This window comes from Aethalodelphis obliquidens, unplaced genomic scaffold, assembly GCF_003676395.1.
Source record: "Aethalodelphis obliquidens isolate GAN/ISIS:26980383/991018 unplaced genomic scaffold, ASM367639v1 scaffold4, whole genome shotgun sequence".
Classification (NCBI taxonomy): Eukaryota; Metazoa; Chordata; class Mammalia; order Artiodactyla; family Delphinidae; genus Aethalodelphis; species Aethalodelphis obliquidens.
The window spans coordinates 22,216,023-22,440,965 of NW_020837948.1; the positions used below are offsets into that span (position 1 = coordinate 22,216,023).

The 224,943-nt window shown below is 36.8% G+C and overlaps 2 protein-coding genes and 1 long non-coding RNA gene across 13 annotated transcripts in view; all 3 read right to left on the reverse strand.

The window, feature by feature from the left end:
- Positions 1–25,798: 25,798 nt before the first annotated feature.
- Positions 25,799–197,998, reverse strand: COMMD10 (COMM domain containing 10). Of its 10 annotated transcripts, none has more exons than XM_027099637.1 (8): positions 197,838–197,998; positions 196,315–196,405; positions 187,452–187,562; positions 185,071–185,226; positions 168,557–168,667; positions 42,384–42,470; positions 39,207–39,266; positions 25,799–26,095 (listed from the first exon to the last, which is right to left on the reverse strand). In XM_027099637.1, the coding sequence occupies exons 1-8, from the start codon at positions 197,876–197,878 to the stop codon at positions 25,961–25,963; spliced, it is 792 nt and encodes a 263-aa protein (XP_026955438.1). In that variant the 5' UTR covers positions 197,879–197,998; the 3' UTR covers positions 25,799–25,960. The 10 variants fall into 10 exon arrangements, with proteins under 10 accessions (XP_026955438.1, XP_026955445.1, XP_026955458.1 ...); XM_027099644.1 differs by lacking the exon at positions 42,384–42,470 and adding an exon at positions 68,112–68,159 and having other exon boundaries at positions 25,800–26,095; positions 197,838–197,996; XM_027099657.1 differs by having other exon boundaries at positions 25,800–26,095; positions 197,796–197,986.
- LOC113616416 (uncharacterized) lies at positions 160,317–161,378 on the reverse strand. The gene is made up of 2 exons (XR_003431293.1): positions 160,696–161,378; positions 160,317–160,617 (listed from the first exon to the last, which is right to left on the reverse strand). It is a non-coding gene; the product is annotated as an uncharacterized LOC113616416 (long non-coding RNA).
- Positions 197,999–218,267: 20,269 nt separating the features above from the next.
- Positions 218,268–224,943, reverse strand: part of ARL14EPL (ARF like GTPase 14 effector protein like) — a 25,182-nt gene continuing 18,506 nt past the window's right edge. For both annotated transcript variants that reach the window (XM_027099732.1, XM_027099729.1), the window contains one exon: positions 218,268–222,109. In XM_027099732.1, the coding sequence (XP_026955533.1) occupies positions 221,887–222,109 (223 nt within the window). In that variant the 3' untranslated portion in view covers positions 218,268–221,886. The remainder of the gene's footprint in view (positions 222,110–224,943) is intronic.

Here is a 224,943-nt window from a genome sequence, read left to right on the forward strand (position 1 = left end):
AAAAAAAAAAAAAAAAAAAAAAGAGATGAATGGTCCTAACAAGGACCTCCTGTATAGCAGAGGGAACCCTGCTCAATATTCTGTAATAACCTAAATGGGAAAAGAATTTGAAAAAGAATAGATACATGTATATGTATAACTGAATCACTTTGCTGTACACCTGAAACTAACACAACACTGTTAATCAACTATACTCCAATATAATATAATTTTTTAAAAATAAATAATTTAAAAAAGAGATGAATGTATAAAGAAGATATCGTATGTATATACAATGGAATACTACTCAGCTATAAAAAGGAATGAAATTTTGCCATTTGCAACAACATGGATGGACTTGGAGGGCATTATGCTAAGTGAAATAAATCAGACAGAAAGACAAATACTGTAGGATATCACTTACATGTGAAATCTAAAAAATACAACAAACTAGTGAATATAGCAAAAAGGAAGCAGACTCACAGATATAGAGAACAAATTAGTGGTTACCAGTGGTGAAAGGGAAGGGGGTAGGGGCAATAGAGGGATAGGGGATTAAGAGATACAAACTATTATGTATAAAATAAGCTACAAAGCTATATTGTACAACACAGGGAATACAGCCAATATTTTACAATAACTATAAATGGAGTATATAACCTTTAAAAACTGTGAATCACTACAATGTACACCTTTAACTTTTATAATTACATACTATAATTCAATAAAACTATACTTCAATGAAAAAAGGATGTTTTCAAGCCCTCAGTTGTTCATTATGTATGTGTGCACACATACATACACACACACACAGAGTTGTATTTTAATGCTGTATTATAAAACCCCCACAAGATATTATTATTGTTTATACAAAGTTCATTTAGGTTTACATATTTTCCCCTTTATTTCCTCTTTATTCCTTCTTAGACTTTCCACCTGGGATCACTATCTTCCTGCCTAAAGTATGTCCTTTAGAATTTTCCTTGGTGTGAGTATACCAGTGTCAAAATCTCTCCATCTTTTTGTTTCAGTTCTAGATTTTATGTTTGCCCTTATTTCTTCTTTATTCTTGAAGAATATTTTAGGTGGGTATAGAATTCTATGTTGGTAGATTTTTGTTCTTTCAACATATTGACTTAATCATTTTACTGCTTGTTAGCTTCCAGGTGGCCACCAAAAGTCAGATGTCAGTCTGTTGTTCCTTTGATATTAATCCGTCTTTTTTCTCTGCCTGTTTTTTAAGATTTTCTCTTTGGTTTGATTTTCTGTAGTTTCATTATGATGGGGTGGATTTCCTTTTATTTATACTGTTTGGCATGTGATGAGTTCCTTGAATATGTGGGTTTGGTTCTGGAAAATTATCAGCAATTATCTCTTTAAATTTGCCTCTATCCCATTCTTTCCCTCCTCTCCTTCTGAGATTCATTTTTACCTTATTTTAGGTCTTCTTACTCTATCACTCATGTCTCTCATCCTTTCTTGTATTTTCTTTAATTAATTTATTTTTTGGTCTTTCTGTGCTGTAGTTTAGATAATTTCTTTCAATCTATTTTCTAATTTACCAATTCTCTCTTCAGTTTGGTCTAGTTTCCTAATAAACCCATTTATTAAATTGTTAATTTAAGTTATACCATTCTTAGTTCTAGACATTCTATCTGGTTCTTTTAAATATCTACTGTATTGCTTTTTATAGTTTCCTGTTTCCTGTAGATCAAACTGACTTTACTACTAAGCTTAAGAGTTTTATATTCTGTGTTTGATAATTCTAATCTTTTAAATCTGTTTATGTCTTTGAGCTGGTTCTTGCTCAAGGTATCTTGTGTCCTTGTATGTTTGTTTATCTTTGAAGAATGCTGGCCATTGTGTTTGAAAATAAAGTTGTTAGAAATAATTTGAAGCCAACTTAGATGAAGTCACCTTCCTTCCAGAGAGGATTTTTGTTTGCTCTTGCTCATCACCAGTCTGGAACCACTGTAATCTGAATTCAGGGCTTTAAGGTGTCTTGGATTATACAGGTGATGTTAAGCCAGGCTGCCAATCTGAGAAGAAAAGAAAGCGGGTGGGGGGGGGGAAGGAATGAAGGAACGAAGGAAGGAAGGAAGGGAGGAAAAAGAAAACAAAAGAGAAAAGAAGAGAAGGAAGGAAGGAAAGAAACTGAATAAAGACAGAATTACTGTTATGCATTCTTACTCTGAGGATAAAGCCAATCAGGACACCATCCTAATAGGTATATGGAAGAATGAGTGTTAGACTCCCATCTTGAGCTGCAAACCCTTGTCTTTAACTTCCCTTCCCCTTGTCACATGCGGTCATCAAAACTACAGCTCAGTTAGCAGTTGTTTCTTAACATATCAGCAAATGCCCTCAGAATCAAAGTTGCTTTGAGTGACTCACTTAACTTCTTCCAAGATTTTGGATTGGTAATTCCTCCCTATCTAGTTGGCTCCTTATGGCTTTAAAATTGTGATTTTTATATTTTATCCAGAGCTTTTGTTTTCCCAGTAGAAAAGCTGATTTACATTTCCTAGCTTGCCATTTCAGGAGTTATTATCTTATATGTTAATAAAAAATATCAAATCAGAAAATAGGGAAAAAGAAAATAAATAATCTGAAATACGACTCTCAGAGATAGCCAGCATTAAAATTGGAGTAAACATCTTTTCAGAATTCTATGCATACAAACATAAATTATTCTACATAAACATAAACCTATATTACTAGCTAGTCTGTAACTTTTGCTTGACATGATCATTTTCCATTGTGATATTATCATCTATAATGTTTACATAATAATATCTAACACTTATTGAGTACTTATTATGTGCACGGGCTTTCAATGTATTAATTCATTCAATCTTTGTCACACTTTCTGAAATAGCTTTTATAGATTATGTAGCTATTTTAGAGGTTTTTAAAACATTTTATATATTAGGAAACTTAGGCAAAGAGATGTTAAATGATGTGATCAAAATCATACTAGTAGAGCCAGATTTAAACTCAGACAATCTGACTCCAGAGCCTATGCTTGCTTATAAGAGATACACAGTGCATAGTATTCCACTGTATGGATGTACTTAATTTATTAAACCAAGCACCTCCTCATGGATATTAAATTATTCACAGGGCTTTTCTTTTTTTTACTATTATATAAAAATAGCTTTTAAAAAATCCTTGCCGGGCTTCCCTGGTGGCGCAGTGGTTGAGAGTCCGCCTGCCGATGCTGGGGACACAGGTTCGTGCCCCGGTCTGGGAAGATCCCACATGCCGCGGAGCAGCTAGGCCCGTGAGCCATGGCCGCTGAGCTTGCGCGTCCGGAGCCTGTGCTCTGCAACGGGAGAGGCCACAACAGTGAGAGGCCCGTGTACTGCAAAAAAAAAAAAAAAAAAAAAAAATCCTTGCCATACATCTTAATGTACTCGTTTATTTATGTCCTCAGAGAAAATTCCTACAAAGAGATTGCCCTATCAAGGCTATATACATTTAAACTTTTAAATTTTGGTACATATTGCCAGACTGCATTCCAGAAAGGTTTACCAATTCACAGTCCCTCCACAGTTTATAAAACTGCCTTATGCATTGTCATCCTTTTTAGCACCGAGTTTTGTCAATATTTTCCTTCTTTGATGTGCTGAGCATTATTATTTGCATTTCTTTTCAAACTGTGCTATTGAACTCTTACTGTCTAGTGAGCTATCTGGATTCCCTTTTGTTGATCTCCTCTATACAGCCTTGGCTTTGTCCTGCTTTCTTCTCTTCATCAGTTTGTTCCATGAAAAATTCAAAAATTCTTTTTGGTTATGTTTCCTTTCAGAACAGAAAGCAATCTTTCAGGATGCAGGATTATTCAGAATCTCTCCTAAACCATATTTTCTGATTAGGATGCAGCTATCTGAGTGACTAAGATGCTAATTTCAGAGCTGTAATTCTTTTCCCTCTTTATGCTCCAGAATCTGCTCACTTCACTTCCTTTCTCTTCTTTCTAGTCAAAGAAGCTGAGTGATTGGCAGTATCTCGACAGTTTTTTCCCAAGCCCATACAATCTTCTATTTACAGTGTGCAGGCTTTAGAGAATGCAGATTTAAACCTGTTACACTATTAGAGGTGACTAGCATAGTCCATCTGTAGGGCTGCACCCTGCAGGCCTGCAAGCCCTGTGCTTGCCCAGCCTCAAGACCAAAGAAAGAGCCTGGAGTCAGCTACAGAGACATCAGTGGTTTAACAGATAAGGGGAGCTTACATGTCTGAAGCAACATCCTGGAGCAACACCCCACCGTGTGTGGCAGACAGTGGGCAGGGTACGGCAGTAGTCTTCACAACCGAGGGAGAGGGAGGTTACCAACTATAGGGGGAACTGACATCAGGTTGGCTCATCGGTTACCAGGGAAACCAGCAGAGGAGCATGCCCCTCACCACCCCTTTAATAAACTATCAGATAGAGGGGAGATGGTTCTGATCTAAAGATTAGAACAATCACTAGCTGGGGCAAGTATGTAGGCATTTACTGATTAGGTTCAATGATTTAGGGGGAAGGTCAGCTATGTGAGTGGGGCGTAGGTGAAGCAGGGACTGGTCCGGCAGGCGATGTTCAGAGAGCAAGAAAACAGCCATCTTGGGTGGCCTGATCATACGCCATCTAGGAGCTATGTTACAATCAAAGAATTTCAGCTTAGCAACCAAAACAGAATTTTCAAGGTAGCCTACTGGACTTCCTTCCTTCCTCCCCTCCTTCCATCCACACACATTTATCATTTCTTGAACACTATGAAGATAATACCTATTTCAAAAGATTAATTCTTAAAATCCCACTTTGTCTTCCTTCTACTTCTCTTATATATTCCATATCCCTCCCCGTTGTATCTCTCTTCCAAAATTCCTCCCAACATCTTGCCTGTCACCTCTTCTTTCCCCCAAATCTGCATCTCTAAAGCCCAAAGAATACCTCTAAAAATGGAAGAGACTGCATTGGAGAGCAAGGAAGAGCAAAGAACTGAGCAGAGGAAACTGAAAAACCAGATTCCTCTTCTAAAGGAGATGGAAATGCTGGGAAATGGGAAAAAATTATGTGCTAATAATTTTTGTCCTATCAGAAAGACAAGTGCACAGTGTTTTAGTATGTGTCCAAGTACTTTCTGGTCCTTTCTTTCTGACATGCTGATGGGCAGGAATGATGATGTACAGGTAAACTCTGCTGCGGGGGTGGGAGTGCTCAGGACAATGAAGTGATCAGGTGCGATTTCTTGCCTTGGGGAAGAGAGGAGAGTCAGCACAGCTCTCACACTAGTTGTCACTGCTGTTACAGGGAGCAAATGCCATGGAAACAAACAAACAAACAAAAATTAGAGATCAGAGAAAGGGGTCTCCAAAATTCCTGAGCTCATCATGTTCTAAACTATGTCCTTTGGAACACTAGGTCCACATTTAGGTATTTAGAGAGGGGGGAGGGAGGAGGAGGAGAAAGAAACTATAAAGAGTTAATTTTCCTTACTGCAGGATCACTCAGAAACGTTAATATTAATTACATAACTCTAAGAGGAAGAGACCATGAAATACAGCTTAATGTTTCTTTAATTTATTTGACCACAGAACTCTTCTCTTTCTGGAACCCCTAGTTTTTACAAGATACTTTCATAAGAGGGGATATATTTGTATTTTTGCCTTCATTTTTGTAGATGAGATGTGTTGTAGTGCCACATGTTTTATTTAGTAACAATGTACAGAATGACTGTACAATAGGATGCAAGGTATGTCTTTATGTTTAAGATACTGTAAAACATTAAAAATTTAAATTTTTCTAACAGATTATTTCTGACAATTATTCTTACAGATAATTATCAAGAAGATACTGAAAATCATATCAAGATGAGAGTGAAATTCCATAATATTATCATCCAGAGATAATCCTCTTAACATGCCACATATCTTTTCCCTGTATGTGTATGTGTACGTAAGCCATGTGAATGTGTACACACTGCTTTTCAGAAAAATTAGGGTAATACCTTGTGTGAAACTCTGCATCTTACTTTTCTATTTATAATGTTTTGACTATGCTATTAAAATTTTTCAAAGCTTTATTTTAAATGGCTATTCCTTCAGTTGTATGACTGGACCAAATTTATTTAACTATTTCCATTTCACTGAACATCTAAGTTATTTCTAACTTTTCACTATTATAAATAACACCATGATGAGCATCATGTGTATAAATCTTTGTTTTCATCTCTGCTTATTTTCTCAGGATAGATACCGAAAAGTATAATTGCTCTATTAAAGGTAAGAACTACGTAAAGGTTTTGATTACATATTACCAAATTGCTTTTGATAAGGACTATTCCAGCTCAGTATTATCAATAGTGTATAAAATAGCCTGTCTCACAACACCTCAGTAAGTGTTTTTATGGCATTGAAATTTAAATTTATTTACTTATTTAATAAGAAATACTGTGCATAAACAAAATTTTTAAAAAATTTTAAACACAGTGAAATTTCCCTCCCAACCCTATTTTCCAGGCTTCCTCCTCCCCAGAGGCAACTGATACTCCTTGTGAATAGGACTTTGTTAGCAAATATATGTAAATACATTCTCTTCTCTCTCTCAAAATCTTATTTCAGTTAACAATATTGCACGGATCTCACTCCATGTTAGGATATAAAGGATGTTCTCATCTATTTTAACAGCTGCTTTACATTCCACTGTATGAGATGTACTACATTTTAAAAAACCAATCCTCTATTGACAGACATGTGCTAATACAAAAAAAAAAAAAGAGCGTACAATTTCACATGTGTGCAAAAATAACTAGGCCATGTACCTAGAAGTAGGATTGTTGCTTTAAAAGGTGCAATTAATAACTTTGCTGGACTTTAATAAAGTGCTGTGTGGAGATTGTGCTATTTATATTCAAAACAACAGCAGTATGAGAGAGCCTGTTTCCCTACTCTTACCTGGTGGTGTGTTGGTAAATGATTACCAACTGACTTTCAGGGAAGAAAAAACTTGATTTGTAGCATATGCCAATTTCCATGATATAAATAATACTTTCGTCATCGCTGATTTTTTTTTTTTTTTTTTTGCCGTACGCGGGCCTCTCACTGTTGTGGCCTCTTCCGTTGCGGAGCACAGGCTCCAGATGTTCAAGCTCAGCGGCCATGGCTCAGGGGCCCAGCCATTCCGCGGCACGTGGGATCTTCCCAGACTGGGGCACGAACCCGCGTCCCCTGCATTGGCAGGCGGACTCTCAACCACTGCGCCACCAGGGAAGCCCATCATCGCTGATTTTAAGCTATCAACATGAAGTCACTATATGAGGAGTTGGGAAGAGATGTCCATTATCAGCTCTTACACTGTCCTCACCCACACAGCATGTTAGCAAACATTTCAATCTTCATCATCTGACAGTGAAAATTAATATTGTGCATGAGATTGAGTATACTTTCATATATTTAAGAACATTTCTTTTTCTAGAAGCTATTTATGTCTTTTGTTTATTTTTCTATTGGGTTAGGGTCCTTTTCTTGCTTATTTGTAGAAGCACTTTAAATATAATGGTTATCAGTTTCTGTATGGTTGGAGTAGCAAATATCTTCCTTGGTTTATTTACAGTTTGAATTTACTTATGATGTTTTTGCATTAGAAATTTTTACTTTCCTATAGTTATATTTATCTCTTTTTTTAAATCTCCACGAGTTTCATGTTGTACTTAGGTTTTCTCTATCCTAAGATTAAAAACACAGTAAAACACATATGATTTCTTCTCACATTTTTATAATTTTATTTTTTATACATAAAATCATAGAAACTTTTTCTTTCCTCTGTTTCATTTTGGGTGGCACATCATCTACGTGTCCATTAGGTCAAGCTGGCTGATAGTACTGTTCAAGTCTCCTATATATTTACTGAATTTCTTTTGTGTGCTAGTTCTATTAATTGAAATCTTCAACTTCATCTGTGGATTTGTCTTTTTCTCTTTTTGGTTCTATCAATTTTTGCTTCATTTTTTTTTAAAGGTCTGTGATTAGGTACATATACATATAAGACTGTTCCTTCTTGTTGATATTTTGAATCCTTGATCATAATGTAATAGCCTTCTTCATTCCTGGAATAGTACTTGTCCTGAAGCCCACTTTATCCTATATTAACATAGCCACTCTAGCTTTCTTTTCATTTGTGTTTATATGGGACATCTTGTCTCTCCTTTTACTTTTAATCTATCTCTGTCTTTATACTGAAAGTGCGTTTCTTGTAAACTGTTACCAAGTTGATTTTTATTTATTTTATAATCTGGTTTTTAATTTCAATGCTTAGACCACTGATATTTAATGCAATTATCAATACAGCTGGGTTTATATCTACAATATTCCTGTTTGTTTTCTATTTGTCACATTTGTTCTTTGTTTCTTTGTCCTTTTTCCTGCATTCTTTTGGATTAATTGAATATTTTTTAGTATTTGCTCTAAGGTGTACCATCTATATCTCTAATTTATCACAGTCTACCTTCACATAACATTGTACAAATTGGCATATGATTAAAGAATCTTACACCAGTATGCCTTCATCTCCCTCTTCCTATCCTTTGTTCCCATACATTTTACTAGTACATATATTATAAGCCCTACAGCTCACTGTTGCTATTTTTGTTTTAAACAGTTATATTTACAAGACAGTAAAAATTAGAAAAAAAAATTTCTTTTATATTTACTCACATACCCATATTTACCATTTCCAGTGCTCTTCATTTGTGTGTGTGTGTATGGCAGGGGGGTTTCAAATTTCCATCAGAAACCACTTCACTTCTGAAAAGCTTCCTTCAACAGTATTTTCTAGAGCAGATCTGGTAGCAATGAATTTTCTTAGCGTTCATTTGTCTGAAATTCTTTATTCTACTTTCATCTTTTAATGATGTTTTCATTAGGTTTAGAATTCTAGGTTGACAGCTCTCTCCCTCACTTTAAAGGTATCATTTGAATGTATTTTCGACAAGTCTGCTGTCATATTTTATTTCTCTATATGTAATGTGTATTTTTACTCTGGATGCTTTTTACCTTCATTTATTTATTCCTTTTCTAATGGAATTCCTTCTCTAATTCCTTCAATTATTTACCCTTCTCTAACGTTCTTCCTTTCTTTATGTAAATTCAAGCTTCTGACCTATACCATATTCCTTCTCTCCGAAGAACTTATTTTAACATCTCGTGCAAGGCAGGTCCACTGGCAGCAAATTCCGTCAATTTTTGTTTGTCTGAGAAAGGCTTTATTTCTTTGTTTTGAATATTTTCACAGGACACGATTCTAGGTTGGTGTTTTATTTCTCTCAACACTTTAAATATTTCACTTCATTTTCTTCTTGCTCACATAGTTTCTGAGGAAAAGTTGGATATAATTTTTACCTTTGCACATCTATAAGGTGTTTTTGTTCCTCTGCTTTCTTTCAAGATTACTTTCTTTATATTTTAAATTCTGCAGTTTGAAGATGATTTGCCTAGGTGTAGTCTTTTTGTTTGTTTTTTTGAATGTGTGGATTTGGGGGGGGGTTGTTTTGTTTTGCATTTATCCTGCTTGGTGTTCTGTGAACTTTGGATATGTGGCTTGGTGTCTGACATTAATTTGGCAGAAATTCTCAATCATTATTACTTCAAATATTGCTTCTGCTCCTTTCTCTCTTTCTTTTCCTTTTGTAGTCATCCCACAGTTTCTGGATATTGTTTCATTTTTTCAGTCATTTTTATCTTTGCTTTTTAGTTTCGTGAGGTTCTATTCATACACCCTTAAGCTCAGGGAGTTTTTTCTTCAGCTGTCCCAGTCTACTAATGAGCCCAGGAAAGGCATTGTTCATTCTGTTACAGTGTCTTTGAATTCTATCATTTATTTTGATTCTTACTGAGAATTTCTATATCTCTGCTTATATTACTCACCTGTTCTTGCATGTTGTCTCCTTTTTCCATGAGAGTCCCTAGCATATTAATCATAGTCATTTTAAATTTCCAGTCCGCTTATTCCAACATTCCTTCCATAACTGAATCTGGTTCTAACATTGCTTTGTCTCTTCAAACTGTGTTTTTTGTCTTTTATATGCCCTGCAATCTTTTGTTGAAAGCCAGACGTACTGTACTGGGCAAAAAAACCTCTGGTAAACAGGCCTTTAATTATGATGCAGTAAGACATGAGGAAAGGGGAAGAATCCTATAGTTCTGTGATTAGGTCTCAGTCTTTTCATGAGCCTGTGACTGTGAACTTCACAAGGGCTTCTCAGTTGTTTTCCCCTCCTAGGCGGGACAGGATGGCTAGAGGGGGCTGGAGTTGGGTGTTTTTCTCCCCCCAGGTTGGTTAAGCTCTAATAAAGCCCCAATAATTTAGGCACTGGTAAAATATTTTATCTTAAGGGCAGATTTTGTTGAGAAGAGAATGTTCTGGCATATCTGAAAATGGTTACTTTTCTACTCCCCTTACCAGAAGCATGAGGGATTTTTCTCCAATATTCACCATGAGAACCTGGTGGGGCTCCTGGAGGTAAAACCCAACCAGTATGCTTCTTCTGGTCGAGGTTTATTGAGCTTCTTGGATCTGTGGGTTCAACATTTTTTCCAAATTTGAAAAAAATTTGACAATTTCTTGAATTTTTTTTTTCTGGCAGGTAATTCAGTTACTCTCACATTAATTTGACTCGTTTGAAGTACCTTTTAGAAGTTCTTTTTAAGAGGGCTTAGAAGAGCCCTTGTTTTGAGCTCTTTTGCCCCCCTTCTAAGGCTTGGCCCTTTTGAGGTCTCTACTCTTTTTTTTTTTTTTTTTACACTTTTCTTTTTTGTGGTATTAAATGTCTTTTAATTCAACAATGTCTCTTTACTCTTGCTGGATATATAAAATGTCTTTTAATTCAACAATGTCTCTTTACTCTTGCTGGATATTAGTCAACACTCTTCAGTCCTGTGTGAGCTCTGGGAATTGCTTATTTTATTGTGAGCTCTGGGAATTGCTTATTGTAATTACTTTACTTTGTCCAACTTTGTGGGATGTTTTCCATTTCTCTCCTCTTACATTCATGTTTCTCCTTAATTCTTTGAACAGAGCATGCACAGACTGCTAATCAACCAAAGACTCACAAAATCCCCATGTGCACTTCTATAGCAACTAATCCTTCAGTAACAGAAGCAGAAGCAGCTTTATCTATGTTTAATGGGAATAGAAGGAGATGCAGAACTGTCCTTGCCCTCAACTTCAAATTTCTCTAAGATTCAAGGGACCAAGGGTTATTTTTAATAAATGTTCTCCAAAATATTTATGTCTTGAAGATTTAGACCTAATTCCTAAAAACAAGCCATTCAGGACCATATCTAAGTTGCTTTATATCCAATATTAGTTCTCTGGCCCTTGCTCGATATAAAGCAATGATTACATGGTGAAGGGGGTTAGTATTTAAGCGCAATAAATGGCCCAGCTTTTTAAAGTTATGTAAAATCTATTGTGCACTCTATGCCTTTGTGAATAGGGCTTAGACGTTATCCTCTATAATGTAGTTGGGTCAATTCCCACCACTTCGTGACAATGAAAATATTTAGCGGTAACAAAACAACACTGCACATCCCCTCCCCTTGCCTCCTATCACTCAGAACAGAAATGCTCACAAGGACTATATTATTACAAAGACTTCTTTCCACAACTCCAAATGTCTCTTGGGTTATCCAAATCTTCTTATGTCAACAACCCAACAGCCTACTCTCCTCTGACCTGTGAACAGCTCTGGCCAGGGCATATCAGGATTTTGGAAAGAGAATCCACTGCCAGAGATACCTCAGCAGCAATTCTTAAAGCTATTTTGTCTAATAAATGGCACAGAGCCAAATCCTGATAGCATACTCAGTCCTGATCTCCTTTCTGCTGAAGATAGAGAAATTGGGAAAATAGTATTTTATGAAATGAGATAGTGGAAAGGAAATAGATTATACATAATCACTTTAAATGTTGGTATCAGCAGAGCTGGAAAAATCCCCTAGCTAAATCCCATGGTGAAAATCCACTAATTTTGAGGGGATTAAATCAACTGAATAATTTTGGATGGGCAGATAATGGAAGCATCCATTCTTACAGTTAAACTACTCCAGGGAAGGAAACTTAATTTTTAAGTCTCTGGCAAAGAGTGCAAGTAGAATTTAGTATTTTTTAAGCTACACAATTGGGACTGATACAGTTTACATTTCTATAACCTCTGCATGCCAGTCGTGTTAACATTTTATTCAGATACAAATTTATAACTTAACTATTATTATCTGGAAACCATTAGATGGTAATCTCCCATTTGCCTTATCAAAAAAGAATCCAGGCATGACTGTATCTGGTTGATATAATAATCCCTATAAAAGATTTCCTTTCCCATTTTCAACACAGTGGCAAAACTCTGAGAATAGTATTAATGTTTAGCAGAGGATAGTGGCCTGTGGGGTCAGTTTCAAGCTATGAGAAGTGCAAAACTTTCTCATTTCTCTTGCTTACAAGTTTATGCCTGCTTAGCTGGAGAGATAGAAAATTGGCAGAAGATACCGGTAAGGAGGAGAAACAAAGGATATCTCACTGAGCATATTACTAAAACTCTTCCCTTAGCAACTGCTAGCAAGGGCCTCAAAAATGCAGAAAAAGCTGTGATGAGGAGTTCGGAGCTCCTTTTGGGGCAGAGAGTTGTGTTTCATTTTTACTCTGTATCCTCAGTGCCTAGGGCACTGCTGGGTAGAGCAGAAGCACAACACGTGATACATGATCAGTGGTAGAGCCCTGGGCAGCCCCCTCTCTGAGAAAAAATGTGCTGCTCCCTCTTTCCTTGCTGAAGTGATGGACAAGAGACAAAAATGGACTCCGATGGGTCACTCACTCTTCCTCTTCTGAAAGACACGTTTTCCCTCATAGACTCATCCTTTACCTTTATGGTCAAAGTGTGAAGTCTTAATTGTTTTTACCTGTTTTCATGTCTTGTGTGAGAACTGGGATATTTCCCAGAAGAAGGAACAGCATGAGGTAGGGAGACATGAGATTATGTAGAATGTTTGTGACAGTATTGTATCTCTTTCTCTTTCCCTTTTCTTTCCTGTTTCGGCTGTCAAGTGTGAGTGCAGAGGTTAGAGTGAATCATAGTCCTATGTTCATGGCATACTATCATAATTGGTCTGTTCAGGTTTCTCTCGTTTCATTTATACATCTATTACTTTTTCCCATAGACTGGCTTTTAGCTTGTGACATACTAAGCCTCCCACTGATAACAGATAACCCCTGTAACAAAAGGCCATATACTTTTTTTTTTTTGGAAATCATTTGTATAAAGACATCTGAGGGGATTACAAGGGTTAAGATTCTGGAGAAAGACTGAAGAGAAATGAACTAACCTTCCATAACTTCTTTTCCTCTGGAGGCATTTGTTGATTTTGGCCAAAGGGCAAGCACCTGATTCAGGCTTTACCTGAGCAGAGTGAGAGAAACCAGAAGAATTTTTTGGCAGTTGCACAGGGCTGAAAATCTGAGTGGCCTCAAAACACCTCCAGTTTTTCCCAAGGACTTCTGCCAAGTTCTGAAGTTTGTGAGCCAAAAAGCCTAAGCAGAAAGGTTTTGAAAAGCAGAATGGACTTTGGGGTGCTCTCACAGTGATGAAGAAACAAAGAATAGAGCCCAAGACTTACCACGATGGGGGAGGGGGATCAATGACCATACCAGAAAAGATTTAGAGAACAATACTCTAGGAGTAGGGATGAACCAGAGGTAGACTGAGACTGACAAAAATCTCAAGTAAGCATTTTCTTAGCTCAGTCCCTGATTGGATTAAGCCATCAATCCCCATTCTGTAAGTCTCACAAAGGAAAATGTAAATTAATTCTAGTGAAAGATAATATCATTTGAAGCCTCAAAAATGTTTAAAATCTACAATGTCTAGTGTACAATAAAATAAAACTAGAGTTGAGAAACAGGGAAGTGACTGACAATCAAGAGATAAAACAGTCATTAGAAGCAGACTGAAAAATGAACCAGACACTGAAGTTTGTAGACAAGGGTTTAAAAATAAATAAGATTAATATAAAGATAAAATGGGAAGAAGGATGGAACTACTGAATGGAAACAATGAAGCATTATAACAAAGAATTTGAATCTCTATTTAAAAAGACTCAAATTGGTATTCTAGAACTGCAAAAAAATATCTCAGAGGCTCTGTTTTTAGTTTAGAAGGACTGAGCTACTAATAAACCCCATCCTCCATCAAATAACAGCTATACTCCCTGAAAAAAAAAAATAAAACAAAGGGGAAAAAAAACTATCTGAAGGCTCTGAAGATTGAAAAACACAGGCCTGTTATAAAGGAGTTGAAACTTAGAAAAGTGGTCAGCACAGAACGAATTCCATTTGTGTCACTTTACCCTGAGGGCAGACCACAGACATGGTGGCAACATTGCCGGGTCACTAAAACTCCAATAGGAAAAGCCATCAACATACTGTTGAGAGAAAGCAGGGCTAGATGCATGGGAAAACCACAGCCACTGAAGAACAAAGAGGGAACCTTAGAAAGGAGAGAGTTGGAGAGAATTACACCTAAATTCTGTGTGTAAACTTAGCCCAAGTCTATGACTGATCAATGTATCATGCATGCTGGGGAGAACTTGTAGGAGTTTGTAGATAAAACTTAGAGAACTAAATTGAGAACCAAGTCACCACCCACCCCAGGCAAGACTGTATGCAATTTGAGTCTAATTATTAATGAGTATGATCCCCTTTGTTCCAGCTCTTGAGGTCAGAATGAGCTCAAAATCATGCTTCAACTGGGGCTGTCAGAATTATCACAGGATCTGAATCATTAACAGGAGTCTGTTGAGACTCGCATGAATTTAACTACCACCAGTTGTGGAAAGAGGGTTCAGAAATACAGCTTTAGTCATTAACTGATCTGTCATTTCCCAAACCCCTACTACTTTTCACACTGATCTGGCTCTCTGTACTCACCCACATGCCCATTTCTTTCCTTAGCAGGATATAAATATGCAGTAGAGACTTGTCCTGGGCTCGTAGAAAACACTATTTCAGTTCCTGGACTGTGGGAGGGAGATACCCCACAGAGTCTTGAGACAGGCACCATGCTTTGTGTGCTGCCAGATCCCCAGTAGCTAGCACAATGCCTGACCCAGGGTAAGCGTTTGCTTAATAAATAACCACTGAATTGAATTGATCTGAGGCCTTTGGAGTAAGGTTCAGTGACTTCACCCCAGTTCCCTCCAAGGACATATTTTTCCTGCTATCTGTCACCCATAATTCCTGACTGGGAATCCCTCAGGCTTATGTATGTAGATGAATAGTGGCTATATGGATACCAGGGCCTTCAAATACTTTATACATATAAAGGAGGAGCTCCAATTATTTTCAATCCTTGTGCAAGATTCAAAATTCTTGCTGGAATCCACATAAATTGTGTTCCTGGGTTCAGGCCACATCTACTTTCCAACAAGTGGACAACAGTATGTGTTAATCAAAGTTATGCCTACTGGATTTTCCTGCAATTTGTCTTTCAAGGTACCTTGAGTGGGACCATTACACTGTAGCTGATCTATCCAGCATTTGCAGCTGCCAACATATCAAGCAAAACCATCTGCAACTGGGTCTGAATTTTAATTTTCCCTCTCAGGTACCTGGTCACAGGGAACTTTCCATGAGGCTTCATGGATGTGGTGGGCTCTGGCCTCATAAACATCCCTTCCATCCAATAATGGAATGCTTCTTGGCCTGCTCACCATTACAGATAGAGCAGATAGTATTCATGGAGGGGGGTGACTTGGATCATATGGTCACTTAGTGCCCTATGTCCAAAATCCACCAAAGCCCAGCAAAGAGCCAGGAGCAATGTTTCAAAGGAGAAGAGTTACCTGTTAAAGGCTTTGCTCCAAAATCTTAATGGCCTCACCACAGAATCGAAACAATACTCCAAGTTGCTGCAGATACCACAAGCCCTTCTGGAATCTGCTGGGTCATAAGCACTAGTGCCTGGATCCACTGGAGAGCCCCTTTTTCCTTAAGATCTACTCAAACCTCACAGCTTTTCTGCCACATGGGAAATGCAGGCTAGATTATCCACTAAGTAGAATAAGAATGTGCTTAGGGGGAGAAAGAGAGAGACAGAGGAAGAGAGGGCTATTGATTTATTCACCGTCCAAGAACTTACCTTGATACTTTGAAATCTGAAAATTTACAAAGAAATTCTTAATTTTAACAAACATCCTAATTGTGCCTTTTCATTAGCTGGGATTTTGTTTTGGATTACTTAGTAGGGAAGCAAAATCTTCTCAGTATTTAGGTCATCTAAAGGTCTTAATCAGGTAGCTATTGAATGGGCTAGAGCAGCCACCCTAATGAGAAAAAATTTACTTGCAGAATCCAAAGAAGCCCAGCAAGCATTAAGCTCCCTCTCTGATGGATTGGAACACAAGATTCAGCAACTTATTTGGCAGGTACCTGACAACTAACCAGATGCCCACGTATTTAATTGCGGTGAAAACTCCCTGTACTTTCATGGATGTAGCTCTTTCCCACTGACATGTGCATCTTTTCAACTTTTCAAGCAGTAAGCAACCTAGTTGAGGGTTCACAAATCCTCTACAGTTTACTCCAATAGACAAGTATTTTCTGTGTGCAGCAGGATGTGAAAAAAAGTTTGGGAGGCACTGAGGTAAGTGATGTATTTTAACAAACAGCAACGTTTGGTAAAAAGAGTTAACATTTTGTTAGGGGATATGTTGAATTTTGCTCTAGCATGCTCTGATCAGGGAAAATTATGTATTTCCAAAAACACATTCTGAGTAAATAGTAAACAATTTTGTAGAAAATACTTTAATAATAGTTAATCTAGGGACTTCCCTGGTGGTCCAGTGGGTAAGACTCCGCGCTCCCAATGCAGGGGGCCCGGGTTCAATCCCTGGTCACAGAACTAGATTCCGCATGCAGCAACTAAAGATCCCATGCAGCCTAAATAAATTAAATATATTTTTTAAAATAGCTGATCTAATTCTTAAGGAAAGCCTAAGCCCTGTGCCAATTCGGCCACCATAGCCATCACCATTCAGTGGGGAGAGTCACCAATCCTAAAGCACAGGAACAGTTAATCAGGCTCTAGAAAGTTTGTCCCTATAACTTAAAGCTTTTAATGATAGAGAATGTCACTTAAGGAGAAAAGAAATCTAAACTATACTCCTTAAGTCCTCTAGTCATGCAGCCTTGTATTTTGGACCCAAAGTGTCTTGCCACTTGACTGAGAGGCCAGAGGGTGGGGAGAGTCATTTTACCTCTGAACTCCCAGAACAGTGTCTAGAACCACGATGTTTACAGAATCCTTGATCAAACCATAAACAGACGTTTGGCCTTTTCGTCCTGGGATTCACTTCCTGGATCTTTAAGATTCAGTTTTCAGTTTCATCTTTTCAGTTATCTCACCAGCACCGACACATAAAAGGTGTGTTTTTTTTCCTCTTTGAGCATAAGAATTATAGGGGAGAAAGATCACAGTGAGATTTACAGTGCTAAAGCAAAACAGCCAAATAATAAGTGACTGCACACACCCCTGTTAAAAATGTGACCTCTGGGGCTTGGGGGAACATAGTCACACAGGCCCTTCCCATCCCTCTGTGTGATTCCCACAATGCAGGGAGAGCCTGGCAACCTCATGGAGGTCAGAGAAAGGAGACACCAAAGTGCCTTCAGTCTCATTTCTTCCTCCCGGTTCCCCTCACCGGAAGGAGCTGAGAAGATATTATGGTGAGCATTTTCTTCCAAAGTGGTACCTTTTCAAGCCTTCAAGTGGTCATAGAGTAGTGGCTTCTTTATGCTCTTATACTCTCAACTGTAGGACCTGGTCAGCCCTGGGTACCTTTTCCTATGGGGAACAGGCCCCAGAATCCTTTTAGCTGTATTCAAATGAAAGTTAATAGATAATCTTTAAAAACAGTACACTATACCTAGCTTAGCCTTCACTCACAGACTCTGGGAGACAGTGGAATAAAACTTTATGAGGCCCTTCTGTGAGAAGTCAGCGAGGCACACATTTCCTTGATCTAAAAGCTCTGGTGGAGTGTGTGCTTTACTGCTTTTTTGTCTAAAATAGAAATTTTCAGAATGTTTTTCATCCTAAAATCCCTCTGCATTGATATTAGGGTTACTTATTTCAATGTAAATTATTAAAATTTCAATTTTTTCAGCTTCAAGATATAGAGAGCAAAAGTCCTTGGACTGAGGTAGCTGAGTGAAGCATTTTCCTCAGGCACAAAATTTACGGGGACTCTGCAATCAAGGTAAATCATATTATAATGCATTATGTAAAAAAATCAAAATTAATGCAAAAATTTCATGATGAATAAAATATCAAAATTTTAAATAAAGACAGATCAGTAATAGTGCTGTTCTGAGCTATATTGGAATGTGAAGCAAATGAAAACTCAGCAATATTTTGTTCATCATGAACACATGACGTCTCTTCACAATGTACCAAGAGAAAGTAATGGTTGGAACCAGACTCAAGTATGACACATGCTGGAACTATCAGACAGGAAATTTAAAACATCTATGGTTAATACTGTTAAATGCTGTAATAAAAAATGTAGACACTATAAAAGATCAGATAGATAATTTCAACAGACAAATGGAAACTATAAGAAAGAATAAATGGAACTTTAAGAAATAAAAAACACAGTAAAAGAGATGAAGAATGCTTCCAATAAACTTATCAGTAGACTTGACACAACTGAGGGGAAAAAAAAAATCAGCGAACTTGAAGATAAGTAAATAGAATTTATCCAAATTGAAACACAAAGACAAAAGAGAATGGAAAACAAAAACAAAAATCTAGAACAGACATCAAAGAGCTGTGGGACACTATTAAATGGTGCAAGATTAGAATCCCTTGAGAAGAAGAGAATGGGTCAAAGTAAATATCTGAAGAAATAATGGCAGGATTTTCCAAAATTAATGACAGACAACAAACCCAGTTCCAAGAAGCTCAGAGAAGACTAAGGAGGATTAAAATAAAAACGAAAAGTCCCAGACCCAGGCACGTTATAGTCAAACTGCTGAAAACCAAACACCAAAGAGAAAATCTTGAAGGCAGCCAGAGGAAAAAAGACACATTATCAATAAGGAAACGAGGAAAAGAATTAGTCAATGTCTTATCAGGAACCAGGCAAACAAGAAGACAATGGAGTAAGATCTTAAGTGGGCTGAAAGAGAAAACTGTCAACCCAAAATGTTCTATGAATTGAGCACTATATACTAATCCTATACACTACACAGTGACAAAGTTGGGTTTGTCCCAGAAATGTACAGTAGGCTGAACATTCAAAAATCAATCAATGTAATCCATAATATCAACAGAATACGGGAGAAATAAAAACATATTTTCCTCTTAATAAATGCAGAAAAAGCACCTGTCAAAATTGAACATTCATTCATGATAAAAATTCTCAGCAAAGAACTTTCTCAGTCTCATGAACAGCATGTACCAAAATTTAAAGTTAACATCATAGTTAATGGTTGAAAGATAAGAAAAAAGGCAATGTTGTTTGTTCTCATCATTTCTAGCTAATACTGTCCTGGAGGTCATAGCTAGTACAATTAGAAAAAAATTGTGGAGATCAGAAAGGAGGAAGTAAAACTGTCATTTTCCCCAGACTACATGATCACATGTGCAGAAAACACAAAGGAATACTCAAAAAGCTACTAGAACTAAGAAGTGAGTTTATCTAGGTTACAGGATGCAAGATTAAAATACAAATATCAGTTGTATTCTTATATATTAGCAGTGAACAATTAGAAAATGGAATACAAAAAACACCATTTAATATAGAAGTAAAGGGCTTCCCAGGTGGTGCAGTGGTTGTGAGTCCGCCTGCAGATGCAGGGGACACGGGTTCGTGCCCCGGTCCGGGAATATCCCACATGCCGCGGAGCAGCTGGGCCCGTGAGCCATGGCCGCTGAGCCTGCGCGTCCGGAGCCTGTGCTCCGCAACGGGAGAGACCACAACAGTGAGAGGCCCGCGTACCGCAAAAAAAACAAAACAAACAAACAAACAAAAAATATAGAAGTAAAAATGAAATCCTAAGGAATAAATTTAATAAAACAAATATAAAACTTGTACTTTTAAAATGACAAAACATTGCTGAGAGAAATTTAAGAACTGAATAAATGGTAATTCACTATTGTTAAGATGTGACTCCTTCCCAAATTGATCTATAGATTAAATGAAGTCTCAATCGAGATCCCACTGGCTTTTTTTTTCCTTTGTAGCAACTGACAAGTTCATTCCAAAATTTAGAGAAAATACAGAGGACCTAGAATATTTTAAGCAGTCTTGAAAAATTATAATGAAGTTTATTTCATGACTTATTATAGAGCTACAGTTATCAAGCAGTGTGGGTTTGGTGTAAGGATAAACACGTACACGTTTCAAACAGAGTCTAGAATAGACCCTCATAATCAATGGTCAAGTGATTTTGACAAAGGTGCCAAGATAATTCAATGAGGAAAAGATATGTATTCTTTTCAACAAATGATGTTGGCAAAACTGGATATCTGTTTAGAGAAGAAATGAATTTTGGCCCTTACCTCACATCATTTATCAAAATTACCTTAAAATGAATTATAGATTTAAACATAAAAGTTAAAACTAAAATACTTTAAAAAGAAAGTACAGGAGAAAATGTTTGTGAATTTGAAGACGGCAAAGATTTCTTAGGACGCAGAAGGCACAAACCGTAATGGAAAAAAATTGGTAAGGGTAGACTTTTTAAAAATTAAGCCCTCTGCTTTTGGAAGGCAAGACACTGACACGGAGAAAATATTTGCAATAAATATGTCTGACAATGGAATTGTTTCCAGAAAATACAAAGAACTCTTATTAAAAAGACAACCTAATTAAAAAAATGAGCAAAATATTTGAAAGGACAGTTCTCAAAAGAAGATATTAAACAAGCACATGAAAGATTGCTCAATATCTTTAGTCATCATGGGAATGAAAATTAAAACCACTACATACCTAGAAAAGCTGAAATTAGAAAGACTGACAATACCAACTGTTGGTGAGGACGTGAATCAATGACAAGCCTCATAGATGGATGGTGGGACTGTAACATGGGACAATTATTTTGGAAAACAACTTGGCAATTTCTTATAAACACTTCCCATGTAATTCATTAGTTCCTAGGCATTTCCACAAGAAAAATGAAAACATGTGCTCTCCCAAAGACAGACACAAATGTTCACAGCAGCTTTATTCATAATAGCCCCAAACTAGAATTAGTCCAAAACCCATCAACAGATAAACAAACATTTTGTGGCATATCCATGCAATGAAATACTCTTCAGCAATAAAAAGGAACGAACTTCAGATATATACAGCAACATGGATAAATCTAAAAAATATGCTGAGCAAAAGAAGCGAGACACAAAAGAGTACACACTGTATGCTTTCCATTTACATGAAATTCTAGGATAGGCAAAACTAATCTATAATGACATAAAAGGAATCAGTGGTTGCCTGGATTCAGAGGTGGAAAAGACTGATTGCAAAGGAGCACAGGGGATCTTTTGGGATGATGGAAATGTTCTGTATCTTGACTGTAATGGTGGTTACATTTGTGTATACATTTGTCAAAACGTATTGAATTGTACAATTAAAATAAATATATTTTATTGTATATAAACCGAATTTCAACAAATTTGACTAAAAGTATAAATCCTAGTTATTTTTATATTTAGTTTTCAGACAGCTGGATCTCAACCACCAGAATGACACATTGCAATGGAATAAGCTATGCCATTCTAAGGCCTGAACTCTAGCCAGCTGCTGGACCAGAGGCCTGGGACCACCTTCCTTTCAAAAACAGTAACATCCCAGGTCTAAAGTCCACTATTCTGAATGTCTCTGTTTATAGAATCCTATCCTAGCTGTTAGAAGAGGGTGATGAAGACTTGGCTAATAAAGAAGTCCCATGAAGAGCTATTGTATTCCTAGAGCTTAGCACATGCCTCTTGATTGAATAAATAAGACAAAAGAAGAGTACAGGCATACCTCATTTTATTGCGCTTTGCTTTATCGAGCTTCACAGTTTTGTTTTGTTTGTTTGTTTGTTTGGTTTCTTACAAATAGGAGGTTTGTGGCAACCCTGTGCTGAGCAAGTCTATTGGCGCCTTTTTTCCAACAGTGTTATTTTAAAATTAAGGTATGTATATTGTTTTTTTAGACACAATGCTATTGCACACAATATACGACAGAAGAGTGTAAATGTAACTTTTATATGCACTGGGAAACCAAAACATGTGTGTGCTTCGCTTTACTGTGATATTCACCTTACTGTGGTGATCTGGAAGTGAACCCGCAATACCTCTGAGGGATGCTTGTATTCCCGGAGGAAACCGTAGATCTCTAGAGCAGTACGTATGCAAGGACTGAGAGAGTCAGGGGTGGAGAGAGGGAGGCAAAGCAGTGGCCCTGAAGGAAATCATGAAGCCAGGAAGCGCCTCAGTACTGGCTCTTGGAGCAAGCCCAGGTTATGAAGCGTACAGCTAGCTGCACAACCCAAGCATCTGTAAATCCTGGCAGCATCCTTCCTCATTGATTTCACTGGGCCAGGCAAGTAGCGCCATCCTCACTGTAACAGAGTCCCTAGTGAGGAACATTTTATTTCCTGGGTACCTGCAATTCCCAGCAAGATGCCTCTCCAGCCAGGGCCAGCCTGCAAAGTGCAACTCGCATTTCACTGTTACTCTTTCCAGAGAACCTGGCCTCTCCCAGGACGCTCACAGGCAGGCCTGTTTTCTCTTGCTTCCCACCACAGAGGTGTATGCACACCCAAAATCAATTAATCAGCATAGGCTCCTTCCCAGTGACAGCCAACAAAGACAGTCTAAACATGGCTTGACTTAACTCACACAGCTCTTGCTATATCCACATTCCCCCTTGGCTCATACGTGACCCATCTGTTGGTGAAAAATTAATGACACAGTATGTCACATATGCCCATACATTCATTGTAGGATTCAAGCTAGAAGTCATGCTTTGGAGAAGCTCCAGAGGAGCACGTGGAACAGGCTCTGTTGGCGCTCCCTCACTTAATAAAAGATTCCATACCTTGGTCCCCTGGACAAACATCTGATCAGAAATAGCAAAATGTCCTGCTAAGTAAACCAACATGATAAGGAAGATCTTTAGGACAATTAAGCAGCAGATGTTGGAGAGGCTTTACGTGCGGGTGTAAGACCACCTCAGAGAAACCTCAGTAATGCTTTGAGGAGGGTAGGACGAAGAACATTTTGCTTTGCCCCAAAAGCCTGGGATGCTGCGGATTAACAGGTGGCCGATTACCTTCAGGAGAGTCAAAGCCCAAACTCAACGTATTTGACAGACTGCTAGTTGCTTTTCCAAGGGTAACAGCATGAGCAGAATTTTTTGGATCCCCCAGACTCTTCTGAGCTACTAGGGAAGGGACAACCATTGTCGGGGCATTTCCCCCCATCTCCCGAGATGGCAGTTTGTATCGCCACCCCTTCCCGCCCCACTTGAAGAAGCAATGCAATGCAATGGTTAAGGGTTTGTACTGAGGACCATGGGACCTGCTCTCTGCTCCTGGCTCTACCAAGAAGGGGCCCTGTGGCCTTAGGTAAGTCACTTACCTTCTCTGAGCTTCACAAGTGGTTAGACCACTTGGTATTCCCCTAGTTCCTTCTGGGTCTTTTCATGTTTTCATTCAGTCTTCCAGAATGTTCTTTAGCTTGTCCTCTTGAGGCAACCATTTACTTGGTCTCCCAGTTAAGGGTCAATGTTGCTGTTTGACCTGCCCTTGGAGCCAACGCCGGTGTTCCCAAATGAAATTTGATCAATTTCATTGAACAAATGAGTGGATAACCACATGCACAAATAAATTCAGGCTCCTTCCTGCATCTCTGTGGGCTGCTATTACTTCCATCAAACAGGGGTGTTCAAATTAACTTCAACTGTGCTCAGTTACTCAGTCCTTATTCAGGACCTTCTATGTGTCAGGCATCAAAGTAGGCAGGTGCTTGCAGTGATCAAAGACAGATGACAAGATCCAGCCCATAAGACACTTTAGAAACTTTAACTATTTCCTGTACCTTGTCTGTGACCGCACACCAACAGGTGGTGAGTATGTCAGTCAGGGTCCAATCAGGAGACAGAATCCAAACAGTGATTTAAATAGGGGAAGTTTAACATAAAGAATTATGAAGTTGTGATAAAACAGTAACTCTAAGAGATGAGAACGTTATAGGGTACCACAGGTTTGAGGGAGAGCCCAAGGAAGACTGAACTTGGAAGGGGATCCCCCCACCATCTCAAGGCTGGGGTTCATACCTGGTTAGAGAAGGTAGTTGAAGTCTACTGGATGGAGGAGAACTTTGTTGGTTTTCCCAAGACAGAGCTGGTCTACAGTCACTGGGAGAGCAGGAAGCAACTCTCTGGCAGGTAAGTAAGCTCCAGCCAGTGACCAGATGTGTCCAGCCGCAGAGGGAATGCCACTGTTTGTAGGAGGCTTGGGACACCCACAGTGTCAGAAGGGCAAACTGGAGAGGCAGGGGGCATGGGTGAGTCATTGTCGGGGGGCCGCTGTGTGGGCACACGGAGGAGCTGGAGAGGACACGCAGTGTCTGTGTTGGGAGAGCCACGGGAGAGCGCTCACCAGGCCACGCCAGGCTGCAAGGCTGCGGAGGACTGGGTGCTCTGGACCCCTGGCTGGGGCAGAGCACCACCTGATGCCCTCACACCTACACCGGTGACCAATGGGGCAGCTGGTGGGACCTGCAGAAGCCTCTTCCTCCTGTACTGTCCGCCCAGTGCCCTCCACTGAGAAAGCCTGACATGGTGCTCTCTGTAGAGGAGAAGAACTGGAAGGAATTCCAACCATTATTGCCAAGAGGCAAAAATGGACATCAACAGAGCCTTAAACCGGGTGTCAGCATTCTGAGCACAACTTGTGTACTCTCAGGCTAGTGACTCAGATGTCTCCGTTTCAGCTTATTCATCTACAAAATGGAAATAATGCTTGTCCAATTTACCAAACAACAATACTGTGAGGATCAAGTAAGATGAGGAGTATGAAGGGCTTTGTAAACTGTAAACTGCTTCACGTTTCCAATGGGCATGGCTGTTAGCTGTATTCAGTATTCCATGTGCTCCAAGCTGCGTGATGTTCCCCTGGTATTAAGGCCGAAGACATGAGACCTTGTCTTATTTCTTTTGAATCCCTGACACCTAGCACACGAACTGGCACAAAGCAGGCAGTTAATCCGTCTTTATTACCAGACCTGTACTCTTTTACTTACTTACTGATGGTCACATTAAGTGAGGAGCTGAAGCTTAAGGTAAAGATGTGTCTGACCAAGCAGGGACAGACCGTAGCTCCTCAGAAGGGGCCCCACTGGTATTTCCCCATCTTTCAGCCAGAAAGCTGCAGAGGAGTCAGTAGGGAGAGCCCCTTGGCCCCCTGATCAGCCTCTTCCTGAGGCCCTGGGGCAATGCCTTTATGGTGTTATCAACCCAAGGAGCTTCCAGAGGACCTCACTTGCCGGCCTATTAAACCGTTGGTGGATAAACAGATGTATAGATGAATGAATGAAAAAGCAGAGTTGCCCAGCTAGGGTCTTGCCCGTGTGAATATGATAACCATAGGGTTACTAAAGTCCATTTTTTTGTTAAATTTAACACCTTAACATACACACATTCTCACAATCCTCTGTCCGTTCATTTCTCCATTACTCCCTTTAAAAAAAATAATAAATGAAGAAATTGGGTACGCATGCAAAGCAACTGCTTACTTACTCATTGATTTATTGTATTTTTGGAGCAGAAACCTCACAGAATAGAGCAGAGCTCTGTCTGGACACTGTGGGCACTGCTATCCGAGGTCTGAATCTGTCTGAGGTGTCTCTCTCTGCATGAGGGGTAAGCTCCTGGTCATCTGCGGCTCCCACTCTGCCTACCCTGGGGCTGCTACAGATTCATATGGGGAGGAAGCTGGGAACAACTGGAGGGGATGAAAATTGAGGACATGCTGATTCGTCTGGGAGAGGAACTTCCTGCCATCGGCCACTCCTCTCCCACAACGGCAGTCCTGAAGAAGCAGAAAAAGGCAAGCAAGTTTAATTACTCTGAACATATCCTGGGACATTTCAGAGCCCCCTGCACGGAACTGAAAGGTTGCATGTTTTTTGTGTTTTTTTTTTTTTTTCACATACACACACTGTATTTTATTTTTACAAGAGATTAATAAACTGACACCAAGCACTGTGTTGCATGTTTTTTAACACTAAACGTCACTAACATAATTAGAAATTTTTTTTCTCCTGCTTATAACACATTTTAAATGTGGATGAGGTTCAGCCAATAAGCACTTTCATCGATTTGCACAAGGTAGTGGTTAACTGAGGCAGAATCAACTGGCATTGCAAAATCAGTTTGCTCTGCTTTTGATTCACACTGGTATGGGTTAAATACTTCAGGGTGAAACTAACATATGGGAAGAAGTCTTTAATTCAATCATTCCCCTGCCTGAAGCAAATCCTGTGGGTTTCATATGATGTGAATCAGCCCCACTTGCAGATAACTAAACACATTTAGAAAAGGAGGCGCAAAGGTAGCCCTGAAGTGGCTTGGACATCTGTTACTGGAGCATGTAAGGGTAACTTGATCAGTCAATTAATATCTCGTCCTCTCTTCTTCTCAGTTTCCTCCTTAGCTGTGTTGCTTTGTCAACGCTTAGCCTGGAAAGAGAGAAGGCCAGTTTTCGACCCTTCTTTTCCTTCCACAAATTCAGCAAATGATCAAAAGACAGAATCATGTCAGTCTACCAAAGGTACATTCCATACCTCTTTAGCTTCCTAAGGAGCTTGAGGGAGAGGCTGAAGTTCAAGTTCTCAGAAATACAGAGGAAGTGGTGAATGTGAGGTCAACTTCCATCCTCCCTTGAACTGGTCTCATTGGTCTGTTGTGGCCTTTGAAACTGACTTAGCAACATCTCCCCTCTGTTTTCACAGAAGTGTATATTCTGTTATTAAGAATGTCAAGCTGGTCTTCTTCAGAGAGAGTCAGTCACTGATTTTAAAGCCTTGTTACTCAGTGCCCATTTGAGAGTTGAGGTATGAATGACGCCTTTGATATTTTTGTCCATAGCTCTCTACACATGTTTACCACTGAAAAATAAGACAGATTTGCTAAGAAAAGGGACAGAGGAGAAATTGTGATTGCATTTAATGGCACTTGACTAGAGAACCTCCGAACACCCAAATCTTGTCCTGCCAATCACTCCTCAACCCTTGACATTCCCAAGGGAGCTGCATACAGAAAGACTGATAGCAAATGAGAAACAAAGTAACACTTTATTATTACCTTTCAGAGCTTGATCAGGCTGGGTTAGAGTGCGAGGTTCACTCTTAAGGCCTGAGGAGGACCCTCCTACCCCACACACATCAGCGTCGGCTCAAATTCTGGACCATCACTAGTCGCTGCCAGCCACATGGCACAAAACTAAAGCAGTGATGCTTTTCTGAGGTAGAGAAAGATGGCTAGGCTCTCTTCCCCTGGTGCTTCTGGCAAGTCCAACCCACAGAGCAAAAGCAGGGAGTGCGAGAGAGGGTCACCCCTGCACAAACGTGGGCTTTTTATAGCACTCTGCTCATCGGTAAACATCAACCAATACTTTATAATTAACCAAACAGAATGGCAGATCAGTCTCCCTTAAAAGATGTAAGGGAGCTAGAAACGGAGACAGTAGGAAAGTAGGTAAAGAAATAGAAACATTCTGTCCCCTATGAAACATTCACCCTCTCCCCACAAACACGCTCTGTTTGAAATCCTACACAGAGAAGCTTATGAAATAGACGTGGCTTCTTTAGGAAAGCCTGAAACACATGTAATTTAGTCTTAGAAAGCTGATGAAATAAGGAGTAATTATTTAATTACAGGAGGATTTTTTACTTCTCAAAAAACGTTATAGGGTACCACAGGTTTGAGGGAGAGCCCAAGGAAGACTGAACTTGGAAGGGGATCCCCCCACCATCTCAAGGCTGGGGTTCATACCTGGTTAGAGAAGGTAGTTGAAGTCTACTGGATGGAGGAGAACTTTGTTGGTTTTCCCAAGACAGAGCTGGTCTACAGTCACTGGGAGAGCAGGAATCAACTTTCTGGCAGGTAAGTAAGCTCCAGCCAGTGACCAGATGTGTCCAGCCGCAGAGGGAATGCCACTGTTCGTAGGAGGCTTGGGACACCCACAGTGTCAGAAGGGCAAACTGGAGGGGCAGGGGGGATGGGTGAGTCATTGTCAGGGGGCCGCTGTGTGGGCACACGGAGGAGCTGGATAGGACACGTGTTTTTTTTAACGCATTTTGCATTATCTATGTGAACTTTTTCAGATTTTTGTCCAGTCTATATATGCATGCTAACTTGGAACAATCTGTGTCATGTAAGGGGAGACTTCTTTCTAAAACTTTGTCATTGAATTACCCACACCAGTAAGGAAAGCCTCTTTGTAGGCAGTGTGTGTATGTGTATCTTAATCAAGACAAATTTTTCAATAGGAAATTAAAACCTGGGTAATGAGCTCACAAAATCTGTCCATACTTAACATACATCTCAATATCAGAATGTTGCCGATGCCTTTCTGGAGCATTCCATTTGACCCTGTCACATACATCTCCTCCGAATTTGGTAGGAGCGTGATTGTTTTTCAGACTTTGCAGCATCAGTACCAGAAGCATATCTAGGTCAACGTCATGACCACCATAAATCTCCTCACAGCAGTGGGAGAACCTGCTCTAGCATTCTGGATAGGAGAAATCTGGCAGGTTATCAGGCTTTTATTCTACTCATATATCTCTCCTTTCATTGGTGAATGAAAGGTTCAGTGACTTTAGGTGATCCTCCGCAGTGGATCACCTAAAGCCATTTGAAATCTAGGTTTATGATGGTTTTGTTTGTTTTTAAGAATTCAGATGGTACCGTGCAAATAAAAGCAGCAGAGGGAGAAAAACGATTAATGTACTCCATTAATTCGTTCAGCCAGTATTTCTTAAATACCCCGACGTTCACAGGACTACTTACATCAGCACGTAACAGAGAGGCTGGACTGCAAAGTGGAGCACGTGGTCTGGGATGTTATGAGTCACTACTATCTCTGATCATTTGGAAAATTCCTGTGCTCTGCTGCCAAAGCAAAACTGCATTCCTGGATGGGGAGAAACACTGAAACTTTCAATGCTAAAGTGTGAGAGCAGCCTGTTTCTGGGGACAGCTTTCTGCTTTGTTCATACGTAGCCTGGTTGAACCTGCAGGAAGAATCTGAACTGTGGACTAGAAAGAGAGCACAAAGAAAATCTGTTTATCTCAGAAGCAAGGAGACATGGGGAAAGACCCTGAGACATCACTGAGCCCCACGCCTCACAGCAAATCTACATTTATTAAAGATGAGAAAAACCTTATTATTGACTTTTCCTTAAACAATGCAGGAAGGATGTATTGTGTTCTTTAATACTCAGTTTCAGAAATAAATGTAACTATTAAAAATATTATTAATTGCTTTCCCCTTCTTTCCTTTACCTAGATTCCTTTGAAGAAAAAAAAAAATTAAAAACCCAAGTCATTTATAGAATTGAGATTCTCATACTCCCATTAAAAGACAGCCTCTTCAATAAGTGGTGCTGGGAAAACTGGACAGCTACATGTAAAAGAATGAAATTAGAACACTCCCTAACACCATACACAAAAATATGCTCAAAATGGATTAAAGACCTAAATATAAGATGGGACACTATAAAACTCTTAGAGGAAAACATAGGAAGAACATTCTTTGACATAAATCACAGCAAGACCTTTTTTGACCCACCTTCTAGGGTAATTAAAATAAAAACAAAAATAAACAAATGGGACCTAATGAAACGTAAAAGCTTTTGCACAGCAAAGGAAACCATAAACAAGATGAAAAGACAACCCTCAGAATGGGAGAAAATATTTGCAAATGAAGCAACGGACAAAGGATTAACCTCCAAAATATATAAACAGCTCATGCAGCTCAGTATTAAAAAAAAACAAATAATCCAATTCAAAAATGGGCAGAAGACCTAAATAGACATTTCTCCAAAGAAGACATACAGATGGCCAAGAAGCACATGAAAAGATGCTCAACATCACTAATTATTAGAGAACTGCAAATTAAAACTACAATGAAGTATCACCTCACACAGGTCAGAATGGCCGTCATCAAAAAGTCTACAAATAATAAATACTGAAGAGGGTGTGGAGAAAAGGGGACCCTTTTGCACTGTTGGTGGGAATGTAAATTGGTACAGCCACTATGGAGAACAGTAAGGAGGTTCCTTAAAAAACTGCAAATAGAACTACCATATGACCCAGCAATCCCATTACTGGGCATATACCCTGAGAAAACCATAATTCAAAAGGACACATGCACCCCAATGTTTATTGCAGCACTATTTACAATAGCCAGGACATGGAAACAACCTAAATGTCCTACAATAGATGAATGGATAAAGAAGATGTGGTACATATATACAATGGAATATTACTCGGCTATAAAAAGGAACAAAATTGGGTCATTTGTAGAGATGTGGATGGACCTCGAGTCTGGCATACAGAGTGAAGTAAGTCAGAAAGGGAAAAACAAATATCGTATATTCACACATATATGTGGAATCTAGAAAAATGGTACAGATGAACCTATTTTCAGGGCAGGAATAGAGATGCAGACGTAGAGAACAGACATGTGGACACTGGTGGAGAACAGGAGGGTGGGACGAATTGGAAGATTAGGCTTGACATAAATACACTACCATGTATAAAATAGATAGCTAGAGGGAACCTGCTGTATAGCACAGGGAGCCCAGCTCGGTGCTCTGTGATGACCTAGATGGGTGGGATGGGGGGTGGGGTGGGAGGGATGTCCAAGAGGGAGGGGATATAGGTATACATATAGCTGATTCACTTCATTGTACAGCAGAAACTAATACAACATTGTACAGCGATTTTACTTCAGTAAAAAAAATAATAAAACATCCGTTTTGAAAAAAAAAAAAAACCAAGTCATTTATAGAATGAGATTCTCGTACTCATTAAAAGCAGCTAAAAATGACTGAACTCTAGTTTTACTAAGGGAACATTATTATATATTCATTATTTTTCCTGCTTTGGAGATTAGAACAGTTTCTCTAATCCTGTAGCATCCTCTTCCTTACCGTTATATAGCCTGGACCTGCTTCAACTTTCTTGTCTTTGCAGACTACTTCTTTTCAAATAAAAACTAATAACTTTCTATTTCAAATAAAACAAAGCAAGCTATGAGAACAGCCATCACTTGGATTTGGATCATAGGTCTTCGGTCAGCTAGTACAACCTCACACTTCAGACAAAAGCGAAAGACCTTTAATAAGATTCAAGAGTATGTATGACAGGGGAAGGGGGGCGGGAGGGGGAAGGAAGCAATGATAAAATCCTTGAAATTCTCCCAGATTATAAATGCCATTAAGCTTTACTATAAAATCCCTCAAATTAATGTGTTTCTAATTTTAGCATTAAATGAGGCTGGTGTATTGAGTAGAACTATTTGCATAATGATGACAAAAATCAAAGTTTTAGAGAAGCAAAATTGACTCATTTGAAACTTAAATTCTAATTTCTGAGCAGCTTCTGACTAATGAGTCTGAACAAGTCAGAAATGTCCTGGCCCTCATCCTCAACAGTGGAAAAGACAGTATGTAAAGATGTTGGGGGAAATTTACAACATACACCTATGGTTTCTTAAACTTTCCCTTCCAAGTAGCAACACTGGGGGTGGGGATTCATATATCCTCTCAGTAGCTCTGAGAGTTTAGCCTGAAGTCGCAGGCTGCAAGCACAGTGTTTTTTTTTTTTTTTTTGAAGTTTCCCATTTTCTCTTTGACTTTTTATGTATTTCCAACTATATGCTGTAAAATATTCATCTCTCTTTAAAAATATACATGCTCTAAATTACTGGCTAATTAAAATATTACCCTCATATTAGTTAGGCTATAGGCTACGCTGCTATATTAAAAAGATACCAAATATAGTCGTTAAACAAGATGTTTTATTCCTCATGTAAGGGTCTGGAGGCAGCAGCTTGCCAAGGGCGTATCAGCAGTACTGCTCCACGAGGATAATCAAGGACCCAGCTTCCTTCCATCTTGTTGCTCTCTATCCCTTAAGGCATTATCCTTATCTGCTCAGTCAAACCTAACTTAGCTTCAAATCTATGTTTCAGTCATAGAAAGGGCAAAGAAAAGTGAAGATGAATATAATTTTCACTCACATTTCACTGGTGAGACCTAGTCATATGGCTGCAGTAGCTACAGAGCATGGAAAAATATAATTTCCAGTTGGATGGCCATGTGGCTGGCAAAAATTAAAATAAAGGTGATGCTACAGAAATATATACCACACCTGTCTTACGGATTTATGTATCTACCAACTGCTATATTCCTCTGGAGGTGCCCTAGAGCAGCACGGTAATAAGGAATGGGTCTGCAAACGTTTCATGTAAAGAGCCAGGTAGTAAATATTTTAGGCTTCCTGGGTATATGCTCTCTTTTGCAACTACTATTGTGGTGCAATAGCAGCCGTAGACTGTATGACTGTAAGTAAGCGAAAGAACATGGCTGTTGTTTTAGTTATCTATCACAACATAACAAATGACTGTAACATCAGAAGTTCAAATCAACACACATTTATTATCTCACAATTACCATGGGTCAGGAGTCTGGGTCTTCACATAGGATCTCACAAGGCTGCAGTCACAGTCAGTTGGAGTGTGTTCTCTTCTGGAGGCTTGACTGGGAAAGAATCCACTTCCAAACTCACACAAGTTGTTTGCAGATCTATTTCCTTGTGGCTGTAGGGCAGAGTGCTTAGGGCCTCAGCTTCCTGGTGGCTACTGGTTGCCCTCAGCACCTACAGGCCACCCGTAGTTCCTTGTCTTGTGGTTCTGTCCACAGGCCCTCTTACAACATGGCAGCTGGCTTCTTCAAAGCCAAGAGGGGAGAAAGTCTCTAGAGTGACTTTGGTAGCATGACAGAATTTCACATAATGTAAGTCACGGGAGTGACATTCCATTACCTTTGACAGATGATTGGGAGTCTGTCCAGCAGAGCTGTGTTCCAATAAAACTTTATGAAAACAACTGGTGGGCTGGATTAGGCCCACAGGACATAGTTTACAGACCCCTGGCATAATAAATAAGGTGCAGAAGCCATCGTTTAAGGTAAGAAAAGATAAAAATTAATTGAATAGAGTTAGAGAAAAAGAATCCTCAGAGCCAGAGGAGCTTTGTAGAAACACAGTCATAGAAAAAATGCATTTCTGATTCTGGTCCTATCCCATAATACACCTATTACCTTGTTAATGAAAAATTAAGAATGGGATAGATGAGCATTATCCTCAAATTTATTTATCATAAAATAGAGCTGTTATTGGAACTCTAACTAAATTCAAAGTGAAGGGGCTTCATAGCAAGCTTTCTCCGATTTTAGTTCAATTCAAACCTTACCTCGAATAATTTCAACAGAAAGCCTGGTCATTTTCTTAGTGATTATGAAAATGACAGCTGACACTTACAAGATTATTGCAAATCAGGAATTATGCTAAATGTTTAACATGAATGACCTCATTTAATCTTCACAACACTCCCATGTAATTTAGATTATTATTATTCCCACCACAAAGATGAGGAAACTGAACTTTAGCGAATTAAGCAACACAAAAAGCAGCAGAACTAGTTTATGACTCTTAGTCTTTCCTGAGGGTCCAGACACTTAAATTTTATTTGAAGTGTAATGGGAAGTCTTTGAAGGGTTTAAAGCAGGGAGGTAGTGTAATTAATATGATTAATGTTTTAAAAATATTAGCTGTGTGTGGAGACTGGACTGAAGGGGGGCTAGAGGAAGCAAGGTAGTCCAGGGCAAAGATGATGGTAGCTTGGAAAAGATAGTACCCTAGAGATATATTTGCAAGATATTTAGGTGGTAGAAGTGACAGGCTACCTCTCTAATTGAAAAGCACTCCACTATTCCCTTGTTCACGACACTCTAGCCACACTGATCTTTGATTCCTGAAACGCGCTAAGCCTTTTCCAGTCTGAGATTCTGCATTGGCCATTCTCTCTATCTAGAATGCTTTTCACTGTATTCTGCTATTGCCTCATTCTAACTCATCTTACAGGACTCAGCCCAAATCTCACTTCCTCAGAGAGTCTTTCCTTGATGCACCATCTAAGTTTCATCCTATCTTTTATTTTCTCTTAAGAGAATCCAATTATTTTTCATCCCATACTTATTCACAATTTATTATATTTTGCTTGTTTTTTTTAACTTTTCATTTTTTTAAAACTTTATTTTATTTACTTTTGGCTGTGTTAGGTCCTTGTTGCTGCGCACGGGCTTTCTCTAGTTGCGGCGAGCGGGGGCTACTCTTCGTTGTGGTGCGCGGGCCTCTCATTGCGGTGGCTTCTCTTGTTGCAGAGCACGGGCTCTAGGCACGCAGGCTTCAGTAGTTGTGGCATGCGGGCTCAGCAGTTGTGGCTCGCAGGCTCTTAGAGCGCAGGCTCAATAGTTGTGGCGCACGGGCTTAGTTGCTCTGTGGCATGTGGGATCTTCCCGGACCAGGGCTTGAACCCGTGTCCCCTGCATTGGCAGGCAGATTCTTAACCACTCCGCCACCAGGGAAGCCCCTAACTTTTCATTTTACATTGGAGTACAGTTGATTAACAATGTTGTATTAGTTTCGGGTGTACAACAAAGTGATTCAGTTATACATGTACATGTATCTATTCTTTTTTCAAATTCTTTTCCCAATTAGGTTGTTACATTTTGCTTGTTTTTTAACTGACTAACACATTACACTTCAAGACGCCAAGAACTATATTAATTTTGCTCATCACTGTTAACATAATGTCTAGCATACACACAGTTCCTGGCACTATAGGCAGTTACTGAATATTTGTTGAGGAAGTAAATGTCTGACTTCAGTGCTTTTATGCTTAAACACTGTGCAACTGTTTTTCACATTTGCTGATTTTAGAAGAAATTTTTCTCTTCTATCCCTCTGGAATTATCAACATAACATATCCCAAGTAATTAGTGATGCTTCAATCTCCAACCCACTCTCACTCCACACTCTTCCCAAACCCATTCCTAGATTTTAAAAAAATGTTGAGAATAAAATGTACAGTAGGAGGAAGAGGGTGATGAAGCTGGCTTGAGGCAGGTGAGTTCTCATTTATTGTTGGTAAGAGTATAAACTGTTATGAACCTTTGAGAAAACAATTTATCAATATGCAAAAATGGCCTTAAAAATAAATGTAAATAGGGACTGCCCTGGTGGCACAGTGGTTAAGACTCTGCACCCCCAATGCAGGGGGCCTGGGTTCAATCCCTGGTCAGGGATCTAGATCCCACGTGCATGCCGCAACTAAGAGCTCGCATGCTACAACTAAGGAGCTCACATGCCACAACTAAGGAGCCCACCAGCCACAACTAAGGAGGCCATGTGCTGCAACTAAGGAGCAGCCTGCCTGCCCCAACTAAGACCCAGCGCAACCAAAATAAAAAATAAATGTAAATAAATAAAAACATATACAAAGAGGGGTGTGTGTGTGTTTGAATTTACATGAGATATCTGAAAAGATATAAACCAAATGTTTCTAACTAGTTAGGTAGGTATTTCTAGGGAGTAAGAGAGCAAAATAGACTTTTTAAAAAACACTTTTTAAAAAATATAGGCAATTTTATATTTATAATAAAATCCCATTAAAAGTAAAAACAGAGGGCTTCCCTGGTGGCGCAGTGGTTGAGCGTCTGCCTGCCGATGCAAGGGACACGGGTTCGTGCCCCAGTCTGGGAAGATCCCACATGCCGCGGAGCGGCCAGGCCCGTGAGCCATGGCCGCTGAGCCTGCGCGCCCGGAGCCTGTGCTCCGCAACGGGAGAGGTCACAGCAGTGAGAGGCCCGAGTACAAAAAAAAAAAAAAAAAAGTAAAAACAGAAAATAAATCTTCATACTTTTGGCATAATAATCCTACTTCTGGGAACCTATATTAATAAAGTAATGAGAAATGTGGTTTAGGGTTTATTTATAATGATCTTTACCAGTTGAGTTCTTTAGTATTTTAAAAAACTGGAAATAGTCTAAATGTCCAACAACAGATTGAATAAATAAAGTGTATCTCATTCAAATGAAGGACTACTTAAAGATAGGAGAGAAAGATATATGAATAGGAAAAAAAACAAAAAAGCCTTCAATAAAATCTACCAAAATGTCATTAACGGCTGTTTCTGGATGTTGAGAGTCTATGATTTTAGGTTACTCCTTTATGACTTTTTTGGTGTTTCTTACTTAAAAATAATCATATTTAATAATTGGAGAATTGCAAATATTATTTGTAGTCCTCCTTTCTAACAAGTAATTTATATTTTTATTCAATCCTCATGACAAGCACTCATACAAAACATGTTTATTTGCTAAGACAGCAGGTTTCAGTTCCCACTTATGGCTCCACCCACCTTATTTCTATGAAAATGTAACACACACCTTAATAATCTTTGGGAATGATATCTTCTTTTACTTGTGTATCATAACAATGGTGGTAGCTTAAGAAATAAAATTATCTGGAATTAAATATATTTCAGGAATAATTATGTTCTTAGTTAGAATTAGACCTACTACTTACTTGTCCTTCCTTCAATGCCTTTGGTCAGACTTTCCTGAACTAGACTGATGGAGAGAAAACTATTTACCACTATTTTAAGCTACAAATAGGAAATTTCATTATGAAGTGTCACATTTAACTTAGATAGGTACACTGGGAGTTAAGTTGGCATCAAACCAATGAAAACTTCTACCTATTCATATGGTCACTGTTGGGAAGGCCCAACAAATTCAACTTGAAATGATGTATGTTTATTTGTAGATAAGAAGTCTGAAAGAATATTTACCAAAATATTTACAGTAGTCAGGTACTTTCCTCTGGGGACCAGCAGAACAGAGCATAAAAATATGATAGATCCCACAAGCTACATATGGAAACAAATCCCATTATACTATAAACACGTCTTCTAGATATCCTATCAATGGAAGTTTGAGTTTAAAAACTTTTCAAATCAACCAAGTATGGACAGCCACTATAATACTTACATTCTGAAATAATCCAAACACCTAATCCTTCTAAGCAACAACATAAAAGCACACATATAAATAAGTAAGGGCATAAATTCCATATACTAAACATTTATTTGGGAGACATTTAACATTCATATTACTCAGATACCTCATATAAAGAATGTGATTTAAATCCAGTGGTTCTGTTTAACTATAGGATATTTCTGAAATCAAATTCTTTCACGTGAAGTCATATTTGAATCTCTCTTTGTCTCTCTGTTCTCTCTCTCTCATTTTCTCCCCCCCTCCCCTCTCCCTTTCTCTCCTTTCCTCCCTCACTCTGTCTTTCTCGCTGGAAATAATATAGTGCAGACATTTCATTCATAAAAATTCAACTGATATTATTTTCTGTAGGCAACCATACTCCCATTTATATAGATCCATAGCATAAAATATTGTGCACTTCAGTTCAACTAATTCTAAGACATAAAAATCTTCTTGGCTGAAATTAACATATTTACAAAAAGAGAACATAAAATTTGTTTTACATTCTGTTTTAAAATTTTAAGGATAATCCTTTAGCACTCATTACAACTATTTTTATTCATGATCTGAATCTGTCTCCCACACCTTGAAATGAATCATTATTAATTTTCAGTACAAAAAAAAGCACACAAAAACCTGAACTGTTATTAAATCATTAAACTCAGAGAAAAAATGAAAGTGCACAGAGATGCTCATACTGGAGTTGGCTGATGTACTAGTACTAGCTCTATTTAAAATTTCTTTCCTATATTATTTCCCAAGCAAAATACACTCATTATATTAAAGGAAACAAATGCCATAATGTATTTAATTGACTGTGGCTACTTTCTTATTTTTATTAATGTAATTAAAGAAGTTCTGTGTTCTAAGGTACATATTACACTTTGTATCCATGGACCCTTCTTGATACATAGAAGTATCATCAAGTATGTAAAAAATAAACAGGTCAGGCAATAAAGCAAAAATAGGACAGTAAAAACAATATGATATTCACTTTTGTTCCCCTTAAAACAAAAATGTTCTTAACAATTGCTTGCTGTTGGCTCACAGAACTGGAGAATGTATATTAGAACTCCAGTACTCAAAACAATGATCTTCCTTGGCTGTTATTGTATAAGAAGCAATAAACCGTATAATTTACATGAAGAAAGCTAATGAATCCTTCAGAAAACACAACCTGGCAGTTTATCTTCAATGCAAAACAATGAGGTGGCAGGAGTGTGATAGGGAAACCAGTCTTTGAGAACATCATGTAAGGGAATCCAGCTGTGCTTGTATGGTCTCTAGCTATTTACAAAGACAAAAAAAAAAAAGAGAAAGTTGGTGAAGGGAGAGAAATTCATATGAAGTGTTGTTTAGAAACATGCAAATGAAAGAAAAGAATGTAACTGGTAACTATGTATTTTAAATGTACTCACATAAGCAATAAATATACCACTTAGAAAATTTTTCTTTTTATGTGGATATTAGAATTCAAGCTTGCTATCTGTTTTCAAATTTGTAAAAGAGGATTTCTAAATAGTACTGTTTAAAATGCACCCAGCTCTTTCATTTTAGATTTCTAAAGGGGGGAGGGTGGTAGAGGGGGCAGTGCATTTTCCTTGATTACAAAATCAGTATTTACAAAGAAACACGAAATATCCTCAAAGATAAATCTTTAAAGGCCTGGTATCTGCCTTTTCCCTTGGGCCCAGAAATTAAAATATTTAACATTACCTATCTCTAAAGTGCCAGTGTGGCTAGGTACCACACAGTTTATTATTTAATGCTTTACATTAAAACAACAATCCTACTGCTTTAATTAAAACCATATCCATTCTTTTCCTGATTTAGTTTGTCAGATTCTCTTCATCTTGGCAATGCTTCCTACTGTGAAACATAAGATGTTTATAAGGGAAGTTTAAAGAACTCAACTCTGTAATGGGCATTTAAAAATAAGAATTCATAAAGTGGAGGAAACAATGTGAAAAACCCTACATTACCAGAAATTATTTAAAAAATACAGACCTTGTTATAGAAATCAAACAATTCCTTGTGACTGAATTCCACAAGAACTTTCTTCAGGCTCTGTAAAGAAAAAAGAAAGAAAGGAAAAAGTTTAGTTGTGTACAATTTACATTGCATTTTTTTTTCCTCTCCAGCTAGCCTCAGAATATGCCATATTATTCTGAGTGGTTTAAAAAAACCAAACAAACCAAACTTACCTCCTCTACTCAACCCCACTGTTCCAAGAACTCAAAAATACATTTACTAACACTCCACTTTAGCAAAAGGTTTCAACTCTATAGGGGCATCTGTTCTTTAAGTTGACTCCACAGAGGTTAATAAAATATATTCCAACAAGAGAACAATTTCATTACATATTTTTTCAAGACAGAGATAATACATGAGATTATATTTCATCTTTCTCAGCAGTCCATTTGAAATCTAGTAAATACCATTACACAAAGACACTGGAGGCAGCATATCTGATTGAACTCATCCAGCCATTAATGCCTCACATCAGCACAGCTGCTGCCTCCAAGCATTAATCTAACAGTTATGATCTTAACATGCTGAGATTGTTACCTTTTGTAATGTACAGACTCAGCACAAGTTAACAACACAACAGCTTCAAAGCTGGGACTTAAACCTGCTCATTCCTTTCACCTCAAATGCAATAGAGAAATCGTTATGGATGCTACAGATGCTAAGTAATACTGTGTACGTATGCATGATAGTGCAGTAAAGTGCAACATTAACCCAACCCACCCCAGTCCGCTTTTGGTTGACTTTGTAAACTGAGGAAACACTGTTTCTGAAAATTGTTCAAACATGTTTATTTTACTCAACGTACCTTTGGGAAGTGAAAGTTAATGGGGAGAGAATACCAAGAATGTATCACCCGCTCTGACCATACTGTCATGCTCACGTGACATACAACAGGCACCATGAATTGAAGAAGTGGAAAACTGTTGCAAACAGACATTGATTCATGCACTTAATTGCCTATGGTCATTTCCAACACTGTATTAATTCTATTTCTCAGTTTCTATGCTCACTTTTTTTTGTTTTATTTGTTTTAATGATTTCCACTTCCATTCACAAAGCCAACGTTTTGAAAACAAGTTTTCTCCTAATTTTAGAAGAGTCAGTGGGGCTCTGCTCAGAAACGGCACCTCCCTTTCCATGAAGCCTAAGCACATAGGCTCCAATTCCTTTCTTTGTTTTCTCTTATACACCCATGTAAGTTTCAAAATGAATGAAGAAGCATACCGGCTTTAAAGCCTTATCGTTTACGAATGATAAAAAAAAGAACTATAAATTTTTCAAATCATATTAGAAGAATCAGTTGGTTAACTGGCACATATCCTGAAACCTCCAAAGGCTGAATCGGCATTATCTAGCAGTGCTATATTTCCTTCCAGCAGTTAAAGGGGAATGATAAACCTAGGTTTACCCTAGGGAAAAGCAAAGCAAGTTCATTTCTTTACCACCCCCTCCCCAGCCGAAAGTTAGGAGAGACTGAAGACTGAATCAGTATGTGAACAGCTCATTTGATGTACCCCTAGAGGTAGCAGCCAAGCTAGGCTCTTGTTTCCTGTACTTTGCTTTGCTTTCTTTCAGGGTAGTGTTTTCTAAAATGTTACCCTGAGGAAAGGGAAGGAAGGTAACTTTAAAAAAATACTTCTTAAAATAACAATAGCTAAAATAATGTGTGTGTGTGCATGAGTGTGTGCATATATATGGATATGTTTATTTTACACACACAGGCACACACACACATACACCTATCCATCCATCCATAATAGTAATCCCTCAGTATCTGCGGGAGACTGGTTCCAGGACCTGCTGTGGATACTAAATTTTCCGGATGAAGTCCCATAAATGCCCCTCCAGATCTGTGGTTGCGAATCCGTAGATTCAGACAACCGTGGATGAAGTAGGGCCACAGTATTTATTGACAAAAATCCAAGTATAAATTGACCTGTGCAGTTCAAACCTGTGTTGTTCAAAGGTCAACTAAATTTAGTCTTACTTTACTGAAATACTTAGCCCCACGAAGGAAAAAAACTGATACCTGATATAAAATTTCTTATGCTTGACATAATAATGGGTAGCTATTATCATTATCATTTCCCATTCAACTCACAATGACTTAGAGAAGACCATGAGAATATGGAAGAGTATGGGAGTGGTTTTAAGTGTTTCATGTCTATGTGTAGAGAGATTATCCCAAATTTTGAGAATCTATGTTTACCTAAGGGGTGGCCAGTGGCAGTTGTTTTTTACGTTTAGGGAAGTAAGGATGGAGCTTAGATGTGTAGGATAAAAAGGAAAGGGGGGGGCTTCCCTGGTGGCGCAGTGGTTGAGAGTCCGTCTGCCGATGCAGGGGACGCGGGTTTGTGCCCCGGTCCGGGAGGATCCCACATGCCGCGGAGCGGCTGGGCCCGTGAGCCATGGCTGCTGAGACTGCGCGTCCGGAGCCTGTGCTCCGCAGCGGGAAAGGCCACAACAGTGAACGGCCCGCATACCGCAAAAAAAAAAAAAGGAAAGGGGGGTGCTGGCCAGGGGACAACTTCCCACATTGTCATGTTCTGACATGCAACCCCACAGAGTCTAAGAATCTTAAACTCAAATCTGGCCTTCCAGGACATTGTACAAAAGTACCTTATCAAGAAAAAAGTACAGTTCACGTTTCATTTAACAGTTTGGTAACTTTATTTATGACTTTAAATTTAGAATGGATGATGGCCTCCATTTTTACTCTTTCTTCAGGTCCCATAAACATTAGGAGTAGACCTGATCAAAATCACCCCTGGGACTCCAGCATTTTTGGGAGGAAAGCACACTCCTAGATTTCCTTGAGAATATAACCAGAAAGTGACAAATCTGCTTATCAAATGAGAATCAACTCTTTAAACTTCATTGTTTACTCTTCAGAAAATGTATGTACAATCATTACGTTGTACACCTAAAACTAATACCATTTTATGTCAATTATATCTCAATAATAATAAAAAAAAGCCACCTGGGTGGTAGCATTTGGCTGGGGAGAAGGAGGACACCATCAGGAGACCCTCAGATGCCAGATTCGATTGTTAAAAGGGACTCTAGCCAATGTGAATGATCTGGAAGCCTGGCTGGTGGTGGAACACAAGGGTTGGGGGTGGGGGAGAATAATTAGGAACGGCCCTTTTCTACCTTTCTTGGTAGGGTTCCTGGCAGTTCCCCCAGCTGAAAGGGGTGCATCCAGATTGCCCATGAGTACCCTGGACTGACAGTCTTGATCTGATTTGAAAAAAAAAAAAAACAAGAGACTTGAACAGGCACTTCCCAAAAAAGGATGTCCAAACAAAAACATATGAAAATATATGCTGGAAGGGGTGAAAATTTTCTAACTACCCTGGAAACTTGTCTGGCATTATTTACTAAAGCTGAATATATACACACCCTATGACCCAGAAATTCACTGCTAGGTATTAATATTGAGCTCAGTAGAAATGTACACATTTGGGCACCATGACATAGGTACAAGAATATTGATAGTATTATGATTCAAAAGAGCTAAAAATGGAAGTAACCAAAATTTCTTTCAACAGAAGAATATGTAAGTAAGTTGTAGTATAGTAATACAATGGAATGTTATACAGACATGAAAATAAACTACAGCCAAATACAGTATCATGCATGACTAACAAAATAAAGTTGAACATCGGGGCGGGGGGCACAGAAGAACATGTATGATTAACTGCATGCATATGAATATTTAAAAAAATAACAGAAAAGGTTTTAGAGACAAATGCTTAGGTGGTAAAAGTATAAAGTAAAGCAACAAAAATATTACCAGAAATACCAAAATACTGATCACCTCCGGGTGACTGCAGAAAGGAGGCAGTAATTGGGAGGAGGCATAAGAGAGGCTTCTGATTTCTTCTTATTATTGACTGTTATTATAAATTAGGCAATAACTTATTTCTTGATCTTGGTGGTAGGTAAAAGGGTGTTCTTTTTTTTTTGACAAATTACTGTGCTCTTTTTCTGTATGTGTGCTATATTTCCCCATTTAAAAAAAAACCCGGCACTGTTATGTGTTAAATTCATTCCTTTTTATTCAATAAACTTTTTTTTTTTTTTTTTGTGGTACGCGGGCCTCTCACTGTTGTGGCCTCTCCCGTTGCGGAGCACAGGCTCCGGACGCGCAGGCTCAGCAGCCATGGCTCACGGGCCCAGCCGCTCCGCGGCACGCGGGATCTTCCCGGACCGGGGTACGAACCCGTGTCCCCTGCATCGGCAGGTGGACTCTCAACCACTGAGCCACCAGGGAAGCCCTCAATAAACTTTTATTAAAGGCCTACAGGCCTGTTCTAGGTGCTACGTAAAGAGCAATGAGCAATAGAAATCAAAATCCCCCATATTCTAGTTGAAGAAAACAGACAATAAACAAGAAATGTAATAAAGACAATAATAACAATAATAATAAAATCATCATCATAATTCACAACATACATATAGAAATGTTTGTTGGTGATAAATGCTAGGAAGAAAAATAAAGCAGGGAGAGGGAATGTGTGTTTGGGGGTAGGTAGGTGGAGATTCAAGGTTAGATGGTCAAAAAGGGTCTCACTGAGCTGATAACATTGGAGTTAAGATTTACAAGAAGTAAAGGAGTAAAAAAACCCCACAGAATAGGAGAAAATATTTGTGAATCATTATCTAATAAGAGTATAGCACCCAGAATATATAAAGAACTCCTATAATTCAACAATAAAAAGACAAACCCATGTGGGTGGACCCTAATCCAATATGACTACTGTCCTTATAAGAAGAGATTAGGACACAGACACACACAAAGGAACGATTGTATGAAGACACTGGAGGAAGACGGCCATCTACAAGCCAAGGAGCGAGGCCTTAGAAGAAACCAATCCTGATGACACCTTGATCTCAAACTTCTAGCCTCCAGAACTGTGAGGAAATAAATTTCTGTCATTTAAGCCATCCAGTCTGTGGTACAGTTATGGCAGTCCCAGCAAACTAACAATAGGCCCCATCATCTCTTCTGGGACAGAGAGAAGATCTTTAAGAGCAACGGAAAGCCACTGGAGAATTTTAAGAATGATGTAATTGTATTTACATATTAACGAGTCACTTTCGGTTTTATTTGTAAATGGATTAGAGCTGGACAAACTAGATGTGGAGAAACCAGTTAGGAGGCTATATTGCATTCGTCTAGGCAAAAGATAGTGACCTGATCTAATGTGATGGCAACAGTGATAGAGAAAAGTGAAAAAAACTTGAAAAATGGTTTAAGAGGTAGAAGAGATAGCATTTAGTGAAAGACTTGAGCTGGGGGAGGAGGTGAAGGAATAGGTGGGGTCAAGAATGACTCTCGAGTTTCCGGCAAGAGAAACTGATGGATGCAACTGAGATAGGAAACTAGAGGAGTAGATGCGAAAAAGAGAATCAAAAGTGCAGTTTCAGACACAATTAGCTTGATACGTCTGTGATATTTCCCTGAAAATATCTGAAATAAGTCTGGAAAGACAGAAAAGGAAATTAGATAAGAGATATACATTTGGGAGTTACTGATATATTGCTATTTAAAACTGAATGAGACTGCCCAGGAGAAGAATGCAGTATGAGAAGAGAGGGCAGCCTGAGACAGAACCCTTCGGAACTCCAATATTTAAGGTAGGTAGGTGTTTCATAAATGATGAGTATCACCAAGTCCACAAATGTTTTCTGCATGGTATGTGGAAATATATGGCATTTATGACATGAATCAAAATAATTTAGTAAGTTGGCACACAGGCAATAAAACTATGTGGCTTGCCTTCAACGTTCCATTTTCCAGTAAGACCCATTAAACTCACTAATATTGTTAACTAAATATACACAGACTAGAAGATTTACTCTCTTTCTTCTGCTTTATACATATAAGATTGCAACCAAGAACCCATTTAGGAAATTCATTACTTATGTTGTCTAAGCTGGTCTCATGCATTAATACCACGCAGACTTCCTGCACCCTATCTGAAAACACTGCCAAGTGAAAATGAAAGTGCAAAGAGTATCATTCTGCCAATTTCTTAAAAGAGAAGAAAGATGTATTTGTTCACCCATTTCTTTTATTTTTAATTTGTAATCCTGTCTGCAAGCACCTGGATAATGTTGCACATACCCATTAGCAAAATTCCCATGGAAATAGAATTTAGTAAGGTCTTCAGAGAGGTCTAACTTGATGAAAGCTGACAGTAAAAAGATCGTCTGCTTTCCCATTAGTTAGAAATTAGGAACACATACATTTTCCAAGAGAGAAATGTATTAACCTCATCACAAATTATCTAAGCAGAAATAACCTCTAAATAACAGATATAAATAGATAAGAATTAAACCAACTTTACATTGCTTAGCTTTTAAAATTAAGTAGGATATTAGAATTAGAAATCATACAATTATCTTTTCATCTAGAAAATCAGGAGTAGAGGATTCCAGTAAAAGAAAAACTACTAATCTCTTGTCCTGGTTAAATCTAAAAATAATTTGCTAGGGACTTAGAGAGGAAGTTTTCTCCTTTTCACTTACAGAAATGATGGATAGCTATAATATTTAATTAATATTTCAAGTTCTACTGAATGGGTTTATAAAACAAATCATTAGGTACCATTTATTAAATAAATACATCTAAAAATTGTATTATCTACAACTGTACCTATATACAGTTACAGATCACTGTAAAAATATTCCAGTATTTCTATTATTATTTGTTGACTATCTTCACTATTATTGAATAGTTAGTGAAACTCTACTCATGTACATGAACATGAACCATTTCTGCCACCCAATAATATACAGTTATTCAATAAACATCTAAACGGTACTGATACAGAGATGAATAAGCCATATACTCTTGACCAAAGAAAGATCCTTTTCTAGGTAGGCAGGTTGCCCTTTACAGCTAAGCTTCCAACTATAAGAAGAATGTACATGGAACAGTGAGAAAGAAGGGATTCTCTGCTCATTGTCAGATCAATGGAATTAATCCTAGCAACAAAAGGGGTTACAACCAGCTCCGATTCAGAGGATGCTAGCTTGAGAAGGTGGAAGCAAAACATTCTAGGTAGAGGGAAAGAGCAAATTTCCATTTTTCTGCACGGCGGTTGGACTACACAATCTCCCAAGGTCCTTTTCAATTCTATGACTCAAGGATGTTGAAAGGCACACCTCTATAAGCAAAGTGAATTGGGGAACTGAGGGAGTTAGAGGACCAAAAAATGCCAGTAAGAAAGAGCTTTAGGAATAACATAGTTCAACCGTCTTACTTAACCGATGAGAAAACTAGTCTTAAAAAGATGAACTAACTCATATAAAGTATACAGCAGTGGAACTAGTCATTGTTCTTTCTACTGCATTATTATGGTAACTCAAGATAAAACAACACTTTCACCTGCATATCAAGCTAATTTATAGAAAAAAAATTCTTCCCATGAATTTGCACAATTGCTTCCCTTCTCTAACTCATTATACACAGAAATACATAAAAGCTTTGCTGAGGGTAAATAGTTTGATAAATATGGCTGATGAGATGCCAAGTAAGAGATGTAAAATGTCAGGTGAAGGTCTTAAATTTCTCAAAAATTTTCAGAAAAAAATATAAGCAACTCTCTTTGTCTCAGTTACATTATTTTTTTTTTAAAAAAAGCTACTGTGAAAATTTCACAAAAGTTAACACAATACAATTGCCATGTTTAAAATTCTAATTCCAATTATATAAACAAAACTGTTAGCCCAATGAATATACTACATCATACAGAGAAACGGAGCAAGAAAATCACTACTTTCACCTGAATATGGAGCTGATTTCTGTTGCTCCCTCAAGTCCTATGATTCCAGAAGCTCTTCATTAAAACATTGTCTAGCCTAGCAGGCTCCAAAACCTCACAGGCATTGGCCCTGCTTTTTTGAGGAGGGCAGTGGGCAAACTGAAAACCCTGAGCTTATGTCAAAGTTTGATAGACGTTATAAAAAGACGACTGCAACAAATACAAGCCACAAAAGGCATTTCCCCAGGGTCAAATCAACCAATTGTAACTTGTCTTTTTTCAACCTTTGAAAAGTATAGTTTGACAAAATGCTTATCTGTTTAAGAATACAGGCAGTACATAAACAGCAAAAGCAAATTTCTAGCTCATTAACATGGCACTCAAGACTTCCAAAACCTGGCCCATGACTCCACCTATGGCCCCATCTCCTAATACCCTCCTAATGTGCTGCATGCACCAGCAGTACCAGTAGCATTCTGCATACTTCAGGTCTTTGTTCACGCCGTTCCCTGTCTTCTCCCAGTAATGCTCCCAACTGCTCCTGTGTGTGCATGGACATACACACATGCGCATATACCAGCTATTTCATTTGGCTAGATCCTTTAATACTCAGCTCAGTTGACACTGCGGCACCCTATGCATACCTCTATCTTTGCCTTTCCCTATTATACTGTATGGAATTACTTACATTTGTTCCACTGATGGTAGGCTCTTTAAGGGAGGGGCTAGCCTTTATTTTCTTTATTGTAGTCTAATAGCCTAGTATGGTACTTGATCATAGTACTTAATAACAATATATGGTTATTGAGCTTAATTTTAAGAATTAAATTTAAATATGTTCCCTCTCACCCCACTGGGGGAAAAATATTAAAAAATATTATATATGGAAAGTATCAGAATAAATGGATTTTGCCTGATGACAATGTTTTCGAAGTATTCTATTGCATTTTCCCCAATGCTGACAGCAGACAGGTCTTATAACTCTTGCTTACTCAGTAAATATGTAGGCTAAATAGGACAAAAATTAAACTCTAAGTATTGATTCTCTAGTTAGCTTGAAAAATGGCTTCTCATACTTGAAGGTGCCTGTCTCAAACTGGTGAAAGCTGAAGACTCGAGGTTTTGTACATACTTAGCTAAAAATACAGCAGTTGTGGCTGTCAACGTAACAATAAACCACTTTTGGCCAGAAATCTTTATTCAATATAAAAATTGTGTAAAAGTGTGTATGAAATATTGCCACTAAATGTTTAATCTGGGATATATACTTCAGCTGTTAGAACATTTACTCCGTTATCTGTGTACGCTCTTTTCATTCTGGCTAAAATATTACTTTATTCTTGCGTAGACAAAACAATATGCTTGGCAGTCATATCATCACCATATTTTCTGTCCTTTTAAAAATTAACAGTGTGCTATGCATGAGCAGATCGCAAACTTGGAGCCAATCAAAATGCACCTTCTATAGTATTCATTAACTCTAATTTATTATGTGTATGCTGATATGTCATTACGATTTTCAGCTTTGGTATTGAAATGTTTAGCTATGGTTGCTGAATATAATCAGCAAGATAAGAGGTTTTGAATATGATTACATGAAGCTCCTTAAATATAGTAAGAAATTATGTTAAGAAGAGCACTGACAGCAAAAAAATGGAGTTTTTTCCTGTATAAATATTATAAGTGATGCTATCTTTTTCTGAAAATTATACTTTATTCTAATTATAAATACTTATCTGATTACTGAAGCATTATCATTACAGATTTAGGAATAGCTGCATTACTTAACTTCTCAAAACATGTATTAGTATCCTAGCTGAAGGATTCCGGGTAAACTACAGATATCAAATTGAAATCATACTATGTTTTCAATACGTAGTTTTAAAGACTATGAGCTCAGTGTCCAAGTTTGGGTTTCTCCTTTGTTCATAAAATCACATTACTGTACTCATAGTAAATTCATAGAAATTTGGATGGTGTGTGTGTACTTTCAAGAGCTACTATGTACTTTGCATCCTAAACTAAACAACCTAATGTAATTCGCAGTGTTGAGAAAAAAACAATTAAAAACATAAGTCGGTTTAATTTTTTTCCATATTGTGCTGTCAGGTCAGTCTGCAAGGAAAAGAGAATGAATATGTGCACCTAAATGAGTATTAATTTCACAATTTCGTTACAATTTACACTTCTTAACAGCTAACTGGAAGCTCTGTTTCTGAAAAATAAAAATGGTAAGTTCAATATTTGCTCCATGTTCTGGAGGGCACTGAATTTATCATGTAAGTGCCATCTGAAAATCCACTGTTAACCTGCAATATAATAATAGGAAACTCTCTATTTCACCCTCAACACATGTGGACCCCAAATCCTAAAGACAGGCAGCTATAATACTAATTTGATTATGGGTTAATTTAAGGCAGTAACCATCTAGAAGAAATTGTTAACTTGTAATCACGTTGTTCCATTACAAATTTTTAACTTGTAATGGTGACAGATGAAGATTGAGCTCATTTTTTTCCATCCACGTTAGTTCCCTGCTAACCTCATTACCTGATTATAATTTGCAAATTCCTCTTGGAATCATCAAATGAACTAATAATGCATATTTTAACAAAGAAATGGTTCTAACAAGTTAATATTTTTCTATAATTCTGAATATATCTGGAGCTCAAATAAGATTTTCATTTTACATTTAAAACGTAGTGTCTGGGGCATGCTACTATGAATTCAGAACAGCACTGGGAGATAGTTCAGTCTGTACTATGGTACTTGAGTAAAGGGTGGAACGTAGGTTTAATTTTTAATTTAGGAAAAATAATGACATTGGAGAATTTAACTTACTTACACTTTTTTAACAGCCTTATGAGGATGATCATACACCATACAATTTACCCATTTAAAGTGTATAATCAATGGTTTTGAGTATATTCACAGAATTGTGCAACCATCACCACAATTAATTTTAGAGCATTTTCATCACCCCAAAAAGAAACTGTATGCCCTTTAGCTATCATCCACCAACCCTCCTAACTCCTTGTCCCAACCAGCAATCTACTCTCTGTGCCTATAGATTTGCCTATTCTGGAAACAATATAAAATTTAAATGGATCCCTAATGCACACTAATATTTAAGGAATAGGCTATAATAAAAAGTGGAGCTTTGCAAAAACAAAACCTGAGGAATGCCTTGAGCAAAGTTGGATAAAAACTATACAAGTGCTATCACACACCCTAAAGAAAGAGTTTTAAGAAGGAAGGTATGATTCAAGTGTCAAGGCTCCCCAAAACCAACTGAGAAAAGGACTGGTAAGTTTTTATTTTAGATGACAAAGAGAATGCTACTGACATTGGCAGAAGTATTTTTGGTGGGTTGGTAGGGAGAAGCCAATACCAGTAGATTAAAAAGGTGAGTAGAAAGTGAGGAATTCAAATGAATGTAGACCAGGGGTTGGTGAACTACAGTCCACAGGCTAAACCTGGCTTGCTGTCCGTGTTCATAAATAAAGGTTTACTGGAACACAGACACACTCATTTGTTTATGTATTGTCTGTGGTTGCTTTTGTGTTACAATAGTGGAGTTGCACAGCCTGGAAGCTTTTAAAAAATATTTACTATTTGGCCCTTTGCAGAAAAAAAGTTTGCCAACCCCTATTGTACACAAACATCTCAAATTATTAGTTCTACTTAACAAAAGTGACCTAATAAGCATTCATATTCCACATTATGTTCACTACTACCAGTTTAAAAGAACCTGCTGTTTATATGTAAGTGGAAGTAAGTAAAATCATCTCTCTTGAATACAGCATAAATACTCATGTCAAGGTTGAAATTTCAGGCCCTCTTCACTATCATTTGATGCACTGCTGTTTTATAGGAAAGGCCTAGAGACAGCTGCAGAGGCTGTTAGATCTTTGGAATAAATAGAATACATCACTTAGGAGCTCACATTTATATACATTTTCAAACGGTAGTAAGACCTTATATCATGCAAACTTCTTTAAGAGAAAAAAAATGTGATTTTAAAATTGGTATTTTTAAAAATCAAGCTTTATCTTTTTTTTTTTTTGCGGTACGCGGGCCTCTCACTGTTGTGGCCTCTCCCGTCGCGGAGCACAGGCTCCAGACGCGCAGGCTCAGCGGCCATGGCTCACGGGACCAGCCGCTCCGCGGCATGTGGGATCTTCCCGGACCGGGGCACGAACCCGTGTCCCCTGCATCGGCAGGAGGACTCTCAACCACTGCACCACCAGGGAAGCCCTCCCCAAGCTTTATCTTTTTTCTAAAGTTTATTAATAAAAAATGCTTTTTTGAATGATTAGCTCCAAGTGTTTTATTTTAATGAATTATATATTCATACGAAGTCCATAAAAAAATTGTTTGCGTGTCAATTTTAAAACTCTAGTTCCTCTACGAAGAGAAATAAAAAGCCAAAGGTTTGAATCAGAAACATTAAAACTGGACTGTTTAGCTCTTGCTTGTTGTATGTGGTCTTTGCCTAAAATGATTCATAACATAATAAAGCGACACAATTTGGTTTAACGTTTTGTTTCTGTTGATGATTAGAGAGGCTACAAGCCTCTCTAGCCTAGTCATTAATATTAATGAGCTTTGTGACCTAGGCCAAGTTAATGAAACAAACCTTTAAATAACATATTAAAAAGTCAATAATAATTTTGAACTTGCTTTATAGAATTTCTAGCATTTTACAGTGCTAGAAAATAAACAAGGATTTCAAATACATTTCCTAACCTGGATGGGAAAAAAATGACAGTATGGTAAAAGTATCCACCAAACATCACTTTTTGATTATAGGTCACATAGGGCTGCTTTAAAATCAGACAAAGGTAACAGGGAATTAAGACATAGATTATTCCACAGATGACTGGAATACAACCTAATTTAAGAACAAGTTAAATCTGTGTAACCCCAAAGTGATTACAAGTAATTTTTACTTTCAAGTCACATCTGAGTTATTAACAAATGAAAAATTGATAAGGTTGGTGGGATTTACCCAAAATAGTTGTGAAAAAACTACTCAGTTGTGTCACGGAGTTGGAAAAAGTTAATGATTTTGTAAAAATACAGGGTATTCGTGTGGAGCAATATTATTTTAAGTGGGGTGAAATAATGGTTTAAAGGTTTCTCTTTTAGCCATTTATGAAGATACTGGCTTAAAATAAAAGTCTGTGGAAACCTGTAGAAGCAGCCAATGACTATGTTGCAAATCAGACCTCTTTCAAATAGACAAAGGCTACTTCTAGATGGGCCAGACTAATTGGAAAACAGTATTATTGGTAACAGAGCTAACTGATGCCCTTCTTAAAAAATGATCTTCCATGTGGGTGGCTTGGGAGTAAGAACCATATTACTGGTCATGCTCTCAGTTTGGTCTTGGTTTGAAATGTTAGCCTAGTTCATGAAGAGCACTTGTATTTATGCAGCAGGAACTAGATCTGAGATAGGCTCTCAAGCACACGAAATGCATTATGCAGCATTAGTAATATACCTACACTTTCATTTGGAAATGCTTACCAAAACTATTAAACAAAGCAGCATCCCTTGCCCTTTCCTTCCTATTCCCCCTGGTCTAAGCACAAAGTCCTCAAAAATCAGAATGCTGAATTCGCTTAAATTTCTTTTCTTCAGTCTCATTATTCTCTAGATTCTTCTAAATACAGATGCCAAATTCAGTTTTTTAAAGTGCCACTTTCATCAAGTTGCTTTTCTACTAAAAATAGTATCTCCCCCATTACCAACAATTGAAGTTCTACCTCTTTTGGCTAGAAGTCAAAGCTTTCCATAAACCTCTCCCAGTCTACCTTTTCCTTTTTAATTATGAAATATTTAAAATATTAAAAATTTACAGAGACTAACAGAGCTGACAGGCATGTAACCCAATACCCAGATATAATTCAGGTTAACATTTTGTCCTTAAAAAAGAGTAAATAGGGGCTTCCCTGGTGGCGCAGTGGTTGAGAGTCCGCCTGCCGATGCAGGGGACACGGGTTTGTGCCCCGGTCCGGGAAGATCCCACATGCCGCAGAGCGGCTGGGCCCGTGAGCCATGGTTGCTGAGCCTGCGCGTCCGGAGCCTGTGCTCCACAACGGGAGAGGCCACAACAGTGAGAGGCCCGTGTACCGCAAAAAAAAAAAAAAAAAAAAAAAGAGTAAATAAAGAATACAGTTAAGTCTGCCACCACTCATCTTGTCTCCTTCCCTTTAGTAGAAGGACAAAGATTTACTAGAAATAAAAATACAAAGAAGGAAATGAGAAACAACAAACAAAAGACTTAAAAATGTACAAATATAGTTCTTAACTACATCAAGATTAATGATTTTTTAAATGCCCTCCAATTATTAACCTTAGATTAGAAAGTTGAAAAGAAAGAGAAAAAATGGCAACTAATATCTCTTTTACTTTCATTGCAAATTTGTAATAGAGGCAAAATTAGACCTAGTGTTTGAAGATGGGATTTGAATATGCAGAAATGGGATAAAGAGTATTCACTACTTCTCCCATGTCTATCCCTTATTCCTCTAATAAAAAATAAAGAACTAAGACTGGCAAGGCACAGATCAGAAGACGTGAGAGCCCATTATCTTCTTTAATAACCTATATGTATGTAAGCTAAGATGGCTTACAATCTAAGGAACCAAAATAATGGTTAGAAATCATTCTCAGTACATAGCACATGCATGGAAAGTTGGGAGGGAGGTGATCATTAGGAAGAGGCTAAAATAACCAAAAAGAATCAGTATATTTAGAGTTGTTTTTAGAAAAGGATAAGGGACAAATCTAAAAATATATCACTTTATTATACAAAAATCATAAAAAGTAACATGAAAATGCTTGAAAAAAGATACTGGACAAAAATATGGTACAGAATAACTCAATTTTTTCTAACTTAAACTAAGATTTTTAAATTTTATTTACTGCCTGAAATCCAAAGGTCAACATAACCTATGAAGTAAAATATGAAAATCATTAAGGAGAAATCACAGCCTGCATAATGACCTCAGTATAACTTGGTTGACAAACTGGGTTAGGAAATCACAGGTTTGGTGAGTGGCCCAAAATTTCTCCAAGTGTTTCAGCTTTCCCCTGGCAGCCATGATAGGAAATCTTTCCTCTAGAAATACTATGTTCAGAGAATACTGTTTCAGTGCTATGAAGTAAGGTATTCACATGTAACCATTCACACGACTAAAGATGAAATTGTGTTTTGAGTGCAACTCTCTTTAATGTTGTACTTTACATATTGTCAGGTTATGGAAAGAGATTTAAATGAAAGCATAATAGGAGGAATTCTTTAGAAGGTATCAACAGATTTATTTCTGTTGCATCAACTCAGACCTATTACTTCAGCTTAAGAGGATATCTTCTAAGATTAGATGTAAAACATTAAAATCTATAAAATATTTTATAACATCTTTATAAGAAAGAGGTGTTAAACTTTGTCCAGATTCCATCTTGGATAATCCTTTCCATTGAAACAGTCTCCTATAGTTAAAAAAGAAAATATAACAATTCCATTTAAAAATAATCTATAATTTGAATCTATAATAATACCAGAAAATTGAGTTCTCAAGTTTAAATGAAAACCTATGCATATTTAAGGGTCTGTGTAAGCACGAAGATCTTTCTTTTCCATGTATTCAAATTAACTTCAGCCATCCTAGTTTTCATTTAGTTACAGAGTAAAATATATTTCAAATATCTGACGCAATTACTAAATATGCTCTCTGCCCAAGTTTTAAAAAGTCTCATGGCCGTTCTTCTCTTCCCCCTTCAGTCCATCCAATTCTGATCATGAACTTCTTTTTCTAGAGTTTAGATCCTCCAAAGAGTCTTCATTACTGGCAGAAGTTTAAATTCCCCAGGTTGCCACTTTAATCCTTCTACAGTGCAAGTTGAATTATCTTCTCCCTGCTACCTCTACAAGGATGCTATACAAATTTGCTTATTACTACCCTTGAACACTTCTGTATTTTCTCAAAACAATGCCTTTATTCCCACTTCCCCTTTCAATGGGAATGTACTCTTCTAACTTACACATGGCAAAACCCAGCTGAGGCACCTCTTCCATGAGGCCTTCCCCCATCTCCCCAAAGAAATGCATGTCTCCTTCTGAGCTCCAATATCTTCCACACTTCAGCTAGTAGTGCAGCATCTAACATATTCTACCTTGTACTGCATTTTCCTTGTGAATATACCATCACATTTCCAGTAGGACGCAAGCTCCTTTATGGTAGGATCTTGAGTGTCAAACTGCTTGTGTTTTAAACCCATCTTCACAAGTCACTGTCTTGAACAAATTATGAAATGTTCTATGCCTCAGTTTCCTCATTTGTAACATGGGGATAATAATAGCACCTACCTGACAGGGACAGAAGGATTAAATAGGTATTATGTGTAGAAGCATTTAGGCCAGCTGCCTGACCTGGTATTCAGTAAGTAATCAATGATTGCAAGTGTTTACAATCCTTGTCATCATCATCATAGTCATCATTGCTTACGCTCCACATGCACCTAGCCCAGGGCCTTGAACATAACAAATATTTAATAAATGCTTACTAAATTGAATAGAATCTTTTTTGGCTTTTCAAATCAAGTGGAAAATAAAGCCACATGGAAAATACTGAGCAGGGAAAACCAAAACCAAAATCTCTCTTAAATGTAACATTTTAAATGAGCAACTAGTAGATTAATAATTAAATACAAAGAGTTATATAAATGTTGTCTAAATAAATTACTTTCCAGAAAAGATGTAACATCCTTTAGACCTAAGCTAAATGTGGGTTACGATTCTGAAAGCTAAGTATTTTCATACCTATGGGTTGTCAGAGAGGGCCTTTCCATATACATTTACATACATTAATACAGTAGTTGACCCTTCAATGACTAGGGTTTGAATTAAGCGGGTCCACTTATACATGGAGTTTTTCAATAAATATACAGTCAGCCCTCTCGGTCAGAAGGTTTTGTATCTGCAGGTTCCTCATCCGCGGGTTCAGCCAACCACAGATGTGGAATCTACTGAGGGCAGACTGTTGGATTTGAGCATCCGCAGATTTTGGTAGCCACAAGGAATCCTGGAACCAATCCCCTGCTGATAGCAAGAGACAACTGTACTATAATGAAGGTCCATTTCAATAGTACTATTAGAACTGCATGAAAACTCCTGACTTTCCAAGGCAGTGGAAAAAAGCCAGTAAGTAGAGAATTATGTTTTAGGCAGAGAGCATGCAGAGGGTTGGTTTCCTTTCCCACATGACACTGCTTCACACTAAAACTGCATCTTCCAGCTATTTTTGGATGTAATGTCTTTTGTGCTCAGACTACCAAATAATGCAAAAGTATGTTACTGTTTTGTGAAGTAGATAAAATGTCTTTAATAGAATGAGTCTATTAGGTCCATTTTCACTGGTGACCTAATCCAGAGATTAAAACATAATATTAGTATCAGAAATATTTTCACTATTCTTTTTCATGAATATGTGACACAAAATGAATGCCAGCTACTCTGAACATAGTATCTTAGATTTTCAGGACATGAACTCATGTATGGTAAGCACTATGTGTCATTTACACAGTTTTAAAGAACTAAATATTCTTTTCAATGGCAAGGCAAATAATTCAACCAAGTCTTAGACTAAAAGGACTGACCATGTTTTGCATTTAGATGACACACCTTTCAAGGAACTGAAGACATTGTGCAAAATCTAACAGAAATCTTCTCTCTCTCCACCAAGCTCCTAACTAGGAAAAAAAAAAAAAACATGCTAAGAAAGGCCAGTGAGAAATTAGCAATATGATGCACGGCCCAGATCCAAAAGTCATAAAGGAGATCACAATGCTGTCTCTGTTATGTCAACAGGTGGGCCTCAAAACTGCAGGCTTCTGTTTTCAAATTAAACCTTGATTTGTCTTTTACATGGCACTGTAGCTAATGCCCTCTTATCTCCTGTTAAGAGAGGAAACTGAGAGTTGTAGAAAATCAAATCTCTGCATGCTAAGTGCTATGGTGGAGGTAACAGTGATGTGAGGTGCTGTGGAATGAATTATAAAATGACAGAGCTAGATTTTAGTGAAGGAATATTCTGACTAGCTGAACTTTAAGCGGTAATTTTTTACATACTAAAGGGAACTAGAATATTAAACAATATTATGGTTTCAAATATACACTGAAAATTTGACCTGAATTATTGTTGAATAAATCTGCAAAATAAAACCCTTCTTTTCCCCCAGCACCATGTCCTGCATTTTAATCACTAGGATTCATCTAAGGAAAATGTACACCTGAGAAAGCAGGGCCAGATGGATCCTGAACGGCAGGAGGTGGTTTGGACCTGAAACAGTTTCATTTGATGTAGGGGCCGCACTGTGAGTTAAAGGCTCTCAAGCTGGCATTTTAAACAACAGGGTACAGGTTCACACTATGGATAACGTCCAGCTCTCTCTAACTCTTAATCGTCTCAGGAACTATGGTTTGCTGCAAGTCAAATACATCTGTTTAACACGTTTTTAAGAAAAGTCCTCAAAGAGCAAAATAGCAACTATTCACTATCTAAAACGTGTGCGTATAAATAAAAACTTGCTTATATTACTAAACTTCTATAAAAGCAGAGAAATTTTTAGTCATGACAACCAAATAGGAAAACTTATTTCAAGTTTTTTCCTTTGCTAGATGAACTATTCCTATTACAGTCACTAAAGAAATAATTTCCAAAGCACTGTTTATTAATTTTATACTCATTTTTAAAAAGGAAACAATGGCTCCTGATAATACATGGGGCATATTAAATGCAAGGTTGTAAAATATTTGACATAGAAATACTGCCAAATATTGTACAAACGGGCCTAACTTGTACCTCAAATTATTTTGGAAATGAGTACTGAAGTTATAAAAAATCATTTTCATTCTGCTGGTACAAAATGTAAAGAACAAAATTCATAGGTATTTTATCTTTAGCTTAGTTATTAGAGTAAAAAGACATGGGAATGCATAGACTAGGACCTGACAACCAATACTTAGACAATAATCCGTTTTATAATGAGTAGAGCTACACATTTTCAAATAATTAACATGGAAAAAACTGGCCTTAAATTCAGTCTTAAACTCTAAGAAAATCATATCTTAATTGTTAATGATGAAATCCAAGCATAATAATGTCTTGTTATAGTATTGGCAATTAGGAAACTGAAGAATTATGGATAAGATAAAAACACCTATGTAGGTCACTTCTACATCCTTTTAGGTCTAACTTTGAACCTTATAATGATTTGCTCTCCTTAAATTTAATTTCAAAGGACAACAAAAAGAAATTTGTCCATAACATGTATTAAACTCCTAGTGGGTTGAAAAGTACTGACTGATACTTGGACAGTTTTGAGGAATACAGAAATGTTTAACATAATATTTAGGTAAGAGTAGGCCAAATGAAAACATAAAAACCTAGACTCAAACTGAAAAAGATGAGAGAAAACACTGATTAGAAAAGCGATGTAGCATCTAGAAGTTGAAAGTACCAGTTCTTGAGTCAGACTGCCTGTGTTTCAATCCTGGTTCCATCACTTAATAGTTGTGTGGCTTCACACAAAGTAATTCATCTCTCAGTTCCTCACTTTCCTTTTCTGTGAATGGGAATAATAATAGTAACTAATCTCAGGATTGTAGTAAAGATCATATGACATGAAAAGTGCTTGGCATAGTGAATGACACAAATTAAGTGCTCAATAAATGTTACCTAAAATTATTATAAGACTAAGGAAAAAAGAATATTTCTGAAGTCAAAACACTAAGAATGGCTAGCCAGTAATACCAAAGGTTGATGAGAGATCAAGAAGATGCAGAACAGGAAAATTGAGCCTGTTGGTAAACCATAAACAGGGACAATTTTAGTTGATAAGTGAAGATAAAAGTCAGGCACTAAAAAATTAGTGCTGGTTGATAGGAATGAAGAAGCCAGAGATATGGACATATACAAAAGGCTGCAAAATAAAAATGAGAAAAGGATACACAGAAAGAAGAGAAGAAGAGGCAAGAGTCAGGTGTTTTGGTCAATAATAACCAGAAAGATGTCAAATAAATGCAATGAAATGAAAACTTTTAGTCATGATAACATATTTTTAGAAATACCCAGCTACAGGTTATACTGATCAATTTGACAAAAGAGTTTTACTAAAATATAAGAATACACTGTAGGGCTTCCCTGGTGGCGCAGTGGTTGAGAGTCCGCCTGCCGATGCAGGGGACACGGGTTTGTGCCCCGGTCTGGGAAGATCCCACATGCCGCGGAGTGGCTGGGCCCGTGAGCCATGGCTGCTGAGCCTGCGCATCCGGAGCCTGTGCTCCGCAACGGGAGAGGCCACGACAGTGAGAGGCCCGCGTACCGCAAAAAAAAAAAAAAAAAGAAGAATACACTGTAACATCACTCTAACCTTACTAAAAAAATAAATATAAAATAAAAGCATCACCATCTCCCCACCCCAACAAGAAAATCCTCCCAATGCCTGTAGAAGAGCTACTTAGTATTACCCTAGCAAGATCAGTAAAACCTTAAAAGGAAACAGCAATTGTCACATCAAGATTTTCAGAATCAGTAACTCCATAGGTACACCTCTGATTTCTGATTGCATCCAGGTTTTCTATTCAATAAACAGTTTTGAACATTATAATCAACTTCTTTTTAATCAAAACTAGTCATATTGGCAAATTAGGTAGTACTGAGAAATATAATTCATTATGGCAGCTTTCTTTTTCAGTAGGTTTTTAATCAGTTTTGGATGCAGGTGCACTTTTAAAAGAAAAGCAACAAGTTTCTATGGGCTACTGATGTCTCTAAAGTAGGAATTGGTTTTTCTAGAAAAAAGTAAAAGACAAAAACGAAATCAAATTTTGTAAGTCTCCATGAAGCAGTCCATGTAACAAAAGCAATCTTACTGACTTGTTAATAATTTCTAACTTTCACAAAGAGAACGTGTTGTCCCGCGTCTTCCTATTTTTGAAGAGTTTAATGAAAAATCATATAGTACTTACACCATAAGTAAACCAGAACTACGTAAATGACAATATTTCCTTATTCTCTTCTAAACACTTATTAGCAAACTTTGTTTCAAAATACAATTATGAAAAATATGACATTCAAGCCTGGGGTCTAATTTAAAATTGCATTCATTTTCCAAAAATGTAATTAATTAAAATGAGGTTACAAAAAAATCAACCTGTCCATTTTAGCAGGCAGGTAATTTACTTGCACAGATTGGTTATTGCTTTGCATGACTATTAATATAATATCTGATTTTTGCTTTTTACTGAATCTTGCCTGGAACAAGACAGTGAAGTTATTTTATAATCCCCATTAAAGTACCTAAGGTTTACTTCTTTTAATATTGCTAAGTTAAAATTTACCAACCAAAATGCTGACTTGCCATGCTACTTTTGAAAATAACATGTCTACTTTAATAAAATGGATCAATACTGAGTACTGAATATATCAAAATAATCCATTTGTTACCATGAAATAAAAATACCACTTAAGCAAGTTCTTCTTAAATAGGATGACTAACAATAAATACTGCCCAAGAAATTGCTCCAAAGTCAGTAGCTTCAATGTGTTTTCTTGGGGGAGAAAAATGAACTCATGAAGAAGGTTAATGATAAATAAATAGCTTTTATAAACTCATTACATACTATAAACATTCAGCACATTTTCCTTCTTTTAAAATGTTGATAAACCTCCATTAAATAGTTTCATCATCTTTTCAGTTTCTCTTAATTTTGAAATCTATACTTTTTTTTGTTTGTTTTGTTTTTTTGCAGTACGCGGGCCTCTCACTGTTGTGGCCTCTCCCGTTGCGGAGCACAGGCTCCGGACGCGCAGGTTCAGCGGCCATGGCTTATGGGCGCAGCCGCTCCGCGGCATGTGGGATCCTCCCGGACCGGGGCACGAACCCGCGTCCCCTGCATCGGCAGGCAGACTCTCAACCACTGCACCACCAGGGAAGCCCCTGAAATCTATACTTTTAAGAGAAAATGAATCATGATGGCAAATAAGGACACATTTACCTCTTCCCCTTCCCTTCAAATTCCACAAAAAATACATTTTTAAAAAAGAAGAAACATTGGGCTTCCCTAGTGGCGCAGCGGTTGAGAGTCCGCCTGCCGATGCAGGGGACACGGGTTTGTGCCCCGGTCCGGGAAGATCCCACATGCTGCGGAGCAGCTGGGCCCATGAGCCATGGTCGCTGAGCCTGCGCGTCCGGAGCCTGTGCTCCGCAACGGAGAGGCCACAACAGTGCGAGGCCCGCGTACCGCAAAAAAAAAAAAAAGAAAGAAGAAGAAACATTAACAGTGCAGGAAAATAAGAAAGAATAACACTGCAGGCCAGAAAATCTGAGGAAGTTCTATAAACTAAAAATCAGAGATTTGATTAAAAAAATAATAATAAAATGAGAAAACTGAATCTAAAACAAGCAAAGAAGCAGCTACTGTAGAGGCCCAGAGAAACATAAAGCTCATGGTCAACAAAAGCAGGTGTTTATTTTCTCAAATGTGATTTATATCTATGGAGAGTCCTGGAGTGGACAGGGGGATGAGAGAAACAGAGCAAGATGGCAGGCAATTTATGGGAAAGGACTCCCAAACCCAGAGGACAAAATCCTGCAACAAGGAACACCCTGCCCAGCGGTATTCCCTCCTTTTGTCATGCAGTCATTGGATGAAGGCTTCTATAATAAGAATCTTATTACCCCAAGAGGGATGGAGTCTCACCTGGGCTGAGGAATAAATACTTTCCAGCCATGAAAACTCCTCCATCTATGTTTTCAACCATACATACTAATAACCAAGAATCACCAATCATTTGAAGAAAAATTAGCAACAAAGCCACTGAATTTAAACGGAAGAAATACCATTCAGGCAGAGTAGAAGAAAAAGAAAACTTTAAATATAATTGACATTCTCAGTGAAATGAAAAGATAGTACATCAACAACAACAACAAAAGAACAGGCTATTTTGAAAAAGAGTTCTACAAAATTAAAAATATGCCTGATAAAAAAATGATAAAACAAAGCCTAAAAAAATGGACTGATAATTTAAAGGGACCAGCTAAAGAAAAAATTATTGAGCTAGACAAGAAGGACAAGAGACTCTCCATAACCCAATGCAAAATTAGGAAAACATAAAGAAAGAGAAATGGAAGGCAGATTTACAAGTTCCAGTAGCTACCTAATAGAATGACAAAACTGAAAGAACTGGATGAAAAAGTAATCAGAGAAATAAAAGAAGAAAATTTCCTTCTTGGCTGAAGATAGATTCAGGGGCAGAGGCACCAGAAGAACACTAATAATTAAAAACAGACACTTAATCACATCTTAGTGTAATATCAGGACTCTACAGATACACATTTCAAAATCTTTGGCTGCAGGGGGACAGACGGAGGGAGGGAGAAAATGGTTATTTACAAAGGAATGAAAATCATATTATATATCAGAATTCTTTTTAGCAAAATCAGGTAACAGAAGCCAATAAAGCACACAGTGGTTAAGACTCCACACTCCCAGTGAAGGGGACCTGGGTTTGATCCCTGGTCAGGGAACTAGATCCAGCATGCCACAACTAAAAAGACCCCGCAGGCCGCAACTGAAGATGCTGCAACTGAAGATCCCTCACGTGGCAACGAAGATTCTGCATGCCACGACTAAGACCCGGCACAGCCAAATAAATAAATAAATATTTTAAAAATAAATAAAGCACAGTCTTCAAAATTCCAGGTGAAACTATTTATATGTAGAACTCTGTCAAGCCCAATTAGAAACAAGTGAGAGATTAAATAGACATAGTCAGGAAAAGACTCAGACTAGTTCAACACCTTCAGGTATAATCTAAAAGAATTACTAAATGATCAATTCTAGTAAAACAAACAAGAAACAATGAGGAAGATGTAAAATACAAGAAATCGTGATGTCCAAAAGGAATAAAACTAAATTTACTAAATTACTAAATTAAATTTAGTAAAACTAAATTTATATCATCACTGATGCATAATATTAAAAAGAAATAACAATCTAAAATAAAGTACAAAAGTATTTTAGAATGACTGTCAGGGAGGAAGAAATACATATATACTAAAAAAACTCTAGACATTTTTAGAAAAGAATAAAAACATTCAGTAAGAGAAAATATTCCTCAAAATATTCCTTTCATTCATTTACACAAAGAGATGCCTGACAATGGAAAAAGGATCTAATTTCTGCACCTTTAGATTTAATATGAATTTGCTTTTCTCCACATATACCCACACTTGTACATCGATAAACCCTTACTGGTGTGTAAACATCACCACTGCACTGTTCCTAGAGGTTCTGAATGCTCTTTAAAACTAATTAGACAAAAATGGTTATATATAGTTTTGAATGTCCATATGGAATGGAACCAAATAATGAAATCAGGTATATGACTTTGTAACTCAGAAAGTTTCAGTACTAATTCTTGGAAAATTACTTCCCCCAAAGTTCAGATGACCACAGAAGCTTTATATTGGAGTTACATTATGTAAAAACAGTCCATACATGAGAATATTCAAACTCTCTCTTACAATGTTCCAATTAGAACTGACCTGAACCACAATAGTTTTCATTTTGTTCAGTAAATAAGTTTGATGTCTATTTTTCTTCCTGAGAAGTTTATCTAATTTTGAAAAGAACTGGTATTTACAAAAAAGAACATGTAAGTCTTAAACTGGCACCGTGATTTCAGGCAGGCCTGTTGCTAAGAATGCTCATGAAAGTTAATTTTGAAGGTCTAAATGAGCCTTCAATTTACAATGAACTCATTAAGCGCAGACCAAGTGTCGAAAGCTGTTTTGTCTTCATTGTTTTGCTAAAATGCCGTCTTGTGCACATTCCTTTCATAAATTTCAGATGAAAATAAATAAATGTTTCTACAGCACAAGGCATCTGGAAACGGGTTAATACAGAAGTTTAAAATATTAAATAGAAGAAAAAAGAACTCGATCTTTCTACTCAGTAGACAATAAGAAGCTGTATATTTAAAATATCTATAAAGGGTCTTTACAAGATCTAAAAAAGCCTGTTTGTATCTTGTCTCTAATGTCAAAGTGAGACAGAGGCGGGAAAATGCCCATCCTTTGACTTCTTGAAACACAAAACCAGGGACCATTAATTAAGACTTTTCAGATCTCAACTGTCATAAGGATGCATGGGAATGGTAATTTCTATAGAACCCAAAGTACAAAATATGAAAGTCTTTTATAGATTAAAACCAATATCCAAAATATACTTCAGCATAATCATGTCCATGCTATTGACCTTCAGGAACAGGTATAATATATTCTTCATATACTCAATAACTCCAAAATGAATTGAAGTTTCCGCTAGTCTCCAAGGTCAGTCTCATTCAGTGATACAAGATCATTTTGGACTTTACAACAGTATGGTTAACTTTCATTATATTTTAGATTTGTTCTTCTGATCATATATCCATCCAGAAGCTAGGCCCAGCATTTAAATCAAGTAAAATATTATGGATTTGCCACCCTTGGGATATTTTTCAAATGCTTTTGGAAATTTTTATAGAAGGTAATTTCAGTCATGCATATTTGGACTAATTTATTTAGCTGAGAATGAATACAAAAATAGTTCCATACGCACATCCATGAAAATGTAAGGAAATGAGAAAAATTAAGGTTGGGTCTACCTGCAATGTTTCTGAACACTACAACTCAATTCACATTACTAAATGTTTTAGAGACAAGAAATATGTTCTTCTCTTCCACTTAATGAGATAACATTTCTCACTGCTTTAATAAAGCATTCTGTATCTCTTACAGGCAAAAAAGATAAAACCCAAAAGGCTAAATAAATCTGAATTTGCAGTTAGCATATGTGTACATTATTAAATATCAGGGTGAGCTTATGCTATGATTAAATTCAAACTAAGATTATGAATAATAAAGACTAATTGTTCCTAAATCATATCCCACTAATACATTAGCAAATGAAAACACCTTGGGAGGAAAAAGCAGTTTCTGGTAGAGTCCTAAGATTGGGCTACCAAAATGAATTACCCTTGAAAACAGAATTTGCTTCCGTTTATGAAAAATCTGTCAAATAGGGGACAAATACTCAGTGAACAATCAAAATGATAATAAGAACATAACAGAAATTTAAGCATTTGTAATAACATGAGGGCTTCAGAAACAATAGACAAGCATAATAATGAAAATAGGTTTCATCTGTCTACTTGGTGGCATTCACTAGAGCTCTGTGTACACTGGCATGTTTGGACATGGGCAAGCTTCACTTTAGACAAGCGCTGTAGTGAGCATGCAGGAAGCCAGCTGTCAGGCTGCAACCCTTCAAAGGCCAGAATAATGTAGACTTATTTGTAGAGTGCCAAGATGCACAACGGAAACCTTACTCCCTCCCATATGGTTCACTGCCTTTCTTCTGAGATGAGGCTCTGGTTTCTGGCCTGGGGATGGAGAAGTGGGATAGGGGAGCCAACTGTTCTGCTTTCAGGGACAGACCTTTAATTAATCCTCCTGTTTCAGCTCTACATCTTCCTCTCTTACTTCATACTTGGCAGATTCTCAGTCCAGAGGCTCTTTCGGGTTCAGATAGGCGATCAGTTTCCTCTCACCTCCTCACAGCTTGTTTCATCAGTCTTCTCACTCCCATCTTTCCTTCTCCCAGTAATTTCTTGAAAACTTACAAGTACTAGTGAGTCTCTCTGATTTTCTTTGCTGCATCAATCTATTATGTGCTTTTACGCTTCTATTTTAGGGATGTCTCAGGAGGGACAAGAAATCAACATGTATGCGCAGGCCTCCATCTTACACCAGGTGGGACAACTTTCTAAATTTTTTAACCAGTCTACCATCTAGTGCATATAATTGTACACAAAAGTCTTACTTGCTAACTTGTAGAACAGCTAACTTTCCTGAGATCTACACAAAATTTAAAACTCCTCAGCATTTCAATTTAATATAAACTGCTTATGGATGGGAAATCAGTTATTTTTATACCTGAAGGATAAAAAGTTACTATTATGATATCCAATGCTTAATTAAGAAAACCTAATCCATCTAGTGAATCTCAAAAAGATTCAGTTTCTGTTTCAAGTTCAAAGGATTCCTTACAAACTAAAAGATAAAATGTATTTTTTCCAATTATCTCAGCAACTGAATAATTAACAATTAGCTGCAAGATAATGAAAACTAGATGTCTGAAAGTAAGAATTTGCTTTTCTTCCCCCCAAAGAAGGCATGAGTAAAAAGGATCAACTACAATAGTTGGAAGTTTGGGGGAATATAAATTATTATTCTTCATAAAATCAAATTTGAAAAAACAGCAACAATACAATCCTTAAAAACTGTGGAAACAGATATTAACTTTGTGACAAACATACCACTGAGTAACAAATATGACTGTTAAGTGACTTATGTGAAGCACAATTAATTGAATCATTATGTTGATTTATTACTTTACTGCCATTGTCTATTGCTGGTTCATAAAATCAGATGTGGAACTGGTCTCAAGCCAAGAATCCCCAAAGAAACAAATATAATAAGAAGCACAAGTCATCTAAAGGCGGCTTAAAATCTGCACTGTATTATACACGTTAAGATTTTAATTAACTACAGAAAGAGAAAACTGTTTTTTAAAATTACAAAATAGTATAGTTTACTTGATGTAAACCCAAAGAACGTCTCAGCCATGCTGGCATTATCTTTTAATCTTTTAGAATTCAAACTTTATGTAGTGGAGGAGGAGGGCCATAGTAGAAGTAGGGAGAGGGGATATACTGACCTCAACTATCTTTTCTCATTTCAAAATTCTCTAGTCAATTTCACAGTCTCAATTTTTTATTTACTAATATTTTAATACTTTATTACCATTACAAATAAAAGTTGCTTTTCATTTATATCACAGTAACTTCAGAATCCTACATTAGATAAATGTGTTTAGAATTAAAACCCTACATTAAGACAAATGAACGCCAGAATCTCAGACTCAGCAGTTTGCCATGGCCAGGTCATCTGATTTACCCACATGTCTGACAGATGAAAGATACCAATGCTAGTGCACAATAATCACTGGAATAATGTTTGGGAACCTACCTGTTGTCATGAAACAAAAAGTAAAGAATTTTTCAATAAAAAGTAAATATTTTCTTGTAATCATTCATATATTTGAAACAGCCCTAACCACAGGAGTCCTGAATATACTAAGGTAAACAGAATATGTGGTAAAAATTTTGACGTTAAAGGAAGAAGATAACTGGTAACCATGCTTTGAAGTGAACTAATTAGTTTAAATATTCCTTCATTAAAAACAATAAAAATTGCTAAAGACAGCATTACTGAAATTTACCACAGCATAAAATTGTAATAATGGATATTGTACTATTGTTAGTTTTTATTTTAGTGTTGTTTTAAAAGATCAGTGGGAAAGTAAAAAAAGTAAGATGATCTGCACAGCCATGCCACAGTAGTTCTCAACTTTGGCTCTAATAGAACCAACAGGGACCTCTAATAAAATTTTTCTATCCTCAGAGCCACTCCCAAAGATTCTGTGAATCTTGAGGCCACGGCAGCTCTATTAAAACAAACAAAGCAAAATTTCATCAACAAAACAAAACTGCAAAAGGCTATTTTGATGTGTAACTAGGATCTGGCACACCTGGCACAGTTTACTTTCTTCCCTTACCTTTCCCAAGTCTTTGTTGTAAAAATTTCCATTCTTTCTCATCCAGTTTACCTAACTTTCGCGTTATACTTTTTCTAACTATTCCTCACAGGGTCGCCTTGTAGTTCATCTGTATCATTGAAACTTTCAGTGTTGCCCCAAAGCTACACTGAAGTCTATATATGCACTCTAAATTTTTATTTAAGGAGAATTCAAGCTCACAGAGGTATAACTGTTTAATGAATATTCTGACGGGAGCACATGGTAGTACAGAGAATAGGGAAAAATACTGAGGTTTTTAATCCTTTATTCAAGAAAAGCAACACATGACAAAAAGCATGAGATTCTGGTGAAAAGCTGTGCAGGTGAATTCAAAGACAGATCAGTTTATACCTGGCAGATTTCAGTACCCCAAAATGTGTTGGTTTGGAACTCAGCAATCTGAAGGAAAAAAAAAAATGATAATCTTTTGAACAAAAGCAATCTCTCAGGGATAATGAAGGCTTCATCAGCTATTACAGGGGATCTCTTGTAGTGGCCTTTCATGGTACCCCTCTTTAAATAGATTACATGGCCTAGAAGTGGTTAGATGCATTGCGGTTCAGTTTAAAATTTATGTTTCCAATCTCTGTTGTTTACATTTTTGGACATTTTTAAAAATACAATGCTTTTCAAACAGACTTTATTTTATTTTAGTAATTTGTAATTGCTTACCTATTTTGCAATTAGTAAGCTCACTGACTATCTTAATAACAACTACTGATCTTACGACGCTAACATACAACATTTACCAACCTTCAGTCTGTGTATACATATTAACAAAGTGCATTATACTCTAGAAGTTGCCCTTAGTACAATAAATTTTAACTACATCAGACTTTTGCCTTTGTTGTCCGCTCTATATCCAAACCTAAAACTTTTTTTGCTGTACGCGGGCCTCTCACTGTTGTGGCCTCTCCCGTTGCGGAGCACAGGCTCCAGACGCGCAGGCTCAGCGGCCATGGCTCATGGGACCAGCCGCTCCGCGGCATGCGGGATATTCCCGGACCGGGGCACGAACCCGTGTCCCCTGCATCGGCAGGCGGACTCTCAACCACTGCGCCACCAGGGAAGCCCCAAACCTAAAACTTTTTACTTTAGCTCAAATGCATTAAAATTGCACCTCACCAGAATTCAATTTTTCTGGTAACTATGTAACCACCTTTTTTTAAAAAAAGATTTATTTATTATTTATTTTGGCTGTGTCGGGTCTTAGTTGCAGCACACGGGATCTTTGCTGAGGCATCTTTCGTTGCGGCATGCGAGTTTCTCTCTAGTTGTGGTGTGCAGGTTTTCTCTCTCTAGTTGTGGTGTGCAGGCTCCAAGGCACGTGGGCTTTGTAGTTGGCGGCATGCAGGCTCTCTAGTTGAGGCGTGTGAGCTCAGTAGTTGTGGCGCGCAGGCTTAGTTACCCCGTGGCATGTGGGATCTTAGTTCCCTGACCAGGGATTGAACCCGTGTCCCTTGCGCTGTAAGGTGGATTCTCTACTACTGGACTACCAGGGAAGTCCCTTGTAACCACCTTTAAAAACTATGGCTACATAGTGGAGGTTATTGGGAAACCGGATGCTTAAATAATTCCAGGAAACCTATCTCATTCTTGATTGTTTTGAAACCTAATTAATAGTAAGATATTCTTTAAATTGTTTTTCTTTGGACCTTACCCTCACATATAGGTTAAGGGGAAAGTTCGTAAGATTTTATTTTTGACACAGAGGAATACTCCAACATTAAAAGGATAATAATTTTAGAGTCAGAAATAACCCTTTATTTTCTATTTTTTTGGTAAAGATTCCAAATTAAGTTGTCCAAGCTATGAATAGATTAGAAGGTCAGATAAACAGGTAAATCTGAGTTTGTTTTGAACTGAGAGAAGATTTCTTTTAAAATATGTCAACTCTCGCAGAAAACAGATAATATGTGATCCTATTCCAAAACACCATTTAAATGGTCTAATTTGGGGACTGCTGATCCTGCATATAAGAAGCTTTCTGAGAGGGAGAGAAAGAGTTGGAGGATATTTACTGGGCTTAGTGACTAAAGCCATCTTAAACCACAAACTTATTTACTGAAAACCAGAACAATTATTTTTTTAAAAAGTCTGTGTTCAGCTATTAAAAAAGAAAGGAAAACTGTGCAATTTGTTTTCTTTAACTTTTCATGATTAGTTCAAGCCTTTTCTCTATCTGAGCAAATCTTATGAGAATAAGAAAATCTTCAGACAAATATATAATGTAAGGAGATGTTTGTTAAATTTGAGAATTTAAAGTAGGGAAATAAAATGATTAAATATGCATTTTGGAAAAAATCAAGTATCTGCTGACAGTCACATGCCTAACTAATTTGAGACTACGATATTTCCTAAATTACAGTATGTGAAAATTGGGGGAATAACTTCTGCCTTATAGAAAACATATTTTCTCAAATTGATATCAAGTGAAAATTTCCAAATAAAAGCTTTCTGACTGGAATATCAATGAGTTAAGTTTCCTACTTGACAGTTTAAGTAATTTACTTGACAATATTATTTGATTCTAAAAAGGCTGACATAAAATGTAGTGTGTATAAATCAGAAAATGCACAATACTGGGTGTATCATAATACTGGGGTGTGGAAAAAGGACACTCATCTACTTACATACTTATCTAATTATTTTCTTTTTTTTGTTTGTTTTATGTAAAAATGAGTATACTGTACACATATGATACATATAAATAAATTATATGTATACAGAAGGGTGCATACACCTAAATTTTTATTGATAGGCTATATAATACAGGAAGGCTGGAGTAAAACAATAAAATTTTCCAACAATAGCACTGGAAAATATTTCATGACATAAGAATGTAATTACTTCTTAAATATGGCACAGAAAGTAGAAACCGTGAAGGAAAAGATTGAGAAATCAATCAGAGAAATAAGATCATATTAAAATTAAAAATTTCTTTTCCTCAAAAAATGCCTTAAGACAGAAAGTAAGCCACAGAGTAAGAGACAATAATTTCAACATATACAATCAACAAAGGGCTGGTATCTAGAACATCTACAAATAAATATGAAAAACGGGCAGCTCGATAGATAAATGGACAAGAGACTTGAAAAGCTCTCCATGTAAGTGGGCATCTACATAGGCAACACACATGTCAAAAAGCGCCCAACTCCCTCATAATCAGGGAAATGCAAACTAAAAGCTCACTGTGATGCCTCTCTACAAACTCACCAGAACGGCTGAAATTAAAAACAAGGACAATACCGGGTTTTGGAGAAGATGCGTAGCAACCACAAGTCTCATACACAGCTGATGGTAAGCAAATTGGTATAGTGACTTTGGGAAACTTGATTATCTACTAAAATTGAACTTGTGATCTAACAATTCCTAAGTATATGCTCAACAGAGATGCACGTGCATCAATCATAGTACAAATTCAAATTTCTATCCATATGAAAAATGGTTAAACACACTGCGGTATGGTCATACAATGGAATACTATGCAGCCAGGAACAAAAGTACTGCTACACAAAACATGGAGGAATTGCACCCATGTGATGTTGAGCAAAAAAAAACCCAGAGAGAAAACTGTATATTCTGACTAATTCAATTTATACAAAGTTTATTAAAAAGGCAAAACTAACTCATGATATTAGAATAGGTGGGAGGGTGGTTAACTTTGGGAAGCAGGAAAGGGGCAGTGGTTAGGAATCAGTAAGAGGGTTTCCAGGGATGCAGATAACACTTTCCTTCTCCAGTGGTTGGTGGTTACACAGGAGTGTTCATTTTGTGATAACTCATTTAACTGTGTGTATGTTATACTTCTTTAAAACATATGGAGACCAAAGACTAACTTTAGTGGCTTTAGTCTGAAGACAAATTTATTATTTTCTTAAACATGGGCAAATTTTTCTCCTAACCAAAGAATCCTACTGACTAAGAAGAAGGGCAAAAATTATTTTAGTGTAATAGCTAAAATGTCCTCATTCTTTTAAAATCATCATTAGCAAATATATTATTTATTTTAATTTCTATGTAACTGTCACTGAAAACTTAAAAGGCTTCAAAGAAACCAACTGGGAAATAACAGTTGAACATGAACACTGGAGTAATTACTGCCGTACAATCCAGAAACTAACAGATGAAGATACAAATGAAATGTTTTTAACATAAAAGAAAAGTCAAGTTGTATTTAAAGAACTGTTTGAGATATGTAGAAAAACAACTACTTCTGAACGAAGGATACTACTTCACACTCCCTCCAAGGCAGAGAGGTTATCTTAAGCAGTGATACACAACTGTGTCACGCTAAAGAGCCACTTCATACTGAGCTGAATTGTATATGGGAGCTGGAGAGCCACAGACTTCACTGCCACATTGTGAAGGGCAGAAACCCTGTTTCTGACACTACATAGCATGTCAGGATTGTACACTATATTTCCCAAGTACAGGTTATATTTGCATATTTGTTTTGTTACCAGCAGCAAGTAAGCTTAAGCTGCCCTTTGTGATTTATCCATTGTCATACTGGTTTGAACCAAACTGGGTTAAACCAAAAAAGCAGCTCTGATCAGAAACGGAGGGCTTTGAGATGTTACAAGTGGGGGCCCAGAAGTAGGTATATATAATACTGTACACATACAAGTTAAATATCTCTGTCCTAAAGAAAGTATTTTTTATGTTAAAGTATCAAAACCATGATTAAAAAAAGATAAACAAATGAGTTAGAAAAAAATTCAACCCATGGTGTTGGGGCTTATACTTTCCACCTCAAAAGAACCTTAGCATAAATATTCAAAAATAACAATGCTCAGTAAGCTGAAAGAAACGACTAAAGCAAATCTGATGATGTTGAACATTTCCGTAGACATCAAATTACAGAATACTATGTGTGCCATATACTGTTAAAATTGCTTTACATATATTAATTCATTTAATCCTCAAGCAACCTATGAGATACAGGATGAGACACAGAGAAGTTAAGTACTTGTGCAAGGTAACAAAAACGGCATTTGAACCCAGGCAATCGGATTGTTTAATTCCATGCGCATAATGAAAGAGACCGGTCAACTCTAGCTAAAATGTATACCCATATAAAATACTGAACACAGTCGCATTTATAATAGTCATTCATTCAACAAATACTTATTGAATGCTTATGACAGGCCAGGCACTATTCTAGGGGCTCAGAATTCAACAGTTTATAAAACTAAAGTTCCCTGCTCTTGTGGAAGTTTGCATTTTGGTGGAGGCTGACAATTAATAAATAAGTAAAATACATAATTTGTCTAATAAAACAGATAGCTTGTCTGAAGCTGTGCGGCATGGGATATGCTGGAAATATGGTACCCTGTTATTTCTTAGGGTGGAAAGGGAAGGTCTCATGGATAAGGTGAAATGTGAGTAAAGATGTGCAAGAAGTGAAAGGGTAAACCATGAGACTATCTGGGAGTAGAACGTTCCAGACAGAAAAATCAGCAATACAATGTTCCTAAGGAGAAACTGTGCATGGTATCTTCAAGAAACAACAAGGAGACAGTATGACTGGAACAAAGTAAGTAAGAGGGAGATTAGTAGATGATTAAGTAAGAGAGGTAGTAGTGGGACAAATTATATAAAGCCACTGTTAGATCTTGGCTATTGTTTTCAGATGGGGAGCCATTTGAGGGATTCCCACAGACAACCAAAACTTCAAAGAATTTTGGGCTTTAAGGGTTCTAGAAGAATCTGTGGTAACTGGAGAAGTGTTTTGCATTAAAATAAGAGATGAAATTAATAAACAAAAAGAGGAGGATTGTAATCAGTGAGGTTACCATTTCTGAAGGGTCGGGGTCTCTACTGGCAGAGAGAAAGGAAGTGGCAAGAGGCTAAAATTTTCACAGGCATTGTGGTGGGGAAGAATGGGATCTGAACTAACATCTGTTATGAAAGCCAAAGTGACAGTGGAGGCAGACATAACAAAGGAAGGTAGGGAAATTCTCAGCAGCATTAGAGTAATATAATGAATTCCTCACAGAAATACTCACAGGGAAAGACAAGAGAATGTCACTGGACAGCAATACCAATCAACTAGCCAGCTTTGCTAGCTAACAGACACTTGCAAGTCAGGCATTTAAAAGACTTGCCCGCTTTGAAAACAAACAAAAAAGTACTAGATAGCGCTGAAAGGAAAACAATTTCAATTTTGTAATAATCATTAAGAGAAGGTCACATAAAGAGGAAAAAATACCCACAGTTCACATATAAATTCTCATGGTAGTAATAATCTAATGCATATGGTTTTGAAGATGGGTAAAATTATTACTTTAACACTGTAAAATGGATGGTAAGGAATGATATAAACTGCTTATGCAAATATATTTGAAATGAAGTAAAATTCAGTGTTCAAATGCAGAAGCTATTGAAGTGTCCGTAATGATATATTTAAATAAGGCAATTTGGCTGGAACTGCATTCATCTGTAAATAATTTACACACAGATCGAGTTATGAACTAGCTAAAAAACAGTATGAGTTCTAAAAACATACCCAATAGGATAATTTTGGCTCCAAGGTCAGATTTTTAAAGGGTCTCAGAGTCCCTTTCATGAAGAGATCCTTTAAAGTATAAATGGTTGGCAGAGCACAGGAAGCAGCTGACGTGGAGCCTCAGGAGTGCTGGGGGAAGAAGAGCAACAGCTCTCCTAACCAGTCACTCAGAAAAGAGTCCGGGTCTGGGCAGTCTCGGAGGGTCTGAGACTTTTCATTTTGCTGGAAAACCCTCACCCAGTCTATCCAACAGTCTACATCCTACCTATGAACTTCCACCTTGAAGGTACTATTTGTAAGAGGACACAGAAGTCAATCATTTCTATAATTGCAGATCTGTGCTTTTTCTACATATTTTGCAGTTTTTTCCATTTGTGAAATGTGCCAGAATCTACTCATCTACTTTTTTTTAAACAAAGAACACTGATACAATTAAGAAGAGAGAGTGTGGGCTAATAAGAAGAAGCTCATCAGTTAAAAACAGATTAAACGGAGAACAGGTTGATAATGAATACTTTTTAATTCCTTTGAGGAGTCTTTCTGGGTCTTCAGGGTTCAGAACTATAAAAGCTGTAATTCCCTTTGACTGCTAATTGTAGGACTGCTGCTTGTTTGTTAGATTTTGAGTTCCAATTTGAATCAGTTGCCTTCTTGGATAACTGCTGAGCTCTCACTTATATTTTTGGGGTATTTCACTATACTATTACACTCTGGAGTTAGAGTCACTGTTTCTTAACTCTCACCTCTTCATCTATTATGATTTTATTGGAGACGCACTTTTAGAGTTCTTTCAAGTCTGAGTTATCTTTGTTTGCTTTCACATTTCAAGCACAGTTTTGCTTGGTATATAAACTTCTAGTTTCAAAATCATTCTCCTGCAGAACCCTAACATTTTTTACACTATGCCCTAGAATTCAGGGTCACCCATGAGAAGTATAATACCAGTTTTCATGTTTTTCCGTTGGTAACTTTTTTTTTTCCTCTTTGGAATCTCAGGATTTCCTTCTTTATGGTCAGGGGACTGAAATGCCAAAAGTATGCATTTACATGGGAGTATTTTATATTCATTCATTCTGCCTAATACTTGCTCAGCCCTTCCATTCAAAGACTAATACCTTTCCTCAGGTCTTGTGATTCTGTAATTATTATTTCCTGAACTTCCTCTCTGTATTACACATACATCATTACCTTTGAACACCCTTCTGTGTTAATATTTCACACATTATGTTCTTTAAAAATAAGAGCAAATTTTATAGTTTGTTAGGAAGTGAGAGATGCTATTGAAAATGAAAAAGTAGAGCAGAGTAAGTTAGTTCAGGTGCTGTGGGCAGTGTGGGGAGTGAAGGCTTTTTGAATAGGATGACAAACGCAGGCCTGCCTAAGAAGCTGACATGTGAGCACTGAGGAAAGGCTACACGGCCATCTGAGAGAAGAACACTGCAGGTAGAGATACAACTAGTACAAAGACTCTAAAGCAGAAAGTCCCTGGAATGTTCGAGGAACAGTAAGATGATTAGTGTGACTGAAGTGAACTGTGTGAGGGAGAGAGAGTGGTAGAAAATAAGATCAGAGAGAAAACCTGGAGGGGGCCATATCATTTAGGATTTTGTAGGCTAATGTAGAGACTCCCCAGTCTGTAAAATGGGAAGCCTTTGCATGGTAGAATAGTAACAGTTAAATCTGAGCATTTCCCCCTTTAATTGGCAGTATTACTAAAAAACAGATTTAATGTTCCAGTCATAAAAATCACATGATTTATTTTTACTTTATTTCTATCACAATCTCAGAAAGTTTGAAAAAAACCAGTACCACACCATGCTTTTATTCTAAATTGTAGATGTTATAAGAACAAAAATTGTATGCAATATTTGAGGCTGAAGTAATCTTAGAAAATATTCCCATCATATAAGTAGTTATCTTTAATCTGCTTTTTATTATATGGTCAAATTATTACTTAGCAAAGTTCATTTGGTTGTATTTATTTTAAAAAATGGATTAAACATATTTTGCATTTCTCGCTAAGTCAGCAGTGATGTTAAACCTTACATCTCTTGATTTGTACCAATACCATCATCTCCTACTGAGAAGAGTTAGGATAACAGTAGAAACCTTGGAAAAGATTAAATGACAGCAAAGCTATGGGGTCAGAATATAATGTCTTAGTTGTTTCAAAGCAATTTTCTTGGTTGTAATCAAAGTAAATTTAATAAAACTAAAAACAATCTGCTCCTAGAATGTTACAATCTCCTGTTTTGAATAAATTCATATTATCTGGAAATCAATATGGCTCATGTTGCACACAAACAAGGTCTGAAAATAGTAATACCCCAGAGCTCCAACAGGATGCCGTATCCTTGAACTTTCTAGACCAAAATGAAAGGCTACTTCCTGGAAGAAATGATGCTTCTGAGCAAGACATTTCTTAAAACACTATTTCCAGAATTACTTGCCACCACCATAATAGAACATTATCAGGAAATCGTCAGCCTGATTGTTCACAGCATTGGTGACATAGAAAACTGCTCATATTTACTGGACCACATGACAATTAAGAACAGAACATTTTTCTGATTAATAGATTAAAAGTCAGGAGTTTTCAATGAACCTAACTTGAGCAACTTTCAAATCTCTGATGATTGTCCTGACCACTTTTGACTAGTTTAAAGTAATTTGAAAATGTTTCTAAGTTACATTTGTTAATAGTTACAAACCAGCTTAAATTCCCATTAAGTTTTATTCAAGAAACCTCAAGATTCTGCTCTGAGAACCTCATAAGTAAGTACCCACTACACTGTAACAGGATTAGTAGTGTTTTTCAACATTAATCTAACAGTTGGTTTTTTTTGGTTATTTTTTTAACAGTTGGTTTTCAAAAATTTTTTTAATGTGTAGGCTCCCTAGGAGTTCATATTCAACCAAACAATATCAACTCCACTTAAGCCATAAAAACCTGTTTCTACTGGCAACAATACGACAACCACAACTTATTACATGGGGCAAACTCCCAGAGAATGAGTCCAGCAAAGCACAGAACCAGGAATGTGAGGGGACCCTGCTTTGATAAAGTACCACTGAATAATACTTAAACCAGTAATCATTTCTGTCATTTACAAATATGGATCTGTTTAATGTCTTCAATTATTTAGACTAACCATTTGGATGATCCTAAACTGCTTTGAAGCCTTTGCACTTAGCTTTCCAAGTTTTGGGTTTTGGTTTTGCTTCAAGCTTAAAGTAATTCTAGCATCCTATAGCAACATATTGCATCAAAAAGTTGATTTTTAATAAATATGTCTTCTATTGAAGGGATCAATGTTCTTCACTGTTGTCTCTTTAATTAAAGAGAAGGGAATAGCAAAATTTGTTTTTAAATGCCAATCACAAACGTATACTCAATTTGAATCATGGCTTTCAACCAAGAATGCTATACTAACATAACTCTTTTCACACTAAGATCAGAGTAGATTTTATACACTCGTAGTTAATCAACAATCCTCACAAGATTTGCTGGAGTTAATAACAAATATTTTTAAAAATGAACCTCTATTTTGCCCATCCAAACTCTTATTTCCCTTCAACTTTGTTTCATAAAAATGAGCACAGGAAGGACAGGCAGACAACAGGAGATCACTATATGAGCCAGGGTGTGTCCTTTCTTAGACTGTGTTAAGAGAAGACAGAATGGCAAGTGGATAAAGCACATAAATGTGAGAAAGGAACTAAATACAGGTGAATGAAGAAAAATAGGGGAGGAAATGGAAGAGGTAACATCGGGATAGGAAGATAGATAAGTGGAGAAAAACATGGGAAGAGAAAGGAGAGCTTAGGAGGGCAAAAAGAAAACAGAATGAAGAGAGAAAAGAATGGAAAGCCTTCAAAAAATATTTGGAGGTCCATCTGAGGTGGACCTTAACAAGCTGATAAAATTCTGATTAAATTGAAGTAACTTATCGGGAGCCACATTTGATGAAACTGCTTGAATTTTCAAATGCTAGTTAAAATGTTTGTTTCTAAAATGTTTCCTTTAATCCTCTCATTTATGTTTATAAAATAATGCTATGGACAGGAATTAAGGGCACAGCCTGAAGTGATGTCCAAGAAGCACTGCTTACAGGAAAAAAAAAAACTTGTCACATTTTAAAATTATGATAAATACTAACCATACTATGTATGAACTTAGAAAAGTGCAGTTGTAGCTACTACATTCTGCAACATATAAAATCCTAGATATGATTTCAGTACTTTTAAGGCTACTACACTATAGTTAGAAGACAGCCAAAAACCAGGTGTTCACGGAAAACCTAATTAACAAAAACACAAATTTCAAATTTTACTCTTTTAAACTGAACTGGAGAATTTCTTGTATTCACTGCCAAGAAATAACACCTACAGAAGTGAAAACTTTGATACCTTCATTGCTGAAATAATGACTTTGAAGAAAATAGTTCAAAACAATAAAATACAAGAATCCTCATTTGTCAGAGAGTGTATGATTTTCCAAATATTCTGGTGTCTAAGGACTTAAGAAATAAAATATAGTTTGGCCAAAAATAAACTAGCTGACATTAAAAAACTCTATTATGAAAAACTGCAACACCAAAAATTCCAGGTGAACAAGCAGTAAGTTTATTAACTGTATTAATTATTGTATTTAATGTCAATTACATTTAGCCAAAAGTATAGCACTAATATATACCACCGATAGGCTGTGGAATCAGCTTGACCTTATTTTAAAAGTATCTAAGAGGCTCTAAGAGCTAGCAAAACCATTTTAAGAGTATGGAGTGACGGGGAGCAAACTGTATTTATTTGGATTTGAACTACTCCAAGCCAGCCTTATAAACAACCTTAAAACAGAATAAACAGAGACTAAATACTAAAAAAAAAAAAAAAATTTAATGCAATTTAAAACTGTATCTGAAATCATTAAGTCAAGTGGAAAACTGGGAGGAAGGCAAAGTCAGTTAACATTGGAAAAGCTGTTTCTAAGGAGGATGAGTGTGTGTACACACACATAATATATCTATATATCACATCTATATTTGGACTGATTCAAGCAACTTTAAGAACTGTTGATGGTGTGGAGAAATGAACATCACAGCTTTTCATATCAGTTTTTTTGGAGAAAATTATATGGTAGAGGTGGGGCTGTAAAAGAGGTAGACTTTTTAATTTTAAACTTGTATACATCACTGGACCTTAAAGATCCACACCCACTGGACACTTAATGATAGGATGTACCCCATGTTTATTTTAAGAACTAAATGCAATAACAAATTTTTACTAGCATTGTGATATATAACAAATTCATATATTTTATTCATTCAGTAAGTGTTTATTAAGAATCTGCAATGCACCAAGAACTATGTGAAGTCCTGGTGATACGGTAAAAATGCCAATCTAATGAATCAGACAAATGAATTTATTAAAATAAATTAAAATACAATGACATATGTCATGATAGATGTGCAACGGGTCTGGAGGTACAGTGAAGAAATATCTAAGGAGAGACACAGAAGAGAGAAAGCTTCCCAGCCAAAGCTGAATCTGAAGAGTATTTTAAGAGTTTACTGAAGGATGAAGTAAAATTATCTCTGTTTCCAGATAACATAATCTCATATACACTTAACTCCAGAGATTCCACAGAAAAAACTGGACAGAACTAATAAAGAAATTCAGTAAAGGTGAAAGATTAAAAAAAAATCAACATGCAAAAATCAGTTATATCTCTATGTACTAAAAATGAACTATCCAAAATAGAAATCAAGAAAACAATCCCATTTATAATGCCATCAAAAAGAATAAGATAGTTAGGAATAAATTTAACAAAGAGGTGAAAGACTTGTATACTGTAAAGTACAAAACATGATGAAACAAATTAAAGAAGACACAAAATAAATGGAAAGAAATCCCATGTTCATGGCTTGGAACACTTAATATTGTTAACATGTCTGTACTACCCAAAGTGAGCTACAGATTCAATGGCATTTCAAAATACTAATGGCAGTTTTTATAGAAATAGAACAAACAATCCTATAATTCGTATGGAAACACAAAAACCCCCAAATGCCTAAAACAATCTTGAGAAAGAAGAACATGGTTGATGGCATCACACTTCCTGATTTCAAAATACATGACAAAGCTACAGTAATTAAAACAGCATGGTACTAACATAAAGACACACATATAGACCAAAGGAACAGAACAGTGAGCCCAGATATAAACCCATGTATATAGGCTCAACCAATCTTCAACAAGGGTACCGAGAATACATACAGGAAACAATAGTCACTTCAGTAAACGGTGTTAGGAAAACTGGATATCCAAATGTGAAAGAATAAAACTGAACCCTTATCTTACACTATACACAAAAATCACCCAAAATGGAGTAATAACTTAATCGTAAGACCTGAAAATGTAAAACTACTAAAAGAAAGAAGAGGGAAAAAACTTCATGACATTGGTCTTGGCAATGATTTCTTGATAGGACACCCAAAACCCAGGTAACAAAAGCAAAAAAAGACAAATGGGGCTACATCACACTAAAAAGTTTCTGTACAGTAAAGGGAAGAATTAAAAGAATGAAAATAGCAACTTACAGAATAGGTGAAAATATGTGCAAACCATATATCTGATAAAGGGTTAATATCCAAAATATAAAAGGGATTCTTCCAACTCAATAGCAAAAACAATCAAATAAAAAACAACAAAACCCCAAAACCTGAAATAACTCATTAAAAAATAGGCAAAGGACCTGAATAGACACTTTGCTAAAGAATACTTACAAATGACATGGATAGACCTAGTGACTGTCATACTGAGTGAAGTAAGTCAGAGAAAGACAATTTATCATATGATATCGCTTATATGTAGAATCTAAAAAAAATGGTACAAATGAACCTATTTACAAAACAGAAATAGAGTTGCAGATGTAGAAAACAAACATACAGTTACCAAGGGGGAAAGGGGTGGGGAGGGATAAATTGGGAGATTGGGATTGACATATACACACTACTATATATAAAATAGATAACTAAGAAGAACCTATTATATAGCACAGGGAACTCTACTCAATACTCTATAATGACCTATATGGGAACAGAATCTAAAAAAAACTGGGTATATGTGTATGTATAACTGATTCACTTTGCTGCACAGCAGAAACTAACACAACACTGTAAATCAACTATACTCCAATAAAAATTAATTTTTAAAAAAAGAATACCTACAAATGGACAACAGGTATATAAAAAGATGTAAACATCACTAGTCATCAAGGAAATGCAAATTGAAACCACAATGAGATAGTACCTCACACCTGTTAAAATGGTTACTTTTTTGTTATCAAAAAGCAAAAGGTAACAAGTGTTGGTCTGGATGTGGAAAAACTGGAACTCTTGTACATTGTTGGTGGGAATGTAAAGTGGTGTAACCATCATGGAAAACAGTATGGAGGTTCCTCAAAAAATTAGAAATAGAACTACCATATGATCCAGCAACAGAACTTCTGGGTATTTATCCAAAAGAATTGAAATCAGGACCTTGAAGAGACATTTGCTCTAATGTTCACTGCATTATTCACAATAGCCAAGATGTAGAAACAACCTAAAATATCCATCAATAGACGAATGGATAAAGAAAATGTGCTATACTCATAAATGGAATAATACTCAACTTTAAAAAAAAAAGAAAGAAAGAAGGAAATTCTGCTACATGCAACACGGAAAAACTTTGAGGACAGTATGCTAAGTGAAATGAGCCAATCACAGACAGATACTGCATGATTCCACTTAGATTAAGTAGTTGAAAGAGTCAAACAAATAGAAGCAAAGAACAGAATGGTGGTTGCCAGGGGCTGGGTGGGGAGGGAGACTCAGGAAATGGGGAGTTGCTATAAAATAAGCATAAAGTTTTAGTTATGCTAGATCAGGGGTCCCCAACCCCTGGGCCGCGGACCAGTACCGGTACCTGTTAGGAACGGGGCCACACAGCAAGAGGTAAGCAGTGGGCCAGCGAGCGAAGCTTCATCTGCCGCTCCCCATCGCTTGTATTACCACCTGAACCATCTCCCCCCACCCCCCCGATCCCACGCCCCGTCCGTGGAAAAATTGTCTTCCATGAAACTGGTCCCCGGTGCCAAAAAGGTTGGGGACCACTGTGCTAGATGATTAAGTTCTAGAGATCTGCTATTCAACACCGTACCTACAGTTAACAATACTGTATTAAAAACTTAAAATTTGTTAAGAGAGTAGATCTCATGTTAACTGTTCTTACCACAATTAACAACAACAAAAAAGGAATCTTCTAGACCATTACCACTGAGCAAGCAGTGGAGAAAAAAATAACATAAACAGAACGTAATGAGGCTGCTTTGCTACATGGCCTCCTTACACAAAGCTAAGCAGATGACTGTGCTCTTTGAGACCTACTTTTTAAAAAATACAATTCAGACTACCTGGACATTGGAAAAATAAACTGTATTTAGAATATATAGAAGACACTGCAAAAGAGCCATTAAAAGGAAGCAAAGTATTCTTGAATCATTTAGTGTCTCACGTATGAAGTGATCATGTACGTAACTGGTGTTTAGACTGGGCTAAAGGATAGTTTAAATAAACATCTTTTAAATTACTTTTTTTTTCATGTTAAATAACGAAAAATCTCAAATACCCCAGGCTATGTTACTTTATGTCACCACACAGAATTTCAAATCATACAGATATGTCTTTTCATCTGCTGGACAAACAACTGTGCTTGTGTTTTGTTTGATTATATATTGTCATATTTTGTTCTCCAGCTGTTTCATATATGAATCATTTGTCTCCCAAATTACATGATAAACTTCTTTAGGGCAAATCATACTATCTTCTCCTTTTGTATCTATTAGCAGCTAACACTGTGTTGGGCTATAGAATTGCTCAATAAATGCTTGTTGAATTGAACAGTACCCTTAATCATTGCCATTTCTTTTCTCAGAAGTACAGTTGAATAGATTTAATGCTGTGGTATTGTCAGCTTTTATACTTCATCCTGCTTCTGTGACCACCTTGCTAGGAAAAGGCAAATTCAATCTTCACATTTGTTCAATCAATGCTGCTCCTACCAGGATTATCAACAACAATGACAATCAATGCCAATTCAAGTGGTGAGTTTTATTACACAGGAATACCTGTCACCTAGAGACTGAACCGCAAATATTATATTAGACTGAGTCATTATTAGTCTGTACCTGATTGAAAACAAATGACCAATCTTAAATATAAGTTCACTACCTGCATCTTTCATTCTGTAAGTGGGAATAAAAAAAATAGTAAAAAGGGAAATAATTAAAATACTTTAAAAGTAGATAAATTATAAATGTCCTCTACATACTGGCATTTTTATGCCCAATGTGAAGGCAAATTAGTTTCTTATAAAGTGAAATTCTTCTACTTTACACTGTAACATCTATGAGCACATATTTATTTTATACTATTTTACAAGAAGATAAAATAATCTACCTTAATCCTATCACAAGTTGGAGGTCAAAATCAAAAGTGTGATTCTCAAGTTAAGTTAATCTTTGAAATATAAGAGTATGTCTTAATACTTATTTACTGCAGTGAAGAATTTTTTCTTTGCAAATGTAGAAAGATTAAACTGAATTAAGAAGTAGTTAAAGCTTGTTTATAATCAAGGCTAAGTTATCATATGAAACAAGCAAGGAGGTAGTCACAGTGATCCTAAAGGTCCTATTTTAACAAGCATGAATCAGTAAAGGAAAAGGATCAGAATCCAGACATAACTGTCATTCACAATCGACAATTTATGACAAATCCCAATTTATGCAACCATGAAAAGAGTCATTTAAAATCACAGCAGGACTGTATTATCTCTTCAGGTTTAATTGAAACTTTGAAGAAAAAAAAAAAAAGCAGGAGCCTATTAAAGGTTCTTTGACAAATCTATTTTGTTACACCTTTTATGTCTATAATTCTTTCTCTTGAAGTAAGGGAAAAAATTACTATATATAAACATGAGAAATGTGATATTTCCTTTCTTCAATTACTCTGCCTAAATTAATTTAAATTAAAATTAACATCTAGTTTGTGAGGTACAAAATCAACAACAATGAATAAAATTTTATTTTTTTTTTAATTTTAAAACTCTGGCCTGGAATATGAATAATGTTAGTATCAAATGGTGGTTTTGTGGCTTACATTAAATCTCATTCCTCTTAACCCACTTTTTTTTTTTTTTTTTTTTTTTGCGGTACGCGGGCCTCTCACTGCTGTGGCCTCTCCCGCTGCGGAGCACAGACTCCGGACGCGCAGGCCCAGCGGCCATGGCTCACGGGCCCAGCCGCTCCGCGGCATATGGGATCCTCCCGGACCAGGGCACGAACCCGTGTCCCCTGCATCGGCAGGCGGACTCTCAACCACTGCGCCACCAGGGAAGCCCTTAACCCACTTTTTAAAGGTGAATTGGAAGTATATTTTAAAATCAAGCCGCTACAATGACTGTTATCTACTTCGCTGAAAAACTCTTATCTGTACTAACCTCCAATAACAAAATTGAGATTTTCTTTCTAATTTAAGGAAACCAGGGGTGAGACCAAATTGAACGCTTAAGAGTCACAGTGACAGTAACTGTATTCACATTTATCACTACAATGAAAAAAACATCCTGCTAATCCTGATTCCTATAAAAGATTTTAAGTTCCATTGAAATGTAAGCACATGTGTATTATTCTGATGACATTTTATTCCCTCTCGCGCCTTGCTGACATTTATAACATGACCTAGTTGAGCTGAAATTACCATAGTAAAGAAGTAGCTGCACTGTGATAAGTGATTTTACCTAGACATGCTGTCTGGTTCCCACTGGTATACACAAACTGACATCCTTGGGTGAGAAAGACTAATTCCTTCTACTTGTCTTTTTCATGACAAATGGCGCTGATAGTGACTTTTAAAGTTTCTTGCTTATAAACTGAAAAAGTGAAAAGCTGTGAATGTTCAGCATCACCAATCAAGTCAGAAAACTAAACCCTGTAATAACACAAGGTTAAAAAAAAAAAAAATCCTGAAGCCAACACCTTGGGAAATGAAGATAACAGAAATGAAATCACGTAGGTGGGTGGTCTTAGTATTTGGGGTCACATTCCCTACTCCCCGCAAGTAATAGTGGGCTGGCAGCTGGGAGGCATATGAGACAAAACATAAATATGGAATTTCAAGGATAGTACTATTCCATGTTAAATTATCATGGAGCATGAACTGAACAAGTCTTTGCAGATAGTACAGATTAAAGATGTAAAATAAAGGTGTCTTTCAAAGATATTGTGAAAGATAGAAAAAGGGAAATAGAAGAGTATCTATAATGAACTGTTGGAGAATAAAGAGGATGGGTAATTACAATTTACCACAAGTTATTAAAATTATTAGTAGGAATAGTAATGTCTGCTCAAAGAAATCCAAGTCATGTTGATTGAAAATGTGAAGCTCCATTAAGGAGAAAATTAGGTAAGAGGCTCGGCGGCCTGAGACAAAGAGAAAAAATTTCTGTCAGTGGGCTGAATCCAGTACTCAGTGATATTTTTAAAGTATCACTCTAACTTATGCCAAGGAGAAGTGAAATTGTAATACAGATAGAAACGGATCCTGCTTACCAGTACTGTGAAGCAGGAAGGCAAAAGAGAGTGACAGAGAGTCAGACAGAGTATGCATAAGGGAAGTAAATTTACCTAGACTTTGGCCCGGGGCACAGAAATAATGTGAATTTGTGTGAAATGGAAGTGAAATTAGAGAAAATCTGAAAGTAGTCTTTAATGTTTTAAACTATCAAGATCAGCAATTTGCCTATATGTGAAACTCCTAATATCATATTAGGGGTTATAACCAATCATATAGCTACTACTTTTATGAGTAAACACAGAATATAAGTGCGAAAGTTACTCTGGAATTCAAAGGTGCCTGGATGTCTGTAGCAGGATACTACTGTCAAGCTGGTAACACATCTAAGCTGTGTGTGTGACCTGACTTGCGCAGGGGCTGGAAACCCAAGGGATGCTGACTTGAGAGGGAGGTTGCAGGGGAGGGGAGAGAAAACACTAGGCTGGACCTATGGAAATGTCTGTGTCTAAGGACATACGTTTATGTCTATAAACCCATAGCACAAGTTGTTTTCAGAAAGGACTCTGTGAAACATGGAGTCTGAGCACAGCGGGGTAACTATGGTAAATGTAATGCCGTTTTACGCGCTCCAGATTTGCATCTGTGAGAGTAGCAAGGGACAGCATCTCTAATAGGGAAGCAGCTACACGTGTACATTACAGAGGTGGTGGTAAGGGTCCGCCCTCATGCGACCGAATGGGAAGACAAGAGTAAAGGAACAAGTAGAGCCTGTGTGCACTACTGAGATGGCCCCCGGGGACTACCAGAATAAACTGTGGGATACTTTACAGGAAGGTGGAGGCCTTGCATCATTTAGGTAGGACATGAGCCAAAATAACTGAGTTATTACCATTAATGTGACTGCACGTGGGTCTCCGGAATGGTGAGGCATGGAGAAACTGAGGTTGGGCATAATACATGTATGTCTTGAGACTCTGGGAATGTTCTATTCTGATAGATGTGACAAAGTTAAGAATGATTTAGAAAAGAATAGAGGTTAGGGGAAGAGTACGTATCCTAGAATAGACTTACTATTGCAGAATGCTTAGAAAAGTAGTCTTCTCCCCTATGACCGTCTTTATAGCATCCTTAATGGTACTGGGGGGGGGGCTGGTTTTCTTCATGATGATGAAAACCATAACAAATGATATTTGCCTAGTGCCACCTGATGTGAAAAATATTTTATTATTCATTAACTCAAAGAATTCTCGCAATAACGTTATGGGGTAGGTGCTGCTATTATTAAACTTGCTTGATTAATAATGGAACTGAGCTTAGAATTTACCTTACACAAAAAGTAAGTGGTGGTAGCAGCAGCTTAGGGGCGTTTTGGCAGGACCTCTGCCCCAGAAGCATTCTGTTTGGCAGCTCCTCGGAGAGTGCACAGAGTGGAAACCTGAGAGTATCATTAGCCAAGGCTAGAAGCAGCAATAAGGGATACGACAATGAACCACGTCCTCAGTCTCCTTCTTGAGGCTAACCAGGAGGCGCAGAATTCAAGTACCCTCCATAGGGCTGTGTAATACTTAAAGTGTTTCCATAATATGCTGGAATTCCCCAACTGTTCTACCCACACCAAGAAGAGTCACTGCTTTTCAGAATCACGGCAGAAGATGAATTTCCTCAAATTCAAGAGGCTTGGCGTGAGGGTAAGAAATGAAGATCACTTAAGTCTTATCAGGCTTATCTCTTGTTTCCCCTCAAACCTTAGGAACTCAACATTCCACATCATGAATGAATGAATGAGAGTGTTGATCCCACAACTTCAAGGTCCTCCCCACAACCAAAACACATTAATATGCCCAACTGTTTGTACTGCACTTCAAACCCAACCACCACTCAGCTTCTAAAAAAGTGAAAGTTAGGAAACTGTTTACCACTTGAATTATAAAAACTCTTTTGTAGTCCATAGGAAATAGACTACATGATACACTCAAAATAAGTAATAAATGAAAAGCATAAATGACACAAAATGTCACAAATGAGAAAACCAAATACAAATTGGTCAAGCTAATTTATGCATAATCATTTAAAAATGATAAGTCTTTTACCTCTAAGCAACACAAAAAATTTTCAGTTGATAAGCAGTCTGGAACACTAGCACTTAAATCTTTAAGACACATTTACAGTCTGCTGTTACATTCTGAATGCCATATTTAATAGTGGCAAAATAAATTTATGGCTACATCCAAAATGTAAGACTAGATGATAACATTTTACAGGTTCTTTCAATTAATTAATTACAGTTTACAAGTTCCTTTCTTTCCCCCACAGACTCTCTAGCTTAAGCTGAACTACTTGTCCAAAAAACTTTAACTTTTACTCAAGCAGTTGGTGAAAACCAAATGCTTATTATGAGCCACACAGTGCATTTAGGGTCCTTTTACTCTCATGAAATTTAAATTTTAGAAAGACAGACAAAAATACAAGAAAACAGGCAAAATAACTGCAAGCTGTTCGCTAAAAAGGAAACTAACAATAAACTGGGATGGGCATGGTGCTCATGGTATGCCTCTCCAAGGACATAATATTTGAGTTGATAAAGTGAGAGAAGTTAGCTATGTGCAAAGCAGGAAAAAGACTTCCAGGCAGATGAAAAAGGATGTGAAGTAAACCACAGCAGAAAAACACTAGCATTTGAGGAACTCCAAGGACATGAATGTGATTGTGGTCAATGAACAAGATCAGGCTGGAGAGCTACAGACCTGGCTCAATCAGACAGGGTGTCATAAGCCATGGAAAAGAATCTGGATGTTACACTAAGCACAACAGAAGGCTACTGAGAAGTGTTTTAAGCAGGGAGTAATGTGATCTAAATAATATTTTAAGAAGGTCAGCTTTAAACTGTGTATAAACTATGCATAAATGGATTAAAGGGGCTCCAGCAGGAGTTAGGAAAGTTAAAGGATGATGATACTTTGAAATAGGTGGCAGGAGATATAAAGAGATGAGGGTAGATTCAAGACAGAATTTGAAGACAGAAGCAATTAAGCTAAGAAATGAATGGGGAATACCAAAAAGGACTTAAGGAATAAATCCTAGGTTTCTGCCTTGAGTAATTTTAAGGTAATATTATACCAAAAGTTCTTCAAGACAAACATCCAAGTCCTAGCACACTCAAAGGGTCATTTAGAAAAAGAGCTAAGATTTAGAACAAGTATTTAAAATAACCCACTAATTAAAGAAAGAAGGATGAAAAGGAGGAAGAAGGAAGGAAGAAAGGGGACAAAGGAGGAAGGAAAGGAGGAAAGAAGATAGAGAGGGAGAGAAACAGGGAAAGAGAGAGAGCGGGAATCCCTGCCATCATTAGGGGCATTCCAATATCCCAACCATACCTCACAACACTAGATAAGGCATTGTACAACATGCCTAAACTGATTCTTGTTATTTACCTGCCCATCTCCATATTTATTTTCCATTTACAGATAATTTGCATAAAATAAGCACACTCTAAAATGAAAACTCATGTTGGAATTAATTTCTTCTACAGTTGTTACAAAAACCACACCTACAAACTTATTGATGTTCCATTCTAAGTAAAAGTTTAAAATATGAATTTGCAGCTTATAAATACTCTGAAACCTGAGGGAGAAAAAAAGGAAGCTGTACGTGCTAATCAAATCTGAGTAAGAAAATTTTATAATTGTGGGTGGGATGGTTTCTTGAAAGGGACATGAAAGTTTCTTAAAAGTGACATTATTATAAGTTTTTTGAGGAGGGAATAGAGTTAGATGTAGAAGAATAGTTAATTAAGTAAGGTTTAGGAGACCTGGGTTCAAGAACTAGTTCTGATACTATATATTCATAATCAACCGAGTGAAGTATTACTTTACCTGTTTGTACTTTAGTTTTTCACCAATAAAGTAAGCAGGTCATAGTACTAATCATTTGTTTCTCTTCCAGCTCTAAAACCCAACAGTTTTATGAAACCATATTTAGAATAGTTAACAATAGAGGTTAATATGTTAGAAAAGCTGGAGAGACAAAAGTTCCAGTTTCATCTGAGAAAGCACATTCCTACATGTAAATAGGGGTATTAATCCACATAAAATACAAAGGACAGTAACACATTTTTATTGATTTAAACTGGGAATAATTCAATAAATTGACTGCACATTAGTAGGTACAATGCTAGCCATTAGAGAAAATATAAAAATTGGTTAGATTACAATAGAAGAAAGTGTCCTACAAAACAGTGTAACATAAAATGTTCCTTTGAGAATAAAAATATTTGCACTGTCTTTTAAGTTCCCCAATAACATCACCAAGTTCAATGCCAAACTATTTCCCAACCAAATGCCTAAAACTCCGACAGACGTGAAGAATGAACAGTGACTTTAATTGTACTATTAAACACACACACATGCACATGCACGCAAACACACACACACACACACACACACACACACACACACACACACACACACCCTTACAGAAACTGAAGAGCCTATCAGCTAAAATATAAATTTGCTGTCCCCTAAAAACAGTATAAACTGTCAACATGAACCTGGGAGAACTGAGGTATAAGTTAATACCTAAAAACTTCACTTATATTTTACTGAATGTTTAGAGGCTTTTTAAAAAAAAATGTATCATTAAAATCAATAGAGATGAATAAGTTCAACTTCTGGTCATGGTGGATGACTGAAGTGGTCACACAAAATGCCAGAGGTAACAGTGATAAAATACAAGATTAATACAAACAAACTAATTATGACACTGGAAAGTATTCAGAAGCACATACAAGGCTAAAGAGAGTTTAATTTTAATTTTGAAAAATGAAAGTGGAATGGGTTAAGAGTTCATGGCTTACTGGTCCCAAGGCACTGACCAAGCTCCATAGCTACAGCTACAGCTGCAGAAAATGGAGAAAAAACCAAATGCAGCCACACTGGCTAAAGATGTTAGAAATCAGAGTTTAGGGCTAGAAAAGCAGCTGAAAATTTAAAGAGGAAATCTTGGCAGCAAGTCAACCTCAGAAGGCATGAAGACCCAAATGCAGAGCATAAGCTACACAAATTCCTGGCTGATGGCAAAATTACACACGAACATAGGAGACCCATGAAGCCTGATGAAAAAGTAGGAAGAGGAAAAAAAAATCAGGTTTTTATTTGCAATGCTATTATTAACTGAGTTAATTCATCAATCATTTATAGCTTGAGTGGGAAAAAGATGACTGTGGATAGACTTTACTGTCAGAGAAGACAGCCCAAAGTCACTGGAGCCACTATCATTTAGGAGGGAATCCTTAGAAGCAAAGAAACAATACAAAGCATGAACACCATCTTAGCCTAAATCCTTGGGCTAATGGCCAAATTTTGCAGGCACAAGGGAGACCTACAAGGGTTCAGGCTAAAAAATGAAAACATTAGTGGGAAGCTATAAGCTGTATAATGCATAGGAGACAACATTTCAGTTCAAGGAAGTTTCAGTTCAAGGAAGCCTACTGGATCAAAAAAAAAAAAAGAACCTCTAAATAATATGACAGGGACTTCCCTGGTGGTCCAGTGGTTGGGACTCCACGCTCCCAATACAGGGGGCCCAGGTTCGATCCCTGGTCAGGGAACTAGATCCTGCATGTCGCAACTAAGAGCCCGCATGCCACAAATAAAAGATCCCACAAGCTGCAACTAAAGATCTCACATGTCGCAACTAAAGATCCCGCACACCATAACAAAGATCCGGCACAGCCAAATAAATAAATAAATGAACAAATAAATAAAAATTTTTTAAAAACAAAGAATATGAAAGAACTCAGAGTTACTTCACCATATAATCAACAATGTCCAGTTTACAATCAAAAATTTCTAGACATGCAAAGAAACAGGAAATGCTACTTATGTTCAGGAAAAAAAGTGCACTCTGTCTCAGAAGCTGAATTTAGCAGATAAGATAATTCAAAGAAGCTATGATCAAAAAATATAAGGAAAACATGCTGTTAGTGAGTGAATATAGAGGAAATCTCAAGGGAAAAATGGAAGCTAAAGAAAAAAAAAAAAGGAGACTCCAGACCTGAAAAGTACAGTAATTGAAATAAAACATTCCCAAATGAGCACAACAAAGTGGAGATGGTAAGGGAAGAATCAGAAAAATTGAAGTTCGATTAATAGAAATTACCCAAGCCAAAGGTAAAACAGAAGAAAGACCAAAGCAAAATGATCAGAACATCAGAGATGTTCATATGAGACAATATGAAATGATCCAACACATGTAATTGGAATCTTAGCAGGACAGGTGATAAAAGACAAGAAAAAAATATCCTTAGATATAATGGCTGAAAAATTCCCAAATTTGATGGAAAATAGTAGGTTAAGGCCCAAGAAATTAAATAAAATCTAAGCAGGATAAATACAAGGAAAATTTATACTAAAAAAAACACAGTCAAACTGCTGAAAGGGCTTCCCTGGTGGCGCGGTGGTTAAGAAACCGCCTGCCAATGCAGGGGACATGGGTTCGAGCCCTGGTCCGGGAAGATCCCACATGCTGCGGAGCAACTAAGCCTGTGCGCCACAACTACTGAGCCTGTGCTCTAGAGCGCGCGAGCCACAACTACTGAGCCCACACGCCTAGAGCCCACGCTTCTCAACAAGAAAAGCCACCACAATGAGAAGCCCGCACTCCGCAACAAAAAGTACCTCCTGCTCGCTGCAACTAGACAAAGCCTGCATGCAGCAACAAAGACCCAACTCAGCCAAAAAGTAAATAAATAAATTTATTAAAAAATCAAACAAACAAAACCTGCTGAAAGTCAAAGATAAAAACCAAATCTTGAAAGGGGCCAGAGAAATTCCATAAAGGGGAAAATGATAAAACTGAATTCTTTTCAGAAACTATGGAGCCAAAGAAATTGAAACAACACAAAGTACAGAAACCAAGAATTCTATTTCCAGGAAGTCCAATCCTTCAATAATAAAAGTAAAATAAGGACATATTTAGGTAAACAAAAACAGAATATATTGTCAGCAGGGCTGAATAACAAGAAATGCTAACAGAAATTCTTCAGTCTGAAAGACTAAAGGCAACTCAGGTCTACAGAAAAGAAGAGTATGAGTAAATATACGGGTAAACATAAAGAGTATGCAAAATTTTTCCTTTCTTCTCTTAATTAAAGAAAATATATAATTATTTAAAGCAAAAGTTATAACAGTGTATGGACTTTATGTTAATAATAATGTATTAATATTGGTTCATCAATTGTAACAAATGTACTGCACTAAAGCAAGATGTTAATAATAGGAGAAACTATGCAGGGAGAGATGGGATAGATGGAGACTCTGTACTTTCTGTTCAGTTCTTCTGTAAACCTAAAATTGCTCTAAAAATAAAGTTTATAAAAAATTTAATTACTAACATAAGGTAATATAATAGTGATTATATCATGACTCCAACTTCTGAAGAATTGTTTGGTGTAATAGAAATCCTAGCATTAAACAAAATCATCTTCAAAACAACAACAACAACACAACAATAAAATGTTTGTACTCTCAGACATATGTAAAAAATCCTAAGAAATTTCCCAAAACAAACAAATAACTAGAACTAGTAAATGCATTTAGCAAAGTCACAGGGTACAAGGCCAATATTAAAAGTATAAATTGGGAGATTGGGATTGACATATACACACCTATTTTATATATAAAATAGATAACTAAGAAGAACCTACTGTATAGCACAGAGAACTCTACTCAATACTCTGTAATGACCTATATGGGAATAGAATCTAAAAAAGAGTGGATATATGTATATGTATAACTGATTCACTCTGCTGTACAACAGAAACTAACACAACATTGTAAATCAACTATACATATGTAAATTATGTGACTATATGTAAATTATGTAACTATACATATGTAAATTATGTAAAATTATTTACATTATGTAAAATATGTAAACTAACACCACATTGTAAATCAACTATACATATGTAAATCAACTATCACAACACTGTAAATCAACTATACAATTAATAAAAATTAATTTAAAAAAAGTAAATTATATTTCTATATACCACCAACAACTCAAAAGTGATATTAAGAAAATAATTCTACTCATAGGAGCTCTAAAAAAAAATCCTTAGCAATAAATTTAGCCACAAAAGTACAAGAGCTATTCACTGAGAACTACCCAACATCTTTAAGAGAATTTAAAGAAAATGTAAATAAATACATAGCTACATTTCATGTTTATACATTGAAAAACTCAAAATTGTTAAAGTGGATATTTTCCCCACTTCATCTGATAAAACATAATCTTTAACAAAATCCCAATAAGTATTTTTGTAGAAATTGACAAGCTGGTCTTAATTTATATATGGAAATGCTAAGAGTATAAAGTAGGCAAAATAATTTTGAGAAAGAACAAGGTCAAAGGAATTACACAACCCAATTTCAAAAACTTGCTATAAAGTTACAATAATCAAAACAGTGTGGTATTGGTCTAAAGATGAACATATACATCAATGCACCAGAAGAGAAAAATCCAGAAACAAAGCCTTTCGTTTATGACAATTTGATTTTAGACAAAACAGCCACCAGGAAATTATCTGGAAATTAACGGAAAACCCATATAGCCATCTAATTGTCTCAACACTCCTTGTTGAAGACTTTTTCCTCTATAAAATGCCTAGAAGAAAACATCCATAGGAGAAAATCTTTTTGATCTTGAGCTAGGCAAAAGTTTCCTAGATATGACACTAAAAACATAATCTGTAAAAGAAAAATTTGATAAATTGGACCATCAAAATTAAAAACTTCTGCTCTTGAAAAGACATCAGAAAGAAAGCAAAAAGACACACCATTGACTGGGAGAAAATATCTGCAAATCTGATAAAAGTACTTGTACCCAGAATATGTAAAGAACTTTAACAATTCATTAATAAGAAGACAAACAGCACAAGAAAAAACAGACAAAAGATTTGAATAGACGTCCCACAATAGAAAACAAGATGACTAATAAGTACATGAAAATACTCCCAACGTCACTGGTTTTTAAGGAAATGCAAATTCAAAACCACAATAAGACACCACTACAAATTTGCTAGAATGGGTATAATCACAAAGACTGATGGTATCAAGTGTTACGGAAGAGGAAAAACTGAAAGGTTCCTACTTTGCTGGTGGGAATGTAAAATGGTACGGCCACTTTGGAAGAGTTCAGCAATTTCTTAAAAATTTAAACATAAACTTACCATATGACCCACCAATTCTACTCCTAGGTTTTAACATAAAAGAAATGAAAACATGTTTCCCTATAAAGACTTGCACATGAATGTTACAGAAGCATTATGAATAACAGTCCTAGATGGGAAAAAATCCAAATGACTATCCACTGCTGAATGGATAAACAAAATAGGATATATTTGGACAATGGAAAACTATTTAACAATTAAAAGTAACCAATCACTGATATATTCCACAACATCAAGGAACCTCAAAAACATTATTCTAAGTGAAAGAATTCAGACAAGACCATATATGATTCCAACTGTAGGAAATTTCCAGAAAAGACAAATCTATATACACAGAAAGTAGATCAGTCGTTGCCTAGGGTTGGGTGCAAGGACTGACTGCAAATGTTCCAAAGGGAACTTTTAAGGATGATGCAAATATTCTAGAACTGGACTGTGGTGATGGCTGCACACCTCCATAAATTTGCAAAAATTTATTAAAGTTTATACTCACAATGGATAAATTTTATGGCATGTAAGTATTTTTTTAAGAGTTTGATATGACTAGAAAAATTTATAGTCTCCCTACAAATGAAAGTACCGTAGTTTCAAGTATATAATTGCTTTGTCTGATTCCCAATAAACCTAAAATATAAAAATTCATGAACAATCCAATTCTTGTTTTTTATGTTTTTTATTCTATATGTCCTCTTAATATCAAACCCACACTGATTTCAAAAGGAGCCTCATAAACTAAAGATTCACATATAGTTTCTTAAATGATACATATAATGTTAAAATAATATTCTCACCCCTCTTATATTTAAATTTAAAAGATTACTCAAATCAACTATAATACTTCATTCACCGAGGCCTAGATTTTAATCACAAAACCATGGAACTATCAAATAGCAGGGCTTAAAAATAAAATTTAGTATTAATCCAATTAACAAATATTTATACAGCATCAATAAGACACCAGGCAATGAAGGGCACTGGAGATACAATGATGACTAAAAACACAGATGGTTCCTTTGTACATGTAGTTTTCTAATTCTAGTGAACAACAACAAAAAAGCAATTTCCCTCCTTATATAGATTAACACTTAATTGAGCAGCAAGAAGTTATGGACTATTTCTCAATGAAAAAATATTGGTTCAATGTAAAAAAGGGTTGAGTTAAATTCCAAACTCGTTTCCTTACAGGACCTGGACTGAAGGACAGAAAAGATCATACATAATTAAGGGAACAGACCTGGAGATGGAAGTTTAAAATGCTTTGCTCTTTAAAAAGCACAACAGTGGTGTGTTAGTTTCTGCTTTATAACAAAGTGAACCATTGTAAAGCAATTATACTCCAATAAAGATGTTAAAAAAAAAGTACAACAAAATAGGAGATTAATAGTGAAACCATTTCCATAGACTTATAATGATGTTTCTAATAAATGTTTTCCTTTAAAAAATATGTAAAATGGGGCTTCCCTGGTGGCACAGTGGGCTTCCCTGGTGGCGCAGTGGTTGAGAGTCCGTCTGCCGATGCAGGGGACACGGGTTCGTGCCCTGGTCCGGGAAGATCCCACATGCCACGGATCGGCTAGGCCCGTGAGCCATGGCCGCTGAGCCTGCGCGTCCGCAGCCTGTGCTCCACAACAGGAGAGGCCACAACAGTGAGAGGGCCGCGTACCGAAAAAAAAAAAAAAGAAAAAAAAAAATGTAAAATGAATTCAGCACTTAGAAACATAAAAATGCTTTTAAGCAATTAGGCAAGGAGCACCAATTAAAATACCTGCATTCTCACGGCTATGCTGAGTACCTTATTTTAATCAGATGATTTCAAGTGTTGCCTTTTGAATCGTTCCAGTCTGGCTGGCTTCACCTCATCTCACTGCCTCCATTCGAGTGATCATGAACATCTTTTAGAGTTTCCTACATTACTGTCTCTACAGGGTTTTTGAACATGCAATTCCCACCGCCTACAACTCTCTCCAAACCCTTTCCCTCTTGCTGGCTCTGACTCAACCTTACAGTTTCAGCTCATGTCTCAGCTTGCATCTTTCCTGAGGTTCCCTGGACTAGGTTAAGCTCCCTAAACTGTGCTTTGCACGCACCACGACCTTTCCCTTCTTAGAACTCCTAAAATTTCCAATTATAAATGTAATGTCTGATTCACCAATATGTTTGCAAATATATTCTCAGAGCCTAGGAAAGACTCTAACACCAGTTTGGAACTCAACTGTCGTTTGCTGAATAAATTACATTCAGGTAAAATATGGATAAGCATACTCATTTCTTGCTTCACATTTTACTTTGCAGTGAAAACTTTTTTCCTCTGGTATGTAAATTCAACTTATTTTACATTCCTTATTACTAAATAAGTAGAAATCCACTGATGTTTCTAAAGTAGTTCCGAGATTTCATTTCTTCACATTTTATCCTGTTTTTTCTTTTTAAGAAAAATATTTAATATAGAATATATGATTCCTTTAAAGACTGGCAATGTATAATTTATATATGGACAGTAAAAATACAGTAAAATATGTCAACTTAAGAGAAATAAGAAACACAGACAACTAAACCAACACAAAACACTATTAAATATTTTATATAGTCTAATTAAGAGCAATCTGCAGATACCAATCAAATAAAATAATCATAATGTAAAAAACAAAGTCTAAATGTTGTTTTCTTTTGAATTCTAGTTTCTTCTGTGAATAAAACGTCAAAAAGAATACCCAAGATAATTTCTTATGAGTCTCTTTCTGTCCAGCTGTATGTTCCTGAATAGAAGGTTAAATAAATTCACTCATTAAACCCTGTGTCAACTTTATGATTACAAGTAGACTCTTGTACTTCCATTCTACTATCCCTCTTCTAAAGACATACTCCCATTTAACTAGATGAGTCAATGAGTCAAATTAATATCATTTGGAATATAAGAGTTTGATAGCCTGATGGATACAGAAACTATTAATTGTCAACCAAAATAATTCTAACCCATGTTAGAATTGTTTTTACTAAGATAGATTTCAAGATGAACAGATTTCCAAATTAAACTATTAAAATTTAATTCCAACACCCAAAACTAACTTTTCTTAAGATCCACATAAACTGTCTTACTACTTATTCTTTACAGCTTTGGGAATATTTTCATGAGAACAAAGAGGTTTCAATTGGACTTAACTATCACTAGAGAGTAAGTCATCATAATTTCTTCTTAATTGTGCCCTGTGCCCTGACCCATCTCCTTAATACCCCAGGGAGTGTTAACATTTTCTTTCTTCCTTTCACCACATCTCTATTTGGAATTATCACACACTTACCAGTGCTGGCTGATGCTCTGAGGCTTACTCACATCCACCTGCTCACTAAAGGACATGCATAGATCAATGGACTCAGCACATTTTCTCACAAACCTGCTACACAGTTTTTATTATTATTATTTTTTTCTTGTTGAACTGTGTCTTCCTATCTAGTTATTTTTCCTCTGGTAAGAAAAATTGTGGAAAACAAACAAAGGTCTCCAAAAATTCACCCTTATTTTCTTCTTGACTTACTACCCATTTAAACAAAGAGTGGTGGCTAGAACTAAAACATAACATCCAAAACAATCAGCGGGACCACCTCAAAAATAGTTTACTAAATTGAAAGTACAAAAAAACTTTTTGATTTAAGAACAATTTTATAAAAGCAGGAGCTATCTTGTTAACTTCCAAAATACAACAATATAACTTTCAATCTATGCACAGCTCAAGGTCAAAAGGTGCAGGTATCTATACTTTTTCAGTTAAACACCAGTAATTAATGCTATAAATCTAGGAACTCTTCTTCATAAAATTTCTAAGGAATCTTGAAAACACAGGCTCTGACCAGGAGTCTGACTAACCAGATGTGTAAACATGAGTAACAGTATAATCATGAATATCCTCAGCAGTAAGAGAAAGTGATTGGTGTTTGATTAGAAGACAGTCCCTTTGAAATTGAGTTATTTGTAATGAGGTGGATGGACCCAGAGTCTGTCATACAGAGTGAAGTAAGTCAGAAAGAGAAAAACGAATACCGTATGCTAACACACATATATGGAATCTTAAAAAAAACGGCACTGATGAACCTAGTGGCAGGCAGGAATAAAGATGCATATGTAGAGAATAGACTTGAGGACACAGCGGGGGAAGGGAAAGCTGGGATGAAGTGAGAGAGTAGCATTGACATATATACACTACCAAATGTAAAATGGATGGCTAGTGGGAAGCTGCTGCATAGCACAGGGAGATCAGCTCGGTGCTTTGTGACGACCTAGAGGGGTGGGATAGGGAGGGTGGGAGGGAGGCTCAAGAGGGAGGGTACATGGGGATATATGTATACGTATAGCTGTAAGTATACATATAGCTGATTCACTTTGTTGTACAGCAGAGACTAACACAACACTGTAAAGCAATTATACTCCAATAAAGATATTAAAAAAAAAAAGACAGTCCCTTTAAAACAAACAAATGAACAAAAACATTACAGACTACCATGGAATAGTAGGTAGATTAATGTTGCTTGAAAACATTAAAAACCAAACAAATGTACTACAAATTCAAAAATATAATTGTTCAGTTGATGATATAGATTTTTTAACGAGATAATTTAGTATACTGAAAATGTGGAATAACAGATGAATGTTATTTTTTTTTAGTGTTTAGATAATGCTTGGTTTGCATATGGGTCCATGGATCCTCAGTAATATCTCCACTCCTTTTTCTCACAGAATCCAAAGCCACAGTTCAGAAACTCTGATCTACACAGATATTTTCCTATCATCCACTAACATTCCCAAAGTTTATGATTCTATGATGCCTACAATTCTTATGATTCTCTTCCAAACAAGAACAAAATGGAATAAAAGAATCAAAAGGCAAAGATAAATATGGTCACCTTTCAGCCACTCACTCTTTAGTGGCTTAGCGTGCCTTTGCTTCCCAATGTGGGTTATGAATGTCCCATAACCCACATAAGCCTTCACTGCTGAAGAACATGAATGAAGTGGAATACGTTCGAGAAACTCAGTACCTGGATTTGTTATCTGAGACTGTAATACCTGATTATGTTTTATAGGTGACTATAGATGACTATTAAATGTACTGTTATGTCTTATTATCTAAACCACCCCTTTCATGAGGTTTCTACTGCTTAAGAACCAACAATAGCTCCCAACTGTCTACATAGGAAGCTTTAGCTTTGATGCCTGGCTTTCAAAGTTAGCATAATCGGGGCTCCAGCCACACATTCAAACAAATTTGACATAACCTTATGACCAAAATTTGACAAAGACAGTATGAAAAAGGAAAACTAGAGGCTAATTTCATTCCTTAATTAAAAAAAAAATTCTAAGTAAACTATCATCAAAATATTATCAAATTCACTGGTGTATTAAAAAAATCAGAATTAAGTGAGTTTATCCAAGAATAAGATGATGGCTCAACAATAGAAAATTAATCAACATAATTCATAACTTCATAAAATAAGAGGCAAATCTCATATGACACAAAATCCTAAGATTCCTTCAACACATGCTGAAAATTATCTGGTATTTTTAGTAGCTATTTGTTTTAGTTTCCTATGGCTGCTGTAACAAATTACCACCAACTTGATGGCTTAAAGCAACAGGAATTTATTCACTCACAAAACCTGAAAACAGTTCCATTAGGCCAACATCAAGGTATCAGCGGGGCTATGCTCCCTCTAGGAATCTACTTCTTGCCTATTCCAGCTTCTAGTGACAGCCAGTATTCCTTGACTTGTGGCCATATCTGGTCTCTACCTTAGGGATACCATCAACTTCTCTTATGTATGTCTGTGTCAAATCTCCCTCTGCCTCTCTCTCTTATAAGGACACTTTTTTATTGTGCTTAGGGCCTATCCAGACAATCCAGAATAATCTCTCTATCTCAAGATATTTAACTTAATCAAAACTGCAAAGACCCTTCCTTCCTTATAAGGTAACATTTACAGGGTCCACAGATTAGCACCTGATATCTTTGGAGACCCATTATTCTTAAAAAAAAAAAAAAAAAAGCTTTACTCTCTATTAAGTTTGCTAGGGCTGCCATAACAAACTACTACAGACTGGGTGGCTTAAACAACAGAAATTTACTTTCTCACAGTTCTAGAAGAAGTCCAAGATGAAGGTGCCAGCATGGTTAGTTTCTACTGAGGCCTCTCTCGTTGGCTTGCACATAGCCGCCTTCTCCCTTTGTCCTCACGTGGTCTTTTCTCTGTGTGCATGCAATCCTGGTGTCTCATCTTCTTCTTATAAGGACATCCCTCATATTGGTTTAGGGACCCACCCTTATAACCTCATTGAACCCTAATTAACCCTTTAATGGCCCTATTTCCAAATACAATCACATTAGGGGCTACGGCTTCAGAATATAAATTTGGGGGGAATAGAATTCAGTCTATAACACTCTCTAAGAAGGTTCATGTCAAGGAGGCCTCAAGACCCTATTCAAGGCTAGTTGAATTTTTCTAATGACAAAAGACTGAATATAAGTTCTGTTTGAGTCTTTATTTCTTTACTACCCAAGGTTGGGCCTAAAGGGTTCTTACAATATCTTTCTTCTATCCTGTCTTGCCAAGAGACTACTTCCTGGAAATATGGTTCCACTTTCCCTGCTTTCTGAAAATGTATGCCAAAGAGTAACTCCCTGCTTACAGCTAGCCCATGTACTCTTCCTGAACTTTTGAATAAAGAACTGTTGGTTTTGTTTACCAAGTTGGGTTAATTTATTTAGAAAACTGTGTTGTGCTGTCTATAGCAAGTATCCTTAGAAACTGTGCAAGACATAACTCTTTTTGTGAAAATTTATAAACAACCCCAAATCTACATAGTAGTCAATATCTGTGAAGAGTTCACTATTAAGCGATTGATTTTGGGTGGTAGAATCAGGGTGATTTCTTTTTTCATCTTTATATTTCTCTGTATTTTCCAAATCGTCTATTATAGTCATCTGTTACCTTCAGAATTTAAAAACACTTTCATAAAAATACATAAATCTTTGGGCTTTTTAAATGGCTATTTAATGTTTCAGTTTACTCAAAAGGATCTTCAAAAGGATCTATTAAAATCTACCCTCTGCCCCCCAACCTTCTGAATTCTACAATCCCAATTTAAAAGTTTTCATCTTTTTAGTACTAAAGATATAGTACAGAAATTATAGGATATAATAAAAACTTGAAAAAAATTATAATTTAGAACTGCTATGTTTAATTTATATCCACTTTGGAAAGTTCTATCTAGACGTGTAAAATTTACTGGTGATTAACTATGAAGTTTGTAATAATTTTGGTAAAAATGCAGGTCTTGGATAAAAAACCAAACTATTATTTTGGAAACTGTTCCTATGAGAACATCAGATTTGTCTTATATTTCTATTGAAAGCCCAAGGACAAAACTTTCTGGCTCATGTAAATATTACATATGTGCATCTTATGTGATCAACTTTTCATCACTCTTGTATTGTATATCACTGAGAAGTAAAATAATCTGAATCAACAGAACCACAACAGAAAATATTACTAATAAAAACTATGTAGAAATTCAAATTTTCTCCGCAATGTAAAATCTTCTGATCAGTTTGCTATCTATTCCTTTTCCAATAATAAAAACTTTTACATAATGGTTAAAAAATATAAATCTAAGGTAAAAGAATTTCCTTAAAGTTAAAAATGCTGCTTCTGTATGCAAAAACACTGTATCAAAAAATACTGGACATTGTGTTCTTTTATGATTAAACCTCTAATCTACTTGGAGAAAATTATCAGTGCTGTAATGGTCTGGGTTGTCTTACTTCAAAACAACTGCCCCCTTGATATCAAATTCTGTAAATGATAAGGCTTTTCCTTTCCCACAGGGACAACTTCAAGAGCTGCTTTTCTAGTCTGACCTCTATATTAGGAAGGAAAAATATTGTTTTTCTTCTACGTACTCAGTCTATCTTCTAATATTCATGCCAAAATTTTCTTCACAAAGCAAATCTTCATTTGAAAAACAACAACACACACTCTGGATTGATCTAAATAATTAGGCAATATTAAAACAGTGATTATAAACAAATGAGAATAAGGAAAAAAGCCATTTATTTTTAAATATAGTACTACACCTGCATAAACAAAATATTTGATATCATCTTCACAGACTCTTAAAAATTCCTCCCTTTTATAAAAGTTAGATGTAGTAGGACATCGCTTAATATTATTTTCTATCATATTCCCTTCAACTAAATGAACTTGACCATAATGCACCAATACTTGCTATTAACGCTTCAAATATGCTGAGGAATTATTATTTAATGTAAGTAACCTTTCCTCATACACATAGGTCTTTATAAAATGCTGACTATACAATATAAATTTGCATTTCTTTTTCTCATATTCCACAACATACAAATTTGTTATCATTCACAGAATTAGCTACTATTTTAAAATGAGGCTGATAGCAAAGAGAGAGAGGGAGCAAAAACAGAATTATGGTATATCCATAAAATATACTCTCCTTCCCAAGAAACCAAATCAAAGTAAGCAAAAACTGTATTACAGATTGTTTAACTACCCCAATTATTAAGAAAAATAAGGATCCATCTCTAGAGGCAAAGAAAGCTGTACAGAAAAGACCTTCAGTATTTCACCCAATCGCCAATCCAGTAACTGGTGATTAATTAGGAGTGGAGGCATAAGAAATCTACTTCACTAACCTTTTACATAGGATTATATAAAATAGGTCATATTTCTCCTAAACAATCTTGCTGACAGGGTAGCACATATTTCGCTGGGGACACTTCCATGTTATATGTATCAAGGCCTGGGGTCCCGAGGCCACAGATAAATGGGGAAATGGAAACACTAAAAAAGGAAAGGATAAGAGATTCACAGATATCAATGCAATTCAATTTAACAAATACTGAGCACCTATTATTCCCTGGTTTTGAAGGTCCCAAAGAACACCTTGAACAAGCTACTCTTTTTCAGTTTCCTCATCAAAATGGCAGTATTATTTATCTCATACAGTTGTAAAGATCAAATGAGGTAATATGTAAAAGTGTCTATAACAAGGAAACACCCCAAAATGGCTATTAATTCCAGTATTTTTATTAATTAACATAACCACTGTGCTTCCTTTCTTTGGTGACAGAACACAAATTTCTTGTTTTCAAAAATTTAATTCCTAAGTCAGCAAAATAGCTCCACATTTGCTCATTAATGTAGGTGATAAATTTTATGACCTTGGGTGTTGGAATTTTCAAATAAATTACTCATTGTCTAGTTCAAAAATATTAATTAAGGTTGGACTGTAATTACATCTTCTAATCCTCTTGTTCATTTTCAACTCTCTCTACAGTTCCACTTTCTAGGAAGTTTGCTTCCCTTGGGCAACACAAAGGTCCAGGAAGCAATAGCTAAAGCTTTAAAGAATAATTCTCACTCTATTGTCAAGTCCAATTCAAATAGGACAAAATATTCACATACACTCATAATAATCAACTATGGTTTAGTCTGTATATTATACTACCATTTTCTGCATAATAAGATCCTATTTCTACGGAATGTGTTAGGGTTTAGTATTTCCATAAAAGCAGGTATTTTCTTTTAAAAAAAAAGGCAGGTGTTTTCTGAATATGAACATTTTAAATTCAATCCAAAATTTATTTTAAATTATTTTACTTCATAAAACAAACTACATGTAAAATATGAAAAATTCCTTCTTTCCCCCTTTAATAATGAATTCAGGTATGTAAATAATAAAACTATGTAAAGCATCATTCACATTTTATCAATCACATTCACTCAGTGACACTGAATTTGCATTAAAATATGATTTCACATAAAGAAGAAATACCACTGTACTATGAAAAGGCCACAAATTTTCTGGACTGTAAAATTAAAGTAAAATTGATAAGTAAACAAACATTGTATCCTCATTCCTCTAGAGGTACATGCTGTATATCAAGGAAATGAGATGGCAAACCTTTACTGTATGTAAAAGACTTCTGAAGAGGTTTCGAACCGATTGGTCCTTAACCTTTCTTGGGTTACAGACTTGATAGTGCTTGTAAATGCTATAGACATCTTAGGGAAAACATGTGTATGCACATATACACAAAATGTAGCAATTTCAGGACTTTCATAGACCTTCTGAAGACAGAATCTATATAGGTTAAGAATCCTTATATAGGGGCTTCCCTGGTGGCTCAGTGGTTGAGAATCTGCCTGCCAATGCAGGGGACACGGGTTCGAGCCCTGGTCTGGGAAGATCCCACATGCCGCGGAGCAGCTGGGCCCGTGAGCCACAACTACTGAGCCTGCGCGTCTGGAGCCTGTGCTCCGCAACAAGAGAGGCCGCGACAGTGAGAGGCCCACACACCGTGATGAAGAGTGGCCCCTGCTTGCCACAACTAGAGAAAGCCCTTGCACAGAAACGAAGACCCAACACAGCCAAAAATAAATAAATAAATTAATTAATTAAAAAAAAAAAAGAATCCTTATATAGACCCTTGATATTCAGTGACTATTTTCACAGTGACCCCAAAGTTCAGGGCTTGTGGTAATTTATCATTTTGCAGAGGCACACATTTGAATCATGCTAAAATAAATCTGGAAAACGGATGTGAAATAGCAAGTCACCCAGATAGTGAGGGAGTCTGGCATTCACCTCTCAGTTTGACTCTGGCATCTTTACAACTCATTATTAGAAGAATAAATATCAAGAAGTGCTTTGGTGGTAATCATTAATATATTCAGAAGGTCTCTGAACTTCTCATACTCAAAATGGTCCACTGTGCTTTCATATCCTAAGTCTTCTGGGCAAGTTATATCATGCTGATTCTCTAAGAGAAAGCAGGCTTATCAAAGATAACAAACCAGTAAAAGAAATAAAGTATATTATCTCCATAGACAGCTATTCATTAACATATTTATTTAATTCCCATTTTGTAGAAGGAATGCTAGTCATAGTGTAGTTTACAGAGATAATCTTCTAAGAGCATTCAGTGTTATGCACCAAGTTTATTCCTGAAAATACTGACCACAGAGAACCACGTGACGGATGTTTTATTATAGACACCCTAAAACAGGTAGTTTTAAGTGTCAGATATATTTACAAAACTCTTTATTTCTTATAATCATTAAAGTTCTATCATGGGTTTGCTGATAGCCTTTAATGTCTGTACTAACTTCTATAACAATCTCACGTTAAAACAAACAATTGGAAATCCAGTTAATTTTCTTAAAATAAAGAAGATTGGGATGATAAAATGTGATACATTCATCATCTAATCTCAACGAAATGCCAAGAGTATTTCTTGAAATAGTGTACAGCAGGCATGGTTATATTTTTAAAACTCAGAACTTCTACTGCACCTGTAACCCTGGCCTACAATTTTACGTCTTCCACTACCCATCTCCCCACCCCAACACCCTTTCCCCCGTCACAACATAGCATTCCAGCACCTTCTGTCATCGGAACTTCATTTCCAATCTTCACTCCCCTTGTAAGCCCCATTCCGCAAAAAGCCCCAGCCCCAGGCAACCAGAGCTACTACCACAGGCTTACATATATATATATTCATTCCTACTCCTCCCAAGATAGAAGGGTGGCTGGGGACAGGATTATCACTTCTATTCCTAGAACTTTAAGAGGAGAAAGTACAGTGGACCCTCCGTATGAGCAAGTAATGCATCTGTAGGTTCAACCAACCCCAGATCAAAAATATTTGGAAAAAATAATCCGGAAAGTTCCAGAAACCAAAACTTGAATTTACCATGTACCAGCAACTATTCACATAGCATTTACATTGTATTCATAGCTATTTACATTGTATCAGGTATTATAAGTAATCTAGCCACGATTTGAAGTATATGGGAGGACGTGTGTATGTTACATGCAAATATCACACCTTTTTATACATAGGACTTGAGCATCCACAGATTTTGGTATCCACAGTAAATCCTAGAACCAAGCCCTTACAGATACCAAAGGATGACTGTATAGCTTCCAGCTTTTCAAACTGGAACACTGTTTGACTATACTTTTCTATCAAACCACTGCTACAGATGGTCATTTCACTCTAGGTACTATGTATATTACTCTGAGTTACATTATGAATCAAATAAACTTTTGAGAGCTGAATCATAAACTTCAAATGATACTTATCAAATTGTTTTTCAGGAGAAAGAAGTTAGAATTAAAATATTGATGGTTTCCTGAGTGTGCTGTGTATGAAGGCACTGTACTAAGTAGTTTACATAGATTCTCATTTAATCAACAAAATGAAGTAGGAATTATCACTATTTAACAAGATCTAAGAAAACCAAGGCTTAAAAGGGTAAGTTAACTTGCCAGGGTTGGAATTCAAATGCAGTTCTATCTGATCCAAGTCTGTGCTCTTAGCCACTACACTTCATTATCTTGTATGTGTATTTCAAGTTTTAAATATCACTGTATAATATAATCTTATTTCATGAATTGTTGAGTACGTGTGTGTGTGTAAAATGCAGTTACAAACAGATATGTATTTAACTTTCCTGACCTTTAAAATCCATGTATTTAAAGTTTTCCATATATTTGAAAAGCAACTGAAAAATTTCATCTATATATGTGATTTGAGCCTCACTAGAAATTCCTTTACACAAATTTATATTAATACACTAATGAGTAAAAATAGCAAGCTAAATAATAACCATTACCAAACTTTCATTTAACAACATGACCTCCTGGTAATCTATCAGGCAGCAAAACTGAAACTTTGCCTAGTTAATGGCAATTTCAAATAACATTAACTTTTATACTTCACCTTTCTTCCCTCAAACCTCTAGTTAAACCCTTGCAGAAGAAAGAAACTGTACTACAGTATTTTCTCTGTAGAGATACTTTACAGGTTATGATAATATTTCAGCCTTTCTATTTTCATTACATTAAAAATGCATACTACTGTTTTAAAATTTTATACAATTCTTGTTACTGTGCACTTCATTTTGCAACTTGTCTTTTTGTTTTTTAATCTGCACTGATTTTTGAAATTTATCTATCTTGGCAAAATGGAAGTCTAATATTTCCATTTTGACTGCTATATGATGTCTCACATTACAAAGAAACCTGCTTAACTATCCAGCTAGAATAGGCCACGATACTGTTTTACTTTGTCACTACTGCAAATGCAACAATCATCCTATTGTTACCGAACTCAGGTTCAGGCGCTCATTGCTCAAAAGCCAGTAGTGGAGAGGTAGAAAGGAAAGTTGCTTAATCAGAAAGCCTGCAGTCTGGGGAAAAGGTGGACTCATGTCCCCAAAAAACAACTCTGAAGATTCTGCTCAGCCATGATGATTTTTAAAGGGAAAAGGGGGAAGTGATCTCAGTTAATCATTGAGACAGAAGGTTAGGTTCTGTGTCATTTTCCACTGCATGAAGGCTGACTGACTCCTAATGATCTTTCCTCAGATGTTATCTTGCCCATGTGGTCTGGCTGCAGGATTGCTAAGGGAGCTGCTACAGTTACAGAGCTAGTCATTCTTTAACTACTGAATTCTTCATTCCTACTTCTTTTAGTCTAGGGAAAGAATCAATAGGTTAGGCAAGGTAATGTATGCATTTAGTAGAACATAAGTCAGGAGTTAGGTTAAATGTTACCTCGTGATCTCATTTTTATAATTAAGGCTTAAGGGGAACAAAAACAGACAAACAGGAAAGGGGCCAAAGAGCTGCTTACAAATCCCCACTTGTCGGACATCATTCCATTTCTACGGGATCAGGGGCCAAGGTCTGTCTTCAGCAACCTCTTCACACTTACATAGGGTGCTGTATAATTAGAGTGGAAGATGGGTCTGGAGCACCTCTTTGCTGACAATTTTAGTTGCCTGTTATGTATACAGGCAGAACAAGCTACTTCCTTTGATGACCGCAAAGATATAGATTATTTTGAGCAATAGTGTTAATCCCATTCTCTTAAGGCCAGTTCTTCAAATAGTGCTAGCTATAGATTCAGCACTGCTCAAGATGGAGCAGCTTATGTCACGGCTACAATCTGGTTATCATGCAGTTAGCTTTTCCCCTCTGATGGGAGTTATAGTATCCGTAAAATAACTCAAGAATGTGCACCAGACATTGAGTCTGTGACTCTATTATGCTAATCATTAACTGCTTGAGCCTGCTCTTTTGTGACTCAGAGATGACTGGGAGACTTCAGTTTTTCTACAAACAAAAGGCAGGGGACAAAGAGGAGCGCTTGTATTTGGGGTGGGGGTCCTGTAGGGTTCTGCTTGGTTCCACTATACATGTACAATGTTGGCTCATGCTGACATCCAGAGAGGTGAACTGCAGAGCCATAGGGTTTGTGCATCTCGAAGATTACTAGGTGTTATACAATCGCTTTTCAAAGTGGCTGTACCAATTTACTTTGCAACCAGAAATGTATAAAAGAGTTCTCATTTCCCTATATAAATATTTGGCAAATACCAGACCTTCACATTTTTGTCAATTTGATGGTTGTGCCAATGCTATCTCATCCATGTTTGTTACCTGATATTCCATTGGTTCATCAGTGAAATTTATTACTGATATAAAATTTTATTTTTCTTAGGGCTGACACTGTATTGTGATAGTGTTTACATATTTTATTAATCACTTTCAACTTGCTGTGATTCAAAACATTTAAAAACTCAGTTTTTAAGTATGGAAATAAAATCTCTCTTAAGGAATGTTCTAGTTTGCCATAAGTTAAGACAATGTCTCTTAAAAAGTGCTTGGCCTCTTCATCATAAAATTACCTGGTTTTGAGGATTCTATTAATTAAAAAGAAAAGAATTTCTAAGTTTTATGCTATAAAAACATTTGGTAACCCACCTAAGGAGGTAAAAGACCTGTACTCAGAAAACTATAAGACACTGATGAAAGAAATCAAAGATGACACAAACAGATGGAGAGATATACCATGTTCTTGGATTGGAAGAATCAATATTGTGAAAATGACTATACTACCCAAAGCAATCAATGCAATCCCTATCAAATTACCAATGGCATTTTTTACAGAACTAGAACAAAAAATCTTAAAATTTGTATGGAGACACAAAAGACCCTGAATAGTCAAAGCAATCTTGAAGGAAAAAATGGAGCTGGAGGAATGAGACATTCTGACTTCAGACTATACTACAAAGCTACAGTCATCAAGATGATATGGTACTGGCACAAAAACAGAAATATGGTTCAATGCAACAGGATAGAAAGCCCAGAGATAAAACCATGCACCAATGGTCAATTAACCTATGAAAAAGGAGGCATGGATATACAATGGAGAAAAGACAGCCTCTTCAATAAGTGGTGCTGGGAAAACTGAATAGCTACATGTAAAAGAATGAAATTAGAACACTCCCTAACACCATACACAAAAATAAACTCAAAAATGGATTAAAGACCTAAATGTAAGACCGGACACCATAAAACTCTTAGAGGAAAACACAGGAAGAACATTCTTTGACATAAATCACAGCAAGATCTTTTTTGACCCACCTCTTAGCGAGTAATGGAAATAAAAACAAAAATAAACAAATGGGACCTAATAAAACTTAAAAGCTTTTACACAGCAAAGGAAACTATGAACAAGATGAAAAGATAAACCTCAGAATGGGAGAAAATATTTGCAAATGAATCAATGGACAAAGGATTAATCTCCAAAATACATAAACAGCTCATGCAGCTCAGTATTAAAAAAAAAACAAACAATCCAATTCAAAAATGGGCAGAAGACCTAAATAGACATTTCTCCAAAGAAGACGTACAGATGGCCAAGAGGCACATGAAACGATGCTCAACATCACTAATTATTAGAGAAATGCAAATCAAAACTACAATGAGGTATCACCTCACACCGGTTAGAAGTGGGCATGGTCAGAAAATCTACAAACAACAAATGCTGGAGAGGGTATGGAGAAAAGGGAATCCTCTGGCACTGTTGGTGGGAATGTAAATTGATACAGCCACTATGGAGAACAGTATGGAGGTTCCTTAAAAAACTGAAAATAGAACTACCATACAACCCAGCAATCCCACTACTGGGCATATACCCTGAGAAAACCATAATTCAAAAAGAGTCATGTACCACAGTGTTCACTGCAGCACTATTTACAATAGCCAGAACATGGAAGCAACCTAAGTGTCCATCGACAGATGAATGGATAAAGAAGATGTGGCACATATATACAATGGAATATTACTCAGCCATAAAAAGAAACAAAATTGAGTTATCTGTAGTGAGGTGGATGGACCTAGAGACTGTCATACAGAGTGAAGTAAGTCAGAAAGAGAAAAACAAGTATCATATATTAACGCATATATGTGGAATCTAGAAAAATGGTACAGATGAACTGGTTTGCAAGGCAGAAAATAGAGACACAGATGTAGAGAACAAACATATGGACGCCAAGGGGGTAAAGCAGGAGGAGGGGTGGTGATGGGATGAATTGGGAGATTGGGATTGACATATATACACTAATATGTATAAAATAGATAACTAATAAGAATCTGCTGTATAAAAAAAATAAAATTCAAAAAAATTTTGGTGCTTATGACAAAGGTTATTAAAACTATTAGAGGTATTAAAACTACTTACTTTTATCTTTCCACACACACCTCAACAGAATTATTTCATCCTCTGCTCATTCAAAGCACTTTATACATTAGTTATTTTAGTCAGCCTAATGTTAGTTTGTTGCTCCTTCATTAAGTTAGTTCTTTTAAGACTAGGATTGTCATGTTGTACTATCTTTAATACATAAAATACTAGAGTACCTCCTCATGTCCCCTTCTAGTGCCATCCCTTCAAGGATAAACACTATCCTGACATCTAAAAACATAGATTTGGACTTTATGTAAGTAAAATTACACAATATGTGTTCTTTTGCCTCTGGCTTCTTTCACTCAACATTATATTTATATGATTCATCCATAGTTTAATACAGCTACAGTTTGTATATTCTCAATGATGTATAGTATTTTGTTGTATGACCATACTACAATTTACTTATCCATTCTACTATTCATAGGCATGTGGGCAGTTTCTACATTGGAGCTCTCATGAATAGTATTACTATGAACATGGTTGTCCACAACATACATCTCCATTTCAGTGGGGTATATCCCTAGAAGTGGAATTTCTGAGTTACATGGTATAAGTATGTTCAATTTCAGTAGATAATGACAAATATTTTTCCAAAGTGGACTACCAAAGCCTAATTTTTACATTCATTTATTTACTCACTCCCTAATTTTTAAAAATGTGTTAAGCAAAAATGTATTACATGGCTTGCACCAAGTTCCAATATCTCCACAGCACTAATTCCTTCCTACATTCATTTTCCTGAATAACTACTGTGTGCCAGGTAGTGTTCTACATTTAGCGACCCCTGGATTAATAAGAAAGACAAAATCCTCACCCTCATGGTGCTTACAATCTAATGGCAAAACAAACAATAAACCACAGGTGATAAGTTTTTAAAAAAAGATATAATATCAAAAAGTGGAAAGTTCTATGAAAAAAAAATAAAGTGGAATAGAGGGAAAGAATGTGGAGTTGGGAAATAGGGTCCCAATTTAGATAAAATGCATGGGGCAGGTGTCTCTCAAAAGGTGAAATCTAATTTTGAAGTAGGTGGTGGTGAGAATAATTACATTTAGCATATACTCTGAAAGTAGAGATAACAGGATTTGTTGATGGATTTGATATGGAGTGTGAGGACACTGATTATGATAGTTATTCATAAATATTTGGATGAATAACATTATCTGATAGTAAGTTTGTAGCATGATCTACTACCTGCCAACAAATGCACACTCATTTATTAGGTGGTTTTTAGGCAGTTTTCAAAGTACTGAGTACATCCTCTACAATAATACTTAGATTGTATTTCAAATCTTCCTCTGTTGTCATTCCAACAATGTCAATAATAACTTTGTAAATAAATATTATTTTTCCTAGAGAAAAGATTTATAAATAACACAAATAAACATGAGCATGTCTGTATATGTGTGTGTTTATATATGTGTATATACATAATCTTAACATCAAATGCTAAAGTTTAACAACGCAAGTGACTATATGAAAAGTTATCTTTTATTTAGTATGTCACTATTTCAGTGAATGAGCAGCTAACAGTATCTTGAAGAAGACTGACAAATAAATCTGTCAATAAAATTTTTTTTAAGTACATAAAACCAAATCCTTTAAGAGACGCCTTGAGGAAGTTAAATTAAAATGTTTTAATGAGCATACTGTGACTTGAGGTAATATTTCATGCCCTGTGCTAAATTACCAATTGTTATTGTATTTTTAATGTTGACTTTTTTCTTAGCATTTTCATTTGAATTTACAACAATTCAACAGGAGACAGGGAACTTGGGTTCAGATTCAGTAATACCAACACATACTAGCCAACACTAACCACATGAATGGAGAAATAACGTATAAATCTCTTTAATTCTCCTAGTCTACTTTTTGCTCTCTAAAATGAGAACAGTAATACTTGCATGCTACATCCTTAGAACTAAAAATCATACAGAGTACTCCACAGCTTTGATTTTGCGTTTCCAAGAAATACTATTTGGAAAATCAGTCTTAAGGGACAGATTTGTCACATTAAACTGGCATCTTATGTGGTTAGTAGTCAGCTGACAACCTCTTCTCTTGTAAAACAGTGAAAATATTAAGGGCTAGGTACACAAAGCCTTAGTATGTACTTATCCAGAAAGTTTTACAGTTGATCTCTAGTTTTTGTAAAGGAAGGAAGAAAATAAAATGAAAATTTCCAGACAGAATCATAAGAAGAAAGGAGAGTAATTATTTATTAAATGAGTCAAAGTACAGCATATAATATGCAAATAAAAAAGAAAAAATGAAGACATGGCTTAATCATAGGGTGGTTAATAAACGTAATCTAATTGTAGAGCTGTGAATGGCTTCTGAGTAAGACTTGGAAGAAAGTGATTGGCTATGGGAAAGTAGTCAAAGAATCAAAAAGCAAAACAAAAGTAAAAATTTAGAAAATTACTATTCACAATAAAAGACATTCCCAAAGTTTAATCTAACAAATGAGCTACAATGGAGAAATACTACACAGTTGAAATTGGAAAATATGCAGTTAAAACTGTAAAAACTTAAGAACGAAAAAGGTAATTCATTTTACAAAGGGTTCAATAGAACTTGATACACCTCTGCATCTAAAGGATAAGATGGACAGTTCTGACAGTCCTGTTTGTTCTCAACCACGTAAACAGCCTGGTGAAAGAAAGCTATACTCTCCTCTACTGAGAATGGAAATTGTTTTCACTTATTTCAATCATTAAATGCCTACTGTGCAGATTGCTATGGTGTCTTCCTTTCTAGGTGTTTACAAGAGACAGATAATAAATAACTAAAAAGATACCCAGTAGTCACACCTCAAATAAGTAAATAAATAATCCACATTAGTAACATGTACAAGGAAGGAGTAACTGCACATTACTGCACAGCGTGTAATGGGAGTCATGAGTGTTACATGGATAGGAATGTCTAGCCAAGAGCTGTTAAATGGGGAAGCTTCCAAGAAACGAGAGAATACCAGGAGCTTTTGAAGGAGAAAACAAAAGGTGACCAGAGTGCTTTCAAGAGGTTGTATTATACTAGGACTGGGAAAAGGCTCCAAAAGCTAAATAAAAATATTATAACTAAACAAAGCTGGTCAAATCACTTTTTTAACAGGGTTAGAGATAGTAGCCTAGAAGTTTCCTCTCCTAACGTGAGTGCTAAATGTTTCACATGCATTATCTCATTTAATCCACGCATCTTCTCATTTAATGTAGAGTTGTTATATTCATTTTAGCAAGAAGGAAATTGAAACAAATGATTAAGTGACTTGTCCAGCTTCACCAGGAAGTGGTGCAACCAAGAGTAAAACCCAGGCAGTGTGACTCAGGAATCCACGTTCTTTCCTGCCTTCTCTACTAAACTGTAACTCCATAATGGTCAGAATGATTAAGGTCACATATTGCCAGAGCTTTGTACAACTTCTTGTTCACAATAGGTCCTCAGTAAATAATGGCTAAAAGAAAGAATGGGAAGCAGTGCTAAAGGTGGGGAGTGTGATACAGAAAAAAATACTGATATTCCCCTCTCTCTCTGATAATGTAATGTTCTGAAATCAATGGAGAAAACATGGTGAATAAGACAGAACACCTATTATCATCTTTATGCAGTCTCTTGAAGGACTAACAAGAAGGATCAAGAAAGTCAAGAAATCTCTAATCCTACTGATGTCCTTCCCTAATACAAAGGATTACTCATTTCAGTGGGTCAAGATTTGGATATATAGATTCATCTAAACTATTAATAAAAAAAATACAATTCCCATTAATTAAAAACACAGCTATTGGGCATTTGTAATGCCTAAAAATTAAATGTTTATTTCAGTATTATAGGAGTAAAAAGACGAAGTATTCTAGACTGCATATAATAAAATGGTCGTAGTAATGCAATAATTATATTAATAGATCTAATTCAAGTAAATCAACTGAAGATCAGAAACATGTGAAAGAGTACTTTTAGGTTCTCTCTCAAGTTTGCTAACCGTAATTCTTAAAAAATAAAAAGGCTTATTAAAATAGGAAAAGAAAAAAGCTAGATTGTATCTTTGCAGTTATTTGGACACAATGTTTCTATTTATAATTTGGGGGGAAGGAAGGGAGAGAAGGGTGATTGCTTCCTCATGCCTGCCAGCCCAACACCATGGGTTGTCCCTGCTTCTCAAAGGAAAGTCAGACCAAATACTCTACCATGGTTGGATTATATCCCTGATTCAAACATCTACCAAAGAGGTTTGCTTCTGGTAGTTTATCTCCCTTAGGGTGAATATAAATTTTATTTTTATTTCACCAATCCTATTTTCAGGAAAACTCCTTCCAAATATTCTCCCTCCTTTGAATATAGACCAACTTACCCACTTTCTACATTTTTCCAGTGCTAAAAATCAATGATAAATGTTTGCATGGGTTCACCTACCCATAAGGGAAATGGAAACCGCTGTTTTAACTCTAAGGCTACTCAGTGGAACAAATGGATTAGGAAGTTTAAACAGTTCCATTGGCCATAAATTCATGATAAATCTGTAGAAAACGCCTTCATGAATTCTGCACAATACACAACCATAAGCCCACCATAACTGAATATGATGTGTCTGGTAACTGATATCCTGAATGCTTGATGTGAAGATAACTCATCAACAAGATAATAACCTCAGTAAACAATCTCCAGAATCAAGAACAATGAAATTTTATTCAACTTTGTTTCTAAATTGCTTTTTTACTTTCAGATACTACCACATAAGTGAGGCATGTAAACAAACAAAGGAGGGAAAAGAATCAGTGGAGGGGGAATTCAAAGTGTTTTAGAGAAATGAGAAACACTTGCAATAAAAGGAAGCAAATACCAAATGAATTTTTTGGCCAACCCACTATAACTGAGCGAGTCAAGAAAACAAAGTAAAAACCAAACACATGCTAAAAAATGTCTAAGCCAAATTAAGTCCTCTAGTTTTCTTAATATCTGTGATTTGAAGGCAAGAAAAAGTGGAATAACAACTTAGTTTCTTAAAAGAAGCCATCTTGATCTTATATTTTTTGTTGTTATTTATATTTTCCAAGGTATGAAATAGAATACTATTGAGAAAGGAACATAAATATATCCATACAAACACAACACACACATACACATGTATATATGTATATATATACATACACATATGTGCATATACAAATACACATATATGCATATGTGTGTGTATGCAGATGCTACTATAGGTAGTACGGCTAATTAAGATTTAATGTACTTTTCTACTTCAACAAGTAAATGGGAGCAACTGCAGGGAATTGTTTTGTATTGCTAGGAAAATCGTATAATGGTCAGAAAAGTGAAAATAAATTTCCATGAAAAACTTCGTTTTCTTTCGTATGTTTGAGGAACGTTTTCACTTATGAAGAATCCCCCTCCTCCCTTTAACTTGGAATTTAAAACTTACGTTGTACATTTTAGTCCTTTCAGAGTAAGGTTTTGAACACACCAGATGTATGACCATCTAGGAAACTGATGTTTAACGGCATAAGAAGAAGAGCTGCTGGAGACTGGCAGCCATTTTATCACCGTCTGATTTAGCAGCATCTAACAGAGATGACAAGTTTTATCACGCACCTTTAACTATTAAATTCACAAAACAAACAGAAGGTTTACCATGGGAGGTAGAGAGTGATCAGACTATATCCTCTAGTTACTCTTCCAGTAAAACAGCATGTGTTGTCTAAAATTGCTATGGGAACCTCGGAGCTCATAAGAAAAATCCAGGTCTAGTTGAATGTCTTCTTTAATATCCTATACTACAACCTCTATAGTAAATAAAAAGTTTACATGCAGACATCCATTATAAGTAAGATTAAATATTAACATTAAAATGGAATACAATGATGTTAAACTTTGCAATTTAATTATGGTGCTGAATTCTTATTAAGCATATAAGTAGTTTCATTGTGTGATGTTTTTGTTTGCATATTACAATTATTTTTAACATATTCTGTTATTCAAATGAATAAGAGGGAAGACAAATGTGTGCTCTAGTTCTCCTTCTACCTGTAATATAAAGTAGAGAATGAGGGTAACATTATTAGATATTTTCTCCTCAAAAATGGCAGGTATTTCTCTAAATATTCAACATAATCAGGAACCAGATCCAAAAGAAAAATTAATGCAGAAGGTACAGAAAAGAAGGGTTGAAAACACCTAAGTGAACATGAGATAAGAAACAGTAACTTAAGCCTCATTGCCACATTTCCCTATATGAACCACTCATATTACTTTTCAGAAAAACGTAATTTAGTGCAGTAGAAAGAGAATTTGATTGAGAGTGCAAATATTTAGGTTCTAGTCCCATCTCTGTCATTTACAGGCTGTGTAACTTTGGGTAAACCAAAAACCTTCCCAGCATTTGCTTTACAGACTTAAAACCAAACAGCAACTTCTCCTTCTCTTCATTTAATGCTGCAGTATGGTCAGGGTGTCAGTTTATAACATTAAAATGATTTCCACAGCAACCAGTTGGTATCAATACAGTATTTATAATTCTTTCTATTCAGTCAAAGGCAAGAGACTGGCTTCTAAAGGTGAACATCTATTAAAAGCATGCATCTCTAACACGGAGCAAGGAGAAAACCAAAATGTACTTGAAAATTAAACTGCTCCTTCTAAGTTTCCTCTTCTCTCTCCAGCTGTGACTAATATTAAAGTCTTTCTTTTTAAGGGTAACAATGGACCTTTCTGAGGATAACTTGACTTAAGACTATGAAATTAAGTTTTAATTGTAGCACGCAGTATATATATGTGGGTTTAGATTTATATATACATGTGTATGTATATCTATCTCAAGCTAACTAAGACTATGTGTGGGAGAGGAGAGGAGAGGAGAGGGGAGGGGAGGGGACATGCATCTGAGCCCACTCTCTTTACATCTTTGGTTGTCAAACATTTCACATAATAACCACAAAGAAAGCATCGATGGCTCTGGCTCTGGGCTGAACTGACTTGAGAATTAGGGCCTCGTAAAGCGGAGCAGGACCTTATGGGGCCTTCCCAGGACAGACTCCCTGCCCCATATCCTCTGCTCTAGCTCCTCTTTGAAGTACCTAGATAATAGTATCTGATGCACATTTCCTGTGTTGTTCTACAGATGCTAAAACCACCACCAAATGTAAGAAATTAACTACTAGATGATCATGAGCACATAAGCCCCCAGACGTACTGGTGCCTAAGGACTGATAATGTTAACCCCCGTGATATCACCCATGTTACCTCACCATCAACCAACCAGAGAATTATGCATGATCTGACCACATTCCCTGGGATGCCCCTCCTTCACCTCACCTTTAAAAATGCTTTGCTGAAACCCATGGGGAGTTTGGGTGCTTTGAGCACTAGCTGTCCTGAACTCCTTGCCTGCAGCCCTGCAATAAATGCTGCACTTCTCTTCACCACAACCCGGTGTCAGCAGATTGGCTTTATTGCGAGCAGACCCAAGTTTGGTTCCGAAACACTAATACTTCAATTCTACCTCTACTACTAATTCTATATATAACACAGGCAAGTCATGTAATCTCCCTGTGCTTCAGTATCTGAACTGGATTCTACTCAAACGGTAACTGGCTCCTTCCATGGGGGCCTATGGTAATTTACACTTTATCGCACTTTCAGAAAGATAGAAAAAGTAGCAGAGTTCTTCCACAGCTTTTCTATTTCTATAAAAATAAAATTGTCCTCAACTCTACTTATAATTCTTATTGGCAAGAAAGATAAAAAAACCAACTGTTTAAGAAATACAATGACATTTTAGAAAGTAAAAATTGTTGCCTAAGGTGTTAATTTCATATTATATCTGCAAAGCACATTACCATTACCATCAAATGGATGGGGGATAAATGGAATGACCTTTTTATGCTCTCTTCCAAAACTGAAGACTATGACTGTGAACTAGACTCTGCAAAATGTGGCAAACAACCCCACATATTAAAAATGCCACAAGTGTTTACTGCAGAAAACATTAAAAAGGATGGATACTTATTTGGCAGAAACAATTATCCTTTCTTGATTATATACTTCTGATAAAAATTACTGACAATCTATAAAAAGAAAACCTGTATTATCAAGATGTTATTTTTGCACATGCTGAAAGAACAGGAATACAGGTATATTCTAAGTGCATCTAAGCTTTATTTAGAAAATCATACATCACACTAAAACAATATCCATTATTTCTTAGGTTTTGCTTAGTGTCTCCTTTTCCTGATAAATTTGAAAATCTGTGCTATCGTTTATATATGAAGATAAAAATTCATCATTTAGAGTACACTATATTAATTATTTTCCTAATCATTATATTAGATTGTGACAAGCCATCCATACACACAGATTTAGTATTTCTGTGACTAATAATAGCATGAGGGATGTTTGAATAAAGTATCACTGTCTATAGTCATAAATAAATTTTCTTAAAGGTAAGCTAGTACAATATCAACTCCGTAACTCTGACTTCTTAATATCATGATCATCACCTACATTCACCAAAGCAGGTATGGGAATGTTAACACCGTTGGCTATCAAGTTTTTTATACTAGAAAGTCATCATTTTAGTTATGTGTGTCTAAGATTATTTATACATGAATTTATTCTCATTAATAACAAAACAGCTGAATTCTATGCCTGCTTACCATAACCACATTTCCTCATACTGAGTCAGTCAGCCCACCACTGTAAAGGGCCACAAGTTATGACAGGACTTTTAAAGTGAAATGTTAAATATCTGACTACAAAAACAAAATGAAAACGCTTGAAATTTCATCTGTGGCTTAATTACGCTCTAAGTTAAGCAGCTCTCCCGGCAACAAGTCACATGGCTATGACACAACTTCTTATAGCCATCAGCAGCCTCTGCGAATATATTTTATTCTGCTAGGATATACTTTAATTCTAGCATTTTATTAAATAGATTCTGACCCTTACTTACTTGATTGACCCTCATAAAAGGAAAAACTAAATATAATTTAAAAAACAACAATAACACAGCGAAGAGAAGCAAATTCCACTGAAGTATCACTTATGTTACAAAAATATATTTTCTTCAAGTTCAAGAAAATTTTCCCCATAGAACCAACATTATGAACAGCAATCAGACTTCCAGATTCACTTGTAAAATTTGATGTCAACCTTAATGTAGCTGAACTACAGAACCTTTTCAAACTCTTAATCCTAGGTAGTTGGGAAGCATTTGGGAACAAGGGTGGCAAGAGACAGTGTTTATTATTATTGTTATTATCAGTGCGAATCATAATATCCAGTAAGCTATCACTTACCAAGTACCCACTACATGCTAGGTATTGTGGTAAGTGCTTCACATATTTTGCCTCATTTAATTTTCATAGCCACTCTGTGATATAGGTATTATTTTCATCCTACAGGTTAAAATAATGAAGACGTGAAAAATTAAGTGACTTGCCTAAAGTCATATAGTTGGGAAGTGGCAAAGTCATACTCAGGTCCACAAGTCCATGCTGTCTACCACTCTGCTACACTGCCAACCTTCAAAATACCTACTTTCCTTTCCAGAGCCAAAATTTCCAGTCCTTAAGCACAGGTGATCCCAGCCACACACTAGAAGAAACCTTTCTGATATAATTTGCACTGGATATAAATAACTAAATCCTACCAGAAGTAGCATTTGCATCTTTTCAAAAGGAGGCAATTGAATTCAACTGAATTCAAGAATGATGTATTAGGTAGTGAAACAAAAGCAAGCGGAACAGCTTGCAATGGGAAGTAAATCAGCCCTACTGGAAGAGGACTTCTATACTTGTCTCACTGGCATCTTTTCTTTTTTGGAAATATCACAACTCCATTCAGTGTGATACTGATAGAGCTATCAATCATGTGGCCTTCCATCCCCAAACCCTGGTGGCCATGAGAACCAAGCAAGGCCAATAGTTTTTGGGGTTCCCCCACCCCCTGGAGATTTTTTTAAATTGTCACTGGGGAAAACGACAGTCATTCATACTTATCTGAAGTCTGGAACTATAATGATAGACATTTGGACACATGCAGTCCATAGAGAGTACTTGTTGGAGAATAAGGCCATCACAGAAGAGTAGTAAAACTGAACAATGTAGAGACAAAGCCGTGGTGATACTGCTTGAAGCCCTGCATCCCACCATGACTGAGGTTAGAGATTCACCTCTTGTTTCACAGTAGCTATTTGAGCCAGCAAATTTTGACTAAGTTAATTTGTGTTAGATCTCTGACATTCACACCCAGAAGAATCCTGACTAACATAGGTTTTTGAGAGTTTGCTCTTGAGGGCATCTTCCCCCTGGAGTGCTTTCACTGGTTCTTTTCTTTATCCATTCCAAGCAAGAGGGAAATGAAGAAAATCAATTTCAATTTCAGACCAAGAATGATTGGTAAAGGGAAAATACAGGGATACTGAATGATGTTGGGGCAGTTAAAGGCACTATTAATAAATATACTTTCATACTTAAAATATTTATGTACAAAAATCTGGAAATAGCATGATTCTCATCCCTACGCTCGTATTTTCAGTCATGATGTTTGACAGAAAATCACAATGTTTCAACATCAACACTTCAGAAGGTTATATAAAAAGGCAATAACAGTATAAAATGTAGGGAAGTGCTTATTACAAATCAAATACAATTCAGCAAATGTTTGTAATGTGTTTAATTTGACTTTTTAAAATACACATTTTACATGACTATAATATTCTTTTTAAGTTTTGTTTCTCAACTTGGGTTTTACAGATTTAAGTCATACAGAAAGTAAAAATGCAGCTATCTTAAAGTTTTATAGAATTCAAGGTTTGAATTCTCATCTCTTTCTGGGTTAATTCTTCACCTTCAAGTATCAGTTGCTTTTCCTTGTTAATATTTCATGTATAGAAGGTATATATAACTAAAATATAAATAAAAAGCTAACCTTAAAAATGTGGTGGCAAGAATCCATGATGCCAATTCAAGATGATTTATTATTTACATCCCAAAGAAACTAGGACTCTTGGTTGCCAACAACAGAAATCTACACCCTAAACTAGCATAAGCAAAAAGGTAAAGTATTGGCTCAAAGGATTAAAATGTATGAGTAGGAATGGCTTCAGGCATAGCTGGATTTGGCTTCAAAATATATCATCAGGACTCAGTTTCTCTCCCTCCATCCTCTCAGTTCTACTTTCTGATATGTTGGTCTCCTTCTCAGGCTCCATGTGATATGTGAGGCTGTAGTGCTTGAAGCTGCTACAGCCATCTTTCTATCAGTATATACTGATATATACTTACCCAATCTGAACGAATCCATGTACGTAAGGAGACACAATGTGCTGATTGCTTAGGTATAGGTCACATACACCATCTCTGACTTGGCTGGTGGGTGTGGCCTTACCCTATGAGCAAGGAAGGGGTGGATTCTTCAAAATAAAATCAAAGGGATGTTTTCCATAATATCAGGAACACATGCCCAATACAAATTATATCTTTTCGTAATAAAAATTATGTGAACAAAAAATAACATCTACAAAAAAATGTTTTAAGTTTTTTAGAGTGGAAATATATGAACCATTTCTTGAAAATAATCTTTTTTTTTTTTTGGCGGTACGCGGGCCTCTCACTGTCATGGCCTCTCCTGTTGCGGAGCACAGGCTCCGGACGCGCAGGCTCAGCGGCCATGGCTCACGGGCCCAGCCGCTCCGCGGCATGTGGGATCTTCCCAGACCGGGGCACGAACCCGTGTTCCCTGCATCGGCAGGCGGACTCTCAACCACTGCGCCACCAGGGAAGCCCGAAAATAGTATTCTTAATTAGATGTTCGTTGTTTCCTTCTGATGCCACTACTGAAATAATTAAAACCTATATTTTCCCCCTTTCAAATTCCCTTTTACAACGTTAACTGAAATTCAGGGTTTTGACAGCTGTAGCTACCAAAAAAAAAAAAAAAAAAAAAAAAAGGATATATTTCCAGATAGAGATTAAGCCCAATTATTGCCACTAATAACTGTACCAGTCAGAATGCTTGGTTGCAGGAGCAGGTGCAATCTGTTAAGTTAAGCAGAAAAGGACACATAAATGATGAAGCTGCAGAAACAGACTTAGGAAACAAGCTGGAAGTAAAGAGCACTAGAAGGCCAGAAATGCCATGAAAATCATGCTGAAGGAAAGAAAAGTTGGCTTAGGAAGGCTCTGCTGAGAATGTTGGCACCACTACCACTGCTGGTACCAGTGCCTCATTTGTAACTGTCCCCTATTCCTTTGTATTGCTTTTTTCAGATGTGAAGTTTCATGCAGAGATTTCTAACCAGTTGAGCATAAATCATGTGCCTGAACTCAAGTTGTATCAAGAGGTATGAGAGGCATGATCGCAGCATTATGGCTTCCACAGAAGTAGGACTTCAAGCACTTAGAATAAACCCTAACATATAATAAGCCCTTAATAAATGTAATTTATTATTCTCATAAAAGCATGGTTTAAGTAATTATGTGGCAAATAATGTTTTTACCATGATACTATATGAGCGATAGATCGTTTTCATTAAAGAAAAAAAAAACTCAACAAAGATATTTACCAAATCACACAATTATTGGTAGAAAATAAGCAAAAACTGATTACTCCAAATCAACTCTTGGCTCCAATTCCTGCAGAAAGAATTCCTTAAAAATAAACTCCACCTCCTTTCCCCCCAGATATATCCTGCCTTTACCACATAATTTAATTCAAATGGACATACTAAGGCAATCAATAAACAGGAGGCAATCAATAAACAGGAGGCAATCAAAGCTTGACCTGCTGGGGTAGATTATGGCAGGTCATGAACAAGTTACTTCTTTCTCCACCATGAGTATAATGGGTCAAGTAGTCAGTCACTTACTGCAAAGTAAGTAGCGATGTTCACCTAGGTTAGTTTCCATTACAGCTACTGGAAACTGACAGAGTCAATTTTCTGTTGTAAACTGACAGAAAGACGTGTTATCTCACTCCTAAAGATTCCTGTCCAGACTATGGATCTATATACTTAGAGGGAAAATGCTGTCACTTGGCTCCTATATTACCACACTGCTTTTTTGATTGCAGGGTAAAGTCCATTATTACTCTCTTAGAATTCTACCCAAGACACAGAGCTATAATTTAAAGAAAATAAAGTATAAGATATAAAGGAAGTATTTAAGAGGAAAATCTGGATTACAATGTACAGTTGTTGTTTTAATTAAAGTACAAGTACTTGGAAGCCAGCAATTTTATTCACAAAAAAGCTTTGTTTAAAAAAAAAGGCAGAATTTAATTACTACCATATGTTTTCTCAACTCAGTTAAATATAAACTACATTCATTTCTAAATTTCTGTTTTGAGTTTGAATTAGAATATGCTGGGAATATAGCTACATGTAAATGTTAATATGAGAAGTAATTAAGAGATCATTTAATCTGCTTCCTAGTGGTAAACCAAATTCTGTCATTCTTTGTCATATTCACATGTAGATATGTTGACGGGGATTTTTTTACAGCACTAAAGTAGCTCTATAAATGATATAAAGGTTATTTTAAACACTAAAGTATCTTCAGAATTCCACTTAACACTCTTTACTAATCCATAAAACACGGTAGCAATCTCTGTACATATGCGCAATATTTGACTGTACTTAAATGCACATACCATTATTATTTTGTGTAAAAATGAGAAATCTACAAAATGAGTACAATGTCACTGCTCTCTATTCCTTTATATATTCATTAATTTACCTTATACTTTTACCTGTACTTTCAGGTGTCAAATTGTTCTTCATTATAAAAGTTTTGTAACATTTTATTTACTAGAGTATTAGGAGCTGAGAAAAGTCTAATATATTTAGGTAGAAAACAGAATTTCTGGTGTCTCTTTTGGATATATGTATTCCTTAAATGTTTTTAAAGTGTATTTTATTTTTAGAAAAAAATTTTTTGGAAAATTGATAAAAATCTTTTACCTATATTTTAGTTTTTCATTTAGGGGCATACACTAAATAGTAGTCAATAAATATGTGATTTAATTTAAAATGCCATAAGAAACAAAATACTCAGCTTCTTAATAAAAAAGTTTGAAATTATTATATATTTCTAGTTTTTTTAAAAAGCAAAAAGCAGTGGATGATAAAGAAAAAGTGTATATGCTATACAGCTATTATGCCCTATTGAGTACACTGCTTAATAACTCTAGTAGAAGAACTAATTGTTGCACCTCCACTTAAAACTTATTATTATACACTGCCAATGAAAAGAAGCTTCATAAGGTCAAAGATACACTGATCTACAGAGCTATGGAGAAATAAAGTTGTTCACTTATTCAGTCATTTCTTCAACAAATATGTCTTGAGCTCCTTACAAGTATCAGGCCCTATGACCAATGAAATCCCTACTCTTTAGAAGCTAACACTAAAAGACATGGGAAGAAAGACATTAAATAAATTACTACAAATGTGACAAGTGCTATGAAGATAAGGTATAAAGTAGGAAGACTAAGGCATGTCAGGTCAGGGAAAATCTCTTGGGAAATGACATTTGATAAATGAACAGTATGTTCGAGGAGTTGGGGAAATCGAGGAGAGTGTTTTCTAGATAAAAGAAACAGAACCTGTAAAAACCCAGAGAGAGAAGAAAAAACTAGGTATATCTGATGAAATGAAGGGAGTGCATATGACAAGAAAAGGGGAAATAGAATGGTATGAATGTAAGGCTGGGGATATGAGACTCTCTCATAAAGTAATGACAAAGCTGTTAAGCATTATTAAGCAGGAAGGTAAAACAAATTTACAAAAGCAGAAACAGTACTGGAATGGTCTAAAGACCATGAAAATAAACAACTTGTTTAAAAAGTTTGTGAGACTATGAGAAAGAGGGTGGCATCTCAAATAGCAGATGGACTCATCTGTTACTTTTATTTGATGCTGGATTCATTTGAGCATGCTTAAGTGTTGATGGTAAGAGGCCAACAGAGAGGATGATGGAGGAGAGAGAAGTCACTCGGACAACTGAAAGAGAAGGAACTCAGAGCTCAAGAAATTATTAGGCAGCTCATCAGCCAGGGTGTTATTTTCTCCAACAATGCTTAATGCTTGATGGCAGAGTAAAGTCAGATAGATTTATCCAGAAGCACAGTTCTTGCTGGTGGGTTCAGGGAAGACTAGGACACTGAAAAGAGAGTAAATGATGGATTAGAGTCTTAGACAGATAAAGAAGAAAACGAAAATAGTAAAGGTCAATCAAAGAGTTCTCAATGAGGACAAATAGGAGAAAGTAATCAGAGGCAAGATGTCTGTTTTTGTTATTTCAAAGTTGGAAAATTTCTGATCATGGCCCAAAATGTGCCTCTGTACGGGCAGAGATCAATCCTAGAGTTAAGCAGGTCAAGGAACTTTTCTACCAGGAGTGCCCTCTTTGCATAGGATCCTTCTTCTGTGATGTTTTGTTGGCTGAGAACTCTACCAACAGGCTGAGAAGACAGCCTGGAAAACTCGTCCCTCCTCCCTGCCCTACCGAGGCTAAGGAGAAAGCAGAGTGGGACCCGAGAGAAAGGGAAGTCAAGGAATAGTACACTTGAGCCTGCTCTTGGTTTTCCAAACTTTCTTGAAAGACACCGATCCTTTTGTTCAGACAATATTGTCCACATAAATACAAAAGCTAAAACAGAAAAATATAGGTGGAAGTAGGACCAGGGGCCCGTTAAACTCCCCTTGCCCATCCTCCATCTTCCCATAACCTTGTATCTAGCAGCCACCTAGGACTTCAGAGCGCAAACTGACCTTTTGCTCAAAGTGAACAAAAAAGTAAAAATTCTATGCCTTCTTAAAACACTCATCCTTGTTGGGATCATTATGGATCACAGGTTAAGACAATATAGAGATCTATGGGCACAAAGCTCTAGCAAATCACGAAGAAACTTTTTTTACGTCTTCCTTTCTACACTTAGCAATAGGATCTATTTGTCTTTGGAGAAAAACTTAATGTGCCAAATTTTCATTAGGCATTTTGTGTATATACTTGCATTCAACTCCCTCAAAATTCTGGAGAATAAATCATATTATTTCCATTTTGCAAAACAAGAAGTTGAGGCCCAAAGAGGTCAAGTAACTAGACCACAGTTAGGGGTCAGAACACAAAGCATCTGCTCCTAAAGTCCCAAGTCCATTACATCACATTGCCTCCAAGTTCATAAATGTTACGCTGTCCCTCTATTACCATTTATATATAAAATTCTCTGGCTAAAAGCCCATAAAATGTTTTTGCATTAAAAAAAGCTCAACCCTTGAGAATTATCATATAACTTTTTAAAAATAATAATAGCACTTAACATAGTCAAATCTCTGCTCAATCTGTTTCCTTTTGGTAAATAATGATCCTCTCCAGTGCTGCTAGAATAAAAGATGATGTTGCTTCTTTAGTGTTCCTTATGTCCTATCCTACATCTACATGATTGATGAGGTTCTATCCTAGAAGCCAGGGTAAAGCAGTATTATTGACCCAGAAAGGTTGGCTGGAGATGAAACGCCAACCACTAAAATATGTCTACATAAAACTAACAAAGGTCTTGGAAACAAGTATTTGAGAAAACAATCACTGAGTAACAGGATCATGAGAAAAAGGAGCCCAAATTAATTTTAAGTATTGTAGAGGAAAAGTTGATTTTAATTAAGAGCTTCAGGAAAAGAAAAAGTCAGATACATAACTAAGCAAAATAAAGGAAGTATGGATACATAACTAGGAAGTAAATACAAAAGAACACGCTAGATTTTTTTTGAGAATAGAGAACTATGGACCAGATAGAAATATCTGTCATTTTTCTACATATGACTAGAGTAATAAGTACATCTACTAAACTTTCAAAAATAAACCAAGTAAAATGAGGTCTTGGCATATCTCATTATTCATATAACTGTTTCCAATATTCTTTTACAGTATTTCTTCTCAAAAGCATCATGAATTCAATCCTTTCATATTTGGAACTGAGGGATGACACAGTGGACTGTAGATTATTAGCTGTAAACAGGAGACTGATCAAAATGATCAAAATTCACACAAATTCGAAAAGGAATTCATATTTGGCTTTACATAACATCAGTCTCCTCTGTAATGCATGGAAACACAATCTCAAAAATGTTCCAGCCCTTTTCTGGTCAACACTAACACTATTTAGGTATAGCCCTGCTACTGTACAATACCTGAATGCACTAATGGGAGAGAGATCTCCTCACATACCACAAATGAACTGCTTTGTAGATTATCAGCTTTCCAGAAAAAGCAAAACGGAATGTAAAATTCATATTCATTCATCCATTTATTCATTCAACAACTATTGACTAAATGTTTACTATGTGTCTGGCACTGTGGTAAGTATGATGATACATAAGTGGCAAACAAAACACCAATGTCTATTTCTTCCAAATGTAAACAAAACCGTATTCTCTCAGAACAGAGCTTCCTTCTGAAAGCAAGCCACAAGTTTAAATTGAACACTACTTGGAAAGTCTTTACACTTTTTTAATTCAAGGAGGCCTATATAATTCACTTTCATAAGGATACGGAATATTTAAATCCTTCCGATGGTCCCTTAGAGATCTGGGAAATATCACATTAAAAATAAAAACAAGATTGACTTTCATTTTAATGAGCTAATTTTCTATGTAGTCATTGAAATTCTAGGGCACTGAGCTAGCTAAACCCAGATTTTAAAAACTATTTTAGGCATTTAAATTTTATTCTCAAGGAGTTTGCTAAGATTTTTAGGTTTTAGGTCTTAGAAACTGCTTTTTCCTTTCAATTCTGACATTGTCCCTTTAGTAACCCCTATGAATACTAACATTTCATATTTCAACGATAATGTTAGATATTCTATGCCCGTGGTAATTATTTTCTATAGTCTCTGAAGAGCCAATGGCCTCTCTCACCAACAATCTATCTTTATGATTACATATTAATTTATTATTTTCACTTCCCTTCTGGACAATCTGCCTTTTTTCCATTTGATTAAGAATTTTAATTTTTTACTTGACTTTCTAACTTTTTAATCTTTGTGGGTACCAATATTACTTTAAACACCCCCAAAATTAGGGGATCTCCTAATCTTAGTAATAATGAAAGTTTCCTCTCTGTGTAATCTTAATCTTACTGTGTAATCTTACTTTAATGTAGTAATGATTTTAATCACCTTCATTGACTGCTTCTTTGACCAAACTCTCAAAACACAGCTGAGCTCCCCGACCCTACACACACACACACACACACACACACACACACACGCACACGCACACACAAACACACACGTTCTTCCCATTTCCGTAAACAATACTACTATTCATCTATTTACATAAACCAGAAAGCCAAGGATTGCCCTTAATTTCTCTCCTCTTTCTCCCTCACCTCCCCCCTGCCTCCCTTCTCCAAACTTATAAGCAAGCTAGTCTACTTTCAGTTCCTAGAATAAAGATTTTTCATCTTGCCTTAGGACCTATAAATATTTAACTGTCTAAGATAATACTCCTGCCTCCTCCTCTCAACAGACCTAGTTCCTTCTCTTTTTGGGGTTTCAACTTCAGTGTCATCTCTTCAGAGACCACCATACCTAACAGAGTCTGGTCTCTGATACTCTCTATCTTCTTTCCCTTGTTTGTGCCCTTCACATGACATACTTCAACTGGCAACTACATAATTTGCCTGTTTACCTATTTGTCTCTATATGGCCCCCAGGAGAATGTAAACTCCATGAGAGCAGAAGCTAAGTCTGTCTTACTCTTTATCTCCAGTTCTAAATATGCCTAGCACATATTAAATATTTAGTAAACATTTATTGAGTAAATGAATAAATAATGGGAAGTTCAGATGAAAAAATGCTGAGATGCTGGCCAGTTTCATAACACACTACCATTGTGGTAAATAAGACCATGGATGCCAGAAGTCAAAGATCACTTTCTTAAATTAAAAAATCTTCCTTCTCATTCTCATCTGGATAACTTCAAACACATCTGTCAAGGTCTGTAACAGTGGCTCTCAAAATGTGTTCCTGGACCAGCAGCATCAGGATCACAATTCTTCTACACTCTTCCCTTCATTCTCTGCATTAAACTAAAATCTAGTCCTATTGCTTTTCTCCCTAGATATGCCTTGCGGGTTTGAATTTTCTACTTCATTCCTACTACAACAACCTGATAGCTCAATCTATCCTGCCTTTCCGCCCCCTGGTATTACCTTACTTCAATCCTTCATGCTCACCATCACAGAATGATCTTCCCCAAATACAATTTTATCAAGTCATTCTGTTTCAGAAATCTATAAAAGCACTCCAGGGCCTACAACATAAAAAGCACACGGTTTGCAAGGATCTCCTTAATCCAACCCCAGGTTTCGAACAACTCCTACTATGTGCCTTCCGCTCTCATTAGGCTGCTCCCTTTATTCTTCCCCAAGGCTTCTAAGCTCTCTCTCTCATGGAACACCAGCTCTTCTCCCCACCACCTGTTCATACCCTTCAACATCTCGCTTCTTCCACGTGTCTTGAATAAAGCCCTCTCCACATATGCTCATAGGTGCTTACAAACAGAAAATACTCCGCTACGGTCAGGAAACGTGGGTTCTAACTCTGCTTCTGACATTATCCAGTAGTGTGACTCTGGGCAGATTTTTGAGGTAACAACTAGTTGCAAACTCAGCAAGACACAGCACAGTGTTTGACAAGCAGATCCTTAATACCTGTGACTGATTAACTCTGACAACTCCTCTGTCTATATCAAGCAAGATAAATAAAGCAATACTCTTTTAAGTAATAAAACCTTAAAATAATTTCATAATTTTCAAAATCATGAAATCAGGGTATGAGGGGAAGTGTATTTTTTTCCTTTCCTTTTCTTTTCTTCAATTAATTTAGGTAGCTAAAGATAAAACAGGATCTGAGAATTTCTTTTTAGGAAGCCCATAAGAATATATTTGGTAATGCTTAGCTATATTCAGTATTTCAGATAATTACTCTTCGAAAGAGTGGCAAACTCTAGCTCAGCTCTTTTAGGAACTTTTATAGCAAAATACTGTTCGTTTTTATATTGGTTCCCTTTCAGTTATTTTATTTTGTTTCTGGGATTATAAAATTACACAGATAAACATGAAGCCAGAATTACATTTAAAAACATGCTTATTGGACTCCAAGAGGGCTCACGCCAAGGAGTACTTCCCAGAACTTCTGCTGCCAGTGTCCTTGTCCCCACAGTGAGCCACGGCCACCCCTTGCCTCTGCAGGAGACCCTCCAGCACTAGCAGCCTTGTGGCTGACAGGGCCTTGGTGTTCCGGCCAGGTATGAGGCCTGAGACTCAGAGGTGGGACAGCCGAGTTCAGGACACTGGACTCCCAGCCCCATGTAATATCAGTCGGCAAGAGCTCTCCCAGAGATCTCCGTCTCAACACTAAGACCCGGCTCCTCTCAAGAAGCAGCAAGCTCCAGTGCTGGACACCCCATGCCAAACACTAGAAAGACAGGAACACAGCCCCACCCATTAGCAGAGAGGCTGTCAAAAACATAAGTTCACAGACACCCCAAAACACATCATCAGACTCGTTCCTGCCCACAAGAAAGACAAGATCAAGCCTCGCCCACCAAAAAACACAGGCAACAGTCCCCTCCACCAGGAAACTTACACAAACCACTGAACCAACCTTAGCCACTGGGGGAAGACACTAAAAACAACGGGAACTACGGACCTGCAGACTGCAAAGAGTAGACGCCAAACACAGTAAGTTAAGCAAAATGAGGAGAAAGAGAAACACACAACAGATGAAGGAGCAAGGTAAAAACCCACCAGACCAAACAAATGAAGAGGAAATAGGCAGTCTACCTGAAAAAGAATGCAGAGTAATAATACTAAGATGATCCAAAATCTTGGAAACAGAATGGAGAAAAAACACGAAACGTTTAACAAGGACCTAGAAGAACTAAAGAGCAAACAAACAATGATGAACAACACAATCAATGAAATTAAAAATTCTCTAGAAGGAATCAATAGCAGAATTACTGAGGCAGAAGAATGGATAAATGACCTGGAAGATAAAATAGTGGAAATAACTACCACAGAGCAGAATAAAGAAAAAAGAATGAAAAGAATTGAGGACAGTTTCAGAGACCTCTGCGACAACATTAAACACATCAACATTCAAATTATAGGTGTCCAAGAAGAAGAAGAGAAAAAGAAAGGGACTGAGAAAATATTTGAAGAGATTATAGTTGAAAACTTCCCTAATATGGGAAAGGAAATAGTCAATCAAATCCAAGAAGTGCAGAAAGTCCCATGTAGGATAAATCCAAGGAGAAACATGCCAAGACACATATTAATCAAACTATCAAAAGTTAAATACAAAGAAAAAATATTAAAAGCAGCAAGGGAAAAGCAACAAATAACATACAAGGGAATTCCCATAAGGTTAACAGCTGATCTTTCAGCAGAAACTCTGTAAGCCAGAAGGGAGTGGCAGGACATATTTAAAGTGATGAAAGGGAAAAACCTACAACCAAGATTACTCTACCCAGCAAGTATATCATTCAGATTCGACGGAGAAATCAAAACCTTTATAGACAAGCAAAAGCAAGGAGAATCCAGCACCACCAAACCACATTTACAACAAATGCTAAAGGAACTTATTTAGGCAGGAACCACAAGAGAAGGAAAAGACCTACAATAACAAACCCCCAAAAATTGAGAAAATGGTAATAGGAACATACATATCGATAATTACCTTAAATGTAAATGGATTAAATGTTCCAACCAAAAGACACAGACTGGCTGAATGGATACATTAAACAAGACCCAATATGTTGTCTACTAGAGACCGATTTCAGACCTAGGGACACATACAGACTGAAAGTGAGGGGATGGAAAAAGATATTCCATGCAAATGGAAATCAAAAGAAAGCTGGAGTAGCAATTCTCATATCAGACAAAATAGACTTTAAAATAAAGACTATTAAAAAAGAAAAAGAAGGACACTATGTAATGATCAAGGAATCAATCCAAGAAGCTATAAAAATTGTAAATATTTATGCACCCAACATAGGAGCACCTCAATACATAAGGCAAATGCTAACAGCCATAGAAGAGGAAATCAACAGTAACACAATCACAGACAGATCAACCAAAATGAAAATAAATGAGGAAACACAAGCTTTAAATGACACATTAAACAAGATGGACTTGATATTTATAGGACATGCCATCCAAAAACAAGAGAATACACTTTCTTCTCAAGTGCTCGTGGAAGAGTCTCCAGGATAGATGATACCTTGGGTCACAAATCAAGCCTTAGTAAATTTAAGAAAATTGAAGTTATATCAAGTATCTTTTCTGACCACAATGCTATGAGATTAGATATCAATTACAAGAAAAAAACTGTAAAAAATACAAACACATGGAGGCTAAACAATATGCTACTAAATAACCAAGAGATCACTGAAGAAATCAAAGAGGAAATCAAAAAGTACCTAGAAACAAATGACAATGAAAACACGATGGCCCAAAACCTATGGCATGCAGCAAAAGCAGTTTTAAGAGGGAAGTATACAGCAATACAATCCTACCTCATGAAACAAGAAACATCTCAAATAAACAACCTAACCTTACACCTAAAGCAATTAGAGAAAGAAGAACCAAAAAAAAAAAAAAAACCCCAAAGTTAGCAGAAGGAAAGAAGTCATAAAGACCAGATCAGAAATAAATGAAAAAGAAATGAAGGAAACAGCAAAGATCAATAAAACTAAAAGTTGGTTCTTTGAGAAAATAAACAAAACTGATAAACCACTAGCCAGACTCATCAAGAAAAAAGCGAGAAGACTCAAATCAACAGAATTAGAAATGAAAAAGGAGAAGTAACAATTGACACTGCAGAAGTACAAAGGATCATGAGAGATTACTACAACCAACTCTATGCCAATAAAATGGACAACCTGGAAGAAATGGACAAATCCTTAGAAAAGCACAACCTTCTGAGATTGAACCAGGAAGAAATAGAAAATATAAACAGAACAATCACAAGCACTGAAATTGAAACTGTGATTAAGAATCTTCCAACAAACGAAAGCCCAGGACCAGATGCCTTCACAGGCAAATTCTACCAAACATTTAGAGAAGAGCTAACACCTATCCTTCACAAACTCTTCCAAAATATAGCAGAGGGAGGAATACTCCCAAAGTCATTCTACGAGGCCACCATCACCCTGATACCAAAACCAGAGAAAGATGTCACAAAAAATGAAAACTACAGGCCAATATCACTGATGAATATAGATGCAAAAATCCTCAACAAAACACTAGCAAACAGAATCCAACAGCAGATTAAAAGGATCATACATCATGATCAAGTGGGATTTATCCCAGGAATGCATGGATTCTTCAATATATGCAAATCAATCAATATGATACACCATATTAACAAAACTGAAAGATAAAAACCATATGATAGGGCTTCCCTGGTGGCGCAGTGGTTGAGAGTCCACCTGCCAATGCAGGGGACACGGGTTCGTGACCCGGTGTGGGAAGATCCCACATGCCTTGGAGCAACTAGGCCTGTGAGCCACAACTACTGAGCCTGCGCGTCTGGAGCCTGTGCTCCGCAACAAGACAGGCTGCAATAGTGAGAGGCCCGCGCACCTCGATGAAGAGTCGCCCCCACTTGCCGCAACTGGAGAAAGCCCTCACACAGAAACGAAGACCCAACGCAGCCAAAAATAAATAAATAAATAAATAAATTAAAAAAAGAAAGTTTAGGGCTTCCTTGGTGGCACAGTGGTTGAGAGTCCGCCTGCCAATGCAGGGGACACGGGTTCGTGCCTTGGTCCGGGAAGATCCCACATGCCGCGGAGCGGCTGGGCCCGTGAGCCATGGCCGCTGAGCCTGCGCGTCCGGAGCCTGTGCTCCACAACGGGAGAGGCCACAACAGTGAGAGGTCTGCGTACCGCAAAAAAAAAAAAAGTTTACCATTCTAACCATTTTTAGGTGTACAGTTCTGTGGCATTAAATACATTCACATAATTGTGCAATCATCACCACCATCCGTCTCCAGAACTTTTTCATCTTCCCTAACTGAAACTCTGTACCCGTTAAACACTAACTCCTCATTTCCCTCCTCCCCTACCCCTGGCAACCACCATTCTATCTACTTTCTGTCTCTCTGAATTTGACTACTCTAGGTACCTCATATAAGTGGAATCATACATTATTTGTCCTTTTGTAACTGGCTTATTTTACTTATTAGGACAATGTCTTCGAGGTTCATCCACGTTGTAGCATGTGTCAGAATTTCATTTCTTTTTAACGCTGAATAATAGCCCATGGTATGTATATACTATATTTTTACCCATTCATCTGTCGACAAACACTTGGGTAGCCTCCACCTTTTGGCTATTGTGAATAATGGCACTGTGAACATGGGTGTACAGATACCTGAGTCCCTGCTTTCACTTCTTCTGGGCACATACATAGAAGTGTAACTGCTGGATCATAAGGTAATATGTTTGATTTTTTGAGGACTCACAATGTGGTTTTCCACACTGGCTGCACTGTTTTACATTCCCACAAGCAATCCACAAGGATGCTCGTTTTTCTTTTCGTGCTGCCATTTAATAAACCCCTAATTCTGTGCCATGTACTGTGCTATGTTTTCACATATGGACATCTACTTAAAACCGTTCATACATTCAATTCATGTGTAGTTATTTACTGAGTAACTACTACATGCTGAGTACTGTTCTAGCCCCTGCGACTACTGCAGTGAAAAAAAAAAAGCCACTGCCTTAATGGAGTTTATATTTCAGTGGGCTGATAGACACAAAAATAGAAACAAATATATATCAGATAATGATAAATTCAAGGAAGACAAGTTAAACAAGTTAAGGAGCCAGAAAGTAATGAGCAGGTGTTTTATATGGGGTGGTAAGAGATTCCTCTTTGAATGATGACATTTAAGAAGAGGACTGAGGGAAGTGAAGGAATTAGCTATGAGAGACTGAAAAGAGCAAAACAGACTTGCTCCCCAGCAAACTAGTCCTCCATATCTGCATCGGCAGGCTGTATTTTATCTTATCTGCCATAAAATACAAGTATTAAAAAAGAAGTTAATCTACTATTGATTTAAAAAAATCTACTATTGATTAAAAAAAAGGTACAAGGGGGGGTCACCTCCATGGATACATGGTAACCAAGTGTTATGGACTAAATGTTTATGCCCCCCAAAATTCACATACTGAAGCCCAACCCCAGTGTGGCTGTATTTGGATGGGGCCCCTACAGAAGTAATTAAGGTTAAGTGGGGCCCTAATCTGAAAGAATTAGTGTCCTTATAAGAAGAGACACCAGAGAGCTAACCTGCTCTCTCTGAGCATACACACTGAGAAAAGCCCATCTAAGGACCTAGTGAGAAAGTAGACATCTACAAGCCAGGAAGAGCGCCCTTACCAGAAACTAAATTTACTGGCACCTTGATGTTGAACTTCCCAGCCTCCAGAACTGCTAGAGATAAATGTCTGTTGTTTAAGCCACCCAGTCTGGGGTATTTTGTTATGGCAGCCCTAGCAAACTAATACACTACGTACATAAGACCTATAAGAATAGCTAATTATTAATTTATAATAAGTACACTTACCAAAAATATGATATGGTCAACTGTATTCCTTGTTAGAACTGTGCTTGGAGCCAAGAAACAAAACCAGGGGAGTTTGATGAACAGGATATTTTAATGGCCTGAAATATCCTTCTCACCACAGGCACTCCCTCAACAATGGAACCAGATTATTCAGACTTTTCTGAGTTAAATGTCCTTTCTTCATGCACTGCCAATTCTGGTCCTTGTCTCAGAGATCTCTTTGGGCTTCAACAGCACAAGGCCATTTGAGCAGCTTCAGAGAAGCACATACTTCTTTAGATATGTTGATAAACTGAAAAAGCTATAACTACAGACTAAGATAAATATTGACTTTATCAGTGACTTTTCATATGTTAGCCATGATTCATTTTGTGTACATACAAGATAAGTCTCAGAGGGACTTATCTTGTATGAAGCATTTTCTTCATTTCCAAGTCTTTAGGGGGTGCTTTACTCTAGCCTCCAAGGACTTGAAATAGATTCCAGGGTTCAGACTATAACTCCTGTTCACTCTATTTTACCAAGAGCACATTATAGCTTATTAAGCGGCTGTATGTCAAATATCATATTTGATCTGTACAACACAACCCCTTCTAAGAAATATATACACTTCCCTCTCCCCAAAATTATAAAACTGAGTCTTAGTAAGTGGTAAAGCTCAGAACCACACTCTTTTTTTACTTCATATACTATGTGTAAATAAATGAAGTATCCCAAAATTTCCTTGAAATAAAGATATCTGTGGTCATTTGTAAACCATGACAGTTAGCTTTTATAATTAAAGTTTAAAAAGCTAGATGGGTACTATTTTAGCTTAACGTTTTTATTTAATTAGCAGTTATGGCATGAAGATTTGACAACATGGGCATGCTCATTAGGACTTACTCTAAATTGATGAAATTTCATCACAGATCTATCCAAAGCTTTGAACAAACGATTATCTACTACCCACACTTACTTGGAGGTAGAGCACAAGTTAACCAGTAATTTGAAATACAGACTAATCCAGAGTTTGTTTCTATTGGTGAGGGAGAACAGTTACACAAAGTAATCTCAATCACCCCGCATGGCTATAAACCCATAACTTCAGTGGGGCAAGGGGGAGAGACTAGGCTTATTTACTCACATACAAGACATAACCAGAAACTTACACAGAAATTTCATTCAAATGGAAATTGGGTGGGATATTTTTGCACATCATTTAGTTTTTAAATTAACATAAATATATCATTTAATGTATTTCAGAAAACATAAGAAGTGTTCTATACCAAAAAAATGGTTTTAAAAAGTAAAATAGCACTATTTGGTGAAAGTAATCTGACTAATTCAAGAATGTAATGCCACAAAATAAATCCAACCATAAACTATAAATTATTCACAAAATAATCAAGAACTTCTCACACTGATTTGAGGATTTTTTTTTTTAAATTACAAGATGCTTTCAAGAAGAAAAAGCCAACATTTAAAAGATAAACTTTAGGAAGATACTTTTTTTTTTTAACATCTTTATTGGAGTATAACTGCTTTACAATGGTGTGTTAGTTTCTGTTTTATAACAAAGTGAATCAGTTATACATATATCCCCATGTCTCTTCCCTCTTGCGTCTCCCTCCCTCCCACCCTCCCTATCCCACCCCTCTAGGTGGTTACAAAGCACCAAGCTGATCTCCCTGTGCTATGAGGCTGCTTAGGAAGATACTTTTAAAAGATTTAAGCAGATCTAGATAAGAGGTACTAACAGATATGTTTTATCTTTTGACATTAAAAGCATTTATATATATCTAGTTAACTGCTGTATTATTTAAAAATTTCTCACTAAGGTAAATTATTATTTCCCTACAGCTTATTCTTTAAGTCAAAAGATTCCTCTTTTCTTGTCTGAACCTCTAAAGAAGTGGTAAGGAGCCCTAAGGGTGGTAGAGAGATTTCTAGGAATTAAGGGGGGGAGTACGAGCAGGCCAAATAAACTAACTATGCCTGGCTACCTCACTCCAACAAGAGTTGCTCCATTTTTATCAAATATTTACACACACACACACACACACACACACACACAGAGAGAGAGAGAGAGAGAGAGAAAGAGACAGAGAGAGAGAGCGAGGGAGGAAGGGGTGGGGGGAAGCTGAATGACTACCGGGATAAAAGGTGCTGCATCTAAAATAGTTCCAAAATTACTGCTCCAAATTAGATCCTATACGGTGTCCTCTCTGTGATAATTAAACACTGATTGGGACATGTACCAGTATCTCTTCCAAAAGACTTATGCTTCTTAACTTAGTCTCACAGATTTGACAAGAGATATTACCAACTGGCCTTTCAGACATCAAGGTGCACATTTTTGCTGCTCATTAAACTGCTGTGTTATCCATACTTTAAAGTCTTTAACCAAAATTAGTTCTAAATTAACCAAGTTCAATTATCGAGAATGAGGAATATACATAATCCATCCAGCTGGGCTGGGGCATGGTTACCCTCTACCTCCAACCAATATATTCTTTCTTACAGCAAAGAAATTTATCAAATGCTACTGGGTTAGATCACAGCCTATATGGGTATTTAATTATAGAGACAACAGCTACCAAAGGTTACAGCGCATGCTCAATTAAAATGTTAAACATATATATACTATATGTATGTAAGATACATATATCTTGTATTTGACACAGTTGACACCATATGTGTGTGTGTGTGTGTGTGTGTGTGTGTGTGTGTTTGTATATATGTCACTAAATGAGAGCTGGTTTGCATATGTTTGGCCCAGGTAAATTATTTTACACAGAAATCTCCAGGTGTTTAAAGCAATTTCAAAATGTTTTCTAAATATTTAAACCCAAAAATATAGTTGCTCATAAACGTGAAAAAGGTATCTAGATCATCTATTCCAAGTATCTACACCAAGAAATATTTTCTTTGGCTGATTTTATCCAACTGCCATGGCATCAACTGTTGTCACTGTAATTCAGCAAAAGCAAGGGAGTTCAGTGAATATATTCTGCTTCAGAGTTATAAGGTCATTAATGTGACCCTGGGGAAATCATCCTCCTTTTTATTAAATTCTGAATGTATAAGAATAAGGATTAAAATGTTTCACAGGGCTTCCCTGGTGGCGCAGCAGTTGAGAGTCCGCCTGTCGATGCAGGGGACAAGGGTTCGTGTCCTGGTCCAGGAGGATCCCACATGCCGTGGAGCGACTGGGCCCATGAGCCATGGCCGCTGAGCCTGCGCATCCGGAGCCTGTGCTCCTCAACAGGAGAGGCCACAACAGTGAGAGGCCCGCGTACCACACACACACAAAAGTTTCATAGAAGGCAAAAGGGAAAATAAAATACTTAAAATCACTGGGTCCTCATAAAGTTGTCTTTGTCATAATAATAGCAACAAAAATAAAAGACAATTATACTAGCTATCTTAAGATCTGGTCTGATTATCACTTACTAACCATGACTAACTATGCTAGTCACTTAACCATCTTACCTTCAGTTTTCTCTCATCTATTAAACTTAATAAAATATTAATATGCATAGTACATATGTAGAAACATCAAAGTCACAATGTGTGAAAATACTTTAAAACAAAAAAGAACACATTTTTGAATTATTATAAATTATTGTTATAAGTATAATGAGATTGGAAAATTGTTTAATACTTTTAACACTTTATTAAAATGTGTAATGTAAAAATGGTGGATTCTTCACCACAGTATTTTGTTCATTGCCTGATTCACTTTACTACAACAATAAAATTTTTAATCTTTCAATTTTTCTCTAAATTTGATTTATTTTTCTTTGTTTTATGACTCAAATATTTTATTAACTCCCTTATCCAACATTTTCAAATAATTTAAAATCAATACATATTTATTAAATTCCAAATAAGTACAAGGCACTATGTCATATCCCTTTACTAAGAGGCTCATCGAACTGTGGATTGCCAAGGCTCTTTCCTTTCTTCATCTCTTCCTCTTGGATTTATATTCAATTTAATGGTAACTTTACCTGAGATTCCCTCTATCCCCAACCACTAAGAAAGAAGAGAAGGAACTAAATTCATTCAGCCCCTATTATACTCAGGGCACTACATTTACACTTACATTATCTCAGTGAATCCTCACAACAACGCTAAGAGATAAGTAATCGCATCCCATTTTAGAGATAAAGAAGATAACGATAGCAGAGAAAAAATTTAAACCAGGTTTGCTGAATCCAAAGCCTATGATCTTTCCATTAAGTCAGTACTTTCCAGACTTCTAGATTTTACAAACCAGAACAACACTCACGCGTGCACCCACACACAATTGGTGGTCTTCATGTGGCTGGCAACATTTTACTTTCTATGAAATTATGTATTTTTTAAGCCCTACTATCTACCATCAGCATTATTTTATAAAACAAAAGGATATTAACATTAAAAAAAAGAAAAAGACAATATCAAAAGAAAGACAATCTCAATATCAAAGAAAAGACAGACATTTACACCACAGAACAGGTCCTCCAAGCGGCAAATGAGAACAAATGCACTGAAGCACGCTGTTTCCCATAGAGAGAAGTAGAATACAGAACCTGAAACACTCTATTTACTCCTACTAATTTTAGTACAAAGGTGAAAAGAATGCATATTTCCTTGACTAAAGAAAGCCATGGGCTTTCTCAAAGTTTTATATATATGCTGAGGCTCTGAGGACAAAGACAACTTCAGAAGCTTAAATATAAGTTAAGGAAGCTTCTGGTATCAACAGATCAACAATTCCAGTATTATTATGTATTTTCACAGATAGCAGTCCTTCTTTAGGCTTTTCCTTCAAACAAAATCTGCATGGATGCAATCAAAAGAGTGGTTAAAGAATACAGATCTATTACCTCACACCTAAGAGACTCATTTGTCTTCAGTTACTTTCCTGTCTTTCCAGCCTTATCTATCACACTTAATTAAAAAGAGCAAGGACCTTGTCTTTCTCATGTTTCTGATGCAGGATCTGATATTAGGATCCTAAGTTACTGTTTTAGGGTCAATTACAATGACTTTATTAGCTCAATGCCAGAAAAAGTGTAAAACATTAGTAAGTGTGAATTTGAGTTAAAATTTCGTAATAAATCTACATTTTAAAAAAATTCATAGTTTGTCTTCCAACAGTGACCAACAGGAAAAGTCATAACAATTCTGAGACACATATAACCTAAATACTGTAGTCTCTTCCATATCTCTATTTCTAATTTCATCTACTTACTAGGCAGAGGATGGGTTCAAGAGTCTAGGATGGGAAGCAGACAGACAGAAAACAACTCGCTATGTGTTGTCCAATGGCACTTGGAACTGACCTCTAAAACTCATTACCATTTATGAGCATCTAATGTATCAGGCATAACATTAGGTCCCTGCTCCATCACTATTCCATTCTGAATTGTCCTAAAAGTCTTAAGAATGGAGCATACTCACTAGACACCTGAAGCTTCTAAATGATCACTTGGCAATAGAGTTCAAAGTTTTATGAAATAACTCTTTTAGGCCAACATATTTGGCAATCCTCTCTTTTAAGGATTAAATAGTATCCTGATTGATCTACTGTACTTTATATGGTACAGTTAGGTTATGTATCTACATTGCTCAAAGATTAAAAAATAAAAATTCCTGGTTTTGTCAATGACTCCCTGTCATAATACAATATTATTGGAACAATCTACTCATACAGTAAATGAAACACCTTCCGTTTTGTTTTCTTTTTTAAAGCTACAAGGGAGGTAAATGAAGTATCTTTGTGGGCGTGGGCAATATATTTAGGTTTTAATCTTACTGAACTTAGTCATTGTGTATACTCTTCCCTTTACTCAGACTATCCATTCCTTTTTTCACTCAGTTTTTAAGGCCTAAATCAAATATGTACTCCATTGTGGACACTTTCCTATGAATCTACATAAAATCAATACCATACATTGTATATTCACACTGTACCGTGAATAAACGTCCATAATTCATCACCATTTATAAGCTTCTAGTATGTCTGGCACCATTTTAGGTGTTTAACATATTTCCCAATTAACTGCATTGTTTCCAAGTCTTTATCTATCATATCATTGTGAGTCTGTCCAGAAGAGGAAGCTTAATAACCATTTTTATCCACTCAGCACCTATCACAGAGATTGGGACATAATAGGTTTTGAATAATGTTCATACTTCATTAAGAATACACATTTTAGGAATATTACTCAGCCATAAAAAAGAATGAAATACTGCCATTTGCAGAAACCTGTAGAGACCTACAGAATATTATGCTCAGTGAAATAAGTCAGACAGAGAAAAATAAATACTGTATGAATCACTCATATTTGGAATCTAAAAATAATACAGATGAATGTATATGCAAAACAGAAACAGACTCACAGACACTGAAAACAAACTTGTGGTTTCCAAAGGGGAGAGGGGAGTAGGGAGGGACGAATTAGGGATTTGGGGTTAACTGATACAAACTTCAATATATATAATAGATAAGCAACAAGGATATACTGTATAGCACAGGGAATTATAACCAGTATCTTATAATAACCTGTAATGGAGTATAATCTGCAAAAATACTGAATCACTATGCTGAACACCTGAAACTAAAATAATTCTCTAAATCAATTATACTTCAGTAAAAAAAGAGTGCACATTTTGTTATCAGAAATATACAATCGTATTTGCCCAAAATATAAGGACTATAATTTGATCAGAATCTTCAAGTTTTATTATTCTAATGCAAAATTTGATTCTTGATTTTCTTCAACAAGTGAAATTGATATAAATAGTTGCTTAGCATCAATATATTTTCCACGTCATATCCTCATTTCTGACTTTTTTTCCCCATTTTAAATAGAAAATCAAGTGCTGAAATCATTTCGTCTCTCAATCAGGAGAGTTATTCACTGAATGCTTTATTATAGTCAGACAGACCTGTGCTTAAATCTTAGCTCAGTTACTTACTAGCTATATGATCTTGTTCAGTTTCTTCTTTATAGAATGGAGATAATAAATGGTATCTATTTCATAGAGTTACTCTGAAGAGCAAATTAGATAATATATTTTAAGCAGTCAGTAAATATGCAGCTGTTGTGCCTGTGATAGAGATTTGTCCCTAACCCAGCAATGATTACAGTCTTACTTTAAACCAGTGATACTCAAAGAGATGTGTCTAACAAAGAACACAAAAAATACCTGTGTAACTGATAAAAATATAACTTATATCCCACACCTCAGTCTGAGATTTGCTGTTGGTGCAAGGACAAAGGAAGTAAGGTATAGGCACACAGTTAGAAAACTATCCCCCAATGTCTTTGAAATCACAGTTGAAATCACTAAATATTAAATTTATTAAACATTTTATATGAGTCCATTCCCAAATCCACTTACTAACAGTTAAAATGGTGGATTTGTTAAAATGCCAAATTTGAATTTTCTATTTCCCATTAGACATATTTTATTAAATATTTATTTATACAACAAGCTGTCTTAAGCAATAAATGCTTAATTAAAATAATTATATTGTTTTTAAATCCTTGTAAAGATTCAAGATGCAGAAAAAATATTTTCCCTCTGTAATCTATTCCTAATTTGGGGTTTATTGGTTTATAAAATCAGAAGGACAATGCCCTGTCAACACTGCCACTGCCTGAAGAAAGATCTTTAACATTATCACCATGCCCAGATGTGCTCAGGGCTCAAAGCCGCTCTTCTACTATGTCAACAAAGGTCTCAGTCCTATCTGCTGGTATAAGTTTCTATGTTTTACTGCTGTTCAACTTAGTTATTTAGCTCATCAATTTAAAACAGTCTGTAAGTGTGAAATAAAAATACTGCAGTAGCCACATATTCATTCATTAAAAATATAATAATTGAAGGTCTACCGTGTGCCAGGCACTGTTTTAGGCATGTTTCTGCACTCATGGAGTTTACTTTCTAGGACAGGGGAACTGTAAATAAACATATTAATAAATAATATGTTAGGAGATGACAGTTATATGAAGAAAAACAAAGTAAGTTAAGGGGGATAAAGAGTGACAGGAGAGATGCTACAATTATTTGTAAGGTGTTCAGGGAGGGCTTCTCTCTGAAAAGATACCTGAACAGAAAACTAACAGAGGGGAAATACCAAGCTATGTGGATATCAAGGGAAGAAGCATTCTAGAAGAGGAAATAGAAACTGCAAAGGCCGTGAAGTGTTCCAGGAAAAACAAGGCAACTTCTATGGACAGGGCAGAGGGAACAGAGGGGAAAAGGTATCAGATAAAGTTAATTAAACAGGCAGCATGGGGTTATATCCAGTAGGATCTTACAGGCTATGCTAAGGCCTTTGAGTCTTACTTTTAGTTATAAGGGAAGCCCTTAGGGCTTCCCCGGTGGCACAGTGGTTAAGAATCCGCCTGCCAACGCAGGGGACATGGGTTCGAGTCCTGGTCCGGGAAGATCCCACAGGTCACGGAGCAACGAAGCCCGTGTGCCGCAACTACTGAGCCTACACTCTAGAGCCTGTGAACCACAACTACAGAGCCCGCGTGCCACAACTACTGAAGCCTGTGCGCCTAGAGCCCGTGCTCCGCAACAACAGAAGCCACCACAATGAGAAGCCCACGCACCGCAATGAAGAGCAGCCCCTGCTCGCTGCAACTAGAGAAAGCCCGCGCGCAGCAACAAAGACCCAACGCAGCCAATAAATAAATAAATAAATAAATAAAAAAGGGAAGCCCTTAGAGTATATACTGAGCAGAGAAATAACATAATCTGAATTATGTCTAAAAATTATGACTGCCATGTGAAAAACAAGCTACACAGAACAAAGGCAGAAGCAGGGAAACTAGAGGCACAAATGACAGATTCATGTCAAACATAAGTGATTAGCCACAGGAGAAATAAAATTTCCTGGACTTAATTAATGAACATGATGACCTAGACCCTCTATTCCCTGTGACAAGACTGTAAAAGATGTTAGCACCTGTTACATGTCAAACACAACAGAATTGTTTGCTAACAGATTATTCAGGCCTCAGGAAAAAAAAAAATCATCGTTTGCAAGGCAGACGATATTTCATTTACAAAGGTCTTTCCATAATGTACATTAACCCTTAAATCTTTAGATGGGCATCCCCAAATCTCTTAGATTCATGAAAGTCAAAACTACAAAGAAATAGCAATGAATTATTCTACTTCCAGGAATGGGAGCCTAAGACCAACTCTCCCACTAAGGATTAACTAGAAAAACTTACCAAGAAATAATTAAAAGCAAAAACTTAAAAACATTTGCTTGAAGGCACTGGATAGCTAACAACAAAGTAATGATTTACAGCTGAGGGTCAGAAGCAGCTCAGAAGTAAACTCACTTCTGGAGGTACTTCTCCCCTCCTCCCTCACAAAAGCAGATATTCAAACAGCCAGTAAAAGGGGAAAAAAGGAAAGCCATCTTATTAGAAATTAAAAAAAATAAATATTGAAACCACAATAAAATACCACTGGACACTCAGCAAAATAGCTAAAACTAAAAAGATTCATTACTAAGTTCTGATAACAATGCAGAACAAATACAACCTTTATACACTGTTGGTGTGAGCGTAAACTATACAACTACTTCAAAATTAAACATATATATACTTTAGAAGACTGTAAAAATAACTTCAATTCTCCACCCTTTACTATAGACATTACCTCTGAAATGTGACTCTGTAGCGTCTCTCATCCATAATTAGCATCTATTTCCCTACTCCTTGGATTTGGCCTGTACGTGTGACTTACTCTGGCCAACAGAATGTGTTGAAAACAACCGTGTGCCAGTTCGCACCTAGAGGCCTCAAGAAGCCTTGCGTCTTGCATTTCACGCTCCCTCTGAACCAAACGAACAAGACCAGGTTAACTTGCCAAATGATGGAAGACGTGAAGCCCAGCTACCTGAGTTGCCACAGTGACTAAAGCCATCCTAAACTAGTGTGGCCCCAGCAAACTGCTGACACATGAGCAAGCCCAGCTGAGACCAGCCGAGCCCAGCCAGCAAACTACCTTGCCCACACACAGACCCATGATCAACAATAAATGGTTACTGTTTTAAGCCATTGAGTTTTGGAGGGGTTCGTTCTACAGCAATAGCTAACTGATGGTATCAGAAGTGAGGTACTGCCACAATTTTAAAATTAAATATGTAATATTGGTTTTAGAACCAAACAGTGGCCTAAGGCTTGAAAAATGGTGAGCAAACTCTTAGCAAAAGCTGGAAAAGGGTAAGAAAATTTTCACCGCATGCTGAAAAAATGGGAATTTGTGCATGTAGTAACAAAATATGTGGCCAAATTGTGTTCTCTATAGTACTCAGAAGATGAAAAAGTTACTTAATAAACATTTAGATTTGTCTGAGATTTCCAGGCAAATGTTAAGGCAGCTGGTTGTTCCCAGCTGTGCATGACTAAGGTAACAGGGAAAAAAAAGAGATGAGCTAAAGAAAAAGTGATCAGTTTACAAGCAAAATTTAGAAGGAATAAAGAAGGGCCAGGACTTGTTGGTTTGGAAAACACAACTGCTTCTCATCTCCAGTCTCTCAGCTGGCAAAACATTCTCCAAATGTATAGTCTGGGACTGCAGACCAAATCAAGACGTAAAACCCCCTCATTAACGTCTCTAAAAGAATAATGAAGGGGCCTACAAGACCCCCTCAGCTAAATAAAAGGCCTTCTGTGGTCTTAAAGGAGTTGTCTCACAGAAGTCTGACACACCCAAAATAAGTCTAGAAAAAGTGTGTCTCAAAAACAGTTATAAGTTTGACTCTTCGCATATAATAACACCCAGCAACTCTACTCCCAGGCAGATAACCAACAGAAGTGGGTGATCATATGTAACAAGAGGCATGCACCAGGATGTCCACAGCGGTAATACTCATAATAGCTAAAAACTGGAAACAACCCAAATGCCTATCAACATTGTAATGAATATGAATATAAATTTTTAAAAACTGTACTGAATAAAATGTGTTCTTTCATATAATAATATGTTATACAGCAATGAAAATAAACTATATCTATATGCAACAAAAATGAATAGCAAAAACACAATTTTGAAGCAAGCAACACAGGAAAATAATATAATTCCTTTTAAATAAAGTCAAAAATAAAAGTTAAAACTAAACTGTGGTGTTTAGAGATGTATGATTACGGGGTAAAAATATAAAAACAAAAAGAAAATATTATCATAGAAGGTAGACTACATGAGAGGGAAAAGAAGGGGAAACTATTTAGAAGAGGCCAAGGAGAGTTCTGGCAAACTGGCAATGTTTTATATCTTGATCTGTGTAGTAGTTACACAGATGTCAGCTTTGTGATTAACTGTACATTTGTGTTTTATGTACTTTTCTGTACATACATAATTTAACATGTATAAAAGATGTGCATCAGTGAGACCAAAGGACTGTGGCAGCCAAAGAACTAGGAACGTGTCCAGGTTCAAAAGCACTTTAGACAGAACTATTTTGTTTAAATGATATGCTCTGCTGAGATTTTATTCAATTCATGTAATCAAAGCAACACTGATTTATTCTGTCAGCCTGTTTAAGACTAAAGGGGAAGAGAGGATTCCCTGTGTTTGCTTAATGATTCAGTAAAATCTAGCAGGTACTATATTATGAGATGAACTATCACCATTTCTCATCAGGAGCACCATTCACTTTCAATAATAGTTCTTTTTTGTTTTCTTTTTAAAATTTGTTTTATTTTTGGCTGCATTGGGTCTTCGTTGCTCTGCGCAGGCTTTCTCTAGTCGCGTCGAGCGGGGGCTACTCTTCGTTGCGGTGGCTTCTCGTTGTGAAGCATGGGCTCTAGGTGTGCGGGCTTCAGTAGTTGTGGCACGTGGGCTCAGTAGTTGTGGCTCGCGGGCTCTAGAGCACAGGCTCAGTATGTGGCACACGGGCTTAGGTGCTCCGCGGCACGTGGGATCTTCCTGGACCAGGGCTCGAATCCATGGCCCCTGCATTCATAGGCGGATTCTTAACCACTGCGCCACCAGGGAAGTCCCTCAATAATAGTTTTTTAAGATGTGTGCTCAATAGCGATTCAAAAAGTCCTGATAAAATATTATTCCTCCATCATTTATCTACTTGTTCTTCAGAAGTTCCTTGTGAAATTTTACTGTGATGAGAAACGTTTGAGTAGAATTGCCTCCTAGCCCCATTACAGCTGCAAGCAAAGTCCTAGACTTTTTCTGCCAGGGAAAGAGCAGAGATGCGAGAAGCCACAAGAGATGAGAGAACCTTCCCTCAAGGCTTCAGTATGTATCGCAGCTGACGATCAGCTTGACTACGGTGAGAAGAGACATGTATACCACAAAATAATAATATGCTACACTTAGAACCTTCTCTTAAAGAAAAAGGCACCACTGTAAAAAAAAAATGCTGAAAAATCATACATCATAACTTATATTTGTCCAGTTCATATTCTACTGCTACACCATTTCTGAAATCTGTAACACAAAGTATAAAAGAGGGTTACAGATTGATTCAGTTAAGAAAATACTTTTCTTTAAAAATCTAAACTCATTAAACAAGAAAAAAATCAGCTTTAATCACTAGCTAATAACTTTAATTAAATTTAATTTTTAATTTTTAAATTAAAGAATGTACCAGTTGGCTGATGTCAGTATTGGATATAAGACTGTTATAAATAAAACCTTAGATTTTCCCATAAATCTATAATTGTGAAATGGGCTACAGGGTTGGTAGCATTATATTTCGAAAGAGCATTACAAATCAGACAAAATGCAATTTTAAAGTACAAGCTAAAATGTTGAGATCTGTGGTAGATTTAATTTTCCAAATATAGACACAATACCTTTTATCCCACAGGCCCCTCTTTCAATATGACCTTAACACTTCTCTCATAGAGAAGTGTGGTCAATATCCCTGCCCCGTGAAGCTTGCAGACCTTTATGACTCCTTCAACCAACAGAGGACAACAGAAATTATGCTATGTGACGTACGAGCCTAGGTCATAAAAATGTCATGCACGTCTGCCTTAGGATGCTCTTGGATTTAGCTGCCATTGGCATTGGATTCAGGTTAAAGCCTAAAGGGCACTGAGGACAGTGTTAGTGGAAGCCTAAAAGGACCAGAAGGGGTTGTTGGTAAGGGTTTAAAAGTACGGAAATGTGATTGGAAGCTGCAAGAAAGGGGTTCCTTGTTTTATTTTGGAGGGAAGTTTAGAAATACTGTTGTTGGCAGAAAAATTGAAAATGGGAAATGTTCCTAATGAACTCAATGACTAAAAGTGCCACTGGGTTTCTTCTCGTTGCATATAGGAAAGAGATAAGCTAAAGAATGAACTATTAGCTCCAAAAGAGCAAGGACTTGCTGGGTTAAATAAAAGTGTGTGAAGTTACAAGGACCTCCAGATGACAAAACGATTCTCAAATAACGAAATGGCTTTCAGGTAAAGATCAAATCCAGAGTAGGGCTGTAACATGCTGTGTTAAGATTTCAGAAAGAGCTAAGACAAAGCCTCATAGAAATGTTCAGATTGACAAAAGGTCTTATAAGTTATATTAGTATGTTTATTCCTATATAACTAATTACCACAAAATGAGTGGCTTAAAACAACATCAAATTATTAGTTCATAGTTCTGTAGGTCAGCAGTTCAGACAGGCTTGGCTGGCCTCTCACAAGGGTGTAATCAGATGTCAGGCAGGGCTCTTATCTGGAGGCTCTGGGGAAGAATCTGTTTCCACACTCATTCAGGTTGGTGGCAGAATCTAGTTCTTGCAGCTAATGGTCTGTGATCCCTGTTTCCTTGCTGTCAACCAGAAAACACTCTCTTCTCCTAGGGGTTGCCCTCATTCTTTCTCACCAATGTCTCCATCCTCAAACCAGCAACACGCAGAGTCCTTTGTATGCTTCATATCTTTCTGATTTCTCTTCTGCTACCAGCCAGAGAAAACTTTCTGCTTTTAAAGTGAACAGTTTGGGCCAAGCCCACCCAGAAAAACCTCCGTATCTTAAACCAACTGACTTGGGACTTTAATTAAATCTGTAAAAGATAATTATCTATTTAAACAAAAACAGTATAGTGTAAGGCTTATAACATATTTAAGAAAAATATGTGATAATAAAAGCAAAAGGCCAGGGGTTGGGAGGAATGAATGTATACTACTGTAAAGTTCTTATCAGTGCCTGGACCTTGACACTAAAGGAAAAACGCGTGCCCCCATTCACGTTTTAATGCATATTTTAACGGTTAATATTTTTCCAGAACATTATTGAGAAACTGAAATTCATAACATTTTAAGTTTAAATATTTTATTTATATCAACAACAGCATGTTTTAAGTTTACTTTCCTGATTTTATGGAAGTAAACTTATCAATAATATTTTTAAAATCTACTTCTTTGTTTATGTTATTATCAATTGAGGGAAATGCCATGTTAAATAATTTCTCTTGACAAAGTGACAATCATAAGTAATTTTAAATTAACTTCAGTTTACTGAAACTTCTTTCACAGGACACCACTGTAACTGGTATTGTTTTAAAAAAAATTCTCAAGGTCACTAACAAATTTGGGTAAAACTGTACTAAGCAAATTTCAAAACAGTTTTAGAAGATCCAAACATCATGCTGACTTCATAGTATAATTACTGATACTGCATGCTGCTAAAACTATTTCAGATGAAATTCTTACAGGACTTAAATAATCTAACTTTTTTAGAACCAAGTCAGTGGCTGTTTTTTGTAAATAGAAGTACTCAGAAAATAACTTTTCTCTGGTTAAAAATACAAAATTTGAAGACACTTCATTTAATTTTTCATATCTTCATAATAATGTGAGATTAGGATGCCCATAATTTCTCTAATTTCTATTTTATATAAACTTCCCAATAATAATTTATACTCTCATCTGGTGATCTGTATATTTCAAACTTTTCATTTTTATTTTAAAATTGAGCAGGTATATTCATAACTCTTGTTAACGTTCTGCATTCATCAAACATTCAAAGTTATATTCTCCCACTTGTTGTAAGCAAAGGGACAGGCTTTTTATTAAGTATGCAGCTTTATTTTTAATCAGATCATTTTATTGTAGAGCTTTATTAACCTTTTTCACTTGGTTCAAACAGCTAGGAAAAGAAGGTCACTAGCATCAAAGAACAAAATTCAGTAAGGTCTTTTAATAGACCTAATCTTCCCTTAAACATTTTCTTCCTAAATTTATCCTAAAGATATTAGACAAAAAAAAAAGGAAGGAATGATCTTCTTTATGCCTTCTACTTTCACAACTAGTTCTACTTCTGGCAAAACTTAATAATGGCCTTATAAAGAGTTAGGCATTTCAATTTTGCTGCTCTAAACTGGAAAGACCTCTTTAAGTAATGAAGATACCAATGTGCTGTATGTAATAGACACTTTTACATTTCCTACCATATTTAATTCTCAGAAAAACCTTGGAAGGTTGCTATTATTGTCCAAACTTTCAGATCAGAATTTGAGCCTCAATCAGGTAAGTAACCGCTCGAGATTCTTTAGCTATTTCCCAAGAGGTAAACAGTGTGCTTCCAAAGCCTGTGTTGCTTTTACTACATACCAATGCCACCTTCAAAGTCCTTTACATTATTCTGTATTATCTGTCAAATGTAATACAGAGCTATTTTTTAGCTGAATGGTAGAAATAACTAGGAACCAGAGAAATGCTTTGTCCCAGGACACACACCTATTTAATAAGGTGTGTATTTAGTAACAAAGTCTAAACCTTCTCTACAACAATATTAACATGGGAGAGGTGAGGGGGGAAGGAACCATGAATAAAAATCTTCAACCAGACCTTTTAAAATATAAGAAATTAAAATCACAGTTGTTCACAATTTTTTTGCTCCACAGTTTATTAGGATAATTGATTTTTATAATTCTTATACTAATGTATGTGATATATTTTAGCGACCTAAAATGAAAAATTAATAGGTGATTAATGCTGCAAATATAAAGGCAAACCCCTACTGTGCAAAGCAGTATAAGTAGGGCGTACAAGAATGGAAGCCATGGAGACAGTCATGTCTGAATCTAAATCCAATTAAAATAACATGGCTGGTACCAACAGAACCCGGCTCAATAAAATTTGAAGGGAAATAGGGAATCATATTAGAATTCTTCAAATTGGCATTAACTAGGTCAATATACTCACATTCCTCCCTGTCAAATTTAAAAGTTAGGAACTACCATCTATACTATCTTATCCCCTCCTTTTTTCACTAGGACACACAGAATGTTCGTTTACCTATAAGATTTTTACAAGAATATACTTCCCTGACAAATATAGAATACCAGTGAGTTTATATTTAAGAACCTTTTTTCTCTCCTAACAGGCTCTAATCCTATAAATCAGTAAGAGATTGGTAATAGGCAGGAGACTTTCTTAATGAACACACTAGTACTTTTAAATTCTAAGACAAGAGAACTTGAAGATTCTGAAGGCATAAATTAGTAAAACATAAGAGGGACCAAAGCACAAACAAGTCATCAGTTAATACAAGTGACATATTTAATTCATGTGAATTTAACTGTGATTCAGCTCAATTCAACTATATATATATGGACTTCAACTATACACTCTGCAAACAGAGATAGAATACTAATTAAATAATGCAAGCAATGAGGCCCACCATTCCCTGAACGAGTGTAACTCCTGGAGTCAGTGTGAGTGTGAGACGGAAAATGTGAATCTTCTGTTTCCTCAGTCGATGTGTGCTGAGGCCTCATGTACTAAGGTGATTCTAGGGCTAAAAGACATACGTGCACTGTAAATCTAAATGTTCAACTAAAGAAACAGCAAACTGTTCTAACAAACTTCTGAAGGAAAACAATACCGCTGAAATTGACTTAATAAGAAATGCTATGATGGGATCCAATGTGGTACTTTCCTAAGGCATTTCCTCTCCCTCCCAAGAAGAGTCTTGTCTCTATGAGATCATCACCTTCTGCACCGACAATCAGAGACCCTAAAACCCATCTCTCCATAAGATTCCTTATATATAAAAGAAAAAAAAAGAGAACATCACTCTTTTTAATATTAATGTGCAAAAAGAAAAATAAGAAGTTTTATGGGAGAGGCTGGCAGAAATGAGGATTAGGGAAAACTACGTGGGCTAATAAAGGCAGTCTTTGTAGATTTGGGCCAATTTGCAATATGAATCGCTTAATGTAAGTTAATGAATTATAAACTGATAGAATTTTTTAATGTAAGTTAATGAAATATAAACTATCTGATAGAATTTTTACATCAGAGTTTCAAAAATTACCTAAAACTATTTGTAAACCAAACTTCCCCAAAAAGAATATTGGAAGCGAAAAGCACCCTCAAGTAAACAGGTCAAGTTTGCCCTCTGTCGATATATACAATTGACTGGTAGACACATTCTGGTCAGGAAATGTTTACACTTTCATGCAAGTGGCTATGGTTAAGCTGCTAAGTACAATTTTCAAGCTCCAAATTCAACATCCCACCAGCAATTAAACAACAGGATAGAGAGAATTAGGTATAAAAAAAAGATAAAATATTTTACAATTTCTACTTCTTCCCATTTCTGAGGGAAATCATGTTTCCTAAGCCTAACTCACATCCTGGCGCTGACAAAAAAAATGATCATGTTTGTACTCTACAGTGTGGTTAACCAACAAGGCAGTCTGAGGCTGGGTGACTGGCTGGGCCCTCCAGTTCCCCCAGACACTGCTTGGCTGCCCCAAGGGCAGAACAAGGCAATCAATATTCAGCTAACCTGTTACCTACTTGCACTTCAGCTGAGCAGCTATCATCTAGAAAAATCCGGTACAGACTCTATTTTACTACCAGAAACTCCCTGATTCTCTAGTACTATGAGTACTTCATCACCCAGACAGCCCTGCCAGAAAAGAATAGGAAAACTCTCAATGCAGTCGTCTATCAAGGTCATTCTCTCACTCCTCACACTTGGCAAATGGAAATAAATCACCTACCCTCCAGAGAGTTTCATGACGATCAAAACAAAATGTTTAAGAGCAAGATAAAACCATACAGACTGTAAGAATAGGCACTAGCCATGGACCTCACTAAAGACAGACGGCAAAGTAATCACTGTGGAAGCACAGTGGTTACTTTATTAAATTGTACATTATTTTCAGTCCTTCTGGGCAAATAAAAAAAAAGTGACTTATTGTTTATTAATTTCAAGGGTCCGATGAGACAAAGTATAAAAGCACGTAGGATACCTGGCATATATTAAATGGTCAATAAATGTTATCTATTATCATTACCTTCTTAATTGTTTAAATGTGGCAGTATCAGGCATAGTGGTTACTTTCTGTGCACTGCAGCTATCCAGACACTCAGCTTTAATGAGCTCCATCCACCTAGGCTGACTAGAATTCAGAAAAATACAAAGTGGCAGCACTTAGGAAAGAGACAACGAGGTATCTCAGCCACCTGCATATTTCATATAATATTATGAAGAAATTAGATGTCCCCTCGGCCTCCAAATAGGTCATAATCCATATGAACTGACCCAAGGCAACTTGTGGGTTTACTTCTTAAATAAACAAAATTTCCTTATGAGAAATGTTTACCTTTTTTTAGGAATTACCATTAATTAGACCGCATTTTAAACTGCATTTTTTAACTTATTTTTATTTTTAAACTTGTTCTTGTCCTATATAATATCCCCTCATCTCCAAAGATCTCTACTCTTTAGAAGCAGACAGCTGAAATACATAGAATTAGGTAGTACTTAATTCATAGATAACATGTGTACCATCAAAGAGAAGTGTAAATACACTTATATGGCTGCAGTGTTATTGTTACTCATTACCATGCCAACCTAAAATACCTGAGGAGGTGACTATAATTTAACTTATAAACGAATACACAATACCCACTGTCAAAGCTAAGGAATCTATAAATTATATCTAAATATAAATTTATATATAAATCTATAAATTACTTATCTGTCTACAGCAAAATGCTTGATAAATTTAAATCGTTCAAGCTACTTTAGGTATATGCTTACAATGTTCATATTTTCTTGTACTTCGGAGTCAAAAGAAGTCAATATACATAAAAATCAGTTGAAAAGTAGAGAAAATACCCAAATTAAAATGAGGATGAAAATCTGAGCCATCATTTACATGAGGCAGAAGAACTTTTGATTTCTCATTTTAAAACAAGACTATCGTAAAACTAGCAACAGATTTTTGGTAGACTATTTCTTCTATTATTATACATTAACAATTAAATAATATCCTCCTCCTCCTCTCTTAACTAAAAAGGATGATTGCAATATGCCTGCCTCACTGGAGTGTTTTGAGACTCAATATTTGTAGATTTTTGAGCCTTGTGGCTGAAAGAGTGAATACAAAGTATTATAATCAAGAATAGCGATATAAAAACAAAGATGGTTTAAGATAATAGAAAATTACAAGTGGCACAATGCCATACTACCCCTGAGGACTTGTTCTTTCAGAGTACATACTCTATGAAAGGTCACTGTGGGTGAAAAAAAAACCCCACAGGGAGTTCAAGTAGCCTACAATGCAATATTAGTAATTAAGGAAGTGGTATTCTTCCTCTATATTCATTTGGGAATCATTTCTACTAATTAAGAGAAAAGGAACAGTGATTTGTTAAAAATGATGGTTACAGAAAATTCAATCTGAATTCCAACAGCCTGGTTACAAAGGAGAATACTGTAACACTGAACAATTTTTTTAATAAGGGCAAACTACTATACAAGCCATCAAGTCAGTACTCAACTATCTTCCAAAATAATATACTCCTAAAAATATTTTCCAGAATAATCTGTTCCTAACACAATGTTGAACTATAGCACTGCAAATTCAAATTTAATTAACATTAAGTGCCTACTATGTGAGAGTCATTCTATCAATAATAGGCACTTCACAGATATTTAATTCTATCAATAATCCTAGAAGACAGGTATTACTAGCCACATTTTCAAACTGGGAAATTTGCTGCAGAAAGATTCAGATTCTTGCCCACAGTCTAAGAATTTAAACTCAAGTCATCTCACTGTTACACTATAAATCCAGTGTACCCCCTTCATTCCGTCAGACTAGGGTCTCATCTGGCTATGCCAATAATCAACTGACAAACCATTCAGCCTCACTGGGCCTGAGTTTTCTCAGTAAACTTAAAGGGTTGAAATATTCCCTAAGTTGGTCTCCTTCATCCTCCTTCTCTCTCTCTCTCTCTCTTTCTCTCTCGCTCTCTCTCGCTCTCATTCTCTGTCTCTAAAATGTACTATTTTAATCCTTTTAAAGTATACAATTCAGTGGCTTCCAATACATTCACAATGCTGTGCACTAATTTCAGAACGTTTTCACTACCCCAGAAAGAAACCAATAACCTTTAAGCTGTCAGTCCCCATTCTTTCCTTCCCCCAGGTCTTGATAACTGCTAACCTGCTTGTTGGTTCTGCCTAACCTGGATATTTTATATAAATGAGACCATACAATATGTGACCTTTTATGTCTGGTTCCTTTTACTAAGAAAAATATTTTTGAGGTTCATATACATTGTAACATGTATCAGGACTTCATTTCTGTTTATGGCTCAATAATATTCCATTGTATGTGTATACTACTATTTGTTTATCCATTCATCCATTGATGGGCATTTGAGTTGTTTCCACCTTTTGGCTACTGTTATGTACTGCTATAAACATGCATGCAGATATACATATTTGAGTCCTTGTTCTCACTTCTTCTGGGTATATATCTAGGAGTGAAACTGCTGAGTCATTCAATAGCTCTATGTTTGAATTTCTGTGGAACTGACAAACTATTTCCCATAGTGGCTGAACCACTTTACATTTCCACCAGCGATATATGAGGGTCCTAATTTCTACACATCCTCACCAACACTTGTTATTTTACTTTTTTTTGTTTTTAATTATAGCCATCCTAATGGGTGTGAAGTGGTATCACTCTTGTTTTGATTTGCATTTCCCTAGTGATTAATGATGTTGAGTATCTTTTCATGTGCATGTTGGCCATTTTCATATCTTCTTTAGAGAAATGTCTATGCAAGTCCTTTACCCATTTTTTATTTGAGCTGTTTGCCTTTTTGCTGTTGAGTTGTAGGAGCTCTTTACATATTCTAGACAGAAATTCCTTACCAGGAATTTGCAAACATTTTCTCTCATTCTTTAGGTTACTTTTTCTTTTTCTTCATAATGTCCTTTGATGCACAAGTTTTTAATTCTGATGAAGTCCAATTTATCTATTTTGTCATTCGTGCTTTTGATATTATATCTAAGAATCCATTGCCATATCCATGTAAGATCTCTTTGGGCTGGAAAATTCCATCAGCCTTTGCTCATTCCATAAATAAAGTTGTATATGAATAATAATTCTATTTGTTTTACTGCTGAGAATTATAAAAGGGTTATTTTTGGAGTTATTATTATATTACCCTTACCAAGGAAGTGGCAGTATTTTAACTTTGGATAAAATGGCCCTTTAAAGATGGATAGGTTGGAACTCCTTGAGATAAAATGGAATAACGCTGAAAGAAACTGCATTTTTGCTCGATTATAAAAAGAAAGGAAGAAGTGGAAAGAGAGGGAAGAAGAGAGGAAGGGAGAAGATTCAAATAAAAAATTCCCAAGTGACCCTGGAACTAATGTGTCTGAGGGTCCTCTGTATGACAAACGACTCAAGGGAGCCTGCGGCTAGGGTTCCAGTTTTATAGCCAGATTCTCACTCTCCATCACGCCACCCACAACATACACCATATCCTCACTTTCCAACTGATCTGATTTAGAATCTATGGTCCATCACTAAAATCACTCCCTTGTACACAAGGCCAATCCTTTGTCCCTTTCTCCCTTCACCTGATACACTGGCAAAGATGAAATGCTGATTAAACCCAATTATCTACCTACTTCACAGTTGCATCACAGCAACTAAAAATGGATGAAGGAAAATGTACACCATTTCAACAGTTCTCATTTCAAATTCATGGTCACAAATCTCAAGTGGGCAATAAGCACTGGCCAGTAACAGTGAAACAGCCTAAAATAACTAGTTTGTTCATTTTCCCAATATCCAAAATAACTGTTTCATACTTCCTCCCCTGTTCCCAAACCTTCTAGACCTACCCACTACCTCAACTAATGACTGCATTCAGAAACAGAAGCAATCGGACACAGCTTCCTCTTCTACCACCCAAACTACCTACCTACTCCATTCTCTTTCTTTTTTCTGTTACAACAAATAATGTGTTCCCACTCTCATCAAAGTCCAACCCTTTCATTTGTGCTCTGGCCCTCTTATCATCTCACTTTCTCATGGAACTTGTATCCCTCTCTGTCCTGCAGCGTCAATTTCTCCGCAATGGATGTGGAATCGGCATACAAACCTCCTCTAGTATCTCCAGTCACTGAATCCACATTCCCCTACATTGACTATTCCGTTTCTGTTTCTTGAAGGAGTTACGTAGGTGGTTGCTTTCACTTTTTTGCCTCATTTTCTTTCCTCAATTTACTCCAATCAGGATTCTTTTGCCTCTCAATTGTGATTGAGACCACAATTACCAAGGTTATCAGAGAAGTCCATCTAACCAAATCCAAGTCATATATGTATGTCTGTTCTTCTCTTTCCTGGCCCCTCAACAGTATTCAATACCGCCCTCTGTCTCGAAACACCTCCTTCTCCTGCCCCACACAGTGATCACCAGTGACCTCCATGACACTAAATTCATTTTTTTTTTAAACTGCTATATAGTGATTGTAAGTTCAGGCTATTGTGGCAGGTGGACCTGGGTTCAAATCTTGCCCATATTACTTTCTAATATCCAATCTAGGGAAAGATACTTAACCACTGAGACTAGTCTTCTTAATCTACAAGCTAGGGAAAATACTAGTACTTAATTCACAGCTGTGAGGGTTAAATTAGTATCTTTTTATTTTCCTCTCTTTTACCTCTTACAGCATGTAATATTATTCACCCCCGACGAAATACTCTCTTGCTTTGGTCGCTGGCTGCTCCTTTCCCAATCACTGTGATAAGCTCCTGTAGCTCTACTTGCCTTTTAAATTTGGGAGTTCATCAGCTTCTATACTTCCTCCCTAAGTGACTAACCTCTTCCATCTCATAACTGAAATGATAATCAAAACCTCGATGATTTCCAAGTCTCAATTTCTAGTCTATAATCCACTCCCCACCTCACCAACTGCCATCCAAACAATCTCCACCTGGATATCTCAGCTACCTCATACTCAACATGCTCAGAAGATAAGCCTCTATCCTTTTTCATGTGTTCTTTCCTCTACCTGGATATCTCAGCTACCTCATACTCAACATGCTCAGAAGATAAGCCCCTATCCTTTTTCATGTGTTCCTTCCTCCATCTGAAACTCCCCTGCCTGTTGCAGTCTCCAACTCCTTGCTGTCAGTTTCCACAGTTCCATGTATTTCCTTTTGTAACAGTCACTAAACTTAAATATATTTACCGGCTTAATGTATGCATTCCCTTTTAGACCATAAGCTCCATGATGGAAAATAAAACCTGCCTATATCACAAATACCTTGCCTAGTACCTCATGCATGGTAAAGGTTTAATAAATGTTTCTTGAATTGAATTTGAGCTATTTTAAAAGTTGTTGCTTATTTAATTTATTGAACTTTAATTTATTGAATTTTATTTGTTCAGATGTCTAATTTACTGTTAACACTTTTATTTCAAAGTACATAAGCCACTCATTTACATTACTATCATTTCTAATCCATAAAAATACATTAAACAAAATTTAAAGGTACTTTTAAACATATTCTATTATGTTTGAGGAATTCTACAATTATCAATTGCCTCCAGATTTCAAAAAAGTAAAGAAGTTCAAAAGCTAGGAAAGACAAGTGAGGGTGATACTGTTTGCCTACTTTGAAATTTCACTATTTTTTTTTTTTTTTTTTTTTTTTTTTTTTGCGGTACGCAGGCCTCTCACTGTTATGGCCTCTCCCGTTGCGGAGCCCAGGCTCCGGACGCGCAGGCTCAGCGGCCATGGCTCACGGGCACAGCCGCTCCGCGGCATGTGGGGTCTTCCCGGACCGGGGAACGAACCCGTGTCCCCTGCATCGGCAGGCGGACTCTCAACCACTGCGTCACCAGGGAAGCCCTCACAAAATTTTTAAAAAGAATTTTAGTAAAAAGATGATTTTTTAAATTATGAAATACATGGAGTATTTTTTAAAAGATTTTCTCCTCCAAGTCGTTTTTATCATTTTCTCCACATGAATACTAACTTCCATCACACTGTGTATTAATATTTCGTTTTTACTCATCAAAAATACACAGTGTCTAAAACTATTTTTGCTAGCTTAAAAGTCTTATCCATAGATAAATGCAGACTTTCCATTAGGCAATCTAAAGTACAGAAAAAGACTTATACATACATACTCTTCACACGCATATAAGGGGGTTCATTTTGTGATACCAAGGAGCTATACACGTATTATTTGAACACTTCAATATACTTGAATACTAAGATCTTTAAGAAAGTCATACTGATCACAAAACTAAAAAAAAAAGAAACCACAATAAATTAAGGAAAGAGTTTTGTATTGCTCTCATTCAGAACACATGACACCTTAAAGGATACTATCATTGAGAAACTGATCACAATGAAAAAGGATACAAAACAAAATTAAGAATCAGAAAACTAGAGCCACAAAGCCTTAGGATTACTTAAATAAATAAATTTGATTGCAAAGAACCAGGCTTTTTTTTTCAAAGTATATGGGCAATTGTCTACCAAATAAGGGTTGTTTCTATTTACTCTAACTGCTAGAATATTTTATGAGATTGCTTCTACATGTTCTATAATAAAATAAAACACATAAAACAAAAGCTTCTTTAATGTGTATACTAAAGGAATAAAGAAATTATAAATGAGAGCGCTCTATAATCTTACAAAAATACCAGGGCTTTTCACTGGTCTCCTAAAATTATCCAAAATAATTAACTAGTTATCAAAGAACCTACTTTCGAGATAGTAATGTTACACTTTTCTCCAGAAGCTCTTATATTCTTTGAATGCCACCTTTGAGTGTGTGTGTTCCTAAAACGATTATGAAAAGCCAATTATCAAACTATAGTAAAGACCTTTTTTTGGTTTACACCCTTTCACCCAGTAATTACGCTCCTGAAGAATAACCATAAGTTCCAAGGATGCTTTATTCATTCATTCATTTGTTCATTCATCATTCAATAAGTGTTTACTGAACACCTACCATGTATTTATACACAAAGATGTTTATCACAATATAATAGGAAAATACTGGAAGCAAACTCATTATTTGACAACAGAGGAACTGGTAGGAAATTGTAGTAAGTCATAGCCAAAACGTGATGCAGTCAATCATTTAATATATTAATGATGAGTCTGAATATGGGAAAGATCTGTTACAGAGTTAAATGAAGAAAGCAGAATATAAAATCAAAGAAAACTTTCAAAAGAAAGTAGCTATTAAAAAAAAAGAAAGTAGCTATTGAATGAACACTGAAATAAAAGAGACTGCACAGTGGTGGTAAATCTGTGACTTTTTCTTTCCATATCTATAAAATTTTCAAAATAAACGTATACAACTTAGGTAATAAAAAAAGAACCAGAAACATCTTCTTTAAAAGACAAGCAATATTCATCAATCATTTCATTTCAAAAGTAAAAACCACTGACCTGTCTTAAAATTCTAAACCCTGAATAAAACCATCCCAAATGACACAAATAAAAGTATCTTGACACAGACCTGCTCATTATACAAAGCTAACTTTATAAATTTCTGATCAAAATCAGTGAGTAAAAAAGCCCAAGACTTCATAGAATGTCTTTTCAGATCATAAGATAGTATACTTTAGAAAATGAATAACTGCTATTTATCAAAAAAGAAAAAAAAAGTTCTGACTGATGAATGAGACTACCTTCTCATACCACTGAACAGTAATAACAGTACTGAACAGTAATAACAAAACTTCAATTCTTTTTCTTAAACCAAATGCAAACATCACTGTTTTTTAAAAAATCACTTATAACAGAGGTATAGGAAAAAAATGACTGGAAGGTCATATAACAAAACATAACAATGCTGTGGGTACTAGAATTACACTTGATTTTAATTGGCTTTTTTCCCCTATATTTTCCAAAATGTCCATTATAAATATATACACAAATATTGTAACACAGAAAAATAAACTTAAATTATCAAAAGAATATGCTGAAATATATTCACTATATAGATTAGATTAATAAAAATACAACATTTGTAAAATTTAGACCTGTTCATCAAAGCTGCTCAGAAAAATCTGAAGGTCCTTCCGAATCAGTCAATACAAACATTACCTTTAAGAAGATCAAAATACTTTAAATTTCTAATACAAAGAGTTCATGATTTGAACAGCATATGTGTGTTTTTCTCTTACTGAAAAACCTGTCATATATACAGCTAAGGATGTGTTTTTAATGATATACCCTATTTCTTTGTTCACGACACGTCAACATCAATGATGTCATACAGCCCTTACAATAAGGTCTGTTAATAAATGCAGTGTCTATTAAACTGAGACAACATCAAAACATACAACTTTACTTACCACATAAAAGAATATATGTGTCTTTCATTGACTTTAGTGTAAAATTGTTTCAATTTAGTCAAAAAGGAAATTTAGAATCCATGTAATTGTAGTTTTATGAAGAACAATAATAAAACAATCATTGCATTTTAGAAAAGCTTTCAACACCTTGAAACATATACACATATTACAGGATAACTGCTAAGTTATTAAATAAGCAAAATGATACAGTATCCTAGCAATAAATATAGCATAGGTCTCTGAAATAAAATTGCCTGACTTCAAATCCTAGCTCTGTTTATTAGTTAGGAATAACCTAGGAAAATAAACTAACCACTACATGTTTCCATTTCTCCATCTATCTATAAAATACAGATAATAATAAGAATTCATACCTGGAAGAGACGTTTTTTAAATATCAAAGGAGGTAATACCATATCTACATAGAGTAAGCAATTAAAAAAAAAAGGCTTTTTTCCCCCTTTTTCTCAATCTAAATAGAATTTGTCATACATTTTGAAAATAAGAATGAAGACCTCTAATTTTAAAAATTGGTATTAAAAGTCCTAAGTTCACTCAAGACCATAATTACCCTTCTGCAACCTGAGCACAATCCAATGGAACACTTAGATAAATGTTTAGAAAGTTCTCTTGTCAAGGTGACTTTATCTCAGTTGTTTCAAAAGAAGAAGAAAAAAAGAATGAAACACAAGGATTCTTTCTTAAAGGATGAACAAAAAGAATTTAGAATCACTGCATTTACAAAATATGATTGTCTTGAACAGCAAATTTACTGAGGAAAATGCAAGATTAGTAGTAAAATTCAAATATTTTAGCGTTTTTAGGATATTCAGTTAAAGTGTTGATGCCATCCAAATTACCAAATCTGTTACACATAAAATTGCTATTCTCTATAAAGAAATTTCAACTGTCTATGACTAGTCTAGAACCAGTTATGCTCTAACCTAACACAGCCATTCAACTATCTTTGGGGTTATTGTATTCTCTTTTCTCATAAAGAAGTTAATACAGGTGGCAGAATGTAACAAAAAAAATCAACAGTGTAGAAGGCTTTTTAATAAATTTCATTTTGGCAAATGATCATATGCAAATTAGCAAATATTGAAATCAGGATGATTTTATTTATTTGTTCTGTACATATCTGATTAATGGGCACTAATTTTGTTGATGATAACAAGAGAACTCTATTGTTATATACAGATTAGAAATGTAAACACTTAGCATTTCCCACAACTACTGACTTCACAAATTATTTTGAATGTTATTTCAAATAACACTGTGAGTGCCAGAGGTTAGGTAAGCAAAGAGCTCTACTGCCCCCTAATGAAGTAAAACAAAAAAAACAAAAAAGCCCAAAAACTCAGAAAACTTGTTTTGAGGTATGTGTGGAACAGGAAAATAATCTTACTTTGCTAAATGCAGTAGACAAACAGTAAGAAAATTAACTGAAAACAACTAGAATATCTATCACAATACTATAGGAAAAGCTAGAATCATCCAGTTTTCATGATAAAATTAGTAGCAAAACAGGAAAGCCTCGAGACAGAAATGTTCTAACAGAAAGGAGGCCAGTACAACAATGTTATCTGAAGTGACAGCAATTAAAACTTCACCTCAGGCTACACTTTTCATGTGTATGTTGGAAGGGAATGAGAAGAAAGAGATTCTTAGAAACCATGCTTTTCAGTGAATTACTGTAAGTTTTCAGTTCAGCAGCTCATACGTATTGTAAATACTATCAAAATATTCTCTTACAATTTGCACTGACTCTAATCCTCTCAGAATTATTTTAATATATGTGTACTTTCAGGATAACTACATTGTAAAACATAATGTAAATGTAAAACATTTGACGGAAAAAAAACCCCATACATTTGAAAGAATTTTACCTGTTTCCTGTTTTAAACAAATGTCAATTTCTTAAGCATGACAACTGTGTACTTTATGATACTCTGCATCATAAACTAACAAGCGATAACTTTTAATCTTCCTTTTAATAAAATTTCTCCCTTCCTTTAACAAATTTGGTTTTTAAAACATGTTCCATACTCATGTTCCTTTTACCTAATACTCTAACCTGTCTAGAATTCCTGAATTCTCATTCAGAACAGAGCAAATGTTTGGGGGAAGAGCAGTGTGTGGTCCTTAATAACAGAAGTTATGTAAAAATTAACATCAAGGAATCAGATATAACAAGAGTACAAAGAATAAAATACCAGATCATAAAAACATGGAGAAAAAGTAAAGCTTCCCAGCAGCAGTTCACTGAGGGGAACAGAGGTATGGTAGATAACTGTTCCTTTATAGCTAGGGCACATGTCCCTTGGAGAGGGCCTGTTTTTAACCAGGTTGACCGTGGTTGTACATTCCACTATATGTCTGTTGTTTACAATATATAAGAAGTAGGGACCAAATCCACAAAATGCCACAGGGGAGACAGGAACACAGAGAAAGAGGGTCACTTAAGTCTGCATACGAGATGAAAATATCCTTTACATTCCTGTGCTGCTGCTTTTCTCAAGTGTCCGTTAAGGAAAATGGTTCCCTAGCTCTGCAAGTCATAAGGGTAACCAAATGTTCATTCAAAATTTTAAAACAGCAACAGACAGAAAAATACAAATGTACTCCAGCCTATATCTCAAATGAGTTGGATCTCACATCTGTATAGATTTCCTGAATAATATGAATGAATTAAAAACATGACTCTTTTACTTGAAGCATTACTCATTCATTCCTACTGCCTAAAGATATAACTGACACAGAGAAATGTTTTGAAGACACAATAAAGAAGCTGGGAGGACTCAAGCATCCCAGAGTTAAACACTGCCAAAGTTATAATGCTTAAAGTATATCAAATATAGAGTCAAAATTGTATCCTTCCAAGCTATAAATTCCATTTAGCTACTCAGACTTAACATATGATAGTCACGAGAAATAAAGCAGTGAACGTATACCTGGAGAACGCATATATGTATGTGTGTATATAGGTGTGTGTTTTCCCTCATGGAAGAGTCTCAGTCCACACCAGTGAGTTTCCGGTTATTATCCTAAAGCTAAAGGAATGCCTTCCCTAGTTCACGGAGAGAAAAAAAAATAAAGGACTTTCCAGGCTATCCTTTCCCTCCTCTATTCTCAGAAGCATACATATGAAAAATATGATCAAAAATTAAAGGAAGAAAGAATGAAAGAAAAGGGAAAAGGTTAATTTCATCAAGAAATAAAGTTAGTGGCAGCTTTGGTTTAAAACAAAGAGATTTATTTATTCATTAGCCCAAGAAAACTTTTATTGATGATGATGAAGATGGCAGCAGCCAGCATTTATAGAGCATCATGTACTTTACATACACTGAGTATCTGATCTTCATAAAAGCCCTGTGAGACAGATATATTATTCCTGTTTTACAGATGAAGAAACTGACACTCATAAAGATTAAGTAACTTGCCCAAGGTTAGACCGCTACTAAATTGCAGAGCATATATAATATTGCAGTCAATTCGACACTTAACCATTAAGTTTATGTTCTTTTCTGGTCAAAATGTGTGAAATGAAATGATTCTTTGCAAACACTGTAATAAATTAATAAATTATACATGTTAAGATCCAATTCAATTGCCTAAAATTCTGTGGACATGTAACCTGAGCTAGGCACTGATGCCAGTTCTTATGGAAGACAGAAACGTACAAGACATAATAAACAGTGAAAGTGCTAACAAAGAAGTAATAATATACACATCCTTCAATGCCCATTATAAATAATAACATTTCTTCCACTATTCTCTGATCACATACAGCCACAGTAACCTCTTCTTCTTCAGATCTTCCTACCTCACTCTCACCTCTATTTCATTTGTCTTAAAATGAGACAGTCTCATTTATTTAAGGAAAAAAAGTCACTCCTCCTGCTCTAAGATATTCAATTGTAGTAAAAAATATATAAAAATAGCATTCAATGACAACTGAAATACACATTTCTCAATATGCTGTAGTATATTGTCCATAGCAACTCTTTTACCTTTGATAACATGTTCAGGTTTTCTTAAATTAATACTAAAGAAAAAAATCACCATGCAGTTTAAAACTAATCCAAAATTCTATTTTGTAATAGCTGAGATTTAAACACACACACAGACATACTATACATACACAAACAGAACTCAGGTCACCTTCATATTTCAGGCATTGGCTGGACAACATTATTCCCTCTGCCATATGTATGCAGCTTAAAACACAAAACACCCAGAAACATTCACAATTATCTAAAACATTAAAATCATAATTTTATATGACCACTACCAATTTTTTCCATTGCAGAATTGAAAAGACATTATAACATATTCTTGCAAGAAAAGTACCTTGTAAGACAACCTGTTTTTTCAAATAAATAACAAAGTGATATGTAAATCTGACATCAAAACTTGTCACAAAGATCTGTCATTTTGTTAATCTTTCATTTTAATTAAATTATGTTTAAACCTTCAATTCAAAGAACAAAGACCTTGCTAACAATAAAGTACAAGATCTAGTAAACAAAATACATCCTTTCAATGGGATACCCTTTCTTACCTTCGAATCCTCATTGCTCACTCCTAGCTGTAACACAGCTTGAGGAGATTTTAGTTTTGCTTGGGCAGAGTGAGCCATCTGAAGGTTAAGCTGCCATCCAACCGTCTCCAGCTACAAAAGACAAGCACAGATTGGAATCAGATGGTACAGAAAGAAGAAAACAGTCAACTTTAAGCAAATCTCCAATCAGCAGGAATGAACATGGATAGCCTGGACTCTGTGGAAAGTCAGTTCCAGGGCTCCTTTAACCTGCACACTCTGTACATTCTCCCTTTGGGCTCATTAGATTGGCCACGTGCCATGCCTGTCAAATTCAACAGTAAAACTGGCCTTTAAATACACTCTGTTCTAAAAATAAAAGTTCTGAGACTAAGCGATGAACTACACTAAAGGAGTCAATGGTTTTTAAATAGTAAATTACTATTTTAAAACAGTATATTTTAGGGAATTCCCTGGCCGTCCAGTAGTTAGGAGTCTGCGCTCTCACTGCCGAGGGCCAGGATTTGATCCCTCCCTGGTCACAGAACTACGATCCCACAAGCCATGCGGTGCAGCCAAAAAAACAAAAACAAAAAACAGTATATTTTAAAGCCAATGGTTTTTAAATAGTTATAAATTTGAACCAGTAAATAGCATATACTGGTGATAAGTACTTTAATGACCTCCTATTATCTTTCAAAACTCTTTGCAGTAAGTAGAACACGGTAGAACTTTTTTTTTTTTAAAGGGAAATTGAAGTGCCCAGATGGTAAGAGGTTCACACATTTAGACACAGTTAGTGAGACTGGAATAGAGCCAGGCAAAGAATTGATATCTACTAGTGAGCAGGTGTTATCATGCTTTCCAAAGTATTCTAACTTACTATGGTTCCCAGTTATGACAGAAACTAATTAGAATACTTCCTTTGAATTTATTAATTAACAACAGCAAAATTGAATCAGGAAGGCAAAAACAGTAAAGACACACTAAAACAGCTTAAGTTTCAAAATATTAAGCAGCATAAATGTGCCTTTACTGAACAAGACAGATTATTGGTTTCTCCAACCTCAAAACTATGAAGTTTTAAATCTAATTTCCAATAAATCTAAAGTATCAATATTTTTGTTTTGTGACATGTAATTGTCATATACCTCTGACAACATGACTCTAGTAATTGATTTAGTAAAACTACCTTAGCTACACTGGTAAGAATGGCAGCCTCACAACAATTTTTACTTAACTGGAATACTAATTGCTAACTTGAAAGACTGTTCAACAGCTAGAATCACAGCAGTGACTCAAAGCCAAATTGGAAAGAGAGCAATGAAAGTATTATCTATTCGAGAGAGGATGTGATGAGAAAATAAAGATACAATTCTGTACTTTCTGGCACTGAACCTTTTAGAGTTTATGGGTAAAAAGGGGGAAGATGTTGCAGAGACATAATCCATAATACCACAAGTAAAAGAATCAATTTAATGGTACATGTTAAGGATCCATAATGTACTGATCTTTAACACTGATTACAGTAGTAACATAGTCTCTAATAGCAGCCCACTACTTTCGCAACAGTCACATGCAATAGACCCTCCAATATAACAGGAAAGAACATGTCATAACTACTCTCATATATCCAAGCATTTTGATACACATCATCATCTTAATTGAAAAGCACCCTCTAGGTATTTCTATGGACCTGTAAGACACTGTTTTGATCTCATTTAACTAATCCTATCCCTGTCCTTTAAGCACTTAAGATAAATGACAAAGATAAATATTAAGTGAATAAACTAAAATATGGTCCCACTATGGTCAGGCCTTTGCATAAATTAATGTATGCTCAGTCACTGCACAGAGGTAGAACGGGAGAATTGAGATCACTGAACTTAAAGCTTATGCTTTAGTTCATGCTTACGCTGTCACTCACTAGCTAGGTGACCCTGATAGTTAAGTCACAATCTTTCAAGGTCTCAATTTCCTCATAAAAAATGGAAATAAATCTACCTGAATTATATACTTTTCTGAGTTACTGATAATATCAAATAAGAAAATGCATATTCAAATTGCTTTGGAAACTGCAAAGCATTATAAATATAAGGCATTTGGGTCACCTAATTTTTCCTACAGTATCTTTTTTTAATAGTATGTTTTAAATAGAGTTGACACTCTATATCTATCTGCTGAATTGAAACAAATCAAAAAATACAAGGAAAGGTAAATTTTTAAAACCATCATAACTAAAAAGAGTTCGTTGGTTGATGTTCTTAAATTCTAGAGCCTTTTCTATTGAATTCTGTGATTTAAAAATATTTGTCCCGGGCTTCCCTGGTGGCGCAGTGGTTGAGAGTCCGCCTGCCGATGCAGGGGACACGGGTTCGTGCCCCAGTCCGGGAAGATCCCACATGCTGCGGAGTGGCTGGGCCCATGAGCCATGGCCGCTGAGCCTGCGCGTCCGGAGCCTGTGCTCCGCAACGGGAGAGGCCACAACAGTGAGAGGCCTGTGTACTGCAAAAAAAAAAAAAAAAAAATTGTCCCATGCCCCCATGAAAGAGTAATTTTAAAAGTAAAAACAAAAAATTGCTAAACTCATATGTAGGTATATGCACATACACACACCCACTCATAAAATTTCATAGAAAAAGATCAGTATTCAGAAAACTTAAATGAAGAGGGAATAAAGGATAACTAGAATTATTTTAAAAAATACTTTGCAGTTTCACAGAATAGTAAGAAAAACAAAACTAACAAAATATTTACAGTGAAACTAGGAGACAACAGCAACACTACTTGAGATAGGTACTCTTATTATCCCCATTCTAGAGATTAAATATGTAAAATGTAAACAACTGGTGCATAGGAGTAAAGAGTATATGAAGATTCCTTATGTTATTATTCCCACTTTGTTTGAAATTATATCAAAATCAAAAGTTACAGAAATTAAAAAAAAAAAGTTACAGAAATTGATTCAAGTAAAAATCATCCATGGATACTAAATTTAAGTGGAGAAAGTTTGATTTGAAATGAACGGTCACAAAGTTTCTGCCCACAATTCCTTTTTAGTTGCAAAAGAAGAAAATAATTATGCAGTTGAAAAAAAAAGCAACATTTTAATCAAGAGATCAAAATTAACATCACCAAAAAGTAGCAAATGGACAGCAGGTGCCTCTAGAAATGATATCCTGCGAAGACCACAACATCATTTACATAACTTTCTAGCCAAAAATCATAACTAAATTTGATCATGAAGAAACGACAGAAAAAAACAGAGAAACACATAAAACAAGTGGAAGGTACACTTGAAAAACATCAATGTCCTAAAAGACAAAGAAAAGCTGAAGAAAGAAGGAATTCCTTAAACTGCTTAGAACATATATTATTTTCTGGGTCTATAATAGGCACTGGTAATACAAATATGAATAAAACAAAGGCCCTTTGCCAAGGTGAAAATCTTACAGTATACTATTTAATTATTCCTCTGAGACTCCTAAGAAACAAATATGATAGTCATCAATATTTAATTACATAGGAAACAAAATCTAGCACAGAATTTTGACTTAAGTTAGCTAAACTACATTTGCTTCTACTTAAAAGAAAATTCTGTATAGTGTATATGAGGCATTTGTACATTAAAATACCAGGAACCATTTTAATATAATTTGTTTTGATATCTCATATTCAAATTTAAATCTGAGGGTGTTTATACCTTAACCAACATCTTAAGTTTAAATGTCATCAAAATAACATGAAACACAAGGAAAATGAGCCACTAATATTTTTAATGTTTTCCAACCCATGCCAAAACTGTTTACATGATAGTTCTTAGGCATCTCATTTACATTACTTATTACCTGACAATGTCACTAACATGTCAGTTCAAAATATAAGGACTTCATTCTCCCTCTAACTTCCACATAAAAAAACTCAGCATAAGCTTAAATTCTCGTAATTGCTTTGTAAACCACAGTTCTAAGCATATGCAAAATTAGTCAAAATTACAATAATATTAGCTCTTTTAAAATGAAAAAGAAAATGTAAAGTTAATCACCATACTTTAACTACTGGATCTCTCAAACAGTAGCCTCTGCTTGGATCATATCACATAGTAAGAAACACTTTTTTATGTTGCAAACTGATATACATATACAAAAGTGTCACAAAACAATTTTTACCCAGAGCAGTAATACAGAATCTCTACTATGTTTCACTTTTAAAATACTAATTCAGGGACTCCCCCAGTGGTCCAGTGGCTAAGATTCTGCGCTCCCAATTCAGGGGGCCCGGGTTTGATCCCTGGTCAGGGAACTAGATTCCACATGCTACAACTAAGAGTTCACATGCTGCAAATAAAAGATCTCCCATGCCGCAACTAAGACCCAGTGCAGCCAAATAAATACTTTAAAAAATAAAATAAAATAAAAATTTAAACAATTTAAAAATTAAAAAAAATAATAAAATACTAATTCAAAACCCTCCAAATTGATTTCATTACTTACTAAGCCACTAATAGGTCAAGCTATCTATCTATAGTTAGAAAAAATACTGCTCAGAAATACTGAATGAGTTTTAGGAATTATGTGTATGGATATTCATGAAACAATTATTATTTATTATAATGTCATGAAAACACAAAGTAGAACTGTAACTGCTAAAAGAGAAAACAGTACCTATATTTTGTCGCTATAATCCATCATTCATTTTATAACTGGCAAATACTATAAGCAGAAATTCTGTATATATATGGCTTATTACACAAACTATACATTACTATTTACGCCTATGAAATATAAAACTTAGGAAGTTAACTAAACATTTAATACAAGAAGAGCATGAACCTACCTGTTTTTAAGGCTTAGCTAAACACTTGCTCTATAATTTCCTTGACCATTTCTCTTGACTTCAATGATTTCTTCGTATATAATCTACTGATTAATTATAGAAAATTCCCAACTTAAAAAAATTCTAGTTGGCTTATTCTTTGTTTTCTAAAATTATACACATAGAATAAAGCATGATATTAAGAACTTTTTCTAAATCTTTCATACAGGGGAGAAGGGCATTTTTCAATTCAATGTAATCTGCTTAATAAGGTTAGCTTTTAGAAGCATTTCTCATTATAACCCTGTATCACCAAGAAAGGAATACCTGCTGGGAAAATCAATTCATGATTGTATAAGAGGTCATACTTATGATCCCTCAATTATGGCATGTGTATATGTATATAGTGAAATCTTTAAAATAATAGATTCAGAGTAATTTTACATTTGTCTAAAATAGAGAAGTTTCCACTATTTCCATAATGTATAGAGATCTATTTTCTCAAGTAATATATGTATCTAAGGAGTTTGCCTAAGGACACAAGATGACAGCACCAATTTAGGAGTACATTTCATTGGAAACATTCTATATACCAGTGAACAATAAAGGCACTGATGATTATACCTCAAATTTTCACCTTTTTCCTTTGGAAAGAAAATGCTGTAGAAGAAATGAAGAAGGCATTTATAATCTGCTCAAATAGGTTCATTAATCAAATCAGCAAAAATTTAAACAGGCTGTCATTTGGAGGCCCTCCGGGAGATGCCAAATTTTATTCCCCATTTTTAAGCTGGCAGTGCCCTATTTATAAAATCAGATTCTAAAAAATCTATTTGTTTGGGACTTAGAACAAATCTGCAAATATAATAAAATTATAAATGGTGATTAAATTACCAAGTAATTTAACAGAAGGAATGCAAGTGGTTCCCTACTTTTGTCCTAACTAGAGGAATATCTAAAACTCAAAAAATAATAAATTCCAGTTCTAAATGGCTAAAAACAAATAATACCTTGGCATTAAGAAAAATCTTCAATTTCTGGCATTTTATATACGTGGTTTTCTTAACTATTATATACAATAGATATCAGCCTTAACTTACAAGCATATAATTTGAGAAAAAGCCTGTTGCTTTCAGGACACTAATGATTCCCATCTTTATGTAAATACCACAAATTGTATGCTGATGAAACTTACACTTATCAGTAGAATCAGACTTTCATCCTAGTCTTCTATCCATTTTTAAATAATAATGGCACAATGATATAAAGACTGACCTATGCAAATGAAAAAACAAACAAACAAAAACAAGTTTACCATTAACTGAGACGAGAAAACTACAGGAACAGTTTCAAGAGGAATGATCCAAAGATCAGTTTACTTTTTTAATGTTAAGCTTGAGATGCCTATTCTATATCCAATGAAACTATCAAGTAGGCTAGAGAAAAAATGTTTTATTAGAAAATAGTTTTTAAACCCAGAAGCCTAGATGTGATTGCCAGGGAAGTACAAAAGAAAAGAGAAAAGGATCAGGGACTGACTCCTGGCACAATACAAAATTTAGAGGTTGTAGAAATGAGAAGAAAGTAGCAAATATGACTGTCTAAAAGAAGCAGGCAGAAAGGAGAAAAACCAGAAGAGCACAGACCTGACTTTTGTACCGTCATAGATGCTGGGGACATAAAAATCAATAAACTTACAATCTCTGTCCCAAAAGCTCCAAGTCTAGTGATGAAGACAAACATACACAAAAGTAATTTTGATATAACACATATGTAGAAAATCCTAAGTAACTGCAAAAAAGCTACTAAAACTAATGGCCAGTTTTAAGAAAGTTATGGCAAAAGGTTAATATGGAACATCAATAGTTTTCAATATACTAGAAAGAAACAATTGGAAAATGTCAAAAATGCAATTCCATTTTTAGTGGCAACCAAAATCATGCAAATACACAGTCTTAGTCTGTTTAGGCCACTAAAACAAAATACCACAGACTGCATAGCTTAGTAATAACAACATTTATCTCTCACAGTTGTGGAGATTGGAAGTCTGAGATAAGGGTGACAGCAAGGTTGAGCGAGGGCCCTCTTCCAGGCTGCAGACTTCTTGTATCCTCACATGGCAGAAGGAGGCAAGGGAGTTCTCTAGGGCCTCTTTATAAGGGTACTAATCCCATTCATTAGGGTTCTTTCCTTATTACCTAATCACCCCCTAAAGGTCCTACCTCCTAATATCATCACCATGGGGGTGAGGTTTCAACATACAAATCTTGAAGAGACACAAACATTCAGTCTATAGCATAAGAATAACAAAATTTGTGCAAATCCTGGTCACTGGAAAAACTACACACATTACTGGAATAAATTAAAGAAGATATCAATAAATGGAGAGATATACCATGCTCATGAATTTAAAGATTCAATATTATTAAGATGTCAGTTCTTCCAGAAATGATCTATAGAATTTAGGACAATCTAATTAATTCCCCAGCAGGAATTTTTTAATAGAAACTGACAAGCGGATTCTAAAATTTAAATGGAAAGGCAAATGACCTAAAAGTGTCAAACCAATTTTTTTAAAGAGTTGGAGGAGCTATATTACCTAACTTGAAGAATATAAAACTACAGCAATAAAGACAATGTGGCACTGGCAAAGGATAGACATAAAGACCCATCAATTGACTTCTAACGAAGGTACCAAGGTAAATGATGCTGGAACAACAACAAATAAAAAACAACCTCTACCTAACACCAAACACAAAAATGAACTCAAAATGGATCACAGACCTAAATGTAACTGCTAAAACCATCAAACTTCTAGAAGAAAACATAAAAGGAAATCTTTGTGATCTTAGGATAGGCAAAGATTTTAAAGAGAGCCATAAAAGTATGAACCACAAAAGAAAAAAATTATAAACTAGACTTCATCAAAATAAAAAATTCTGTTCTTCAAAAGTCACCATTAATAAAAAGGCAAGCCACGGACTAATAAAATATTCACAATACATATACCTGACAAAGGACTTGTATCCAAACTATATAAATAATTCTTACCAAAATAAGAAAATGAAATCTACCCCACTGTAAAGCAATTATACTCCAATAAAGATGTTAGAAGAAAAATAAATTTAAAAAAAAGAAATCTATATAAAAAGGGCAAAGATTGGAACAGATAATTCACAAAAGAAGATAAACAAATGGCCAACAAACACATAAAAAGATATTCAAAATCCTTATGTTCAACATCCTTATACCCATTAGAATGGCTAAAACTTTAAAGAATGGCAGCACCAAGTGTTGGCCAGGACATGAAGAAACTGCTGGTTGGAGTGTAAAATAGTACAACCACTTTGAAAAACTGTTTGGCAGCTTCTCATATAGTTAAATATACACTGACCCTACAACCCAGTCAATCCACCCCTAAGAAATTACTCAAGAGAAATAAAAATATATGTCCTTAAAAAGATGTGTACATGAATGTTAACAGATTTATTCAAAATAGCCCAAAGCTGGAAAGAGCCCCATTATCCATCAACAAGTGAATGGATAAACTGTGACACATCCGTATGACAGAACACCACCCTGCAATAAAAAAGAATACCAACCCACAATGAAAAGGAGCAAACCATTGATACATTGATACAACATTGATACATTGATACAACCATTGATACATTGATACAACAACACAGATGAACCTCAAAATCATACTCAGTGGAAGAAGCCAGAGGAAAGTACATGTGTATAATTCCATTTATGTAAAATCCTACTAAACACAATCTATAGTGACACAAAGCAGATCAGTGGTTTCCTGCAGCCAGGGTTTAGGGAGGAAAGAACTGCCAGGGGGCATGAGGAAACTTTTTAGCACAATGAAAATGCTCTGTATTTTAATTATGACCATGATCTCACAGAAATAATGCTATCAAAATTCACCAAATAGTGCAATTAAAAGGATACAGATTACACTATGTAAATTATAATTTAATAATGCTATTTTTTAAAAGATACAATATATTAAAGGCCGTAACGGAGGAATGTATAGGTGCGATGAGAGAACATCTTCAATCTCTTTGCCATCCTCTAGTCATGGGCAAGAACAGGAGGCAGTAAGCCTCAAAGGAACAAGCCACACTACTACTTGCCTCCCAGAGAAAGAATTCTATACTGTGACATCTTTAAGTATACGAAGACAAGGTCAGGATCTCAGAGATGACTATTATGCAATACAGTATCCACATTACAAGAGGTATAAATGCTTTATTACAAATATCACAACTTAGGGATACTCTCTAACCTATACCCTCAAGTTTAGATGCCACAAAAGTCAACCTAGTGTCATTGCTAGGGTGGCATGAAACTTAAAATTATACTCCTTGACCCACAGACTTGGCCAAAATACCTAATTGGTCTTCCTATCCAAGTTATAAAGTGATGAGGGAAAACATCAATGAATCATCATTCAGACTGCTTGCCACCTCTGCATACCATGAATATATGAAGACCACAGTACAAGTTTACTGACGCCGAAATGTCATTCAGCTAATGCTCTCACAGTTGACAACACTCTGAAAAAGTACATCAATTCTATTTAGCAGGTGCACATCTTTGACTACTATGACATAAGAGTAATTTTGCTAACAGCACAGTTCTTTGGCATTAGTAAAATCTTAATTTAATTTGTTAATGGTCTGGTTTTAGTCAATTACTTATAAAGCAGAGAATACATTTCTACTTCAAATTAGACTGATTAAGGGTCTCTTAGATCTAAAGTTCTTTAAATTGATTGCTGCATCAACAGCTAATGACATCACCTTTTTTCCCCTGGAGAATTTCCATTTCAAGCTAAAGCAATTCTTATTATACATATTCCCACTTTTAAAGAGGAAAAATGTAAATGACTGAATCTAGTATTCCAGCAAAACTCAAGAGTCATGAAATAAATGAACCACAAAAGGCTTAAAGTACAACCAAAATGAAAACACAAAAGAACACTAGGAAATACAAAATATAATCCATACCCTCCTCTCTTTACTTTTCTAACACCAATAAACACAAATATCCCTCTTTATAAGAAAACCCTATAAACTGAACCTCAAAGTAGCACAATTAGTAAAGCAGGAATATTGTGCATTTATTTAATCAACAACTATTTTTTGAGAACCCACTATCTACCAAGGGCCATTTAAAGTAGTGAAAATACAGTAGTGAACAAAACAGACAAAAATTCCTGCCCTTGTGGAGTTTATAGTTTAGTAGTAGAGACAATTTAAAAAAATGAACACGTAGAATATATAGAAGGTCAGATAAGAATAATGAGTATTATAGAAAAAAACGAAGTAAGAATGTACCATAGAGGTGGAAGCACTTTTCACTATGATGATTACAGCAAGGCTCACTGATAAGTGTGATATTTGCGCAAAGAGCTGAAAAAGATAGGAAGCCAACCACATGAACATCCAAGAGTTTCTGAGGTAAAGAGAACAGAATTCTCCAAAGTGAGCCAGGTGGAGGTCAACAAGATAGTGGACCAAAAGGGGTTACTGATCATGTAGGGTCTTAAAGGCAATTTTAAGAACTTTGACTTCCATTGTAAACAACACGGAAAGACTTGGTGGATCTTGAGCAGAGCAAAGACAGAATAAGACTTACAATTTAAAAGAAGCACTTTTAGAGTTCCTAATCTGATAATGGTAGGAAGGAGTTTATATCACATCAACTTCCCTTGCAAATAAAAAGTATAACTTCTAGGGCTTCCCTGGTGGCGCAGTGGTTGAGAGTCCGCCTGCCAATGCAGGGGACACAGGTTCGTGTCCCGGTCCGGGAAGATCCCACATGCCGTGGAGCAGCTGTGCCCGTGAGCCATGGCTGCTGAGCCTGTGCGTCCGGAGCCTGTGCTCCGCAACGGGAGAGGCCACAGCAGTGAGAGGCCCACGTACCACAAAAAAAAAAAAAAAAAGTATAACTTCTAAAGAAAATATTTTAAAAACAGTGATTTGAAGGCATTGGAGAATGACTAAAAGCAGAAAGAAGTTAAAGGGAAGGGATCCACACAAGGTGACAGATTTGTAAAAGAAGGGAACCACACAAGGTGACAGATTCACAATTATATGACTCTTTACATTTATATGACTTTTTCCCAATCCGTGCAGCATGGACTGGCTAAAACTCAAATACAAAGCCTCAGATTTGGCTTAAGGGGTCAGCAACCCCATTGCTAGACATTTACTCAAGGGAAATAAAAACATACGTCCACAAAAAGACTTGTACACAAATGTCAAAGAGCAGTCTTATTCCTAATAGCCAGAAACTGGAAACAACCCAAAAGTCTATCAAGAGGACTACAGATAAACAAACTGTGTTATTTTCATACAAGGAAATATTACTCAGCAACAAAAGAACTGCTGATACAAGTAACAACATGAATGCATCCAAAAAAACATTATGTTGAGAGACAGCAGACAGACACTTACTTGAGTTCATTTATATTAACTCTACGAACAGAAAAAAAACAACTTACAGTGATGGAAATTTGAGTATGAAGGTGGAGGGAATTAAAACTGGGCACTTTCCAGGTGATGAAAATTTTCTCTATTTTGTTAAGGAGAATGATTAAAAGGGTATATATAATTTCTGAAATTCATCAAACTGAACACACTTAAAATCTCTGCATTTTCTGCAGGTAGATTATATTTCAATAAAAAAACAGTAAATGAATATAGCAGCATTTAAATCTCACAAACATTTACATTCAGTCAATTCCAGCATATGGAAAAACCATGGCTTTCACTTCATTCTTAACATGCCAACAACTAACGCAACAAATGAGGCAGAAATTTGACTTGTATATGGATATAATTATAACAAAATACCTTTCCTATAAATGCAGATGATAATGTTAAGAAGCATTTAAATCTTGAAAAAGCACTCAGATATGTATTCATAGTTACGTATTTAGATTTAGCTATATGAAGTATGTTTTTTCTGTTCTCTTTTTAATAAAGCCATTCATCCATCCTTAGAATTCCAAAAGAAATGAAATAAGAATATAAAAGAAAATAATAAAACAAAAGAATACACTAAGTTTTAAAAATGTCAAATCTAAATTTCTTATATTACATATAAAAGACAGATATTTAACAATTAATGAAGCAAACAATTAGTTGTTACACTTAACAATAAAGTAAATCTTATTATAATGGCTTAAAGAGGATTTTTTTAAAAGACTGTTTAGGAACATTATTATCTTAAGAACATTAGCCATCCTTTTTTTTTTTTTTTTTTTTTTTGCGGTATACGGGCCTCTCAAGGTTGTGGCCTCTCCCGTTGCGGAGCACAGGCTCCAGACACGCAGGCTCAGCGGCCATGGCTCACGGGCGCAGCCGCTCCGCGGCATGTGGGATCTCCCCAGACTGGGGCACGAACCCGTGTCCCCTGCATCGGCAGGCGGACTCTCAACCACTGCGCCACCGGGGAAGCCCTAGCCATCCATTTTAAAATGCAGGTTTCTCAAGAACATATGAGACATGATGAATTTTCACTACATAATGAAATAATAAATTTGCTATGTAACTGGTAAAATTAAGAGCACTCTTAACAGGACGAAATCACAATACACACATTTTGAGCATTCAAAACAAATACAACTGTCAAATTTATCCTTAAAATCTTCCTAACAAACATACAAGTACATTTTAAGAAAAGGAATCAGTACAGGAATCAGTAGCCTTTAAAGAGCAGGCTACTCAGAGTGCTAAAAATATGCCTTATGTATATTTCTCATAATCATATCTGTTACTGAGGAATAGGGTGAACTTCAAATGTAAAAATATCTTAGAAAAAATATCATATAAAAAAACACAATTCTTTTCCTTAAGGTCTCAGAAAAAAAGAGATGTATCAATATGTCAGTAATATTTAACATATAAGTTTTTACATTTTGTATAGCAGGAATATACATAAAGGAACTCTAACCAGAATTTTAGGAGTAAAATTAAACATAGTATTCAAGTTCTGTCTGAAAGGGTATTCATAATTTAATAAATGTTGTAACCACACAGGCATTTTAACAAAAATCAAACAGAAAATCCTGTTAGAAGGACACTGCTAACATAGTCAACACTGATAAAAGAGGGAAGACTACCAATTCTAATAAGCAGTGGTAACATTTCAGTGTCCAAAGAGGTTAAGATAAAAAAAAAAAAAAAAGTGAGACAGGATAAAATTTTTAAATCCCTTCAATCATATCCTGTAAAAAGCTATCCAATCAATTTTCAATCTGCCTCTCACTTATCAGATTTAAATAATAGAAGATGAAAAGAGGTGTTTTTAAAAACTGAATTAAAAATAAGTTCCTTTTGATTTTTTAACTTGTTATTTAACTGAATCTGACTCTCTTTGAATTCAGAATTACACAGATGTTCCACTGCAAGCACCACACAGTTTATGTTAACCTCTAAATGACTATAAAACAGTCTTTGCAAATACAACTTTTGTTCATTATATAATAAATCACTGCCATATATTTCTGTTACAATTTAAATGACATGATCTATTTTCATCCACAGCTATTTTAGTCACCATATCTTAACAGTCAACAGGGCAAAAAGGAAGATAACATTATAGTTGTCAGAGGTACCACGACATAAAAGGCTCAATTAAGAGAGAGACCAACCTCGGACTTCCCTGGTGGTGCAGCGGTTGAGAATCCGCCTGCCAATGCAGGGGACACAGGTTTGAGCCCTGGTCTGGGAAGATCCCACATGCCACGGAGCAACTAAAGTCCATGTGCCACAACTACTGAGCCTGCGCTCTAGAGCCTGTGTGCCACAACTACTGAGCCTGCATGCCACAACTACTGAAGCCCATGCACCTAGATCCTGTGCTCTGCAACGAGAAGCCCCCGCAATGAGAAGCCCACGCACCGCAACAAAGAGTAGCCCCCGCTCACCACAACTAGAGAAAGCCTGCACGTAGCAACGAAGACCCAATGCAGCCAAAAATAAATAAATAAAATTTAAAAAAAAAAGAGAGAGAGCCCAATCTGATTCCCACCTCACCGTCACCATGGACCACTTGGGTTAACACGGTAAAGTTACACTTTCGAAAGTTTTATTTCTTTTTCAAAGATATAAAACACACATATACACACACAAACTATGTAAACTACCCTGCATAAAGCCTGACACAGAAAAATTTTGCTGCTAACATTTAGGTGGTAGTAGAGCACAGTGGCTTAGGAGTGTAACTACTTTGTTAAATCCCAACTCTACCACTTATTTAGCTGCGTGACCATGGACCAATTATTTAATCTCTCTAATCCTCAGTTTAATTTTAAATATAAACTAGAACTATTAATGGATCTTATAAGATATAATGCACTGAGTAGAGTTTTTGGTCCACCGTAAACATAAGAAATGTTTGATATTATTATATGATCTTAATTAGCATTTAAGGTATTAAAAAATGTATTAGCTACCCTCTCATATACTCTGTATTGGCAAAAGATAATTTCCTACATTCTCAAGGGACCAGTGTCATAGGGACCAATTAATCATATCCAACTACTTTTTTGCATATTTTATATAACAACTGATCAAACTACTTCTTAAACAGAAGTTAATGTAATACAACATAAGGAAGAAATATTACTTTTTAAAAAAATTTTTTTTATTTATTTTATTTTTGGCTGCGTTGGGTCCTCACCACGACGCGCGGGCTTTCTCTAGTTGTGGCGAGTGGGGACTACTCTTCGTTGTGGTGCATGGGCTTCTCATTGCAGTGGCTTCTCTTGTTGCGGAGCACGGATTCTAGGCACACAGGCTTCAGTAGTTGTGGCATGTAGGCTCAGTAGTTGTGGCTCGCAGGCTCAGTAGTTGTGGTACACGGGCCTAGCTGCTCTGCGGCATGTGGGATCTTCCCAGACCAGGGCTTGAACTCGGGTCCCCTGCATTGGCAGGCAGACTCTTAACCACTGCGCTACCAGGGAAGCCCCAGAAATATTACTTTTAAAAAAGCAACAAACTATCAGCCAGAAAACAATAAAAAATGACTTACTATCAGAGGTGAAAAAAGAAATATTTTTAACTATACAAGTATACTGTACTTATATAAATGCAAGAAAAAAACAGAAGAAAATTATATAAATATAAAAAATAGGCAAATATTCAAAGACAAGTAGAGATTTTTTTTTTTAATGGCAATGGTTAAAAAAATTTTAGGGATAAAAAATGGAAAACAAAATCTGTACAGGGTACAGGAAAAAGCAGAAATTAAAATGAAAAATGAAACTGTGATGTGGAGGACACTTGAGAGCTCTTAGAATGTACAGTTTAAAAGAAAAAGAGAGAAATGAAAACAATACCGGGGCATTTTCTAAAAACCCATACCTAGCATCTTTTTGTTTCTACTTTATACATTAGATCCCCAGAATTTATTCATCTTATAACTGGAAATTTGTATTCTTTGAACAACATTGCCTCCATTTCCCTACCCCAGCCCCAGTCCCTGGTAACCACCATCCTACTCTCTTTTTAATTTTTTTTGCCGTACCACCCAGCATGCAGGATCTTACTACCCTGACCAGGGATTGAACCTGTTCCCCTGCCGTGGAAGCGAGGAGTCTTAACCACTGGACTACCAGGGAAGTCCCCAGCATCTTACTTAATGATGAGAGACTGAATGCTTCCTCTCTAAAACTGGGAACAAAGCATGATGTTCAAACTTACCAATCTTATTCAACATCATATTATAAGCCTAGTCAGTACAGTAAGGCAGGAAAAACAAAAGGTGAACAAACTGAAAAGGAAGAAATAAAACTATCTCTATATGCATGAACAATCTGACTTTCTACAAAGAAGATCACAAGGAAAACCACCAAAAAAACTGCTATAACTAATTTGTGAGTTTACCAAGGTCTTGAATACAATATCAATATATAAAAATCAATTGTGTTTCTATATACTAGCAGTAAACAACTAGAAACCAAAATTTTAAAACCAGTACCATTTACAACAACTACAAAAAAAAAACTTAGGTTAAGATACAAAACCAAAGGCAGTATCAATAAAAGAAAAAAATGATAAATCAAACTTGATCAGATTTTAAAGGTTTTACTTTGCAAAAGACACTGTTAGAAACTAAAAAGGAAAGCTACAGACTAAGAGAAAATATCTGCAAATCATATATCTGACAAAGGACTCAAAAGATTCACAAAACTCAACAGAAAGAAAACAAACACCTTCTACAAATTGTAACTACCAAAAACACAAGAACAAAAACAAAACCCATGCATTTCTGTATGCTGGGATTTACACTTGTAATTGTCCTTTATATTTATATTACTATAATTATCTGTCACAGTGTGGAAATACAGTTAGACAAAAGATCTGAACAGACACTTCACAAAAGGAGACATATGGATGGCAAGTAACTACATAAAAAGATAATCATCATAATCTGTTATTAGGGAAATATAAATTCAAAACACAAGATATCATTACAAAACCTAAAAGAATAGCTTTAATACAGACAACTGACAATACCAAGAGCTGACAAGGATTTGGAACTACTGGAACGCTAATATAATGCTGGTGAAAATGCAAAATAACACCAATCACAAATATTTCCAGAAAATAGAAAGAGGAGAGCGGAACTTTTCAGATATAATAATTTATGCCATACATACACATTGAAAAATATCTTTTGAGTAGTATATACTATACCTTGTGGGGTGCAAGAATCCTCTGCCTGAATTTTTCAATTGTTTCTTGACCCATAGAAGACCAAGCACTGACAAATGCTTCTGCTTTGTCTTGTCTGAGATGAATGTTCTCTAACTGCTGCTGCAAAGCTGCTGGCTTCACGTTGTAATATACTGCCTATTAAAGAGGAAAAAAAAATTATATATATCCCTACTGTTCATACAGAGACCTTGAACTGTAATCAAATACAACATTATTTTAAATGATTTAAATTTTAAAAATTTCATATTTCTGCTGCAGAAATTTTTTTATTTTACAAATAATAATATACTCAACCAAGGGCTGGAAGATTCAGAATTAAATGGCCTAAATTATTCAAGCTAAACTGCTTCATTTTTGCCTGTGGTTTAAGTAATACTAAATCCACTTAAGAGAAAAACTTCTTTGCTTTGGCTATGTAAATGGTATCCTAATTAAAAGTTCATTTCCTTATTTCATTTCATTATTTCAAATAAGTACACAGTGGTTTTGTTTCCCAACTATCAAAATTTTTCCAAGAAACACTTTCTCAAAACCACGTTCATCTACCAACTTCCTAGGTAATATATGATAAAAAACTGAAAACTTTTTTACGGTGATACCTGTTGTTTTTTACATTATTCTGAAAAAACTTCCTCATAAACCCCAGGCTGCTCTGCCCTATTCAGTTATCCTTTTCTTCTACTGAAGGTTCACCAAGGATAAGAACCATAATCAACTTTATGATCTGTAACCTGTATAAGGCTGCATGTAGTAGGTGCCTAGCAGCTTGTCCTCCTAACGGTATCTATTCACTAGAATGCCCAGAAAGCTACAGTATTGTTTATTGTGAAATAAACTTTTACTTCACAAGTATTCTACTTAATCAAACAACAGGAATTTATTAAGAATCTATTTTTATAGACACTACGGAGAACAGTATGGCAGTTCCCTAAAAAACTAAAAATAGAACCATATGACCCAGCAATCCCACTACTGGGCATATACCCTAAGAAAACCATAATTCAAAAAGAGTCATGTACCACAATGTTCATTGCAGCACTATTTACAACAGCCAGGACATGGAAGCAACCTAAGTGTCCATTGACCAATGAATGGATAAAGAAGATGTGGCACATATATACAACAGAATATTACTCAGCCATAAAAAGAAACAAAATTGAGTCATTTGTAGTGAGGTGGATGGACCTAGAGTCTGTCATACAGAGTGAAGTAAGTCAAAAAGAGAAAAACAAATACTGTATGCTAACCCATATATATGGAATCTAAAAAAAAAGGTTCTAATGAACCTAGGGGCAGGACAGGAATAAAGATGCAGACATAGAGAATGGACTTAAGGACACGGGGAGGGGGAAGGGTAAGCTGGGACGAAGTGAGAGAGTAACATTGACATATATACACTACCAAGTGTAAAATAGCTAGTGGGAAGCAGCTGCATAGCACAGGGAGATCAGCTCAGTGCTTTGTGACCACCTAGAGGGGTGGGATAGGGAGGGTGGGAGGGAAACACAAGAGGGAGGGGATATGGGGATGTATGTATACGTATAGTTGATTCACTTTGTTATACAGCAGAAACTAACCCAACATTGTAAAGCAATTATACTCCAATAAAGATGGTAAAAAAAATTATTTTTAGCCCAGCAATGTGCTACATTTACATAAGATGCACAGAAAATGTGATCCTGGCCCCATACAAATTCAAAACCTAGTGAAGGAGACACAACTGACATACATGAAATAATGAAAAGACTAACAATGTGCTCTACCATGATGAGCCAAGCATAAAAGGAATCCAAATAAGGGGAGGACTGCAAATATAAGGGGTCAAGGCTGCAGTGGGAGGAGATGTGATTTTAACAGAACAATGAACTTGAACAATGAACTGAATTTAGATGTAAAGAAGGGATGCAGAAGAACAGCTCAGTAGGAAGAAATAGTATGACAAAAGGTCCTTTGACAAATATTTCTTTTCTAAATGTTTTATCAACCTAGTCAAATAGATCCTCCAAAATCATTTATTAAATTTCTTAAATAAAATGTGTTCATTTTTCCAAATTATTATACCAAGTAACAATAAATTTGAATCTTTTTTAACTGTCTCAAGTCAACGAAGTCTTGATTCATACTGTCAAATACTTTACTCATGCTGCTCAACACTAAGACTGTTTTAGTGGAACGCAATACCATGGAAAAAAAATCACACATTCAAAATTTTTTTACTACATCAAAATTTTTTGATAAAACATATTCACAGCTTCCATCTGTATACTTGAGAAAAATAAGATAAAATGTTATAGATATCACAGCAATGCAAACATGTAGTAAACAAACCATGGTTAGGAAATTTGGGGCAATAAAAATACCTGTTCTAAAATAAAAGATATTGTTTCAAGAACTAGGTGAAGATCTTGTCTCTCCAGAGAAAATGCAGCTTGAAGTTTTTCTTCCTCTTCTTCACTGAAACTATTCTCAGCCTACAACACAGAAAGCAATCTATTAGCATACACTCAGGTATTCAAAACTCAGATACTCAACAGAAGATTCATTTATTCATATGACAATGAGAACTTGAAAGAAAGAAAGTAAATCCATCCTAGAAAGAAACTGATGTGTCTCTAAATTTCAATATCTTAAAATCATAGTACAGTTCATTACCTGGCTCTTGCCAAATAAATTTCATTAAAAAAACCCAGTATTTTCAATTCTATGATGTATAGGAGGTGGAAAATAATGGTAAATAACATAAACGATGGACATTTAACATATACACTAATATGTATAAAATGGATAACTAAAAAGAACCTGCTGTATAAAAAAATTTTTTTTAAAAATGGATATTTAGAAAAAACAATACTACAAGGTAAAACCCCAAAATGTTAACAATAATTAATAGTAATCTCCATCTTTACTCACAACATTATAATCAACTATATTCCAGTATAAAATAAAAATTGAGAAAGAAAATTTAAAAAACATTGGGGGGGGGGGGACACCTTCTCTGTAATAATACTGTCCAATTATAATGGGCCCCAGCAACTCTTCTAAGAGCCCAGAGCAAAATCTCCATCTAAGAGAACAGCATTTTAAGGCAGAAAATACCTGGGGCTCCTTTCCTTTGGTAGCTCTTTCCTCCCCCCAACTCACCCCAAAACCTCTGCCAGTATATGACCTTACCTAGCCCTAAGCCCCTGTAGGCATTTAATAAGAGGGAGCCTACCCTGGAAGCATTAAACAGATAAAAACCGTTAACCTTGGGAACCTTTATCTACATCCTCCATTACCTAGCACCAGGATTCCCATCAGATAGAGAGGTGGCAACTAGTTTAACCCTTAGGATTATTTTATTAAAAGTCAATGGGTTATGGGATGCAGCAAAAGCAATTCTTAAAGGGAAATTTACAGTGATACAGGCTTTAAGAAACAAAAAAAATCTCAAACAATCTAACCCACCACCTAAAAGAATTAGAAAAAGTAAAACAAAACCTAAATTCAGAAGAAGGAGCTAATAAAGGTCAGAGAGGAAATAAATAAAATAGAGATGAAAAAAAACAATAGAAAAAAAATCAATAAAACCAAGAGCTGATTCTTTGAAAGGGTAAACAAAATTGACAAACCTCTGGCCAGGCTCACTAAGAAGAAAAGAGAGAAGACCCAAATAAAATAAGAAATGAAAGAGGAGAAATCACAACTGATACTGCAGAAGTACAAAAAAAATATATATATATATATACACATAAATATAAAAATATATATATATAAATATATATATATATACACACACACACATATATATATATATATTTACTGAGTACTTATTATGTGCTACATAGATAGTTTATGTCCTCAGGAGTACTATCGTCTAGTTAGAAAGACAAATTAAAAACAAATAATTGTTCCAATAACTTCCCTTTTTAATGAGTTTTGCAAAAGTATGGATTATTATAAGAGCATATATAAAGCAAGAAATTAAGTCTTTTTGATAATTTTAATATTTTCTAAAACTTACACATTATACACATTACTTTTATAAGCAATATATGAAAGAAAGAAGTTAGCCATCTGAGTATAAGTTCCAGCTACTCTCCTTTCTTTCATTTCCAAAATAATCTCCTTGATCTAAAGACTGGTTTTTCAAGTATGAAAAATATACACTATTAGAACTGCTTTCAAATAAAAATACTTTATCCACACATACCAAAAACAACTTTCCCTGCTGCTGCCTCTCCCCAACAGCTACATGGAGAAGTTTCAGAAGTCCATGCCTTAACAGCTTAGGATGAGGTACAACTTTACAATTGCTTAAGTGAAGCAGCATTAGAACTCTAAGCTGGCATATTTTTGGTTTGGGGAGGCTAGTCACCAGAACTCCCAGTATCTACTACCTGTTTTATGACTGAGAAAAGCATGAACCCTATTTGGCCAAAATGCCAATCACTTACCTCAAGAGCAATGTTTTGATTTTAAAGTTCCAGAATTTCTGTGATTACCATACACCTTCTTCAAATAATGACCTACAGTACCAGACTTTATCAATATGAGGAAGAGAATAACAGTATTACTCATGTACAATCAATGAACCACATGTTGCATTAAATTCAATGGATATGTACAATTTAACTTCCAAGTTTGTCAATCTGATTCCTTTAAATATACACCAAATGAGATATTTTGACAAAATAAAAATAGTGATTGAGCACGTAGAAAAATAAACTTCAGTGTCCTCAATATGTACAAGAAAATGAGACTTTTTTTTTAAGATTTTTTTTTTTTTGATGTGGACCATTTTTAAAGTCTTTATTGAATTTGTTACAATACTGCTTCTGCTTTATGTTTTGGTTTTTTGGCCACGAGGCATGTGGGATCTTAGCTCCCCGACCAGGGATCGAACCCACTTCCCCTGCATTGGAAGGCAGATTCTTAACCACTGGACCGCCAGGGAAGTCCCGAGACATTTTTAAAAAGAGCAAGAAAAGGGACATTCTCAAGATCTTCAAGGACATCATATTAATAAAGTGCTTTGGAGTGAAGGGGGACAAGGGAACATGTATCGCCCCCCATCCACTGGTACATGAAACGTGCACCCTTAAAATAAGGTGGCGCTTAAAATATGTGAGCAGAACAACAAATGGAGAATAAAATACAGCCATGAAACAAAGTTCCAAATCCATAGTCAATATCTTGCTCCAGCAACGACCCTGGGTAGATCAATATTAAATGTAAGTCACTCTATTTGCTTCCAGACAGAAGCAGGTTAACTTCTTCCTAGGTACCAAAAGTAACCCACACATACTTGGGTGTTGAAGAGAAAGTAAAGGAGATATATTCGTTTTTACCCTCTCAGTGGGAGAAATTTAAGGCCCACGTTTATAAAATTAGAGAGCAAGTGTCCAAGAAACAAATTTTTTGGGTTTTTTTGTGGTACGCAGGCCTCTCACTGTTGTGGCCTCTCCCGTTGCGGAGCACAGGCTCTGGACACGCAGGCTCAGCGGCCATGGCTCACAGGCCCAGCCGCTCCGTGGCATGTGGGATCTTCCCGGACCGGGGCACGAACCTGTGTCCCCTGCATTGGCAGGCGGACCCTCAATCACTGTGCCACCAGGGAAGCCCAAAACTTAAATTTTAAATGGAAAATGGATGTTAATTTTTTCTATATATTTAAAAAGCATATGCCATAGACATATATACACAGGCAGAAAGGAAAAACAGTATTTAAAAAGAATAACTGCTGTATGACTTGACATGGAAAGATCTTTGATACAAGTGATAAGTGAAAAAGGTAAACAGTATAATGCCACTTATGAACGCATTTATATAAAAACCAAAAATTTCTATTTATAGATGTGTGCACATGTTTGCACATCTGTATTTATTAATACTTGAAAAAAAGACCTGGAAAGATGAAAACCAAAGCGACAACAAAGACTCCTTCTAGGGAGGTGTGGTGGTTTTATCATATCTGCAAATTCTTTTAACACTCCTCTGTTCAAAAGATGGAGCCTAATTTTGTCTCCCCTGAATATGAGCCAGACTTACTGACTTACTTCTAACCAGAAGAACATAGTAAAAGGGAAGGTATGTGATATCCAAGCCTAGGTCATGAAAAGGACAGCACCTCCCTCTCTTGGACCACTCATTCTGGAAGAAGACAACTTCCGTGTCAGGAGCAAAGGCCCATGTGACAAGGAACTAACTGGTGCCACCATGTAGCCATGTTAGACGGAAATCCTCTACCCCAGTCAAAGCTTCAGGTACCAGATGCCCCAACCAACACCTGAGAGCAGTTTCATGAGAACCCCAAGCCAGGACCACCCAGCCAAGCCAAATTCCTGCTTACAGGAAGGGTGAGAGATGATAAATGCTTATTGTTGGTTTAATCGGCTAAATTTGGGGGAGATTTGCAATTCAGCAATAGATAACTCACACAGGAGAGAATCAAGATGGAGGAAGGGGCAAGAGTTAGCCAAGGGGGGCATTTCAGTTCGTCCATGTTGTTTAAATGTCTTAAAACAAAAACTTCCTCATAAACTATTTGTGAAATTTAAAATGTAACTGAAACACTTCACTTATGCACTCTATTTTGAACTTTAAGGGCACAAAAAAATAACAAATCAAAAATCCATTCTTCCAACTTTTTCTTTTTTTGAAGAATTTATTTTCTTAACATGCACAATGCGTGAACTCATCTTAATTCCACATATAGTTGAAATCAGGTCACATTCCTCAGAAAGTTATACGGATCTTCTATTCTATGAAGACAGTATACTATCTAAATAATTATGAAGGCAATTAGGTTTTAAAAACTCCGAGCACGGCTTTAGAGACAAGAGAGGCCTGTGGTCCAGAATCCAAGCTCTGACTCACATACACAGGCATACACACACACCAACACCACAATGGAAGAACACTTGGTCCTAGTAGTCTGCATATGCCATAATTTAAAATGTATGTATATATCATTTTAACCTAATAAACTAAGTTGTAAGAAGCCCTCCAGCTTATATTAAGTACAAAATAAATGCATTTTCAGAGATAAGCTACTCTTTTCTTTTTTTGTCCACATAGGTGAGGCCAATTCTTCTTTGAACAGGACCGTGCTGCACATCGTTAGGACATTTAAAGTCTCAGGGCATTAAATGCCAGCAACACCCTCCATACACTGTAACAACAACAACAACAAAATCCTCAGGCATTTCTGTATGCTGGGGTTTACATCTGTGACTGTCCTTTATATTAATATAATGAGACTTCTCTATCTGTCATAATGAGGAAATATGGTGGTACCCGCAAGTCAATCTATCAAATAAAAGAACTTTTATTTTAAACTTTTAAAAGCAATCTTTCTGAAATGTACGGCACCCATTCTAGACTTCTGTAAAGGAAGTATATTGGATTACACTAGATTCTTGCAATAAGTCAGATCATAATTACGAGCATCCAAGTTCCGTGCTGCAGTTAGTTTCCTAAAGAACTGCTAAGATACACTGATGGTTATTCACTTCAGAAAAAACCCTCAGATTTCTTTGCTTTTGTATTTCTTGTGTCTGATTTTCATAATTCTTCCACTTCAATCTATACCCAGCAGTTGATTCTTGAAACTGCCTACATGCCCCATCACAGGAGCGCCTTCACCCCCCAGTTTGCTGTTGCTAGTCGGCCATGGCCAGAAATCCAGACACCTCATCTTGCGGAACTAGACATATAACATGGTAACATCAATGGGCTTTGTGGGAGGGCCTAAGAGTCTCTGGAGCAAGGTATATGAGGGTTTTTTTTTTTCAATTGCATGAGTTGTGACAGCTATTTTAAAAATGTAGAGGCCACAAATGTTTGTTTTTAAGTTCACAGATAAGGAAGTTACTCTGATCTCCTTCAGTGTTTCCCAAGGCAGACTCTATTAGCATGCAGGATGAGACAATTCTTCGTACAGGACTGTCCTACTCACTGCAAGACATTTAAAGGTACACATATACAATGGAATATTACTCAGCCATTAAAAAGAATGAAATAATGCCATCTGCAGCAACATGGATGGATCTAGAGATTGTAAAACTGAGTAAAGTAAGTCAGACAGAAAAAGACAAATATCACATGATATCGCTTATATGCAGAATCTAAAAAAAGATATAAATGAACTTATTTACAAAACATAAACAGACTCACAGACTTAGAAAATGAACTTATGGTTACCAGGGGGGAAGGGATAGTTAGGGAGATTGGGATTGACACGTACACACTCCTATACTTAAAATGGGTAATGAACAAGGGCCTACTGTACAGCACAGGGAACTCTGCTCAATATTATGTAACAACCTAAATGGGAAAAGAATTTGAAAAACAATAGATCCGTATATACGTATAACTGAATCACTCTGCTGTACATATGAAACTAACACAATGCTGTTAATCAACTATACTCCAATATAATATAAAAAGTTAAAAAAACCAAAGTTCCTGGGCATTAAAGGCCACCAGCACCCTTCACACATTGGTAACAAACAACCCAAAATTCCCAAGTATTCCTATATGCCACGATTGCTCAGGAATAGATGCTCAGACCCATACTTAGGCGTGCCCATATTCTATACCTAAGCTTATTTTCCCCATGTTTATTTCTACTAGAGATTTCAAGGAACCAGTCTGGACAGAAACAGATACCCTCTGCCCACAATCCAATTTTACCAAGATCAAACTTGGTAAAATCAAAGTGTCAAGCTGATAACATTAAGAATAGCAACCAAATCCCTAAACCTCTTCGCCAACTTACCTGCATGCGGTTTCACCGCTCTCAGGACTCTGCTTGTCCCAAGGCAAAGGCCAACCTGACAGACCAAGAGTACATAAAAGAAAGCTGGCAGATCTGAGATGTCGCTGCCAACTCTTTGGTAAGAGCCCTTATCACAACTGGAGTCCCTCTGGAAGAACATTCCCTAAAACTGTCCGGGAGGGTTGGGGGAGTGGGGATGGGTTGCCCCTTTCCTGACTTTCTCTCCTGACTTTCTGCAGGCAAGTAATCAAATACAGATGCTTCTGTCCTCAGCTGCTTCAGCTCTCAACAACCACACCTTCTCACCTCCACGCCCCACCTCTGAAGGCACGGCATTCAAACACCTCCGTGGAATGCTTTGGCCATTCAGTTACTCTAAGATAGATCCTAATGTTTTCTCAACTCCAGAGGGTCAAAGACAAACTCCAGAGGGTCACGAGTTTCCTGCAGATGTTCCATCCTCCCTCAGTACGAAGAACAAAAGATGTATATAAGTGTTCTGTGTCCCGTACCACTTTGTGTGTGTTTAACAAGGCAGCCACCCACAACACTGTAAATCAACTATACTTCAACCGAAAAATACAATAAAATAAATAAAATAAAAAAGAAGGCAGCCACCAACTCAGACAATCAAAGAAACTCTGTATCAACTGCCTGCATCATTCACTTTGGGACTGATTTATATACCGTTTCACACTCTTTCCTGAGCTTTACTGTCATGGGTCAGAGGGATGGATTCTGGAGCCAGACTGCCTTACTAGCTAGCTGTGTGACCTTGGGCAAATTACTTCACTGGTCTCTATGTCACTTTCTTCATGGATAAAATAAGGATGACAACAGTTCTTACTTCCTAAGGGTGCTGTGAGCATCAGATGAGTTAATACCACAAAGCCATTAGAACAGCACCCGTCACAGAGGGAGTAATGGAACTGTGAATAGCAAACACCACAGAATGTAGCTGCTATTGTTACTGTGGTTGTTCCTCCTGTTTCTCCTTCTACATCACAAATTCCTTATAGGCAGGAATTCAGAGAACCTATATTCATTTTGTGTTTCCCATGGCAAGGAAAAGAATGAACTCCAAGTATAGCTATTGAGTGCCAACTGCATAACTATCAATGTATCAAGTGTGGGAAATATAAAGATGAGTAAGACATGATACTTAAAGTATTCAAGGTCAGAGAAAGACCCTGTAATCATGAAACAAATACTTATGATGTAGTACTAAAGTGAGGTGAGGATGAACCAAGTGTTTTAGAAGCAAAGAGAGGATGAGCTGCTGAGAGTAGGACTGTCAAATCCTTGAAAGATGAATAGTTTATTCACTAAAGAAGGGAAGATATTTCAGGTAAGGTAAAGAGTATATTACACAGACACCAAGTCAAAAAAGTTCAAAGTACGTTCCAGTAAAAGAGCATCCAGGGTAGCTGAAACACTTGCAAAGTGGGGAAAACACAGACTGTACCTATATTGTAACGTTATTATAATACAATGTTAAGGAATATGAACTTTTTCCCATGAGCAATGGAAAGTCATTGATGGCTTTGAACACTGTAAAGATATGATCAACTTTTTTTTTTTTTTTTGGAAAAAAATATTTGGAAAGATAAATGGAACAGCACCATGAAGAAGTGATAAGAAGGTAGAAGACTACAGACAGCGGTACCAGTTTGAAGGTAACTGTTGGAGTCCAAGGGAGAAATAATAAGGCTCTGAACTCAGATTACAAAGAGAACTTGGATTTGAGAGATACTTCAGAGGGAGAAAGGGCAGGGCTTTGGGACTGGTCTCTGGCCAGGAAAAAGAAGAGGTAAGAGTCTGGGTTCTCATTTAATGGTGATACTTTGCACCAGGCAGAGCAGTTAATGGGCACTCCTTAAACACATGTTGAATGGAATTAAATTTTATTAACCTGGTAAAGAAGTTAACTAAGTAATGTTAGCAAGTTAACCAAGTAATGAATTACTAAGCAACAATATATCCAAGATAACCACACCCTTAAAATAAAAGTGGAAGAGAAAGATTAAATGAAAAATTACATATTGGTTGATAGCAAAACTACAGAGTTATTTTTAAGACAAAGAATGAAATCATGATATCAGAATTGTCCCAAAGCGTGTTCCACAGAGCCTTGGTTCCAAAATAAATACCATGATAAAACAGTTCCCTGGTCAAACACATTTGGAAAATTTTGCACACAACATTCATGCTTAAATATTAACTATTAACACTACCATAAAATATACTCTGAAAAGTTCCATGATTTAAAAAAATTAATTTGAATGAAGACAGAAGTTCCCAAACTTTTGACCGTGGGATATTATCAAATTTTCTAGAGACCCGGTGTTCCTGAGGACCTGCTGGAGAACAATACCTAGCAAAAGGTACTTCAAGTAGAAACCTAGAGTTGCAGTGGAATCACAAGAATATATTATAATCTATAGAAGTGCAAACATACAAACCTTCAGGTGAAGTTTTTGAAGAATTCGGGTGAGCAATCGTGGAAATCTTCCTATATCTATTTCATTTATCAGCGACACTGCTTTTTTCATGCTAAATAAATTCATAAAACAAAGTTTTAAAATGAGTTTTCCCCAAGTGGTACTGTAGTTACCGTAAGTACAGCTGTCTGTAAGTTTTCATTTCGACAACTCTGCTTGCTACAAGGTAAGTCTGAGTAAAATAAAGAAAAACAGATGATGGCCAGCAAAGGCAGGATGTTTCCAAAAGATACCTCCAAAAGTATATCTGTTGAAAAGGTCTATCTGGCAAATTTTCTCTTTCTTCTGGGCAAGGCAAACGACTAGGAGAAGCTTGCACTCTGTGGGGAATGGTATTAATTTAGGAGTGAAAGTTTATGTATCCACTTAACTCAAAACAGAACTTTGAGAAGAGTGGGAGAAGGGAATTGGCAATTACACCAAAATTAGAAAGAAAAGACTGCTGCATGGCAGGTAATGGAATAAAAAAAAAAAAACTACATACAATATCATTTGGGGTCACTAAGTACACAGCTGTTTTAAAACCCTGTTTCAATTGTAATAATCAACTTAAATTATGTGATAAGAACAATTCTACTGCACCACACTGAATATGGTTTACTGATGTGATGTGTTACCCAGGACATTGGTGTGAGAAAAGGAACTGACTGTCAGAACTCAAGTAATCAAAAAAGGAAAAACTTCAAAATGACAACTCTCTTCTTCAAAAAGACTCCTGTCCAATCTAGACACAAAGTTATTCTCCAGCCTCAATTATTTGCCTGTATACTTCCGCACTTTTCTGCATCCACACACCACCTGCACTATTATTTTTCATTAAATGGAGTCACTTTTACTTAAATAATTTTATTTTAAAACATAACTACCTCACCACCATAGACAGCCGACCTTACTTACCTACCATAAATAGAAATGAACTAAATAAACAAATGAACTCAAAAGAAATCAAATGAAAACAAAAGCAATGTTACTCAATTCTGGCTAGATACTGTTACAAGCCAAAACTCCTGGCCTGAGGCCTAGTCTATCTTGATCGAAAAGGTATATTAACGCGTGTTAAGTATTAAAAACCATCCGGGACCAATGGGAGACTTTCTAATAATCAGGTCTGAAAGACAACTGAAAACGGAAACGGAATACCTTTCCACGTGATTTCAGTGTTACTCCAGGCTGCCTTGGGTACCTGCGATACAGCCTCGGGGAACGGTGACACTGACCACACACTGTCGTACTGACCTCAGCTGCCCAGGCCCACTGTAAGTCCACGCAGGTGAACTACCATGCAGCTGGAGGCACCCGCAGACTCGCGCAATCCCGCGAGGCCCGCACTGCGACTCCGCCAGCCCCGCGCCCGCCCCTCCGGACACCCGCGGCCCCGCACCTGCCCCTCCTCCCCGGCCCCCCACCCGCGCCTCGGCGACAGACAGCAGCAGCATCCTTACGCTTGCCCTGTCCGCGCTGCCCCCGTGCTCAGCCGGGGCTACCTGGGGCTCTCCCGCAGAATCAGCGCCGCGGACGCCGCCATCCTCGAAGCTCCCTGGCCCCGCCGCCAGGATCAGCTGCCTGGAGTCCGACCAATGGCGGCGGCAGCGGCGGACGGCAAGCCGGAAGGCTCAAGCCACGCAGGGGCCGCGCCGCTCCGGTCCTGCGATCCTGGAGGGGCGAAGGGGCGTTCCCGTCGTCCTCCCCGCCACTCCCGCCGTTCCGAGTTAAGGCTGTACATATATTAATTTATTTATATGTACATATTTGCCTATTTTATATATATACGCATACCTGGATATGGTGTGGCTATTTTTATGTATTATGTAGGTAGTGTGTGTGTATAAACATATACATTTACGCGTACGTACATATACACATACTTTTTTTTGGAACAAAAAGTTTAAGCAGTGTCCGCGGTGTCTGGCCTGCGCTGCAAGTGGGCAGGCGGTGGAACGCGCCCCCCGAAGGAGCCCAGGGCCAGCTCCACCCTGTGCCCTGCGCCACCAGCCCTTCCTGTATCTACATCCCTGGAGCTCTGCAGTGCCCCCACGCGGAGCCTGGGCTCTTTGTACTCTTATTCGTTCAGTAGTGTTCTTTGAGCACCTACTGTGTGCCAGGCACTGTGCTAGACACTCGGGATATAAAAGACCAAAATTCCTGCTCTTGAGGTTTGCCAGCAGGTAAATGGGCAAATGTTCGTTGTGCCTTTCTTTGTGGTCGGGCACTGAGCTTGGTACTGCGGAGTAGAGGAGACGAATCGCCGCAGAAACTGCGATTAAGGACATCTCAGGAGAACAGAGAGACAACGCGGGTTCAGGAATACCTTTGTCTCACTTAGAGAAAAACATGTAGTGCATTAAGGGGATTCAGAGCTGGGAACAGTGATAAGGCATCCGAGGTTGGATCAGAAAAACTTCCTGGGACAGGTGGCATGAAGAAGCCTTGAATGATAGGTTGTGGCATGTACATTTAGTCTGGTGAGAAATGGGGAGCCATTAAATGTTTTCAAGCAAAGAAATTTTTGTGAGAACTGTGTTTGTTTGTTTGTTGAAGATTACTGTAAGCAGAATGATTATTGGATGGGAAAGAGGTAAGCAGGAAAGCCAGATAGGGAGCTATTGCAATAATCTATGGAAAGCAATAAAATCCTTGGTAGTAAAATGACATTGGAGAATGAAAAGATAGTGGATGAATTAGAGTTACATTTCAGCTGTAGAATCTTCAGGAGCTGAGAAAAGATTGGATTTAATTTTCGTACCCAATTATGTTTTACTTAAATTATTATTTACATTAGTTGGCATTCCTAGAGCAGCCCTGAAACATCCTAACTGAAAGAAGCCAGATTGCAAATTAAAAGTGAATAATCCCCACATGGATAATTGAGTCAATTATACAGTGTATTGAACACATACAAATACATATGGTTCGACAACACACATTTCCCAATTTGTGCAGCATCTGAAAAAAATGTGTGTGGATCTACATAAATTATAGGTGTCCGATACAAACACAGATTACCTTACCTGGCACATTAATAGAGTCCCAATTCGCTCAACTTTTGAATCATTTCCCTTTTGTCTTGATTCATTGCCTGAAGTAGAGCCACTAACCAGGTAAAACTATTTTGAATCTCTAGGAGGAGGAGGTGAAGTTTACCTCCTCTTCAGTTCCCTTCAAAACTATAGCTGGGATTTTGAGCCAAAGAACCTCAGGGTGGTTTGAGCCCTGAATCTGTGTAGCCTGGAACAAAGCACTCTACCTCACCAAGTTTCCTCTTACTGATCTGCAAAATGGAGGTGAGAATAATGTCTGCTACCCTGGGCTGTGGTAAGAATTAAACAGCCTGATGTGTATGTGCAAGAATCACTCTACCTTCCCTTATCTTTATAAGCACAGACTTCCAAGATTTTAGCAAAACTGTGTCCAGTGGACACAGAGGGCCTCTCACTATATTTCTCTTCATTTTCACTGACGGGGTGATCACTTTTTTTTTTTAATAAATTTATTTATTTTTGGCTGTGTTGCGGTCTTCGTTGCTGCGCACTGGCTTTCTGTAGTTGCGGCGAGCCGGGGCTACTCTTCGTTGCGGTGCACGGGCTTCTCGTTGCAGTGGCTTCTTTCATTGTGGAGCACGGGCTCTAGGCGCGCGGGCCTCAGTAGTTGCGGCACGCGGGCTCAGTAGCTGTGGCTCACGGGCTCTAGAGCACAGGCTCAGTAGTTGTGGTGCACAGTCTTCGTTGCTTCGCGGCATGTGGGATCTTCCGACCTAGGCTCGAACCCGTGTCCCCTGCATTGGCAGGCGGATTTTCAACCACTGCACCACCAGGGAAGCCCCGGGCTGATCACTTCTTATTACTACTTTTTCCTATAAAGGCTTGATGCAGTGAATAATTTCAACCCCTAAATGAGACTATTACCCCAAATATTTCTGTAGTCTCTGGAGTATAGGCATACCTATCCAAAGCTACAAGTCATCGTAGTTGTCTTCCTGTTGCCACCTGCTGGAGGGCAGGAAATGTACCTCCTGGAGGCATAATTCCATAACCACACTTTACTCCTACCCCCCAACTTGTCAACCCATCTTTATGATAGATCCAGAGCCCAGATCTGTTGCCCCTGGTCTATTAGGCCTACTAAACATGCTCGGTGCGCTGAAGTTTCTTCCATACCCTTGCCTTTATTGCAAACTTCTGCCAAATTCACCTTTTTTTATATTCTGTGTTAGCCTGGGTTCTCTAGAAAACAACCTGAGTTGCATGCTGGTGTTTCATTGGGGGCTGTAATTGTAGGGAAGTAGGAGTGAGGGCAAAGGGAAGGAAAGGAGGAATGAAGGGAGGAGGAAAGCAAATAAAAGGTGGCATGTTATCCAAATTGTTACAGCTTCAAAACCCAGCTTATTTCTCAGAGAGACTATTTCAAGTTGCTGTATCTTGCAACAGCAAAGAGATAGCAGTAGGGGGGAGAATTTTGTCTGCAAACTCTTTCCAATCTGCTGTCTTTTTTTGGTCCAAATTTGTCCTATAGTTCACACCTCCCCTGAACTCCTGGGCTATGTCACCTGGCACCTCTAGGCAGCCACTGGAAAATCCAGAGCTTCCATGAGTCGGGTAGCGTAGGAACTGAGTCTGGAGCTGTTAAAAAGAGCCCTCAGCTCAATCCCTGCCAACACCCACCTCAGATGTCTCCTCCCCAATCCCTGCCCCACCAAGGCTGGCAGCAAGTGACAGGAGATTTAAGACCACAGGAATGATTCAGCATTCCCAGGGCTTACTTTACTGGGAAAGTCAAGCAACGGGCTGAAGCCTGGGATGCAGTGGGGTGAGCATATCTGGGGAGGTACATAGCCTGAAGACAGTTTTTCTCCTCAAGTGGAATTTCAACACAAGAATTGCTTGGGCCATGAGTGCTTCAGCTCTTAACTGATGGAGCTTTTTCAATTCACGTGTGCCTAGTTGTTCTACCAAAGTCTATCAGAACACAGGTTGGAGTGAGGTTGGTGACCACCCTCCCCTCTGTCTTTAGAGCTAGGTGTGAACTTTGTCCCATTTGGAGCACCTCCTTTTTGTGTTTTTTTTTTTTTTAAGTTTGTTGTTGTTGTCTTTTGATATGGACCACTTTTAAAGTCTTTATTGAATTCCTTACAATATTGTTTCTGTTTTATGTTTTGGATTTTTGGCCGCGAAGTATGTGGGATCTTACCTCCCCAACCAGGGATTGAACCCGCACCCCCTGCATTGAAAGGCGAAGTCTTATCCACTGGACCGCCAGGAAAGTCCCTGGAGCCCCTCCTTTTCGATGGGTTCCTTCCCAAGGGCCCCATGGCAGTATCCAACAATGTGGCCTCAGTCTGCACCCGCCTTCTCCCTACTAGGCATGATTTATATCTTTAACACTCAATGAAGTAGAGCGAAAGTCTGGAACTATTTTTTCCAGAAGTCTCCTCCAACGCGTAAGAAAACCCTGGGTACATCAAGGAGCCCAGACCAAATCCATTCCTCAACATTCCAGCCACAAATGTAAATGATTATCTTTGGAGGAAAGGTAACACCTACTCAGCCATCAGAATGGTATCTGAGCCCCAGGAACCTAGTCCAGCTGAAATGACCTTTTAAGTAAGCTCTTGATATATACTGTCAAATTGGGGGGTTGGGGGGGCCGGGTGTAAAGGATTTTATTACATACCCAGATTATTCTGGCAATGGGTTAGCTAAGTGTCTGGCCCAGGACCCTAACACTATGAAAGTCTGCAGTCCTACAACTCACCTTGAGTTTCCCAGGTGAGCTATCAAAGGTAGTTTAGAGCCACATCAGGGCAGAGGCCTAGAACTGCCTGCCACTCATGGCCTATACCCAGATGACTGGCAAATACAAAAGTCACATTCAGCTGCTTTGTCACACTCACTTGCAGAAGCCATTGGCCCAGTTTTCCTCCTTCCCTCCACCTCCCGGTCTCCACACCAGCATCAGTCACACTCTCCAGCCCTGTTTTTAGCTCTGTTGTCAGCACTTACCTCACAAGTGTGAGTGAATCAGTTGGGATGTAACTGAAGAACAGCCTTCTACGTGGTAAACGTGTCATTGTTCCACATTTTCTCCCCAGATTCTCAGGGGAATGAAGTTTTAAAATCACATATTCTAATTTAAGAGTTGGTTGTGTGAATGTTCCTGTTTAATGTGAGATACATTAGGAATCAAGAAAGCATAAACATAAAGTCTTCTCTGAGTATTTGCATACCAGGCTGTGATGTGGAAAGGAAGCAAGAAGCTTAGAAAAAAAGAAAAGAAGGAATGGTATCAAGGGTGCAGGCCACATTTGTCCATGCAAACAGTATTTATGTGCACCCACCCTTAACTGAATGGAGGGTGGGGAAGGGAATGGGAGGGAAACTTTTATTAAAATGTAGCAAAAATATACTTTGTGATATATGAACAGATCTCTGTTCTAATCTATTCTCCAACTTAAAGTTGAAAACCATCTCAAATTATCACCCTTCCATATTAATTTGTACCTAATTTCCTTCACTCCACCTCTCAGAGGCCCGTGCCATGAACAGGACTGATATTTACACATAGGATGTGTGAAACATTGAATGGTTTCTTCAGTAATTTTCACCGGTGAGCAGAGTTTGAAAAGAATTAAATGGCGCTTCCCTTATAGACATGTCCACAGAGGCACAATTGCAGATTCCCCTTTACCCAATGACTAGGAAAGGAAATAAAAACAGTAAACACCACAAATAGGCAACTGGAAAAAAAAAAAAAAAACTACCTGTTGAGAGCAAACAAAGGAAGAAGCATAGCTTAACAACTCACTTGAGAAAGCATCTGCCGAGAAAAAAAAGAACGTCTGCTTTGGCTAAGCTGTATCTTAAAGGTGATCCCCGCACTGCTGAAACAGTACTAGGAAAAGAAGGCGTCCACAAAGCCAGGAGAATTCTCCTTCTACCCCGTACCTTAAAGAGGAGCAGAAGTTGGGGGGGGGTGGGTAAATAGTCAGCTCAAGGGGAGTCCTGGGACATCCTTGGAGAATGTATGTCTGTGAAGGCAGGTGCAGGTTGCCACGGAGGGTGGAGGAACCTTCAAGAGCCAATCTTTTGGTGCCCCTGGGGGAGGGGAAAAGTAGAACAAGGCGGAAACAAAACAAAACTATATCTAATATCCCAAATGATGAATGCGGAGCTGGAAATCTGAAGAGAAAATAAGAAAAGCTATCCTGAGGGAAAAAGCCAGTAGAAAAGGTTACATCAGAGCTGCAGTGAAAATAGCCTTTCTTCCACCCCGACCTCCCCACCTCATTGTTAACACTGGGTGAAACCCACGGGCACCCCAATCCTTCCCCCATACTATGTGGAAATAGGGGCATGAACAACCAAGGCTGACTCAGGGGGAATCAGAGGCTCTGTGGTGCCACAGTTAGTGAAGGTTTTTCCCCCTTCAGGGACTGGGGACGCCCCTACCAAGTGGAGTGAATCCTGACACAGAACAGTTAAGTGAACCTCAGAGTTGAGACAGCGAAAATTAAATCCACCACCAAGTGCTCAGTCCCAGCTTCCCTCACTTAAGCTTTTGTAGGAAGAAGAAGAAGGAGGAGGGGGAGGGGGAGAAGGAGAAGAAAAGTAGATAGAATGCAATTCTGAGCCACTGGGATGGAAAAACAGATCTCACGAAAACAGGCAAAGGAAGTAAGGTGATTAGGCACTACACCAGAGACAACAGAGGTCTGGGCAGAACTGTCCACGCTAAACATAAATAGGATGAGAAGAAAGGGCATAACAACTATGCAATCATCCTACAGAAAAAGAGGGGTATTCAGCACACAAGAAACAGGTGAAAAGTTCAACCTGGAATAAAACATAACCTGAGAGACAGAAGAAAATGCCACGTGATTGCTCAAGATAAAATTTAAGACGAAAATAAATTCAGTGGAACAAGAGCTAAAAGACAACTTGATGAAACAACAAAATTAGATGTAAAAGGCATGGCAAAACCAAAGAAAGAAATGGAGGGCTAAAAGCACACCATCTCCTAATTAACAGGTAAATAAGAAACAGAAAGAAACAGACTAGGTACAATTGCAAATTGAATTACTGACAGAAAGAAAGGGCTATTCATGTTAAACGCAAAGGAGAGAGACAAACACAAAGTAGATACTGAGAACAAAGAAAAGCCAACCTGAGGATAACTGTGTCCCCAAGACAAGAACACAACAAAAAGACACAAAAATACATTCAATTACTGTAATAAAGAGTCTGACTCCATTTTGATGTGACTGCTGACAGCTTTCAAGCCCCCATCCCTCCTCTCCCTTCTGCCCCACATCTGGGCAAACCGATGAGGAAGCCCGGTTGCTCCCTCCTTAGGCACTGGCAGGATGTTCAAACCACACAAGCCCCTGCCTGCGTGGGAGAACCCTAATCCTGGCCCCGCTCCCTGAGCACGATAAAACCCCAAGCAAGTCAGACTTCCTGCTCTCCCCAGATGTTTTTTGACCTGCTGGGAGCCTGTCCTGCTCACCCCAGAAAGCCTCATGATATGAGTAATAAACATTTTCATAGCTTCTTGGAGTGTGTGTGTGGTGCCACCAGTCTTTTTTTTTTCTTAACATCTTTATTGGAGTATAATTGCTTTACATTGGTGTGTTAGCTTCTGCTTTATAACAAAGTGAATCAACTATACATATATCCCCATATCTCCTCCCTCTTGCGTCTCCCTCCTAGTCTTCCTATCCCACCCCTCTAGGTGGTCACAGAGCACCAAGCTGATCCCCCTGTGCTATGCCACTGCTTCCCACTAGCTATCTATTTTATATTTGGTAGTGTATATATGTCCATGCCTCTCTCTCACTTTGTCACAGCTTACCCTTCCCCCTCCCTGTGTCCTCATGTCCATTCTCTAGTAGGACTGTGTCTTTATTCCTGTCCTGCCCCTAGGTTCATCAGAACCTTTTTTTTTCTTTTTAGATTTCATATATATGTTAGCATACAGTATTTGTTTTTCTCTTTCTGACTTACTTCACTCTGTATGACAGACTCTAGGTCCATCCACCTCACTACAAATAACTCAATTTTGTTTCTTTTTATGGCTGAGTAATATTCCATTGTATATATGCAACACATCTCCTTTATCCATTCATCTGTCGATGGACACATAGGTTGCTTCCCTGTCCTGGCTATTGTAAATAGTGCTGCAATGAACACTGTGACTCTTTTTGAATTATGGTTTTCTCAGGGTATATGCCCAGTAGTGGGATTGCTGGGTTGTATGGTTGTTCTATTTTTAGTTTTTTTAAGGAAACTCCATACTGTTCTCCATAGTGGCTGTATCAATTTACATTCCCACCAACAGTGCAAGAGTGTTCCCTTTTCTCCACATCCTCTCCAGCATTTATTGTTTGTAGATTTTTGATGATGGCCATTCTGACTTGTGTGAGGGGATACCTCATTGTAGTTTTGATTTGCCTTTCTCTAACATTAATCATGTTGAGCATCCTTTCTTGTGTTTGTTGGCAATCTGTATATCTTCTTTGGAGAAATGTCTGTTTAGGTCTTCTGCCCATTTTTGGATTGGGTTGTTTGTTTTTTTGTTATTGAGCTGCATGAGCTGCTTGTAAAGTTTGGAAATTAATCCTTTGTCAGTTGCTTCATTTGCAAATATTTTCTCCCATTCTGAGGGTTGCCTTTTGGTCTTGTTTATGGTTTCCTTTGCTGTGCAAAAGCTCTGAAGTTTCATTAGGTCCCATTTGTTTATTTTTTTATAAACTTATTTATTTATTTTTGGCTCTGTTGGGTCTTCATTGCTGTGCACAGGCTTTCTCTAGTTGCGGTGAGTGGGGGCTACTCTTGTTGGGGTGCACCGGATTCTCATTGCGGTGGCTTCTCTTGTGGAGCACAGGCTCTAGGCACATGAGCTTCAGTAGTTGTGGCTCGCCAGCTCTAGAGCACAGCCTCAGTAGTTGTGGCGCATGGGCTTAGTTGCTCTGCGGCATGTGGGATCTTCCCGGACCAGGGCTCGAACCCATGTCCCCTACACTGGCAGGCGGACTCTTAACCACTGCGCCACCAGGGAAGTCCCTATTTTTGTTTTTATTTCCATTTCTCTAGGAGGTGGGTCACAAAGGATCTTGCTGTGATTTATGTCAAATAGTGTTCTTCCTATGTTTTCCTCTGAGAGTTTTATAGTTTCTGGCATTACATTTAAGTCTTTAATCCATTTTGAGTTTATTTCTGTGTATGGTGTTAGGAAGTGTTCTAATTTCATTCTTTTACATGTAGCACCACTTATTGAAGAGGCTGTCTTTTCTCCATTGTATATTCTTGCCTCCTTTATCAAAGATAAGGTGACAATGTGTGTGTGGGTTTATCTCTGGGCTTTCTATCCTGTTCTATTGATCTATATTTCTATTTTTGTGCCAGTATCATACTGTCTTGATTACTGTAGATTTGTAGTATTGTCTGAAGTCAGGGAGCCTGATTGCTCCAGCTCCATTTTTCTTTCTCCAGATTGCTTTGGCTATTCGGGGTCTTTTGTGTTTGCATACAAATTGTGACAGTTTTTGTTCTAGTTCTTTGAAAAATGCCATTGGTAGTTTGATAGGGACTGCATTGAATATGTAGATTGCTTTGGGTAGTGTAGTCTTTTCACAGTGTTGATACTTCCAATCCAAGAACATGGTATATCTCTCCATCTGTTTGTACATCTTTAATTTCTTTCATCAGTGCCTTATACTGTTCTGCATACAGATCTTTTGTCTCCTTAGGTAGGTTTATTCCAAGGTATTTTATTCTTTTTCTTGCAATGGTAAACGGGAGCATTTCCTTAATTTCTTTTTCAGATTTTTCATTATTAGTGCATAGGAATGAAATCTATACACAGAGATTTCTGGCATTAATTTTGTATCCTGCTACTTTACCAAATTCATTGATTAGCTCTACTAGTTTTCTGGTAGCATCTCTAGGGTTATCTATGTATAGTATCATGTCATCTGGAAACAGTGACAGTTTTACTTCTTCTTTTCTGATTTGGATTCCTTTTACTTCTTTTTCTTCTCTGATTGCTGTGGCTAAAACTTCCAAAACTATGTTGAATAACAGTGATGAGAGTGGGCAACCTTGTCTTCTTCCTGATCTTAGAGGAAATGGTTTCAGTTTTTCATCACTGAGAACGATGTTGGCTGTGGGTTTGTCATATATGGCCTTTATTATGTTGAGGTAAGTTCCCTCTATGCCTACTTTCTGGAGAGTTTTTATCATCAATGAGTGTTGAATTTTGTCAGAAGCTTTTTCTGCATCTATTGAGATTATCTTATGGTTTTTATCCTTCACTTTGTTAATATGGTGTATCACATTGATTGATTTGCATATATTGAAGAATCCTTGCATTCCTGGGATAAATCCCACTTGATCATGATGTACGATCCTTTTAATGTGCTGTTGGATTCTGTTTGCTAGTATTTTGTTGAGGATTTTTGCATCTGTGTTCATCAGTGATATTGGCCTGTAGTTTTCTTTCTTTGTGACATATTTGGTTTTGGTATCACGGTGATAGTGGTCTTGTAGAGTGACTTTGGGAGTGTTCCTCCCTCTGCTATATTTTGGAAGAGTTTGTGAAGGATAGGTGTTAGCTCTTCTCTAAATGTTTGATAGAATTTGCCTGTGCATCCATCTGGTCCTGGGCTTTAGTTTGTTGGAAGATTTTTAATCACAGTTTCAACTTCAGTGCTTGTGATTATTCTGTTTATATTTTCTATTTCTCCCTGGTTCAGTCTCAGAACGTTGTGCTTTTCTAAGGATTTGTCCATTTCTTCCAGGTTGTCCATTTTATTGACATATAGTTGCTTGTAGTAGTAATCCTTCATGATCCTTTGTATTTCTGCAGTTGTTACTTCTTTTTCATTTCTAATTCTGTTGATTTGAGTCCTCTCCCTTTTTTTCTTGATGAGTCTGGCTAGTGGTTTATCAATTTTGTTTATCTTCTCAAAGAACCAGCCTGTAGTTTTATTGATCTTTGCTATTGTTTCCTTCATTTCTTTTTCATTTATTTCTGCTCTGATCTTTATGATTTCTTTCCTTCTACTAACTTTGGGGTTTTCTTGTTCTTATTTCTCTAACTGCTTTAGGTGTAAAGTTAGGTTGTTTATTTGAGATGTTTCTTGTTTCTTGAGTTAGGATTGTATTGCTATAAACTTCCCTCTTAGAACTGCTTTTGCTCCATCCCATAGGTTTTGGGTTGTCATGTTTTCATTGTCATTTGTTTCTAGGTATTTTTTTGATTTCCTCTTTGATTTCTTCAGTGACCTCTTGGTTATTTAATAGCATATTGTTTAGCCTCCATGTGTTTGTATTTTTTACAGTTTTTTTCCTGTAACTGATATCTAGTCTCATAGCGTTGTGGTCAGAAAAGATACTTGATACGATTTCAATTTCCTTAAATTTGCCAAGCCTTGATTTGTGACCCAAGACATGATCTATCCTGGAGAATGTTCCATGAGCACTTGAGAAGAAAGTATATTCTGTTGTTTTTGGATGGAATGTCCTATAAATATCAATTAAGTCCATCTTGTTTAATGTGTCATTTAAAGCTTGTGTTTCCATATTTATTTTCATTTTCAATGATCTGTCCTTTGGTGAAAGTGGGGTGTTAAAGTTCCCTACTATGATTGTGTTACTGTCGATTTCCCCTTTTATGACTGTTAGCATCTGCCTTATGTATTGAGGTGCTCCTATGTTGGGTGCATAAATATTTACAACTGTTATATCTTCTTGGATTGTTTCCTTTATCATTACATAGTGTCCTTCCTTTTCTTTTTTAATAGTTTTTATTTTAAAGTCTATTTTGTCTGATACGAGAATTGCTACTCCAGCTCTCTTTTGATTTCCATTTGCATGGAATATCTTTTTCCATCCCTTCATTTTCAGTCTGTATGTGTCCCTAGGTCTGAAGTCGGTCTCTTGTAGACAGCATATATTCGGGTCTTATTTTGTATCCATTCAGTCAGTCTATGTCTTTTGGTTGGAGCATTTAATCCATTTACATTTAAGGTAATTATCGACATGTATGTTCTTATTACCATTTTCTTGGGTTTGTTTTTTTAAGGTCTTTTCCTTCTCTTGCATTTCCTGCCTAGAGAAGTTCCTTTAGCACTTGTTGTAAAGCTGGTTTTGGTGGTGCTGATTTCTCTTAGCTTTTCCTTCCCTGTAAAGGTTTTAATTTCTCCATTGAATCTGAATGTGATCCTTGCTGGGTAGAGTAATATTGGTTGTAGGTTTTTCCCTTTCATCACTTTAAATATGTCCTGCCACTCCCTCTGGCTTGCAGAGTTTCTGCTGAAAGATCAGCTGTTTACCTTATGGGGATTCCCTTGTATGTTGTTTGTTGCTTTTCCCTTGCTGCTTTTAATATTTTTTCTTTGTATTTAATTCTTGATAGTTTGATTAATATGTGTCTTGGTGTGTTTTTCCTTGGATTTATCCTGTATGGGACTCTCTGCACTTCCTGGACTTGATTGACTATTTCCTTTCCCATGTTAGGGAAGTTTTCAACTATAATCTCTTCAAATATTTTCTCAGACCCTTTTTTCTCTTCTTCTTCTGGGACCCCTATAATTTGAATGTTTGTGTGTTTAATGTTGTCCCAGAGGTCTCTGAGACTGTCCTCAATTCTTTTCATGCTTTTTTCTTTATCCTGCTCTGTGGTAGTCATTTCTGCTATTTTATCTTCCAGGTCACTTGTCCGTTCTTCTGCATCAGTTATTCTGCTATTGATTCCTTCTAGAGAATTTTTAATTTCATTGATTGTGTTGTTCACCATTGTTTGTTTGCTCTTTAGTTCTTCTAGTTCCTTGTTAAATGTTTCTTGTATTTTCTCCCTTCTATTTCCAAGATTTTGGATCATCAGTCTTAACAGCAAACTAAATTTGGGGTGGGGAGTCCATCTCTGCTCTATGAGATGATCACAACAAATATACACTAGAAGACAATTTGCCTACAATGTTGGAAAAACTGAATCTGTACTTTGATGAAAGAGTAAATTGTTTTCTGGAAGAACCTGATATAGAATGATGATGCTAGGACAAATTCTTGTAAAATTATTAAACTCCTAGGATAAAGAAGAATTTCTTCAAGCATCCAGGTGAGAAAAGTAAGTCACTTACAAGAGGAAAGAAATTAACAATTCTCAGACTCCTCCATAGCAATGTCTACAAAGTTTTGAGAAAAGTACATTCTGTCCAGCCATGATGTAATTCAGTTATTAAAGCAAAAGTCAGATATACTCATATATGATTATAGTTTTCATGAGTTCTTTTTGGGAAAACTGATAGTTAAAAACAAGCCAACCAAGAGATTAATAAAAACAAAGAACACAGGAACGGAGGTGCTATGGCATGTAGTGAACATTAAATCCATTTAGAACCAAGATTTAGTAAAAATGGGAATTATGCTTATGAGATTAAATATAAACATTATAATATTTGAAAATGTAAAATTAATACATAGCTAAGAAACCTAATTTAAAATGCACAAAATAAGTGGAATAAAGTTTTAGGAGCACTGATTTCTTAAACTTTCATGGCATAGTATCAATAAATGCTATCTTAAATGAAATATATCACTTAAAAAACAAACTGACTGTAACTTCTTAATCTTTTCTTGATCTTTCCAAGGGTAACAATGTAGAGAGCTGTAGTCTGAATACGGCTAATGGACTATGGAAATATTTTGCTTCCTCATTTTCTTTGACCTACTCAGTGATGACATAGGCAATGTAATCAGAGAGATTTTTTTCTTTGAAAACAATAGCAGCAACTTGAAATCTATAGCATGCTTCACGAATCGTATTGTCACTGCTCGTAAAAGCACTTGAGTTTGTGACCCCCTGCCTTAGAGGAATATTTTAGGAACACACATAACTTTGTTAAAGAAACCACTTATTTTTTTAAAAAGCAATTTCTTCACTTTCTTTTCTCTTATCCACTTTGATAAAACTGTTTCTATATAGCCATATATAGGTGTCATAGACTGCATACAGTTTGAGATCTAGAAAAATACCGATATAGAAATTACTGGAATTTGGTTTGGCTAGTGTTTACAGTATTACCTCTGGTTGCTAAGATTTTCTATAATTTTTTACCTTCTACTTTTACTTCTCTGTACTGCTTGAATTTCCAATAATGAGAATGTATTATTATAATAAAAACAATAAAATCATTATTCAAAATATAATGAAAACAAAGTGAATTAGTTACATGTTCAAGTTAGTTTTTCTATATGTATTAGGTACTAAAGGAGGTTACATATCAATAAAAATACTTTGGTGACCCAAATATTAACATCATTCTCAAGGTAATTTGTAAATAATATTAATTTATTAATCATTATCAAAATTTACTTAAGTTTTTTTTGTGTGTTCAAGGAAAGAAAAGCCCAAAATAAATTATTAATATCCCTGCATTTGAAAAGAATGCAATCATATATCTCTTCAGTGTAACTGCCCCTCTTTTATTTACACAGGATCTTTAAAGGTTTTTTCTTTATCGTTTGCTTCGATTAGCAAATTGATGAGACGACATAGTTACTATCCCCCAGGAAGTGTCAGCATAGCATCAGTAAAGACAAAGCAGTGCTTCTAAAGCCAAAGAGCCAGAGAGGCCCCAGTCTGCTTCATTAGAGCCACAGGTAACAACATAGGGTTTGTTTGACCCTTCTCCCCGTTTCCTCATTGTTCCAACCACATGCCTGCCCATTCTCAGTTCTAAATCCGGAGTCGAGGAGGTTCTCCTTTGTGATTTGAATAAATTTATGGATTTTAGTTAACAATAATTTGTTGGTATTGGTTCATTAATTGTAACAAATATGCTATACTAATCTAAGATGTTAATAATAGGGGAAATTGAGTGTGGGGTACATGGGAACCTTTTGTACTGTCGTTGCAAGTTTTCTGTTTTCAAAGACTGTTCTAAAAGAGAAAGTTTAGTTTTTTTTTAAAAAAACCTATTAACTATTTGCAACTTTTTAAATTATAAAGGAAATACTGCTGTCAAAATGACACATATAAAACTTAAAAATATCATCACCTCCATGGTTTCTCATAGCAGCACGACTAGATCACAGGGACCGTTGCGGATGCTATGCTGTGCAGCCCATATCCTCCTCCAGGAAGGAGGGCTATATTCCCCCAGCTGCTGGGAAGGTTGCTGGCTGACAGCTCTAAGCTGTCAGTGTTCTTCAGGGATCTCCTCACCTAAAGAACCCCACCCAGCTCAAGGTCACATACACTTCTCAGGGCAGCCTGTCTCCAATATCTATAACGTAAACGCTCTCACCATAACCTGTTTCGAGCTACCAATGTTTTGTCAATGAATGCACACTTGGGAAGAGATGTATGCCATCTCTCCTCTCCAGAGCTAGTAGGAGCCAACTCCAGCACACCACTGTGTCACCCTGAAGTCAAACTGGGACAATGTCAAAGAACCATTTCAGCTCCAGAGCTTCCTGGGGCCAGATGAGTGCCCCAGGAAGCTGACCGGTCTGACTCCATCACAGCCCACCCTCCCCCTCCATCGAATCCTGCTTTCTTCCCACCCCTTTCCAGGTGTTGAACTCAAGAGCCCTCCTTAACCAACTTCCTGCATGCTAATTTCAGCTCAGATTCCACTTACTGGGGAACCCAAGTTGCAACAGGGATTCTTACTGGACAAACTGATCAAGATTATTACTCAATGACTGCCTCAGGTACTTGAAGACAATTATGATGGTGATGATGATGGTAGAGGTGGTCATGGTGATGGGAAGAAGAAGGAAAGGAAAAGTTTTTGTCTGATAGACTCTTGAATTTTACTTGAACAAGGGTTCAGGATATTTGTCAGGTGGGACTGAAAAAATAAAAATGATAGCCAAACATCTTAATGAAAAGAATTTATGTTACTATCTAGGAAACCCAGAGGACCTTTCATAACCATGCCCACTCTACTTTCACATTCCCCTCAACATGTGATCCATGATGTCACTCACCTTCAACCAATGTGCTTTTATCCAGCATCTTCTTTGTGCCAAGCTCTGTGCTAAGGATCTGGTGTCCAAAAAACACAGTCCTCCCCAAAAGGAAGTTACTAACTAATGTGAGGTCTGAAAAAGGACAATACAAAGCAAAAAAGTGCCATGATTGATGTGAGCACAAGGCAGGGTAGATGCTCTGAATACACAATGATAGCCACCATTTATCAAGCTATGCTTACTGTGTGCCCGGCATTGTTTTAAATGTTTTGCAAGCATTGTTTCATTAAATCCCACAACAATCCTGTCGGGAGGTCCACTCTCACAGAAAAGAAAACTCACAGCGAGAGTCTGAGTGGCTTTCCCACGGTGACTCAATGAGTGGTGGGTAGAGCCATGATTTGGACCCCATGTGCTAACTCAAGACCTAGAACTCCTAACCACCGTCCTGCTGAGGGATGGAGAATGACTGAATCTAACAAGGAGTGCGTGATTCGGCTGAAGACAGAAACTCTGTAATGAAAGAATAGCAAAGAGGCCACAAAAGAGACTGGGAAAAAACACTCAGAGAGGAAGGAGGGGAAAGAAACAAGGGTAGAAATGATTTCAAAAAGCAGAGCACGGTCAGCAGAGTCAAAAAGCAAGAGAAGGTCAACCAAAATAAAGATGTAAAGGTCCTTGGGCTTTAACCACGGTGCGGTCCTTGGGGATCTTGGCAAGGGAAGTTTTGGTTGACTAGGGGGTAGGTGGAGCTGATCACAGTGAGTTGAGAAATAAGTAAATAAGTGACAGAAATGGACACAGTGAATGTTGAATATTATTTCTAGAAGCTTGGCTGTTCGGAAAAGAGGAGGGGTCAGTAGACACAGGTTTAAAGAGAGATCTTTCTACAATAGGCTTTGCTTTGGTTTTTCTAAGAAGGGAGCATGGGTAGTTCATGGCTGTTGAGTTGACTTGCCTCGCTTCTCTTCCACCTTCTTTGTAGCAGCCCCTGATTTTATTTGGGCTAATCCCCTTCTCCCACTCTATGCTCTCTTGGTGGGACTGCTAATCTGGGAGGGTTTTGACCTACTGTAGGACCGTTCAGTACTTTCCCAGGGACTGATTGACACCAGGACAAAAAATGGTTAGAGTTGATTCACCCCCACAGTGATGAGGAGTCTGGCTCCTGGTTAAGAAACCTACATATGACTTTTGAGGCCTGACCATGGGCCATTACAAGAGCTCTCCCTGGACACCTCATGGGAAGGCTGCCCTCCCCACACTGGTGCACAGCCAGGACACTGTAATCTCTGAGGGGTGTTGCAGTCAAGGATTCGGGCCTCTCAGACATAAGCTTTGCACATTTGCATTCATCAATCCTTGGTGTCTTTATCTGAGGCCTTGGGCAGACCTCTGCTGAGCCCTTCTTATCGGGAAGAGGAGGGAATTCTGAAGACATCTTTCCCCTCTCTGACTCAATACCCAGTACTCATCCATTCCTAGTCCTCACCCCCTGGCCTCCCCATCCCAGGGTCCATAAAACTGCAGGAGCATTTTGTTCAGGGCTTGTCAACAGTAAGATGCCCGCCATGACGGCACTGATCTACCTGACCCTCCACCATGGGGAAAAAGGAACGGGGTTGGGGGTGGTGGTGCATCGTTTGGTTTTAGCCTCTTACTTATACAATCACAGTAAGTGATTAAAGACTTAACTCTTTCCTTTTTGGCTCTTTGCTTTAATCGGCTGCTGTGACACCTGACAACTCAGCTGTTTCTCCCAGCTCGGCTAAGCTCCCGACAACTGGTCCTGAGGACACTGTCCACCGTGCATTGCTCCCCGCTCCACAGCTGTCCTGGCACCTGCTTTTCCCGAGGTGAGCTCTTGTACATTTCCTTATATGGGGTGAGCCCTTTTTTGGCTAAATTAGCCAGAACTGTTCGCAGTTGAAAAACCTTAGCTGACATAAGCATGTCTGTATGCTGATCATGAAAAGCCAACAACGACTAAGAGTGCAGAGATATAGAAAAGAAAGAGGAGAAATAACAACGATGAATAGAGTGGGGCTCCTGAAGAATCAGGGGAAAAGGGATCCAGTGGTCATTCCAACCGCCTGGTCCTCGACAGGAGAGAAACTTGTTTCACTGAACCTAGAGACACGGAGGCAAGAAAAGGATAGAGATTTGTCTGAAGACTTGGGGCAGGGGAGATAATCAGGATGTCAAAGTTATTTGTGTTGGGTAACCTCTATCATTTCTAAGAAAGAGGAAACATTGCTGAGAGGATGAAGAGGTGCTGAGTTTAAAAGGCTAAAGGTGGGGAAAGTTGGGGGGGGTGGGATGAACTGGGAGATTGGGATTGACATATATACACTAATATGTATAAAATAGATGACTAATAAGAACCTGCTGTATAAAAAATAAGTAAAATTCAAAACTTCAAAATAAATAAAAGGCTAAAGGTTACAAGGTTGCCGTGGCGAACAGCTGAGGAGCTCATTTGACCAAAGGAGGCATTGCCATGGGAACAGGCAACAGCATCAGTCTGCTTAACTAGTACCTTCATCACAGAAAGCTTGAGAAAGAGACATAAAGGAATTACACATTTTATCTGAAATATTTTCTAAACTTGATGTTTTGGCTAAAATGTAGCCTTTGTTTTCAGTTATAACTCTAAAGAAAAAAAAACACCAGCATAAAAATGTACTTATGAAACTTGAAAGATTGTCAAGCATTTAGAAGCATTAAATTTGCAATAAACTTTGGTGGGAAAACCAAAATCTATTTCAATAGGGGTGTCTCGGTTTTGTTCTCTAAAACTTAAAGTACATATGAATGGCCAGCTGAGGGAGCCAAAACCATGCATATAATTTTTCTATAAAGCTTTTAGGAAAGTGGATTATTAAAAACTGCCAATGCAAGTGAACCTCATCTTCCAAGAATGTATGCAAAAATTACAGAAATCATATAATTTAATGCTACTCTGATGCCAAGTACATTAGAGAAAATTTCAAAGCTACAAGGGGATTCTGAATCTCAAGTAGTTCAAAAAAGAAGCGTTCCTCCCACCCTCCCTCTCTGTTTCTCTCTCCTCTCTCTGGGGCTGGTTTGTAGTGACTCCCCAAAGCTAGGTCATTTGTATTCTATTTCAGTGGAAACCTTCTGTGAGTTGTATCAACGCTTGTTCAGCTCCTGCTGCAGGGAGCATACTTGTTACAGGTGTGTTGACAAGAAACAGGACAAGAAGCTCTGGCTCAGACCTCTTAAGTCAGGCTTCAGGTATAACTTAGGAAAGAGAAGGGATGGATTTCTCGAGGAAGTCTGCTAAAAAAAATTGCTGCCACTACATAGAAGTGTCTTTCCATTTTCTGCATGATACCTGTGTTAGGGTATCTTGTTTATGAGCAAGAAAATCCAGTTCTGACTAACTTAGTGGGGAAAGGAATTTATTGAAAGGATGCTGGTTTGTACTATCCTTTGAATAGTTTATAACTAAAATTTGGGGAAATATTTTATAATGAAAAATGATAAGAGTTTATTTTGAACAAACTTATGTTCACAAATTTGAAAATTTAGATTAAATGGATAATTCCTAAAAAAAATAAAACTCTCCAAAATTGACATTAGGATAGAACAAAATAGAATATAACTGTTTTTACAAATGCATGTATTATTAAACAGTTGTATTATTAAACACTTTCTTATAAAAACCAACCAACCAACCAACCTCAGACCCAAATGGCTTCACTGGCAAGTTCCAGCAAATATTTAAGGAATATCTGGAAACCAAAGTCATCTGAAACAAAGCCTTCCAGAGAAGAAAAAAGAGATAGTAATCCACAACTCCTTTTGTGAGACGAGTATTACCTCGATATCAAAGACCACAAGGGATTCCACTTCCGGAAAGATGAGGTAGATGTGATAGGGACAGAGTAAAGGGACAAATTAGGTAATTAAGTAGTTAATCCCCCTAGGGGATTGTAAGTAAAGAAACGAGTATGGGAAACCCCTGTAAGTTAATGATCACTCAGGAAAGCAGATCTGCTTAACCACAAAACCAAGCAGGTCTGCTTAGCAACAAAACCATCCAACAGAAGCATCAGACATGCTCCCAAACAATAAAACAATGGTGGCATGAGAATCACATCCTGCCCAGTGAGCTCAGTAAGTTAATGACCCCTAGGACATGCTCTCTGCACACATAAAAAACAATAATTTATTGAAAGGTGATATTTCAAAGTGAAAGACTCTCATTGTACTGAAACCTAAAATAATTTTTCCATAGTGCCATGGCAGTCCTGGCTTGATGATGTAAGGAGAAGAAAACTCCCCTGCCCAACCTGGAGGAGGACTTGGTGGTGGAAGCATGACATCTACTCAAGAATGAGGAAGGTGGCCTTTTCCCTCTCCCTACTGTTCCTTTGATTATAAAACTGTAGCCCACTAAGTTCTCGGGGTGCGGCACCCTCGCACCCACCCACTTTTGAGCCTCACAAGTGTCCCTATTCTAATAAATCAGTTCTTGTTTACCACTTTGCCTCTTGCTGAATTCTTTCTGCCCTGAGACTGGAGCTCCTTGGAGCGCCCCCCAGAACGCCACCTAGTGCTATCAGACATACTTTTTTCCATTTCTTTCGGTAAGTATAGGTTAAAAGGCTAGACATGATTAATAAAACATACACAAGATGACTCTGAAAAATAGAGAGAGGAAGGCGGACAGGATAGGGACCTTGGATACGAGGAATGACACAGTTTAAGTAGCCTGGGTTTTCTTTCTACTTTATGTATCCTAGGTTTAAAAAAATTTTTTTCTTACCCATTGTATCCTTGGCACCTAGTAAAGTAGCTGGCAGATAGGAGGTGCTTGATGAATGAATGAACGAATGAATGGTCACTAAGTAGTATATCTGTTAAGCATTCAGGGCCATTGAATTCACTATCAAAGGAAAAACAAAGGCAGTCTCTGATCTCTTTGAATTTATTATATCTGACATAAGCATCGGCCAATTTTAAAAGAACCATACAAAGTGAGGAGGGAAATTCTTCTGAAACTACAAACTACAAACACAAAATAAACTACCTGTTAGACATGAATAGTGATGATAAGAGAGTCATATCCCTTGCACAGAGTGAAAAACAATTATTATGGTAAAAGCAGAATTTCAGGAAATCTGTGAATATGAAAAAGAATATTCCAAATCTAGGATTAAAATATAGATTATGAAAAAGAAACAAAGTATGAAAACTGCTTTGGCTCGATAATATATTTGGAGTACTGTTCGAACTAACCTGAAAATTGTAGTCTGCGGTTATAGACACCACAGAGAATGAAGGAAAAAGAAACAGTAGAAGGTGAAAAAGCAAGATGTAGGGATATTCTTTTAATCATTTTATACCAGATATAAGCTAGTGTAAAGCACTCAATGCCTAGCATATACTGAGTGTCCATAAATACTAGACAATCAAGAAATCCACACATCAATGGCACCTGCTAGCAGAGCCACTTTGCTGTGGGGGCACTGGTGGCAGTGTAGCCCATGTGAAAGGCACCCCTGGACATGTGCAGCCAATAGCCTGCATAGCCAAACACTGCAGTCCTGCTCACATAAGTGTTTACGTTTCTGAGGCATTATAGAACTGCAATCCATGATAGCCACAAAATATCCAAGTTGGCAGTGTTCACTTTCCAGGAAAAGCAAATAAATATATAAAGGAGAGCTTAAATGATTTCTCTATGAGTTAGCATCCCAAGGTTCATACCTGTAATGGATCCAGGATACTGTATTGGGGGGTGGGCGGGAGGTGCCTAAGGATTGTCTCAGAGGCTGTATGGATTCTTTCTCTTACAAATTAGACTCAGATAAAGTATTCTGCAAATTGATGTGAAACGGCATTCCACTTGTAAATCCTTGTGTAAAGGATTACTGAGTGACTTGTTTAAATCCTTCAGTAAATAACAGTTTATATTTAAACAACCTTCTGTGAAATAGCTTTCCTTGCAATTTCTATACATATTCATGAAGACACACTGTCAACATTGAAAGAAAGCCACACAGAAAGAGAAAAAAATCTGATTACACTAAGACAATTTCCTTAATGTAATCAGATAGTACAACTATCTGATTACAAGTACAACTTGCTAATCTGAATTTAGTTCAAATAACTGAAGAGCTTTGTTCACTTTGTGATAGAACTAGACACTTACAAAATAAGTTTCTGAAAATTCACATAAACTTATTTTTGCAAGAATCATTTTAGTGCAGGAGGCTTTTTAAAAATGAATTGAATTGGCAGTAGATCAAGATGAAATACACTGATTTATAAAAAAAGGACTTCATCAAAGGTTTTACTAGGCTTCCATAAAAGCAGTATGAGGTGTCTGCTTAATAAATATGTGAATTTATTTTATTTTTTGCTTTACTTGGAAAACTTACCAACGTAATTTGCCAACACATGTTTTAAATGAGATCATTTTAAATCAGATCCTCTCATCTAATGTTTAAGACTGTAGGAGGAGACAAAAGGGAAATACACTTTAATGTCAATTTGCCTGATTATTTTTTAATATGAAAATAAGACAGCTATGATAAGGCAGTGTTTCTCAAACTTACCTGATCATGAGACCTACTTGGGGGTGCTTGTTTTAAAGTATGGATTACCAGGCCTCATCCCTAGAGGTTCTGACTCCTGAAGTTTGGGATGCGGTTCAGGAATGCATATTATTAAAAGCACCTGGATGAGCTTTACAATCAGGCCAATTAGGGACATACTTGGTGTCATGGAAAGAACACTGACCTAGTCTTAGGGTTCAAAACACCGAGGTTGCCAGGGCTTCTGCTTGTCCTTAACCGAGTCATTTTAATCTCACTGGGTCCAAATTTCCTCAGTTGTAAAACAAACAAACAACAACAACAACAACAAGACTGTTTTTAGTTCTATAAACCCCATGAAGACCAGGACCAGCTGAGTTTTACTCACAGCTCCATCCCCGAGCCTGGCACAGAACAGCCTCTTGGTTATTATTTGTTGACAAGTCACTAGTTAGACAACCTGGAAGATTCCTTTTCAACTTTAAAATTATATGATTCTAAAATAAATAAGTGAAGAAACAATTCACTTGGTCAGTCATTTACAAAACAACAATTATTCTCAAAACAAAACATAATATAAACCAAAAAAGGCCCCTACTCCTTTGGACGGGTCTCAGGGCTGCGCACTCCTCATGAGCACTTCAAAGGATCTGACTTGGGTATTTGATTTCTTCCTCCCAGGGCTGTGATGGTTAAAGGTAGTGAATTGGAAACATGTAGCACAAAGTTGAGTCTGGAAAACTCAGTAAATTCTGTGAAAAACAGAGTCAGTTCTCCTGCTGCACATACAGGAATAGTGCCATCACAGCATACCTTGCAGGATTTTTGCTACTTTAGTCCCAAAACATACGGTCAAGTAACAAGTCTAGAATTATCAGGAACCTTCCCCGGCATGCGGATTGTGCAGTAATAAGTGCTTTTGAAACTGATTGGGCAGGAAAAATAAACTCTGAAAACTAACATTTCAAGTCCCCACACCAGTGGCATCAACATCACCTGGGAAATAAAATTCTTGACCCCTGCCCCAGACCTAATCAGAAACTCTGTGGGTGGGGCAGAAAAATATACCATACAACCAGTCTTCCAGGTGATTCTGATGTACACTGAAGGATGAGAACCACTGAGTTAGGGTAAACAGGACTCATAAAAACAAATTCAAAGAAGGCTGAGTGGAAGTTTTTATAAACCTCCTACAATGTATCAGAATTGAAAAAGACCACATCATGTATCTAGTCAACTAGGTATCAAGGCTCTCAATTAGCCAACACACAACAATGTGCTTTCATATAATAACTTAAGTTTCCTCCTTTTAAAAAAATATTCTGAAATACTGATCCTGAAATAAAAAACAATGTAAACCACTGGCTTTTAGGATATTCAAGTCCTAATGTTTCCATTTCATAAATAAAATACAAGTTTTTAATAAAAATATTGCCAAGTATTACATTGCATTTTAATATTATTAAAATATCAATAATAAAAAAATGAGACTGTGGGTATGCAATAAAAAAATGAGACTTGGTATGCTAAGTCACAAGGTTTTGTTTTTTTCAAGCCAAATAACAATTCTGATTTAGAACTAGTGATGTGTAAGATTCTAAGGGTAACTAGCTATTATAAATGTATGATTCTATGTTCTATGTCAAGACAAGCTCCCAGCTACAGAATTCTGAAGATCTTCAGACTCCATTTCCTAAGATACCAGCAAAGAGGAAAGGGATTTTTAATCTGAGAGCAAAGTAGTGATGGAGGTGTCGGTGCTGATATCCATCTATGGGCACTCTCTTGGGTTACAAGGAGAGGAATTTGAGAGGAGGTCACAGCAGGAAGGTTAGAGAAGGATGGCCCATTCCATACTGTTCTATGGCTTCACAGAACATGAGTCTTAAGTACATTTTTAAAAACATTTTCCCCCAGCCCTAAAATTCACCCAAGAGAAAGAGGTTGCCTTAAAGGTAAAGAAGAAACCGATCAGACCACGAGGGCAGCTCCTAGTCGGGAACGTTGAAGGGCAGCGCGCTGATGACCTCCCCAGACTCAGTGACGATGGCATCGTACACCCAGCGGCGGTTGCAGCGGCATTCAGGGCCACACTTGTTGGAGTTACACTTGGGGCAGGGGTAGAAGCAGCCCAGGCAGTTCTTCTCCAGGCAATCGCACAGGTCAGCATCGTTGCAGATGAGCCTGCCGCTTTTGTCATACTTCTTCATAACTCTGCAAAGGAAAAGAATGACACTAACAGGACAGTGCAGTTTTCCTCAACACTGAGAATAGATTCTTGTGTAGCAATCTTCCCAGGTAGGCTCCCTTTACTCTGAGGAAGCAGCACCCTAAAGATGGTCCAGCAACACTTCAGAATGCTATAAGGCAACATGTCCTGGGAAATTCAGTCAATATGCACCAATTACCAAGGCAGTCAGGGCTGTCACCTAGAGTAAGGCTTCGTTTTTTCCAGCATGCTGGGGAATGTAATATCCCACCTAAGCAAATTTTGAGGAATAGCTGATTAAAGGTTATTAAAATTTCCTTCTACAAGTTTTTACTTAAAAATATAACCATCCTTGATGGAATTTCCCCCAATAAATTACATCCATTTTTCCTTTCTTAAGAAAAAGCACTATATACAGCTGAAACTAACACAACATTGTAAATCAACTATACTTCAATTAAAAAAAAAAGAGAGAAAAGAAGAAGCACTACAGTGAATACAGTCACATTTTGAATGACTCAAGAGAAGCATTGGAATTGTCCGTTACTATACCAACATCATTAAAAACAAAAACAAGCAAACTGAAAATTCCTCTGCTAACAGTCTTCTCATACCACTGCTTCTGTCCCTTTCTGATTCTGTTTTTTTTACCCAGTGTGGGGGGCAGAAGGTGTCATAAACTCTGAGGGACAGCAGGAAGTTCTGTACCAGTGAGTACACCGTGCTTTGTGCCCCGACACTGCCCCTGTTGGCCTCTACAAGTCCAGGAAGCGAAAGGCTTTCACCAGGATTCTGCCACCTTCTCAAAATCAAACCATCTTGAAATAAATCCTTCAGTACTGAGCTGCTTGAAACCCTGAGAACGACAAAAGTACCTGTGTAGAGCCTGTATCCATTAGGACCAGTTGAAGTCAGAAAAGGCTGTGAAGTTATGACCTTCTGCACCCTTGGCCCCCAAGCAGGCATAACACCTCCTTCCCTTCCTGTTAGGTAATGCTATTCCATCTTCTTCCCTCTCCCAATAAAGCGGGGAAGGTTAAGGATCATTATGCAGACTTGCCTGATTATCTTACTCTAGCAGGACAGCCTTTCCGATGAGGATTGACATTTGAAGCACTTCATCTGAAGCATGAGAGCTCCTTCACCCACCAGGAAATGCAGGTGTCAACAGACAAGGAGGTGTGAAATCTACTATGGGAATGGGGAGTCATGCAGCCAACAGAGAGCCTAGGTCAGACTCTGTCCTTCTCCCTGTGCCTTCATCCAAATACTCCCTGTCTTTACTCAGACATCAAGACACAAATCTTACAGTTTCCTGCCCATCTGATGCTATACTCTATATAGTTCTGAGCTATCATAGGTACACAAAGTGTACAAAACATACACGCAGAGATAAAGAATAAAACACACTTCCACATATCCCAGCTTAATAAAGAGGTTTCACGCCTTTGACAACCTCTTCACGCTCCATCCGTTGTATCCCTCCACTCAGCCAAAAGGAACCACACCTTGATATCATAAAAGTCATCTCCTTGTTTTACTTTTCATTATGCCATATGTGTATGTATCTCCAAGCGCACCGCATTTTCCCTTCTGTAATTTGCTTTTTTAATTCGACATCATGATTTGAGATTCATCCATGGTGGCACATGTAGCTGTTTTCAGATATTTTCACATCTATATGTACTCCACAGTACAAATATACCAGCTACTTAATTTTTCCATTATGGGTGGGCATTTGGATTATTACTACTTTATTTTCTTTGCTATTGCAGGGATGCTATGAATTTCTTGAACATGTCTCCTATTGTACATGTATGAGTTTTTGCAGGATATACACCCAGGAGTGAATATGTTAGGTCATAAGGTACATAGGTAATGCCAAGCTGTTTTAAAACAGGGCTTCCCTGGTGGCGCAGTGGTTGAGCGTCCGCCTGCCGATTCAGGGGACACGGGTTTGTGCCCCAGTCCAGGAAGATCCCACATGCCACGGAGCGGCTGGGCCCATGAGCCATGGCCACTGAGCCTGCGCCTCCGGAGCCTATGCTCCACAACAGGAGAGGCCCCAACAGTGAGAGGCCCGTGTACCGGAAAAAAAAAAAAAAAAAAAGAGGCTGTACTATTTTACACCTAATTCATGTCCCATAGCTTCATGAACAGTGATATCATAAGACTGAACTCTTTGCCCATCTGGTTGGGGGGGGCACTTCCCCATACTGTACCAATGACTAAGGTTTAGTATCCTGAGTGTTCACTAGCCTTTTCTTCTATGAAATGCCTGTTCATTGTTGGGTTCGTTTTTCTCTTAGGATGTTTATCTTTTTCTTATTGATTCATATATATTTTAGATACTGATCTTTTAGATCATAAATAACTTCTCCCACCTTGTGATTTGTCTCTCCTTATTTTTAGAATGTCTTTTAAAGGGCATAAAGTCTTAATTTTAATGAGGTCAAATATATCAACCTTTTCCTTGATGGTCTGCTTAATTTATGCCTCTGGTGTGCTAGCAACAATTGAATTTATGATACTTCTGTGCCCATCTGATACTGGAATTCATTCCCATGGTTATATTATTTCTCCTTCTAATGCACATCTTTCTTACTTTTAATCATCTCTCCTACTACAGCCATTACTCTAGTGCAAGGACTTCTGAAGCCTGTTTTTAAAAAACTGACGCCTATGGCTGGGCTTCCCTGGTGGCGCAGTGGTTGAGTCCACCTGCCGATGCAGGGGACACAGGTTCGTGCCCCGGTCCGGGAAGATCCCACATGCCGCGGAGCGGCTGGGCCCGTGAGCCATGGCCGCTGAGCCTGCGCGTCCGGAGCCTGTGCTCCGC

Coding starts and splice junctions, on each gene's coding strand:
- COMMD10 (XM_027099637.1), bottom strand. CDS start 197,878: ATGGCGGCGTCCGCGGCGCTGATTCTGCGGGAGAGCCCCAG. Junction 187,563..196,314: donor TTCAAAAACTTCACCTGAAG/GTTTGTATGTTT, acceptor TCTGTGTTGTAG/GCTGAGAATAGTTTCAGTGA. Junction 42,471..168,556: donor TGAGCAATGAGGATTCGAAG/GTAAGAAAGGGT, acceptor TTTTCAAATCAG/ATCAAGACTGTCAGTCCAGG.